Below are 283,566 nucleotides of genomic sequence, written 5' to 3'. Positions count from 1 at the left end.
TCTGGACACAGCTTATTTGAGTCCTGTGCTGCATGGTCTCTCAGCTGTAATAAGGTGTCCATTGGGCTGTGGTCTCATCTGATGGCTCAACTGAAAAAGGATTTACTTCCAAGCTCACGATGTGGCCGTTGGCAGGATTCATTTTATTGTGGACAGAGGGCCTCAGCTCCTTGCTGGCTGTTGGTCAGAGGCTACCCTCAGTTTTTGCCATGTGGACCTTACCAACCTGCTTCTTGCTTCCCCCTAGCAAGCAAGCTGAGAAGTCAATAGAGAGCTCACCAAGACAGAAGTCACAGGTTTTTGTAACACAGGCTTGGAAGTAGCATCCCATCGCCTTTGCCATATTGGTGCCATATTACATCTGTTGGTCAGAAGCAATCTTCAGGTCCAGCCCACATTCAAGGGGAGGGAATCACACAATCACATGAATGGGGAAGACGGGCATCACTGAGGGCCGTCTTAGAAACCACCTTCCACCTCACTGTGTCTTTGTTTTCTTGCTTTAGTTAAAAATTTTTTTTTATTTTTAAAATTTTTTGACCACACCGTGTGGCTTGTGGGATCTTAGTTCCCCAACCAAGGATCGAACCCGGGCCCTCAGCAGTGAAAACTAAGAGTCCTAATCACTGGACCGCCAGGGAATTCCCATGTTTTCTCACTTTAAGAGGAGGAAAACAGGGACTTCCCTGGCGGTCCAGTGGTTGGGACTCCACGCTTTCACTGCCAAGGGCCTGGGTTCGATCCCTGGTCAGGGAGCTAAGATCCCACAAGCCTCGCCACACAGACGATAAATAAATAAATAAATAAATAAATAAATAAACTTCATACATCTTTATTAAAAAGAAAAGGAGGAAAACAATACACCTCACAACATGTGGATTCACTTGCTCGTTCATTCAGCAAAGAATTACTGAGTATCTGTGTGGTATAAACTGTTCTACGCACATGGTGAGCAAGGTAGTTAAGTTTCCTTGAAGCTTACATTCCGGTGGGTAGGGCAGGGGACAGATAAAAGAAATAAGTCTACAAATAGACAAGATAATTTGAGTTACTGGTAGGTGCTCTCAGGGAAACAGAAAAAGATGAAAGAGGCAGAGTGACTGGATACAATTTAGAGTTGCCAGGGAAGGCTGCTCTGAGGCGGTGTCCTTTGAACTGAAACCTGTGGATGAGAAGGGGCCGGTCATGTGCACCTCGGGGGAAAGAAGGAGCAGGAATGGCATGTGCAAAGGCCCTGAGGTTGGATTGAACTTGGTATGATCAAGCGCATAAAGGCCACTGTAGTTTCAGCTTAGGGAGGGAGGGGGAGGGGGATGAGGTTGTCATCATCAGTCATCAGCAAGTGGAGAACAAGGTGAGAAGTTTAGGTTTCAGTCTGAGTAGCATGGGAGCTGCGGGAGGGAGGGTTGTGATTTACATATAAAGGTTCCTCTCTGGCTGCTGTAGAAGAAGGACGCTGCACACTGCAGAGGGCACGGGTTGCAGCAGGGAGCCCAGGGAAGTGATGAGGGGGAATTCCCTGGGTGAACAACAATGGTGGCTTAGACCAGAATATAGATGGCTGGAGAGGAGGGGGTCAAATTCAGGATAGATTTTTTTTTTAAGATTTATTTTATTATTTATTTATTTAATTTAATTTATTTTTGGCTGCATAGGGTCTTGGTTGTGGGCACGTGGGATCTTTCGTTGCGGTGCGCAGGCTCTTCCTTGTGGCACACGAGCTTCTCTCTAGTTGTGGCACACAGGCTCCAGGGCATGTGGGCTCTGCAGTTTGCGGCACGCAGGGTCTCTAGTTGAGGCGCGTGAGCTCAATTGTTGTGGCATGAGGGCTTAACTGCCCTGTGGTATGTGGGATCTTAGTTCCCTAACGAGGGATTGATCCCGCGTCCCCTGCATTGGAAAGCGGATTCTTTACCACTGGACCACCAGGGAAGTCCCCAGGATACATTTTGGAGACAGAGACAAATCAACTTGAGACAGGCTGGGACCTGGGACCCTTTGCTGCAGTGCTTGCCCCTGGATACACCTCTCTTTGAGCAACAAAATACAAGGAAACTATATGGGACTAAAAATAACTGAGTGCATGTGCAGTTGGGGCAAATTCTGGACCCCAAATATGCAAAGAGACCAAGAAAACCCAACTGCCACTTTTGAAAAGCCTGGAGCAAAAACAGGGTGTTGGGAGCAAAAGCAGGGTACTGGGCATGCCCCCTGCACTCAACACCACCAGAGGAGTGGGCAAGCCACCTAAGCCATCCCTCCGGCCCAACCCCCTGGATACACCCTGCTACCCTCACCCTATATAGAGAACCAGCTCGCCCCCCCCCTACCCCGCCCCGCACCCCTGCTCAGCAAGTGTGCAAGCAAAGGAAACTGATGTTTGTTCTCGCTCCCTCCTGCTGCTGCAGGTGTCCCAATAAAGACTTGCCTGAATTTCTTGTCTGGGCTCTAGTCAATTTCTATTGATTGGGGAAGGCCAAGAACCCTGGTCGGTATCAGATTCAGCAAAAGATAAGAAGAATGTGTTGGGTCTAGAAAACAATGAGTCAAGGCTGACTTCCAGACGCAGGATTTGAGCACACAGGTGGTGCCATTTCTTGGCGAAGGGGATTTAGTTGGGCAGAATAGGGAGTTCTTCTGGGGCCACATTAGGTTTGGGATAATAAAGACAGCCAAGCTCACTGCCTAGTTCGTCGTCTTTCTGCCCCACCGCCCAGTGCTGGGCTGGGCCTGCTGAGATGACGGTGGCTGCAGGCTGGATTTCGCAAGTTGCCTTCCCCATGTTTCTCCTTCCTCCTGGCTGAAGTGGGACCCGGGGAGGGGGCTGGTGGTCTAGCAAAGAGCCTGGTGGAAAAAGTTAATTGGCTCTCAGCATCTCTTCTTTCCTCTCTGTCTCGCTCCTTGTTGGCCTTTCTCTGTACCAGAAGCTGGGGGAGGGGAGAACTACATTTCCCAGACTTCTTTGCAGCTCTGGTTCTGGATACAGATTAGGTTCTACCAATGAGAAACGCTCATGAGAGATTTGGAAGGTAGAAGTGAGGCAGAACTCTGTGTGTGTGTTTAATTATTTAAAATTATTTAAAATTCATTTTAATTAATTTTTGTTCAGCACTCTAGCGGACCTATCTCTGTGGCTTTGTGGGTGTTGGGCAGTGTTTCTGAGCTCAACAGTTCCGGTGGCAGTCTCCTGATTCTCCACTGTGGAGAGAAGCAGCTCCCAGGGTGGTGTTCCAACTTATTCCAGGGCTACTCAAAAGGTGGTCCCATAGGCAGCATTATCAGCATCACCTGGGAGCTTGTTAAAAATGCTAAGTCTCCCCTCCTCCCCCCCACCATTGAATCAGAAACTGTACGGTGGAACTCAGGAAGCTATGTTCTTGCAAAGCTGCCCTGGTGACTCTTTTGCACACTAAAGTTTAAGCACTGACCTATAGCCCCCTCTCTCAGCCCCTCCAACGATGTTGTAAGCTCCTAAATCCTTGTATCCAATCCCTTTCTGCTTGATATGTCTAGAATGGTCCCTGCACTGAACTCTGGCTGATAAAATGCAATCAGAGTTCTAGACTTAAACTGTCAGCATTTGAATACCAGGTCACCACTTCATAGTCATGGGACCATGGACAAGATACTTTGTGGGGCAAATTGTAATTTCCATAGCTGGCCATAGCTGTATCTTCCATCCCACATGCTCTTCTAGAATCTTGCCACTCTACCCTCAAGAGGTGTGGTCTGTAGTCCTTCCCCTTGAACCTAAACAGGGCTTTGTGAACACCTCAATTAGGAGTCCTCAGGACACCAAGCAATTTCTAAAGTTAAGTCAGAAAAATGCAATGAATTCTGCCTTGCTCTCTTAGGATGTTTGCTCCTGGAGAACCCAGCCACCATGCTGTGAGGAAGCCCAAGCAGACTATGGAGAGGTACTGACACCCTCCTTCTACCTGCCCCTGCTGAGCCCGGAGGCATCAACTTGGCAGTCATGTGAGTGAGCCACCTTGAAAGGAGATCCCTCATCCTCCAGCAGGATTCTCTAGCTGATGCCACAGGGAGCACCGATGAGCTGCCTTGCCAAGCCCTGCCCAAATTGCAGAGTTGGGAGCAAAAATAAGTAACTGCTGTTGTTTTAAGCCCCTACATTGTTTGGGGGGTGGCTAATTTGTTACTCAGCAAGAGCTAACTTATATACTTTGTCTCTCTAAAAGCTCAGATCTTTGTTTTTTGGCCACGCTGTGCAGATTGTGGGACCTTAGCTCCCCGACCGGGGATCGAACCTGCGCCCTCTGCAGTGAAAGTGAGGAGTCCTAACCACTGGATCGCCAGGGAATTCCCTAAAATTTCAGATCTTACAGGGTTGGTGTGAGGTTTATGAGATTAAGGCATGCGCCAGGCCATCAAAGTTCTTCACACGTCAGTGACTCTGGCACGACTGCCCCTCGGGCACTACCCCCAGCTGCCATCTCCCCAGCTTCCTTCCCTAGAGACTCCCTGCTCCAGCTTTCCATTCTCACAAGATGCCCCACAGAGAGTGGCAGCATCTCCATCGCTAAGAACCCACCCAGTGCCGGGTACTGTGCCCTTGAGTCCTTACAAACATCCTTGAGGTGGTGCATGGGGGGAAAACATGTAAGCCCATTTTACAGCTGAGCCAATCGAGGCTCAGAGTGGGCCAGCATCTTGCTCAACACCAGAGGGTTAGTTAGTGGCGTAGCCTGGTCTGTCTAACTCTGAAATCTGTGCCCTCTCCCCACCCCCAGACTAGAAATTCCTTCAGCACCCACCTCCATCCCATAGGGAGGAGCCCTCACGTGACCTTCCCACAGGATGATGAAAAGTACACACGGCAGAAACACGGCAGGACAACAATTAATTTATTGAGGGTGAGGCGGGGGGAGGGTCGGGGAGCAGCCCCTCTTGCCCACATGCTCCAGGGCTTCTTTCTCCCCCAGCAGCACCCCTGGAAAACCAAGGTCGGCGGGAGCTGACCAGAGTGAATTCAGGAAGGAAATAGGGGGTCACGGAAGCCAGAAAGGTGGTCAGTTCAGAGGGCGGGTGGGACTTGTGGGGTCAAAGGTGAGGCAAGTTCAGAGATGAAGGGAGAGACTCAGAGGGAGGGGTTGAAGTAAACCAGGGCTTCTAGGTCTGAGGGGTGCAATGGGGCTCATGGGGAGGTCAAGGGTGGAGAGGTCAGGGGTGAAGGAGGGATCATGGAGTTAAAGATGGGGCTTGTAGGGTCAGAAGTGAAGCAGGGCTCATGGGGGTGTCCAAGGTGGGAGAGTTCAAGGGGGGTCAGAGATAAAGTGGGGCTCAGGGGTCAAAGGTTGGCTGGGGAAGAGGTGCAAGTTTGTAGGGTCAGAGGGGAGTCAGGCTGGGAGGTGAAGCAGGGGGTTCTTAGGGGGTCAAAGGTCAGCCTCCTAGCAGGGTGCTGACGTGAAGTGATGGAGGCGGCCCTAGGCCACCTCCTCCTCGGCCTCCTCCTCAAACTCCCCCTCCTCGGCCGTGGCGTCCTGGTACTGCTGGTACTCGGACACCAGGTCGTTCATGTTGCTCTCGGCCTCGGTGAACTCCATCTCGTCCATGCCCTCGCCCGTGTACCAGTGCAGGAAGGCCTTGCGCCGGAACATGGCCGTGAACTGCTCCGAGATGCGCTTGAACAGCTCCTGGATGGCCGTGCTGTTGCCGATGAAGGTGGCGGCCATCTTCAGGCCGCGGGGTGGGATGTCGCACACGGCTGTCTTCACGTTGTTGGGGATCCACTCCACGAAGTAGCTGCTGTTTTTGCTCTGCACGCTGAGCATCTGCTCATCCACCTCCTTCATGGACATGCGGCCCCGGAACACAGCGGCCACGGTCAGGTAGCGGCCGTGGCGGGGATCACAGGCTGCCATCATGTTCTTGGCGTCGAACATCTGCTGGGTGAGCTCGGGCACCGTCAGCGCGCGGTACTGCTGGCTGCCCCGGCTGGTCAGCGGCGCGAAGCCGGGCATGAAGAAGTGCAGGCGCGGGAAGGGCACCATGTTCACGGCCAGCTTGCGCAGGTCGGCGTTGAGCTGGCCCGGGAAGCGCAGGCACGTGGTGACCCCGCTCATGGTGGCCGACACCAGGTGGTTGAGGTCCCCGTAGGTGGGCGTGGTCAGCTTCAGGGTGCGGAAGCAGATGTCGTACAGCGCCTCGTTGTCGATGCAGTAGGTTTCGTCCGTGTTCTCCACCAGCTGGTGCACGGACAGGGTGGCGTTGTAGGGCTCCACCACCGTGTCTGACACTTTGGGTGACGGCACCACGCTGAAGGTGTTCATGATGCGGTCTGGGAACTCCTCGCGGATCTTGCTGATGAGGAGGGTGCCCATACCAGACCCCGTGCCCCCGCCCAGCGAGTGGGTCAGCTGGAAGCCCTGTAGGCAGTCACAGCTCTCGGCTTCCTTCCGGACCACGTCCAGGACCGCGTCCACCAGCTCGGCACCCTCTGTGTAGTGGCCCTTGGCCCAGTTGTTGCCGGCTCCAGACTGGCCTGAAGAGGGAAGGGGAGGGGACACCCAGGCTGATATGGGGAAAGCCCACCCTCCACCCCACTCCCAGCCATCCTATAGTTGAATAATAATAACAAAATCATTATTATTATTGTTATTATTATTATTATGAATTGTTCTCTCGGGTTCCATCCTTGCTTCCCTTCACCCAGCAGCCAGAAGGATTCTGATAAAACCTAAATCATGTTCTGCCTTAGCTCAAAATCACCCCAGTTCTTTCATCTTTCAGTAAAACCCTAAGTCCTCCCTTCGGCCCACAAGGCCCTGAATGACCTGCCCCGTCCCCTCCCTGCCCTCCCCTCCTCCCTCTCTCCCCCTCGTTCACTCTGCCCCAAGCACACAGGCCTCCTTCCTGTCCCTGCCACACACCGGCGCACAGTCCTGCCTCAGGGCCTTTGCATATGCTGTTCCCTCTGCCTGGAATGCTGTTCCTTCAGATACCTACATGGTTGCCTCTTTCCCCTTCTTTAGGACTTTGTTACCCTCTGCAGAAGTGATAAACCTGTTTTTTTTAAATTAATCATGTTTATTGTCTGTAATTTCACTGGGGAATGCAAGCTCGAGAGGACAAGGATTAGGATTAGAATATTGGCTGGTATTTTTGTGAGCAGGTAACATTTCTTCTTACCCCCTCCTCTGCTTCCATCCTGGTCTGGCCCCCTCATTGCCCATCTGGATCAGTACAGTCGCTTCTGCCTTGGTCCTCCCACAGCCTCCCCCCAGTCTGTTCTCCTTGCAGCAGCCAGAGGGCACCGGTGAGCACCTGAGTCAGGTCCTGTCCCTTCTCCATCCACAGCCCTCCAGGACTCCCACCTCCCTGGGATAAAAGCCCAAATCCTCCCTACAGCCTACAAGGCCCTGCACGACCTGCACCGTCCCCTCCCTGCCCTCCCCTCCTCCCTCTCTCCCCCTCGCTCACTCTGCTCCAGCCACATGGGCCTCCTCACTGTTCCTCCAACACACCAGGCCTGGTCCTGCCCCAGGGCCTTTGCCTGTGCTGTGCCCTCTGCCTGGAATGCTCTACCCCCAGGTACTCCCCTGACTGACTCTTCAGGTCTCTGTTCAATGTCACCTGCTCTGAGAGAATAGGATTTGAACTGGGTGGTCTGGCTCCTGAGTCCACACTTTTGTACCACTCCCCTGCCTCACCTACCAGAGGCCACAGAATCTTTTGGCCCGACTGGAGCCACCCATAATCATCCTAGAATCCCTCACATCTTTTGAATCTTTGCACAGACCAGGGAGGGGAAGTCACTCCTCCAAGGTCACATAGCTTGTCCTGTCAATCCCTAGACTCCAGACTAAACTACTGTGTACTAGGAGGAGAGGCGCTCGGGGAGGGGGAGGCTGGGGCCTGAGGTCAGGTGGGGATGTGCATTTAGCTTGACCTAGATGTACCAGGAAATGTTTCCTACACGGTTGTTCAGAGTGTGCAGGCCCGTTCAATCTGAGGACTGCAAATGTGCCCACTGTCTTCACATATGCTGATCCCTCTGTCTTACACAGCTTTCCTCCCTTCATTGCCCTTTGGTCAGCCCTAATCCTATTCACATTTCAGGCTGCAGACATTAATAGTGATAATGATAATAAAAATGACAACAAAACATCAAATGCTTAGTTATCTTTTCCTCTGTGCTAGGCATTGTTCTAAGTTCTTTATATGTGTTAGTGGCTCTAAGTCTCACAGTCCTGAAAAGTAAGTTTTTGTATAATCCCTGTTTTAAAGATGAGGAGACAGGCACAGAGAGATTGAAGGGCCTGTCCGAAATCACCAAGATGACTCAATCAGTGGCTGAGTTTGATTTATTTCTCTTCTCTTCCCATTTATTTATCTTCCCAGCTCCCTCCACCAGGATGTCAGCTTGGGGGTGGGGGCAGAGAGCTTTATCTGTTTTATTCTTGGCTATATTCCCAGGGGGTACAGTAGGGCCTGGTATGCAGTAGGTGCTAATAAGTATTTGTCGACTGCATGAAGTGGGAGAACAGGGATTTGAACACCGCAGTCTGGCTCAGGTTCATACTGTTAAATTAAAATGCTACTTTCTCCGGGAAGCCTTCCCTACCCTGCACCTCCCCTTGTTGTATCAGATGCCTCCCCTGGATTCCCACAGTGGCCTGTGTATCCGCTTTCCCCGCTGGCCTCTGGGTTCCTGAGTTTAGATGCTAGGTGAAGAATTTTAAAAAGAATTTTCACCAAGCATGTGGAAGTGAAAGAATTTGGGGAGTGGGGGCTTCCCTGCCTGTATCTCATGATGGTGACTCACCAAACACAAAGTTGTCAGGACGAAAGATCTGGCCGAAGGGACCTGAGCGGACAGAGTCCATGGTGCCCGGCTCGAGGTCCACCAGCACAGCTCTGGGGACGTAATTTCCTCCTGCAGAGAAGCAGATGGAGAGCAGCTTGGTCAGCCCCAGGAGCCAGTATCCTGTCCCCTCCCAGGCCCTCCCCACCCCCACTCTGGCAGGTGCCCCCTGCCCCTTACCTGTGGCCTCATTGTAGTACACGTTGATTCTCTCCAGCTGCAGGTCACTATCCCCATGGTATGTGCCAGTGGGATCGATGCCATGCTCATCACTGATCACCTCCCAAAACTGGGGGGGGGGGGGCGGTAGTAAGGACCAAGAAGGTGGAGCTGGTGGCCAGGTCTGCCCCACCTCCATCTTCTGGGCTCAGGACCCCCACTCACCTCCCTAGCTGCCACCTGTCCCCCAGGCAAGGTGAGTGTGGAACCTAGAGGCAGAGTGGGCGGACGAGGATGAGGCAGCAAGAAGGGAGCGGTGGGGGCGGGGTGGAGCCGACTCACCACCTCAGCCCAGCGGGCTGGGGTCAGCGCTCCCTGGCTGCTGCCGTGGGGAGGGGCGGGTCTCTTTGTGCGTGTGGAGGGGACAGTGGGCCAGCTGTGAGGCCAGCTGTGGCAAGCGGACAGAAGCCTGGGCCCCACCCCCATAGGCCTCTTTGTTCCCAGCTTGGCCCTGCCCCCCGCGCCCTCCCCCACCGTCCCTGGGGTGCTGGCCCCCTGGGGGGGCCCGTCCCCCAAAAGGCCCATGGTGGAGGAGCTCTGCGGAGCTCGGTGGACCGCGCTCCGCATCTCTCGACCGCCTCCCCAGGCCCGGTCCCTCGCGTACCTTGGCTCCGATCTGGTTGCCGCACTGGCCGGCCTGCAGGTGCACGATCTCCCGCATGGCGGCGGCGCTGATGGTGGACGCGGCGGCGCTGGTGCTGATGCTGGGAACTGCGGCAGCGGGCCGGGTGGTGGACGCGGCGGCGGCGGCGGCGGCGGCGAAGCACGGTCCCTGCGGTCCCGGGGCGCCTCTATATGAGCGGGCGGGGCTCGCGTCACTGCAGGTCACCGGCCCGCTCCGCCCCCCGGTCCCGCCCCGGGACGGAGGGTGCGGGGATGGACGGATACCCGTCCCCTGCCGCCTGGAGACCTCTGGGGGCAGGGGCTGGGGCGAGCCGGGCTCCGTGCGCCCCCCACCCCGGGCCGTGGGGGGGTGAGGCCTCTCAGGCACCAACAGTACCATCTTCCTCCATCCCACCCCTCCCGCCCCCAGCCAGGCCTGGCGACCCGGGTTTTGCAGGGATTGGGCGGGGGGAGGGAGAGCGCCCGGTAAACAAGCAGCCGGGAGATTCTGCCTCTCCCCGCTCCCACCCCGAACGACCCTGCCTCAGTTTCTCCGTCCCAAGCCTCCCTCCCCATTCCGTTTAGTTCTCGTTCGCCAGAACCCTCGCATTAACCGGGAGGGCACCTAGTGGGGCCGAGCTGGCGCTCCGAGGTAGCCGACAGTTTTGGGAGGAGGGGGCGGTCGGTTTCTGCAGAACTTGTCTTGAAGCTGCGTAGTAAGTAAAACCACGATTTCCCTTCCATGTTTGACTGCGGATGCTTTTGGAAGCTGATGGAGGTTTGGGGGGGACTGTGCGCTCCCCCTGGACACCTTGGTTGGGCTTTGGGTCTGTCGCAGGTGGGGTCACCCTCAGCCTTGCCTGGGGTCAACATCAAAGATTAAGACTTATAGCTGGATTACATACTGCGGGGATAGAGGGCTTCCGGCGGGCTGCCTTCCTCCCCCCAGATGGGCACCTCTCTGCTCCATTGTTATAATTTATTCCAATCCATCGCCCTGCCTTTGCATTTATTACTATATGACCTTGCACAGGCCACTTGGCTTCCCTCTGGCTGAATTTCCTGCAAGATGGGGCTGTCAGGAACCCTCTAGGCGGTTGGGAGGGTCCAAAGATGGCCCAGTTAACAAGATGGCCCCAGTTTCCCCTCGCAGAGTAAACGATAAATTGTAGCTCTTAGTATTACAATTATTATTGTAATATTGGGCAAGACTTCCTGTGCTGCCCCACAAGCGAAGACCAGACTTCTTGGGGCCACTTTCTGCTGGCAGCCTCCAGCTCTGCCATCCCTGGAAGCCTCTCCCTCCTCCTCCATGGCTTCTGGCTACTGCGGGGTGGGGGTGGGATTAGCCAGGTCGGCTGAAGGGCTGGGACCTCACGCTCTCACCAGTGGCTTCCAATTTTGTGGTTCTCAACAGGGAGAGATTCTGCCCCACAGGGACACTTGGCAATGTCTGGAGATGTTTTTGGTTGTTATGCCTGGATGGGTGTGTGTGTGTGTGTTACTGGCATCTAGTGAGTGGATGTTGCTAAACATTCTAGGGTGCACAGGACAGTCTCCCCCTCCCCCCAAAGAATTATCTGGTCCAAATGTCCATAGTGCTCAAGGTTGAGAAACCCTGTTAATTATTTGAGAAAAACAAACAAACAAACAAAAAACAACCGAGTTAGATCTTTAGGTCACACGAGACACCAGAATAAACTCCTGATGGATCAGACAGTACAAAGGAGGGTGACCCCTCTCCCCCTCCCCCCAGCATCTGTGAATTACTTCCTCTCTCTGTGATTTAAACGTGTACAGCATCCTGGGACTTCAGTAGGTCAGATGATTATGGAGCACAGTCTCCTGGGGGTTAGCAGAATCCCCTAAGGCAGAAATTCTCAGCTGGGGGTGATTCTCCCCCCCACAACACACAGGGGAAACTTGACAATGTCTGGAGTCATTTTTGATCTTTACAACTTGGGGCTGTTATTGGCATCCAGTGGGTGGAGCCTAAGGAGGCTGCTCAGTGTCCTACAGTGCACACGGCTGGCCTCTGCAGCAAAGGATAATCTGGCCCCAAATGCCAATGGCAATAGCCAAGGTCGAGAAACCTGATTGAGACTTCTGTGGTTATCAAATGTTGTTATGGTTGATCCCCGAGACCCGGTTCCCGGATTGAAATAGGAAGTCCATCAACCCATGTTAATATCTGTCAAAAATTCATAAACCCTGTGTTGGCATTTTATTATTTAATATATCAAGAATCATCAAAACATAAAAGTGGAAGTGGCCCTGCTGGGAGGGGCTGATTTGGGGTTCAGCCCCAGAAAAATGGGGCTTCCTGTGTCACCCCACCATGGCAGGGCTGATTTGGGGTCAGGGCTGAGCTCCAGGGAGGTGGGGCTCCCTGGATTAGCCCACCTTGGAAGGGACAGCCCCCTGGAGAGCACAGGCTCTGGTGAGCAATGGGTGCCCTCTATCTTTCTCTGCATCGGGGCATCCCTTGGGTTCCCTGAGGGCCCTCAGGGGAGGAATACAGAGAGGGGAAATGAGGAGGAAAGTGGCGAGCAGGGGATGGGTGGTCTTCTAGCACCTGGAGCTTCTGGGACTTGGCATTGCCCAAGATGTAGAAAGCCCGCAGGGATGAAGTGGGGAGGGGTTGGGGTGGGCTGACATCACCTACACCCCAAGGCTGCTCCCTCTTCAGTCTGGCCTCTCCTGGGCTCCCTTCCTGGGAGATGAGGAGTGCCAGCTGTACCCAATGGCTCTCAGGCAACAGAGCCTCCCTGGTACCCAGGTGTCCCACGGCATCACTTACCACCCAGAAAGCCATCAAAGCTCCCTGCAAGAATCCGAAGATGGCATCATAGGGGTGGTGCCATGGTTCAAGACCCGGATGTAGCCAGTGAACAGAGCCAGGGACAAGAAAAGGAGCTGGATGGTGGGCCGTAAGAGCCAGATTTTCTGTCCCCAGGAACTGGCCTGTACATAGAGCTGGAAGGCGGGTGGGCAGCGCCTTGAAACCCTGGGAACAGGTATCCAGAGGGACTCCACCCTGCGGATGCGTTTTTGTGCCCCCTGGCCTGTCTGAACCTGTCAGTTTTATATGGAAATGGATTTCAGCCTCTAAAGAGGGTAGGGGCTGTGGCACCCGAAACCATCATTGTAAGATGGTTTATCATGCTATTAATATTGGGAGAATTGTTAGATGGTGAATGATTTCCCAAGAGTCAGGCGAGACCCTCTGGATACGCTCATACTGTGACCCGGCACTGCCACTTTCTGATCTCTAATCGAAGCAGGTCGGCCTCATCAGGGGGCCCTCAAAAAGCAGAGTTTGGGCTCTTGATTTTGAAATGGAAAACAGAAAAAAACAGAAAACAAAACAAAAAATCCCATCTTTAAACATCAGGTGAAATTGATGAGCAGGAAGAACGGGACAGTGGCTGTTGTGTGTTTTGGGGAGAAATCAGACATGCGCACGTGAGGTGGGGGAATTCCCCGAGACCCAGAACATTCTGTTCACAAAATTGACCATTCGGTCCATAAAATCAGGGGAAGCCCTGACTCCTAGCTGTGTGGTCAGTCTGTGCACCGCCTGGCATTGTTGGCGTGCACCCAGCCCCCAAACCACCCCCCCTCCCCCGGGACGGAGGGAGTCTGTTTTGCCTGTTATTCATGATAATAGTGACCTTTAGGGCAGATCCTGTTCTAAATACTTTGAGCGTATCAGCTCATTTATGTGTTAACTCATGAAACCACAACTCTAGGAGGCAAGTGCTATTTCCACAACCATTTTACAGATGAGGAAATGGAGGCCCAAGGACATTGAGTGTCTCACCCAATGTCACACACAGTTGAGGCTGGGAATAGAGCATGTACATTCCAGCTCCAAAGCCCTGCTATCACTACAGGAGGCTGTAGTTACTTTGTTACTTTGTCTTTAAAAAAAGGGGGGGCCTGCTGGCAGTCAAATGGGCTGCCTTTCAGGAAGAAAACGTTGCTGGTGTGAAGGCAGCCATGTAGCATCACATGCACTGTGGCCAGGGCTTCTGTGTCGTTGTGTCTGCCCACCACGGTGCCCGGGTGCTCTGGGCTGGCTCCGATGTGTGTGATCCGCTTCTGCCAGCTGAGTCTATGCCTGTGGGTCATCAGCTCCTTCCCAGGGCTTCCCCCACCCCCTGCCCTGCTCCTCCTGCCACTTTATCACCCAAAACTTAGAGCTACACCTCAGCTGGGCCTGATTTCCCTTCCCCCTGCCCTTGGTGGAGCCCAGCCCTGGGCATGGACCCAGCCTGGCATGGGCCCTCTCCAGCTGCAGGGAGGGGTAGACAGAGGGTTCTGGAAGTTGCTGTTCTGGGACAGGGATGCTGAATGAGTCTTAAGAGAAGATGGGCCCTCCCCGTTCTTGCCCTCCTGACTCTGGGGGAATACACAAGCTCTATGGAAGCTGTGCCTGGCACTGCTGGCACCAAGCATGGGGTGGGGGCGGGTGGGGGGACAATGGAGTATTTTCTGGCCTTGCCGGGTGTGCAGCCCACCTCCGGCCAACACTCACCACCAAATACACCATGGAGTACATCCCGATGGAGGCGTCCACAGAATAGAAGGATTTCCTGGGGGATGGGCAGGGGCAGGGTGGACATCAGCTGGGGCTGGGGTGGGGTGGGGATGCTTCCTGGGTTCCCCTCCCTGACCGCCCACTTGCCTGGCATTGAGGACATCTTCGGGGTGCCCTGTGCAGGTGTAGTTGGTGACGTAGCCACTCTCGCAGTCAAAGGAGGCTGGGTCGGGCAGGCATGCGGCCAGGAAGTGGGGCCGCAGGTGACCTGTGGTCATCTTGGCAATGCTGGTCGGGGAGCAGCTGGCTAGGCCGCCAAAAATGAAGGTGCCCAGCTGCTTGTAGATCATGACCGTGTAAGTGCTGCTCATGAAGGCTGGCGAGCTCAGCTGCAGGAGCTTGACACAAATCAACTCTCCAAGGCTGATCTGTGGGGCAGTGTCAGAGGGGTGAGGGGTCACTGCTGAGGGCGGAGGGCGCAACAAGAGTAGAAAAACCCCAACCCTTTGTCTCAGACAGGTTCATATGGAAGGGAGGCTGTTCTTTCCCACTAAACCAGGCAAAGGGGTGGGGCTTTTAATTCCGTCCCACACACACACAAATGGGTGACTTCTCCCACCCTTGTGCCTGAAATGGGCAGGACTTCCTAAGCCAAGGGATAAGGCTTCCCATATCATCAAGAAAAGGGGGGGGGGTGTCCCATAACTGAAAGGGGCGGGACTTCCTGTTATACCAGGAAAAGAGGCGGGGCAGCTCCCTAGTTTATGTCAGACATAGGTAGGATTTCCTGTCCCATATCTGAAAGGGGCGGGACTTCCTGTTATACCAGGAAAAGAGGTGGGTCATCTCCCTAGTTTATGTCAGACATAGGCAGGATTTCCTGTCTCATATATGAAAGGGGTGGGGCTTCCTGTTATACCAGGAGAAAAGGATAGACTTCCTCCCAAATGCCTGAAAATGATGGAACTTCCCTTGACACTGGGAGAAGGAGGCAGGATGTTCCATGTTTGAAAGGGGGAGATTTCCCAGGTCCCCAGAAAAGGGGCAGGACTGCTTCCTGCCTTCTGCATATAAGGGATGGGGCTTCCCTGTTCACTGGGGGGCAGGGGCTGAACTTCTTGTTCCATACCTAAGGCAGAGAGGTAGGTGTTTCCTCTATATTATGTCAAAAGTGGGGGGCTAACCTTTTCCTCAAGGTTAGCCGTTTTATGCCATCGAGCAGTGAGATTTCCCATTTCAGTAGGAAAAGGGGTGGTACTTCCTCCTGCCTTAGATCTATAATGGGTGGGGGTTTCCACTTTGCCAGAAAAACAGTTGAACTTGCCCATGGTGTGTCACCATGGCCTGAGGTGAAAGTGGCCACCCTCTTACCGTGAAGATGGAGACGAAGAAGCCCATCTTTATGAGTGCCGAGTCTTCGATGATGTAATGGGCCACTCGGGGGTATTGGATGGTGGTGTCATTGCAAAAGAAGCCCTGGATGTGGGGTACCAGCAAACCGGTCTCACTCAGCACGATGGGGAGACTGACTGCAGGGGGTGGAGATGACCCCACTCATGGATGGGTCAACTGAGGTTTACCCTCCTTAGGCCTTCCGGCCAGTCTGTCCTCCCGGCATCTCCACAGCCTGGACATGGGGACATGCGCAGAGAGGACAGTATGGCCAAGAGGCCAGAGGAGGCCAGAGCCCCAGGGACCCATTCACGGGTGGGGTCCTGTGAATGAGGTGGGTGAGGGGTTAAGATAAGGAGGGGATAAGCGTGGAAGGGCTTGCTCTTTCTGTGTGTGTGTGTGTCCTGATGTATGTGTGTATGATTGTGGCTCTGCGTGTCTTTGTGTGTGAATGTGTGTGTGTGCTGATGGGTATCTACGTCTATGACATGCGTATGTGGTGTGAATAGGTGTTTGTAGTACACATGGGTACATGTCTGAGTGTGTGTGTTCCTCTCTGCGATGTGTGTGTGTGTGTGTGTGTGCGTGAGAGAGAGAGAGAGAGAGAGAGCAATTATGCATTGTGTCCATGGATGTGTGGGTTGTGTTGGTGTGTGTGTGTGCTTGTATCTGGGATCTGTGTATGTGTTCATGTCTATATCCATGACTCTGTGGCTGATTGAGCTGGGAGGGGAGATACTGGTGGCAAAGTTGTGTGTGAGCAGCGTCCAGGGCCCCTCACGTGACACCGCCATCCTGAAGTCAGACAGACCAAGGGGCTTGTCCCCAGCAGGTGCAGGCTCTCTGTCTGGCCCACTCATCCTCAAAGCCTACACCCAGGCCTCCCTCCCCTGTCTTGACCCTGTCATTCTGTCACCCACTGAAGTTTAGTGGAGCCAGGCAGCTGGAACCCAGCCTCCCACAGTCCCCAGCTCCCTTACTGGGCTGGGAGGGCAAAGCTAGTATCCCAGCCTGGCCTCTCCTCCCCAGTGAGAAGGTTTTGGTCACTAGCTCTGCCCACTGGTGAATGGGGGGGCAGCCCTCGTATATGCCAGCCACACATCTAGACCCCAAGCAAGCTCAGGCCACGCAGATTCCCAAACACACAGGGTCTGACATGCACAATTATACAATACAACCACACAGTCTGACCCAGACACCCAGATTCAGATGTACACACACAGACATATAATGCAACAATATACCCACAATACACATAGGCCCATATAGACCCCCACACACACCTGGCTACACAAATACCATTGGATCCACCCCCAGCCCAGATGCATAGTCACGGGCTCCCATAGATCAAGTGCATGCATAGGAGTCACCCACAATGAACACCCCCCCAAAAAAAACCAATACAACATACAACACAGCAACACAACATGCAACCCAGAGACCCGAAGGGACACACACATACACACGCACACACACGTGTGCATGAGCATACACACACAGAATCATATTCATTCACATGGATATAAATTCAACACAGACCAGCCCCAGACATATGGATAGACCCAGGGGCTTGCACACAACATACACACAGTCAAACATACACAGAGATACACAATACAAACATACCTCCCCCACTATAGACACATAGACTCAGATCCACAACTCAAAGAGACATGCAGCAAATAAAATCATGTGAAAGACTGAAAAAAAAAAAAATGCACAGCCAGATGCTCACCCAGCACCCAGACCCAGGAAGACAGGAAAACACACAAAGTCACACTTGTGGAGAGTCCCTATCTTCCCCATTCACACGGATACACATTGACCCAGACATCCCAGAAATATGTTGATGAACACACCGATGTGAAGACACACAGCCCAAGTACACACACCAGGGCAGGCAGCCAGCCCCCAATCTAGCGACCCTCAGATAAAGACAGGAAGACAGACCCCTCCACGGCCCCTTGGGTGTCCGCATGGTGGTGGTGCGGGGCGCTCAAGGACGCTGGGGAGGGGGCTCACCCAGCAGCAGACAGAACAAATCCAAAGCCACCAACAGCTTGGCGGTCCAGCAGTGTGGCAGCCGATGGGACGGGGGTGTTCTCCGCGGGTCCCCCGGCCACAGGCACTGGTACCGGACCACCAGCTCGGGCAAGTCCAAGACAGTATGTGGTAAGCTTATCGACTGTGGGGGGCAAAGGGGTGGGCACGCCCATCCAGACTGGGATTAGAGCTCGAGAGTCGGGCCGGACACAGCGGGGAGAGGCTGGCCCGAATGGTGAAGACCAAGGTGGGCAGGGGCGGGGTCCCATTGTAGGGCAGTAATTAGATGGCAAGGGGTCGTGGCCTTCCCGAGGACGGCCCCGGGGCCGGGGAAACTGAGGCCTCTCTGACTCCGTTAGCTAGGAGCCCCCATCCCATAAAGGGACTTGACTGATTTGGGGTAAGGTCTTGAAAGCGTGGGTGAGGTCTGGAAGAAGGTAGAGAGAGGAACAAAATGGGCGTGGCCTAAATGCTCAGACAAAATGCTCAGAGACCCTCAGGCTGTGGTGTCCCCAGGGAAGTTCAGACTAAGGATGGGGATGGTTCGAAGGCCTGGACTGGGAAGGGGGCAGGGAGTTCTGGAAAAGTGTAACCCAGGGCAGGGCCGAGGATTTCAGATAGGAGACAATAGAAGGGCAGAGCCGGGGGAGAGGATGGTGCAGGACGAAGAAAAGTAGAAAAGTGGGTGGGGTAGGAAAGTGGGAAAGGCCTGGAAGGTTGCTGTCTGAGAAGTGGGCGGAGCCTAGGGAGAATGATGGGAAAGTGGGAGAGACTGGGGGTGGGCAGGGCTTGAGACAATGATGGCTAGGCAGTGGGCGGGGCCTGGGAGAATGACATGAAAGTGGGAGGGGCTGATGAGAGGGCAGGGCTTGGGAGATGGGGATCAACTCTGGGAGGGGCAAGCCCACCTTTTTCAGGGTTCCGCGGGTCAAAGTCATATCGGAGTTGACGAGAGTCCTCCTGGGCCAGCGGTCTCCGTGCTGGGCATTGCAGACCTTGGGCGATTCCCTCCCTGGTGGTCATTTTCGGCCTGAGAGCCAGGCTGGGTAGGCGGGTCCCTTCCATCTCTATCAACGGTTGCCCTGTCTCGCCCCGCCCCGCCGGGAGTCCTAGCCGTTCCTCATTGGTCGGCCGCGGACCAATGGGAATTCGCCGCCGGGCTTATCGCGTCTTCCACTGTCCCCGGAGCAGCACCCTCCCCTCGGGGACCCGGGATCGCACCGAGTGGGGACGGGTGAGGGTCTTCCATCCCACTCCTGCTTCCCACGCTCTGTTTCCGTGTCCAAGGCCGTCTGATCCCGCTCCGGCCGCCCGTGTCCCCGCTCCCCCGTTGCCACGCACCTTCCTCCGGGCTTTGCAGTCGATACCGAAGCACCTTTCCTTCCTTTCAGCCTAGACGCCCCCCTCCCACCGACCCATTCAGTGCAGCCCTGGACTGAGGCGCCCGGTCCACCAGGGGTCGCCCGCGGCCTACACTGGGTGTCGCTTCCAAGGAAAGGGACCCAGAGGTTCCTTAAGGGAGGGAGGGATAGGCCCCCAAAAGGAGGGCCTGGGTCCCCTCTGTGGGGGGTGGATCTTGGGTGGCTCGAAGGGTGGGACCTGGATCTTCAATGGGGGCGGGGCCTGGGTTTCTTGTACTTTGTGTCTCTGCCAGTCTCTCCAGGTCAGCCTGTGTCAGTGTGTGACTTGAGTGCCTTTGGTGGTCTCTGGGCATCTGATATTGTCTGTCTCTGAATGCATATCCCAGAGCCTTTGAGACTCTTTCAGGCTATGTGTTAGTGGGTATGTGTGATCATGGGCACGGATGTGTCATTTTGTGTGCTTGTGGCTAGCTTGGGCAGCTGATCTTGTGTATCTATGATTGCACCTCTGGGCATGTCTTAGCATGTGCCTGTGTGGTGTATCTCCACCACTGTTTTGGTATGTGTGTGATTGTGGGTCTGCGATTGTGTGTCCTTCTATTCTTGGTGTATATGCTCTGAATATGTATCTCTTGTGTCTCTGTGTGTGTCTGTGGCCAGCTTTGGTGGCTACTCTTGCGTATCTATGATTATGTGTCTCAGTGTGTGAGTGTGTGTATGTCTGTGTGGTGTACTTGTGTGTCTGTCTTGGTTTGTGTGATTGTGTACCGCCTGAACGGGGGTGTCTTTTGTACACTGGTGTCTGTCTGGTGGCTGCCCCTCTGGGCCAGTTGGAGAGTCCCTTCCAGGTGGTAGCCCTGCTGGGGCTTCCTTCCTGGGCAGCCTGGCTAGTTTCCCAGCAGAATGAGCTGGTTTTTCACAGACGGGGCCCCTCTGAGGGGTACCCAGGGCCCGCCTTGGTTTGCCTGGGTCTTCCCCATCCCTGTGTCCTTCCACTGCCATTAGCAGGGAAACACCATTTCCTGCCTTTGATGTCACTGATGTTAAATTTTCCCTTCCTCCAAACAGCTAAGGCCACCGGTTTCTTTCTTTCTCTACTTATTTTTTTCGCTTAAAAATTTTTTTGTGTGTGTGGCCACTGGTTTTTTTCTTTGTGTGCTCCACCTGACCACCATTCTGTATGTAACACACACACAAAAACCAAAACAAAGCAAACATGGAAAATGCAAGTGGGTGGAAGCTTGAATGAAAGGTCCACAATCTCTTTTTCAGATCATTCTCCTAAGTCCCCCTAGCTTTTTAATATACCTTCCAGATATGTGCTATGCAAATGTATCTTTGCTCTGAAACCAAATCCGCATTGTTTTCTTAGCCCTTAGAGATCTCTAATGAGCCCCAAAGAGATGACTCAGCCTCCTCCACAGCTTGATTCCTGAACTGATTCTATGAGTGATAATCTGACCATTTCTCTTTCAATGACTCTTTCGGCTATTTCCGTTCACAATATTTCCTGCCTGTTTTTGGTTCAGATGTCCGCACTTGTATCTGGACCCTGGTGCTTAATCCACAAGATCAGACCCCTGCCTGCAGTCACACAGAGGCACCAGATGGTCAGCCCCACTGGCAGCAGTGATGACTAGTCCTGGAGAGCACCTACTGTATGCCAGGTGCTGTTCTGCCTCCCGATTTTGGACAGTAATCCTAGGAGGTGGTCCCTGTGTTAGCTCTACTTCTCAGCTGGGAACCTCAAGGCAGAGAGGTGAAGGCATTTGTTCAAGATCATACAACTAGCAAGAGGTAGAGCTGGGATTTGAAGTTAAATGGTTTGGATCTTGTGCTATTGTTGTCCCTCAACCAGAAGCACACTGGTGCACGCATGGGACCCCCCCATCCCCTTTCCTGATCCCTGAACACACATCGCACTGGAAACACACAGTTCCAGAGTAGCTGGATAGGCACCCCAACTCCACAAAGCCTAATTATGCCATCATGCCTTGTCGTGTTTACACAATATCACAGGTGCACTCCTGTGTCAGGTCTGTGTTTCCCTGGCCTATCCAGGGCTGAGGAGACTTGGACCCAGCTTTTCCAGAGACCTGACTAACTTGGAGAACACAGTTCCCCTCTCTGCATCTATTTCCTCCTTCAGCACACGTGGATACCCCCTCAGCTGGAGACCAACCTCACTCAACCCTTCCCTTCTCTTTTTTCTTCTTTTCTTGGTTCACAGCGCCCCATGGGGTCCCATGCCCTCTCACTGTGCACTTACCCGGCAATCACTAAGGGTCTCTTTCGGGCTTTGCCTTTCCCCTGGGGAACGTGGAAGATCCACGCCAGTGGAAAGTTGATCCTGGGGGAGTCCACATACGGGATGGGGGGCAGTCGGGAACCCAGAGAGAAGGAGGTGAATTTGCTAGGAAAAATCAAGGCATACTTCCTGGAGGAGGTGCCTGTTCACTGGGCCTCCGAGGGGGAAGAAGGGTGCTGCCCCCTCCAACTGCTTCCTGCCCAATCCCTCCTTTGAGCCCTATGATGGCGACAGTGAGAATTCAGGCCTTTCCCCTAGAGGTGAGGAAAACTAGGGCCCACGCTCACCTCAGGGAGACAGCTGAGCACAGAGGTGCAACTGTACTAAACCAGGTGCTAGGCAGCTGGTGCTGAGAGCTCCATAGTGGGCGGGGCTGCCTATCTCAGATGTCCCGACCACAACAATACGTCATGGCGCTCCCTGGCTGCGGCCTGAGCCTTCCCCAGGCTGTGGCCTGAGCCTTCCCCTGCCAGGCATTTTTTCCCCCCGCTCTGGAGGGGGTGTATAGAACTCTGCTAAGCCCCTCGGCATTGAGAGAGTTCAGAACAGTCACTGTCAGTCCTTGGCTCAATGACTTCACTTTTGGAGTCTTAGTTTTTTTACATCCGCGTATTGGAATTGTAGAAAAGGGTCAGTGACCCAGCTCACCTGGAATGAGCATTTGCCATGTGCCTGGCACTGCTCAGAGCAAGCTCTCAGCTACTCTCTGAGACCTACTCTTATTCCCATTTAGCAGATGTGAAAAGTGAGGCTCAGAGAGGTGAAGCAGCTTGCCCAAAATCACACAGCAAGAAATTTGAGGGCTAAAATTCAAGACTCTAGACAGGGGCAGCAAATTTTCCTCTGAAAGGGACCAGAGAGAGTAAATATTTGGGGCTCTGTGGGCCAGACAATCTCTGTTGTAACTACTCCACTCTGCCATAATATTGCAAAAATTGCCACAGACAATATGGAAGCAAATGAGGGTGGCTGTGTATCAATACAATTTTATTTGTAGACACTAAAATTTGAATTTCACATGATTTGCACATCAGGAAAGAGTCTTCTTTTGACTTTTCCCAGCTGCTTCAAAATGAAAATAATCAAAACATTCGGTGTCAGGCTGCAGTTTGTCCACCTCTAGAGCGCATGCTGGTAACTGTTATGCTATACTGCATTCATTTATTCATTAAATCAATCAGTCAATACGATCGAGGCCTGCAATTTTCTAGGTTGGAAACAAGGCAGGTGGAGATGCTCCTCTTTGGGAGATAACAGTTTCATGGGGGAAACAGCCATGAGTGAGCAAAGAAATGAACAAGAATATCTCACGTGGTGGAAACTGCTAGTAAGGTAATGTCACGGGGTGATGTAACCAGGGCCCGAGGGAGAGATACTTTCATTTGGGTGGTCCGAGATGTTGACTGGGAGTCCTCTGAATTCCTCTTTTTGTCAGCTCAGACAACCTTGTCTGTGACATTGCTGTGGGGGAGGGCTTAATAATAAACAGATTGGCCTGTGGCCTGTGAGCTTCTTGACAGAGCAATGGTATATGGGGAGGGCTTTTTGGCCTCAGTATCTTTATATCTATCTTCCTGGTTGGTCAGATTCCTCAGAGAAAGGATCCCACCGTCCCCATCTTTCAGATCCTGGCTGCTGAGTGGGGGGCGAGGGTCAAGGAGGGAAAGTTTCAAATCCTGCATTCAAGTTGACATGTTTGTTTAACACATGCTTTTGGCGTGATTCTTCTACCATCAACTGCGTTCCTCCCACCAGAAACGTTGCCATTTCCGCTGTCTGGAGGGAAAAAAAAAACAACAAAAAACCCAAAACGGCTGCAGTTCCACCCTGATGGGGAGCAGAGTTGGTATCTCTTTTGGGGAATTGACTTTAGACCGATGCTTCTATTTTAGCTGTCACCCACCACACTCTCTTTCGGAGTTGGGGGGCAGTCACCAATAACTGAGGCTTGAGACACGGTGGTGATTGTGGCATTTGGCTAGGGAAATTATATTTGGCATTCCATCCCGATGGCTTACAATTTTTCGTGTAGCTTTTAAAACAGTCGCTTATACTATCACTGCAGTGGGGTTTTGGGAGAGAGTGAAAGTAGGGGCTGGAGCTTAATTCATCCTCTTTACTCAGAAGGACAGCTGGCCGCAGATCTGGGGAAAGAACATTCCAGGCAGGGGGACAGCAGGTGCGAAGGAACAACCTTGGTACCATGCAGTGGATTCTCCAACTTGGGCAAGTGTCAGAATCTTCTGGAAGGCTCCTTCAGACACTGATTGCAGGGCTTCCACTCCCAGAATGTCAGTAGGTCTCGGGTGAGGTGCTAGAATTTGCAGAGCTAGCAAGTTCCCAGGTGATGCTGGTCTGGGCCTTGTGCTTTATAAACCGCTGGTAAAACGGAAGCGTTCAGCACCTGTGAGTCAACACGAGCCAGTATCATCACAGTGATCTCCTCTTAATTCCCCAGAGAGGCCTAATACAAGATTGAATACAGGGCCGGCATCCGATCCTTGTTCAGTTGAACCAACCCCCCTGCCCCCATTTCCCGGACGGCTGATGGATGGCTGAGATCAATTGCCCGGTCCACCCTTCCATTTTCTATAGGGAAAGTGAATCCTGGAGCGGATTAGGGAGTTGGCCGGCTGGTCTGGGCAGAGCAGGGCTTCTATGGGAGCCCAGGGCTTTTCTAGGGCTGGCCATCTCTCAGTCCAGGGTTGCTTCCTCTTTTGGGGCCGAGTTTTGACCGCTTCTCTGGTCCTCCTCCCGCCCCCGCCCCCGCCCACACCACCACCGGAGAGCAAACGGGAAATTTGAGTTTCCTCCGCCTCACTCAAGGCTGTCCCTTTCCTACAAGGGGAATTTCTCCACCTGGACTCTCCAGCCTTCTGCTTGTGGGGTCCAGGGGGCCCCAGATGGGAAGCGTCTAGGTGGGTGGGCGGGGGCAGGCCAGGGAAGGTCCAGGTGGTCCTGGGGCAAGAGAGGGAGGGGAGGGGGAGGGCTGAGCAGGTCACTTAGGGTTCCACTGGGAGGACTTATGCTCCACAGGAGAAGGGGGCTGAGGCCTGGCTATCTTCTGACCCCTCTGGAGAAGTGCCGGGTTTAGGAGAGCCCTGGAGGGGCCCCAGTGCCGGGGGGCTAGGGAGTGATAAGAAATTGGGGAAAGAGGCAAAGAAGCAGAGAGGCGCAGAGATGGATAAGCAGGGAGACACAAGAGAGATAATTAGGAAGAAAGAGGGTCGGTGGGGCAGAGCTTGGAGGGCGAAAGAGAGAGAGAGAGAGAGAGAGAGAGAGAGAGAGAGAGAGAGAGAGAGAGAGAAAAGGAAATGGAGAGAGGGAGAGATCCGGGGAAGAGAAAGTTAGGGAAAGTTCGGACAGAAGGTGGAGGAGGCGGGCAGGGTGGGCGGGAACCAAACTACAGGGCGGATCTCTGGGATCCCCACGGGCCACTCCCCGGAAAGCGGGGCTTCCGGATTGGGTATAAAGTGCGGTGCAGCAGCCTCGGACCGCAGCCGCCCGCAGCCGGCCATGCACTCCAGCACCCACGCCGCCCCGGACCCTGAGGCTCAGCGGCCGCTCGCGCCCTCGGGCCGCTCCTGCCACCCGCTGCCCTGGGCCCTGAGCGCCGCGCTGCTGCTGCTCGCCGCCGCCTGCGCCGCCTGCCTGGTGCGTGCCTGGGCCGCGCCCGGGGCTCCTGCATCGCAGGTTCCCGGCTCCGCGCGCAGCCCGAGACTCCCGGAGGGCCTGGAGTTCACGCCCGACGCCCGCACACGCCTCCCCGACTCTCCGCAGGTGAGATGCGGCCCGATCTGGACCCCGGGAGAGACCCCTACCCAGTTCCGGGACCCCTTCTCCATCCGCTCCCCCCCCCACCCCGAGGTCCTTTCTGCATCCCAGGCCGAGGGTGGAGGGACCCCCATCGTCCCTCTTGGACCTCCGAGGGCACCGCTTCTTCATCCAGGACTTCGGGGGGCACCCTTCTCATCCCGCACCCCCGTGAGACCCCACCTCATCACGGGACCCCAGAGGGGAGCACTTTCTCCATTGAGGACCCCGAGGGACATTTTATCTCGAACCACTGTGGGGGCTCCCTCTTTCGTAACTCGCGGATAACCTAGGTTTTCTCCCGGATCCTTGGGGTACCCCCCTTTCTCTCTCAAGACTCCCCAGTGCCAAGCCCCCTGGAGGGACTCTCTCCTCTTTTCCCTCCTGAGTCCTCGGGGTTCTGTCCTTGCACACGGCAGGGCTGGGGCAGCGCTCGCGCTCTCTTGCAGCGGGAAGGGAAGGGAGCGTAGGCTCAAGATTTGCGCAGATCCCGGGCACCCCACTTTCCAGAGGGCTGCGGGTGCGGGAGGGGGGACCTCCACCCACTTTCTGCTTGTCCTCTCTCGGCAGGGCGTGTTCGCGCAGCTGGTGGTGGCCGATGGTGGTGAGTGATTTCCCCAGACAGGGGGGGGGGGGGTGCACTAAGCGGGAGAGCCCCAGGAGAGGGAGGCCTTCTCTGTGACCCAATCTGACCCTCTTCCCCTCCCTTCTGTGAAGAGTGTCCCCTCACTTCTTAGAACCGCGTCAGCCCCTCTGGGTCTCCTCCTCCTCTGACCCCCATCTGTGTTCACTTCAGACCCCGCTGTCTCAGAGTTGGGGCTGGATGCCGCAAATCTCAGTTTGGTATGGTGTCTCCCACTGGGCTCTGGGACAGACGGACCCCTCCTCCCCAGCCCTGTCTCCCTTCTTCCCTGCTGGAAACCCTCTTTCCCGTTCACTTCCGCTCCCACTTCCCGAGACTCTCCTCTCTACCTCCTTCCTCTGCCCCTCCCCCTTCCAGACTCGCCTCCTCGTTCTCCCTTCGGAGACCCTCCCCCGCTCCCCTCCCCTTTCTGGGGACTCTTCTTCCCACCCCTTTCCCTCCCCCTTCTGGACTCTCCTGCCACCTTCTTCCCTTCTCTCTTAAGGAAACCTTCTCCCCATCCTGTCCTCTCCTTGGAGTCCCTCCTCCTTCACCTTCCACCCCCTCCTCCCTCCCTTTTTCTTTCCTCTAGGATTTTTCCTCCTTCCCCCACAACCTCCCCCTCCCTCCCCCCTTCCCCTTCTCCCTCCCCCCTCCTCTTTCCCCCCTCCCACTCTGAGTCCCTTCCTTCATTCTATCCTAACTCTGCCCCCCATCCCCTTCTCCTCCCTCTCCAAACCCCATCCTTCCATCCCTAGTAGCCCCCTTTCCCCCTCCATCATCCGTTTTTTTTTTTTTTTTTTTGCGGTACGCTGGCCTCTCACTGTTGTGGCCTCTCCCGTTGTGGAGCACAGGCTCAGCGGCCATGGCTCACGGGCCCAGCCACTCCATGGCATGTGGGAGCTTCCCGGACCTTCTCGGACCAGGGCACGAACCCGTGTCTCCTGCATCGGCAGGCGGACTCCCAACCACTGCGCCACCAGGAAAGCCCCCCTCTTCCTTTTTGGCATTACATTTCCTCCTCCTCCTGGTTCCTGGAAGTCTGTCCCCCTCCACTTCCTCAATCTCCCTCTTCCAGAGAGGCTTCCCCCTCCCTCGGAATCCTTTCCTTCCTTCTATCCCCGCTTCCCCTCCCCCAGCCCCCCTCTTTCTGAGACCCTCTCCGAGTCCCCTTACCTTTCTCATACCCCCCTCCCCACTTTTCCCTCTTGTCCTCTCTCCCTCAGAGCCCCTCCTCCCCTCCCCAGGGCTGCGACCTCAACCCTCAGCGATGCTCCCATGCTAAGCGTGCCCTGTGTCTTCCTCCCACAGTACAGCTGACCGAAGGGCCCCTGCATTGGTGCAGCGAGCGGGGGATGACAGGTGTGACCCTGGCGCCCGGTGTGAGCTATGACAAGCACACACACGAGGTGGTGGTGGCCCAGGCCGGAGTCTACTATGTTTTCTTGCACTTGGCGCTGAAGCGTGTGATGGCCAGCAACGGCAACAGCTCCGGCTCCGTCTCCGTGGCCCTGCACCTGCGGCCTCTCCAAGCTGGGGCCGCTGCTCTGGCCCTGACCTTGGACCTGCCACCCCCATCCTCGGGGAACTCAGCGACTGGTTTCCGGAGCGGCCTGCTGCACCTGGATGCCGGACAGCGCCTGAGCGTCCACCTGCGCCTCGCGGTCCGGGAGCCTCGTGCCTGGCAGCTCTCGGCGGACGCCACGGTCTTGGGCCTCTTCCATGTGGCCACCCAAGTCCCCACTGGACTCCCTTTGATACAGCTGACGTGACCCCCAGGCCTAGGTGCCACCCTCTGGACCAAGACTGAATCTTGCCTTCCTTTCTTGGGGCCCCTGGTGATGGGGTCTAGCTACTCTACCTCACTGGGCTGGGCCGGGGTCCTTGCTGCTGACCCCCTCTTCCAGGACTCTCCGGGTCCCTCTGTCACTTGGTATTTATTCTGAGCCTGAGCTCAGACAGTGTACATTATATTAATCCATTCAACTTATATTTATTGAGCTTCTGCTCCATGCCAGGCACTGTGCAGGGCTAGAGAAACATCAGCAAATAAAAAAGACCCCCCCATCCTTATTTATGTTAATATGTGAGAAATAGAGACTCATTCCCAGTACCCCCCCCCCCACCCCGTGGTACTCAGGGGGCTAGCTTGTGGGAGTCGAAGTAACTATGCTGTGTGAGCTTTACTCATTCATGCAAATTTTATCAGGCACTGTTTTAGGTGTTGGGGACACAGCCATGAACAGGACAAGAAAAAATCCCCAGCTTTTGCCAAGCTGACGGTCTAATACGCTGGCTTGACATTGTGATTGTGTGTGACCCTGTGTAACTGGGGCATATGGGAAGGTGTGAGGTGGTACATGATGTTAGATAATAAAGTATTTATATATGTTATGACTTCTATATATTGAGCATCTACTATATGCCAGACAATGTGAGTTATCTTGAGATTTATATAGCTCCCCTGTGCCTTAGGGGTTTTATTATTCCCATGTTACTATTATCTGTGCTCTTGAGATATTTTACCTATACTGTATCTGGTGGTGGAAATACTGGATAATGCCATTTTGCAGGACACTGCTTGCTAACTCTGTATTCTGTGTCACCACACTAGTAACTTAACACATTATTGACTGGGGGATTTTTGCAGAAACTAATGCCTGTGGCATTAATACATCCCCAGTCAATAATGGGTTAAAATCGGCCATGGTGAGAGCATTTACACTACGGGAAGTGGCAAATGTTACAAGTCAGGGCTTGATTTGTTGTTTGTTGATTGTCTATACTTAAAGTGCAGGTGAAAAGGATGTTCAACATGTAGATTACACTTAAGTGGTTCTTTTTTTAAAAAATTTCTTTTATTTATTTATTTATTTTTAAATTTATCTTTGGCTGCGTTGGGTCTTCGTTGCTGCGCACGGGCTTTCTCTAGTTGTGGTGAGCGGTGGCTGCTCTTTGTTACACTGCGTGGCCTTCTCATTGCAGTGGCTTCTCTTGTTGCGGAGTGCGGGCTCTAGGCACGCAGGCTTCAGTAGTTGTGGCACACAGGCTCAGTAGTTGCGGCTCACGGGCTTAGTTGCTCGGCGACATGTGGGATCTTCCCAGACCAGGGCTCGAACCTGTGTCCCCTGCAATGGCAGGCAGATTCTTAACCACTGCACCACCAGGGAAGTCCCTACACTTAAGTGGTTCTTATCTGTAACTGTTACATTGTGAATAGCACCCAAAAAAATCAAGGAAGTCTTTCTCTAGTGTTTTCAAACCGCTATCTGATTTAGCAAAGAAGTTGCTCACATCATCATAAAGCAAGTGAAGGGTGAACACGCATCTTTATAGTTTTGTTCCATCTCAGTCTCTAAAGGAAAATATCAACCTCCATTCACTTGTTTCTCACTTGCAAGCATAGATTGGCTCTGGGTACAAGAGTGGAAAAAATCAAGGAAGGCATTCTGTGAGAATCAGTTTTGGCTGTATGGAATTTGTAATGCAGTCTCATATTTTATTGTTGGAGGTTGTGTGTTACACATTTAGGCCAGTAAAATTGATAATAAACACAGATATTTATTTCACTCCTTGAGAGCTGGTTGTTAAACATTTACCAGCGTACCACGGTCCTGGCCAGTTCTCCCAAATCCCCTAATTTCCCCACCATGCAGATCTTCTGCCCACTGGCCCATATAAACCAGCTGGACCTTGGCTTCTGGGGCTGGGGTGGACAGGGAGGTCTCCACAAAGCAGGTGACCTTGATGGGGACTTAGGAGGGATGGGGGTGAGGCAGAAGTGGGAGAGCTTTGCCTGTGCTGGCCAGACAGGAGGGTGTGAGATGGGCAATGAAGATGGGGATGTGGAGGTGAATGTCATTTGCCCGACCCATCTCTGCCTCTTCTCGCAGAGTTCCATTCCCCACATCCCTTCTGAGAGAGCAGAACTGACATTGAGCTGACATCCATGAATGTGGCCATACTGGTCATTAGATTATTAAACTAGCCTCTATGCTAATTGGCAAATGCCTGTTACTCCCCGCCCCTTTTGCTGCATGCTTCCTCTGGACCCCTAGGATGGCCCTGGTGATCTAGCATCCAAAGTGTTAACTCTGGGTGCACCCCTGGGATTGGTGGGGGAAGGGTGTGGTCCAGGGGCCAGCTTCAAATCTGACTGGTCAACGTCTGGCTACACTGGTTTCCAATTCTGATGATCATCCCTGGCGCCAAGTGGTGCCACTTCTCTAGCACAGCTGATTGGGTCAGGGTGGATACATGACTCAAGCTGGGCCAATCAGATCTCCTCGGTAGGAATGTGAGCGGGCCTGGCATTCCTGAACTTATTAGTCAGGAATTGGAAGGTGTATGGGAGGGAGAAGCATGGAAGGGCCCATGGGCAGAGAGAGACGGGAGGAGGAAATGGGTGGGGATGCATGGATGAGACCACACAGCCCTAGAGAGACGGAGGAACCACCTAGACTTCCCATTTGCCTCTTCATGTTACATGGGATACCCTATGCATTAGTTTCCTAGGGCTGCCCTCACAAAGTGTCACAAACTGGAGGACTTAAAACAACACACTTTTTTTTTTTTTTTCTTTTGCGGTACATGGGCCTCTCACTGTTGTGGCCTCTCCTGTTGCGGAGCACAGGCTCCGGATGTGCAGGCTCAGCGGTCATGGCTCACGGACCCAGCCACTCCGCGGCACGTGGGATCCTCCCGGACCGGGGCACGAACCTGCGTCCCCTCCATCGGCAGGTGGACTCTCAACTACTGCATCACCAGGGAAGCCCAAAACAACACACTTTTATTGTCTCCCAGTTCTGGAGGCCAGAAGTCCAAAATCAAGGTCTCAGCAGGGCCAGGCTCCCTCCACATGCCCTAGGGAAGAATCCTTCCTTGCTTCTTCCAGCTTCTGGGGGTTGCCAGCCATCCTTGGGGTTCCTCGCCTTACAGCTGGGCTACTCCCAGGAAGGACAAGAATTTTGTGGGGGACACTATTTAACCCAGTACATCTAGCATCTACCCTTGCGGGGGCATGAGAAACTTGAGTGTCCTCCCCGGAATTTCCTGCTGGGGTGGGTTCTGCTCTGTGCTGCTATTAGGGGAACCACTGACTGAAACCGCCTGCCCTAGCCAGGAACCCCGGTCACCACTTGCATGAGTTATCTTACAACAGGAGGTCCTGGTAAGGAATGCAGAACTAACAAGCTACCACCAACCAGAATTCAAGAAAGGTCAAAAGGAGAGAGGAGACGCCAGTCCATATGTCCTACCAACCTCCCAGAATCCTCGCTGGAATCCATCTTGGCTGAGTGACGCATGCGCCTCTAGGGAGGACCCTGAGTCAGAATGATTGGCCAGAGACAACCCGGAAACGAATCCCATTACCGTAAAACCCAAGACTGTGAGCCACGTGGCAGAGCAGTTCTCCTGGGTTCCTTAACCCTGCTGCTCTCCACCCGGGCGCCCTTTCCCAATAAAGTCTCTTGCTCTGTCAGCACGTGTGTCTCCTCGGACAATTCATTTCTGAGTGTCAGGCGAGAGCCCACTCTCGGGCCCTGGAAAGGGTCCCCCTTCCTGCAACACTGCCAAATGAACTGTGAGACATCCTGGTCCCCGAGGATGCAGTCCCTCAAGGCTGTCAGTGTCTTTCCTAGTGGCTTAGGGATCCCAGAGACTGTCATACTTCCAGTGTTAAGTTGGGGATGGGTCTAAGACCCGTAAACAGAAACGCTTAGCCCCTCCCACCACAGCAGCCCAGCAGGATGCATCTCCAACGACGGAGGCAAAGTGGAGAAGCCCAAAGACTTGCACCAGCTTCACATGTGAGTGGATGCATGGTGGGAGCGGTATGGTGAGGCAAGAGCAGGGATGGGTCTGCAGAGCGTGCTTTCTTTAAGAAAAAAATGTGTTAAGGACACTTAACACGCGATCTACCCTCTTAACAAGATTTTAGGCGCACAATACAGTAACATACAGGCACAATATTAACAGCAAATCTCCAAAACATATTCATCTTGTGTAACTGAAACTTTATACCGATTGAACAACAACACCCTATTTCCCCCTCTTGCTAGCCTCTGGAAACCATCACTCCACTTTCTGTTTCTATGAATGGACTTTTTTTAGATACCTCAGAGAAGTGGAATCACGCAGCACGTGACCCTCTGGGTCTGGCTTATTTCACTGAGCATAATGTCCTTCATGTCCATCCATGTTGTTGCATAAGGCAGAGTTTCCTTCTTTTTTAAGGCTGAGTCATATTCCATCGTATGGATGGACCACATCTTCTTTAACCATCTGTCCATGGACATTTAGGTTGTTTCAATATCTTGGCTATTGTGAATAATGCTACAGTGAACATGAGAGTACAAATTATTTCCCTGGGATTCTGATTTCAATTATTTTTTTTAAGAATATCAATTTATTTTACTTATTTATTTTTATTTTGGTTGCGCTGGGTCTTAGTGGTGGCACATGGGATCTTTGTTGTGGCATGTTTAGTTGAGGCATGTGGGATCTTTAGTTGTGGCATGTGGGATCTCTTAGTTGCAGCATGCAGACTCTTAGTTGCAGCATGCATGAGGGATCTAGTTCCCCAACCAGGGATCGAACCTGGACCCCCTACATTGGGAGCATGGAGTCTTACCCACTGGATCACTAGGGAAGTCCCCTGATTTCAATTCTTTGGGATAGGTACCCAGAAGTGGGATTGCTGGATCATACTGAACATCCATTTTAGTGTCACACAGAGCCGAGTTCAAGCCCTGATTCAGGCAATGCTAGCTAAGCTGTGCATCCTTGGGCAAGTGCCATCACCTCTCTGGGCTCAGTGTCTTCAGTTAAAAACTGGACAAAGTTTTGTATCTCATGGGCTCCTAGGAGTATTAAGTCAGCTCATAGGTTTAATAGCACAGTGCCTGGCATTTGACTCAATATGTAGAAGCTGTTGTTATTATTACAACAGTCGGGTCATGGAGAGATGGCATCTAAGGTTCCAAGTGCATCAGGTGAAGTGAGTTCCAGGTAGGGAGAGCAGCATGTATAAAGGGCCAGAAGTAGGAGAGTGGATATAGTAGTGTGAGATGGGGTTGAGGGGGTCGGACCATGCAAGCTTGTGGATGACAGCCCAAAGCTTTATCCTGAGGGCAAGGGAGAATCACGAAGACAGAGGTCAGATTAGCTCATTAGGTCCTGGAACTGAACAGGACCCTGTGGGGCTCCTGGGCACAAAAGCCTTTCTGTGTCCCCCATTTCTTTTTAAAAAAATATATATGGGCTTCCCTGGTGGCGCAGTGGTTGAGAGTACGCCTGCCGATGCAGGGGACATGGATTTGTGCCCCGGTCCGGGAAGATCCCACATGCTGTGGAGCGGCTGGGCCCGTGAGCCACGGCCGCTGAGCCTGTGCATCCGGAGTCTGTGCTCCGCAACAGTGAGAGGCCCGTGTACCCCGCCCCTCCCAAAATTTATTTATTTGGCTGCACCAGGTCTTAGTTGTGGCATGCAGGATCTTTAGTTGCAGCATGAGGGATCTTTAGTTGCGGCGTGCGAACTCCTAGTGGCAGCATGTGGGGTCTAGTTCCCTAATCAGGGAGCGAACCCGGGCCCCCTGCATTGGGAGTGTGCAGTCTTAGCCACTGGACCACCAAGGAAGTCCCTGTCCCCCATTTCTTGATTACAGGAAATAGGCTTCATTTAGCCTCTGTGACGTTCCCTGGGTTCCAACGGGCAGGTTCAAACAGTTGCTAATTAGGGAAGGGAGGGGATGCAGAGACAAGGGAGGAATAGTCAAGAAAGAATACTGCAGCCTTGGGGCAGGGTCCTGGTTCCCCCCCTGGATACACATAACAGTCTCTTTGAGCTGTTTTGCAGATACTGAAACCTCCACCAGGTGAAAGAAGCTAACTGCATGCTGCCCACAAGCACGTAGACCCCGGAAATTGGGACCAGAAGGTTGATGATGCTGATTCCCACTTACCGTCACCACCAACCACTCAGAAGAATGTCCAGGAGCTGATCACGCCCTCATTGAACCATTACCGTACAACTCGTCACTATCCCCTCCAGGTCGGGACACACAGTTTTGAGGGCATTAGCCTACTGTGGCCCCTTTGCCTGGCAAAGCAATAAAGTGATTCTTTTCTGCTTCACCCAAAACTCTGTCTCTGAGATTGAATTTGGTGTCAGGGTGCAGAGGCTTGCATCTGGCATTAATCCATCTGGCAGGGATGCAGAGTTTGGATGGGGGGTAAAGAGGGGAGACAGGGAGGCTCATTCAATCACCCAAACGAGAGGTAATGGGAGGCTTGGCATAAAGTGCTGGCTTTGAAGATGGAGAGGCAATGAATGCACATCTCAGACAATAAGAGGAATAGGAGTTGGCGAGACTTTGAACATGAGTGAGATGGAGGAGATGGAGGAGTGAAGACTTTTGGCTCAAAACTGGACAGATGGTGGAGGCATTTATGGATCTGGGGATGCTGTATGATCATAGGTCACTTGGAGACGTGGAATTTCCTTATGCCTTTGAGGTGACCATGTGGGGATGCTGAGTCAATCTTGTGGCTATGCTAGCTCTTTGGCTGAGATGGAAATGCAAAAGTTGGTGTATTTATGTACTGGGCGTTTGGGGCAAGGGTGAGATCTCTTAGAAAAACAAGGAGAGAAGTAGCAGAAGAGAAGTTCTAAGATGAAGGGCTGAGGAACACCAATAGATAGTGTTTCAGTGGGAAGCCAGGTTGCACAGAAGCCTGAAAAGGAGCAGCCAGAGAGCAAAGAGGAAAATCAAGATTCCAAGAAATCTGTTTCTAGAAGGAAGTAGTGGTCAATGGTGCTCGATACTGCTGAGCATCAGATGAGATGAGAACTGAAAATATCTACCGGATTTTTAATCATCAGAATCACGGGTGGCTATATGCAGGGGTGTGGATGGATCAAGTTGCATCAGAATGTCTTGAGAAATTAATAAAAGTGAAGAATCTGAGGCTGCCTCTATAGATATTTTCTTGAAAAGAATATTAGAAATAATTTCAAATTTAAAGAAAAGTCACACAAATTACAAAAGGACAAAGAATCCGTGTATATCCTTTACCCAGATTCACTAACTGTTAACATTTTGCCCCATTTGATTTATCATTTGCTCTCTCTCCTCTCTTGCCCCTGCTGTGTTGTGAATATAAGTTGGAAGTATTCTTTTAAGGTGAGTCAGATGAGATCAGGATTATTAAGAAACAGAACCAGAGGAAACCACATCCCCAGAGGTTGGGGCAGTTCTAGGAAATTCCCAAAGTTAGTGTGCGTGGATTCAAGAAATGGCAGGAAGTTTTGGGGGCATTTATCAAGGTGATTACATAGAAAGAAACATGGGAGCTAGCTACATTAGCTTTACCTGTTCTTCTGGCTCGAGTACTAAGCAGATCCAGTGATATAATTTGCCCTTTGGCTAAATCAGTGGATAAAATATGTCCAAGTTACCAGCACTACTTTTCTGAGTCAAGTTACAGCAAATAGAACAGGCAGGGCACTGGAATTTTCAAACAGAAGGTGAGCAGACAACTATTAAGAAGCACCAGGCATGTGACCAAAATCAACACCATGAAAGAGACATTTCAAACTCCACAAAAGCAGAAAAAAATCAACATCTGAAAAAAAAAGAGCTAATAGAACAATCAAAAGACTCCAGAAAAAGTTTAAATTATTTCCCTAGAAAGGCTTTATTTTATTTCAGATTAAATAATATTTAAATACTTCAATAATAAAATCTGTAAGGATACTCCCTCAAATTTGAGTCAATTCCAGAGAGATATCAAAGTTTAAAGATTAAATACCATTGTTCGTTAAAGTTCAAAGATATTAAAGTGCAGAGGAATTGACTTACCGTTGTGAGATTAGAGAATACCTTTTCATTCACTCATTTATTTGTTCAACAAATACCTACTGAAGGTTTTTAATGTACCAGCGATTTTTCTAGGTGTTGGGGACAGAGGGGAAAGAAGAGAGACTTGGGTTCTGCTCTCAGGCAGCTTATATTCTAGGTCAGGAGTCAGCAAAAACCATTAATTGTTTTTGTAAGCGAAGTTTTATTGGAACATGGCCATGATCATTTTTAATGTATTGTTTATAATTGTTTTCATGCTTCAAAGGCAGAGCTGAGTAGCTGTGGCAGAGACTGTATGACCTGTGAAGACTAAAATATTTATTTAGTAGCTGGACCTTTACAGAAAATGTTGCTGATCTCTGTTCTAGATAACCTCCAATACAATAATTTTATATTGTATGAATACCGTATTAATCAGAGTTCTCCAGAGAAACAGAACCAATAGGATATGTATATATGTACAGAGAGATTTCTTTTAAGGAACTGGCTCACACTATTGTGGGATCTTGCAAGTCTGAAATCTACAGGGAAATCTGGCAGGCTGGAGACCCAGGGAAGAATGAATGTAGTCTCAAATCCAAAGGCAGTCTGGAGGCAGAATTACTTCTTCCTCTGGGGGACCTCAGTCTTTTTCTCTTAAGGCCTCCACTGATTGAACAAGGCTCACCCACATTATGGAGGGCAATTTGCTTTATTCAAAGTCTAATGACTTAAATATTAATTGCATATAAAAAAACACCTTTGCAGCAACATTTAGATTGATGTTTGGCCAAATATATGGGTACTGTGACCTAGCTAATTTGACACAAAATTAACCATCACAAATGTTATGAAAGAAATATACAGGGGGATGTCTTAGAGAATATAGGAGGTCTACTTTCAAATGATGGCCAGGGATATATATATTTTTTTTTTGCGGTACGCGGGCCTCTCAATGTCGTGGCCTCTCCCGTTGCAGAGCACAGGCTCCAGACATGCAGGCTCAGCGGCCATGTCCCACAGGCCCAGCTGCTCCGCGACATGTGGGATCTTCCCGGACCAGGGCACGAACCCGTGTCCCCTGCATCGGCAGGCGGATTCTCAACCACTGCGCCACCAGGGAAGCCCCAGGGCTTTTTTTTTATCTTTACTTATTTTATAATATTTATTTATTTATTTGGCTGTGCCGGGTCTTAGTTGTGGCACACGGAATCTTTGATCTTCACTGTGGCGTGTAGGATCTTTAGTTGCGGCATGTGAACTCTTAGTTGAGGCATGTGGGATCTAGTTCCCTGGCCAGGGATCAAACTTGGGCCCCCTGCATTTGGAGCGCAGAGTCTTAGCCACTGGACCACCAGGAAAGTCCTGGCCAGGGCTATTTACTATTATAAATTTATTTATTTTATTTATTTTTATTTTTGGATGCACTGAGTCTTTGTTGCTGTGCACAGGCTTTCTCTAGTTGCGGTGAGTGGAGGCTACTCTTTGTTGCAGTGTACGGGCTTCTCATTGTGGTGGCTTTTCTTGCTTCAGAGCACAGGCTCTAGGCTCAGTAGTTGTGGCTCATGGGCTCTAGAGTGCAGGCTCAGTAGTTGTAGCACACGGGCTTAGTTGCTCAGCGGTGTGTGGGATCCTCCCAGACCAGGGCTTGAACCCGTGTTCTCTGCATTGGCAGGTGGATTCTTAACCACTGCGCCAGCAGGGAAGCCCAGGCTATTTACTTTTAGAAGGCAGCAGATAAGCTGGGATTCAAGAGGTGACAAATATCCAGCTATGGGAATATCTGGGGGAAAATCATTCCAGGTAGAGGGGACAGTACGTGCAAATGTCCTGAGGTGGAAACGAGCCAGATGCATTTGAGGTCCAGAAAGAGCAGTGTGGTGGACAGTGGTAGGGAATGATATTGGTGATATTATGAGGGCATCATGTGTAGATTTAGGGGTTTGGACATTTTTCTACCTTCAGTATAAAGCCAGTGGAGGGTTTTAAGCTAGGATCATGTGGGAAAATAGTAAACAGGAACATGATTGAGAGGTCGGTGGAGGCCCCTAGGTGAAAGATCTTGTTTGCTTGGGTAGTGGTTGTGGAACTAGATAGAAGTGGGGAGATGTGGCTTTACTAACTGAGATTTGGTGCATTTTCAATGACCTTAAGCAGCTTTCCTTCACCCCAAGAGAGAAACACCAGCTCCTCACTGCAGTCCATAAGATCCTGCACAATTTCCCCCATCACCTCCGTGATCTCATCTTCTCCCATTCACCCCCTCACTCTGTTTCAGGCACAGTTGGCTTCCTAGCTGTTCCTGTATATGCCAGATACAGTCCTGTTTCAGGACCTTTGCTCTGGCTGTTCCTTCTACCTGGAAATCTCCTCTCCCAGATCTCCCCATGTAGGTTCCTTTGCATCATTCAATGCTCAGCTCCAAAGCTGTCTCCTTACCTGATATCCCATTTTAAAAAGCTCCCTCCATCAATTCACTGTTTATTACCAACACTCTTTTTTTAAAAAAAAATATTTATCTATCTATTTATTTATTTATTTGACTGCACTGGGTATTTATTGCAGCATGTGGGCATCTCTCTAGTTGTGGGGTGCAGGCTCTAGAGTGTGTGGGCTTAGTTTCCCTGTGGCATGTGGGACCTTAGTTCCCCGACCAGGGATCAAACCCATGTACCCTGAATTGGAAGGAGGATTCTTAACCAGTGGACCACCAGGGAAGACCCAACTAACCCTCTTTTATTTTCTTTGTAGTGCGTACCAGTTATCCAATGCTGCATAACAAATTCCCCCAAACTTAGTGACACAAAACAGCAACGATTTTCTTATGATCATGAATTCAGTGGATCAGGGATCAGGGCAGGGTACAGTGGGAATGATTTATTTTATTCTCCACAATGCCTAGGGTCCAGCTGGGAAGATTCAAGTAGTTGGAGGTGGAGGTGACTTGAATAACTGGGAGCTGGAATCATCTGGAAGCTTGCTCACTCACAGGTGTTTCACCTGAGATGGATGGTGTGAAAGCTCAGCTCGGCTGGGACTATCAAATGATGTACCTACCCTTGTCTTCTCTATGTTGTTTGGGCTTCTCACTGCATGGCAGGCTCACACGGCAGCTGGATTCCAAGAGGCAGGAAGTAGAGGCTTCCAGGACAGTTCAACTCTATATCCGGGAGTCACTTTGTCACCTGCAATTGGGGTAACCTTTCTGAGGGCCCACCCAGATCCAAAGAGGTAGAGAAATTGAATTTGGAGGGGCAAGTTCCACTTGCAGAAAGGCCCATTGGGATGGGAGACGTTATGGCAGTCATCTTTGGAACATACCATCTGCCATGCTACCTTGAAGGCTTATTAGGAAGATTTAATGATATGATGCCTCTTAAGTACCTAGAGAAGACTTCTTGTTCCTGGAAAGGGTGTGTAGTATGAAGTTCCAATATGCAGGATGAGGTTCAGACCAGAAAGACCCACTTTTGACTTGCTAGATTCTAAGCTCCATGAAGTCAAGAGTTTCTGTTCATTGAAGTTCATTGATAAATCCCAGGCATCAAGAACAGTGCTTGATGCATGTAGGTGCTCAATAAATATGGGTGAGTAAGGAGAAAACACACAGACTTGGGCATTTCAGGGAACACCCCTAGAGAAAGCAAATTAGAGACTTTCAGCACCCAGGCTAGACTTGCAGGATTGAGAGAAGGTATACAATCTTAAAAATTCCCTATAAGAGGGAACAAGAAGTGTGGAGTGGGTGCATCTATGGAAAAGGTCTGAGATAGCCCCAGAATCCCTAACTGGACTGACTGGTGAGGGTATTTCTCTCCCAAAGCCAGTCAGTAAAGACTGGAGGAAGTGACTACTCCTTCAAATGTGAAGACAGAAATGCAAGACTTCAAGGAACATGAAAATTCAAGGCAACTAGACATCACAAAAGGGATACAATAATTTTTCAGTAACTGACCCGAAGGAGATCTATGAATTGCCTAACAGATAATTTAAAGAAATGTTTTTAGGAAGCTCAGTGAGTCTCAAGAGCACACAGATAGACAACTCAATGAAATCAGGAAAACAATATGTGAACAAAAGGAGAAGTTCAACAGAGGTAAAAATCATAAAAAACAAACAAAAAAGCCCCAGGAATTCTGGGGCTGCAGAGTACAATGAATGAAATTTTAAAAAATGAAGTAGAGATCAGCAGCATCAGACTTGATCAAGCAGAAGAAAGATTCTGTGAACTAGAATACAGGCTATTTGAAATTATCCAGTCAGAGGAGAAAAAAGAAAAAAATAATAAAAAAGAATGAAGAAACCCTACCTGAAGTACAGGATACCATCAAGCAAAACAGTTTATGCATTATGGCATTTCCTGAAGGAGGAGAGAGGAAAAATAGGGCAGAAAGATTATTTAAAGAAATAATGGCTGAAAACTTCCCAAATCTGGAGATGGATATAGACATCCAGGTACATGAAGCGCAAGGATTCTCAAACAGATTTGACCCAAAGAGGTTTTCATGAGACATATTATAATCAAACTCTCAAAAATCAAAGACAAAGAGAGAATTTTGAAAGCAGCAAGAGAGAAGTAACTCATCACATACAAGGGAAACCCCATAAGGCTATCAGAAAATTTTTCAGTAGAAACCTTGCAGTCCAGGAGACAATGGGATGATATAGTCAACGTGCTGAAAGAAAAGACCTGCCAAACAAGAATACTTCACCTAGCAAAGCTGCCATTCAGTAATAAGAGATAAAGACTTTCCCAGACAAGCAAAAACTGAGGGAGTTCATCACCACTATACCTGCCTTACCAGAAATACTAAAAGGAGTTTTCCAAGCTGAAGTGAAAGGGTACTAATCAGTAACATGAAAACATGGAAGTATAAAACTCACTGGCAAGGTAGACAGTCAAATTATCTTCGGACACATCTTGCTCACAAAAACACAAAATAAATCAAGGTAAAGCACAAATGCTCACAGACACAGTTCAAAGCTATGGTGGCTTGATGCTGAGCTGCTCAGTGTAGTTCCTGGAGAAGGAGCTTGGTGGTGATATTCTCACAGCTCAGGATGTACACTGTCTCTATAACTGCTCTCTGCAAAATAAATGCTGAGTACTATTTTCGCTTTTTTTTTTCTGTACTAGTAAAAATCCTCTTTGAATTTCTTTCAGTTAGTGAAAGCAGGTCTAATGTAGGTTTTTCATAAAGGTGAAGTGGCATAAAGTGAACTTTCAAAAAGCAAGGGATACCTGTGTTCTGAGTTTGACTGTCTACTTTACAGTTTACTTACTAGATTACCAGATTACTATAAGATGATACAACTCAGGAACAATCTGATGGAAGAGATGTACAGGTCAAGATATGAAGGGGGGCTGAGCTAAGCTGTCTCCAGGCCTGCCACCCTCCCAGCACATTCCCGTGTTCACCAATCTGCAAGTTCTCCAAATCCCTTCCATCAGAGTTTTTTATTTTTTATTTAAAAATATAAATAAATAAATAAACAAATAAATAAATAAATAAATAAATTTATTTTTGGCTGCATTGGGGCTTTCTCTAGTTGTGGCAAGTGGGGGCTACTCTTCGTTGCAGTGCACGGATTTCTCATTGTGGTGGCTTCTCTTGTTGTGGAGCACAGGCTCTAGGCACACGGGCTTCAGTAGTTGTGGCACGTGGGCTCAGTAGTTGTGGCTCACAGGCTTAGTTGCTCCACGGCATGTGGAATCTTCCTGGACCACGGCTCGAACCCATGTCCCCTGCATTGGCAGGCGGATTCTTAGCCACTGCGCCACCAGGGAAGCCCCCATCAGAGTTTTTAAAATGGAGGCTTCATTATATAGGCATGATTGATTAAGTCATGGCCAATAGTGATTAACTCAATCTACAGCTCCTCTCCCCTCCCCAAAGGTTGGAAGAGGTGTGAGGCTGAAACTTCCAAGCCTCTAATCATGTGGTTGGGTCCCCTGGCAACCAGTACCGCATCCTTAGGGACTTTCCAAAAGTCACCTCATTACTATAAATTCAGGTGTGGTTGAGTTTAAAAAGGGGCTTATTCTGAATATCAAAAGATGCTTCTCTCAACCCAATCACTCAGGAAATCACAAGGATTTTAGGAGCTCTGTGTCAGGGACTGGGGACCAAGACCAAATATATATTTCTTTATATTGTTGCAGGAAGGGGCACCCCTTCCAGGACCTGAGAGTGGGCTCTTGTCTAACACTCAGAAATGAATTGTCTGAGGAGATACACGTGCTGACAAAGCAAGAGACTTTATTGGGAAAGGGCAGCCAGGTAGAGAGCAGCAGGGTTAGGGGACCCAGGAGAACTGCTCTGCCACGTGGCTCGCAGTCTCTGGTTTTATAGTAATTGGGTTAGTTTCCAGGTTGTCTCTGGCCAATCATTCTGACCCAGGGTCCTTCCTGGTGACACTCAGCCAAGATGGATTCCAGCGAGGATTCTGGGAGGTTGGTAGGACATATGGACTAGTGTCTCCTCTCTCCTTTTGACCTTTCTTGAATTCTTCCAGTTGGTGGTAGCTTGTTAGTTCCACGTCCTTACCAGGACCTTCTGTTGTAAAATAACTCATGCAAGTGGCTACTATCTTTCCTCACCAGGGCAGGCAGTTTTGGTCAGTGTCTCCCCTAACAACTCCCCCTGAGAGACTTTATACTGAAGATACGTCTTGGGAATTGGGACGCAAGTCTTTCTTCTGTAGCTATTCCCTGCTGAGTGTGGGTGTAGTCCTGCCTAGTAGAGTAGAAGTCTCTCTCCACCTCGATCTAAATCGAGGTATTCTGTGCCTGAAACCGGCATTCACCCTCATAGTAATAACAATTTGGCCGGAAACTGTTGGACCCTGTCAGAGATGAAACAGACAGGGGCCAAACAGGGGGCTTAACAGTGTGTTCATCACCGGGCCCAGAAAAGGAAGGCAAAATTTGTGGTGAGAGCTGCAGGATGTGTGACTTTCTTCTGATTGGTTGGTGGTGAGGTGACAGGGTGGTGCTCCAGGAATCTTGCCCTCAGCCTGAAGTTACCATCCTCCACCTGGGTGGGGGCCCCAGTTCTGATGAAGAGCTCAAAGGTACTGTTATGCATACTCTTGCTCCAAGGCTGCACTACCATTTGACTGTTCCTCCCCTGTTTTTGCATCCCTTCCCTTCTCTGATTAGCAACTGTTTGAACCTGCCCTTTGGAACTCAGGGAAGGGCAAGGGGGCTGAATGAAGTCTGTGTCCTACAAACAAGAAACAGGGGACAAAGAAAGGATTTATATTCTGGAGCCTCACAGAGTCCTGCTCAGTTTTAATTCAGGAAACTGGGTGACGATGGCTCTGGCAACATTTTGCTAAAATAGGGCATAGTCCTGTCTCAATTTGGAGAATAGACACTGAATTGGACATATTTCTGCCTAGATCTGAGTTTAGTGTGATTAAAATCTCAATCCCTTGGTCCACCATTTTGGTGTAAGAATAAGCCTGAAACCCAGTCTGGACCTTGCACCTTGGGGAGACTTGTACCCAGGTAGCCAGTTGTTTACTTTAAGTAGATTTTAACTTCCAATGTGGTATTAACATATACGTAACAGGAGCTTCTGACCACTATATGTCTCCTCCTTCTGTTAATATCTGATCTAAAGCAATTTCATTTTCTAAAAATTTAATAGTTACAAGAGGACACCCTGAAACCATAAAGTTGCAGCCACCAGCTGCCAGCAGACATTGTTTTGAGAATGGCTGGTGGCATCTCAAGTCTGACACAGCTCAGAAAACTCAAGTTCTTAGCAATACAAGACTTGTTGGAAATCACGTCCATAATGCCACCTAGTATTAAACCTTGGATGTCTGAACCACAGCTACTCCATTTGTCTTTCAATTACATTTCTCTCCTTAATGGCCAAAGCAGATGTCACTGTTAATGATTTTAGTGCTTCTCTAGATATGAGAAGATGCAAGAATTTGGGCTCATAAAATCTTCTCCTGAAAGTATCTAACTATCCGAAGGCCTGTCCTGCCAGTTTTTTCTCCCAGAGCACAGAGCGCCTCATTCCTGATCTCCACACAGAATTCCTTTCAGGGGGTGTTGAAGGTCAGTGGCCGCTGACCTAATCCTTGCAGAGGCAGATGGCAAGTGCCAATTTTCAGTTGGCAGGGGCCCTTCAGGGTCATAAATTCGACCATGGTTTGGGGTTATTTCATGACCTTTTCATCCCACGGTGCTAGGAATTCTCATTTCCAGGTCTGGTGAAGATTTCACTGATAGGCCACTATTACAGGACTAGGCATTACGAGTAGCAAAAAGTCTCTGGACCACTTGTCTTACTATTCTCTTATGGTCCAGGAAAATATTCCCTCTTGCTTCTTCCCATATCTAGAGTTACACTATTACTATCATTGATCTTATATGGAACTATATATCATCACTTTATCAGAGACTCGGTTACACGTTTGGTAATGCAAGAAACAACAATTTTGTAAAACAGACAATATAAAAAATAATAGAGCTAGCAGTATTAGTAAAGTCACAAGTAAGAATTTAAGTCAAGAACTTCCATCAGGTGAAGCCCAGTATACCCCAGGTCATCTGACTTCATCTGTTCTGTATCAGTCCTGATCTTTCAGGGAAATTATACATTGGCACTGTCCATAAGGCACCCAGCCCAGTTTCCTAGTGTTACTAGACTGATTATCCTTAGTATGATTTACTTGTTCCCAACATAGAGGAGTCTTTAAACTTAAATGACCATAGCCTGGTGTTAACTACATAAATCCAACCCATAATTGTGGGAGGTTTTATTCCTTGGCTGAAATTGTGCTTGTTGCTGTGATTGAACTTGAGAAATAGAGGAAAATTCATATTTATGGCCAGGGTCAGAGCAGGCATTAGTAATTGGCCAGGTGAGGGGATGCCAACTAAAATCAACAGTGGCCTAAACATAGTTATAATTTTTCTTTTAAAATAAATTTCCTAAGGGCCAACCAATGAGAGGCTTGGAGTGGAGAAATCCACTCAGGTAAACAAGAAGTCCTAGCCACAGGTAATTGGCCACAGACCCAACAATTGGATTGATTTTTTTTTTCTTTTTTGCTGTGGGTTTGTCGTATATGGCCTTTATTATGTTGAGGTAGGTTCCCTCTATGCCCATTTTCTGGAGAGTTTTTATCATAAATCGGTGTTGAATTTTGTCAAAAGCTTTTTCTGCATCTATTGAGATGATCATATGGTTTTTATTCATCAGTTTGATAATATGGTGTATCACATTGATTGATTTGTGTATATTGAAGAACCCTTGCATCCCTGGGATAAATCCCACTTGATCATCCTGTATGATCCTTTAAATGTGTTGTTGGATTTTGTTTGCTAGTATTTTGTTGAGGATTTTTGCATCTATATTCATCAATGATATTGGTCTGTAATTTTCTTTTTTTGTAGTATCTTTGTCTGGTTTTGGTATCAGGGTGATGGTGGCCTCATAGAATGAGTTTGGGAGTGTTCCTTCCTCTGCAATTTTTTGGAAGAGTTTGAGAAGGATGGGTATTAGCTCTTCTCTAAATGTTTGATAGAATTCACCTGTGAAGCCATCTGGTCCTGGACTTTTGTTTATTGGAAGATTTTTAATCACAGTTTCAATTTCAGTGCTTGTGATTGGTCTGTTCATATTTTCTATTTCTTCCTGGTTCAGTCTTGGAAGGTTATACCTTTCTGAGAATTTGTCCATTTCTTCCAGGTTGTCCATTTTATTGGCATAGAGTTGCTTGTAGTAGTCTCTTAGGATGCTTTGTATTTCTGCAGTGTCAGTTGTAACTTCTCCTTTTTCATTTCTAATTTTATTGATTTGAGTCCTCTCCCTCTTTTTCTTGATGAGTCTGGCTAATGGTTTATCAATTTTGTTTATCCTCTTAAAGAACCAGCTTTTAGTTTTATTGATCTTCGCTATTGTTTTCTTTGTTTCTACTTCATTTATTTCTGCTCTGATCTTTATGATTTCTTTCCTTCTGCTAACTTTGGGTTTTGCTTGTTCTTCTCTCTCTAGTTCCTTTAGGTGTAAGGTTAGATTGTTTATTTGAGATTTTTCTTGAGGTAGGCTTGTATAGCTATAAACTTCCCTCTTAGAACTGCTTATGCTGCATCCCATAGGTTTTGGATCATCGTGTTTTCATTGTCATTTGTCTCTAAGTATTTTTTGATTTCCTCTTTGATTTCTTCAGTGATCTCTTGGTTATTTAGTGATGTACTGTTTAGCCTCCATGTGTTAGTGTTTTTTACGTTTTTTTCCCTGTAATTCATTTCTAATCTCATAGCATTGTGGTCAGAAAAGATGCTTGATATGATTTCAATTTTCTTAAATTTACTGAGGCTTGATTTGTGACCCAAGATGTGATCTATCCTGGAGAATATTCCGTGCGCACTTGAGAAGAAAGTGTAATCTGCTGTTTTTGGATGGAATATCCTATAAATATCAATTAAATCTATCCGGTCTATTGTGTCATTTAAAGCTTCTGTTTCCTTATTTATTTTCATTTTGGATGATCTGTACATTGGTGTAAGTGAGGTGTTAAAGTCCCACACTATTATTGTGTTACTGTCGATATCCTTTTTTATAGCTGTCAGTAGTTGCCTTATGTATTGAGGTGCTCCTATGTTGGGTGCATATATATTTATAATTGTTATATCTTCTTCTTGGATTGATCCCTTGATCATTATGTAGTGTCCTTCCTTGTCTCTTGTAACATTCTTTATTTTAAAGTCCATTTTACCTGATATGAGTATTGCTACTCCAGCTTTCTTTTGATTTCCATTTGCATGGAATATCTTTTTCCATCCCCTCACTTTCATTCTGTATGTGTCCCTAGGTCTGAAGTGGGTCCCTTGTTGATAGCATATATATTGTATCCATTCAGCCAGCCTGTGTCTTTTGGTTGGAGCATTTAATCCATTCCTATTTAAGGTAATTATCAATATGTATGTTCCTATGACCATTTTCTTAATTGTTTTGAGTTTGTTTTTGTAGGTCCTTTTCTTCTCTTGTGTTTCCCACTTAGAGAAGTTCCTCTAGCATTTGTTGTAGAGCTGGTTTGGTGGTGCTGAATTCTCTTAGCTTTTGCTTGTCTGTAAAGCTTTTGATTTCTCCATCGAATCTGAATGAGATCCTTGCTGGATAGAGTAATCTTGGTTGTAGGTTCTTCTCTTTGATCACTTTAAGTATATCATGCCACTCCCTTCTGGCTTATAGAGTTTCTGCTGAGAAATCAGCTGTTAACCTTATGGGAGTTCCCTTGTATGTTATTTGTCGTTTTTTCCCCTTGCTGCTTTTGATAATTCGTTTTTGTCTTAATTTTTGCCAATTTGATTACTATGTGTCTCGGTGTGTTTCTCCTTGGGTTTATCCTGTATGGGACTCACTGCGCCTCCTGGACTTGGGTGGCTATTTCCTTTCCCATGTTAGGGAAGTTTTCTTCTATAATCTCTTCAAATATTTTCTTGGGTCCTTTCTCTCTCTCTTCTCCTTCTGGGACCCCTATAATGAGAATGGTGTTGTGTTTAATGTTGTCCCAGCGTTCTCTTAAGCTGTCTTCATTTCTTTTCATTCTTTTTTCTTTATTCTGTTCCGCAGCAGTGAATTCCACCATTCTGTCTTCCAGGTCACTTATCTGTTCTTCTCCCTCGGTTATTCTGATATTGATTCCTTGTAGTGTAGTTTTCATTTCAGTTATTGTATTGTTCATCTCTTTGTTTGTTCTTTAATTCTTCTAGATCTTTGTTAAACATTTCTTGCATCTTCTTGATCTTTGCCTCTATTCTTTTTCCGAGGTCCTGGATCATCTTCACTATCATTATTCTGAATTCTTTTTCTGGAAGGTTGCCTATCTCCACTTCATTTAGTTGTTTTTCTGGGGTTTTATCTTGTTCCTTCATCTGGTACATAGCCCTCTGCCTTTTCATCTTGTCTATCTTTCTGTGAATGTGGTTTTTGTTCCACAGGCTGCAGGACTGTGATTCTTCTTGCTTCTGCTGTCTGCCCTCTGGTGGATGAGGCTCTCTAGTGGATTGATTTTTTAAATTAGCATAGGATTGAGCCCATTATAGAAAAACATTTAACTCATATTCAAAGGTCCAAGAAGTCAAGAAAGCATTATCAATGATCATATGAGTCAGGTCCAGCATCTTATGTAAACTGTCTACTTCTGATATTGTCTTCCCTTAGTCTTGGTGTGAGTGTAGTTTCTCCTCTGTTTGAACATTGTTTTAAGGTAATTTTGAGGTCAGCCATCCTCTCTATAGGCCAGGCCAGTGCAGAGGTCCTCTGTGAGTGGAAATTAATCCAAGAGTCAATTCCCTTCAGTTTCACTGTGCATAACCTAGTTAAGAGTACCTGATAAGGGTCCTTCCATCTAGGTTGGAGATAGTCTTTTAAATTATGTCTTTTCCAGTATACATAATCCCTGGTTGAAGGTCGTGAGGCATCTGATCTTCATCCAAAGAAAGATTACTGAGATAAGCTTCAGAAACAAATTTAGAGTGTCCTTTTAACAATTCAACTAAACTTTACATTAATATAACGTATCAGCAAGGAACTATTTGGGAGATGAGTCTTAGTAAATACAGACTTCCATTAACAAAACTTGAATTTAATGTTCACTGAAACAGAATTTTTTTCTCTCTAACATTACCCTGATTTTTACCAGATATAACCAGATCAAGACTAGTTTGTTTGCAAAATAAATTTGGTCTCAATAAGCTGCGCCTGATGATTTATATAACTGTAATTGATCATACAGACTTTTTTGTTTTCTGAGATTTTTATAAGGTGTCTTAGACTGAACTTTCAAAAGACCTTTCAGGGCCAGGAAAGTCACACCAAGGGCTTATCACAGATTTTGCAGATTTAGGTGAATTCCTCCCTTTTCAAGGTCCCCAAAATACCTTGAGATTTCTGTTCCAGTTAGTGAGGTAGCCTTCCTAATTTATCTGATAAAGTTGCTGGGAACTTAAGAACTTCCAATCTCTGGAGGGAGCAGATAGAGAGAAATGATAAATGAGAGAAATGATAAATGTTTCAATTCTGCTTACAAAGATGTAATTAACCAAATTACTGTAAGTCATAATTAGTTTGAGGGGAAGGTTTCCCTTACATCTGGAAAACACTGATTTAAACCAGTAAAATTTCAGATAGAAACCATAAAAATTATAACCATATTCACCAGTTCACTCAGTCCCATGTAATCAATTCTTTTTGATAACTTTTCATGAAGCCATCAGGTTTTTCTTTAAGATTTTTAAATTTCTTACCCAATTCAGCATTATGGTCTGAAAGTCAGAAAGTTGTATTTATCCAAAAGTCCTTTCTATAAATCTTGAAGAGGAAGCATTTTTGCAAAGGCATCAGAATAAAACTATAACTGTCTATAATGACAAGAGACTTAAGAAGGCATGTTTAAAATATGACTACAATGTAATTTACAAAGAAACTTTGTTACTGCTGTGTCATACAACACTTTCAGATAATAACTAGAATTATGACTAATAACATTTTACCAGGACATGTCAGATTTTTAGGAATTCCATATAATTTCTAGAATATCTATATTAGTTAACATTTACCATACAATATAACCTAAGAAGATTTAGTACTCATTTGACAATACTTCCCATGTAATTTAACATACCAATTGAACCTAATTAGTTTAATTATTTCCCTTTGGGTTGTTTCAGGGGCCCTTTGAAGCATCCCAAATTTAGGTAGAGGTGAAAGAAACTTCATTACAATTTGATATGGGAAGTTTTGTCAAAAAATATCAAAAGGGGGCTTCCCTGGTGGCGCAGTGGTTGGGGGTCCGCCTGCCGATGCAGGGGACATGGGTTCGTGCCCCGGTCTGGGAGGATCCCACATGCCGCAGAGTGGCTGGGCCTGTGAGCCATGGCCGCTGAGCCTGTGCGTCCGGAGCCTGTGCTCCGCAACGGGAGAGGCCACAGCAGTGAGAGGCCCGCGTACCGCAAAACAAACAAACAAACAACCAAACAAAAAACCCTTCTACAGAGATACAACCAAGTACTAACAAACAGAGTAAATGGAGCTATCTTGGGTCTTCAAAGATTTCTAAGGAAGGAAAGGAGGCCAAGTTGAAAGAGGAGGGGAAGGATGGGGGACGTAAGGGGTGGCCTTACGAACGTCTCCTGACACCTGCAGACGCCCAGGCGTTACGGAACTTTTCCCTGGGCTTCTAGGAAAGGAGGATAGGAACTCAGCTCTACCAGAAACCAGAAACCAGAAACTGGATACCAGATACAGTACCAGATACCAGATCAGATTTTGAGTTCTTTGCCCACGAGGTGATCAGGCTCTGACTCTCAGATCAGGCTGAGGCCCTCCAACCAGACTCCAGCATCCAGGACCAGGACAGAAGAAACAAAGTGTAGGATAGGAGAGGTTGAAAAGAAGAAAGAGAGAGGGAAAGGGAAAGAAAGTCAATAAAGTCTCTTGTTCCTTACTTGGTTGGGGCACTCTGGCCAGTTGTCCACTTTAGGAGGAGACCAGGGGGACAAAGGGTCCCGGTTGCGGCCACTGGGTCTGGTCCGTTGGCGGGTGAGCTGGTCCCCAAGTCCTCTGAGTGGTCAGGATGTTAGTCATAGTGAAGAAGGGGCTCCACCAGAGTCGCCATTTGTTGCAGGAAGGGGACACCTTCCAGGGCCCGAGAGCGGGTTCTTGTCTAACACTCGGAAATGAATTGTCCAAGGACACACACGTGAATTCTTCCAGTTAGTGGTAGCTTGTTAGTTCCACATTCCTTACCAGGACCTCCTGTTGTAAGATAACTCAGGCAAGTGGCTACTATCTTGGCTGGCCAGGGTGGGTGGTTTTGGTCAGTGTTTCCCCTAACAATATCACAATATCACACTTCCCATTTAGCCCCAACTCCAATGCCATCATGATGGGGGTTAAGCCTTCAATATATGAATGGGGGGTGGGGAGGGAGGACACACATTCTGTTCATAACAAGGGTTTTTTCTTTTTTACCTGTTGGTTCTTCTTTTCCTTTTGGTTCTTTTAACAGGCAGTTCTAGTGTTCTACACGGCCAGCTGCCTATGATTTCTGGCATTTATTTATTATTTCGCTCTCTGTGTATTCCCCATTCTGTTTCTCATGCCTGAGCATAGCTTTGGGGGCCCCTTGACTTCCAATTTGTTGGCAGAAAAATGTTTTAACTGCTACTCGAGAGAATTGGCTAGTGCATGTGAGATAAATTCTCTTAATTGCAAAACCCAAATCACAGGGTCTTAAAAATTGAGATATAATTTACATAGTTACAAGTAAAGCTCAAAGAGCATTGACAAATGCCTTTACCTGTATAACCCACATTCTTTCTGTTAACGAATTGGTCACCTGGACCAGTGCCAGGTCTTAGCTTAAACTACTTTTCCGTCCTTGTATGGGCTTTTCCAGTTGTCATGGCGATTGTCAACTGTCATGGTGCTTGTGGGTGTGTCATTTGCATACTAATGTATCACAATGAGCGTATATGAGGCTCAAGGTCTACTAAAAGTCAAATCTTCTGACATCTTGGGCCTAGCTGGTTCTAACCAGTGCTTGTGTCTCTATTTGCAGCTGCCTCTTGAAACTTAGACAAGAGCAATTGGTTTCCGTTGGAGGAAGGGGCAAGGGTGTAATTCTGGGACAACAGCCTTGGTAACACTTTCCCCATTTAGGTCATTTCCATCAGTCCAGAAATTTCCTTATTTGCCCCTCCCAAGTCAATATCCCCAGTTGTAATCAATATTCTGATATCTATTACAATCCATAAACATTGTCTATTTTTTTTTTTTAATGGGATCTTAGTTCCCCAACCAGGGATTGAACCCGGGCCCCCTGCAGTGGAAGCATGGAGTCCTAACCACTGGACCAGCAGGGAAGTCCTGACATTGTCTATTCTTGAACTTCTGATAATGTGGAGGTATATAGTGTGTATTTTTTTTTTTTTTTGGTCTGGCTTCTGTCACTGAAAATAATGTTTCTGAGGTTCATCCAAGTTCTGTGTAGCTGTAGTTCATTCTTTTTTTTTAAATTGTCAAATAACATTTCATTATATGAATGGAGCACAGTCTGTTTATGCACTCCCCAGTTGATGGACATTTGCATTGTTTCCCATTTTTGCATATTATAAGTAAAGCTGCTACAAAAATTGTTGAGCAAGTGTCTGCGAACACATGTTCATTTCTTTCAGGGAAATACCTAGAAGTGGAATTATCGGTTATAGGGTTAAGGCAAATTAATTTTATGAGACCAAAATAGAAACAAAAACTTGAAAACGCATACATACATTTGCACGTCAGTTAAAAAAATGTTGGCATGCATGTGTTACTATTTTTATGCAACCACGTGATGATTTGTGACATCCCTTCTCATTTAATAAAAAGAGTTTCATTCTGGTAAAATACACATAATATTTATCATCTTAACCATTTTAAAGTGTACAATTCAGTGGTGTTAAGTTCATTCATCTTGTTGTACAACCATTACCATCACCCATCTCCAGAACGCTTTTCATCTCCTATCCTTCCTGCTTTGCATTCACATCTTCTCTTTCCCTGGGTAGCTTGAACTTTCTGGGGGTGACTTAGAAACCGTGAAAATCTAAAAATTCTTTGCAACGACAGTTTTCCTTTTTCAGTATTTTCCTGCATCTCTCTTTTTTCCTTTTGAGTGGTTCCCCATAACTCTCTTTCTCATAATATATTCTGTTCATTTGTTTCTTTTTCTCTTATTACCTCCTGCCGCATCCCCTGATTCAGATCTTCTGCTAAAAATTGAACACATGTTATAACTATTCCAGGCTTAAGAGACACAACCATGAGGGAGTTTCTATGCCTGGCTAACTACAAGTATAATCTGGAGAGCTTTAAATAACACAGAGACTTGGGGGTCACCTGAGACCTGACCTATTGATTTGGAATTTTTGGGTGTGAGACTCAGGAATATGTATTTTGACAATTTGCTGAATGTGGTAGGCAGAATTTTAAGACCACCCCCTGATGACCCTGGACTTTGTATAATTCCCTCTCCTGTGAATATGTTGGGATATCACTCTCCCATGATTATATTATGTGGTAAAAGGGGTTTTGCAGATTTTGCTCAGTTGACTTTGAGTGAATCAAAAGAGAGATTGTCCAAGGGGGCCTGAACTAATCACACAAGTTCTCCCTCCTTTCCTTCCTTCCTTCCTCCCTTCCTTCCTTTTAAAGCTTCAAAATTTTTTTTATTGTGAAAAGTACAATAAGCCATTTACAAGTCCCAAAGCACCAGAATTAAGGAGAACACATAATTTTTTAAAAATTTATTTTATTTATTTTATTTTTGGCTGCATTGGGTCTTCGTTGCTGTGTGTGGGCTTTTTCTAGTTGTGGCGAGCAGGGGCTACTCTTCGTTGCGGTGTGCAGGCTTCTCATTGCGGTGGCTTCTCTTGTCGTAGAGCACAGGCTCTAGGCATGCGGGCTTCAGTAGTTGTGGCTCATGGGCTCAATAGTTGTGGCTCGCAGGCTCTAGAGCACGGGCTCAGTAGTCGTGGCTATGTTTGTTGCTTTGCTGCTCCACAGCATGTGGGATCTTCCTGGACCAGGGATTGAACCTGTGTCCCCTGTATTGGCAGGCAGATTCTTAACCACTGCACTACCATGGAAGTCTCAGGAGAACATATAATTTTTATACACACATTTTTCATACAAAAGGTTGATCTTTATAGGAATTTAAAATAAATAATCCGAAAATCAGTGTCACTGATTGCAAAATAGGTATCTTGCTCTTTGACTATCTAAAGGTGACCAGCCTCCTATGTGGCTAAAAGATGAGCCATTTGACATCTGTTCTGAGACTGGATGGTGTGTCTCTGGTGGAGATTTCTCACTCTCTCCATAACATACCGTTCCATGGTGTCCCAATGTGTTTTTCTTTGGTTTAATGAAATCTGTGTCAAGGACTCCATTTCAGAAATGTCATTTAATTGTGAGGTTCTAGGCAAACAGCTTGAGGTGACCCATTCATTTTGGCACCTGGACACTACTTTATTATATGGATGTTGAGCATGTTCTAAATCATCATGTATCTCCTTCTCTAGGAACCACCTTCTAGATGCATCTTTATTTTTTTTTAATTTTTACTTATTTATTTATTTGGCTGCATTGGGTCCCAGTTGTGGTGTGCAGGCTTCTGTAGATGTGGCGTGCAGGCTCCAGAGCAGGTGGGGCTCAGTAGTTGTGGCATGCGGGCTTAGTTGCCCCATGGCATGTGGGATCTTAGTTCCCTGACCAGGGGTTGAACCCGTGTCCCCTGCACTGCAAGGTGGATTCTTAACCACTGGGAGAAGTCCCTAGGCATCTACAGACTTTAAATCTAGATCTAGAAGTCAGAGATGGAGAAAGTCGGAAGCCAGAGAGATTCAGCACTTGAGAAGGATTCAGCCTGTCCTGGCTGGCTTTGAAGATGAAGGGGGTAATGTGGAAAAAAACCTGAGAACATCTTCAAGCTGAGGGTCACACCTGGCCAACCATGAGGTTACTGTGGGCTGGGCATTGATTCCCCTTAGCTCCCTTTCTGCCAGGTCACCTTATGTTAAGAAAATTTTATCTAAAACTTGGGAAAAAAGCAGGTACATGGCTGTAATGTCCTCTCAGTATCATTGCTTCACATGTGTGTCAGTGGGGTTCCCTAGGAAGTGGAGGCTGAGACTGAGTCAGGATCATTATTGAGAGAGAATGACTCACAAATGTACATGAGAAGGAAGCAGGGTTGGGCAGAAAGAACCTCAGACGGCAATCCGGAACTGACCAAGTTCCAGCCAAGCCAATATAGAACTTGGAAGTGAAGATGACTTACTAAGGAGTCCCACATTGGTCAGAAGACCTAGTGCCCTTGCTGTATCATCATGGCTGGGCTGCCGAGGAAGAATGACATCTGGGGCAGATCCTGAAGGTGTTGACAGCTGGAAGCTCTCGGGGAACTGCATTTCTTGCAGCTGAATAGCAGATTCTTTAGAGAGATCTCAGAGGTATATCTTTTTTTTTTTTTTTTTGCAGTACGCAGGCCTCTCATTGCTGTGGCCTCTCCCATTGCGGAGCACAGGCTCCGGATGGGCAGGTTCAGCGGCCATGGCTCACGGGCCCAGCCGCTCCGCGGCATGTGGGATCTTCCCGGACCGGGGCACGAACCCGTGTCCCCTGCATTGGCAGGCAGACTCTCAACCACTGCACCACCAGGGAAGTCCTCAGAGGTATATCTTGACAGGCTTATTCAAAATCTATGTAATCATCTAGAAAAATGCATCTTTAAAATCATGGATTGAGCTTTAATTTACATAGAGTAAAATTCATGCTTTTTAGGTGTACTTTTTTTTTAAATAGACTTTTTTGGCTAAATATTTTTTAAAATTAATTTTTTTGGAGTATAGTTGATTTATTATGTGGTGTTAGTTTCTGCTGTACAGCAAGGGGAGTCAGTTATACATATACATATGTATACATACATATACCTATATCCACTCTTTTTTAGATTCTTCTCCCATCTAGGTCATTACAGAGTACTGAGTAGACTTCCCTGTGTTATACAGTAAGTTATTATTAGTTATCTATTTTGTTATATATAGTAGTTTGTATATGTCAATCCCAATCTCCCAATTTAACCCTCCCCCTATCCCCCTTGGTAACGATAAGCTTGTTTTCTACATCTGTGACTCTATTTCTGTTTTGTAAATAGGTTCATTTGTACCATTTTTTTTAGATTCCACATGTAAGCGATATCATATGATATTTGTCTTTCTCTGTCTTAACTTCACTCAGTCTGACAATGTCTAGGTCCATCCATGTTGCTGCAAATGGCATTAGTTTGTTCCTTTTTATGGCTGAGTAATATTATATATATATAAAAAGTAATATTATATATATATATATATATATATATATATATATATATATATATATATATACCACATCTTCTTTATCCATTCATCCGTTGATGGACCTTTAGGTTGTTTCCATGTCCTGGCTATTGTAAATAGTGCTGCAATGAACATTGGGGTGCATGTGTCTTTTTGAATTATGGTTTTCTCCAGATATACGCCTAGGAGTGGGATTGCTGGATCATATGGTAGCTCTATTTTTAGTTTTTCCAGGAACCTCCATACCATTCTCCATAGTGGCTGTACCAATTTATATTCCCACCTAAAAAAATAGACTTTATTTATTTTATTTATTTATTTTTGTGGTGTATGGGCCTCTCACTGTTGTGGCCTCTCCCGGTACGGAACACAGGCTCCGGACGCGCAGGCTCAATGGCCATGGCTCACGGGCCCAGCCGCTCCACGGCACGTGGGATCTTCCCAGACCGGGGCACGAACCCGTGTCCCCTGCATCGGCAGGCGGACTCTCAACCACTGCGCCACCAGGGAAGCCCTAGACTTTATTTTTTTAGAGCAATTTTAGGTTCACAGCAAAACTGAGCAGAAAGTAGAGAGTTTCCATATACTCCTGGCCCTCACACATGCACAGCCACCTCCACTAATGACATTCCTCACAGCTGGACTCCAGTGTTGTACAAATGGTATATAATAACACATACACACCATCACAGTATCATGCAGAATAGTTTCATTTCCCTAAGAATCCTCTGTGCTTCACCTATGCATTCTTTCCTCTCTGGTGGTATTTGTAATATGAAAATATATAGTTGTGTAACTACTACCATGATCAATGTAGGCAGACCCTTGGTCCCAGAGCCTAGTTATACTTTATTGTTTTTTATTTTTTATTTTATTTTATTTTATTTTTTGTCTGTACGCGGGCCTCTCACTGCTGTGGCCTCTCCCGCTGCGAAGCACAGGCTCCGGATGCACAGGCTCAACGACCATGGCTCACGGGCCCAGCCTCTCCATGGCATGTGGGATCTTCCCGGACCGGCCCACGAACCCACGTCCCCTGCATCGGCAGGTGGACTCTCAACCACTGCGCCACCAGGGAAGCCCCATCGCAGGTTTTCATTAAATATTCGTAGAATGAATAAATCAAAGGGCACAGTAAGACACACAATTTGAAGGTTCTTGAAGGCTCCTTAACTATTCACTGCTATGAGTTGGCAGTATTGAATTTTATCTGAAGGTTAGAAAATCCTCTTACCCTTTGTGTTATGGAAAACTACTAACTGCAAGGACCACCCTTTCTCACATGACTTAGATAAGACCCACAGATGTCCCCTTTGTTTATCTGTAACAAGGCCAGACGTGGACCCTTCAAGTTCCCATTCTTTGCCTCATAAGTGATTAGCTGAACTGCATGTCCCCACTGATCAATTGGAAAAAGCTGCTCTTAAACCAAATTTTGGTTAAGCTCCTTTCCTTTCTGCAGGTCCCTGAACTTTGGCCACAATCTCACCTGAGCCAGTAGACAGCCTCTCCTGAGAACAGGAAGACCTCTGATCTGCCATCTCATTACACCATCTTTTCATCCCTTTTCCCTAATTCTAGAAAGCTCAGTTCCTTCTAGTATTCCTATAGAAGAAAATCTTTCGGAAAAACTCTTGAGACGCTTGAAGACTTTATGGTCAGGGTGTTCTTCACTGCAGTAGGTCCCCCTGCACTATTTCAATATCTTCCCCTTTTCCCTTGAAGAATCCTTCTGAATAAAGTCTCTCCTTACTAAGTCTGGATTTGTTTTTTATTTGACAGAAGAATGGTCTGTGTGCTTAGCCAGACATATATGGTGTAGGGGAGGAAAAATTCTCTACCTTCTTTGGGGTATTATTTCTAGCAGTTTTAATTACATATATTAATTAAAAATCTTAACTCTTAGAAACCTTAATTTCTAGTGAAAACTAGGAAGAAAGCAATTATGAACTGTCTGTTATATACCAACCATTCTGTAGATTAACAAATTTATGAATATACTATTTCATATTTCTAGAAGCATATGCTTCCTCAGTGTACAGTTTTTCAATGTGGCACAACACGTGTTTACTAAAAGACCTCCAAAATCTTTAGTTCAAATGGGAAGCCCAAAGCAGGTAAACTTAAATTTAGCAATTAATGTTTTAGTACATTACCTTATTTGTTTTATAAAATTTTTATTTATTTTTATTTTATTTAATTTTACTTTTTGGCTGCACCACATGGCTTGTGGGATCTTAGTTCCCCAACCAGGGATTGAACCCAGGCCCTTGGCAGTGCAAGTGAAGAGTCCTCACCACTGGATCGCCAGGGAATTCCCACATTATCTCATTTGGAAATGATCTGGATATTCAATGAATAACCATCATTTAACTTAACTTAGTAGAACTTTAAAGTTACCAAAAAGATTTTGGAAACTATTTTAAATTAGACCTATTTTATAAAACATCATCCTTGTTGAAAAGTTTATTTATAAATTTCATGTCACGTTTATCCAGTTTGCTCATTCTCAACAGCTATGTTTACATTACTCAGGAAAATTTCAGAAAACATTAGACAAAGTTAGCCATCATTCTATTTTTCTTGCTGACAAATTTAGTAATATATATATATATATATATATATATATATATATATATATATATATATATATTAGGCAAACATTCCATACGATAGTGCTGGGAATCTCCCAGAGCTTTCTAAAAGTCTGTTTGCACATGAGGAGAGAATGTGCAAGTTTTCTGTCTGTTTTCGGCATGTATTTGAGCCTGAGAGTCCACATGGCATTTCAATCTAAAGAAAGCACGGGCATGTCTGAACTTGCCTACTTTCGGGGAGGCGGGGGTGGGCCCAACCTCTCTGGGTCTATTTGCATAACGACAATGAACAGTCCTTACAATACAGAGTTCATTGTAAGGGAGGAAAGAGCAATGCAACTGTAATATCATCCTGTGATAAGGGGAGAGAAGAGAGTCTGCCCCAGATATGCCAGCATGGATTTTTTGCTTCCTCTGGGTCTTGTGTGACCCCCATGGGAACGGATGGAATATGAGGAAGAATTCATAGATCAGTTTTTCGAAGACCGAACAACCCTGCTAACCCCTCTTAGAATGCCATGTTGGGGGAAATCCCAACTTCCAGTAGTTTTAAGTCTCACAGATTTTAACTCCTCCAGGGCTGTGCCTCTGCACATTTATGGCTTCACCAAGAAAGTGACCCTATTCATAGGTGCATCCCATACAAGTTCACAGAAATGCAGAGTGTGGGGACCCTCTGGGATCTTGCATCATACTGGGGGATGTGGTTACCCCAACTGGGGAAATTTGAGCTATTTTTCTTCAAATGATTTCATTTGGTTTCAAGGGCTGGAGAGGTTTACAGGAAATGCAGTTTATATACCTATGCCAGCATGGTCTTTGAGTCATGTATATGGTGAATTTTAAAGACATATATGTTTTCTTCCTCAGCTTAACAAACTTTCAGGCTTTTATTATCATCAAAAGAACATGCAGAGAATGTTAAAATCATGAAACACAGAGTCAGATAATTTGGGTTTAAATCCTGACACTGTCAGTTACTAGCTGGTGACTGTGGACAAATCTTTTTTTTTTTTTTTTTTGGCAGTACGCAGGCCCCTCACTGTTGTGGCCTCTCCCATTGTGGAGCACAGGATCCGGACGCACAGGCTCAGCGGCCGTGGCTCACGGGCCCAGCCGCTCTGCGGCATGTGGGATCTTCCTGGACTGGGGCACGAACCCATGTCTCCTGCATCGGCAGGCGGACTCTCAACCACTGCGCCACCAGGGAAGCCCTGGACAAGTCTTTAAACCTCTCTGAACCTGTTGCCTTGCTGTAAAGTTGGAAAATAAGGGCATCAGAATAACTAAGGTGTTGTAAGCAGTGGGGTATGCGCCATGGAGCCAGACTGCCTGAGTTTGAATCCCAGCTCTGCCTCTTCCTAGCTGTGTGATTTCTGGCAAGTTACTTAACTTCTCTGTGCCAGTTTGTTATCTGCAAAATGGCAGTGGCAATACAAGTACATACATCACTGGATTGTTGTAAGTGTTAAAGACGGTAATGTATGTAAAATGTTAAACAGTAGCATAATGCTGTATAAGTTTTACTGTTATTATCATAAGGCATGTAACATTTTTCCACAGTAGTACTTCAGTAAATGTTTGAGCCAGGCTAAGGTGTGGGCTGAAAGGGCAAGGGCTGAGAGAGAAAAGGGAACTGGTACAGGAGGGTAATGAAATCATTCCAGGAGGAAGTGGGCCAGAGCAGTCATTCACCGGACAACTTTCAGAAGTTGTGGAGTTTCATGAGAATGTCAGGCTGGGAAGGATTTCCCTCAAGGTCCTAAGTTCTAAATCTCTCTGAAGAGAGCTATTCTGCCCATTGCTTCTTTTTTTCTTTCTTAAAAAAAAAAAAAAGCTTTATTCTTTTTATCTTTATGGGGAATTAATAGCTGACAACAACATCTAATCAATACTATCTCTAATGGTTAATTTTTAAAAAATACTTATTCAATTGGCTGCACCAGATCTTAGTTGTGGTATGCAGGATCTTCGTTGCCCTGTGTGGGATCTTTAGTTGCAGCATGTGGGCTCTAGTTCCCTGACCAGGGATTGAACCTGGGCCTCCTGCAGTGGGAGTGCAGAGTCTTAGCCACTGGACCAGCAGGGAAGTCCCTATCAAGGGTACTTTTTAGCTAAGAAGTTCTCCTTAGCTTTGTAATTTTAACTGAATTTCGGTTGAACCTTAAGAAACGTTAACCATACATGTGTAATAACTGTTCTGCTACAAAATTTATGTCACATTTCCCACGTTCCTCTTGCCTCGATGAAAATTACTGAAGGTCTTCCTTTATCATCAAAGCTCCAAGAGATGTATGCCATGGCATATGGTAGGTACATATGAAAACTGTTTATCATCACTTACTAAGTTACACAAGATTCCAGTTCAAGTTGACAGACAAAACATAAACTAGATTTAAAGTGCTGTGTTAAAAAACAAAAACACCCTTTGCATTTTGGGGTAATTAACACGTAGAGACCTAAGCATGTAGCCTTATTCAGAGAACGACAGCTGCTCAAATTTATGCTTAAGGCATTTTTATCCATACCTAACCAGAGGTTTTATCCATACCTAACCAGAGGTTTCAGAGACGATAACACCAGTCAGGTATTCTGAATTCGTTCATGTTAAATAGGAACATCTTCTCAATAGTACCCTTAAAGTCACATCTCATTTTTCTTTCTTCTTAAGAACTGCATAGGCTTATTTTAAACAGTTTAAACACCTGTAATCAACGACAGTCGGCTAAAAGTAGAGATACTCTGGTTAATGCTCAAAATGATGTGGCCAGAGGAAAAGCCAGAATTATTAAATATGAATGCAAGCCTTACCAACACATATTGAACCTTTCTTTTTTCAGTAAAAAAGCTAGTCCAAAAAAGGTCTCATTCCATACAGATTTCTTGTTTCCAAATCACAGTGAAAGGAACTTGAGTAATTTACCAATTTTGTTTTCTACCATGTGTCTTAAAGATACCTCACTAAAAACTGGTACCTGATACAACAGAATGACATATGCAGAATGTAATATTGTAGTACAGGACTGAGATTGATTGTTACAGACATATTTCCACTCTGATTATTAAATGGTTACATCCTAATTATTTATATAGTTGTAATTGGTTTTTGTCTTTTGTTTTTTCCTGGCTGTGCAGCTTGGCATACGGAATCTTAGCTCCCTGACCAGGGATAGAACCCGTGCCCCCTGCAGTGGGAGCATGGCGTCTTAACCACTGGACCTCCAGGGAAGTCCCCCTAATTATTTATATAGAACATTGGTCCGATAACAAAAACAGAGAACAGCAGCTAGAACTTTATCTCATTCAATGTTCAGTGATAAAAGGGTTAACCATTCCTTCCATTATTTTCTGCAGATAACTCCTTTTTTTTTTTCTTATTTAAATCTGATGGCAACTGAATTCTGGCATTTTTCCAAGCTACTGTACGAAGAGGATGCTGAAGGCCATCACAATACAGCATACTGCAACATAAGGCTTCTTCTGTTCACCAATTCTGGCACACTTCCAAAATATACCCAACAACCCAGTTTTATTTCTGTCCAGGAGACTGGGTGCCAAGGATCGGATATAAGCACAGGTACATATAAGCAGCAAGATTACAGTCAACAGACTCTAAAAATTGAAAATGGCAGACATAGGGCTTCCCTGGAGGCGCAGTGGTTGAGAGTCCGCCTGCCGATGTAGGGGACGCAGGTTCGTGCCCCGATCCGGGAAGACCCCACATGCCGCGGAGCGGCTGGGCCTATGAGCCATGGCTGCTGAGCCTGCGCGTCCGGAGCCTGTGCTCCGCAACGGGAGAGGCCACAACAGTGAGAGGCCCGCGTACCGCAAAAAAAAAAAAAAAAAAGAAAAAAAAAGAAAATGGCAGACATAGTGAGGCCGGCGAAGCCTCAGCCACATCCTTCCGTTGCTTCTTAATGCTCTATTTCTCTTGCATGGGCTTTTCCGACTTAAAGGAAGACACACCACATAAGAGTTGTGAATTTAAATTTTCTTCGGGGTCTTACTGAGGACTATAGCCCAGGAGACAGTTACTCAGTTAGCTCTGAGGAAAATGCTCTGAAGAGGCAGGGGGGAATGCCAGTTTATACGTGATTTTTGGCTAGGGAATACATTCGGTCAAGCATACATCTTGGTAAAAGATTATTGCTGGTCACAAAGAACAAATATCTCAAGTTAATGCATTTAGTGCTTTTCTGTGTATGGGAAGATGCAAGAATCTGGAATCATTGAAATTCTTCCTGAGATATATATCTAAATATCTAAGGCCTGCTTGTCCAAAGCATGGAATGCCTCATACTGTTCTCCATTCTGAATTCCTCTCAGGGTGTACACTTGGTCAGCAACTGCGGTAGGTTACGACTTTATCCTTGTAGAAATGAGAGGCGAGCAAACTCTTTGTTCTTTATTTACATACTTCCCTGCTTTAATCTCTTTTCCTTCTTTCCTCCCTTCCCTCTTTTTAAAATTATTTATTTATTTTTCCATTACACTTGAATTAAGAGCAATTTATGAACTCCATAGACATTTCTCATAATCCAGAAGTTCTCTTTGTAATTTCTAGATGATTTTATTTTCACTAAAAGCATATATTTGGAATACCTCATTACAGGATGGGGTTGCTGGATAAAGAACAATTTTTTAGATCATGCTCTAAAATTAACTTTATTACAGCCAGCTATACTTTGTGTGTAAATCACTGGAATTTGTGGTGATTCCTCTCCCCCCTGTCCAGGTCCAGAGTCATTGACTACTAAAACTGGAGGTCATCTGGTCCAGTCCTTTTATTTAGTAAAAACTGAGACCAGAGATAAAGGGATTTTCCTTGGAGTAAAAATTGCTTCAGGGACTTCCCTGGTGGTGCAGTGGTTAAGAATCTGCCTGCCAGTGCAAGGGACACGGGTTCAAGCCCTGGTCCGGGAAGTTCCCACATGCCACAGAGCAACAAAGTACGTGTGCCGCAACTACTGAGCCTGCGTTCTAGAGCCTGCGAGCCACAACTACGGACGCCCGCATGCCTAGAGCCTGTGCTCCGCAGCAAGAGAAGGCACGACAATGAGAAGCCCGTGCACCACAATGAAAAATTGCCCCCATTTGCCGCAACTAGAGAAAGCCCACACAGCAACGAAGACCCAACGCAGCCAAAATAAATAAATTTATTTTAAAAAATTGCTTCGATATTTCCCAACAGGGAACATTATAAAATGAAGCAGTAATAGAAGAGGCTAACAAACAGCAAAAGAGTCCAATTTTTGTTTTATCTTCCTCCCTAATTTCTCTGCCTCCTTTCAACTCCCTTGCTGTGGTGAAATTCTCAAAAGATGAGGAAAAAGAGGAAAGAAAGGGCAAAATAGAAACTGGGTTTTTAATTTTATTTTTGAATTTCCTTTTAAAACTGGGTTTTTGATTCCTGAAAAATTGAAACTTGTATATGGTAGATAATTTTCAGAACCCACACTTCTGAAACATCATGCTTATAGCATATGGCAGAACACTTTATGCTTGTTTTTATTTATTTATCTTTATTTTTTCATGCTCTCTGAATTTTATTCTTTTTTTTTGAACATTTTATTGGAGTATAGTTGATTTACAATGTTCTGTCCCCTCTTTTATTTTTGTGACAGCTTTATTGAGGTATAACTCACATACCATACCAAAAAATTCATCCATTTAAAGTGTATAACTCATTGCCTTTTAGTACATTCACAGAATTGTGCATCTATTACCATAATGAATTTTAGAACACATTCATCATCCCCCACCCCCAAAACCCTGTACCTATCAGCAGTTAGTCCCCGGTACCCCCTCCCTCAGCCCTAGACAACCACTGTGCTGGTTACTTTTATGTGTTAACTTGATGGCCCATAGAGTGCCTGGATATTTGGCCAAACATTATTGTAGGTATGTCTGCGAGGGTGTTTCTGGATAATGTTGACATCTGAATCAGTGAACTGAGCAAAGCAGATTGCCCTCCCTAATGGGAGTGGGCCTCATCTAATCAGTTGAAGGCCTGAAGAGAGAAAAATAAAAGCTGATTAAAAGGAAACTCCTCCTGCCTGACTCCTTTGAGTTGGGATATTGGTTTTCTTCTTGCATTTATTTTATTTTTTAAAATTTATTTATTTTATTTTTAGCTGCATTGGGTCTTCATTGCTGCACATGGGCTTTCTCTAGTTGCTGCAAGTGGGGGCTACTCTTCGTTGTGGTGCATGGGCTTCTCATTGTGGTGGCTTCTCCTGTTGCGGAGCACAGGCTCTAGGCACGCAGGCTTCAGTAGCTGTGGCATGCGGGCTCAGTAGTTGTGGCTCATGGGCTCTAGAGTACAGGCTCAGTAGTTGTGGCACATGGGCTTAGTTGCTCCACGGCATGTGGGATCTTCCTGGACCAGGGCCCAAACCTGTGTCCCTTGCATTGGCAGACAGATTCTTAACCACTGTGCCACCAGGGAAGCCCTCTTGCATTTGTTTTTATTTTTATTTCCTTCTTTTATACTCAAACTGAAACATTGGTTATTTCTGTCTTCATACTCAAACTGAAATATCAGCTCCCCCCATTGGCTGAAGCCTGTGGACCTTTGGACTGAACTACACTATCATCTCTCCTGGGTCTCCAGCTGGCCAACTGCAGGTTTGGGGGCTTGTTCTGCTCCATAATCGTGTAAGCCAATTCCTTATAATAAATCTCTCTCTATATATTTTTGTGCATCCTATTGATTCTGTTTGGAGAACTCTGACTAATACAACCAATAATCCACTTTCTGTCTCTATGGATTTGTCTGTTGGGGACATTTCACAAAAATGGAATCGTGTATCTGATCTTGTATCTGACTTCTTTCTCTTAACATTGTATTTTCAAGATTCATTAATGTGGTAACATGTGTCAGTACTTCATCCCTTTAACTGCCAGATGATCTTCCATCATACTGATATATCACATTTTGTTTATCATTCATTGACAGACATTTGGGTCATTTCAATTTGGGGCTATTGTTAATAATGTTGGGGTGGACATTTGTGTCCAAGGGTTTGTATGGACATAAGTTTTCATTTCTCTTGGGTACATACCCGGGAGTGGAATTGCTGCATCACGTGGTAACTCTATGTTTAACTTCTGAGGCACTGCAGGACCATTTTCCACAGATGCTACACCATTTTAGAATCCCACCAGAAATGTGTGAGGGTTCCTGTATTAGTTGCGGTGCTCCAGAGAAACAGAACCAGTAAGAGATGCATATTTAGAGAGACTTATGAAGAAATTGCTCATGTGAATTTGCCCCATGACCTGCCATCAGCAAGCTGGAGTTCTAGGAAAGTTGTTGATGTAATTCCAGTCCAAGTCCAAAGGCCTGAGATCTAGCCCATATTGGGGAGGGCAGCGCTCTCCACTCTGTCTGCCGATTCCAATGATAGTTTCTTCCAGAAACACTCAGCAATATTGCCTAACCAGACATCTGAACATCCCATCAAGGTGTTGACACATCCAGTCAAGTTGACACATAAAATTAACCACCACTGTTCCAATTTGTCTCCATCCTTGACAGCATTTTTTATTGTCTGTCTTTTTCGAATATAGCCATCCTAGGGGGAGTGCAATGGTATCTCATGATGGTCTTGATTTGCATTTCTTTGATGACTAATGATGTTGAGCCTTACTTCCTTCTTTCCTTTCACAAGTACTTCTCCTTTCTTCTCTGTCATTATTCACTCATTCCCATGCGATACTGTAGATACTCTAATGCCTGAAGAAAACAAGGCCAGCCTGGCCTTGATAGACAGTTAGCAAATATTTCCATGTATAGCTGTCTAATTGTAAACAGTACTATGAAGGAAAATACCAGTAATAATAGAAGCACAAGAGGAGAGAATTTGATCTAGTCCTGAGGTTAGGGAGAATGATGTAGAAGGTTCCTTGTAAAACTATAAATCCAATTGGGGCCCTCCTCAGTCTAACACCTTCAATGGCTCCCTCTTGCCTAGGCAACAAATACTCAGTTCTTAGCCTAGCATTTTAGCTCTGTGTAACCTGGTTGTAGCCTCATTTTCTACTTTATTATTATTATTATTATTATTATTTTGGCTGTGCGGCATGTAGGATCTTAGTTCCCTGACCAGAGACCAAACCTGTGCCCCCTGCAGTGGAAGCATGGAGTCTTAACCACTGGACTGCCAGGGAAGTCCTCATTTTCTATTTTACAATACACCCACGAGCATCCCCCCACTTCTGCCATAGTGGGGCTCATGATCTTGACAGTGGTCCTTGGCTTTCAAGCGGGGTGGCACAATTCATTTCTGGAAGTGGATGATGGTCCTTTTGTTAAAAAAAAATCTCTCGATGGGTTCTGGTATATAACTTCGGTAGGATTGTTGAAACGTGTGAAGTTCCTTGCGCATCAGTAAAAGCAGATCTCAGGTGTTCTGTGAGAGAAGGGAGTCAGATCTATGAAGAGAGAGGTGAGACGGGGAGAGATGCAGGGGCTAGTGAGAAAATGGAACCCCAACCACTACGGCAAAGAGGAGGGCCTGTATGAGTTTCCTGTAGCTGCTGTGAAAAATGACCACCAACTTTGTGTCTTAACACTACAGAAGTTCATATTCTTTTTTTTTTTTTTTTTTTTGTGCGGTACGCGGGCCTCTCACTGTTGTGGCCTCTCCCGTTGTGGAGCACAGGCTCCGGATGCAGGCTCAGCGGCCATGGCTCACGGACCCAGCCGCTCTGCGGCATGTGGGATCTTCCCGGACCGGGGCACGAACCTGTGTCCCCTACATCGGCAGGTGGACTCTCAACCACTGCTCCACCAGGGAAGCCCAAATTTCTGTTTTTTAAATCATCTAGTTTGTTGTTCTTTGTTATGAGCGCCCTAGCTAACTCATAGACCAGCACATGGAAAGCTCTCTGTACAAAGTAGCCATCCTTTCAGTTATTAGGAGATGGCTCCACTGGGGGCTTTTATTTTTAATTGTAGTGAAACCCACACAGTACAAAATTTACCATTTTAACCATTTTAAGTGTACAGTTCAGAGGTGTTAAGTACATTCACATTTTTGTGCAATCATCCCCGTCATCCATCTCCAGAACTTTCTCATCTTCCCGAGCAGAAACTCTGTCTCCATTAAACACTAACCCCCCTCCCCCTCCCCCAGCCCCTGACCCCACCATCCTACTTTCTGTCCCTATGGATTTGACTCCTCTAGGGACCTCTTATGAGTGGAATGACACAGTATTTTGCGATTGGCTTATTTCACTCAGCATAATGTCCTCAAGTTCCATCCATGTAGCATGTGTTAGATTTCTTTCCTTTTTCAACTTGAATAATATTCTATTGTATGTATATATCACATTTTGTTTATCCATTCACCAATTGATGGACACTCTGGTTGCTTCCACCTCTTGGCTATTGTGAATAAATAGTGCTGCTATGAACATGGTTGTAGAAATATCTCTTTGAGTTCCTGCTTTCAATTTGTTCAGGTCGATACCCAGAAGTGGGATAGCTGTATCTTACTCTTAATTTTTTTGAGGAGTCTCCATACTTTTTTCTATAGTGGCTGTATCAATTCATATTTCCACCAACGGTGCACAATGATTCCCTTTGCACCACATCCTTGCCAGTATTTGTTATCTCTTGTCTTTTTGATGATAGCCATTCTAACAGGTGTGAGGGGATATCTCATTGTGTTTTTTTTTCTTCTTCTAGTTTTCTTGAGATATAATTGACATACAGCACTGTAAAAACTTAAGGTGTACAGCATAATGACTTGACTTACATACACCATGAAATGATTATCACAATAAATTTAGCAGACATCCATCATTTCATACAGATACAAATTTTAAAAAATAGAAAAAAAAATTTTTGGTATGAGAACTCAGAATTTACTTTCTTAACAACTATCATATAGAACATACAGCAGAGTTAACTATATTTATCATGTTGTACATTACATCCTTAGTATTTACTTATCTCATAACTGGAAGTTTGTATCTTTTGACTGCCTTCATCCAGTTCCTGCTCTCCCCTCCCCCCCACAATCTCTGGTAGCCACAAATCTGATCTCTTTTTCTATGAATTTGTTTGTTTGTTTTTGAAGTATAGTTGACCTACAACACTGTCTTAGTTCCTGGTACACAACATAGTGATTCAATATTTCTATATATTTCAAAGTGATCACCGCTATAAGTCTAGTTATGATATGTCACCATACAAAAATATTACATAGTTATGACTATATTCTCCACACTGTATTTCATAACCATGACTCACTTATTTTGCAACTGGAAATTTGTACCTCTTAATCTCCCTCACCAAATTTCTTTCCTTCCTCCACCTTACTCCCCTCTGGCAACCACCTGTTTGCTCTCTGTACCTATAACTCTGTTTATGTTCTGTTCTGTTTGTTTATTTGTTTTGTTTTTTAGGTTCCACATGTAAGTGAAATCACACAGTATTTGCCTTTCTCTGTCTGACTTATTTCACTTAGCATAATACCTTCTAGGTCTATCCATGTTATCTCAAATGGCAAGGTTTGATTCTTTTTTTATGGCTGAGTAATAGTGATTCTTTTTTTTATGGCTGAGTAATATTCTGTCTGTCTATCTGTCTATCTATCTATCTATCTATCTGTCATCTATCTATCACATCTTCTTTATCCATTTATCTATTTTTGGGCACTTAGGTTGTTTCTATATCTTGGCTATTGTAAATAATGCTGCAATGAACAGATGGGTGCATATATCTTTTCTAATTAGTGTTTTTAAATCTTTGGATAAATACCCAGGAGAGGAATTGCTGGATCATATGGTAGTCCTATTTTTAATTTTTTGAGGAATCTCCATACTGTTTTCCATAGCAGCTGCACCAATTTGCATTCCCACCAACAGTGTACTAGGGTTTCATTTCTCCACATCATCACTGACACTTGTTATTTGTTGTCTTTACCATAATAGCCATCTGACAGGTGTGATCATTGTGGTTTTGATTATATTTTCCTGATAATTAGTGATGTTGAGCACCTTTTCATGTACCTGTTGGCCATTTGTATGTCTTCTTTGGAAAAATGTCTATTCAGTCTCTCTGCCCATTTTAAAAATTGGATTCTTTTTTTCTTTTTCTTTCTTTTTTTTTCTTGCTGTTGAGTTGTATGAGTTCTTTATACATTTTCTGTATCAATCCATTGTCAGGTATATGGTTTGCAAATATTTTCTCCCATTCCCTAGGATGCCTTTTCATTTTGTTGATGGTTTCTTTTGCTGTGCAGAAGCTTTTTAGTTTGATATAGTCCCACTTGTTTATTTTTGCTTTTGTTGCCTTTGCTTTTGATGTCAAATCCAAAAAATCATTGCCAAGACCAATGTTAAGGAATTTACCATTATGTTCAGGTTTTTAATCCATTTTGCATTTATTTTTGTGTATGGTGTAAGATAGGGATCCAGTTTGATTCTTCCACATGTGACTGTCCAGCTTTCCCAGCACTATTTATTGAAGAAGCTATCCTTTCCCCATTGTATATTCTTAGCTACTTTTTCATAAATTAATTGATCATATATGCATATATTTATTTCTGGTCTCTCTATGTGTCTGTTTTTATGCCAACACTATGCTGTTTTGACTACTATAACTTTGTAATATAGTTTGAAATCAAGAACTATGGTGCCTGCAGCTTTGTTTTCTTTCCTAAGATTGCTTTGGCTAATTGGGGTCTTTTGTGGCTCCATACAATTCTGGGATTACTTTTCTACTTCTGTGAAAAGTGCCATTGAAATTTTGATAGGGATTGAATTAACCCTTTAGATTGCTTTGAGTAATACAGACATTTTGACAACATTAATTCTTCCAATCCATGACTATGATATATCTTTCCATCTGTTTATGTCCTCTTCAATTTCATCAATGTCTTGTAGTTTTCAGTGCACTGATCTTTCACCTCTTAGATTAAATTTTTGAATTATAAATGGGATTGTTTTCTTAATTTCTCTTTCTTATAGTTCACTGTTAATGCATAGAAATGGAACTGATTTTTGTATATTGATTTTGTATCTTGCAACTTTACTGAATTTATTAATTCTAACAGTTTTTTTGTGGGGTATTTAGGGTTTTCTATATATAAAATCACATCATCTACAAATAGAGACGGTTTTTCTTCTTTCTTCCTGATTTGGATGCCTTTATTTCTTTTTCTGCCTAATTGCTCTGGCTAGGACCTCCAGTACTATGTTGAATAAAAATGGTGAGAGTGGGCATCCTTGTCTTGTTCCTGATCTCACAAGAAAAGCTTTCAGCTTTTCACCATTGAATGTGATGTTAGCTGTGGTCTTGTCATACATGGCCTTTTTAATCTTGAGGTACCTTCTCTCTATACCCAGTTTGTTGAAAGTTTTTTCATGAATGAATGTTGAATTTTGTGAAACGATTTTCCTGCATCTATTGAGATGATCATATGGTTTTTATCCTTCATTTTGTTAATGTGATGTAGTACACTGATTATTTGCATATGTTGAACCATTCTTGCATCCCTGGAATAAATCCCACTTGATCATGGTGTATGATCCTTTAAATGTATTGTTGAATTTGGTTTGCTAATATTTTGTTCCTTCTTAACCCAAAGGAAAATGAAGATGGCAGTTTTAATAATTCAAGATGATTAAATCTTGAATAATCAAAGTCAGGATAAGGTCCTAGGATAAGACATTCATTGGTTAGGTAGTTGCCATGGTGATGGGAGGAGAGTAGGGAAATGATTGATACCTTTTACCCCATTAAGTTGCATAAGCTGATGACAATTTCCAAAGAACTTCCAGCTACCAGGTCTCTGCCTCCTACTGGGGAAGAGAGGTTACTCTAAGATCTCTGAGGATTTTGTGATCAGGAAAGGGGTGGGTGTGAGGTTGGTTTCTGGTGGCTATAGCAGAGGCAACAAAGAAGTGATTGTTTTGAAGGAGAGAAGAAGGAAGAAAACAAATAAATGAGGGAAGGAAGGGTTGGGAGAAGTTTGGCAATATCTGAGAATCCAGAGCTCTGTAAGCCTACGTGGTTTTTTTAAAAATTAAATTAATTGGGCTTCCCTGGTGGTGCAGTGGTTGAGGGTCCGCCTGCCGATGCAGGGGAAACGGGTTCGTGTCCGGGAAGATCCCACATGCTGCGGAGTGGCTGGGCCCGTGAGCCATGGCCGCTGAGCCTGCACATCCGGAGCCTGTGCTCCGCAATGGGAGAGGCCACAACAGTGAGAGGCCCGCGTACCGCAAAAAAAAAAAAAAAAAAAAATTAAATTAATTAAGTAAATTATTTTGCAGGGAGGTGTTGGGGAGGGGGGGACTGTGAAAATGCCAGGATAGAGATGAGGTCTCAGCCTGTGAGTTTCAAGCCAGGTAAAGTGAGAACAATTTTTGAGCAGTGTGGAATTTTGGAGAGTGTTGGATCAGGAAATCCACAAGCCATTAAAGAAGAAACAGATATTTACATCCAAGGATGTAAAAATAAAAAGAATGCACAGCAAAAAAAAAAAAGAAAAATCATAGGCAACGTCAAAAGTTAAAAGACAAACTGAGAAGATATTTGCAACTCATATTACAGTTAAAGGGCTAAATTCCTTAACATATAAAAACTTTGTACAAAACAGAAAGCAAGAGGTTGATGACTCAGTTAAGAAAAATTGGGCAAGGAGTGAACACATTGAAAAACTATTTGGTGGTTTCTCCAAAAAAAAAAAAATATATATATATATATTTCATATTATTTCATATTCTTTTCCATTATGGTTTATTACCAGATATTGAATATAGTTATGTGAATGCATTAATGCCACTTTAACAGAGTTAATTTTATTTTATGTGAATTTCACCTTAATTAAAAAAAAAGAGTGTCTACACATGATTTTACAGAAAAGAAAATACAAATGATTCAAATGACACTGAAGTATGGGGGCAGGGAATAGGCTCCCTTTTTATTAGAAATAAGACAAATGAAAAGCTTCTTTTCACATCTCACAGAGCAGCCATGCTCACATGGTGCAGATTAAAAATCTGGTTCAACACCTGTGGAGGTCAATTTTTTAATAGATATCAAAATTATAAACACACCCTCTTGGACCCAGCCATTCCACTTCTAGGAATTTATCCTACAGATATAGGTGCGAAATGACCTAGGTATTGTAGAAGAAAAAGAAAGGTATCAGACGTGGAAAGGAAGAAATAAAATTGTTTTTATTTTTAGAAGAGTTTAAAAATACTTTAACCAGAAACTGTTGGATCTAATAAACAGATTCTGTAAAGTAAAACAAAGAAACAAACAAAAAGCCAGCACACCCCCCCAAATCAATATAGAAACATCAATTATGTTTCTGTGCATTAAAAATGTAATCTCACGGTGGTCCAGTGGTTAGGACTCTGTCCTTCAGATGCCCTTCAGGTGGGTGTGGGTTCATTACTTGCCTGGGAAACTAAGAGCCCACATGCCACACGGTGCAGTACCCCCCCAAAAAAAAACGAAAAAAAGAAAAAATAATAAAAAGGTTAAAAAGAAGCCAACACATTCTCAGGAAGAGAAATACAACCTTTGGATACAATACAATGTATCCAAAATAATAAAATACTTACGAATAAATTGACGATAAAACAAAGAAAAAAATCCCTATCAACAAATCTGGGCCAGGAAGTGCAGTGGTCAAGGGCACACCCACTGAATCCCAAAAAATGTCTCATCAGCGTTTCTGGAGGGCAGCAGAGGCAGAGTAAGGTTGGTGCAGAGAATGTCCCCGTGGGCTAAGAACGTAAGGCGCTGGGAGGCGACTGAGCAGCTGTGGTGAAAGTTGAGGCGTAGCAGGCTGATGCTGTGGGCTGTGGGGAAGCAGATGGCCACGGTCAGGGTGGTGCTATGGGGCTTGGCGGTCCATGTGGAGGAAGAGCAGTTGGCTAAGGTCACCTGGATGTGCAGCCTATAAATGCCATCACGTTGGATACGCAGCTGCCCGTTGTCCAGCTCTGGCCCATGCACGAAGGAGCGGCCCAGGGCTGGGCTTCCCTGCCAGCGCAGCCTGGGGTCCTGCCGCGATCCTGAGAGGGTTGTGGGAGAAGGGATGGAAGGATGGAGGTTTAGGGAAACTGAGTGCTATAGAGGGAACGCCCCAAACTCCCATGTTGAAACCTAACCCCCAAGGGAATGGTATTAGAAGGTGGGGCATTGGGAAGTGATTAGATCATGAAGGCGGAGCCCTTATAAAAGAGACCCCATGGGCTTCCCTGGTGGCGCAGTGGTTGAGAGTCCGCCTGCTGATGCAGAGGACACGGGTTTGTGCCCTGGTCCGGGAAGATCCCACATGCCGCGGAGCGGCTGGACCCGTGAGCCGTGGCCGCTGAGCCTGCACGTCTGGAGCCTGTGCTCCGCAACGGGAGAGTCCACAGCAGTGAGAGGCCCACGTATCGCAAAAAACAAAAACAAAAACAAACAAACAAGCAAAAAAAAAAAAAAAAGAGACCCCATATCCACTGATGGATGAATGGAGAAAGAAGATGTGATATCTATATATCTATATATATATACACATACACACACACATATATGTATGTACGGATTGTGTGTGTATATATATACACACACCATACACACACATATATATAATGGATAAAGATGTGATATTATATATATTATTATATATTATATATATATATATAATTCAACCATAAAATAAGAAGGAAATTCTGCCACTGTGACAACATGGGTGGACCTAGGGGTAAGTCAGACAGAGAAAGACAAATACTGTATGACTTCCCTTATACGTGCAATCTAAAAGAAAACAAAACCCAAACTCATAGATACAGAGAACAGACTGGTGGCTGCCACAGGTGGGAGATGGGGTGGGCAAAATAGGTGAAGGTGGTTGAAAGGTAAAACTTATAAAATAAGTTATAAACTAAGTCCTGGCAGTGTAATATGCAGCATGGTGACTAGAGTTAATGATACTGTGTTGTATATTCGAAAGTTGCTAAGAGAGAAGATTTCACAAGTTCCCATGGCAAGAAAAAAAAATTGTAACTATGTTCGCTAGACACTGTGTTGATCGTTTTGTAATATATACAAATAGAGAATCATGTTGTACATCGGAAACTAATACAAGGTTGTATGTCAACTATATCTCAATTTAAAAACAGAAAGAGGGACTTCCCTGGTGGGTCCAGTGGTTAAGACTCCACACTTCCAATGCAGGGGTACGGGTTCCATCCCTGGTTGGGGAACTAAGATCCCGCATGCCCCGTGGGGCGGGGTGGGGTGATGTGGGGTGGCCAAAGAATAGAAAAAAAAAAGGGGTGGGTGGGGAGAGAAAGAAAAGAGCCCGGAGAGCTCTCTCCCTCCCTTTTCGCCACGTGAAGACCCAGCAAAAAGATGAGAAGATGGCTGGCTGGGGACTTCCCTGATGGTCCAGTGGTTAAGACTCCATGTTCCCAACGCATGGGGCGTGGGTTCCATCCCTAAGTCGGGGGAGCTAAAATCCCACATGCCTCGCGGCTAAAGAACAGAAGCAAGATTGTAAAAAAATCAATAAAGACGTTAAAAATGGTCCACATCAAAAAAAAAAAAACTAAAAAAAAAAAAAAAAAAGAAGATGGCTGGCTGTTTATGAACCAGGAAGCGGGCTCTCACCAGACACCAGATCTGCTGGTGCCTTGACCTTGGACTTCACAGCCCCCAGAACCATGAGAAAGAAATGTCTTGTTTATAAGCCACCTGGTCTGTTATTCTGTCGTAGCAGCCCTAGCAGAAAGCACCCAGAGAAAAAAGATGAAGAGCATTTCCCTCCATTACAAAATGGAATGAACACACGCCCAGCCCTCTGGGGATGAGTGGTGGGGAGAGAGGCCCAAAGAGGAAGAGGGTTAGAGAGAGGCTGGGAGAACACTGCCAAATGGCACCCGCCCTCACGTTCCTTCACGTCCTTGCTCTAAAGCCCCCTTCTCAGGGATGCCTTCCCCATGACTGCATCTTCAAGGGCAAACCCAACGCTGGCCTGCCCGTTCCCCCTCCCTTACTTAATATTCCTCCCAGAAATACCAGATGCGTGTTTTACTCTCTTGGCATGCTGCATATTTTCCTTGTTTATTTATTTATTTTCTGATCCCCTTGGTAGAAGGGAAGCACCGACAGGGCAGGGATTTCTGTCGGTTCTGTGGGCTCTCGGGACACCCAGAACAGGGTTTGCCTCACAGTAGCCGCTTAATTAGTGTTTGTGGCCTCAATGAGGGCAGGTTAGTGATGGCTATTAGCTTGGTTTAGTTGGTTTGGGATCTCCCAAGGGAGAAAACAAAAGGCTGCGCAAGGAAGCAGGCACTCAACAGAACGCCGCCGTATCTCCCTCTCTTTGTTTCTTTTTCTCATCCTTTCTCAATTTCTCTTTCTCTCTCTCTCCCTCCCCCACACTCCTTCTTTTCTCTTTCTCCAACACACATATGCATCTGGTTTTACCTGTGTGATTCAGCTGCAGCTCCGCTAAGTCCCACTGGAAGAAAAGAAAAGAGGGCTGAACACCTAAGCGCCAGAGGTCTTGAGTGCCCCCGAGGGAAGAGCTCTCTTTTCTCGACCTATCCTTCTATCCACCCGTCATCCCACCGGACTGAGTTGGGACCTTTGTGAAGAACTCTTAAAGAGGAAGTAGGTATGAACTAGCCGTGAGCATGAAGAGAAGACCTTCTGAAGAACTTCTTAGTTTCCAGGATATAACACAGGGCGCCTCGGCACACCTGCCTCTCTCCCCTGCAAAGCTCTCCCACCCCCGTAATGCAGCCCCCAAAGCCGGACCCTGTGGTAGGTGACCAGGGTTCCTCCTGTCCTTGGAGGTCCCGGAACCGCCACTTCCCAGCTTCGAGAAGCCCCCAGCAGCCTCTGAGTCAGCCTGCTGGGGGAACACCAAAGACGAGTCATTTTCCAGGCCCCCATATGGTACGTATCTTTCTCAGATGCATCCTCCACCCCGGGGTCTCCACCCGGGATTTACCTCTTGGTGTCGGCAGAACTGACTATCCTGAGCCGGAGACCCCCGGGGGCAGCCTTGCCCCCGCCTCCCCTCCCTGCTCTGGTCTCTCTCGCTTTGTTCTTTTCCACCAGATCTTTCTTCCTGGCAGTTGTTTCTATTGTTTGGCCACGCCGCGTGCTATGCGGGCTATTAATTCCCCAGACCAGGGATCGAACCCCCCGCCCCCCTGCGTTGGAAACGAGGGGTTTTAACCACTGGACGGTCAGGGAAGTCCCCCTGGCAGATTTTTATTCATCTCATTCTGATCTTTTCTTTTTTTTCTTTTTTGGTCGCGAGTCTGTTAGTCTGCGCTCTAGCTCACCAGCCCTCAGCCCTGAGCTGATTCTTTCCTCAGTTGCTTACCTGCCCTTGGCGCTGCACCCCCTCCCCAGGGCCCGGCCCCAGCTAGAGGTCCCCATGCTCCTGAGCTTGCAGAAGGCAGATGTACACCTGTCTCTCTCATCCTCCCTTCTGGACTTACCCCAGTTGAATCCAGCTGCTGCTTTCGGGTGAGGCGCACACTGCAGATGAGGCAGCCTGTCACCATGCCAAGGAGAAACAGCAACAAAGCCACCCACCAGATGGACACCCAGGGCCGCTGGGGCACTTGGCAGCCCGAGGACTCCTCTGCCATCATGATCCTCTGCAAGCACTTCATCAGCTGTGTGGCAGGGTGGAGCGTGTGTAGAGGGCAGGCAGGAAGAGGGAAGGAACCTCAGCTCTCATGCAGCTACGGGGCCCTCTCTGCCTGCCTGAACCTGCCAGGGACCAACCATGCCCCACCCTGGGGATGTCCAGCAAAGGGAGGGACCAGACTCAGTTCTACAGTGCAGGGAATTCCCCTCCAGCTTCTGCCGGTCCCCAGTCTGCAGACTAGGTGGGCCAGGGTGTCCCTCAATTTTTCTATTTGACTTTCCACACTCACCTTCGTGGTACTCATTCAACAAATCTTCATTGAACATCCACTATGGACCAGATGCTCTGCTGGGCCTCAGGGCTACAGCCACAGCACTCAGGGATGGAGGAAGGGTCCCCAAATATCCATGTGTTCCTCTCCATTTTCCCAGCCTCCCTGATGCCCCCGTGGTGGGACCACCCTTGATGCGGTCACATGACTGACCTGCCTAATAGGAAGAGAGTAGAAGCTGACCAAGGGTCACTTCCATAGCCTGATCTTGTATACATGCCACACTGCCTTTCAATTCTGTTGCCCTGTGGTCTTGGAGGACACCCGTTTTTGATGACTGTAGTGGTTTGAATGTGTCACCCCCAAATTCATGTCCACCCAGAACTTCAGCACATGACCTCATCTGGCAACAGGGTCTTTGCAGAAGTAAGGATGAGGGTGGACCCTACATCCCATGATGTCTTCATAGGAAAAGGAGAGGACACACAGAGACACAGAGGAAAGTTGGAGGTAGACATTGGAGTGATGCAAAATACACCAAAGAACCCCAAGGATTGCTGGCAAACCCCAGAAGCCAGAAAGAGGCAAAGAAGAAATCTCCCCTAAAGCCTTTGAAAGGAGTGCAGCCCTTCAGACACCTTGATTTCAGATCTCTGGCCTCCAGAATGGTGAAAGAGTAAATTTCTGTTGTTTCAAGCCACTAGTGGGTGGTGCTCTGTTATGGCAGCCTCAGGAAAGGAGTAACAACGGCGTAGCTACAAGATGAAGAGACACTACCTGGGCTTTGTAGAGTTGGGACAATACTTTGTTAGTATCAGTGAATCAAACCACACACTAGTAGCAGAGAAGCTGTCACAGACTGTATATGCCAAGTGCACGTGGCTGTGGTCTAAGAAGCTTTACTTGTAGACACTGAGACTTGAAAATTTCATTCCAGAGTGAGGGGTTACAGTGGCCTGGCCTGGGCTGGGAGTGGGGTGGGGGAGAGAAGGAGGTAAATAGGAGGTGAATAGATGTCAGAGCTGGAGCCAGCAGCGTTTGCTGATGTGGGAGGGCAGGTAGAAGAAAGAGGGGAGACAAAACTGTCCAGAATTCCTGGGATCCAGGTGATCGTCTTCTCCCTGAGACCACCAACTACAAAAGGAATTTCCTTTATGAAAACCCTAGGATTCCAGGCCTGAGGGTTTAGCTAGCAGCACCCTCAAAGGGACATTAAGCTCTCCTGAGCCTGTGGGCGTGATCCTCGGAACTGTCCCTGACCTTCTTTCATACTGTATGAAACTCCCGCTGGGTTCTAAAGTCTAGCTCTGCTGGCTAACTTCATCTGCAAGACATTCCAATCTCTGTCTTGTCATGGTCCCCACTCTGGACCTTTGATGGTTCTTTGCAGCCCACCTGGTGTCCTTTCCCTACCTCCATCTAGCTGAAAGCCATTCACAGTCAAAAATAATTGCTACCGAGCATGGTTATATAGAATCTGGAGTTTCTCAACCCACCTGGATTCCAATCTCTGGAATGTCACATGTTAGCCTTTGGGAAACTCACACCCCCATCAGCTTAAGTTCAATGTTTCCATCTATAAAATGGGCTGTGAAATACAAGGAACTGGTGAATATAACATAAAAAAAGCAGAGTCACAGACAGAACAAACTGGTGGTTACCAGTGTGTGTGCGGACAATATAGGAGTGGGGGAGTGAGAGGTTCAAACTACTGGCTGTAAGACAGATTCAAGGATGTATCGTACAACACGGGGAATGTAGCTGATATTTTGTAATAACTGCAAATGGAAAGCAACCTTTAAAAATTGTATTAAAATAAAAAATTTAAATAATAATAAAATGGGCTGTGATGAGATTTTAAGGAGAGACATATGCAAGGCCCTTAGCATAGCACAGGCACACAGCAAGTGGTCAATAAAGGCTAGCTTTTAATGTTGCTATTTCCCCCCAGGAAATGCTCATTAGAATAACGGGAATGGGTACAAGCAGACAATTCACAAAGAAGTTCAGGTGGCTGATCAACACAGAAAGATGAGGCCAGCCCTCTTGGCAATAAAATGCAAATTCCCTCATTTTCACAAGGGAGGTTAAAAGATGGCTATTTAGGTCTTCTGCCCATTTTTGGATTGGGTTGTTTGTTTTTTTGTTATTGAGCTGCATGAGCTGCTTATAAATTTTGGAGATTAATCCTTTGTCAGTTGCTTCATTTGCAAATATTTTCTCCCATTCTGAGGGTTGTCTTTTGGTCTTCTTTATGGTTTCCTTTGCTGTGCAAAAGCTTTGAAGTTTCATTAGGTCCCATTTGTTTATTTTTGTTTTCATTTCCATTGGAACGGAGGGAGACGCAAGAGGGAAGAGTTATGGGAACATAGGTATATGTATAACTGATTCACTTTGTTATAAAGCAGAAACTAACACATCATTGTAAAGCAATTATACTCCAATAAAGATGAAAAAAAAAAAGATGGCTAAACCCAAAGTAAATTCCAGCTGGATCACAGATTTAAGTAAAAAAAAAAGAAAACAAACAAACAAAAAAGAAGCCATGAAAGTGAAACGGAGCAGGGCCCTGTGGTCCTTCCTCCCGACGTCCTCTGCCTGCCTTTTGTCTGTAGAAAAATTTCAGCCAAAGAATAAGTTTAATCAGAGAAAGGAGAATGCAGAAACAAAGGAAACAAAGGAAAACAGTCCAATAAGACTAAATAATAATAGTTTAGTCATTAAGCAAAGTCAAGGACCTTTAGTTCCTTCTCGAGGGCTCTAGATAATATTCTGACCCCTATCCTGTGAGCTGTCTTGTGGATACTGAAACCTCCACCAGGTGGAAGAAGTTAACTACACGATGACCAGAATGTAGCCATGACATAAGTTGCCACAATTCCAAGAATTGGCCTTAAGGAAATGGGAACAAACTGACCCTGGAACTGAAGACTTGAACTGTACTTGAAACAATCAAGATGACACTGGTCAGACCACCGCTGACCAATTTCAAAATGACTGTTTCTGCATGTAGTCCCCTCCCCCCATCTATAAAAGCTCTTGTCCGCTGATTATGGGGGGCAGAGAGTTGGCCTTTGGACAGAAGTCTGCCCCCTGCCCCCCGCCATCCCCCACCCCCGTTGCCGGCATCCGAAATAAAGCAAACTTTCCTTTCCCACGACCTTGCCTCTTTATTGGCTTTTGAACAGTGAACAGCCAGACCCCACTTTCAGTAATGAAAGTACTGAAAGTATGATGCATTCATAAAAATTCATCTGCGTGTAGTGCAGACTTTTTAAGTATGTTAGAAAAAAATGAAGAAAACATAAAAGAGAATGTTGTTATGTTTCACATATAAATTAATAATGTCTGCATTAAAAATACCTTCCAAGTTAAAGGCACACACACACACACACACACACACAAGCAGCAAGACAGAAAAAAGAAAGGTTTGCAAGGCCCAAAATAGACAAAATTGTTCTCCTGATATATATAACTCAGAAGTTAAGTCATTAAGAAGTGACTAATACTTTCTAGAAAATGAAATGAATATGAAGTCAGGTTCTAAAAAGTACACGATCGAATGTGAAACGCAATATTCTCTCTCTTCTGAATAAGATAACTAAAAATTAAAAGCACACGGAATACACCTTTTCTTTTGCACCTATCGTAATTTGGTAAATGATCAGAGCATTGGTTGAATCTGAAGATTCACGGTGTTGCAAGCATGTAGGTGAAAAGCATCCCTAATACCCGGATGCTGGGATTTGAAATGGATCCAGCCTTTTGAAAGGACGGTTTGGCAAATCTATCAAGATCCCAAAATGCACCTCCCCTAATGTCCATCAGTTTCATTTCAAGGATTTCATTTCGTAAGCACACTCGCACGCACGTGTCACAAACAGAGATGTACACACACAAATTCAATGTGGCACCTGTCGTGGTAACAAAGAAACAGAAAACAATCCAAAGAGTCATCCATATTGAGGGCTTATTCCCATGCTAAGAACTCGGCAGGTATCACCTTTTGGAACCTTCACCCGAGCCCTAGGAACTGGGTGATGCTCTGATTCCCATTTTCCACCGAAAGCAGTCTCAGAGACATATCAGCTTAATCCACACAGCAAAGAACTTGAAGGCAGGAAGTGCCTGGCTTTCATTGCACATTTGCATCACTTGCCTGGGTTTTCCCACTGCTCTGGATTACTGGGCTGGGGACACTGCGGGGGCTCCATCGATCGATTGCTCTCTAGATGATGCAATTCTGCTTGGGGTGGTTTGCTGGTGTTTCAGGAAGTATTGAAAGCAGAGCTTCCTCCACCTGCAAGCAAGATGAGGCTGCAGGGAGGGGATATGATGGGCTCCCTTCCCCTTGCAAGGTAATTTTCCCCCTTCCTCAGGACTTCTGAGAAGCCAGGGGAGTCCGGGCACAGTGCAGGGGAGGGGGTGGAGGGGAGCGGCCCCGGGTGCGGAAATCTGGGTGCAGGAAGTAAGATTGCCCCTGGGAACCAGGGGCGGCTTGAAGATGCCAACTCAGGTGTCCCTTTGCTGTGAACGTCCCCAAGTTGCCCTAGGGCTGTGCCACTTGGTGTTGTCCTTGCCAGAGTGCTAGCAGGAAGGAAGGAGACCAAAGCCTTTCAGTGTACAGCTCCCCTTTAACTGCATAATTTTCCCACTTCTGAGATTTCACCTGGGAATGGGGACATCAGGACACCTCTGTCTTAGCCACCTGTTTCCCCTACTCTATCCCTGTCCCCTTCCATCCTATGAACTGATCTTGGGTGAGCTCCACCTGCAGTGGTTTGAAGCAGGATTTTGGTTCTCGGCCAGAGATTGAAGTCAGGCTGTGGCAGTGACGGCGCTGAATCCTATCCACCAGACCTCCAGGGACCAGTGGCCAGCGACAAGGCCCTGGCCCATCAGCTGTGTAGAAAGGAATTGCCACAGAGAGACGGAAAGCAGTGAAACAAGTAAAGTGTTTATTAGGAGGAAAAAGAGTACAAGATGTGTGGATAGACACATGGGCGGGCTCAGAGAGAGAGTCGCACCCTCGTGGTAGTTTGAATCACTTTTATGGGGCATTTCTTCCGGGTTTCCTTTGGCCAATCATCCCCGCTCCCGCCCCCCCCCCCACCTGTGTGGCTTGTGGGATTTTAGTTCCCCAACCAGGGATCAAACCCGAGGACCCTGCAATGGAAGCTTGGAGTCCACTGGACCACCAGGGAAGTCCCTGGCCAATCATTTTGATTTGCCTGGTTCTGAGTCCATATTTGGTGTATCTCAGGGTCCTCCCATGTGTGAGGGTGCATCTCTTAACCAAGACGGATGCTAGCGAAGAGACCTATGGGTAGGTTGGCATCACTTACTATGAGGTGACGCCCCCTTCCTTTTGACCTTCGGGGAGCCTTTCTGTGCGTGTGTAGTCGGGAGGATCTCCTTGACTTCGAGAATGAGGAATATGTGGTCTTTTCTCTGGGCAGGGCTCAGCTTCCTCACTGGCTCCTGCTGTTATGGAGTTTCTGTCCCCAGGGAACAAACTCTAGCTGCTCACCATGGGGCCCATCTATCTCCTGCATCAAATCCCCCCTGAGAGACCTGAACCCCAAGAAATCTTTATTGGGAGGATGAAGGGTGAAAGTCTATCTTCTGTAGCTTCTTCAGGCTGGCAACGGGCTAGTAGACCCTACCTAGTTGGGGTCACAGAGCTCTCTCTCTGTCTCGTTAAGGGATCCAGGGTGACTTTCGCTGTTATTCTGGCAGGATCTGTTCCGAGGAGTGGCTGGAACCTCTGCATCACCTTCATCTTGTCTGGGAAACCGTTGTGTCTTTAGAAAGAACAAACTAGACAAGCAGATAAAGAAGGCAGGGGCCAAAGATCAGTAAAAGAATGACTGTAACCAGGGGCCCAAGCAGGAGTAATAACCAGGTTATATTTGGTAGCAATTTTAATCCTGGTCCAGATGAGAGTCAGCATTTGGGTTACCCTGTCCAAAGGAATGGAGCCATTTGGCATGGTCATATACATTTTTTTTTTTTCCGGTACGCAGGCCTCTCACCGTTGTGGCCTCTCCCGTTGCGGAGCACAGGCTCCGGATGCGCAGGCTCAGCGGCCATGGCTCACGGGTCCAGCCGCTCCGCAGCATGTGGGATCTTCCCGGACCAGGGCATGAACCCGTGTCCCCTGAATCGGCAGGCGGACTCTCAACCACTGCACCACCAGGGAAGCCCTTAAGGTGATTTTGAGGTCAGCAGTCCTCCCAGAGGCCAGTCCAGTGCAGGGGCCCTTTGTAAGTGGGAATTAATCCAAGAGTCAGTTCCCTTCAGTCTCAGTGTGCATGAGCTAGTTAAGAGTACCTGATAAGGGTCTTTCCATCTAGGTTGGAGATAGTCCTTAAATTATGTCTTTTCCAGTATGTTTAATCCCCTGACTACAGGTTGTGGGGCATCTGACCTTCATCCAAAGGTATATTACTGAGATAAACTTCAGAAACAAACTTAGAGTGTCCTTTAATAATTCAATTAATCTTTACATTAAAATAACGTAACAGCAAAGAATTGTCCAGGAGGTGAGTCTTAGTAAATACAGACCTCCATTAGCAAAACTGGCATTTAACATTCACTGAAATAATCTTTTTCTCTCTAAAATTACCCTCATTTCTACCAAATATAGCCAAATTAAGACTAATGTATTTGCAAAATAAGTCTGGTCCGATAAACTTGGCCTGATGATTTATATAACTATAATTGATCATATAGGCTTTTGCTTGCTGAAAATTTTATAAAGAGTCTCAGATTGAACTTAAAAAAATTTTTTTTTAATTTTATTTATTTTTTTATACAACAGGTTCTTATTAGTCATCAATTTTATACACATCAGTGTATACATGTTAATCCCAATCGCTCAATTCATCACACCACCATCCCCACCCCCCCACCACTTTCCCCCCTTGGTGTCCATACGTTTGTTCTCTACATCTGTGTCTCAACTTCTGGCCTGCAAACCGGTTCATCTGTACCATTTTTCTAGGTTCCACATATATGCGTTAATATACGATATTTGTTTTTCTCTTTCTGACTTACTTCATTCTGTATGACAGTCTCTAGATCCATCCACATCTCAACAAATGACTCAATTTCATTCTTTTTTATGGCTGAGTAATATTCCGTTGTATATATGTACCACATCTTCTTTATCCACTCGTCTGTCAATGGGCATTTAGGTTGCTTCCATGACCTGGCTATTGTAAATAGTGCTGCAATGAACATTGGGGTACAAGTGTCTTTTTGAATTATGGTTTTCTCTGGGTATATGCCCAGTAGTGGGATTGCTGGATCATATGGTAATTCTATTTTTAGTTTTTTAAGGAACCTCCATACTGTTCTCCATAGTGGCTGTATCAATTTACATTCCCACCAACAGTGCAAGAGGGTTCCCTTTTCTCCACACCCTCTCCAGCATTTGTTGTTTGTAGATTTTCTGATGATGCCCAATCTAACTGGTATGAGGTAATACCTCATTGTAGTTTTGATTTGCATTTCTCTAATAATTAGTGATGTTGAACAGCTTTTCATGTGCTTCTTGGCCATCTGTATGTCTACTTTGGAGAAATGTCTGTTTAGGTCTTCTGCCCATTTTTTGATTGGGTTGTCTGTTTCTTTTATATTGAGCTGCATGAGCTGTTTATATATTTTAGAGATTAATCCTTTGTTGATTTGTTTGCAAATATTTTCTTCCATTCTGAGGGTTGTCTTTTCGTCTTGTTTATGGTTTCCTTTGTTGGGCAAAAGCTTTGAAGTTTCATTAGGTCCCATTTGTTTATTTTTGTTTTTATTTCCATTCCTCTAGGAGGTGGATCAAAAAAGATCTTGCTGTGATTTTTGTCAAAGAGTGTTCTTCCTATGTTTTCCTCTAAGAGTTTTATAGTGTCCAGTCTTACATTTAGGTCTCTAATCCATTTTGAGTTTATTTTTGTGTATGGTGTTAGGGAGTGTTCTAATTTCATTCTTTTACATGTAGCTGTCCAGTTTTCCCAGCACCACTTATTGAAGAGACTGTCTTTTCTGCATTGTATATCCTTGCCTCCTTTGTCATAGATTAGTTGACCATAGGTGCGTGGGTTTATCTCTGGGCTTTCTATCTTGTTCCATTGATCTATGTTTCTGTTTTTGTGCCAGTACCATATTGTCTTGATTACTGTAGCTTTGTAGTATAGTCTGAAGTCAAGAAGTCTGATTCCTCCAGCTCAGTTTTTTTTCCCTCAAGACTGCTTTGGCTATTCGTGGTCTTTTGTGTTTCCATACAAATTTTAAGATTTTTTGCTCTAGTTCCGTAAAAAATGCCATTGGTAATTTGATAGGGATTGCATTGAATCTGTAGATTTCTTTGGGTAGTATAGTCATTTTCACAATATTGATTCTTCCAATCCAAGGACATGGTATATCTCTCCATCTGTTGGTATCATCTTTAATTTCTTTCATCAGTGTCTTATAGTTTTCTGCATACAGGTATTTTGTCTCCCTAGGTAGGTGTATTCCTAGGTATTTTATTCTTTTTGTTGCAAAGTTAATGGGAGTGTTTCCTTAATTTCTCTTTCAGACTTTTCATCACTAGTGTATAGGAATGCAAGAGATTTCTGTGCATTAATTTTGTATCCTGCAACTTTACAAAATTCATTGATTAGCTCTAGTAGTTTTCTGGTGGCATTTTTAGGATTCTCTATATATAGTGTCATGTCATCTGCAAACAGTGACAGTTTTACTTCTTCTTTTCCAATTTGTATTCCTTTTATTTCTTTTTCTTCTCTGATTGCCATGGCTAGGACTTCCAAAACTATGTTGAACAATAGTGGTGAGAGTGGACATCCTTGTTTTGTTCCTGATCTTAGAAGAAATGCTTTCAGTTTTTCACCATTGAGAATGGTGTTTGCTGTGGGTTTGTCTTATATGGGCTTTATTATGTTGAGGTACGTTCCCTCTATGCCCATTTTCTGGAGAGTTTTTATCATAAATCAGTGTTGAATTTTGTCAAAAGCTTTTTCTGCATCTATTGAGATGATCATATGGTTTTTATTCATCAGTTTAATAATATGGTGTATCACATTGGTTGATTTGCATATATTGAAGAATCCTTACATCCCTGGGATAAATCCCACTTGATCATGATGTATGATCCTTTTAATGTGTTGTTGGATTCTGTTTGCTAGTATTTTGTTGAGGATTTTTGCATCTATATTCATCAATGATATTGGTCTGTGATTTTCTTTTTTTGTAGTATCTTTGTCTGGTTTTGGTATCAGGGTGATGGTGGCCTCATAGAATGAGTTTGGGAGTGTTCCTTCCTCTGCAATTTTTTGGAAGAGTTTGAGAAGGATGGGTATTAGCTCTTCTCTAAATGTTTGATAGAATTCACCTATGAAGCCATCTGGTCCTGGACTTTTGTTTGTTGGAAGATTTTTAATCACAGTTTCAATTTCATTCCTTGTGATTGGTCTGTTCATGTTTTCTATTTCTTCCTGGTTCAGTCTTGGAAGGTTATACCTTTCTAAGAATTTGTCCATTTCTTCTAAGTTGTCCATTTTATTGGCATAGAGTTTCTTGTAGTAGTCTCTTAGGATGCTTTGTATTTCTGTGGTGTCTGTTGTAACTTCTCCTTTTTCATTTCTAATTTTATTGATTTGAGTCCTCTCCCTCTTTTTCTTGATGAGTCTGGCTAATGGTTTATCAATTTTGTTTATCCTCTTAAAGAACCAGCCTTTAGTTTTATTGACCTTTGCTATTGTTTTCTTTGTTTCTTTTTCATTTATTTCTGCTCTGATCTTTATGATTTCTTTCCTTCTGCTAACTTTGGGCTTTGTTTGTTCTTTCTCTAGTTCCTTTAGGTGTAAGATTAGATTGTTTATTTGAGGTTTTTCTTGTTTCTTGAGGTAGGCTTGTACAGCTATAAACTTCCCTCTTAGAACTGCTTATGCTGCATCCCATAGGTTTTGGATCATCGTGTTTTCATTGTCATTTGTGTCTAGGTATTTTTTGATTTCCTCTTTGACTTCTTCAGTGATCTCTTGGTTATTTAGTAACGTATCGTTTAGCCTCCATGTGTTTGTGTTTTTTTATGTTTTTTCTCTGTAATTCATTTCTAATCTCATACTATTGTGGTCAGAAAAGATGCTTGATATGATTTCAATTTTCTTAAATTTACTGAGGCTTGATTTGTGACCCAGAATGTGATCTATCCTGGAGAATGTTCCATGTGCACTTGAGAAGAAAGTGTAATCTGCTGTTTTTGGATGGAATGTCGTATAAATATCAATTAAATCTATCTGGTCTAGTGTGTCATTTTGGATGACCTGTCCATTGGTGTAAGTGAGGTGTTAAAGTCCCACACTATTATTGTGTTACTGTCGATTTCCTCTTTTATAGCTGTTAACAGTTTCCTTATGTATTGAGGTGCTCCTATGTTGGGTGCATATATATTTATAATTGTTATATCTTCTTCTTGGATTGATCCCTTGATCATTATGTAGTGTCCTTCCTTGTCTCGTGTAACATTCTTTATTTTAAAGTCTATTTTATCTGATATGAGTATTGCTACTCCAGCTTTCTTTTGATTTCCATTTGCATGGAATATCTTTTTCCATCCCCTCACTTTCAGTCTGTATGTGTCCCTAGGTCTGAAGTGGGTCTCTTGTAGACAGCATATATATGGATCTTGTTTTTGTATTCATTCAGCAAGCCTGTGTCTTTTGGTTGGAGCACTTAATCCATTCATGTTTAAGGTAATTATCGATATGTATGTTCCTATGACCATTTTCTTAATTGTTTTGGGTTTGTTTTTGTAGGTCCTTTTCTTCTCTTGTGTTTCCCACTTAGAGAAGTTCCTTTAGCGTTTGTTGTAGAGCTGGTTTGGTGGTGCTGAATTCTCTTAGCTTTTGCTTGTCTGTAAAGCTTTTGATTTCTCCATCGAATCTGAATGAGATCCTTGCCGGGTAGAGTAATCTTGGTTGTAGGTTCTTCCCTTTCATCACTTTAAGTATATCATGCCACTCCCTTCTGGCTTATAGAGTTTCTGCTGAGAAATCAGCTGTTAACTTTATAGGAGTTCCCTTGTATGTTATTTGTCATTTTTTCCTTTGCTGCTTTCAATAATTTTTCTGTGTCTTTAATTTTTGCCAATTTGATTACTGTGTGTCTCGGTGTGTTTCTCCTTGGGTGTATCCTGTATGGGACTTGCTGCGCTTCCTGGGCTTGGGTAGCTATTTCCTTTCCCATGTTAGGGAAGTTTTCAACTATAATCTCTTCAAATATTTTCTTGGGTCCTTTCTCTCTCTCTTCTCCTTCTGGGACCCTTATAATGTGAATGTTGTTGCATTTAATGTTGCCCCAGAGTTCTCTTATGCTGTCTTCATTTCTTTTTTTTTTATTAGTGTCTGCTTTATAACAAAGTGAATCAGTCATACATATACATCTGTTCCCACATCCCTTCCCTCTTGCGTCTCCCTCCCTCCCACCCTCCCTATGCCACCCCTCCAGGCGGTCACAAAGCACCGAGCTGATCTCCCTGTGCTATGCGGCTGCTTCCCACTATCTATCTACCTTACGTTTGGTACTGTATATATGTCCATGCCTCTCTTTCGCTTTGTCACAGCTTACCCTTCCCCCTCCCCATATCCTCAAGTCCATTCTCAAGTAGGTCTGTGTCTTTATTCCTGTTTTACCCCTAGGTTCTTCATGACATTTTTTTTCCTTAAATTCCACATATATGTGTTAGCATATGGTATTTGTCTTGCTCTTTCTGACTTACTTCACTCTGTATGACAGACTCTATGTCTTCATTTCTTTTCATTCTTTTTTCTTTATTCTGTTCCGCAGCTGTGAATTCCACCATTCTGTCTTCCAGGTCACTTATCCGTTCTTCTGCCTCAGTTATTCTGCTATTGATTCCTTCTAGTGTAGTTTTCATTTCAGTTATTGTATTGTTCATCTCTGTTTGTTCTTTAATTCTTCTAGATCTTTGTTAAACATTTCTTGCATCTTCTCAATCTTTGCCTCTATTCTTTTTCCGAGGTCCTGGATCATCTTCACTACCATTATTTTGAATTTTTTTTCTGGAAGGTTGCCTACCTCCACATCATTCAGTTGTTTTTCTGGGGTTTTATCTTGTTCCTTCATCTGGTACATAGCTCTCTGCCTTTTCATCTTGTTTATCTTTCTGTGAATGTAGTTTTTGTTCCACAGGCTGAAGGACTGTAGTTTTTCTTGCTTCTGCTGTCTGCCCTCTGGTGGATGAGGTTATCTAAGAGGCTTGTGGAAGTTTCCTGATGGGAGGGACTGGTGGTGGGTAGAGCTGGCTGTTGTTGTGGTGGGCAGAGCTCAGTAAAACTTTAATCCCCTTGTCTGCTGATGGGTGAGGCTGGGTTCCCTCCCTGTTGGTTGTTTGGCCTGAGGCAACCTAACACTGGAGCCTACCTGGGCTCTATGGTGGGGCTAATGACAGTCTCTGGGAGGGCTCATGCCAAAGAGTACTTCCCAGAACTTCTGCTGCCAGAGTCCTTGTCCCCAAGGTGAGCCACAGCCACCCCCCGCCTCTGCAGAGACCCTCCAACACTAGCAGGTAGGTCTTGTTCAGTCTCCTATGGGGTCACTGCTCCTTCCCCTGTGTCCTCATGCACACACTACTTTGTGTGTGCCCTCCAAGAGTGGAGTCTCTGTTTCCCCTAGTCCTGTCGAAGTCCTGCAATCAATTCCCACTAGGCTTCAAAGTCTGATTCTTTAGGAATTCCTCCTCCCGTTGCCGGACTCCCAGGTTGGGAAGCCTGACGTGGGGCTCAGAACCTTCACTCCAGTGGGTGGACTTCTGTGGTATAAGTGTTCTCCAGTCTGTGAGTCACCCACCCAGCAGTTATGGGATTTGATTTTACTGTGATTGCATCCCTCCTACCGTCTCATTGTGCCTTCTCCTTTGTCTTTGGATGTGGGGTATCTTTTTTGGTGAGTTCCAGTGTCTTCCTGTCGATGATTGTCCAGCAGCTATTTGTGATTCTGGTGTTCTCACAAGAGGGAGTGAGAGCACGTCCTTCTATTCCGCCATACATTTATCCAGATTGAACTTTTAAAAGACTTCTCAGGGCTAGGAAACTTATGCCAAGGGCTTGTCACAGATTTTGCCTAACAGATGTAGGTGAATTCCTCCTTTTTCAAGGTCCCCAAAATACCTTGAGATTTCTGTATCTGTTAGTAAGGTAGCCTTCCAAATTTATCTGATAAAGCTGCTGGGAAACTAATAGTTTATCATCTCTGGAGGGAGCAGTCAGAGAGAAGAGATAAATGTTTCAGTTCTGCTTACAACTGTATAGCTTACCAAATTACTGTAAGTCATAATGAGTTTGAGGGGAATGTTTTACTATATGTGGAAAACACAGATTTAAACTAGTAATTTTTCAGAAAGAAACCATAAAAAATTATAACCATATTCATCAGTTCACTCAGTCTTTCTGTTAACTTTTTATGAAGCCATCAGGATTTTCATTAAAATTCTTCAATTTCTTACCCAGTTCGGCATTATGATCTGAAAGTCAGGAACTTGTATTTATCCAAAAGTCCTTACTATAAATCTTCTTGAAAAGGAAGCACTTTTGAAAAGACATTAGAGTGAAACCATAAGTGTCTATAATGTCAAAAGACTTGAGGCACATTTAAAATCTGATCACATTGCAGTTGACAAAGTAACTTAGTTACTGCTGTGACACAAAACACTTTCAGATAATAACTAGAATTATGACAGGTAACATTTTGCCAGGACATGTCAGAATTTCAGGAACTGTATATAATTTCTAGAATATCTACATTAATTACATTTACCATACAATATAACCTAGGAAGATTTATTACTCATTTGACAATACCTCCCATGTAATTTAACATACCAATGAACCTAATTAGTTTAATATTTCTCTTTGCAGTGTTTCAGGGGCCCTTTGAAGCATCTCAAAGTTAGCTAGAGGTCAAAAGGAATTCAATAGAATTTGATTTAGGAAGTTTTGTCAAAAAATATCAAAAGGGTCTAGAACAGTCAGATAGGATCATAGGTCACTGTGAAACAATAGTTATTCACTTAGCCAAGGTAACAATAAAAGATTTCAAAGGCCAGGACATGGAAGCAACCTAAGTGTCCATAGACAGATGAATGGATAAAAAAGATGTGGCATATATATACAATGGAATATTTCTCAGCCATAAAAAGAAATGAAATTGAGTTATTTGTAGTGAGGTGGATGGACCTAGAGACTGTCATACAGAGTGAAGTAAGTCAGAAAGAGAAAAACAAATACAGTATGCTAACACATATATATGGAATCTAAAAAAAAAAAAAGGTTCTGAAGAACCTAGGGGCAGGACAGGAATAAAGACCCAGATGTAGAGAATGGACTTGAGGACACGGGGAGGGGGAAAGGTAAGCTGGGACAAAGTGAGAGAGTACCATGGACATATATACACTACCAACTGTAAAATAGCTAGTGGGAAGCAGCCGCATAGCACAGGGAGATCAGCTGGGTGCTTTGTGTCCAACTAGAGGGGTGGGATAGGGAGGGTGGGAGGGAGACGCAAGAGGGAGGAGATATGGGGCTATATGTATATGTATAGCTGATTCACTTTGTTATACAGCAGAAACTAACACACCATTGTAAAGCAATTATACTCCAATAAAGATGTTAAAAAAATGAACAGGGCTTCCCTGGTGGCGCAGTGGTTGAGAGTCCGCCTGCCGATGCAGGGGACGCGGGTTCGTGCCCCGGTCTGGGAAGATCCCACATGCCACAGAGCGGCTGGGCCCGTGAGCCATGGCTGCTGGGCCTGCGCGTCCGGAGCCTGTGCTCTGCAAGGGGAGAGGCCACAGCAGTGAGAGGCCCGCCTACCGCAAAAAAAAAAAAAAAAAAAAAAAAAAAAAAAAATGAACAAAAGTTGATTGCTTACTATAAAAGGTTAAGTGATAAAAGTGTGATATAAAAGCATGCATATCTAGTATTATCTCAATATATATTATATATATATATGCAAAGAAAAGTATGTAGGAAAAAGCAAAAATATTAATAGTCATGCTTATTTTTGAGTTGTGGAATTATGAGTGTATTATTTTCTTTAAATTCCTGTATTTTTCAATCTTCATATGAGCTTGTGACTTTTACAATTCAAAAATAAATTTTCCTTAAAAAAAAGATTTCAAAGGCAAATACAGAACTGATCACTTAAAGGGTAAAGAAACTTGAACTCTGTTATCAAAGGCAGTTCAACTTCTTAAGAAAACTTGTCCTCTTAACAGAGAGAAAAGCCAAATTCAAGTTTCGCACCAGCTTATTTTAAAACTCATTTACTCAATTAAATTTATTCTAAACTTAGTCAATCCTGACTATCCACAAAACTCTTTTCTCGGGGTCCACTGTCCACAAATCTTTCATCACTTTCTGTATTCATCACTTTAGTTTCCCATCCAGAAACAGCCAGCTCTAAGTCAGTCCTACTTCCTTTTCCATTAATAAAATGCAATTCCATTCCTCATACCTTCTTTACTGAAAACACATATCCTTCTTTCCTTAAGCAGCCATGAACTGTCCTTTATATAAGCATTCTGTAGATTGGAGGACATAAATCCAAATAATAATTTCTTGAAAAATGGGATTTCTTATAGAAAATAGTGTGGCACCAAACATATTTATTAATAGTTCTAAGCTTTTCCTTTCTCTGTAAAAGGAAGTCAGTATTCAGTACTTAATGTTTCAATACCTTATTTTATTTGGAAATGACCTAGCTATTCAATAAACTTCCATTATTTAACTTAATTTAGCACAACTCTAACTTTTAAGTTGTCAAATATCAGAAGGGATTATTCCTAAGTAGACAATCCAAAGAAGTAATTATTCCTAAAAATTTACCCAAAGCTCGTATCTTGTTTGCATTTCCTTAAAAGTTTCTTCACATTGAGTTATTTTCCTTGCTGACAAATTTATAAAGATGTAACAAGATTTTATCTAGCTTATGTTAAACTGAGGCACAATGAAAGTATACTTAAAAGTTGATAACTCTGGGCTTCCCTGGTGGCGCAGTGGTTGAGAGTCCGCCTGCCGATGCAGGGGACGCGGGTTCGTGCCCCGGTCTGGGAAGATCCCACATGCTGCGGAGCAGCTGGGCCCGTGAGCCATGGCCGCTGAGCCTGCGCGTCCAGAGCCTGTGCTCCGCAACGGGAGAGGCCACAACAGTGAGAGGCCCGCGTACCGCAAAAAAAAAAAAAAAAAAAAAAAAAGTTGATGACTCTAAAGACATGTCTATATTAATTAGATCAACAAACAAGCATTAATACTAGGTCTTAATTTAATACTGAATATTTTCCAGTTCACGTGAACCTGAAATTCATTTAGCTTAATTTCTCTTGTATTTAGAATTGTTTGATTTGTAAGTGCTTACTTTTATTTAAGCCAATTAAATAGAGCTCATTTACAAATTAACCTCAGCAATATTATCCAAAGACAAAGACACATACTGAGACATACATCTATCCAGACAGACACAATGAGAGATCTAGCTTCATTTTCTAAACTTAGTCATGAATCAGATATCACAATATAAAACTCACTAGTTAAGAAATAACAGTTGGAATAAGTAAAATTTTAAAAGACTTCTTCCCATTTTTTTTTCTTCTCAGTCTCAGGAAATTAGAGATGGTCCAGATAAGATAAATATTCCTGAGAGCCACAGTCTCAAGGCACAGGGAGAGAAAAACAAGTTCTCCTAGTAGGACTTGTTCCTCAGGGTCAGAATTCTGGAAAAAAAAAAGTATTTTAACAAGCTACACGTACCACTACTGAAGCCAGTGTACCTGGAGCCCGTGTTCCGCAACAAGAGAAACCACTGCAAAGAGAAGCCCAATCACCGCAACGAAGAGTATCTCCCGCTCACGGCAACTAGAGAGAAGCCCATGAACAGCAACAAAGACCCAACGCAGCCAAAAATAAATTTAAAAAAAGAAAGAAAGAAAACAGAACAAAATAACAAGCTGGCTTTCTCTAATTGCACATGCAAAAAAGAACCGGTTTTGCAATTTCAAAAAAAGTTTTATCTTAACCAATTTTCTCCAGAGTCTAAAGAATATTGTGGCCACACTGTCAAAAATCATCTTTCTTTTTCTGTAGTCATAGTTTCATAGCTAAAATTTAGACCAGATAGTACTCAAATTGGCCCTGATAACAGGGGCAGACTGGCTGATAAAATGTTGTCCCAGCAGGGATTGTCCCTCCAGGGATATGGGATCTTAGTTTGCTCAGAAGAATCTGAAGGAATAAGGGAACTTGCAGGAGTGGGGGAAGCTTCATTTCCCCCGAGAGTTGGGAGAAGTTAGACGGGGATCATTCAGAATGTCAGGAAATTTTCCTCAGTCCATTTTCCCATCCTATGGCAGTAAAGATCTAATTGTAAGAGACCCATTTTCAGGCCATTTTTCCATTCCCCAACTTAAATAAAGGCCAGGCAATGTTACAGTAGGACCTAAGCTTTCCTTTTCTCAGCCCGTCTGGCTTAACCATGCTTCTAGAAATGAAGTCCAGTGTCCTGGAAATGTTACTAGGAGGTACCTGAAGGAGATTCAGAGCGTCCTCTGAATTTCCTTTGAATCCTGTGCTTGATGGGATTTTCAGCATCCTCTACTCTCCCGTCAATCCCTGACCAGACGTCTCTGGTTGACCTGGTCCCTGGTGCAAGGGGTCCTCGATAGGGGATGCTTGCCTTGCCAGGGCTCTTCTTGAAGGAGAGCATTGTGGTTTGCTTGAAAGTGGCCCACCCAATAGGATGGCCAAGGCCTGGAGTGAAGGGGGAACTCCTGGAGGATTTGGAGTTGGCCGCAATGGCTGCTTCTCATTGCGGTGGCTTCTCTTGTCGGAGCATGGGCTCTAGGCATGCAGGCTTCAGTAGTTGCAGCTCATGGGCTCAGTAGATGTGGCTCGCGGGCTCTAGAGCACAGGCTCAGTAGTTGTGGTGCACGGGGTTATTTGCTTCGCGGCATGTGGGATCTTCCTGCACCAGGGCTCGAACCCGTGTCCCCTGCATTGGCAGGCAGATTCTTAACCACTGTGCCACCAGGGAAGTCCCACGGGTGCAGATTTTCTTCAGTCCTAAATACTACAGTACTGAAGTGAGATGGGCTCCAGGCTGGGCATTTACACCCAGCCTCCTGTTTGCACTTTGAAATGGAAATAACAACAAAAACAGGGTAAATAGCCAGGCTTTGTCTCCTGAGGACACTTTAAGATAACAGTCATGGCAGGAACACAGAGGGGCTAAACCCTGTTTGAAGAAAAGATCAAGTGGTCACATAATTCCCATCCTTGGGGCAAGGGAGACACTGCACCTGTGCAGAAAGGCTCCTTGGGGGGTCAATAAAAAGGAGGCACCACTCCATAATAGGTGATGCCAAGGCCCCCCATAGGCCTCTGGACTGGAATCCATCTTGGAAAAAAGTTGTGCACGCATGTTGGGGAGGGCCCTAGGGCAGGTCAGGTGTGGAAAAAGAAACCAGGTAATTGGCCAAAGGTAAACAAAGACCAGGAAGAACTGCCCTATATGAATGATGGAACAGCCTCTTAACTGCACTTCTCCTCATTTGGGAGGACGCCCACACCCTTTTCTCCACAGGTGTGTATCTCTGTCTTGCTTCTGTCTTAACTAAACAAACTGTCTCTCTGTATGCTCTCCCACTTGTGCTGTACCGTGTCTCTAATAATAAACCTTGCACCTGTTTTTACAGTTTTTGTCTCCTTGAAACATTCTTGCTTTGAAATGGAGGCAAGAGCCAGGGAAAATTTGCTTCTAGCTGCTAGCCCGGCAAGTGGCTAGGATTCCTGGTTTTCATCCAGGCTACCCAGGTTCAATTCCTAGGCAGGGAACTAAGATCTCGCTTCAAGCCACCGCTCACTGCTGCCTGTCTGGAATGAGTACAACATGGTCAGAAAGAAGTTGGTTGAATCTGCGGATGCGGAATCTTGGTTATGGAGGAAACACCTGTAGCGAAGGCTGACTATAAGTTACATTCAAATTTTTGAATGAGTGGAGGGTCAGCGCCCCTAACCTCCAGGTTGTTCCAAGGTCAACTGTATAGTAATTTCCTCAAAGAATAAGACATTGCTGACATGGTTTAGCTGTGCAGTGTGCTCATCAGTACTCTTTATTTTCAATTTTTGCCACCATCAGTGTGAAGCTTTATTTTTAATTGAGGTATAATTTATAAATTAATACACTAAAATTCATTTTAATTGTACAGCATAATGAGTTCTATCAAATGTGTAAGGTCATATAACACCACCACGATCACGTTCTAGAACATTTCTGTCGCCCCCAGAAGTTATCTCATGACCCTTTTGCGGTTATTCTCTCTAATCCATCCCTAGGCAACCACTGATCTACCTTCTGCCCCCATAGCCTTGCCTCTCCTAGAATTTTGCATAAGTGGAATCACACAGTACATAATCTTTCATGCGTGACACAGTCTTCTTAGCATAATGTTTCTGATTTGTCTGTCATGTTAGGTGTTCAGTATTCTGTGTCTTTTTATTGCTAGTATTCCAAAGTGTCCATGTGCCTCCCTTTTTTTGTGCATTCATCAGCTGATGGGCATTTGTGTTGTTTCCAGTTTGGGGCCATTATGAATAATGATGCTATGAGCATGGTGTATAGGTCTTTACGTGGACATTTGTTATCATTTCTCTTGGGCAAATTCCTAGGAGTGGGATTGCAGGTCATATGGTAGGGGTATGTTTAACTTTGTAAGAAACTACCAACTGTTTCCCCAAGTGTCCATCCCATATTTCAAGCAATCTTCGCAATAGTGTATGAGAGTTCCAGTTCTTCCACACCCTCAGCGATCCTTGGTATGGTTTGTAACGTTAGTTTTAGTCATTCTTGTAGTAAGTTATTGTATTTTAATTTGTAATTCCCTGATGACTAGCGATATTGAACATCTTTTCATGTGTTCATTTACCATCTGTATATCTCTTTTTGGGACATATCTATCCAATTTTTGGACAGTTTTTTTCACTGAGGTTTTGTCATCTAATTACTGAGTTGTAAGAATTTGTAAAATATATTCTGGGTACAAATCCATCTCTAGATGCATGACATAAAAATATATAAATATTTTCTCCCTCTCTATGATTGAGTTTTCATTTTCTAATTGTGTATTTAGAAGAGCAAACAATTTTAATTGTTGTGAAGTCCGTTATATCACTCTTTTACGGTTCATGTTTTTAGTGTCCTGGTTAAGAAGTCTTTTTTTTTTTTTTTTTGGCCACACCACGCAGCTTGTGGGATCTTAGTTCCCTGAGCAGGGATTGAACCTGGGACCTCGGCAGTGAAAGTGCGGGAGTCCTAACCACTGGACCGCCAGGGAATCCCTGTGGTTAAGAAGTCTTTACTTAATCCCCCTTTGTTTATCTCTTCTCAGGGATCATTGTCCTGTGATGCCTGTTGTTCAATGTCTTAAAATAATCTTTTCATATATTTTGGACAGTGTTTTAGTTGTTTAAGGCAAGAGGGTAAATCGGATCCCTGTTACTCTATCATGGCCAAAAAGTTCCAACTTTTAGCCATCTAAACTAATCAAACTCAGAAACAGAGAGTAGAATGGAAGTTGCCAGGGGCTGAGAGGTGGGGGAAATGAAAAGATGTTGGTCAAACGAAACAAACATCCGGTTATGAGTAAGTGGTGGGGATCTAATGTACAGTGTGGTGACAGCTGTTAACAATGCTATAATTATATACTTGAAAGTTGCTCACTGAGTAAGTCTTAGATATTCTCTCCACACAGACAAAAATTGTAATTATGTGAGGTGATAGACGTGTTAACTAACCTTATTGCAATATATATGTGTATCAAATCATCACCTTGTCCACCTTAAGCTTATGCAGTGTTATATGCCAATTATATCTCAATGAAGTTGGAAAAAGCTTTTATTGAAGCATAACACACATACAGAAAAGTGCATCTATCATAAGTATGCAGATTTGATTAATTTTCACAAACTGAGCACACTTATGACACCAACACCTAGGGCAAGAAGCTGAAGATCATCAGCACCTCAGAAGACTCCTCATAACCCCTTTCCATTGCTTCCAAACCTTGGACAACTCCCATGGATTCACAAATATAATTTCAAGTCAGCTCCGTACTGATCTGTGAACAAGAAGCCACAACTGTATCAAAATTGTCCCTAAACGTGTGGAATCTCACTCTGCCAGAAGTCACAGATACTGCTGAAGATTTGGAAAGTCTTGAGCTGTAAACTGCCATTTAGAAGGGAAAAGGGGGTTACCCTGTGGCGTTGAAGACTAACCAAGGAAAGAACCTGACAGGGAAACAAATAACCTCAGCCATGGTGAATTAGAATACCACTGGCCCAATCTGATGGTGAGACGCATAACCCTCTTCTTTTTTTTCTCTTTTGGTTGCACTGCACGGCTTGTGGGATCTTAGTTGTCCAACCAGGGATTGAACCCGGGCCCTTGGCAGTGAAATCAGGGAATTCCCCATAACCATCTGTATAGTGCTCACTATGATTCATCATTCCTCACCTTGTCTACCTCCTTCAAGAGTCTCCTAAATTGATGGTGACTATAATAGATTGAATTATGTCCCTTTAAAAGATATGTTCAGGGGCCTCCCTGGTGGCGCAGTGGTTGAGAGTCCGCCTGCCGATGCAGGGGATACGGGTTCGTGCCCCGGTCTGGGAGGATCCCATATGCCGCGGAGCGGCTGGGCCCGTGAGCCATGGCCGCTGGGCCTGCGCATCCGGAGCCTGTGCTCCGCAACGGGAGAGGCCACAAGAGTGAGAGGCCCGCATACCGCAAAAAAGAAAAAAAAAAAAAAAAAAAAAAAAAAAAAAAAAAAAAGATATGTTCAAGTCTTAACTCCTGGTACTTGTGAATATGACTTTACTTGGAAATAGAGTCCTTGTAGATATAATAAAAATGTAAGATAAGGTCATTAGAATGGGCTCTCAATCCAACCAGGATGCTATTCTTATAAGAAGAGAAGAGAAACAGATTGTGATTCATAATAAAAATATATATAATTTGGTTTTCATCCCCGTTCCTGGCGCAAAACTCCTAAAATCCCTTGGAATTTCCTAAGTGAGGTGTGCGATGTAGGTGTCCTTAGTTATTAATGAGGTGACTTTTGGAAAGCACCAAGTGAAGGGGGCTTGTTGCCAGGGAATCCAACTATGTAATTAGAATGTTGGAATTTTCAATCCCACCTCCTGATCTTTGGGAAGGAGAGAGGGACTGGAGGTTGAATCAATCACCAATGGCCAGTGATTTAATCAATCATGCTTATTTATTTATCTGGCTGTGTCGTGTCTCAGTCGTGGCATGAGGGATCTTTATTGCGGCATGTGGGATCTTTTGTTGCAGCACGTGGACTCTTTGTTGCGGTGCGTGGGCTTCTCTCTAGTTGTGGTGCGCAGGCTCTAGAGCACGCGGGCTCAGTAGTTGCAGTGCGTGGGCTTAGTTGCCCTGCAGCATGTTGGATCTTAGTTCCCCGACCAGGGATAGAACCCATGTCCCCTGTGTCGAAAGGCGGATTCTTAACCACTGGACCACCAGGGAAGTCCCTAGTCAATCATGCTTGGTTAACGCAGCCCCCATAAAACCCAAAAGGCTGGAGTTCAAAGAGCTTCTGGGTTGGTGAACACGTGGAGATTTGGGGAGAGTGGTGCGCATGGAGAGGGCTCCATGCTCTTTCCCCATACCTTGCCCTGTGCATCCCTTCCTTCTGGCTCTTCCTGAGTTATATCACTTTATAATAAACTGATAATCTGGTAAGTAAAATATTCTTCCAAGTTCTGTGAGCCACTCTAGCAAATTAATCAAAACCAAGGAGGAGGCTGTCGGGATGTCTGATCTATAGCCATGCAGTCAGAAGCACAAATGACAACCTGGACTTAAGACTGGCACCTGAAATTGGGGGTGGGGTTCTTGTGGGCTGAGCCCTTAACCTGTGGGGTCTGACCCTATCTCTGGGTAGAGAGTGTCAGAATTGAGTTGAATTGTAGGACAGCCAGCTGGTGTCCGAGAATCTCTTGGTGTGGGGAAAACCCACACATCCGGCATCAGAAATGTCGTTGAGTGTGATAGTAGTGTGAGAGTACAGGAGCAACACAGGAGGAAGGCTGAGTTTTCCCCCAATACACACACACACACACACACACACACACACACACACACAGGTAAAGAAAGCCAGAGATTGGAGTGATACAGCTACAAGTGAAAGAATGCCAACGAAGACCACCAGAAGCTAGAACAAACTAGAAAACAATGTCTTCTACAGTCTTTACAGGCCCTGCCAACATGTTGATCTTGGACTTCTGGACCATAGAACTGTGAGAGGACAAATCTCTGTTGTTTTAAGCCACTGAGTTTGTGGTACTTTGTGACAACAGCCCTGGGAAACAATACAGTAACCAACGGTTGCAAAGGCATATTTACAGCCCAGTCAGTATGCAGCTATGATCATATGAATTTCCATAACCACAGGGTGGGTACAATGACATAATTAGTCTTTCCACGATCAATAAAATTTCATGTTACAAGTCTCAAACTTAAAAGTTTCAAGTCACAGAGGTATCGTTAATATGTTACTCTGTTGATATAATATAATTTCACGACCCATCATTGCATCTTCCTTGTCACATACCCCTTGGTTTTTCTGAATGGACACTGAGCCTTCCCTTCTTGCCCCCAAAATGTAAACTTCAATCCTTTTCAAATGTAATAGTCTTTTGAAGTTGACTTGTGAGTATAAGGCTCTCCCCTCCCTGTGTACCCCAAAGCAAATATGAAAAAGAATTTTGAGGCGGAATATTGAGCCTCTAGTTTTCGGAATTAAAATACTGAGGTATGGGGTTCCCTCCTTTCTTCCTGTGGCTCTTTTATATTTTTTAAAATTTATTTTATTGAAGTATAATTGATTTATAATGTTGTGTTCCTGTGGCTCTTTTAAATGGCACATTCTGGTTTCAAAGTTTGGAGCCTGTGGTCTTTTTTTCCCCCCATCAGAGCAGCTAGAAAATCTGGACAAAATATATCAAAATAATCTGTTTGGAGACATTGGGAGGACTAGCAAGACTGGGAAAATTTGCAGAATCAGGATGTGGCATGAGGTTCAGAGGTCTGCAGCTGCTTTTCACACAGGGGTCAATCGATAAGTTCCGCCAAGGATGACTCAGAGGTGGAGGAAGCAAGCAGAATTTTCAACATTCTTATGAAGCTGGAAGGACGAAAAATGGAGTTGAGGTCCACCGAGGAGAAGGGGGCCTGGGGAACACCCGCGGCATTTGGTAGAATGAGCAAAACCCAGAAATAGACTAGTTCTCACAGAGTTTAACGACCAGTGTCAGATCATCTCAATCCCAGGGTGAATTAAAGAGATCTGGGGCTTCCCTGGTGGCACAGTGGTTGAGAGTCCGCCTGCCGATGCAGGGGACACGGGTTCGTGCCCCGGTCCGGGAAGATCCGACATGCCGCGGAGCGGCTGGGCCCGTGAGCCATGGCTGCTGAGCCTGCGCGTCTGGAGCCTGTGCTCCACAACGGGAGAGGCCACAGCACTGAGAGGCCTGCGTACCAGGAAAAAAAAAAAAAGAGATCTGGAAGGGCTAGGGGCTCCAGCTTAGCTGCCTAAACAAAGGAGAAGATGGTCCTCTCTGGAGATGGATGATTACATCTCCTACGACCTCACATTTCCTCTAATATTTTATATGTGACCTTTGGCATTCAACCAGTTACAAGAAGGCAAGATGGTGATTGAAAAGCATGAGCCATTCAGAGTTTAAATGACCTGGAGAGAGCTGAGCTGCTAGGTGTCCGAGTAGGCCATTAAGATGAGTTAAAATGAAAGTAACAGTTAATGCTCTAATCACTGACTGTGATATGAGAAAGAAGCTAAGAAGCAGCAAGTACTGACCTTCCCCTGTTCTACGTTCCCCAGGAATGGCATGTTGGTGGAGAGTCAGCTGGAAGAGCACGGATATGGGGGTCATCTCACAACTACGGGAACCCTAAACAAAAGGTCTGTGCCTTTTATGGACCCAAGGTCTGGGGGAGGGAAAGGGGAAGAGACAGAAGTAGAAAAGTATGATTACTGAACCAGAGTGGAGACGTGTCTTCAAGATTTCCCCTGTCCCCTGATACATGGATGACTATGCTTATATCAGGAACCATTATCAGACCTCTTTACAAGGAAGGTACCTGGGCTAGGAAGGCAGCCATGCAAAAGAGCACGGGCCAGCGATGCATTAGCTGTGCAGCAAGCACGCTGTGAGAAGGGCAACCTCGACCCCGATACTTTTGCTCAGCTTAGGTTTCTCTGAAATCTGTCCACACTATTGTGGGGAGCTATGATTCCTTCTTTTGCATGCTCTCTAGGTGTAGATTCCTTCATGTTCTTTTTTTTTTTTTTTCTTTCTTTCTTTTTTTTTTTGCGGTACGCGGGCCTCTCACCGCTGTGGCCTCTCCCGTTGCGGAGCACAGACTCCAGACGCGCAGGCCCAGCGGCCATGGCTCACGGGTCCAGCCGCTCCACGGCACGTGGGATCCTCCCGGACCGGGGCACGAACCCGCGTCCCCTGCATCGGCAGGCGGACTCTCAACCACTGCGCCACCAGGGAAGCCCTCCTTCATGTTCTTGATGCTTCAGTTTCCTTCCAAATTTCGTGTAAACCAAAAATAACCGAACCACTGCAGCTTGACTAAGACATGTGACCCCCCCCCCCCCGAATAGCTAGTGTGGACTTTAAAAGTATGCACAACCTAAAAGTTGAGAGTTATGTTTTATTCCGCGGGAAGTTTTAGGACTTCAAGCCCGGGAGGCAGCACCTCAAGGAACCCTGGAGAACTGCTCCAAGGAGACGAGGGGAAGAGAGGGGAGAGCCAAGTTATACATAAGTTTTGCAACAAAGGGCAGGTAGTCTGAATGTCAAAAGATTATTGTTAATGAAAAGAAAACCGGATATTTCAAGTTAAGGAGTTTAGCGATTTTCTATGTACGGGAAGATGCAAGAGGGCTCGCTGAAATCATTCTTCTGATACGCACCTCAGCTATCTGGGGCCAGAGTCCCATGTCTCCACACCCTGAGTTTCCCCAGGGCTCAACATAGGGAGTGGCTGCAGTCTGATGGCTGCTAGATGGCAGGTATTCTTTCCTTCCCGAGTTCCCTCAAGGTTCACCAGCTCACTTTAGGCTGTGGCTACAACGCTGATGACTGTGACATCCTTTGCTTACTGAAATGGCAGGAAATAGTCCATTTCTCAGATCCCCCTCTTGGTCAGGAATTCAACCCATATTTGGGAGACTTTTCATGACTAAATTTTGTCCCATGGCCCTGGGAGGCTCATCCCAGATCAGGTAAAAATTCCTGTGGATATGCCACTCCAGGGGCTAATTTCTGGTTTAGGCCCTGTGGATAATTAAAGATTCTCTGGGTCCTCTGTCTTTCTAGACTATTATGATCCCAGAGGTATTTTCCCCTATTGCTTCTTCCTATACCTAGAATTGATCTTGGGTGGCCTCAGTCTTGCAGCAGCTTGAAGCAGGGTTTCAGTTCCCGGCCAGTGATTGAGGTCAGGTCATGGTGGTGAGAGCACCAAATCCTAGCCACTAACCACGGGTCAGGGACAAGGCCCTGGCTCTTCGGCTTTGCAGAAAAAGAATTCCCATAGGGCTTCCCTGGTGGCGCAGTGGTTGAGAGTCTGCCTGCCGATGCAGGGGACACGGGTTCGTGCCCCGGTCCGGGAAATTCCCACATGCCGCAGAGCGGCTGGGCCCGTGAGCCATGGCCGCTGGGCCTGCGCGTCCGGAGCCTGTGCTCTGCAACAGGAGAGACCACAACAGTGAGAGGCCCGCGTACCGCAAAAAAGAATTCCCATAAAGACGAAAAGTAGTGAAACAGGTAAAGTGTTTATTAGGAGGAAAAAAGAGTACAGTATGTGTGGATAGACACGTGGGCGGGCTCAGAGAGAGAGTCGCACCCTCGTGGTAGTTTGAATCACTTTTATGGGGCATTTCTTCCGGCTTTCCTTTGGCTAATCATTTTGATTTGTCTGGTTCAGAGTCCGTAGCTGATATATCTCAGTATCCTCCCATGTGTGCGTGTGCATCCTTTAGCCAATATGGATTCTAACGAAGAGGCCTATGGGTAGTTGGCATCACTTACTATGGGGTGGTGCCCCCTCCCTTTTTGACCTCCAAGGAGCTTTTCTGTGCATGTATAGTCATGGAGGTGCCCTGACTTTAAGAATGAGAAATATGTGGTCTCTTATCTTCTATCTGGGCAGGGCCCAGCCTCCTCCCTCGATTGTCCTACTATTTTCTTTTCTTTTCTTTTTTTTAATATTTATTTTATATATATATATATATATATATATATATATATATATATATATTTTTTTTTTTTTTTTTTTTTTTTTTTTTTTTTTTGCAGTACAAGGGCCTCTCACTGTTGTGGCCTCTCCCGTTGCGGAGCACAGGCTCCGGACGCACAGGCTCAGTGGCCATGGCTCACAGGCCCAGCCGCTCCGCGGCATGTGGGATCTTCCCGGACCGGGGCACAAACCCGTGTCCCCTGCATCGGCAGGCGGACTCTCAACCACTGCGCCGCCAGGGAAGTCCTAATATATATATTTTAATATTCATTTATTTGGCTGCGTCGGGTCTTTTTTGTGGTGCACGGGCTCAGTAGTTGCAGCGCATGGGCTCAGTCACCCCATGGCATGTGGGATCTCAGTTCCCCAACTAGTGATTGAACCCACGTCCCCTGCATTGGAAGGCGTATTGCTAACCACTGGACCACCAGGGAAGTCCCTGTCCTGCTATTTTCATCTTGGAGTATCGGTCCACAGAGAACAAACTCCAACTGTTTGCCCCGGGGACCCATCTATCTCCTGCCTTAAATTCCCCCTGAGAGACGTGAACCCCAAGAAATCTTTATTGGGAAGATGAAGGGCGAAGGTCTGTCTTCTGTAGCTTTTTCAGGCTGGCAAAGGGCTCTACCTAGTTAGGGTCACGAAGCTCTCACCCTGTCTCATAAAGGGGCCCCAGGGTGGCTTCTGTTGTTATTTCAGCAGGATCTGCTGTGGGGAGTGGCTAGAGTTCCTGCCTCACCATTGTCCTGTCATGCCCTAGAGAAAACAAACTAAATAATTCAATTAGAGAAGCAGGGACTAAAGATTAGTAAAAGACTATTAGAATCAGAGATTCAAGCAAGGATAGGAATCTGGTTATACAAGGTTGGCAGACCAGGGATCGAACCCATGCCCCCTGCACTGGCAGGTGGATTCTTAACCACTGTGCCACCAGGGAAGTCCCAAGACTTCTGTAAATTAGTGAGAGAGTTAGCAGTACTGTTGGCTATGGCAGTAAGAGTATGAGACAAGTTTCTAAGGACATGATGGTGGCCAGCTACTCCCCACCATGGTTACAAGGTGTACCTAAAGAAATAGGTGTCTCCGTCTGGGATGCCACCAGGTAAATCTTGAGTTAATTGAGCAAACAGTTTTAATGAACTAGCCCAGTGCTTGAATTCGTTTAAGGAGTGGATCGAGAAAGGAGTAATCAAGATTCCCAGCATACACTGTGTGGGCATGGAGTTACTGCATAGGCAATTAGTGGCCCATGGTTTCTTATCTACCTGGCATACGAAAATGTATCCTGGTGGGGCACAGTAGACTAGCAGGCTTAAGGTTTTAAGGCCCAGCCATTCAGTTCTATTGTTATGAAAATGTTCTCCAACCTTATACCCAACACGTTCCATCCACGTCAGTCCTGATACTTGTTCCTTTAATGTGGATCCTTCTTCCTTTGGGTAGTGAATTAGAGTTTGAGCACAGATAGGTAACTGGAATTCTGGCTTAGGAGGGTCCACTATAAAGCGCTGGGGTGCTTTATGCCAATTGTTCATCCTCCCAGCTTGACTTCATTTTCTCCTTTTGTTGCTAAGGGGAGGGTTAAGCAAGAGACGTTAGAATTTTCTTCAGAGGAAAATGAGCAATTCTGACTTTGTACATTACAGTTCTGAGCCTTGGGTCTCTGGTAGAAGACCATTTTCCATTAGGAACTTGGCTAAAATTCCTTACGGGATGGACAAGGGGGTCGCTCTGGTCCATGATAGACTTAGCTCGGGGTAAAGAAATCCAGTCTTCTGTCAACTGAGAGAAGGAAGCAAGAGTTTGAACCAGAGAGTTGTCTGTCCATCCTGTGGATAAGTAAAAGAGGCATAGAAAAGCTAAAGCAACTAGTCGCTTCATAGGGGCACCAGTCAGGGTTATATTTAAATCACCCAGCACGGGCAGAGAAGTTCAGTGAACTCTGAAAGCAAGGGTGAGGAAGACAATAGTTATGTAAATCTACCAGAGCATATCAATTATGCTGCAAGTGGATTGGAGTGCCGGAAGGGAAAAAGGAAGATAGTGACTCTGGGTACTTAGCCTGGGGTCTAAGAAATCTTTTGTCCTTTTTTGAATAAAACCTTCAGGTCTTCGAATGGCTCACTCATCCACCTGGAATTTTCAGGCTCTCTTGGGTCCTCTGGATCTTGTATAGACTCGGAGGATGGGGTGGATTCACAGGGATGGTTGGAATGTGGATCTTCAGGTTCCTGTAACATATCAGTGGAGACGAGTTTAATCCTGGACAGATGAACCCAGCTGGTGACCCCCTGGAGTTTAACTGATGTAGGAGTGCTCAGCAGGACCCTTCCATTTTGGGAGTAGTTGGTCACCAGGGGACTCATTTTTCCAGGTCTTTAAAAGTACCCAGTCTCGGGCTTCCCTGGTGGCGCAGTGGTTGAGAGTCCGCCTGCCGATGCAGGGGACAGGGGTTCGTGCCGCGGTCCGGGAGGATCCACATGCTGCGGAGCAACTAAGCCCGTGAGCAATGGCCGCTGAGCCTGCGGGTCCGGAGCCTGTGCTCCGCAGCAAGAGAGGCCGCGATAGTGAGAGGACCGCGCACCGCGATGAAGAGTGGCCCCTGCCTGCCGCAACTGGAGAAAGCCCTCGCGCGGAAACGAGGACCCAATGCAGCCATAAATAAATTAAAAAAAAAAAAAAAAAGTACCCAGTCTCCAGGGTTTACAACAGGGTGTCTGTGATTGTCATCTGGAAAGGGCTATACTCTGTTACCGTGCTGTTGGGTAGCCTTCTGGACCTGGCCTAGGTTTATAATGTATCTAAGATGAGCCCGGGTTTCTGGGTCAGTTAGCATGTCCAGAGGAAGGAATGGCCTTCGTATGTCATTTCGAAAGGACTTAACTTAGTGGTTGTTTTAGGAGTTGCTCTGACCCGTAAAAGGGCTATTCACAGAGTTTGCCCAAGGTTTTCTTTAGAATATGATTAGCCTGTTCTACTTTTCCTGAGGACTGAGGTCTTCAGGACGAATGGAGGTGGTATTTACTTCCTAAATCCTGCAAAAGCGGTAGCGTGCCCTTTGCTACCAATGAAGGTCCACTGTCACCCTGAAGGTGACGGAGCAACCCGAATCTAGGAATAATTTCCTTTAGGAGAGGTTTAGCCACTTTGGTTGCCTTCTCTGTTCTAGTAAGGAAGGCCTCTATCCATCCAGTAAAAGTATCTATAAAGACTAAGTAAGTATTGGAAGCCCTGGAAAGAGGGCCTCTGAGTGAAATCTATTTGCCAGTCCTCTCCTGGGTAAGTTCCACATCGCTGGACTAACGAGCGGGGGAGGCTTGAGATTGTCCCCTGGATTATGTATGGCGCAAAGGGCACAGGCTCGAGCAACTCTTTTAATTGTCTCCAGGGGCCCTTTCCCTGTAAAAAGTCGGAAAACACTTGTAGACATTGCATCTCTCCCCAGATGGAGAGAATCATGTAGCCCTTTAATAATTTTCCATTGGTCAGAGAGAGGTATGAGCAATTTCTGATCTATGTGCCACCAGGCATCCGCTCCCTTAGTTCCCCCTCTGTCTCATGCCCAGTTCTCTTCGGAAGCTGAGTACATTAAAAGGGGTAAGGGATGGGATTAATGCCATTTCAGTTATGGGCATCAGGGCTGCTCTCTTTGCTTCCTGATCTGCCCTGTTGTTTCCTTGGGACATTTGAGTAGTTCCCTTTTGGTGCCCACGGCAGTGTATGACTGCTGCCTGTTTTTTTTTTTGTGGTACGCAGGCCTCTCACCGCTGTGGCCTCTCCCGTTGCGGAGCACAGGCTCCAGACGCGCAGGCCCAGCGGCCATGGCTCACGGGCCCAGCCGCTCCACGGCACGTGGGATCCTCCCGGACCGGGGCACGAACCCGCGTCCCCTGCATCGGCAGGCGGACTCTCAACCACTGCGCCACCAAGGAAGCCCCTGTTTTGGTTTTTGAACCACTTCTATGAGATGTGAAATCCCAGCCCCATATTTTATAGGGGAATTTCTTGCATTTAGAAGTCCTCTCTCTTTCCAGATAGCTGCATAGGCATGTAAAACAAGGGAGGCATATTTTGCGTCGTTGCATATATTTACAATCTTTCCTTCCCCTAGGGTTAAGGGTTGGGTTAAAGCTATCAGTTCAGCCTTTTGGGCTGAGGTGTTAGGTGGCAAAGGTTTTGCTTCTATGATGCTATGAGCAGTCATGATAGCATATCCTGCCCTCCTGACTCCATCTTTAATGAAACTAACGTTATCAGTAAACGACTCTTCCTCAGAGTTTTCTATGGCCTGGTCTGTCAGGTCAGACCTACAGGCATAGACCTGGTCAAGGGTTTTGAGGCAAGAATGTTAGCTCTGGGCTTTTGGTGGGCATTAATGTAGCGGGGTTAAGAGTGTGACAAGTTTTGAGGGTTAGCTCTGGGAAGTTGAGGAACAAAGCCTGGTTCTTAATAAGGCAGCCGCCTCTAGTTAGCCAATGATGGCCTTTTATCTCTAGAATCCCCTGCACTTGATGAGGGGTCTGGACTTCCAGTGGCTGTCCAAAGGTGAGCTGTTAGCTTCTTCTACTAATAAAGCGGTGGCAGTTACTGTCTAGAGAGAGCCAGGCCAGCCTCGGGCCACAGAGTCTAGCTGCTTGGAAAGGTAGCCTATAGGCTGAGGAACTTCTCCTAGCTTATGTATAAGGGCCCCCAGTGATGTCCCCTGCTTTTCAGCCATGTACAAATGAATGGGTTTTTCAAACCGTGGAGACCCAGAGCAGGGGCTCTGGTGAGGGTTTGATTGACATCATTAAAAGCCTTTTCCTGTTCCAAAATAATGGTTCTGTGTCTGGGTCTTTACTGGCTTCATGTAAGGGCTTAGCCATTAGCCTGAATCCTGGAATCCAAATTCTTCAAAACCCTGCCATGCCCAAAAAGGTATGTTTCTTCATCTTTGGAGGGTTTAGGCCTAATATAGCTTGCTTTCTATCTGGAGGTAACTGTCTACTTCTGGGGTTTATAATATATCCCAGATATTTAACTTGTTGCTTTGAGATTTGTGCCTTTGTCTGAGAGACCTGTAACCCAGGGCTCCAAGAAAATTAAGGACTTCAACAATATTTTGATCTGAGGCCTCCATGGTGGGACTGCATATTAAAACATCATCTATGTACTGTAGAATAGCACTTTCTTTTAGGTGTATTTCCCTTAGTTCCCTTCCTAGGGCCTGGATGAACAAGTGTGGGCTGTCCGAAACCCCTGAGGCAATACCGTCCAGGTATATTGTTGAATTTGGCCTGAGTCGGGGTTAGTCCACTCGAAGGCAAACAGATATTGTGATGAGGAATGAACTGGGATGCAAAAAAAGGCATCATTGAGATCGAATATAGTAAACCATTTGGCGTCCTCAGGGATTAGGGTTAATATAGTATAAGGACTGGCCACGAGGGGATGTATGGGGACCACTATGTCAATTACTGCTCTAAGGTCTTGTACCATCCTGTATGCCCCATTTGGCTTAACAACTGGTAGAATAGGAGCATTGCATGGAGACTGGCAGGGCACTAAGAGGCCATGCCTTAAACATTTATCTACGAGGGGTTGTAAGCCCTTCTTCACTTCCAGCTTTATGGGATATTGTCTCTTGTTAGGGTAGGCAGCTTCTGGCCTAAGGCTAATTCTTACAGGTTGGGCCTTTATGGCCCTTCCAGGGATTCCTTTGTCCCATACTGAAGGGTCCACTGCCTGTAGAATATGACTAGGAATAGGACCTTGCTCTTCTGGCTGGTCCGTCTTAGTCAGAGTCAAGATAAGGGGCTGCTCGGGGCCTCCTAACTGTAGTATGTCCCCGAGGGAGTTCAGAAGGTCTCTCCCCAGTAGTGGGGTGGGACATTCAGGTACAACTAAAAAGGCATGCGTAATCAACCGTTGCTCAAATTGGCAAGTGAGAGGCCCAGTAAAGCAATGGGTGCAAGGCTTTCCATCAACACCAATCACAGTACAGCTTTTGGTGGAAAGAGGTCCAGTGTGAGAAATTAAGACAAAGTAAGTGGCTCCCACATCAATTTAAAAATCGATTTTCTTACCTGCCAAGTCAAGGTCTACCCGGGGCTCCTCAAGGGAGATAGACATCTCATTGTGGGGAGCCGCCAGAATCCCCGGGCTGCCTCAGTCGTCCAGCATGGCCATCTCGGGAGCAGGCATCCCCCATTCCCCTTCGGGACAGAGGGCAGTCTCTCTTCCAATGACCTGTTTGTCTGCAGGCTGGGCATGGCCTGGGAGGCCTTTTCCGGCAGTCTAGGGCCCAGTGGCCAGTTGACTTGCATATGTAGCATTCCCTCTTGTTGGTCTTACCTCCAGATGGAGAGTTCAACTTTCTTGGCCCCTTTGGGTTGTCCTGAGGTCGCAAGGCATGGCTGACAGCAACGGCTATCAGTTTTGTATGAGCCCTGGCCTGTCTTTTCTCATGTTGGGTTCTTTCTTCCTCCTCAGCTTGATCTCGATTATTAAATATTCCAAAGGCCACATCTAGGACTTGGGGCATGGGGTTTGTGGGCCAAATAGTAAATTTTGGGGTTTCTGACTCATATCAGGGGTGGGCTGGCTGATGGAGTGCTGTCCCAGCAGAGACTGACCTTCAGAAGTGGAGAGATCTATGTTGGTATACTTTCTAAAATCCTCCACAAGCTGCCCGTGAAAGAGGGCTGGATTTTCTTTTACTTCTTGGGTCACTCCTTTAACTTTTTTGGAGAGATCTATGTTGGTATACTTTCTAAAATCCTCCACAAGCTGCCCGTGAAAGAGGGCTGGATTTTCTTTTACTTCTTGGGTCACTCCTTTAACTTTTTCATAGTTAACTGACTTTTTGAGACACTTTCTCATCCCTTCTAATACACATTGGATCGTGTGCTTCCTGGCTTCTGTTCCTGCCTGGGAATTATAATTCCAAGGGGGTTCCTGATTCAGGACTGCATCCCCACCCGTAGCAAAATGTTTGGGTTGGTCTCTGGCCAGCTGGTCAGCATGCTCCTGGGCTGCTGTCCAGAATCTCTGTTTTTCCTCAGGGTTACAGCAGGTAGATAGAACTACTTGGACATCCTTCCAAGTTAAATCATAGATCAGAGTTAGGGCATGAAACACTTCAACAAACTTACTAGAGTCTTTAGAAAATCTGCCCAGTTTCTGTCTGCCTTGGGGTAAGTTGGTTAAAAGAAGGGCACATGTACTCTGATTGTGCCTTTGCCATTTGCCACTTCCCTAAGAGGGCATAATTTCCCTGATTCTGGGTGATAGGAAGCTCCACTGAGAGGTACCCCAGAGGGACTAGCCTCTCTTTCTTGGGGTAATGGAGGGTACGGAGGGACATAGTGAGGTAGGGTTTGGGATCGGTCGCAGGGACCAGGAGAAGTAGGTGGCTCTGGAGATGTAGTGATACTGGCAGGAATTGGAGGAGCTGGGTCTCCCTGCTGACAGATGGGAGAGCTGAGAAGGGGATCATCTAAAATGTCGGAAGAGTCTTCTGGTTCCCCAAGTTTTCCATTACAAGAGCTGTATAGGGCGTGATTTTCGTAAGGGACCATGAAAGCCTGAATATAGGGAACCTCGCTCCGCTTTCCCATCCTGCGGCAATAAAGATCCAATTGCAGAATGGTATTGTAATTTAGAGACCCGTTTTCAGGCCATTTTTCTCCATTCCCCAACTTACACAAAGGCCAGGCACGGCTACAGTAAAACTCGAGTTCTTCCTTCTCTAGCCCTTCTATTTAAAAAAATGTCCAGTTCTTAAGGATAAACTCCAGAGGTGTCTCTTCTGGCTTGGAGGGGGACCCTCCCGTGTTAAGTAAACTGTAACCGAGGATGAGGGAGCTCTGCTAGAATGGAATCCAGTGTCCCAGAAACATTTACCAGGAGACTTTAACTTGAAGGGGTTCAGGGCGTCCCCCAAATTCCCTTCAAACCTGATGGGGTTTCAAGCGTCCTCTACTCTCCCATCGATTTCTGACCAGAGGCCTTTGACTTTCCTTGGAAACTTGCGCAAGGTGTCTCCCCCGACACGGCCAGTGGAGGACATTTGAACCAGTGCAGACCAGTTGCCAGGACTTTCCTTAGGAGGGACCACTTGTCTACAGAGCTTATGTCCTTTGATAAGTCTTCCTACGCTGGGGTGTATTCCTCATGACTGAGCACCTACAAAGTTCATAATTCGAGCTTCTGGGTAGCAGCCAGCCTGATAGGCTGTCTGTCGCAGTGTGTAGGCTGCCAAGGCCAGGAGTGAAGGGGGTCCTATAGACGCAAAGACAAATCCTTGGGGGAATTGGAGTTGGGTGCTATGGAAGATGGCATGGGGTTCAAGGCTCAAGGGCTGGGAGGCGGAGAAATTCTCATAGTAAATCTCTGGTCATTGAGTGAGGTGAGAGACTAGACAACAGAAGAACCCCCAATCCTTTGCCCTATCTGTCTCACAGCTAAGAGAGAATTAGGAATCATCTGATGATTGTCTGAAACAGGCAGCACCGGGTTTGGGAGCGGCGGGGATGCGGTTTAGGAAAGATGTCCAGGAGATCCTTCCCTAAGGTGGGAAAGAAAGGCGTCGTGGAGGGTTCCACGTGGGACAGTGAGAGACAGAGCGGGAGCGAGAGACCCCCTGGGCTCCTGCACCGTCAGAAATCATGTTTTCACCATGTCACAAAGGACAGCGTCAGCTGTCACCCAAACGTTCTTTGAATATTCACGGCCTGGGGAATTCCCCCTGCCACCCCCAGTGTTGTTGGCAGGAGCCATAACGCTGTGAGCGGACAGAGCTTATGCCCTGTGGGTCCTGAAAAGAAAGCAAAGCAAGAGAAAGAAAGCAAGAGCGAAAGTCAGGGGCCTCAAGCTGCAGCTGGGTGAAGCCCGCGGTTTATCTTGGCTTCCCGAATTCCTGGGTTTTGGCACCAAATATGATCTCAGTGGCCTTGGCCTTACAGTAGCTTGAAGCAGGGTTTCAGCTCCCGGCCAGTGATTGAAGTGGGGTCTCGGCGGTGAGAACAGCAAATCCTAGCCACTAACCACTGGTCAGGGACAAGGCCCTGGCTCTTTGGCTTTGCAGAAAAAGAATTCCCGCAAAGACAGAAAGTAGGAAAACAGGTAAAGTGTTTATTAGGAAGAAAAAAGAGTACAGTACATGTGAATAGACACACGGGCAGGCTCAGAGAGAGAGAGTTGTGCCCTTGTGGCAGTTTAAATCACTTATATGGGGCATTTCTTCCAGGTTTCCTTTGGCCAATCATTTTGACTAGCCTGGTGCAGAGTCCGTGTTTGGTGTATCTCAGGGTCCTCCCATGTGTGAGCATGCATCTCTTAGCCAAGATGGATTCTAATGAAGAGGCTTATGGGTAGTTAGCATAACTTATTATGGGGTGGTGCCCCCTCCCTTTTTGACCTCCAAGGAGCTTTTCTGTGCATGCTCAGTCATGGAGGGTTCCTGACTTTGAGAATGAGAAATATGTGGTCTCTTATCCTCTATCTGGGCAGGGCCCAGCCTCCTCCCTCAACAGTCCTGCTATGTTTGTCTTGGAGTATCGGTCCACAGAGAATGAAATCCAACTGTCTGCCCCAGGGACCCATCTATTTCCTGTCTCAGAATCACACTACTACAGTTACTCTATGGAGTCATAAATGTGATCTATTTTCTCCAGATGTTTAGCCATCAATTTTGTTGGAGGCCTGGTTACACATTGAGTACTCTAAGAGACAAAATCTTATTAAATAGAAGGGATATAAGTAATGTCAGTAGTAATATTGACAAAGTCATAGTGCAGCAGGAAGACACAAATCATAAACAATTTGGAAACAAAGAACAAATTAAAACGATGATTAGCACTTCCCTGGTGGTGCAGTGGTTAAGAATCTGTCGGCCAGGGCTTCCCTGGTGGTGTAGAGGTTGAGAGTCCACCTGCCAGTGCAGGGGATGCAGATTTGAGCCCTGGTCCAGGAAAATCCCACATGCCATGGGGCACCTGGGCCCGTGCACCACAACTACTGAGCTCACATGCCACAACTACTGGAGCCCATGCGCCTAGAGCCTGTGCTCCTCAACAAGAGAAGCCGTCACAATGAGAAGCCCATGCACGGCACTGAAGAGTAGCCCCCGCTCGCTGCAATTAGAGAAAGCCCACGTGCAGCAATGGAGACCCAAAGTAGCTTAAAATAAATAAACAAACAAACAAACAAATAAATTTATTAAAATAAAAGAATCCACCTGCCAATACAGGGGATCACGGGTTCAATCCCTGGTCCGGAAAGATCCCACTTGCTGCGGAGCAACTAAGCCCGTGCGCCACAACTACTGAGCCTGTGCTCTAGAGCCCGAGAGCCACCACTACTGGAGCCTTCACACCTAGAGCCTATGCTCCGCAACAAGATAAGCCACCGCACTGAGAAGCCTGTGCACTGTAAGGAAGAGTAGCCCCCGCTTACTGCGACTAGAGAAAGCCTGCGTGCAGCAAACAAGACACAATGCAGCCAAAAATAAATAAATAAATTTATAAAAAATAAATAAAACAGTGATTAGTATAACTGCCACCGAGTCCAAGCTTGGTCTGCTCACTGAATGACAGGCCAATAAATTGGGAGGCCAGGTGTTGAGGCAAAGAATAGCAACTTTATTCAGAAACCCAGGTGTCCAAGAAGATGGCGGACTAGTGCCCTAGAGTACCATCTTGTTGGGGTCTGGATGCTAATGTCTTTCATAGAACAGAGAAGGAGAAGAGGTGAGGAAGTAAAGTAAAAAGGCCATAAGTCTTGCAAAATATCTCCTGGTTTGGCCAGCCTCAGAGAGGGGATGTGTTAATTTCTTAAAAAAGGCACTTTGGTTTAACATTCAGGCTGGTGGCTGTGTTCCCTGCGGGAGGCCATTATGTATTCTTATAGCTATAGACAGCATCCTTTTAGTGATTATAGTAAAAAAAGAAACGGGAAGCAAAGGTTAAAGTAAAAGAAACAGATCCAACATAGAGTCAGATTTTGATCTTCCCTGTTACATAACTAGTTGTAATCCAGTTGCAATAAACCATAAAGTCTACAGGAGAGCCAGCTGGAAAAGCCAAATTCTAGCAGGATCAGGTAGAGATAAATGCTTCATCTTCATTTACAAAGGTATGCTTTATCAACTTGTTGGAGGTCATAGCATGAGAAAAGGTTGTTTTTGGAAAACAAAGATTAAGCCTAGTATATTTCCCAAAGTCATAAAGTTATAAATCATATTCATCAGTTCATTGAGTCCCATGTAATTAATTCCTGTTGATCTGGATGAAGTAATCAGGTTTTCCACTAGAGTTTTGTCATTTATCATTACCCAGTTCAGTAGTATTATCTGAAGGCTATCAGAAATTTACATTTGTTTAAAAAAAGTTATTTTTATGAGTCTTTTTGAAAATCTTCATTTTTTAAAAGCATCAGTGTAAGATAATGATTGTCTATAAAAGACAAAACTTAAAATAGCATCGTTAAAGATTCGGGTACAATGCAATTAGCAGGAAACCTGGATATTTCTGTGACATATAACATTTTAGGATAATAACTAGAATTATGACTGATAAGATTATATCAAGACATATCAGATGTTAAGGATTCCATATAAATTTTAGAATATCTATATTAATGACATTCATCCATACACTATAATTTAAAATTCATCTCCAATCACTTGACAATATTTCTGAAGTAATTTTTTTTTTTTTTTTTTTTTTTTTGCGGTATGCGGGCCTCTCACTGTTGTGGCCTCTCCCGTTGCGGAGCACAGGCTCCGGATGCGCAGGCTCAGCGGCCATGGCTCACGGGCCCAGCCGCTCTGCGGCATATGGGATCCTCCCGGACCGGGGCACGAACCCGTATCCCCTGCATTGGCAGGCGGACTCTCAACCACTGCGCCACCAGGGAGGCCCTGAAGTAATTTAACATACCAAATAAACTTAATTAGTTTAACATTCCTCTCTGAGATGTCTCAGAGATGTTCCTTCAAAGCATCTCAGAGTCAGCTGGAGGCTAAAAGAGTTTTAGTTAGATTTTGATATTTGGGGACTTTGTTAAAAATATCAAAGCTTTAAAACACAACAGGATTATAGGTCATTGTGAAACGATACTTATTCATTTAACCAAAGTCACAAAACAATTAAAGGAAAAAAACAAATACAGATCACTTGAGGGCACAGAAACTCACACAGTCTGTTATCAAAAAGGAGTACTCTAGGGCTTCCCTGGTGGCGCAGTGGTTGAGAGTCCGCCTGCCGATGCAGGGGACGTGGGTTCGTGCCCCGGTCCAGGAAGATCCCACATGCCACGGAGCGGCTAGGCCCGTGAGCCATGGCCGCTGAGCCTGTGCGTCCGGAGCCTGTGCTCCGTGGCAGGAGAGGCCACAACGGTGAGAGGCCCGCGTACCGCCAAAAAAAAAAAAAAAAAAAAAAGGAGTACTCTAACAGAGAGAGAAATTTCAGTCTTGTATTAGCTTACTTAACAAAATCCATTTACTTAGTTAACTTCAATCTAAATTTAGTTAATCCTGACCATGCATAAAACATTTTTCTCAGGGTTCCTTTCCACAGTCTTTCATCATTTTTTGTATCCAGATCAGCCTGTCCCTTATTTATTCATCCAAGTAAAACCAACCAGCTCTAAGACATACTTTCTTTTTCCTCAATAAAATGTAATTTCATTCCTCTTACCTTCTTTATTGAAAACACACTGTACACTGAGATGCTTACTATTTCTATTAGCTTTAATTACATGTTTAAATTAGAATTCTCAACTCTTAAGAACCTTAATTTCTAGTGAAAACTAAGAAGTAAGCAATTATGAATTGTCTTTGACATCAGCATTCTGTAAATTGATGAACATAAATATCAGTGATAATTTCTAAAAGCTTTTGTTTTCTTACAGAGAACATCTCAGTGTGGCACCAAACATTTTCATTAATAGTCCTTAATGCCTTTAGTTTCTCTATTTAGTAATTCATGTCTCAGTATCTTTTTTTTTGAAATTATCTATCTATTTAATAAGCTTCCATCACTTTAATTAGCACAACTCTAGAACTTTAAGTTACCAAATATCTGGAAAGATCATTTTAAGTAGACATTTCTAAAATATAATTATTTTTAAAGAGTTTACCCAAAAGCTCTTATCTCATTTACATTTAAAGTCTCATCATATCAAGTTATTTTCTTTGTAACAGATATTATAAGGTCTTATTTGACTTCTATTAAACCTAGGTATAATACGGTATTAGACTTAATGTTGATGACTCTAAAGACATGTCCATATTAATTAGATCGACAAACTTTAATACCAGGTATCAACTAAATATTTAATATTTCCCAGTTCATGTGAACCTGGAAGTCATTTTGGCTGGTTTCTTTTCTGTTTAATTTGTAAGTGCTTACTTTTAAACTAAATAGACCTCTTTATAAATTTAACTTTGATAATACTTTCCAGAGGCAGAGATATCTCATATGTATAATGTGTAGACAGACATTTATATAATATAAATGGGCAAAACTAGAGGTCTCATGGCTTCACTCAAAAAAAACTTAGCTATGAATCAGGTATTACAACATGAACTTACTAGTTTACAAAAGCAGTTGGAATACATTAAAGTTGCTCGCTCAGATGACTAAAGCTTTACTATTTGTAAAGTTTTGCTGAAGGAGCATTCCCAGCGGTTGGAATTTTAAAACTGTCACTTTGTCTCTCTTTTTATTTTCTTGGTTTCAGGTCTTGCCTGATTTAGCTAATTAGGCTCAGTCCCAGGTCCTTGTGGCCTATATTTACATTTCTGGTTTGTAGAGATTTGCAAGAGAAAGACAGTTGCCTTTAGTTCCCCAAAGAACACATCTGTCACCTGAAGGATACTAAAAGATTGATTTGTCCAACTATATATCAGTGAGAAGATTTTTAACTAAACTGAAATTTATGAGTTCTATGTTCTAGAACTTTAGATTTAATTTATCATGACTTCAAAAGCTTATATAAGGCATTAGCAAAGATCTTCGCTCTGAGTTTACAAGTTAAACCCAGAGCAAAACGACTATTTTTATTTTTATTAGCCCTTGAATGTTAGTTTCCAGTTTTTATTTATTTGTATGGCTCAGGTAACCCTATTGGTTTTCTTTAGTATGTTCAATTAATATTTCCTGAGGCACAGATTTATATGCCATACAGGGGAAGCACTCCCCAGTGAAACATGCCTACCCCACATTATAATTAAACAAAAGAGATGTAACCATCTGGTATAAAGCCCATTTAAATATACCAATCTTATATACTTTCATCTCAATTCTGTCAACTTTTATACCTTTTAACTTTAGTTTTCATTAGGATCCAATCAGGCTTTGATCTTACAGGAGGAGTTTTAGATTTCCTTTCCTTTTTTTACTCCCTGTCCATTTGTTCTCAGGTGGCCTTGGCCTGCAGCAGCTTGAAGCAGGGTTTCAGTTCCCGGCCAGAGGTTGAAGTCAGGCCGTGGCAGTGAGAGGGCTGAATCCTAGACACTAGACCACCAGGGACCAGTGCCCAGTGACAAGGCCCTGGCCCATCAGCTGTGTAAGAATGAATTTCCACATAGAGATGGAAAGTAGTGAAGCAAGTAAAGTGTTTATTGGGAGGAAAAGAGTACATGTGGATAGACACACAGGTGGGCTCAGTGAGAGAGTTGAGCCCTCGTGGTAGTTTGAATCACTTATGTGAAGCATTTCTTCCAGGTTTCCTTTGGCCAATCCTCTTGCTTTGCCTGGTTCTGAGTCCGAATTTGGTTTATCTCAGGGTCTTCTCATGTGTGTAGGAGCCAAGATGGATTCTACCGAAGAGGCCTATGGGTAGGTTGACATCACCTACTATGGGGTGGCGCCCCCTCCCTTTTTGACCTTCAAGGAGCCTTTCTGTGCATGTGTAGTCAGAGAGGTCTCCTTGACTTTGAGAATGAGGAATATGTGGTCTTTTATCTCTTATCTGGGCAGGGCTCAGACTCCTCTCTCCTGCTATTTTGGAGTATCTGTCCATAGGGGAGAAATTTTTCAGTCTGAGGTCCATCTATCTCCTACCTCACATTTATCTATTTTTATATAAAAGACTCTGGGATCCCCAGAGGGACATTGAGCCAAGGAACTCAGACCCTTTGGCCTAACTCTTGTTCCAAATAATTGCTCGTCAGGTATCTCAGAGTAAATGTTTTTCTAGCTCCTTAGATATACTTTTTTAAACTGGGGTAAATGGAACAGACTTGTTTGGCTTTTAATGCTGGGGACCAGTAGGGGTCCCTTTTGGCCCATTTAACCTAAGGTAGTGTAGTAATATCAAAACCTTGTGTTTTAATCACATAAATGTCCATTTTATTTATCCCATTTTAAATAATCATCTAAAGATTTCTTTATTCATTTGAGATAATTCCTTTAAGAATTTTTACCTTGTTGGAAATAGTATCTAGACTTTCCTTACAGGATTTTTCCTGTTAACATTAATTATTCTACTGCTTTTATTAGCATCTGAAAGACACATTGAGGGGAAGCCAAGACCACAAATGAAGCTTCCCAAGCCAGGTTTTCTTTGTCTTAAACTAAAGAAATTCTTAGGTTAATCTTTAGATATATTTCTTTCCACCTTTAATTTGATTTTTGTTTTTATAGGTACTAATAAAACAGCTGTTTATAATGAGAGTGTTCTGGATTCACCAATTTGTTAGTTTCTCCAATTTTAAAACAATCCATCATTTGGCTATTAATAATATATATATATATATATATATTATAGTAATTCAAACCAATAAGATGCAAGAGGCTTCTCCATAAGAGAGTGGGGGAGGATGTCACCTAGGTAAAACCCGGAGAGTTTACTCTCAAATATAGCATGGCAGAGGTCAAGTTTTCAAAACATGTACATACACATTTACACACAGATAATGTCCTAGGGAAGATCAGGTAGAACATTTACAACTAAAGACACAGGAAGAGAAATGTATGTTCCCCCTAGAAGGCCTTTGTTTAAAGTCAGAATTCTGAAAAGATATTTTTATCGAGCCAGATTTTTAAACTTAATTTAACTTAGCTGCATACTCAATAAAAGAGCCCCCTCATTTTTAGGGCAAGATTTCCTTTACTTTCCATTTAAGTAAGTACTTTTATGGCTGGGGTATTAGTTGGAGCCTGGCAATCTATTGTTCCTTTTTCTTTTGTTTTCAAAGCTTTATTTCCCATTCCGAGGTCAGTTTGTTGAAATAAAATTGTTAGTGAGGATCATGAGGTGGGCCAATGTGCTACTTGAGAGCTTAACTCCTCTAAGTTTTGCCCCAGAGTTGTTTCGGCCCCCTCTTACGTGTCTTGGGTTCTCCCGGTGGCCCATAAGACTACCACGTGTGCTCAGGTTGAGGAATGGCCAGTTCTTATTCACGTCCCTGCTCTGTGGTGACCTAAATGGGAAGGAAATCCAAAAAAGAGGGGATATATGTATACTTACAGCTGATTCACTTTTCTGTACAGCAGAAACTAACAGAACATTGTAAAGCAACTGTACTCCAATAAAAATGAAAAAAAACAAAAACAAAAAACTTAGGGCTATCTGAAAAAAAAATGTTTGGTAGAATTCACCATTGAAACCATCCTGTCCTGGGCTGTTCTTTGTTGGGAGGTTTTTGATTAATGGTCAGATCTCCTTACTACTTATAGGTTTATTCAGATTTTCTATTTCATCTTGAGTCAGTTTTGGTAGATTATGTATTTCTGAGCATCTGTTCATTTCATCTAGGCTACCAAATTTGAGGGCATAGAACTATTCATAGTATTCTCTTATAATCCTTTTTATTTTTGTAAAATCAATAGTAATGTCCCCAAATCATTTCTGATTTTGGTAATTTGAGTCCCCCCACCCCACCTCTCCCCCAACTTTTATCACTGAATCTAGCTAAATGTCAGTTTTGCTGATATTTGTAAATAATCACTTTTGGTTTTATTACTTTTCTCTGTCATTTTTCTCTTCTCTAGTTTATTTATCTCTGCTCTAACCTTTATTATTTCCTTTCTTTTGATAGCTCTGGTTTTAATTTGCCATTCTTTTTCTAGTTCCTTTAGGTGTGCACTTAGGTTATTGATTTGAGATTTGTTTTTAATGGATGCATATATAGCTATAAATTTCCCTCTCAGGACTTCTGTTGCTGCACCCTATAAGTTTTGGTATGCTGTGTTTTCATTTTCATTATTTCGAGGTATTTTCTAAATTCCCTATTTCTTCTTTGACACATTTGTTGTTTAAGATTTTGTTGCTTAATTTCTACATATTTGTGAAACTTCCAATTTTTCTTCTCTTACTGATTTCTAGTTTCATTCCACTGTGATTGAAAAAAATACTCTATAATTTCAATCTTTTAAAATTTATTAAGCTAAATGAAATAAGTCAGACAGAGAAAGACAAATACTGTATGACATCACTTATGTGTGGAATCTTAAAAATACAACAAACTAGTGAATATAACAAGAAAGAAGCAGGATCACAGATACAGAGAAAAACTTGTGTTTACCAGTGGGGGGTGGGGAAGGGCAATATAGGTGTGGGGGAGTGGTAGGTACAAACTATCATGTGTAAGATAGGCTTAAGATAGCCTCCTAGCTCTCCTCTGGTATTGTACAACATGGGAATATAGCCAATATTTTATATTAAATGTAAATGGGAATTAACCTTTTAAAATTGTATAAAACTTTAAAACAATTATTAAGTTTTGTTTCTATCTTAACATATGGTCAATCCTGGATAATGTTTCACATGTACTTGAGAAGAATGTGTATTCTGCTGATGATAAGGTGGAGTGTTCTGTATATGTGTTAGGTCTAATTGGTTTATATTGTTGTTCAAGTCTTCTACTTTCTTATTGATCTTCTATCTGGTTGTTGTATTATTGAAAGTGGTGTGTTAAAAATCTCCAAATATTACTGTAGAACTGTTTATTCTTTTTTCAATTCCATTTTTGCTTCATATATTTGGGAGCTCCTTTGTTAGGTGTGTATATGTTTATAATTGTTATATCTTCTTGCTGCATTGAAACTTTACCAATATATAATATTCTTCTTTGTGCTTTGTAATTTTTTTAAATTTAAAGTTTATTTTGTCTGACAATAATATAGTCTCCTAGCTCTCCTCTGGTACTATTTAGATGAAATATCTTTTTCCATCCTTTTACTTTCAACCTCTGTGTGTCTTTGTCGCTAAAGTGAGTCTTCTGTGGACAGATGAACCATGTTTTTTATATCCAATATCCCAACCTCTGCCTTTTCGGAAAGTTTAATCCATTTACTTTTAAAGCAATTACAGTAAGTTCCCTACATTTGAATGAGTTCCGAGAGCCTGTTCTTAAGTCCAATTTGTTCATAAGTCCAACAAAGTTAGCCTAGGTACCCAACTAACACAATCGGCTATATAGTACTGTACTGTAATAGGTTTATAATACTTTTTACACAAATAATACATAACAAACAAACAAACACAAAAAATAAGGAAAACATTTTTAATCTTACAGTACAGTACCTTGAAAAGTACAGTAGCACAGTACAATAGCTGGCATACAGGGACTGACATCAGGTGAACAGGCAAGAAGAGTTACTGGCTGGCGGAGGAAGAGGAGGTGGGAGATGGTAGAGCTGAAGGATCGTCAGCAATAGGAGACGGAGGGCAAGCTGCAGTTTCACTCATGACTGACGTTGATGGAATACACATTCACATCTTTGAATTTCACAACTTGAAGGTTCTTATGTAGGGGACTTACTGTATTGATATGGAAGGATTTCCTTCTGCAGTTTGGCTATTTGTTTTCTGTATATGTTTTGTTCCTCGTTTCCTCTATTACTGCCTTTTTTTTTTTGGTATTTAATGGACTTTTTGTAGTGTACCATTTTGGTTGCCCTTCTTCTTCCTCTTTCATTTCCCTTCAAAAATTATTCTCTTAGTCGTTGTCTTGGAGATTACAACCCAACCCCTTAGCAACCTTATAACAACTTAGTTTTAATAATACTAACATTTTCAATAGTATACAAACACTTTGCTCCTATACATCCCTGTCACTCCCCCCATTTTTTGTTAATATGGAAAGATGTGTATTATTATTAAGTGAAAGTAATATATAAAATTACATTTTTGTATAAAATATATATATACACCTGTATATATTTTAAAACATATTGGATGCTAATACACCCAAATGGTAAAAGTGGATAGATATCTCTGAGTGATTTTTACCATTTTTTTCTTATTCTAGATTTCCTTTTCTAAATTTTCTACAATGAACCTACATTTCTTTTGTGAAAAATATAGTAATATATCTTATAAGTTTTACATTATTTTATAATGTTATTAAAGTATAATAAATAAAAATTGTAATAAAAGAAAGGGCAATTTTACTGGCTGTCCCTGTCCCTCTTTCCAACCTTATCTCTCGTCACAATTCTTGATCACTCCCAATAAACATGGGCTCAGCATTGCTACTCTTCATTTCAGTATTTGCTAGTATTTACTAGCTTCAGAGAACCATACTAGGTAAAGCGATGTAAAGATGAACACTTACATTCTCCAGTTTGTTTGCGTGCACACCAGAATTTGAGGTTGGTGGAAACAGGGAGTTCTTTACCTCTCTCTTTCATTTATTTTTTTCTCTTTTAATTCATCCATTCATTCCTAGCTTGGGGTCGTTTTTTTACTTGACCTACGCATGTGCACTCCTGGGGTATTCCAGTCGGCCCCACCTCCTGAAGCCAACCATCTATCTGCCACCTCCACCAGCTTGCCCCTGATTGGTGGCTGCGGACAGGGCCTCACCGTCCATCAATGTTGGCAGGAAAGTGGCCGCGGGGCAAAAGAATATACTGTGATCATGGATTGGAAGACAATATTGTGAAAACATTAATTCTACGTCAACATCTATTGATCTATAGGTCCAGTGCAATCCCAATCAATACCTTAGTAGGGTGTGTGTGTGTGTGTGTGTGTGTGTGTGTGTGTGTGTGTGTTGGGAATACAGAATGGTGCAGTCCCTATGGAAAACAGTATGGAAGCTCCTCAAATAGAACTACCTTACCATCTAGCAATTCTACTTCTGGATATAAACTCAAAATAGCTGGAGTCAGGATCTCAAAGAGATACCTGCACTTTTATGTTCATTGAAGTGTTATTTACAATAGCAAAGGTATAGAAACAACCTAAGTGATCACCAATGAATAAATGGACAAAGGAAAGATGACATATGCATACAATAGAATATTTTTCAGCCTTAAGAAAGAAGGAAATTCTGCCATTTGCTACATGGATGAACTTGGATGTCATCAGGGTACTTGAAACAAGCCAGACACAAAAGGATACTGTATGATTCCATTCATATGAGGGACTTGCAGTCAAACTTATAGAGAAAGGATGTAGAATGGTGGGTGCCAGGAGCTCGAGGAGGGGGAATGGGGAGTTACTGTTTAACAGGTACACAGTTTCAGTTATGGAAGATGAATAAGTCCTAAGACCTACTACACAGCATAATGCATATAGTTAAAAATACTGTATTGTATGCTTCAAAATTTTTGAAGTGGGCAGATCTTATGTTAAATGTTCTTGTCACAAAAAAAATAGAAAAGAAGCTTTTAGAGGTGATGTTTAAGTTTATAGCATTGTTGATGGTGATGGTTTTAAGGGTGTTTATCTTCAAGCTCATAGAGATATGTACATTAAATATGTACAGCTTTTTTGTATGTCAATCATATCTCAATTAAAAAGTAAATGTAAGTTGTTTATGTTTTTTTAAACTTTTTATTTTATATTGGAATATAGTTGATTAACAATGTTGTGTTAGTTTCAGGTGTACAGCAAAATGATTCAGTTATACATATATGTGCATCTATTCTTTTTCAAATTCCTTTCTGAATTAGGTTGTTACAGAATACTGAGCAGAGTTCGCTGTGCTATACAGTAGGTCCTTGTTGGTTATCCATTCTAAATATAGCAGTGTGTACATGTCAATCCCAAACTCCCAGTCTATCCCTCCCTCCCACCCTCCCCCTGGTAACCATAAGTTCCTTCTCTAAGTCTGTGAGTCTGTTTCTGTTTTGTAAATAAATTCATTTGTATCACTTTTTTTTAGATTCTGCATATAAGCGATATCATATGATATTTGTCTTTCTCTGTCTGACTTACTTCACTCAGTATGACAATCTCTAGGTCCATCCATGTTGTTGCAGATGGCATTATTTCATTGTTTTTAATGGCTGAATGATATTCCATTGTATATGTACCACATCTTCTCTATCCATTCTTCTGTTGATGGACATTTGTTTAAATTTTTAACGACTTTTTAAAAAGTTTAAACAACTTTTAAAAAAAGTGAATTTACAATCCTTGATTACTCTTTGCTTCTCTGTGATACTTGAATTGGATTTTGTTCCTTTTGATTAGAAATTTTCATTTTTTTTTTTTTTTTTTTTTTTTTTTTTTTGTGCAGTACGTGGGCTTCTCACTACCGTGGCCTCTCCCGTTGTGGAGCACAGGCTCCGGACGTGCAGGCTCAGTGGCCATGGCTCACGGGCCCAGCTGCTTCACGGCACGCGGGATCTTCCCGGACCGGGGCACGAACCCGTGTCCCCCGCATCGGCAGGCGGACTCTCAACCACTGCGCCACCAGGGAAGCCCAGAAATTTTCATTTTTAAAATAGAATAAAAATATTTTTTTATCCTAAAATGTTTTTGGTCAAACAGATGTCTTTACGTGAGATGATGCCTGATTTTGCACATTTTACACATTAAAAAAAAAAGTTTACCAAAAATCTCACTTTAACCGCTGTGTGGAGAATGGCCTGTAGGGGGTGAAAGTGGATACAGGCAGACCATCTCGGAGGCTTTAGGAGATGAAAATGACTGAATAGCGCTAGATTTTGATAGATTACATTTATAAATTAAAGTGTCTGAAGAAGCTAACACAACATTGTAAATCAACTGTACTCCAATAAAAAATTAATTAAAAATAAAAAGTAAAAAAAATAAAACTTCTAAGGAAATGTCCAAAATAGAAATAGGATGTGTAATTTCTGAACTGAGTGTAAGAAAAAATTGGAATGAGAAAAATCCCAAACAAGGCAAGGAAGGAGAGAAAAAAAATACAGAAGTGGAGGGACCATCTGAAAGCACGTAATAAATCCAGACATATTAGTAATTGCAATTAATGTAGATGGTCTAAGTCAGCACTAGTCCATACAGTGGCCACAAGCCATATATCACAACAGAACATTTGAAATGTGGATGGTCTGAATTGAGGTGTGCTGTTAGTGTGAAATGTACCCCAGAATTTGGAGACCTGGAATTAAAAAAGGTAAAATATTACTAACTTTATATTGATTCCTTTTTGAGGCAATAATATTTTGGTTATGTTGATAAAATAAAACATATTACTAAAGTGAATTTCATCATTTTGTTCACCTTTTGATTGTGACTGCTAGAAAAATTTCAATTACAGAGATGGCTCACATTACACCACTATTGGACAGCATCAGTAGAATACTCGAATTAAAAGACAAATATTGTCAGACTGGATAAGAAAAATTAAAATCCAGTAACATGTTGTTTGCATTTAAACTTAAAAAGTATAATAAGTTGCCAGTTTAAGGATGTAAACAGCCAGAAAGAAAGTTGATTTAACCCTGTTATTATTGGACAGCATAGACTTTAATGTAGGAAGCCTTACTAGATATAACTAGCTCTCTGTCATGAAAATATAACAATTCTAAATGTGTATGTGCTTAATAACATAGTCTCACAATAAATAAAGCAAGGATCGACAGAACTACTCAAACATGTGGATGATACGAATTGAGATGTGCTATTGATATAAAAATGCTCTGCAGAATTTGAAGACCTGAAATGGGGGTGGGGGAAGGATCTAAATTACATTACATTAGGTAACTACACCACTAAAGTGGGAGATTTTTAAAGCATCTCTCTTAGCAATCCATAGCTCAAGCAGACAAAAAGTAAGGATATACCAGAAAAGGTGAAAACTAATTTGAAAAGACACATGCACCCCAATGTTCATAGCAGCACTATTTACAATAGCCAAGACATGGAAGCACCCTAAATGTCCATCAACAGAGGAATGTATAAAGAAGATGTGGTACATATATACAATGGAAAGTTACTCAGCCATAAAAAAGAATGAAATTATCCCATTTGCAGCAACATGGATGGACCTAGAGATTATCATACTAAGTGAAAAGTCAGACAAAGACAAATATCACTTATATGTGGAATCTTAAAAAATTATACAAATGAACTTATTTACAGAACAGAAATAGACTCACAGACATAGAAAACATAGTTATCAAAGGGGAAAGGGGAAGGAGGGATAAATTAGGAGTTTGGGATTAACAGACACACACTACTATATATATAATAGATAAACAGCAAGGACCTACTCTATAGCACAGGGAACTATATTCAATATCTTGCAATAACTTATAATGGAAAAGAATCTGAAAAAGAATATATATATATGTATGTATAACTGAATCACTGCTGTACACCTGAAACATTGTAAATAAACGGTACTTCAATTTTTAAAAAGTAGGATATAGATTTGAACAATACACGAACAACCTTTATCTCATGGCCACATGTATTAAACATGCACAGAGCCCCCGAAAAATACACAACAAATATTTGGGGAGCTGGTTGGAATGTAAAATGGTGCAGCCACAACAGAAAAACAGTATGGTGATTCCTCAAAAAATTAAAAAGGCCAAGATTTAGTTTTTTTGAAAAGAAGAAAAATGATAAACTTCTGGTGACATTGATCAAGGAAAAACAGAGAAAAAGTGAAAATTAGAAATATTATCGGGACTTCCCTGGTGGTCCAGGGGGTGAGACTCCCAGTGCAGGGGGCCCGGGTTCGATCCCTGGTTGGGGAACTAGATCCCGCATGCATGCCGCAACTAAGATGTCCACATGCTGCAATTAAAAATCCTGCGTGCTGCAACTAACGTCTGGCACAGCCGAAACAAACAAACAAACAAACAAACAAACAAATAAATAAATAGTTTGAAAAGTTGGGGAAAGTAAGAAACATAATATTAAAAAAAAGTATTATTGATAAGAAAGGCGACATAATTACAGAGGCTGCAGAGGTTGAAGAAACATTAAAAAGACATGGAGAATGATTTTATTCACCAATATGGCATCTATTCACCCATGATTGGGAAAATGTAGATAAAATATCCACATTTCTAGAAAAATATAACTTAAAGAACTTGGAATCAAGAAAAACCACAAAGTCTAAAGAATTTAAAACTCATTAAAGAAATTGAATAATAACTTTAAAATCTTCCCATACACACACTCACACACAAACCTTCCCCACAAATAAGGCACCTGATCCAGATGTTTTTACATAAGAGTTCGACTAAATATTTGTGTAGCTAATAATGCTAACAGCATACAAACTAGTTCAGAATACACACACACACACACACACACACACACACACACACACACAGAGTTTCTTTTATGAGGCCAGAATTGCCTTAATACCAAACCCTGACAAGGATAATATGAGTCAGAAAAACCACAGACTGTCTCCCTTCTAAACACAAATGCAAAAATCCTCTATAAAATATCAGTCAATTGACTCCAGTAATGTATTAAAAATATATCATGACCGGGTTTCCCTGGTGGCACAGTGGTTGGGGGTCCGCCTGCCGATGCAGGGGACACGGGTTCGTGCCCCGGTCTGGGAGGATCCCACGTGCCGCGGAGCGGCTGGGCCCGTGAGCCATGGCCGCTGAGCCTGCATGTCTGGAGCCTGTGCTCCGCAACGGGAGAGGCCACAACAGTGAGAGGCCCGCATACCGAAAAAAAAAAAAAAAAAAAAATATATATATATATATATATATATCATGACCAAATTGGATTTATTCCAGGAATAAAAGTTTGGATTAATGTTAGAACACTGATGAACATAATTCACCACATTGTCAGTGTAAAGGGGAAGAATCATGTGATACTTTAAGAGAGGTAGAGAAAACATTTAATAAAATTCAACATTTATTCATGATTTTAAAAATCTCTTAGCAAATTAGGAATAGAGGGGACCTTCCTTAATCTGATAAAGGCCACCTAAAAAAACCCTCCAGCAGATTCATCATTAATGATAAACCATTAAAAGCATTCACTTAAAGATCAGAATCAAGACAAGGATGTCCATTTTAGGAACTGTTTTTTCAGTGTTATTGTGATGACTGCAAACATCTATTACATTGTATATACCAGCAACAAATGTTAGAAAATATCATTTAAAAAAGAGATGACATTTATTACAGCACGAAAAAGTGTAAAGCACCTAGAAATAAACCTAAAAATGGTACAAAATATTTATGGAGAATATTATGAATCATTATTCAGAAACATTAAAGAAGACGTAAATAAAAGGAGAGTTATACCGTGTTCATTGACTGGATGAGTCAGTGTTATAAAGATATCTGTACTCTCCAGTTTGATCTACAAATTCAATGCAGTTCCAATAAAAATCTCAACTGGGTTTTTCATGGAACTTGACAGAGTAAAGGACCATACACAACCAAGATAATCCTGAAGATGTAGAATAAGAAGGGCTTTGTCCTCCCAGATAGCAGGACTTAACTGTATTCATCATATTAGTGAAAGCAGTGTTGGTACAGTATTGGTACTAGTCTTGGTACAGACACATCGGCCAATGGAATAGACTTTATCATCTGCCTGGCTTCCTCTTGGGACATAAAAGATGCTGTCAGAGGACTTTCTTGCCATCAGGATGATGTACCCGTGAAACCTATTGCTACCTCTAAGCTATATATAAATCTGGCATATATATTAGTCCTGTTTTTTTGTGTGTTTTTGTTTTTATTGCCTCTTAGTTACACAGATTTTACTCTAAGATTGGGGTAAATCCTACAATGGATGCCTACATGATATGAATTAGTGGGTTTTTTTTTTTTTTGCCAAAATAGGCTGTTACTAAGGTTAGAGTTTGATTTAGAATATATGTGTGTATCCATTCATTCAACATCCATTTATTCATTCTTTGTACATCCATCCGTCCATCCATCCAATCCACCCACTCATCTATCCACCGCCCATCCACACATCTATCCACCCATCCATCCATCCATCCATTCATCCATCCACACACCCACCCACCCATACTTTCACTCATTTTCCCATTCATTCATCCATCCCCTTACTTATCTATCCACCCACCCACCTACCCATCTATCCACCCATCGACACACCCATCTATTTATCCATCTATTTGTCTCTCTGTCTGTCTGCCTGCCTATCTATCTGTATGGTTGTAGAACAGGGCTTGCACAGTCTATTAGTTACCTACTGATGCATAACAAGTCACCCCAAACTTAGTGGTGTAAAACAACAAGTGTTTAATTTGCTCATAATTCTGTGAGTTGGCCCGGCAGGGCTTGGCGGGGATGGTTAGTTTCAGCTCTATGGATTGGGGCAGCTTATCTGGGGCTGGTGGAACTATACGGATTGCCTCTCTCATCATTTCATCCTCCAGGGCTCTCCGTCCACCCATCCTCTCTCACCGGACAGCTGTACTTCTTCACATGGCCACTTGGGGCTCTGAGAAGACAAACGTTGGAAGCTACTTGGCCTCCTGAGGACTAGATTCTAGAATTCCTGGAATGTCATTTCCGTAACACTCTGTTGGTCAAGGTAAGTCATAGTCAGTTTACTCAACCACGATCATTTGAGAACCTATTGTGCTCTGGTTATGAGATGGAAAAAACAAGACACATTCCCTGACCGCAAGGAGCTTGCCTTCTGCTTCCTGCACTTTCTGTAGAGACTCCAAATGCACTCACACATGAAGCAGGTCTGAGGTCTCCATCCTTTGTGGGTGACTTTTCTCCCTGCCCATAATAGGTAGATTTTTTCTAGACCCCCTTAATCAGAATGGACTACTTTTCCAAGCTTCAGGTTCTGGGCAGGGGCCCCAGTTCCCTTTCCTTGGCATCCTACAGATCTGAGCCACATCGGTGACCCTAAGGGTTACCACATCCCCATTTCTTTGTCCCCTAGTCTACTTTTGGGACCAATCCCCACCCCTACCCTGATCCATTGGCCAACAGCCTCTCCCCCCGCCCCATTGTCACTCTGGCTTTAATTTCTCTCTTCCAAAAGCATCTAGGGATGTTTCTTTCTTCAAGTTCATCTATATGTTGTAATATTTTATTATACTTTATTCAGCATGTCTATGAGTTTGTAGTAGGAGCAGGGTCTGTCTGTGTCAGCTGAGGCCACTCTCAAAAGATTGGGTTTCTGCAAAACAGGCTCTGCAAGGGAGATTTGCATGGTGGAGGTTAATTGCCAAATGCTGTCCGGTTCAGGACATGTGAGGGTGTGAGGGCAGGAGGACCCGGCAGAGGGAAGAGCTGGGCTCTGACAGCAGGGGCTTCAGTAGGTCTCACGGGGAGTTCTGAAGCCAGGGTGGCTCTTCAGAATTATCCCTACGTATCCCCCCCAATTCTGGGCAAACCTTAAACCTCTCCATTACTTTATGCTTTTGGAGATCGATGCCAGGTGGAGATTCATAGGTTATTCCTGCTTTCCACCATCTCTTTTGTGAAGAAATGAACATACAAAGCCAACTTCTGCCCAAATGGGGAAAGGGATGGGAGAAATAAATAATAATAATATCAACAACGATGGCCAATGTTTACTGAGCACCTAGTATGTGCCAGGAACTGCTCAATTAAGCACTTGGCATATCTTAACTATGCCTAGGTAGTGGGGTGGGGCAGGAAGGTGGTTAGGGTGATATATTAGTTCACTGGAGCTGCCATAACAAAGGACCACAGACTGAGTGACTTAAACAACAGAAATTTGTTTTCTCACAATTCTGGAGGCTGGAAATCCAAGATCAAAGGGCTGCAGAGTTGGTTCCTTCGGAAGCCTCTCTCTTTGGTTTGTATAGATGGCCACCTTCTCCCTGTGTCCTCACATGGTCTTCCCTCGGTGTGCATCTGTGTCCTAATCTCTTCTTATAAGGACGCCAGTCATACTGGATTAGGGCCCACTTGCATCACCTTAATTTTCTCTCTTAAGGTGCTATCTCCAAATATAGTCACATTCTGAGACACTGGGTGTTAGAGCTTCAACATATGAATTCTGGAGAAGACACAGTTCAACAGCCATGACAGGGCAGGAAGTTCCTGTGCTCTGCTTTTTGGAAAAAAAACAACCTTGGAAACATGGAAGATTCCCCCAGAGAAGTTCTAGGGGGACTGAAAACTAGAAGAGGCTTGAGTCCTGCTCCCTATTGCAGAGAGGCTGCAGGTCCCCAAAAAGGAAATGACTCAATGGTGTCTCTGGGCAGCTGAAGCCACAGAGAGCCTCACAGAGTTTCCTGTACCTAAACCTGGCTTAAAAATCAGCTTCACGCACAAGCTTCAGGAGTGGTAGAGAATGTACCACTTTTGATAGGTCACAAGGAGGAAAACAGAGGGTAGGTGGATCAGAAGAGACGGGGCACCAGTGTGCATGTGTAGCTAGAGAACTAGACAGATCCCTGCCTCATCCTTAATGCATTGGCATTTCCTGGGCTCCCTGGAATTTTGGCAGTCTTGGAACAGGAGCACGTGGGGAGGTATGGTTCCCAGCTGACTAATATCAAGGTCTCAGCATGTCAGTGCAAAAGGATCTTTGCATAAATTAAGTTGCGCTATGAATAAAAGGAAGTTGAATTATTTTTCACTCCTTGTGAGGTGAGATTCATGTTTGCTACACACATGTCTTGGTTTGGGCTCCCACAGAGGCAGAGCCTGAGCAAAGGGCTTGGGGACAAATCTTTCCTCCAGAAGGAATGCGGCCCTCTGATACCTTGATTTGAGTCCCATAAGACTCATTTCTGACTTCTGACTTCCAGAACTGAGGATAACAAATTAGTATTGTATTAAGCAGCAATAGGAAACTAATACAACTAGGAACTCTCATTTTTCTTGAAACTTATGGTCATCTAGGCTGTCATATATTTTCCCACCTTTGATGGAGAAATGACTTAACCTCTCTGTGCTTAGATTTCCCCATCCATAAAATGGGTATTATAACAGAACCCCCCCCCCCTCAACCATTGAGAATTCAATGAGTTACTGTGAATTAATGCACTTAGCACAGTGCCTGTCATGCAGTGGGTACATTAGAAGTATGACCTATAATTAAAGATCATTATTATTTTAAGAAAAACAATCATGCAAACATGATGAAGAAAGGCAACTGAGGGGCTTCCCTGGTGGCGCAGTGGTTGAGAGTCCGCCTGCCGATGCAGGGGACACAGGTTTGTGCCCCGGTCTGGGAGGATCCCACATGCTGCGGAGCGGCTGGGCCCGTGAGCCATGGCCGCTGAGCCTGTGCGCCCGGAGCCTGTGCTCCGCAACGGGAGAGGCCACAGCAGTGAGAGGCCCGCGTACCGCAAAGAAAAAAAAAAAAAGAAAAGAAAAAAGAGAAAGGCAACTGACATTCAGCCTTCAAGTGGGAAACCACAGGGAGGGGTGGAGACTGTTGTGAGCTGGTGAGCTCATGCCCTGTCCAAAGGGGACAATCACTACCCAGCCTGAGTTGTTGTAACCTCCAACTTGCCATGAAATCTGGATTTGTCCACATGTAAAGTTTTGTAATGTTTAAACATTGGCTATGAATTCCCATTTGAAAAACACACTCAGTGACTAGACGTGGTCTATGGATGTAAGGTCACCTTATGTAATAACTGAAAAGAACCCGAAAGTTAAATATGCATGTGATTACAACTATGCTCACAAACAAATATCTGCTAAGGACTAAAGAGGCCAAGGATGGATCCCGAGATCACCCAGCTGGGAAATGGCAGAGCAGAGATTTAAACCCAGGTGGTCTGGCTCTGGTGTAAGACCCATTCTGTTTCTCTGAGATGATGCATCTCAGTGTTTGTATGCAGTGATATGTAGCAGGGAAGGGCATCGTGTCATCATAGGAAATTAAGAAACAATTTAATCACCATTATTTTGCCTTCTATTACCTCTGGATCCTGGCAAGAGATGGACAGAAGCAGGAGAGTTTCCTGCCCCTGGGCTGGGAAGGAGGCTGAGGATAGCAGACTTTGGGTCTTGAGAGAGTTGGTGGGGCGGGAGGGTGAAATCTGAAAAGACACCAGAGGTGAAAGCGGAAATCAAGTAGATAGACTTCTAAGAAGTTGTAAAGTAGGTCACTGGCTTGGGCTAGGGCCTTGCTGCTCCTGCGCTTTATCTGAAATCAAGGCCCCACCCAGGAATGATCTTCGGAGGCTAAACTTAGAGGTTCCATCCTCAGGCAGACGCTGGTGGCTGCTGATGGCTTTGATAAGTTCCCCACACCTTGGTCTCCTCATTAAAGCCACAGAAACAGGAAGACCATGATGAGAGTAAAGGAAACTCCAGCATGGGTGGGGTCTGGGCATCTGGGGCTGTCTCATCTCCCACCAGCCCAACACAGGCAAAGAGGCACGAAGCTGTGTGCCTTTGGCGCAGGCAGAGTGGGGGATGCATCCCTGCCTCAGTCTCTACATCTGGAACATGGTGGCAACAACAGCTCCTGCCCAGGGATCTAGATAAAGGTGTGACTTGCACGAGATGCCTGGCGTAGGGGACGTGCCTGACAAATGCTCTCCTTAATGTTTGTAAATCACTTACGGCACTCACACACATATGGATCTCTTACTGTGTACCAGGCACCATACCAAATGGCTTTTTCCTCATCAGATTTAATCTTGACAATAAACCTAGGAGGTAAGGACTCTTGTTACCTAAGAGGTGCTGAGAAGTGATGGGATTTGCTCCAGGTCACACTGCCAGGAAGTGGTAGAGTAGACTTGGAACCCAGGACCATCTGATCACAAAGCCCCCTTCACCCCTGTACCAGGCAACAATGTCAACAACAATGTCAACAATAACAAGAATGGTTCATTCACCTCTGAGGTCTGAGTCTTCATCCTAGGATCCAGAGAAGTCTTACTTCCTGGGTCCATGCTCATTTGCATAAACCATTTGATTTGTATGCATATCATTATCTGTCCCACCCCACACTCTTTCATGCCCCCAGTTACTTCAAGCTTCCGACTGGCTGGGGAGACTGCCAATCTGTGCTGGATGTCTGCAGTAAGGGTACCTGGAAGTGTGTGGCCTCTACTTTCTCAGGAATTGTAGATTTGAGGCTAAGGCAGACCTGGGCATCAGGTCTCTGGTTTCCCTGCTAAGCTTCCTGCATGGAGTTGAGCCAGCTGGGTTCATATTTCTCAGCTGTGGGTCATTCCATCTATCCCTGTGCCTTCACGAGCCATCCTTCCCCTAAGAACTAGACAGATCCAGGTGCAAAGTTCACCATTTATTTCCAAGACCAGTGGTCAAGGGGACCAGGGCTACAGACTAAGTCTGGTCCTCACCTCAGGATGTATATGTCTTGGCTAGGAGGAACTTGAGGCTGTGTGTGTATTTGTGTGTTTGCCAGTGTGATGCTCTGTGTGTGATGGGTGTGACTGTGAGACAGCATGTGGAAGTCTGATGTGAGAAGCGTTGTATCCTGTGTGTCACACGTGGTGTGACTGTATGGCCTGTGTGGGTGACTGAGGCTCTGCTGATGACTGTGTGTGACTGTGTCCTATGTGGTTGTAATGCAGTGTTTGTGATTGGGGGCTTGTGATGCTATGACTTGTGTGAGGTTGTATGAGCATCTGATGCTTTGTGTGTACGTGTCTGTGGTTGTGAAGGAGTGATTGAACTTGTGGGGCTGTGATTCTCTGTGATGCTGTAGCTGTGATGGTAGCTTCTTTCTTTTCTCCCTTTCTTCCTTTCTTTCTTCCTTTCTTTCTTCCTTTCTTTCTTTCCTCCCTCCCTCCGTCCCTTCCTTCTCTCACTCTCTCTTTCTTTGTGTTTCTTTCTGCAAACATTTTCCAAGTGCCTCTGTACCAGGCTCTGGCTTGGGTGCTGAAACGGTTTTGCTGTCCTGATGGAATGTGAGCTCTTAGCAGTGCTGGGATACAGCCAACTGGTTGATGATATATATGGGAGACAGAGACCAGCCACAGTGGGAATATTTACACCATGGAAATCAACAGACACTAAAAAGCCTCTCCCTTCCCAGAAAACCTGGTTGTCAAACATCTACCATCACATTCCTATGCCTGCATTTCTGAGTGTAACTTCATGGCCAGGCTGTGGTGTGGCCACAAGCCCGTAGGTGGGACTTGGGTAGGTGACTATGACCATGGGCGGGGCTGGGCTGGGCTCTCTGCTGGTGGGTGAGTCCTGATGATAAATCTGCCCTCCCCCACTCTGCCCACACTTGTGAGAGTGGAGAGGGTGATAAGACGTTTCCTGTTCTCAGCCAACTCCCAACTCTCTGGATCCCCAAGTCCCACTTAGTTCTGAGTCAAAAGTATAAATACCCACCCCTCACCCCTTTTTCCTGAATATCAGGCAGATCAGTTTTACCCCTGCTTGGGGGCTCACAGACCCCCAAGTCTCCAGGTCTGTGTCTTCAGTGTTGTCCATGGCAGGGTCTGCAATCTCCTTTGGTTGTTCAGAGGTGCCTGCTGGGTTTTCACCTTGTGGGATAACTGGGTTCTTGGTCCCAGTGGTCCCCACTTAGCTCTCCACCTGTTGAGTTTGGGGTTCTCCTGGGCACACTCCAAAATCTCTGCTTGTTGGTTTTCCTGTCTCCCGAGGCACCCTCTGAGGTCTCTGTCTGTCGGACTCTGTTCAGTCTACCCTGGCTCCTTCCTTCACACCATGAACGCCCCGAAGTAGGACCGCGTACCATCACGGACTCGGACCAGGCTCCCATCAGGCACGCGCACCACCACCTCCTCCCCGGCATCCAGGTGGACCACTCCGCCCAGGAAGCTGCTGTCCCACCAGACCTGGGGGCTGCTTGCTCGCCCGCAGGGTGACCGCCGGCTGACCAGCAGCTCCAGCTCCTCGGGGTAGCGGGCCGTGCGCTTGTAGAGGCCGTGAGTGATGGGCAGGCCGCCGATCAGCCCCTGGGGGCAGCCCACACCGCCCAGCTGCACCTTGGAGTAGATGTAGTAGTAGCCGGTCTGGGCGATGACCAGGGCACCATCCTGGTAGGTGAGGCCCCTCAAGAAGGCCAGGCCCAGTTTCGTCTCCCACAGCAGCGGGCCCCCACTGCCTGTCAGGCTGGAGTTGGCCCCTGCGGAGGGAGACAGAGGGGGAGCTGGTAGGCACAGGTCCCACGTTTGCTGTGTGACCCCAGGCCAGTCGCTACCCCTCTCTGAGTGCCACCCCCTCTGTGTTAGGCTGTTCCAGAGATTTAGATATATGAACTCACTTTATCCTCACTTTACAGCTGGGGAAACGGAGGCCCAGGAGGTGGCAAAATAACGTGCTTATCATACATCTTAACTCGTTTCATCCCCTTCTTGCAGGCGGGGAAACTGAGGCACAGAGCAATTGATTTGCCCAAACTGTCAAAAGTTGAAAGTGGCAGAACACATCCTGGCCCAGCAGGCTTATAACCTCTGAGTGCTTCAGTCTCCCTCTCTGTAAAATGGAGCTCTGAATAGCACCGGCTATGGATTTAATGAATTAATAGGGGGAAAGAACATCACGGTGCGTGCCACAGAGTAAACACTGGTACAAGGGTTTATTCAATAAATAAAATTAGGAAATTCACAGACCTAGGCAGTGCCTGTGCTCTGGGCAACTCTGAATAGTTAATGAATGAAGGAATACGCTGCCATGTTGGGGTGTCTGTCTGGTCTCCCCAGGACACACTGAACCCCTACCCCCTGCCAGGACTTGGGGGCCCCCTCACCTGTGAGGTGTGCTGCCGGGTTGGCCCGCTGGGGCCTCTGATCTGGGGAGAGAGGGTCAGAGTCAGAGGGGTAAGGGCCAGCCTCCAGAGGGGTCATTCAGTCCGCCTCCTGGTGTCAACCCCACCCTTTCCGGAATGACCCAAACTTCTGCTTCTCCAGCTTGGGGGACGGGCGTCTGTGGGGCTTAGGCCAGTTATGCAAATCACATTGGGCAATGGGCTGAAGGGGTGGGGGCAGCGTGGGAACCATTGCATCCCCTCTCCTGGGACCGGGACACGGACTCACCTTGCACCAGCTGATCCCAGGATCCTGCACCTCTGTCCTAAAAGTGCAGAGCAGCCCATGGTGAGGATCTGCGGGGCCCACGCCCTGGCATCACTCAGACTCGTGGCTGAGAGACACATGCAGACCATGGGCACAGACATCACCCTCAGACATATCCAAGGCCACGTGCACACCCCACCTCACACCCCGCCGCCCAGCAGGCTCTTAACCATCCAGTTCCTCAGTTTTCCCCTCTGTAAATGGACACATGAAAAGTGCCTGCTTCGGATTCAGCAAATTCTCATGTGAAAAGCATATTACAGTGCCTGGCAGAGAGCAGGTACTATATAAGGTTTATTAAATAAGTGCTGTCGAAGACACATGGCCACCTGGATGGCTGGACACTTGGACATAAACGCTAACATGTGGATATGGACACATGGGCACAGACCTGGACACTTGTGTGACACACTGACAAGGCACACGTGGATGCAAGTACGTGGATTGCATGGTTTATGGAGCCACGTGGGTCTGGGCACACAGAGATGCAGAAACAAAGACACATGATGTCAACACATGGGCTGTAGACAGGTGAGCACATGGCCGTGTGGGTACATGGGTGCAGGACAGCAGCACAGGTCCCGCCATGAGGAGAAAGGACCTGGAAACACAAAAAGGCTGAGACCACATAGGCGTGGCTTGGGACATACAGACCCACAGGTGTGGCAGACGGATCGACGGAGACATCCAAGGCCAATGGGAAATGGATGCAGAGAGAGATTCTCACAGACTCGGACAAAGTGGATTAGTGACAGTCCCAAAAATGGTGATCAGGTTACGGCTGATGATAACTAGCCATGTCAGGGACTTCCCTGGAGGTCCAGTGGTTAAGACTCTGCACTTCCAATGCAGGGTGTGCGGGTTTGATCCCTGGTCTTGGAACTAAGATCCCACATGCTGCACAGCACGGCCAAAAAATTAAAAATAAAAATAAAAGTGGCTAAATGGAAGAGTCAGATAAATATTAAAAAAATAATAATAACGAGCCATGTCAGAATGTCGGTTTCAGGGGTTACAGACAACACAACTGTGTTATAAACGTTAAACTTCTTAAAGGCTTAGATTTTGTTAGTTCCCACCACTAGAAGAAATGATAATTATGTGATACCAGAGAGGCATTAGCTAATGCTACAATGGCAACCCTATTGCAATATTTATGTAACAAATTAATATGTTGTACACTTAAACTTACACAATGTCCTATGTCAATTATATCTCAATTAAAAAAATGTCAGTTCCCATTGGTTGAATGCTTGCTGTGGGCCAGCTGGGCACCACACACAAAAAATCATATTTTATTCCCTAGGAAGATGCTTATTATCACGCCCATTTTACAGCTGAGGAAACTGAGGTTCCAAGAGGTGAATTAACTTGCCTTGGGCTGCTCTTAGTCTGCCCTCCATTCTGCACATACACACACACACACAGATGCTCAGTGACACTGGCTTCGAGCCCCCCCACCCCCACCCCAGCACCACTTACCTGCAGGGGGGCGGCCATCACCTCCAGGCGCCAGTGTAGCTGCAGCAGGAACCAGCCCTGGACAGCCACTCCAGTCACCAACAGCAGCAGCAGGAGGCCCAGGCCCAGCCGGGCTGCACTGCAGGGCTGTCTCCTGTGGCTGTGCCCCAGCCTTGTGAAAGGGATGTCCGTCTGTCCATCCACCACGAACACTGAGGGCCTCACCACTGTCTCCTCCATGCCTGAGCGGACGAGGCCCCAAGACGCCTGGGGCTGGGCTGGCACGGCTGGGTCCTGCGGGCTGGGAGGAAACCACGATTGCCCAACACTCCTGGGCTTTTCACGCTGCCAACAGGCGCCCGTGGGTCCCAGGGCTGCCTTTAGAGCCGGGGCTCGGCCCCTCCCCCTTCCCCACTCAGCCTCCTCTTCTTCCTGTCCCCCCACCCCTGGCCTGGCCCCATCTCACTCTCACTCAGAGTCTCTCCAGAAGCATCTGAAGATGTGACTCAGGTGGGGATGGGAGAGGCAAGGCCCCAGTTTTCCCTTCTGGCTGTGTCATTCACATGGTTGCCAACTACTTACTGAGCACCTCCTGTGTGCCAGGCATTGTTCTAGGTTTGGGGGCACAGCCATGAACAAGAGAGACAAAAGTCCTTGGTCTTATGGAGCTCCTATTCTAGCAGGCTGAGAAAAACTAATAAGAAAGCCCAATAAGAAAATACTATTTAGTGTTCAAGATGGTGATAAGAGTAGTGGAAAATACGAGTGGTTTGTGCGTGTGCACATGTGTGGGTGTGTATATGCGTGTGTGCGAGTGTGTGCATGCGTGTCTGTGTGTATGCATGTGTGTGCTGTGTATGCATGTATGCATGTGTGTTCATGCATGTATGTGCAGGTGCAGCTGTGTGCTTGCATGTCTGCATGCACACGTGTCTGCATGCATGCAAGTTTTAATTGAAATTCACAGTCAGAGGGTAGAACCACTGTCTACTCAACTAACTAAACTCAAGGGCTGGGAGTCGTCCTGGACCCCTCCTTCCGTCCCGTCACGACATCCTACCCTCAGCAGGCCCTGTTGATTCAACCTCTAAACCAGATCTCAAATGCGGCCACCTGTTTCCATTTCCACTGCTACCACCCTAAGTGCTATGAACTGGATGTTTATGTGCCATCCAAATTGATGTCGATACCCTAACCCCCAATGTGATGGTATTTGGAGGTGGAGCCTTTGGGAGGTGCTAGGGCATGAGGGTGGGGCCCGCCTGAATGGGATTAGTGTGCTTATAAGATACATGCTCTCTTTCCCTCTCTGCCACGTGAGGATACAGAGAGAAGGAGGCCAGATACAAGCCAGGAAGAGGGCCAGGAGAAGGGCTCTCACTGGAACTCAACCACTTAGGCACCCTGATCTCAGACTTCCATCCTCTAGAACTGTGAGAAGTAAATATCTGTTGTTTAAGCCACTCAGTCTACGGTATCTTGTTATAGCAGCCCAGATGGACTAAGACACTCAATTCTTTCGGGTGTATACCTAGGATTGGAACTGCTGGCATCATTTCTTGCTTGGACTCTTGCAGTAACTTCCCAAATGGATGTACTACTTTACCTCTTGCCACCTTATAATTCATTCTCTACCCTGGAGTTGCCGTGGCCTCGCTTATTTATTTAACTGAGGTAAATTCACACCACATAAAACAAACCATTTTAAAGCAAACAACTCAGTGTCATTTAGTACATTTACAATGTTGTGCAACACTACCTACTTCCAAAGCATTTCAAAAGTAAACCTTATAACCATTAAGCAGTCACTCCCCAACTCTCCCACCCACAGACCCTGGCAACCACTAGTCTGCTTTCCTGCTCTATGGATTTACCTGTGTTGAACATTTCAAAAAAATGGAAATATACACTACGTGGTCTTTTGTGTCTGGCTTCTTTCACTGAGGATAATATTTTCAAGGTTCATCCACATTGTAGCGAGTGTCAGTGCTTCACTCCTTTTTTTTTTTTTTTTGCGGTACGCGGGCCTCTCACTGTTGTGGCCTCTCCCGTTGTGGAGCACAGGCTCCGGACGCGCAGGCTCAGCGGCCATGGCCCACGGGCCCAGCCGCTCTGTGGCATGCGGGATCCTCCTGGACCAGGGCACGCGGGCACGAACCCGTGTCCCCTGCATCGGCAGGTGGACTCCCAACCACTGTGCCACCAGAGAAGCCTGCTTCACTCCTTTTTAAGGCTGAGTAATATTCCAGTGTATGATGAACCACATTTTGCTTATCCATTCCCCCGTTAATGGACATTTAAGTTATTTCCACCTTTTGGTTATTTTGAAAAGTGCTGCTACAAGCATGTGTGTGCATGTATTTGTCTGGGTTCCAGCTCTCTATTCTTTTGGGTGTATACCTAGGGTCGGAACTGCTGGCATCAACTTTTAAACACGTAAGTCAGGTCTCACCTCTTCCATGTTTAAAATCTTCCGATGACCTTCCATTGAGCTTATGGGGGTTAGCAAATTATGGCTCATGGACTAAATCAGGCCAGGCTCATGTTTCTGTACAGCCACAGGAGCTGTTCTTGGGGGCTGACACTTTAGTGAGTGGGAGGGTCCCAGATGGGGCATCCTCCTCTGGCCCCTCTTCCCCATTTTGCTTCCAGTACCGGCCTCCTTGGCCAGGAGCCAACGCTCACCCCTGTGCACACTTTGTAGCTGGTCACACTGGCTGCCACCTACGTGTTGGCATGTCCTCTGTCATCAACCGCTGGGTGTTGAATGGATGAATCTCATTCTGGGGGTTGGTGACTCAGCATGTTGTCTCAACTCTGGCCATCAGCATGTTGTCTCAACTCTGGCCAGCTAATCCACATGAGACAGCTGGGATTTGGGGGAGAGAGGTTGGCTGGGATCTGGTTGTCACTGGAGCAGAGAGAAACTGGCCTCAGTGGTCATCCCACACCCTCTCTACCCACCTGGATCTCCAAGCCTTGGGCCCATCATTCTTCATCCAGAGAATGTTTCCAGTAGCAGAGCACAAATCACGTCCTCCACCCTGGGTGGCCCATCCCAAGCAAACGGGGCATATGGCAGGCTGGAAGCTTCCTCTCGTTTTATAAGTACCTTTATAATATCCTCGATTTTATCTCTCGGTCCTGAAAGGCTAAAATATTTACTATACGGCCCTTTATAGAAGAAGGGCTGTTCCCTGAGGTAAGAATAGACATTAAGAGGACTTCCCTGGCATCCCAGTGGTTAGGACTCTGCGCTTTCACTGCCGAGGGCACGGGCTCAATCCCTTGTCTGGGAACTAAGATTCTGCAAGCCAAGTGGTGGGGCAAAAGAAAAATTGTAAGCCAATTCAATAAAATAATTTTAAAAAAGAGAATAGACACTGAGTGGTCTTCATTATCTTGAAGCCCTTGCACCCGGGCATCTGGGGCTTTTTGCACTTGCTGTTCCCTCTGCATGGAGCAGTCTTTTCCAGATCCCCCATGACTGGTTCCTCCTTGTCATCTATGTCCTGACTCAAGAACCCCCTCCTCACAGAAGCCTTCCCTGACCACCCATATTAGGCAGGGTTAGTCAGATAAATAGAACCAATAATGTATCTCTATACCTAATATCTATCATCTATCTATCAATCAAGAGAGAGATTGATTGATTGATTGATTGTAAGGAATTGGTTCATGTGATTTTGTAGCTTGGTAAATCCGAAATCCGTAGGACAAGCCAGCAGACTGGAGATTCAGTTAAGAGTTGACATTGTGGTCTTGAGTCTGAAGGCAAGAATCTCAGGCAGAATCTGCACACTGCCAGCTGGAATTCTTTCCTCCTCAGGAAACCCACTTTTTCTCCTCAGCCCTTCAATTGATTGGAAGAGGCCCACCCATATTATCAAGGGTAATCTGCTTTAATTAAATTAAATTAATTTATTTATTTGGCCACACTGCACTGCATGTGGGATCTTAGTTCCCCAGCCAGGCATCAAACCCATGGCCCTGCAATGGAAGCACAGGGTCTCCACTGCTGGACTGCCGGGGAAGTCCCATGGGTAATCTGCTTTTAAAGTCAACTGACCATAGGTGTGAATCACATCTTTAAAAATACCTACAGGGGAGAGTTCGCTGCTGGAAGTCCCGTCCACCCCAGAGCCCCTCCTGCCCATAAATAAGGAAAGCTGGCGTCTCCTGCCCCCTGAGAAGAAACTCCAGGAGAAGCAGGATCTTCCTGCTTTGGGTTTCATCACCTGAAATGGTTTTAAATCAACGAAGTGGGAATCTCTTAAAAGGACGGGGGCTTCCCTGGTGGCGCAGTGGTTAAGAATCCTTCTGCCAATGCACGGGACACGGGTTTGAGCCCTGGTCTGGGAAGATCCAACATGCCACAGAGCAACTAAGCCTGTGCGCCACAACTATTGAGCCTGCGCACCACAACTACTGAGCCCGCGTGCCTAGAGCCGGTGCTCCACAAGAGAAGCCACCGCAATGAGAAGCCCGCGCACCGCAACGAAGAGTAGCCCCCGCTCGCTGCAGCTAGAGAAAGCCTGCACGAAGCAATGAAGACCCAACACAGCCAAAAATAAATAAATAAATAAAATTAATTTAAAAAAAAGAAAAGAAAAGACGGACAGCCCATGACGTGAACTATAGAGTTTGTGGACAAATTTATATTGGGTGCTTAGTGGCATAATGTCCGCAGACTCCTGAGAGGGTCCCAAAGCTCTTAGACGACCACTTGGGCTTTTGAATGAGAGAGGTGCAAAGTTCGATAAATAATGGCCCTTGTACGATCCAGTGGTTAGGATTCCACACTTCCACTGCAGGAGGCACAGGTTCACTCCCTGGTCGGGAACTAAGATCCGGAATGGTGCACACCCCGCGACCAAAAAAAAAAAAGAATGGCCCTTGTGGATAAGCACAAAGTCAAGCGACAGCGATTGGACAGAATCTGTGAATGTATCCTCCCCCAGATCATGAAGGGGCCCCTTGCACGCCCCCAGCCCCCCGTGGCGCTCCTCCATGGCCGAGACTGCACAGTGGAGATGCCCAGCCTGAAGGACCTGGCCACCGTGGCCTTCTGTGATGCACAGTCCACTCAGGAGATCCAAGAGAAGGTTTTAAACGAGGCTGTCTGTGCCACGATGTACCACACCGTCACCCTCACCGGGGAGGACCTGGAGGCGTTCAAGGCCCTGAGGGTGATGGTGTGGATAGGCAGCAGCTTCGACCATGTGGACAGTAAGGCTGCGGGTGAGCTCGGGATCATCTTGTGCTAACATCCCATGGTGGCAGTGGAAGAGACAGACGACTCCACCATCTGCCACATCCTCAGTCTATCCTGGGGGAACCCATGGCTGAACCAAGCACTGCGGAAAGCCCGTGGGTACAGAGCATCGAGCTGATCCGGGAGGTTGCCTCAGGGGCAGCCTGCATCCGTGGGGAGATGCTGGGCCTCACGCGCTTCTGTCGCACGGGGCAGATGGTTTGGATTCAGCATCATATTTTGTGACCCCTACTTGCAGGATGGGATCGAGCCGTCCCTGGGTGTGCAGAGGATCTACCCCCTACAGGACTTACTGTATCAGAGAGACTGCATCTCCTTGCACTGTAGTCTCAACGGATATAACCACCACCTCATCATTGATTTTACTATAAAGCAGATGAGACAAGGGGCATTCCTAGTGAATGCCACCCGCGGAGGACTGGTGGATGAGAAAGTCTTAGCCTAAGCCGTCAAGGAAGGCAGGGTACGAGGGGACGGCCCTCCAGGTGCACCAATCGGAGCCTTTCGGCTTTGCGCAGTGTCCCTTGAAAGATGCACCACATCTCATTTGTACACCTCACACGGCCTGGTATAGTGAGCAGAGACCAGCCAGGCAATCACATGTGGCATGCCAGAGAGCTTAAGAAACTGTGTGAACAAGGAATTCTTGGCCATAACAGCACCCTGGTCCATAATAGATCAGCGAGCAATTCATCCAGAGTTCAACGGTGCCACCTACAGATGCCCGCCAGGCATCATGGGCGTGGCTCCGGGAGGACTTCCTGCAGCCATGGAAGGGATCATCCCCACGGGGCATCCTGGTGACCCACAACCTCCCCACGGTGGCACACCCTCCCCAAGCTCCCTCTCCCAACCAGCCCACAAAAACATGGGGACAACCCAGAACCCCCCAACAAGCAATAGCAGAGAGTGAGGAAAGGTAATCATTTGGATACACCTGGCACCAAGAGACAGTGAAAAATAGATGAACTAAGAGAAAAGGAATTTGACAGTCTTTTTAACTGATTCTGGACATTTGCATCATGGACGGTGTTAAAAACCACAAAAGAGCTAGTGACAGGGGCAAACCGAAGAAGATGTCATCTGCTTACAGAAGCATGGAAAAAGACTGGACGTGATTTAGTCACGACCAACTTCTGTTATTGTGTGTTAAGTTTTTCATCTGTGCATCCAATCACAAAGAGTAAATAGATCTTGGGACTTCCCTGGTGGTCCAGTGGTTAAGATTCCGCACTCCCAATGCAGGGGGCCCAGGTTCGATCCTTGGTCAGGGAACTCGGTCCCACATGCCGAAACTAAGAACCGGCACAGCCAAATAAATTTAAAAAATACTTGAAAAAATTACATTGCCAATTTCTTAAAAAAAAAAAAAAGAATAAATAGAACTTTTTCCTTTATCCGTCCCTTGGGCACAGCAGGTCCTGAACCCCTTGCTCTAGAATGTTGCATCAAGAGTTCCAAACTTCTTAACATTGTAAATCAACTATACTTCAATCAAAAACAAACAAACAAAAAATTTTTTAAAAAATAAAAAAAAACAAAAACCGGGCTTCCCTGGTGGCTCAGTGGTTAAGAATCTTGCTGCCAATGCAGGGGACATGGGTTCCCCTGTCGTCCCGCCCCCGCGCCCCCCGGGAAGATCCCACATGCCGTGGAGCAACTAAGCCCGTGCGCCAAAACAACTGAGGTCCCTTCGCCTACAGCCTGTGCTCCTCAACAAAGAGAAGCCGCCGCATTGAGCAGCCCACGCACCGCAACAAAGAGTAGCCCTCTCTCGCGGCAACTAGAGGAAGTCTACGCTCAGCAACAAAGACCCAAAGTAGCCAAAAAAAAAAAAAAAAAAAAAAGTTAAAAAATAAAAACAAAACCCAACAACAAAAAAGAGTTCCAAACATCAAAATAAAAAATAGTAAGAGGAAATCACCATCCTGACTCTAGTTCCTTCAGTCTACAGGGGCTGGCTACCGTTTTTGCTAATAGGAAAGTTAAATTACTACAAAATGGGGAGAAAACTGTAGGTGTTAGACAACCACGAGCATAGGATCGAAGACAGTACAGGCTTCTGTACAGAGAAGCCTCATCCATCTGAACTGCATACAGAGCGGGCAAGTTGGTTGTGAGTTCAGTAATACCTTTTGATGATGCAAAAAGCAAAAAAAAGTATTAAGTTTCACAAGCTGTTTGTACTCAAATATATTTTCTCAGTTTCATATCCTCAGCTATTTTATTGAGTGGAAAGTCTTGAACTGAAAGTGTTCAAGAAGAATAATATTGCATTATGTCTCAGGAAACATTTTATGGTAACTTGTCAGAGTGTCCATGAACAAACACACTTTTTTAGACATTGATAAAGTCTTCTTTTCTTCATGTGATATTTTATATAAGAATACTTCAGGTGTGTTATTAGATGTGACTGATTTTAACAAATTCTATTAGATTTATATCAGCTAGTTACATGTTGTATTCACAGCCTTTTGTGAATCACTGCCTTTTTGGTTAAAAGATGGCCTATTTTGAGCCTTTGGATAGGGACATACCTGTTTTTTAATTTTTTTTCAAGTTAAAAAAATAAATTTATTTATTTAACTTATTTTTGGCTGTGCTGGGTCTTCCTTGCTGCGCGTGGGCTTTCTCTAAGTTGCGGCAAGCGGGATCTACCCTGCTGCAGTGCGCAGGCTTCTCATTGCAGTGGTTTCTCTTGTTGTGGAGCATGGGCTCTAGGTGCGTGGGCTTCAGTAGTTGTGGCTCGTGGGCTCTAGAGCGCAGTCTCAGTAGTTGTGGCGCACGGGCTTAGCTGCTCTGCATGGCATGTGGGATCTTCCTGGACTGGGGCTCGAAACCGTGTCCCCTGCTTTGGCAGGTGGATTCTTAACCACTGCGCCACCGGGGAAGTCCTGACATTCCTGTTTTGTGACCAAAAAACCTTCAAAACTGTCCCAAACAGAAAAATAATGGCTATCAGAAATATGTTTTGTTTTAGTGTGTTACCATTATTGTATTTGTTTATTGTAAAGGTGGACATTTAGTGTTCAGTGCAGTTTTCAATAAAAAGTAAAAAAATTTCAAAAGAAAAAAAAAACCTTCTGAGAAACATTTAGCCTGGTATTTGACCAAACAACTGGTCACCATAGCCTAACAAAATTGACACATAAACTGAAGCATCCTTCAATCTAAATGTCTTTGCTGGTTGGCCCCGTTGCAGGCAGGTTTCCCAGGTCACCCGAATCTCCTTTCCTTTTTGGATACCCTCACTGTCTGAAATCAACTCCATGCTATCTTTAGAATGTAAGGTCCTGTCTGTGCTGTTCACAGCCTAGAAACATAGATGCTAAAAAAAAAGTAAAAAACAAAAAACAAAACAAAAACATCCCACACATTAAAGAAATAGAGCAAGAAAAGAAATGAAAAATTGCACATAAAGGAGGGCAGGGGGGCCTGGCAGATGTCAGCTGTGACACCTAGTGAGTAATGAGGATCTCTGTGTCTCCCCTTGACGGGGGTGTCCAGCAACTGGAGGCTGGAGGGAGTGGGGGGGTAGGCTGTGAGTCAATTTCCCCAACATTCCTGAAGTTGGGAGGTGGGGTTTCCAGGACCCAGGGTCTTAGGGAAAGGGGGCTATGCAGGTGTGACTTCTAGGTTCAGGGGGTTTTCCTGTGATGACCTTAGAGTCGGAGCCTGGATTCCACCCTCAACGGTCCTCAAGGGACCACAGGTGGAGTTAGAAGAGGCACTTGGGGCCCCTTGGCAGCCAGCGGCCTCACTCAACTATGGCTGCTGCCCCACCATGTGTTTCTGGTGAGGCTGTGACCACAACAGCCCCTGCACTGCTTTTTCAACCGCTGAGATACCAGTCACATCTCTGGCTTGGTCCCTCAGGGCTCCAGCTGGAAACATCACCTGCCTGACCTCTACCGCCCCCTCCAGGCCCAGCCGACTCCTCACACAATCTTACCAGTCTGTTCCGGCCCATCTACAAAGTGGTGACCTGGAGGGTGGGGTGAGTCTAGAGGATTGCAAATGGGATGTGTGAGACGGGAAATGGAGTGAAAGTGAGCTGCAGATGAGAGCAAATGGGATGAAGATGAGAACAGGTGAGGATGGCAGGTAAGGATGCAGGTGAGCATGAAGGTGAGAAGGCAGAGGAGGACTGGAGAGTTCTGATGCTGGTGAAGACATAGGTGAAGACACAGAGGAAGGTGCAAGTGAAAAGGCAGGTAAATATGCAGGTGAGGATGTAGATAAGGATGCTGGTAAGAATATAGGAAGAGATCCAGAGAAGAATGTAGGTAAAGATGCAGGTCCTCACGCTGATGAAGATGCAGAGAAAATACAGGTGAAGATGCAAGTGGAAAGACAGGTGAGAGTATAGGTAAGCATGTTTGTAAAGATACAGGTAAGTTTACAGATAAAGATGTAGGTGGGGGGGGCTTCCCTGGTGGCGCAGTGGTTGAGAGTCTGCCTGCCGAAGCAGGGGACACAGGTTCGTGCCCCGGTCCGGGAAGATCCCACATGCCATGGAGTGGCTGGGCCCGTGAGCCATGGCCGCTGAGCCTATGCGTCCAGAGCCTGTGCTCCGCAACGGGAGAGGCCACAGCAGTGAGAGAACGGCGTACCGAAAAAAAAAAAAAAAGATGTGGGTGAGGGAAGCAGGTGAAGATGCAGAAAATACAGGCGAGTGTGCAGGTGAGAGAGCAGGTAAAGATTCAGATGAGATCCTGGTAAGAGTTCAGGTGAGGATGCAATAAAGAGGCAGGTAAGGAAGGTGGTGAGAACTCAGGTGAAGGGGCAGTGAGCTGCTGGTGAGGATGCAAATGAAAATTCAGGTATGGATGGAGCTGAGGTGCAGCTGAGATTCAGGGGAAGATGCAGGTGCACTTCCGGCTAGGTGCAGGTGAGGCAGGCACATGTGCTATAGGTGAGGAAGCCTGCGAACTTGCAGGTGAACTACAGGAAGTTCCTGTAGGATGGAGCTGAGCTGCAAGTGAGGCAGTGGGGGATCACAGCTGCCTCTCTCTCCCTCTCAAAGGGCTCCAGACTTTGGGAGACTTGTGAAATAGAACTGGAGCTTTATTGGGTGGACAATGGTGGTGGGATCAGTTGGGGCAGCCAAAGACAACCATATTTTCGGTGAAGTTGGCCAGGTCCTGGCACCGTTTCTGGTTCTCCTCGTCTTGGCATTCATCCGCATCAGGCCACAGCTCCACCCAGGTGTCTTTCCCGATGATGTAGCTGATGCTGGGGTAAGAGAGGCAGGTCAGGAGCGGGAGGGGAAGGGCGGGAGGAGGTGGGCACGCGCAGGCGCAGGGAGGGCACTCACTTGGGTTTCTCTCCCCACAGGTCAGAGGAGATGCCCCACACGAGGTAGTGGGCCCCCTCCTTCAGTTTGAGGGCTTCTCTGCACTTGATGTGGCTGATGAACCTACGCTCCTGTTGAACTTGCACCTCATCGGAGCCTGAAGGGGAGGGAGAGGGAAGCTGAGCTGGGGGGAGGGACGGACACGGGGGAGGGGGATGCAGAAAGACAGCAGACACAGGGTTAACCTGATTTGATGATCTGCTCGATGACCATGATGTAATCGTCAAAGTCATCCGACAGCTCCTTCTTGAGAAGTCTGATCTTGTACACTGTGGGCGGGGGAAAGAAGTCAGCGTGGGTCCTGGGCAGGGTTGTCTGTGGGGCGTCGTCACCCGGCTCCTCCCAAGCCCATACGGGCAGGACCACAGCCAGGCAGGCTCAAGCCCCCTGCCCGCCCCCCCACCGCAGTAACATACCCAGCCACACTCACAGCCATGCACACAATCAGCCGTCCACAACGACAGTCACAGACACAATGACAGCTGCTTCTGTCCACTGACAAACACCTCTCTCACACACGCCCACATACCATCCCACTCATGACCACGGTTCCCGTGCAATCAGAGCCCCTCACAGCACATCACACACACAACCACAGCCACACGTAGCCATGACCACACGCGCCGTCACACCCCCCCCCACCAGACTCACCATAGTCCACGCCCGGCTCGCAGGCCCTGTCCAGCCGGTCCTCCAGGGTGACCTCCTCCGTGTGGTGCATGAAGCAGTTCTCTGTGGGGTGAGTGGGTGGGCGGGGGACACGGTCTAAGTCCCGCTTCTCGTTCAGGGCCTAAAACCCACGAGTATGCCCAGCCCTCCTGGGTCACCGCCCCCACCCTGTGGAATCAGGGGTCCAGTGGGCGTGACCACCCCTCCTGGCGCCTGCGCACCCACCCTCAGCACAGCGGCATGTATCTTTGTGGCAGAGTTTGTCCAGCATCCCGTCCTCCTTCTCCGGGTGGTAGAACCGGGTGCAAACTTCATCTGTGGGCAGAGGAGATGGGGAGGGCTAGGGCCTCCACCCCAGAGACCACAGCTGGGGGGGCTCAGTTTCCCAACTCCAGTCCATCAGACCTACTGAGGCCAGATCCCCAACCCTGGGACCCTCAGACCCCCTAACTCCCATATCCCCAGGACCACCAGACTCCTAACTCCTGGATTCCCGGGACCCGCCAGACTCCTAGCTCCTAGATCCTTGGGACCCCCCAGACTCCTAGCTCCTGGATTCCCAGGACCCTCCCAGACTCCTAACTCCTAGATCCCTGGAAACCCCAGACTCCTAACCCCTGGATTCCCGGGACCCCCAGACTCTTAACTCCTGCATTCCTGGGACCCCTAGACTCCTAATTCCCAGATCCCTGGGACCCCAGGCCCTAGGACAGCTGCTCACCCAGGTTGTAATAAGAGTACACCTTGACTGCCCCAGGCTGTATAAGCCCCACATTAAAGTACTGGTGAACTTTGAAGGATAGACAGTCCTCCAGGCTGTGTGAGACCTGGAAAGAAGGAGGAGGTTGGTCAAGGGGGTGACATGTGAGGAAGTCCAGCATGGGGTCTGGAGGTTGGAGCAGTGGTGGAGAAACTGAGAGATCAAGGAAGGATATGGGTGGGGAAGATGGGGGGAGCAGGAATCTTTGCCAAAAGATTAATGAGCAGTTCATCAAATCCATTTTTTTTCCTCCACGGCTCATGGCTAGATTATACTTCTCAGCATGTTTTCAGTTCCATGCAGCCATGTGATTGAGTTCTGGCCAAGGATTGCTATCTATATCCTTAAAAACATTCCATGGTTAACAAGACTGCAATAGACATTTGAAAGTTGCGAAAAGATTAGATCTTAAAAGTGCTTAACACACACACACACACACACACACACACACACACTTTATAACTATGTGAGGGGATGGATGTAACTAACCTTATTGTGGTAATTATTTCCCAATATATATACATATCAAATCATTACATTGTACATCTTAAACCTACACAATGTTATATGTCAATTAAAGCTCAATAAAGTTGCAATAAATAAAGAGAAAGGAAGAAAGAAAAAAGAAAGGGAAGAAGGGAGAGATGAAGGAAGGAGACAGATATACATATATATATATATACATATACATAGGCATCATGTATATTTGGAGGAAAATGCTAACAATTAGTGAATTTGGGTAAAGGTTATACGGAACTTCTTCATTGTGCTCTGAAATTTGTCTGTAAGGTTGAAATTATATAAAAATTTTAAGGTACAAAAATTAAAATACAAAAAAAACCCATTAAAAAACCCATCTCAAAAACAAACAAACAAACAAACAAACAACCCATCTCATGCACAACCCTGTTTTCTTCTAGAAAGGAAGGATCCAGCAGAGGAGTCCAGAATCCTAGGGGTTACAGAACCACAAGATGGAAGGTACGTGGATCCCTGCGTGACCACATGGAGCAGAAGTCCCCTTCCTTACCTCCCATAACAGCTGGACTTTACACGAGTGGGACATACAAGTCTCTTGTGTTGAGACCCCCATATTCTTAGGGGTTTTATTATAGTAGCTAGTGATGCTTATGCTGACTAACACGGGGTAAGGGTACAGGGAGTTAGCAGGGAAGATATGCGGATATGAGAAGGGGAAGAAATAAGCAGGAAAGAGAAGGAATCATGTTCAAGATAAAGACAGCAAGAGAAGGCTAGATGGAGAGAAAATAAGAGAAGAGAGAAATGCTAGGGGGTGGGAGCAAGGGAAGTCCTTTTTCTCCACCGAGCACTTTTTTTTTTAAACCAAGGTGGTTTTTTTTCAATGGTTGTTCAAGACTCTGATGAGAAGAGGCTGGAGGGAGCAAGTGAAAAATGAGGTTGGAACATGAATGGTCAGAAGGTGAAACGCAGGCTTCCCTAGTGGTGCAGTGGTTAGGAATCCGCCTGCCAATGCAGAGGACACGGGTTTGATCCCTGGTCTGGGAAGATCTCACATGCCGCCGAGCAACTAAGCCTGTGTGCCACAACTGCTGAGCCCGTGCACCACAACTACTGAAGCCCATGTGCCTAGAGCCTGTGCTCCACAACGAGAGAAGCCACCATCATGAGAAGCTTGCGCACCAAAACGAAGAGTAGCCCCTGCTCATCGCAACGAGAGAAAGCCCGCGTGCAGCAATGAAGACCCAACGCAGTCAAAAATAAATAAATAAGATAAATAAATTAAAAAAAAAAAAAGGTGAGATGCTTCTAGAAGGTGGGTTGACCTTGTTTTACATGCCCTTTCCTCCCACACCAGCATCCCAGACCCTGTCTCCCCTAGGATGGGGCTGGCCTGACCTGGAGACAAGGCCAATGGAGAAGGAAAGGCCAGCCACATAGGGGTCAAGATCCCAATGGAAGCCTTACCTTGTCCAGGTAGATGATGAGGGTGTTCTTTGTGGAGTCTTTGTTCAGCTCATACTTAGAGATGTATCTGTCGACACCAGTGCTCAGCTGGGGAAGGGTGAGGCTTGTGAAAATCCCTCCTGCCTCCCCTTCCCTCCCTCCAGCTTCTTCCAGACCCTGGGCTCCTTCCCATGGATACCAGCCCCCGAGCCCAAGACCTTCATACCAGTTTGAGGTCATCAATATCAGGAGAGAAGCCCGTCATCATGGATATATCCAGGATTGACATAGTGGCATCCTGGTCTCCCAGGTACCTGGATGGGGCAGGGGGAGAGGGGTTGGGCCCTAAGGTGGGGTCACTGCCTGAACAAGGGGGTCATATCAGGGACTGAGGCCTCTAGTTCCCACATAGCAGCATAGAGTGAGGTTCGATTTTACGAAACATTCCCCCAAGGGGAATACAGGAAATGTAGCATAATGATCAAGGTGATTAATTGCTCAGGTTCTGGAGCCCAACTGCCTGTGTTCAAATTCCAGCCCTTTGTAACATTTGATGAGTTACTTAACCTCTCCCTGCCTTAGTTCTAGAGAATGAAGATATAAGAATATGGGCATGTCTCACTTTGCATGATTCTGTTACCATGGTCTAGTTCAATGGCACCAGTCCCTCAGCACCATGGTTCAGATTTCAGTACCACGGTAGATTAATTGTGAGTAATGGCATAAAGTACAAATCTTGTTGCTAGCTCTTCACTCCACCAATCACTTCATAAATAACAGATGCACCTCACAACCAATGACCAATCACATCCCTTCTTTCAGAGTCTGTTGGGTCACTGAGCATCCATTATTCAGTTCACACACAGACAGCAAGGTGTGAGTTGTGTCACTCCTTTCTCTCACAGTGGAAAAAACCTTTGTGACATTTTACAAAAATGGATCATTGAAAGAGGGAATTGGCCAATAAAGATGAAAGCACAGCCATGAAATGAAGAGTGATAACACTGGAAGTAAACTTTGAGTAAAACACAAATGGAGTTAGAGACAAAATAGCAGACCATGGGGAGGTTGGCTCTGCTGCCATTTGCAAGACTAGCTATGTGGCCAGAGAAACTCAGTGAGGCGAACTGATCAACATAAATGAGGAAAGTGGTTGTGACAAAAAGGATGTGGATGTCCCAGAAGAAGGGACACCAGCAAAAACCATCACATTAAAGGGTCTCTTGGATATGTGATGACATTGAAAGCTCAAAGAATGAAATGTTGGAAGTTGACCCAAACTTAGAAGAGAACGTGACAATACACTATGGCACGAAAAGATGCTTGCTTTATCTCATAAGTTATACAAAAAGAAAAAAGGAGACACTGTCCCAACCACAGTGCTTTGGATAAGTGTTTTACAAAGGGGGGGTGGAAAGAAACCCAACCAATTGTTGTCTCAGTGTTCTAATGTTTTAAATTACAGTGTACTCAACAAATACTCCCCTTACTATACTTCCGTTTCTCCAGACCTTTAAAACTGGCAGTGTGAGAGTTTTTGATGTTGTGACCAAAATTTTTAAAGGTCATGGAAAACCATAATTCGAAAAGAGTCATGTACCAAAATGTTCATTGCAGCTCTATCTACAATAGCCAGGACATGGAAGCAACCTAAGTGTCCATCAACAGATGAATGGATAAAGAAGATGTGGCACATATATATAATGGAATATTACTCAGTCATAAAAAGAAGTGAAGTTGAGTTATTTCTAGTGAGGCGGATGGACCTAGAGTCTGTCATACAGAATGAAGTAAGTCAGAAAGAGAAAAACAAATACCATATGCTAACACATATATATGGAATCTAAAAAAAAAAAAAAAAAAAAGGTCATGAAGAACCTAGGGGCAAGACGGGAATAAAGACACAGACCTACTAGAGAATGGACTTGAGGACACGGGGAGGGGGAAGGGTAAGCTGGGATGAAGTGAGAGAGTGGCATGGACATATCTACACTACCAAACGTAAAATAGATAGCTAGTGGGAAGCGGCCGGATAGCACAGGGAGATCAGCTCGGTGCTTTGTGACCACCTAGAGGGGTGGGATAGGGAGGGTTGCGGGGTGGGAGATGCAAGAGGGAAGAGATATGGGGACATATGTATATGTATAACTGATTCACTTTGCTATAAAGCAGAAACTACAGAAACTAACACACCACTGTAAAGCAATTATACTCCAATAAAGATGTTTAAAAAAAATAAAGGTCATGGAACAATTGTAATTTCATGGATGATTAAGATGTCTTTGTACAGACTCAGCTTACATTGTCATTGCTAGTCTCACACTGTCATGCAAAGTGAGGACTGCTTGCTGTCTCCTTGTGGGTATTTAGCACAGGACTATACGCACAATACGCTCTCAGAAAGCATTAAGCATCACAGTTATTATTTGTAAGAAGTCTTGCTAGAGACAGAGGGATGGCTAAGATGAACCCCAGTGACCCATCTCTTACCTCGTACAGATGTCAAGGATCATGGAGCTTTTGGCATCCTGAGGCTTCTTGACTAGAAACACAGAAGACAGAAGGATGGGGGAGGGGGGTTCCTGGGTTCTGATCCAAGAGGGAGGGAGACATTAGAATGGGGGAGGTGGAAGGGTGACAGATAGGGTCTGGACTCCTTTTACCTGGTTCGGGGGCTGGATGTATGGAAACCCGGAGGTCAAACTTTTTGCAGGTGACTTTGCCTTTGAGTTTGGCGTGGTACACGGTCACCACCTGGCGAGATGGGAGGGGAGACAAGGTGTCAGCCCTCTTGACTTGGGAAGGAGAGGGTGCCTCTGGGGCAGAGGAACCTAGTGAAAGTGGTGGGCCAAGAAGGTGTGGGTTCCCGTTCCTTACCGACAAGGTACCCTGTCCTTTCCCTTGAGCTGTTAATGTGAAATCCTCATTTTCCTTGGTCTGTGGGGAGTGGGGAGAGAGAAGAGAGAGCATTGGGAACCAAGCCTTCCCCTGGCTGTGATGGGCGTCTGCCCTCCCTCCTGCCTCCTGGCAAACTCTGAATGACATGGAGGATGAAAGTGATAAGGGTTTGGCCAGGTGGCTATACCTCTTCTGAGCGCAGGAGGCTAGCAGATTCCCAGAGGATACGATGCCTGATCAGAGAGCTGCGGCTGGGTAGTTGGATGGACACATCCAGGTTCAGTTCCTTGTGATCAGGGACATCCTTCTGGTACTGGGCCAAGGCTTGGAACACCATGAAAGTGGCCTGTTGCCCATGACAGAGAAAGAGGGTGAATCTGGGCGACTGAGAAGGTGGTTAGTATCCACTGAAGGATGAAGAGACTCAGATCAGACTTGGGGCACTGAGGCTGTGACCTAGAACCCACCAGAGAGGGTGAGAATACGACTGGGGGTTGCTGGATACTGGGGACATGTCCTAGAACTCTCTGAGTGAGAGAGGTTCAGACCAGAACTTGGAGACACTGGGAACATGTGTAGAACCCACCAGAAAGTATAGACATAAGACTGAAAGTCTAACCACACTGAGAAGGTGGTCTAGACCCATCCAGAGGAGAGAGTCTAAGACAAGAGTTTAGAGGTGCTGAGAATGTGTCTAGAACCCACTCTTGAAAAAAAGAATAAAATTGGAATCTGGGAACACTGAGCATCTGATCTAGAACCCAGAATTGACACTGAGAATGTGATTGAGAGCCCACTAGAAAGAAAAAGGGTTAAACTGGAATCTGAGGTTGCTGGAGTTTGAGGTTACTGAACCCATGGTCTAGAACCCATTAGGGACTAGAATAACTGAGAACCTGGTCTAAAACTCACAGTAAGATGTGGTAACACTGAGAGCTTGATGTGACTGAGAACATGGCCTAGAGCCCACCAGTGGGAGAGAAAGCCTTGGATAATGGCCTAGAATCATTAAGAACCTGGTCTAGAACCCACCAGTGAGACAGGATAAGATGGGAACGTGGTAGAAATGGGAACATGGTCTAGAACCTACTGGGGGAGAGAGAGGCTCACACCTGAACCTGGGCCCTGAGAACATGATCTAGACACCAGGATGGAAAAGGAGGCTCAGAACACAGCTTGGGGCATCCAGAATGTAGTCTAGAATCCATAGATGGGTTTGCAATTAAAAAAAAATATTTCTCAACTTCATTGCAATCATCCTGGCTCATGGGACAGAAGCACTGCCTCTCTTGGTCTCAGTGTCTTCTCCAGAAAGCTAATGGGAGGCCATAGGAGGTTGGGATGCTGGTGCCTGGGGGTGTGGGGCTACTTGCCTGCGTGGAGCCGTAACCACCTCCGTAGTATCTCTGCTCATTGAGCCAGCGCACAACAGGAGGCACAGAGTCAAAGTCTTTGAGCATCAGCAGAGCCAAGAGGGCGTAGGATGTGGCTTCCACGTTGTAGAGCTTCTGGCCACGCTCCTCCCAGCGGTTCCTTTCTGCAGGGAGAACCCCCACCCCATAATGCTCACTGCTCTGTCCAGCCTGTAAATAGCTCAGAGAAAGCTCAGAAAAAAGACTCATACTAGACCTCTTGGTGTTCAGGTGTCCTGGCCCACATTCAAGGTCCTCAATCTGCTGGCTCCTGCCTCATTCTCTTCCCTCATTAACCTTCACTTCTCCATTTGAATTCTGAACTGCAGCCCCACTGCAGGAGATTCCCTAAACTTGCCATGCTCATTCTTACCTCTGAGCCTTTGCATATTCTGTTCCCTTGACTTGGAGCACCTTTTCTCCATCTACTCCTGGTTAGTTCTTACCCACCCTATACAATTCAGCTTCAATGGCACCCCAAGACTGGGTGAGGCCCTTCTTCCTCCTGTCTCTCAAAGCATCCTGTGCTTCTCCCGTCCCAGCACTATGATGCTCTACAGTAATCTATTAACTCATTTCTTTCTTCAACTGGAGTGTGAGGCCATAATGGCAGGAGCTGTGCTGTATTCACTGTGGTGTCCCAAGTGCCTAAGAAAGTAACAATGGCAGAGACTGTCACTAAGAACAATACCCTCCTCTTCCTGGGTACACAGTTGGACTATATCTCCCAGATGCCTTTGCAGGTAGGTATGGCCACATGACTGAGCTCTGGCCAATGGAATGTGCACGGCCATGATGGGGTCCCTTCCATGTCTGGTCCACCTCCCTTGCAGTCTCCCTTGAAGTCTTCCTACTTCCCCTTCAGCTTGAATGGGATGTGTTCTGAGGCCCCAGAGTGGCAGAGCCTGGAAAAGATAGAGGCCTGGATCCCTGCATCACTGTATGGAGGAGAGCTGTTCACCAACAACAAACTTTTGTTGTGTTAAGCCACTTTACTATAGGTTACATTATGTTACTTGAGATATGTTATTATCAGTGAGTGCAAACATGATACAGTGTCATCACTGTGCTGAATTCCCTATGGCATTATCTTATCGGATCTTAATTACCCTTGAGATAATGATAATATTATTAACAATATTAAAGGCAACGATGCTATCAGTGATAGAGCTCTTATGCTAGACCCTTTTCTACTTGCATTATTCATTTAATCTTTACAACCACCCTATGACATAGGTATCATTTTAAGATGAGGAAACTAAGGTCCAGAGAGGCTAAGCAACTTGTACAAGGTCAGACAGTGAGAAAGTGGCAGAGTGGGATTTCAGTTTAGATCTGTCTGATGTCAGAGCCCATGTTCTTAATGACAGCTCAATGCTGTGTCATAGCAAGCGCTCAACATACAACATTCAACATTGTTGAATGAATTGTGCAATGAACCTTCTTGTGTGGCTTACGTTGAGAACTTTTCACACCATAGAGTCATCCATCCCAGCTCAGCTTGGAGCTGTCCATCCCAGTGCAGCTTAGAGCCATGCATCCCAGCTCGAGAGGGCCACCCTCCCACCCCAGCCATGCATCCCTCTTTACCCCTCCAGGCTGCCCCTCACCTGTGGCTGTGTTCAGAAATTTGTTGAGGAGGGCATTCTCCAGCTTGCCCAACATAGCCAGGGCGTAGCCAGCAATGGCCACAGTATATGGTCTTTGCAACTCTATGTAGTGGTCTTCAAGGAAGTCTCCTGCCTTAGTGATGCTGCGCCCCAGGCTCTATGAGAAAGAGGATTGGGTACTCTGGTCAGGTGGGCGTTGCTGCCACAGAGAACTGGTAAGGATCACATAAGCATCACTTCTTGGGCACCAGGTGGTTTCTGTCCTTGGGACCTATCTGTCTTGGATCTGTCTATTTTCGAGGGTTTCCCATTGTGAGCTGCTTTGTTGCTGAGTACCTACTCTGTGCTGGGGTTGGGGGGCTGGGGAGTCTATATACCCTGTGGTGTGCTAGTAAATGTTTAACAACCAGCTCTCCAGTGGAGGCACGGGATTGGGGTGGGGGTGGAGGGGTTGCTAGTTTATAGATTGTCAATTACAGTGGTGTAACTAAAAGTCAAACAACCCACTCTCAAAACCCCAGGGCAAAGCAGATGGAGTAATTACAGATTCTCAGGAGCCTGTCTTTCTAAGCTTCTCTGCTTCAGAACCAAAACTAGAGGAAAAGGGGATAGCAGTGAGCCAATATTTTTAATGCTTTTCCTTTTGGGGTCATGGACACCTTTAAAAATCTCCTGAAAGATTCCTCAGACTAAGGTAATAATCTTGAGGACTCCGCCCCCACTCCCCTTTTAGCTCTGTGTCCTGAGTTTTCTTTAGGAAAGCAGCAAGGATACAGATGTAGGAGTGTTGTGGAAAGCAAGCTGAAGGGGCTTTTGTTGAAATTGGCTACAACTCTGACAATGGTAAAGCAGGCAGAAAGGACCCGATCTTTGATTTCTCTGTGCCTCAGTTTTCTCTTCTGTAAACTGGGGATAATAAGAGTAGCCTACCTCTTGGGCTGTTACAAGGATTACAGGACTTAAACTCGTTACACTCTTAGATGAGTTATCTTAGATACTCTTATGGCTGCTGTGGTGGTTGTTACCACACTGGGAGGACTGGAAATGGCCTGAAAGCAACACCTCACCTTCCCAGGTGGATGTGTCCTGGGTGGGGGAGAGGAAGAAGGGAGAGAGCGGGGGACACTTACGTTGACCTGTGCCTCGCAAATGTCTTTAGCCTCCTGCAGCGCGATGAGAACAAACGCCGTGAGGGACACGTCTTTCTCCTCGGGATTCTTGAAGCCACCCTAGAGGAGAAGCAGAAAACAAGGATAGGGTCACCAGTGTGTTCCCACATGCCAACCAACCCCGCTGTAGGATAAGCCGGTCAAGGCAGCGCTGGGTCTCTTCCCAGTTTCTCCCCAGGAGGGTCAAGCTCTTTGGTATTATTCATTCATTCATTCTGCAAATGTTGCTGATGCTGTGGTTGAGATGTTGGATGATAACCAGACTCCGGCCCCAGCCCTCATGGAACTCCCCATCTGGTAGGGGAGACAGACAGGAACCAACCAGCTCATCAACAAATATATAATTACAGACTGATGAGTGCTGCACAGGAGAAGTGTATGTGGCATTGAGAATGGACATTGGGAGTGTGACTGAGTCATGGAAAAGTGTCCCTGAGGGATGATAGCTGGAACCACAATCTGAACAGTGAGTTGGAGTAAACTCTCAAAGAGGGCAGGGGTCAGCATGCCAGGCAGCAGGAACAGCATGTGCAAAGGCCCTGTGTCTGTACAGAGCAAGGTTCCCAGCAGTACAGATGGAGTGTGGAAAGAAGGAGGTAAGGCTATGAGGCTGGAAGCCTGAAAGGTCAGGCTAAGGCATCAATTCTCCAACTTAAGCACACCTGGTGGGGGTGGTGGGGGGAGGGTGTTAAAACTCAGATTCCTAGGCGTTGCCCCTAAATTTTCTGATTCAGTGCATCTGGAGTCCAACCTGAGAATTTCTGACATTTTGCATTTCTAACAAGTTTGCAGGTAGTGCTGATGCTGCTGGCCTGGGGAGCACACTTTTAGGACCACAGCTCTGAGTTCTGTGTTTAAGAGCAATGGGGAGCCAGGGGAATTTCGTTTTGCACCAGATCCTGCAGGTCTCTGGTTTTTGCAAGGGAGGAAGGACACTTTCAGTTCCCTCATTTCCCTGTTCCCACACACAGTGAATTGGGCAGTGGGTGGATGACGGAATCTTCCTCCAGTGCATCCTGTGATGCTCAGGTGCCCCTCTCTCCCAGCCTGCCCCGAATCTCTGCCTCTTACAATCATTTCTTGGTGTATTACTGGCCCATCCTCCTGGAAGACTCCATCAGGCTTCTGCTTCTCTAGGATCAGCCATTTGACGGCCCCACAGAGGACCTGGGAGTCGATGGCGATGAGGTTGGAGGCCAGTGCGAAGACCTTGACCACGAAGGCTGTCAACCTGGTGGGTGGATACAGAGCATGAGCCAATTGTCTCTGGGATCTGGAGACTGGCATCCCAGCCAACCAATGAGCAGAGAGAGGCAGGGCCTAGCCTGCTTGGCCCAGGTTCCCTTCCCAAAGCTCAGGGCCCAGCGTTGCGTGCAGGTTACACAGCGGGCTGGTACCTTGACTCTGGGTGGCGACCGGCCTAGACCACCCCAGGCCGGGATCCAGACCCTGCTCAGGGAGGTGCAAGGCTGAGGATGAGCAAGCTGATCATGGAGACTCACCAGGTGCTGGGTGGCCGGCTCTGGAAGGCGGCGTAAGCCGAGTTGGGTTGTCTGTAGGCCAGCTGCTGGGTGTACCCTGCAGGGAGGAGAGAAGTGTCACTAGAGGCTGAGTGGAGGGGGCGGCTGGGGTGGGTAGGCCAGGGAGGGGAGGGGCTTAGAAAGAGGATAAAGATTCTGTGAGGGGCGGGACAGGGGTCCAGAGAGGAAAGGTGGGGCTTTAGGCATGGGGCGGGCGTATGGGAGGGAGGGGAGCTGAAAGCGGAGAGGGACTTAGAGAAGGTGGGAGGATCAGAGAGAAGGGGAAGGAGTTCTCGGAGGAGAGGGGATTCAGAGAAAGGAGGGTTCTCAAAATGGGTTCTCAGGGGCAAGCGGGCCTCAGTGGGGGAGGGAGCTCAGAGAGGGGCTCAGAGAGGGGTGAGGGGGTGCTCTCAGAGGAGGGGCGGGGCCTCGAGATGGGCGGGGTCTCAGGAGTGGAGGGGGCTCAAAGCGGGCAGGGTCCAGGGGTGGAGAGGTTTCATAGGAGCGGGTCTCAGAGAGGCGGGGTCTCAGGGGCAGAGGGGGCTCAGAGGGTCGAGTGGGGCGCACACCCTTCTTGATGAGCTCCAAGGCCTCCTGCCGCTTCTCCGGGCCGAACTTCTCCCACTGCTCTGTGTTGTCCAGGTAGTGCACCGCGATGACCGTGGGCGTCATGCTGATCATGTTCTGCTCCCCACAGCCCGAGGGGGTTTGGATGAGGTGCTTCAGCCGCTCTCCGTTGATGGCATCCTCCGTCATCTGGGCCACTGGGGTCCCTGCAGCCAGGCGTGAGGATGGCACTCAAGTCCGGGGCTGCCCCCAGCATTTCCAGGCTCTGACCAGCCAGGGCCCAAGGGGTCAGGGACAGCTGGGAGCATGTCAGTGATGGAAATGATGCACGGCTGAGTGGCTAGAGGGGGCTCTGCATTTGTGGGCTGTGGGAGTGGGCTTCTGCTTCACAGGGAGACTCCGGTCCCTGGGTCCTCTGGTTACACCAGTGGTAAAATACTTCCAGGAACAACAACCATGAATACTTTTATCATGCTTAATGCTATTTGCTAGGCTCTGTTCTAACACCATACAGTATCTCATTTAATCCTCCCAACAACCCTTAGATATCGATACTATTATTCGCCCCTACCACAGACGAGGAAACCAAGGGTCTCCTCCCAAAACCTTACAGCTGTCAAGTTGCAAGGTGCCTTTCCAGCTCCGTCCTGTCCCTTCTTGCCCCAGTTCTCCATCCGAGGCAATTAAATCCAGAATTTCTGCTCTTGAACTCGACTGCTTCTTTATCAGCAAAAGCTATTTTCTGAACTAAGTACTGCCTGGAGCCTTCTATAAAGGAGATTAAGGAGGGGTTCTAGCTGAAGAGGAGGGGGGAGACACAGTGGTTAAATACTCTGAGATTAGATGGAACTGGCCTCCCTTCTTAGGAGTCATGGCCCCCCAACACCATTCTGGGTCCCCTGGGATTGGGGCCAGGAGCATCTCACCTTGCAGGAGGATCTTGGTCTCTGACTCCGTGTCTGGGACTTGGTCACTGAGATCGGCAGCTTTGATTTCCTCTCGCTGCACCCCCTCTGCCGGGTGAATGGGAGACACCGATGGCACCAGCCCCCTCCCACCCCACCCTGCATCACCACCCAGGCCTCACCCCCTCTCCCTCGCTGACTCACTTTGGCCCAGATGTTCTGGATCCAGTGTGCGAACGGCCACAGTTTTGTTCACTCTCATTCCTTCTGGCTGGACAGTGTTAGGGGTAGGGGGAGTCGTGTGAATAAAAGGGCAGACAGACAGACAGTCAGCAGGGCACTGTTCTTGGGATTCCTGTAGCATAAGGCATGATGGCCTCTACCTGACCTTAGCAGTATGACTGGAAGTCAGTTACTTAACCTGCCTGTGCCTCAGCTTCCTTCCTTATAAGGAGGTAATATAAACATCTATCTCATACCCACTGTTGTGCAAATTAATAATAAAATTATAAATTAATAAAGAAATAACAAGACCTTTAGAAATCTTCCTATGTGCCTAGAAGATTGCTTTCCTGGGGTTAATTCATGTAATCTTCACAACAACCCACTGGAGTGGGTACTGCTATTATCAATGCCATTTTAAAGATGGGGGAACTGGGGTACAGACAGGTGAAGTAACTTGCCCAAGGTCACACAGCGAGTAGAACAGAATTTGGGCTTGAACCTGGTAGTCTGGCTCCAGAGTCTGTTTTTAAACCAAATGCCTCTCAATGGGCTAAATAAAATTAAAATAAAAATCTAAAAATAAAACAAATAATATAAAAGTAAAACAAAAATTTTAAATAAATAAATAAGAATAAATAATAAAGAAAAGAGAAGAAGAAAAAATCAATGAAAGAATGTACATAAGTACTAACACAGTGCCTGACACATAAGTGCTCAGTTAAAATAGGGGCTATCTTAATTAGAATCAAAGGTCCAATGTGAGCTGTCATGTGTCTACAGATAAACATTTTTATCCTATTTATTTATTTATTTGGCTGCACCATGCGGCTTACGAGATCTTAGTTCCCTAACCAGGGATCAAGCCCAGGGCCACAGCAGTGAAAGCACCGAGTCCCAATCACTGGACTGCCAGGGAATTCCCACCAAGATTTTTAAAGTCAAAAGAAAACTCCTATGCTGAAATGTGTTACAGAATGTCATATTTGATATTAAAATATATTTTAATGAAAAAAATATTATTGATCTTTGTTTGAGTTTTCGGGTGCCCCCTAAAATTGTGTGCCCAAGGAGAATACCTCACTTGCCTCACCCTAATCCCGGCCCTGCTTCCAAACCTCCAGGACTCCTGAATTTCCTAAGGTTGGCCTGGGTCTCTAACCTGGGTTGACAGCACAGGGAGAACAGGAGCCTTTCCTGAAGGACAAGCAGCAGCAGGTACCCCAAGGACTCACCACGACCTTCAGGGTCTTCTTGACACCATCACTGATGAAGCGGTTGTAGACAGCAGCCTTGACCTCCACCTCATGGAGGCCGACTTTCAGGGGCACAATGACATAAGGCACGGGCACCGAGGACTTGGGTGGGATGATTAGAGTCTGCTGGTGGTGCTTCTTGGCAGTTGCCAGGCTACAGAAGGCTGGATTGTAGAGCAATTCCACCCTCACCTGCCGGGGAGAGAGAGTATCAAGTCAGAGGAATGTGCCACAGACCCTCTTCTCCAAGCCCCCATCATGCTTCCATTGCACCAGGGGCCCACCTTGAGCTCCTCCGCCTCCCGGTAGTTGTAGAGGACAGCTCGGATCTCCACCTGCTCATTGCGCACAACAGAGTAGGGTAGACGCAGGTCAATGAAGAAATCCTGCATCACCGTGACCTCATAGGGGTCAGCCACACAGATCCCTGCCCGGGTGGAAACAGAACATGAAGTGTCAGGGGTGGGGCGGGGGGTGGGCAAGGTGGACTGGATCCAAGTTCAGGTCCAAGTTCTTGCCCCTACCAATGTCTCAGTGCTTACCTCTGACCACTGGAGCTGTCCCAAGGTCAGCCTGTCTTTGCAGAAGCCCATAGACGAACCATCATTAATGGTGATAACTTACAGATGGTGGTGGTGGCTGGGAGTTGCCATGATTTAATGGTTCCCATTTTCTTTGTAATTTTACTCATAGATAGATGTGTAGGAGGGAAGAAGGCAAGCATAAATGAAGGGTCTATATGTACGATCTCCAAAATGGTAGCCCCAAGTGGTCACTGGGCACTTGAAATGTGGTTAGCTGAGTGAGAACTGGATTCCTACTTTTATTTCCTTTTAATTAACTTAGATTTAAACTTAAAAACCAATGCTCATTGTGAATGTAATAAAAACCACTGAGTTGTACACTTTCAAATGGTGACTTTCATGTTTTGTGCATTTCATCTCAATTTTAGAAAGGATGCTTGATTCAGTGATTGGAAAACTTTTAAAGTTTTTAGTTTAAGTATGTTTAGAACAACTTGGATAGGCCAATCTACCTTTTCAACTGTAAATTTTATGGATCCCAAAATACAGATCAGAGTATTTTCAATGAAAAGCTAGCATCCTAATTTAGATGCACTGTCAGTATAAAATACATGGCAGATTTCAAAGGCTTAGTACAAACAAAAATAAAATACATGATTAAAAATTTTGAGATATTAATAGGTTATTCTTAAATATTAATAGATTTGCTATTGTAACATGATTAGTGTGGTAGTGATTTTGCAAATTTTTACAAAATGTTGAAATAATAATATTTTGGATATATTTGGATTAAATAAAGTGTATTATTAAAATTGATTTAATCTACTCCTTTTTTGTGGGGCTACCAGAAAATTTTAAATGACATACACAGCTTACATTATATTTCTAATGGACAGTGCTGATCTACATTGTAAAAATTAATGAAAGGACACCTCAACTAAGATTGGAGAAGGGAAGGCCTGTAGAGGGAGCTCTGATGCCCTACCACTCACTTCAGTTATCCCAAACAGGAAGATGTTATCCCAAACAGGAAGATGTCAAGAGATCCCAACAGGAAGAAGCTTCAATTACAGACCCCAACTGGAAGAGATGTTTGCACTCCCAAACAGAAAGTGCAATTAACTTACTTCAGCAGGAGGAAGGAAGATTTTCTTCCTGCCCAGCAACAAGCCCAGCCAATGAAAACACTGCAGCTCAGCCAATGAGAAGCTGTCTTACCTGAACTGTTACTTTCCTCCAATGAGGAAATTTTTCTCTTGCTGATGACTTGTTTGCCCTACCCTTCATTATATAAAAACCTTTCATTTTGTACAACTCCTCTGAGTATCTCTCTGCTTGCCAGATAAGATGCTGCCCAGCTCATGAATTGTTTAACAAACCCAGTTAGATCTTCAAATTTACTCAGTTGAATTTTGTTAACAACATTGAGCAAAACGATGCTTAAAAACAGTGGTTACTTGTGATACAACAGTTACCAGATTAAATGTAAGCAAAGTGTTGATGCAAGTGAAATTTGTGAAAACATTATCACATTAATAATAATGTTACACCAAGAAATCTATTAAGATTGGAGGGAATTCCCTGGCGGTCCAGTGGTTAGGACTCCCTGCTCTCACTGCTGAGGGCCAATCCCTGATTGGACTAGGGTTCAATCGCTGGTTGGGGAACTAAGATTCCATAAGCCACGCAGCACCGCCAAAAAAGAAAAAAAAAAAAAGATCTGATAATTTTTCGTATTCTTCAATGCCAGAAAAAATAATAATCAGAGGCTTGAACAAAATCCTTATTTCCCAATCTACAGTCATTTACTCATCACCTTCGGGGGGGTCTGCTACAGTCACTGGTTTAATTTACCATTTCTTACATACTATTTACATTTTTAAACTCAAATTTAATTTACTACGGTGCATGAGATCCCAGGTTCTTGTGCTATAAACAGGAGGTTACCTCAAGGAAAACAGAATGATTCTGTTAAATACTAGTTAGCTTGTGTTGCCCACAGAAAGCTAGACCACTCTCTCTTTGTTTAAAAAAAGGAGTTAAACAAGAATTAGAGACAAGGTAAAGACATCCTTGCACTAGACTTAGCTTTTCTCCTTGAATGAGATGGAAGGAAGAATGGAAAGAGAACCAAAAAAGGAATGACTTCTGATACACAATTCCTGTCACTTCAAGGCAGTGAAACAATTATTCTGTGTGATACTGTGACAGTGGCTACAAGTCATGATGTATTTATCCAAACCCATAGAATGTACAACACCAAGAGTGAATCCTAATGCCAACTATGGACTTCAGTTCATAATAATGTATCGGTATTGGCCCATCCATTATAACAAACGTACCACACTAATGCAAGATGTTAACAATAGGGGAATCTGGGGGAGAGAGGGGTACATGGCACCTCTCTATACTTTTTGCTCAACTGTTTCTGAAAACCTAGTACATTTAAAAAAATCTCTTAGTTAAAAAGAAATGAGGGACTTCGCTGGTGGTCCAGTGGTTAAGAATCCACCTTCCAATGCAGGGGGCATGAGTTCAATCCCTGGTCTGGGAACTAAGATCCCACGTGCCACAGGGCAACTAAGCCCATGACCCACAACTACTGAGCATGCAAGCCACAACTAGAGAGTCCACGTGCTCTGGAGCCAGTACATCACAACTAGAGAGAAGCCCTCACACCAAAACGAAGAGCCCACACTGCAACTAAGACCCCACACAGCCAAAAAGTAAATAAATAAATAAATATTAAAAAGAAAAGACATGACTACACCAGAAACTAACACAACACTGTAAATCAACTATACTTCAATTAAAAAAAAGAAAGAAATGACTTCTGATGCCTGCTTTGTGTCATTTAAGGGAGCGTCTATGCATCTCCGAAAGACATTTACCCTTTGCTCCCTAAAGTATGTTCGACTCCAATAATAAAAATAATAGCTCACACTCATTGAACATTTACAATGTGTCAGGTACTATTATCACCATTATAAAATCCCAACACTTTGAATAGGTACTATTTCTATTGTGCCCATTTTATGGATGAGCACAAAGAGGGTGGGTAACTTGACGAAGGCCACACAGCTGCCCAGAGGGGGACCTGGGATTTGGACACAGGCATTTGGGCTTGGGAAGCTCCCTGCTTTTAACCTTACTGACTCTTTAATTCCTAATAGCTCACAAATCTAAAACTTGCAAGTTCTATTGGTTATCATGCTACAGTCTTCATTCTGAAGTTTGGATTCCTGAAAGTTTCATTCACTTGTGATCCTGGGCAAGTCACCTTCTTTCCCTGGCTTCAGTGTTCTCATTTGTAGGAGAATCATAGTACCAACCTTATAGGGTAGTTGTGAGCATTAAATGAGATAATATGTAGAGAGTTAATGATGTTGAAAAGATATCACAGGCAAGATCTAAAAACCACAGGGATTCTGCCCCCCCAGGGACATTTAGTAATATCTGGGGACATTTTGGATGTCACAACTAGGGAGATGGGATGCTACTGGAATCTAGCAGGTAGAAGCCATGAAGATACCCAACATCTTATATTGCACAGTCCCCTGAATGACCCAGCCCAGAATGACATCAGTGATGAGATTGAGAAATGCTGGGGCAGGGAAGAACTCTTCCAACATTCATGTCCATACAAATCTCCTGGGGATCATGTAATAAAATGCACATTCTGACTGAGCAGGTCAGGAGTGACTAAGATTCTGAATGTCTAACAAACTCCCTGGTAAACCTGCTTTACCAGATTGCAACTGGTCCAGGGAATAGGCTTTGAGGGGCAAGGATCTAACTGTGGTTTTCAACTTTTTTTTTTTTCGAGTTGCAGGAACCTTTTTTTAGGTAAAGGGAACCTCACACAGAATCTCGATATATGGAAATGTACAACAGGCAAATATGAAGATGCTCTGATTTGAAACAGGGATGGGGGCCCCAAACTAGAACGGTGCTGAGTGGCTTTGGAGTCTCAGGCAGAAGGAAAACTATGTGCTCTGTGTATATGATTTCATCTGCCATCATCACTTGTTCAAGAGAAATTAGCAGAAAATTGCAATTCCTTCCATTAGAAGAAAGATAGGCAAAGAAGTAGATTTTGAAAATCTTGAAGCCAGGAAAGTAAAATGATAATAAAGTATAACTTATGATGAATTACAACTAAACAAACTTATACTAGAGTATATTAAATTCTGAGTTTGGTATAAATAAAATACACTTAATGTTGTGAGTTTTAATACACCTATTTTAAAAATGTTTTAGTGTTTTCAATAGTTTTTCAACTACTTTAAGGCTCTGGAAAAAAATTAACCTTTAAAATATACATAAAACATGCATATGGGACACATCTTTCCTTTTACCTCAAACTCCATTATGGCTCGGCACGGTGCTGGTTTATATTTAAAATTTGGATATTTTGTACAACATGGTTTTTTTTTGCATTCATTTTGATTTTTTTCCAAGAAAACTATTGCATGAAAATATGATTTATCTTGATGACTGAGTTTTTTGGCACCCACTTAATTTTGCATTCAAAGTCAGTGCCTCACTCTTCTTGCCCCGTTCTCAGACCTGCTATAAGTCATCCATATTTGGCTAGGGTGTGTCAGGGTCTCACACCCAGCCCTTGGTGGTGGTGGGTCGGTAGGGCAGGGGGGGTACACATACACCTTTTTTGGTCGTGTTTCACAATCTAACCACCAATGTTTCAATCACTCATTTCATCCCGCTTCCTCTTTTATTTTTTCTTTGTCGACTTTTTTTTTTTTTTTTTTTTGCGGTACGCGGGCCTCTCACTGTTGTGGCCTCTTCCATTGCGGAGCACAGACTCCGGACGCGCAGGCTCAACGGCCATGGCTCACGGGCCCGGCCGCGGCGCGGCATGTGGGATCTTCCCGGACCGGGACACGAACCCACGTTCCCTGCATCGGCAGGCGGACTCTCAACCACTGCGTCACTAGGGAAGCCCTATTTTTTCTTAATTGCTTTACCCAATATCATGGCAACATCACCCCTGCAAAGTTTTTGTTGCTGTAAATCATTCTGTATGATACTATGATGGTGGATACATGTCATTATACATTTGTCCAAACCCATAGAACGTACAACACCAAGAGTGAACCCTGACCTCCGCTAAGAACTTGCAGTGATCATGATGTACCCATGCATCCTTCGATTGTTACAAATGCACCATGCTGGTGGGGGATGTTGATGGTGAGGGAGACTGTGTCTGTGGTGGGGAAAGGGGTATATGGGAAATCTCTGCACCATCCTCTCAATTTTGCTCTGAACTAAAACTGCACTAAAACTAAAATCTATTTACAAAAAGCACAATGTCACTCACATTCTACACTCTAATGCCTCTCCAGGAGCCAGGGGAAAGTGTCAGCCACCAGGAAACAAAGGATCTGTCAGGATTGAATGAGAAAATGCCCGGGGGGTCTGGGGTCCTGGCCTCCTGAGGACCAGGCCACCATCCTCTCTCACCTTTCTTGTCTGACAAGCTCACAGCCAGAATCTCCCAAGTGGTGATGGAGTCTTTCAAAAACACGTTCATGAGCTTCGTGGAGATCCTGGATCGGGGAGGGGAGCCATTAGAAGATACCTAGCAGGGTGGAGGGGGAGAGCTGGTAGGGAGGGGCCCCAAGGGACAGGGTTGGAGGGGGGCTGGCGGGTGGGCATGTGTAGGTAGCCCTAACTCTTCTAGGCTAGGTTGTGTGATTCCACAATGATTCCAGAAAAGAGGGGGCATTGAGGTGCATACAAACTCAATGTCCAGTCTGGGGTGATGATAGGGGCTGGTCTGGGGTGGGTTGAAGTGGGAGCATCCCAGCCTTACCCATTTTTGTCTGCGACTTTAAGGTCCTCAACAATGGTCCACAGCCAGCTCTCTGGGAACTGGCTTCGGGAAATGATGTCCTCCTCCGGGATTATTTCATCATCCAGGTCACCTGCGGGGGGTGGGAGTTAAAACAGACTCACTTTCCCCACTGTCCCCTTTTAGATATTTATCTCTATAATACCCTGGAGGGGTTCCTAGCAGTGACACACCCAGGGTCACGTGATCACTTCCGGGGACCCTAGGCACATTTGTCTCTGGGGGCTCCTTTCTCCATAAAAAAAATTAAAAATCATATTTTACAATTTTGTTGATAGAAAGGTGAAAATAAGCCAGACTGAACTGGATTGATTTTTTTTTCCCGTCTTTGATTTTCAAAGGAATGAAAACATTTGCATGAATGAGCCTCTAAAAGCATCATTGGCCCCCAAGCACCATGCCTGCTGTGTCTGATGGTTAAGTCCGTCCTGAAAGCAATGGGGTGAGTTGAGAGATTCCCCAGACTTGATGGAGATTGCTGAAGAGATGGTGGCCTTTAAAAGCCAACTTGACCCCGTCTGCACATAAACGAAGCTGGGCTGGAATAGAGTTCAACCCTGGCTGGGCTTTCCTCAAAAAATGATGAAGAGATTTTAATTTGGCTCTGGGTCTGCCTAACGACAAAGTAGGTGGAATTCCATAGATGTCCAAATCCACCCATACTCTGGAATAATGCATCAAAGTGCCCTTGGGGTACTAACTTTTAATCAACCCTCTGTCTCACCCCAATTGGCTAAAGAAATGAAACAATGCTGGAAAAAAAAAAAAAAAAAAAAAAAAACCACCCGTGTGTGTAAATTATACCCCAGTAAGTCAGAAGTTTTGTCCAAATTTCCTCTTTGCAAAAGAAAAGTCTTGGGTCACTGGAGCAGAGAGCACCATGTCTAGTTATTGCAATTTGCAAAGAGACTGAAGGTAGAAGTCTTCGTTCATGTGTGTTGGGAATCTTTGTGTCTTTGGAGGGGGGGAGGGGGGGAGGAGTTGATAGCTTTCCAGGTAAAGGAATTTAGACCTATTTGACCACTTTGGCAATGGCGGCCATTGAGAGGTGCCTGCAAATATTCAGTTTTGACAAAGCCCATCCTGGCAGAAAAGTCCTTCTCTTAATTAAGACATATTAAAAGATGTTTAAAAAAAGGAGGGATCAGTTCACACCGGGGTCCTCTGCCTCTCAGCAGATGGCAGTGGGGACTCTTGTTAGTTCTGTAAATGCCACTTTGTGGTGGAGACCATTCTGGTTTTGCTTGAAATGGGCCTCTAAGAGAATTTTCTCTTGGCTTTGCTTAAGACTGACTTGGCCTGAGATATAAAGTTTCAAGTGTGTACATCCAGAGCTGAATGAATGAATGAATGAATGAACATTGATTAGGCATAAGTTAGGCACCTCTCTTTGTAAGGCAACATGAATTAGTTTTCTTTGGTAAAGGCAAGGCTAGAACCCATCTTAGTCTTCCCATTGGCAACTAGTGTGACCAGCCCTCTCATCTAGAACGTGCCCTCAGACCATGGATGTCCTGGGCACTGCTAAGGTCAAATTTCAGAGTGACAGGGCCAGGGCCAGGATGATCCTCCCAGGCAAGGGAAGAAGGACCTAGTCCCCCACTGGGCTGGGTCCTTCTTCCCTCAGACCTGAATCACCTAGCTCCTCATCTGAAGGCTTCTTTCTTCCTCAGACAGGCGCCTCCTCTCTCCTCGGACAAGCACCTCCCCCCTTGGACAGGCACCTCCTCCTCCCTTGGACAGGCACCTCCTCCCCCCTTGAACAGGCACCATCCCCCTTGGATAGGCACCTCCCCACCTTGGACAGGCACCTCCCGCCTTGGACAGGGGCCTCCTCCCTGCCACCGGACTCACTCCGGGCCAGCTCCAGGGTCCCGTCGCGGCTGTGCTGCAGCCGCAGCTGGGTGATGTATTCGCAGCAGTCCAGGAAGGCCTTCACGCATGCGTCGCCTTGCAGGATGAACTGGGCCCGGCGCTGGCACGGGAACTTCATGGGGTTGTCCCGCATGCCGTCCTCACAGCACTTGCGCAGCTCCTTGCTGTACTGTCCGGCTGTGGGAGCACAGATCCCCCGCCCCGCGCGCCCTCAGCCTGGGCCTCGAAGCAGGAGGCACTCAGGACAGACCCCAGGGAGAACTTCCTCACGGCTAGGCCCCCTCCCTCTCCGTCTGGGATCCCGTAGGGGCTGGATCTCGGGTGGGAAGCGGTGGGCGAGCGCTGACGGAAGGCTCCCACCTTTATCCATCCTCTTTTCCATGAGCTGCACCGAGCGGCGTCGGCGGGCGGCTGGTTTTGGGCACTGAGGATCTAAAGGCAGGTGGACCGGGAACCAGAGGGATTAGGCATCTACCGTGTGTCCTTGGTTTCCTCCCCACAGTAGTCCCCCTTGAGGTCGGGGTGTTATTGCTCCCATTTGACAAATGTAGAAACTGAGGCTCCGAAAGAAGTAATATGCTAGATGGTGGTGGAGGCGGGACTTCAATACCCCCACCCCCATCCCAGGGAGCTGCCCTTAACCTGTTCTCAGTATCTGGGAGGTGGAGGCCCTGCCCCTCCCTAGCCCTGCTGCTGGCTGCATCCTCACCTGCCCTCTGGGCGGTCTGTGGGCTTTTGTTGGTCTTGAGGGCCAGCCCTGCATCCGTGAAGACGCCGGCATAGTCACTTCCACTGCCTGGGGTGCAGCCAATGTCTGCCTTCTCCACTATGTCCCAGATCTGCAGTGGGGAGTGGAGGCCGAGAGTGTGGCGAGATCGGGTCAGCCGTGCCTCCACCGATTGGCCAACACGTCCATCCAACCCCACACCATCCATCCTCATCCTGGTCCCCAGGCTGGCCAGCCATGGTGGACCATCTGGAGTTAGACCTGGAGCTGTGTCCATCCCCGGGATCATCCCCAGCTTGGACCCTTGTCCATCCACATGCTCATCGTCAACTTGACTTCAACCCATCCCTGTATCTGCGTCCATTCGGACCTCTACACTTAACCCACACTCAAACCCAGTTGTTCCCCCCAGCACCATTCCCGCCTCAACCCAACGCCATCTCTAAACCAACCTCAGTGACGCAGGGGCATACCTTACTCTGGGTCAATTTGTTCTTCTTATTCAGCACAAACACGCCCTTGTCCACAGCCACCAGCCCCACTCGGGACCCCTGGTCAGCCTCGATCTTCAGGGTTATCTGTTGCCCAGGCCGATGGTGCTTCTCTTCCTTCCCGCCATTTTTCACCACCAGCTATGGTCAGGGGTGGGGTAGAGGGGGATGATTGGAGGGGAGGGAGGGAGAAGTCAGCCCTGCAAGGCCCTGGTCTCTGGAAGCCAAAGACAAAGGAGGTCCTGGGCTGGACTGAAAGGAGAGAGCGAGGAAGGGAGGCAGGCAGACCGGCATCAGGTAGAAAGTCAAGAAAAGAGAGAAAACCAGGAGCAAGAGAGATACTGAGGGCTTCCCTGGTGGCGCAGTGGTTAAGAGTCCGCCTGCCGATGCAGGGGACACGGGTTCAAGCCCTGGTCTGGGAAGATCCCACACGCCGCAGAGCAACAAAGCCCGTGTGCCACAACTTCTGAGCCCATGTGCCACAACTACTGAAGCCCACACGCCTAAAGCCCATGCTCTGCAACAAGAGAAGCCACCACAATGAGAAGCCCGTGCACCACAGTGAAGAGTAGCCCCTGCTCGCAAGTAGAGAAAAGCCCGAGCGCAGCAACGAAGACCCAACACAGCCAAAATAAATAAATAAATAAATAAATAAATAAATAAATAAATAAATAAATAAATAATATAATAAATTTTAAAAATTTAAAAAGGAGTTGGAGAGAGACAGAGCCAGAGGGCCCAAGATGGGGAAAGTGACAGCCAGGTGGAGAGTCCCCAGATGGGCACAGAGAGATGCCACAAAGCTTACCGTGCCCACACATGAGTCCTTGACATCCACCCACACGGAGTCGGCCACCACCTCCCTCTGGTTGTTGCTGGTGATCAGCGTGTAATAGGCCACCAGGCGGAAGGAAGGGATGAAGTCCGCTGTGATGGTTATGGGCAACACCACCAGGTCCTGGCCGGGCTCTCGCACCTGCCGCCCCACCTTCAACAGCTTCCCCTTGTTCATGACCTGGGGAGAACAGGTTGGTATAAGTATCGGAAAGGTAAGAGGGAGGATGGCGGGGGGAGCCAGGATGGCGGAGGGCTCCCGGGGCTGCTGGGTGTTCTAGGAAGCCACAGACCAAGTAAGTGTAGTAGCGGATCTTGGCTTGGTGGCTGGGGTCCGTGCGCAGGTGGAAGTTGACATTGAGAGTCTCCCCAGGCTTGAGCTCCACTCGGGGCACAGAGAGGTGCAGGTAGTTGTTGGAGTTGCCCTGGGTGTTGTAGGGTAGGGCCTGCATGGTCCTGGTTGCCTGTCGCGCCTGTGGGATATTCTCCTTCTGTGTGCGTACCTGGGCAAGGAAAGATGGATTCATGCTGGCCCCCAAAGATGTCCACACCCATATCCCTGGGACCAGGGAATATGGTATTTTATGTGGCAAGAGAGACTTTGCAGAGGAGATTAGGTTAAGGATCTTGAGGAAATGGGGAAGAGATGGGATTATCCAGGTGGGTGCAATGCCATTGCAAGGGTCCTTATAAGACGTCTAGGCAGAAGGTAGGACCCTGCTGTGCAGATGAGAACTCATCTATGCATGAAAACTACCATATATATATAGGATGGATAAACACCAAGGTCCTACTGTATAGCACAGGGAACTATATACAATATCCTGTGATAAACCATAATGGAAAAGAATATGAAAAAGAAGGTATATACATATATATATAGTTATATATATATATATATTCAGTCATATATATGTATAACTGAATCACTTTGCTGTACAGCAGAAATTAACACAACATTGTAAATCAACTATGCTTCAATAAAATAAAGTAAAAAAAGAGCCCTTCTATGTAAATGAAAACATCTCTCTGTGGATGGCACATCCCTTTATGCAAATGAAAGGACCCCCCTGTATGCCCAGGACAGGATCCCTTTGTGCAAATGTCAGGACCCCGCTCTACAAAATCAAGCCCCCTGTCTCCTGGTGTGGGGTCGCCAGTCTGGCCTGGACTCACAGTGATGGTCAGGGGCTGCCTGTTGTTGAGTGTGTTGATGGTCAGCTTGGCCACACCGTCGTCCTGGGTCAAGGACTGCACGTTGGTGCCCTGGGTCACCACCGGGATGTGGCGGGCAGGGGAGCCGTCGGGGTTCGTCACGAACACCTGTGGGTGCAGGCCAGGTGGAGGGGGTTCAGGCAGACCTAGAGGCATGGTCATGCTCAGGAGCAGTGGAGGCGGGTTGCAGCCCCGCCCTGCGTCTCACCATGAGGTCGAAGGGCATGGCGGGTTTGAAGAACTTGGGGGTCTTCGTGAAGTGGATCTGGTAGGGGGAGGTCACGATGGGGATCCCGGTACGCTCTGCCTCCACCATGTCGCTGCCTGAGGGGGACCAATCGTGAGGGTGGGCTCCTGGGCCACCCCTCAGGACCAGGCCTCCCCCCTCAGATTGGACTCTGCCTTCATACTGGGCCTCTTTCCTCGGACTGCATCTCCCCCATAAACCGGATCCCACCTTCATTCTGAACATCCACCCTCAGACCGAGCCTCCGCTCTCAGACTGGGTCTTGCGCCGCAGACTGGGTCATCCCTATCAGACTGGACCCCGCCTTCCTTCTGGGCCTCCCGTCTCAGACTGGACCGTACGGTGGTGCTGGGCCCCTGCCCTCAGCCTGGCCTCACCTGAGTGCAGGATGACGGTGACGGACACATATAAGGACTTGCCCACTAGGGCATCGGCTTGAGAGGGCTGTACTCCGTTCAGCAAGACCTGTCGTTGCAGTGTGGCCTCCCCAGTACCATCAGTGATCTGGGGGAGACAGTGAAGGCTCAGCGGAGGCGGGGGGTGGAGGGGGGCTCAGGTGCGGGAGGGGCGCTGATGGGGACAGGAAGGATGCTCAGAGTGCAGGAGACTTAGAGGGGGCCTCTGTTAGGTACCGGAACACGGGTGAGAGAGTGGGCCAATGAAATCCTCCGGTCATCGTCCTGGACTCCAAAGATGACGAAAGCTGTTCCATCCACATTCTCCCCGTACAAGAACCTGTGAGGCGGGGAGAGTCTCAGATTCTCCCCTCCTTAAAAAGATGAGTCTTCCTCCAAACTTCTGTTGGCTGTGGCTGAGCCCCTCCCCCTAGCTGGTCCCTCCCCTGTCCCTCACCTGGCAATGATGTTGACCTTCAGGCCATTTGGGTCATCGATGTAGTAGAATTTCTCTTCAGGCTCCACTTGGACCTCAAAACTGGGCAGCACTGGGGGAACAGATCGTGGTGGGGAGTGAACCAGCATTGGGCCCAGAATTATGTGCTCCCCCATCCTTCCCCACGCTCCCACCCATGGCTCTCTGCTCCCCTTACCGTATTCTTTCACCTCAAACTCAGCAGAGAAGACCTGCTGCGGAGAATCTTCGTAGTGGGCTTTGATCTTCCACTGCCCCATGCTGTGGCAAAAGCAGGCTAGTGATCTGACCAGACCTAGCAGACCCCCACTCCCTCTCCTGGGGTAGGGGAGCCCTGAACCCCCTCCTGGAGGGCCTGACATACTTGACCAGCTCTGGGATGTTCCAAGACAAGGGCAAGATGCCAAACTGGTTGTGAGAAGACAGGGAGTCCCGCTTGATGGGAATGCCATCGGGGGTCTGTGGGGAGACAGGGAGAGAAATGGCTCTTCAGAGACCAGGCTTAGCCCTTTGGCTCTCCCCTCCTTCTCTCTGTCTGGACACTCTGTGTCATGTCTACAGGGGCAGTGGTTAAGAACATGCACCTGAGCCAGTCAGCCTGGGTTCAAATCCCCACTGTGCCACTTACAAGCTGTGTGACGTGGGCAAGTTACTTAACCTCTCTGTGCTCAGTGTGCACATCTAGAAAACGGAGATAATTATAGCTCCTATGTCACTGGTTTGGGACATGTTAATATAAGCAAGAGCTCATGGTGATCAGTGTCTCTCTGAAGACTAATAAAAACTAGCATTTATCACCTACTTTTTTGCAGGACCCTGCACTAAGCACTTGATTTGTATAAATCACACATAATTGCCCACATTCGCCTTTTTTGACCTAAAGCATAGCAATGTCGCGTGGCTTGACCTAATACACATATGATTTCATTCGTTGCCAACAGTTAAACAACAAGAGACATCACATAGAAATCTGGTATTTTGGCTTCTCTTGGAAATTGGGGTAATTGTGGATAACGTGTTCCTTTTGGCACAAGGTGACATTTCATGGGAGCCGGGCAGCTCTGTGCCTTTAGAGGAGATGTGTGTTGTGTTCTCCGTTCCCCGCAGATCCCACAATCCCTAAAGCCAGCTCACAGCCTTCAGAACCTGGTCCCTGTTAGGTTTGTGTGATCTCAGTACAAACTCACGAAGATCCCGTAAGGAGCACATGCTCCATTCCTTCCCTTCCTTCTCTCTCCCTTCCTCCTACACTTGTTTTTCCCCCGCCCATCGCTCCCTTCTTCTTTCTCCCCTCTCCTTCCCTCTCTCCCTTCTTCCAGTAAGTTTTTATTTACCCTACTACATGCCAAGCAGTGGTGTCAACAGATAATCCCTTTCCGTTTGGAATTTAGGTTCAATGGATGTTGGGGGAGGTGCAATTAACAAATGAATAAATCCAATTTAGAAGATGCTAAAGGGAGATGGCCCGGAAGGAAAATAAGAGTGGAGGAAGGGAAAATGAGAGTGGAGTGCATGTGTGTGTGTGTGGGGGGGGGGTGGGTTGGGGGGCAGTGGAGAGAGGGGGTGTTGCAATTTTATGGGGCGCTCAGAGAGGTCTCACTGTAAAACTGGGACACTGGTGATATTTGAGCAAAGACTTGAAGGAGGTGATGGAGCAAGCTGTGTGGAAATTTGGAGGAAGAGGGATTTTTGGGTAGAGGGCATAGCCTGTGCAAAGGTCCTAGGTCAGACTGTGCCTGGGTTGTTGGAGGAACAGTGAGGAGGCCGGTGTGGCTGGAGCGGAGTGAGCGAGGGGGAGACAGGGAGGAGGTGAGGGCAGGGAGGGGACGGGGTAGGTAGGGCCAGGCCTAGTGGGCAGCGGGGAGGACTTGGGCTTTTACCCCGAGGGAGGTGGGAGCCCTGGAGCGCTGCGGGCAGAGGCGGGGTGCTCACAAGCGCCCTCTCGCTGCACTAGCTGGAACAGACTACATAGAATTAGCGTCTGTCATTATCCCAATCTTCAGATGAGGAAACGGAGACTTGGAAAGGTAAAGTGACCTGCCCAGAGTCAAACAGTAACCAGCGGTTTATCGGGACCCAGAATCCACGGGCGCAAGCATCTCTCCACGTAGTCTCCCTGGGTCCCCGCCCCCTCTCCCCATCTGTGTGCCTCTACATATTTCTTTGCCTTTAGGTCTCTGCTGCTGGGCCTTTGCCTGTGTCTTCTTTCTCTGCCTCTATCTCTTTGTCTCTCCCCGAGTCTCTGCCCCGGGTAGGTCTGGGGCCCCGGTTGGCTGGTACCTCAATGCTGACGATAACTGTTTGGCCCACGGGCAGCAGCTTGTGGTCAACGGTAAAGATCCGATAGAGGACTGAGACGAGGCGGGAGAGAAAGGGAGAGCTGGGTGAGGCCCTGCCCCTCCCCCCAGCCCTGCCCCCGGCCCTCTCCAGCCACCCCCAGACCCTTACCCGTGGAGCCTGGGGTGTAGATGGTCTTGTCCGTCTGGATGAAGAGGTACCCGCTCTGAAGGCTGATCAGCACCACCTGCTCCACCATCTCGTTCCCGAAGGCCGCCTGGACAGTCACGAATTTGTGCCCCGTTTCTGATTTTAACTCCTTGCTGGCCGGGATCTGGGCATGAACCAGGGGGTTATTAGGCGTCTGCTCTAGGGCCCCTTGCCTTTGGCTGGATCCACACCTGCCCCTCTTCACAACAGAGCCTGCCCATCACTCCTGGCCTCCCTTGTTTGCCCAGGTTTGGGGAAAAAAAGGGTACTTGGAGAGAGGGCAAGGGCAAGAGAGGGGGTGGGAGTCAGAGGGAAGGATGGGAAGGGGGAATCAGACAGGGGGCTCAGAGGAGGGAGAGCTCAGAACGGGAAGGGGACTCCGAAAGAGGAGGAGACCCAGAGAGGGGAGGGGCTCTGAAGGGAGAGAGGGCTTAGAGGGGGAGGGGCTTGGAGGGGAGGGGCTCAGAAATGGGGGTGGGGGGCTCAGAGATGGTCCGGCTTGGAAGGGGGTGGAGTTGAGAGAGATAAGGGGGCTATGTATAGCACAGGGAACTCTGCTCAATATTATGTAACAACCTAAATGGGAAAAGAATTTGAAAAAGAATATATACATGTATATGTATAATTGAATCACTTCGCTGTACACCTGAAATTATCACAACATTGTTAATCAACTATATTCCAATATAAAATAAAAAGTTAAAAAAAAAAGGTAGAGGCATCTCAGAGAAAGCACTGGAAGAAGCAGTGGGAGGGACTCAGCAAAGGGAGGGACTCAAAAGGGGCGGAGATTCAGAGAGGGGAGGGGTTCAGAATGGAGCGGAGATTCAGACAGAAGGGGCCCGGTTCAGATAGAGTGGGTGGGGCTCAGAGAGGGAGGAGGGGCTCAGCAGCGGGAGCACTCAAAGAGGGGGTGGGGTGTCAGCGGGGCTGGGCTCCCGTGCGTGCCCACCTTTATGGTGACGGTGCTCAGGTAGCCATTGGCACTGTTCAGCTCGGTGTTTTCGCTGGACAGCACTTGTCTCTTGAACGGGAAGTCGTGGACGGTGACTGCAACTGGTATATTCCCTTGCCCTTCGTGGGCCTCCAGCACCACCATCTCCTCGCTCTCCAGACGCAAGACGTTGGGGGTGATCATGGAATACCTGCCGGAGGGGAGCACAGGGCATGGAGCTGTCATGCCTGGAGCCCGAGATACCAGCCCTATCCGGGTCAGCGCTCTGCCCCAGCCCCGGGTCCCACAGGGGATCTGGTGACCGGCAGACAGCTCAGGGGCTTCAAATCCCATCAGCTCCTGAACCTCCAAATAAAAACCACCAACTCTGGGAGCCCTAACCCCTAAATCTTTAAACACCCCAAGTCTCTAAACACCCAACCCTGGAACACCCTAAACTTCTCCCTAAACCTCTAGCACCCCAGACCTATAAATACAACCAACTCCACCTTCTCATTCACATACACCCATACGAAATCTCTAAACCCTTAAATCCTGAAACTACAAACTCCCAGATCCCATGAAGTCCAAACTGCCCGTCCACAGAATCACCCAACACCGCGCATGCACCCTAAACTTGCAGGGACCTGTACCCACAAATGCCCACTCCCATCTCAGAAGCAGCCTTGTTTGGGGTCGGGCTGTGACTACTCACATGGGGTCCCCCAGGGCTAGGGGGAGACTGGCCAGCAGCAGCAGCAGACTGGGGCCCGAAGTAGGATGCATGGTGCCAGGACAGTGAAGGGACAGAGGGACGGAGGGACAGAGAGACAGAGGGGGGGAGGGAGGAGTGAGCAGAGCTTGCTGGAGGCTGCCTTTTATTTAGCTCCCGCCTTTCTCCCTCCTCAGCCCAGCCCTCCACTCCCCCCTCCCTGGTACTGCCCCAGATTACTCAATACTATTTCCTAAGTTTTTCAGTCTGCGGGGCAGCATGAGCTTGGGGTAAGTAACCCGAGGGCATGCCCTCCTGCAACAGGAACACAACAGCCTCCTGCCTTAGGCTCCCTCAGGGTCAAGGCCAGCTGGTGAACAGGGATCTTTCCCTGTCACACCCACTTGGTAGTAGAGGAAAATTGAGGACAGAGGGCCCCCCCCACCCCAGATATGTGGGCCTGATCCTCAGTCCACTTTTGGCTGTGCATTTATTCACCAAACCCTCCCTGTGAGTCCATCTCTATGCTGGCAGCTGGAGTCCCACTTCTAGAATCTTCCATGCTGGGGTGGGGGTGGGGGACAGAGTCCAGCACCAAAGCTCCTAGCCCCATGGAGTGCCTTCCCCAGTGGAGAAGAACTCAGCTTCTTGGGGGGTCAGGGAAGGCTTCTTGGAGGAGGGGACATTTCAGCTGGGCTTTGAAGTATGTGTAGGAGCTCACCATCCAGGTGAGAATGTTTTCTAGGGCAAGGAGAGCCTGGAGCTCCCTTCACCTCCTCTCATCAAGAAGCCTGAGTAGTGGGACTTCCCTGGCGGTCCAGTGGGTAAGACCCTGCACTTCCACTGCAAGGGTCACGGGTTGGTTCAAGCCCTGGTCGGGGAACTGAGATTCCCCCATGCCTCAAGCTGTGGCCAAAAAAAAAAAAGAGGCCTGAGTGGCTATGATGGTTTATAAAAGTCATAATTGAGGAAAGTCCCATGGCTAGCTTTTGTGTTACATCAGCAACCTCTTAGCATATTATTATTATTATTAAAAAATGTATTTAACTTTTTGCATACTCATATGGTTCAGCGTCTAAAAATAACTTTCCTCCTGCTCCTATCGCTAGCCATCAGGGTCTCAGACATGACCATGTAACCAAATCTTGTGTTTCTTTCCAGAGGTATCTTATGTGTTTACAAATGTTCACAGGTTTTAAAAACAAATATCAGCAAGCTCTACACACTCTGCCTTCTGGTCTCCCTGGGTTACACCTCGATTTTTCATAAACAATATACCTTAGAGATTGTTTAATATCAGTGCTCAGAGAGCTTCCTTGTTCTTACAGGCACCTGCCTAGTATTACATTGTGTGGAAGTAACCAGACTGATGGACAGACAGACTTCCTATTGTTACAAAACCATGCTCCCTCCAGGGAGTAATCTTGAGCTTGCATTATTTCCCAGCTCTCACGATTATTAAGTGGTAAACTTTGGGCAACTTACTGATAACCACCTGAGCCTCAGTTTCCTCCTGTAAAGTAGGGTTATAGCAGCAGCAACTTCAAAGGGTTCTTACCACAATGAGAAGAGATAATTCTGGATCAAAGCCTGTGTGCAACGGTAATCTTGCTAGATATCGCTAAATTCCCCTCCATAATTATATTGATTTGCATACTTACCGGCCCTGCACAAAATCGCCAATTTCCTCATGGCCTCCTCTTGAGGGCATATTGGCAGAACTTTGTATTTTTGCCTCAGTGTCATTTTAATTTGATTTTAAGTTGAGCATCTGGCGGAAGGGGGGATGTGAAGCCTGGTGTAGGAGGGGGATGGTGTGTTGATGGGGGATCCAGACCCTTGGAAGGCTGTTTTCCAAAGCTTCCTTGAAGGGGTTAACAGGGACCTCACTCTGATTTCCTGTAAACCATTCCATTTCCCTGGTCACGCCCCCCTGCCCCAAGTAGGGGGTGGCGTGGAGCAATAGAACAAACCTGGCTTCTGTCTGCTTTGATTGCGACACCCTTTCTTTGGAAGAGGAGGAGCGTGAGGCAAACACCTGCTTACTCTCCAGATATGGGGTTCCACTTCTGAAACTGGGAAGGGGGCCACCTGCTAGGATCCTCCAAACCCCAATATTTACCTTCCTCCCCTTTCCCCCTACCAAAATATCCACCCAGTCTCCTGGTTTCATTATATCTTTAAGCATTCAGGGTTGTGATTTTACAATCTTGAGAAGGAATTCCTGCTGGCCTTGGTCTCCCTGCAAGGCTGGCTGCTCCTACCCCAGAGCCTCTGTTAGTACATCTGAGCAATGGGACTGATGGTAGTTCCTGCTGTTTTGACAATTAAGGGAACACAGATGGCTTGGAGCCCTGCGCTTGGAGGGAAGGCTCATGGCCATGGTGGTGGAGGTCTGGGAAGGGTCCAGCCCATGACCTCCAAGAACTGACCAGAGGGATGGAGGTGAAAATGGACCAAGGTCTCCTGGAAGGGAAGGAAACCAGAGGAATTCTTCCAGGCTTTTTCCTGGGGAATGGACATTTGCGCCCAGAAGTTTGGGAGGGGGATGGCGGGCAAGATAAGCCAGCAGGGGAGAAAGAGAAGGACGCATTCCTGGTGCGGACCGAAGAAGAGTGAGGCTGCCGGGCAGGTTCTAAGTGGGGTATCTAGGAGACTCTTTTATTTTTGGCTGTGCCACTCTGCTTGCAGGATCTTAGTTCCCTGACCAGGGATCAAACCCAGGCCCCCTGCCCTGGAAACGCAGAGTCCTAACCACCGGACCGCCAGGGAATTCCCTCTGGAAACTCATACCAACAAAGTATTTGTTATTTACCTGAATTTCAAATTTAACTGGGCATCCTGTATTTTGTCTGGCAACCCTAGCTGGGGTGCAAAGAGAGAATAAAGGGGGAAATGGGCATGATTTCTAGGTGGGGGGAGCCCAGGTGCCCCCTTCCCCTCTCCCGCACCTGTCTCAGTGCCGTTATCTCCAGGATGCATCCCATCCCCACCCTTTCCCCATACAGGCGCCGCCATGCCAGGGAGCAGCAGAGATGCCCCCTCTCCCCCTCCCCTCGACCAGGATGGGTGGTTCCAGGATGGGTGCTATACTGCTTTCTGGGAATCTTCCTCCAGGACCCAGAGCCAGGCCCTGCTTCCAACTACCCCCCCCCCAGCTCCCCGCCCCACCAGCAGCCTGGACTTACCCTTCTCTCCCAACTTATTACTCATTAACTTGTGGTTAACCTTGACCTGATTAAACCCATCCACTTGCCCTCTGGCTCCTACCCTCCACCCCCTCACGCAGCATAGCAGAGGCCTGGGCACCAGGGACCCTTTATTTTTTTGGGCTGCGCAGCAGGGCTTGTGTGATCTTAGTTCCCTGACCAGGGGTTGAACCCAGGACACCGCAGTGAGAATGCAGAGTCCTAGCCACTGGACCACCAGGGAATTCCAGGCCAGAGGTTTTGACTGCAGCTCTGCCTTCTCCCAGCCTCAATTCCTCATCTGTAAATTAGACATTCACAACCATGGAACCTCCCTCTGAGTCTTGGGGTGACAGCATGCGGTGTCAGGCAAGCTGAGTCCAGTGCCCAGCACATGGCCAGCGCACAATGTACTTGAATTTTATTTTTACTAACACCTGCTCCTCCTCTCTCTTGTCTTATTTCGGTGACAGTCCCTCCGAGCCTCCAAGCCAGAGTCCCTCCCTTCCCCCCTCTACCTCATCCATCCCCTGTGAGCAGCCTTATCACCCCTAGGCTGTCTCTCCCAACCCATCCTTTCTCTCCACCCCTAAGGCCCCAGCCTCCTTGCTGTAAACTCACCTCTTCCAGGTCATCTAGTCCACAGCAACTGGGAATTTTTTTTTTCTAAAACACACCTTTGCATTCTTTCTATAAAATTATGATGCATGATACAGGAATATGCACTAATGACTGTGAACATCTCAGCTACAGCATCTTAACGATTTTATGCATCTAACTTGTTTATTCCAAATGCCTTAGGTGCTATTACTATCCCCATCTTACAGATAAAGAAACTGAGGGCTTTGGCCACTTGCCCAAGATCCTCTAGCTGGTAAGAACTGAGATTTGAACCTGGCAGCTGGGCTCCAGAGTTTGTGCTCCTAAACTGTGAGTTTCTGACTGCTGCTGTAACAAATGATCACAACCCTGGTGGCTTAAAACAATACATTTATTATACTGCAGTTCTGCAGGGCAGAAGTCTGAAACTGAGGTGTCAGTAGGGCTGTGTTCCTTCTGGAGGCTCTAGGGGAGAATCCGTTCCTGGATTTTTCCAGCTTCTGGGGGCTGCCTGCATTCCTTGGCTAGTGGCCCCTTCTTCCATCTTCAAAGCGCATCACGCGAGCCTGTTGACAGTACCACATCTCATGCTCTGATCCTGACCCTCCCGCCTCCCTCTTAAAAGGACCCTTGTAATGACAACGCACCCACTCAAATAATCCAGAATCATCCCTTATTCTAAGATCCCTAATTGAATCACACCTGCCAAGTGCCTCTTGTCATGTAAGGGAACATAGTCACAGGCTCTGGGGATTAGGATGGGGACAACTTGGGACAGCCATGACTCTGCCCACCCCAGCATGCACGTGGTGTAAAACACCATCCCTGTAGTACCACGTCCCGCCCTGCTTTAAACTCTTCCTTGGCTCCCGTGGGCCCCAGAATCAAGTCCAAGTGTGTCTGCCTGCTTTTAGGCTTCTGCCAGCTGCTCTTGCCCTCCCACTGGCCAAGCCAGACCTGCAGTGGAGCTTGCAAGCTATTCTGGGCATTGCCTTGCTGCATAATTTCCTCAGTCTGCAAAGCCTTCCCACTTCCTTTTTTGTCTGGCTGGGCTATATATTCATCTGGGCCCTAGTTAGACACATTTCCGCTTGCAGGAAGCCTTGACCCCAGCCTGATTCCCTCCCCCTGGCCCATGCCTGTGGTCCCCACCAAGGAGTATTTTTCAGAGCTCCAAAATAGGTTCAGAGTGCTCTAGTTAAAGAGTGAAGTGGGGCGGGGGAAGAAATGCATCATGGCGGTCTGCCCACAGGTGTGTGTGCAGGTGTGTGTACAGGTGCATCTCTAATCTGAACTCCTCAAGGTTCAGAAAAATCCATGAAAGGTCAGGCTGTGTTGCAGGGCACTGCGCTGAGCCAGACTCCCATTATCATATGTGATACTCAACTCTATGGGGTCCCCATTTTACAAGCAAGGAAACAAAGAGGTTAAACCACTTAACAGAGTCACACAGCAAATGGGGGCAAGGTCAAGAGGCTTGGTGGCAGGGAGTCTAGGTGCAGAGGGGCAGTGCACGCAGTGGGAGTGGGCAGCTCTGGAACCAGACTGCTGGTGTTTTTGAGTCCTGAGCCTTCTAACAACTTGTTTGCTGTGTTACCTTGGGCAAGTTACACAGCCTTTCTGTGCCTCATAAGCTTTTCAAGAGTTAAAGACCCTGGAAGCCTTAGAATAGGGTGTGGCATACAGCACTCAGCCTGAGTCACTTGTGAGTCACCCAATCACCATTTTTTCCTCCCCTTCAGCCTTTGCACATGCTGTCCCCTCATCTGGGCCTGTGTCTTTCCCCACTCTCTCTGCTCACCTCTGATTCCCCAGGCTGGGTCAGGGCCCTGTGATGGAACCATCTGGTGACACCTTGAGTGTTGGGACCGGATGGGTCCTCGTCATTGCTCTGTCCTCAGGACCCGGCACAGGGCCCGGCACGCAGTGGTCGCTCAATTAACATTTATTGAATGTGCAAAGCAATGGATACTGCAACCTCTCCCCGCCCCATGCCCCCCACGGATCTCTCAATTTCAAACGTAACCCCTGCATTAGCTCTCAACCCCCAGAAAGGCAAGAAACTGGGGTAGCAAAACAGATTGGTCATTGTTGTACAGTTGCAAGTGGGGACAGGGTGCTCAACATCTGTGAGGGAGGGGGGCTGTCTGTCTTCTTCTGAACGGGCTCCAGGAACTCAGGTCCCAGGGAGCTGGGTGCCTTGTGAGCACCGGCCCCCTCCTCCCCACACGCTCTTTGGGAGAAGCCGGAGCAGGGAATGTGTGAAGAGAGGAGGATGAAGAGGGATGAAGGAGTGTCCGAGGCGGGGACATGATCACAACAGCTGTCGCCCGCTGCTCGTTTTGTTGACTTTGGACAGGCCTTCCCGGAACCCAGAATCGGTCATTCTGCAGGCAGACAAGACAGTAAGGAGATAGTCCGTGAGCCGAGGGGAGCCAGGCCCCGCCCACTCAGCCCACCACACCTACCCCAGAGCCTCTTGGCCCCACCCCAGGCTCCACCCACCTGTACCCACAGCCCCGCCCGCCCAGCCCCTTGCTGCGCAAGCCCCACCCACCCCAGCCCCAGGGCTCACACATGCTTCATCTGCACATCCTCCTCGTCCTCCTGGGGCAGCTGCAGGTACGGGTTATCCCTTGTGGGCTGGAACTTGTAGCCCGTGAGCACGAAGAAGGCGAGAGTGGAGCCCTCCACCAAGAGCTGGGGGCCGAGGGGGCAGAGTGGGAGTGTCAGGCACACGCCCCCACCTCCACCTCCTCTGTCTGGGCCACCCTCCGCCCCACCTGGGGCCTCAGTGCTCACCTGGTACAGCCACTGCCACTGGAAAGGCACGGCCACCCGCAGCAGGATGGCGATGATCCGTGTGAAGTAGATGTAGCAGATGACCTGCAGGGACACGGGTGGGCACAGGGCTGAGGGACCACTGGTGATGCCTGGGGAGGGGGGCCGGGGATTACGGGCAGAGGGCAGGGGGGCGGGGCTCCGAGGGACTGCAGATGGAGGGGTTAGGGTGGGTGTGCCAGTGGGCTGGTTGTTCCCCCTCCCAAGCTTCCCGAGTGAGCACAGGGCTCCTACCATGACATAGTAATGCCGGAACAGCTTCAGCTTGGCCAGGTTCACTGCCACTGAGGGGTAGGCACAGAGAGTGGGGGTCAAGGGAAGGAGGCAGGGGGCAGGACGAAGGGGACAGGGGTGGAGAAGGGCTGGGGACAGGAGGACATTTGGGTGAGTGTCTCAGGGGCATAGTGTGGAGGGGAATGTCCCAGGATGGTGAGGGGGTGGAGAGGCAGGAAGAGACAGTCAGAGGAGCTGGAAGGGGCATCCAGGGGTCAGCAAGAGGGACCAGGAGCAGGCCGAGGGCCGAGGGCACAGCTCACCCTTCCCATCAGTGCCAGACGTGTCCTGGAGATGCCGGATGGACCTGGGAAGGAGTGCGTGATGTGGGGGGCAGTCAGCACTGCCTCCACCCGTGCCTGCAGGGGAGGGGGTCGGGTGGGGGTCCTCACCAGACCACGGGGAAGAGGATGGCTCCGCAGCAGATGAGGTCCACCAGAAAGAGGATCTCCTTCCAGACGCCATAGTCGCTGGTGCCCTCCTCACGGGACTCGATGACGATGTAGGCCACGTTGGCCAGGACCTGCGGGGCGGGGGTGGGTGGGTGGGATGGGTGGGCCCAGCCTGCACTCACATCCACCTGCCCACCCTGGGGCCTCCATGCGCACCTGCAGCGAGATCACGATCCCGAAGACCTTCTTCTCCTTGTCGGACAGGATGTACTTGACGAAGGCCCAGCCAGAGCCGATTAAGGCGATGGTGATGAAGAGGAGGGCGCCCTTCAGCCTGGCGGAGGGGGGCAGGGGGTGTGGTGAGCCTCGGGGGCCCAGCCCTGCCCTGCCCGCCTCCCGCCCCCGGCAGAGAAGGGCGCTCACAGATGCGTGATGTAGTGTAGGACAGCGAGGCCTTCGATGGGGTGGCCCTGGCTGTTGATGAAGTAGTAGTTGATCTGGAGATGGATGGATGGACGGACAGACAGTCAGACAGATGGATGGGGGGGATGGAGATGGTGGTGGTTTGGGAACACGGACAGTCACTGTCGGATGGGTGGCCAGGGAGTGGACTGAACAGAAGGTCATGATCAGGATGGTGAGTGGACTGAGAAAGGGACAGCCAGAACGGTGGCTGGACAGTCACAGCCATGACAATGGAGGGAAGGTCCTAGTCGGGTGGATGGACAGTTAGACAATCAGCCCGGTGGACACTCACAGCTGGACCCACAGACAGTCAGACTGAAAGGTGGGCGGTCACAGCTGGACACGACTGGATGCACAGCTGGCCACGGTGATAAAATGGATGGACATATGTATGGACAAATGGAACTCCCAAGCCCAGGGTCTGCAGAGACTTGAGGAGTGGCTTGTAGGGGCTTTTTCCTGGCCCCTGAGACCCCAGCCCACCCCATCCTGCTCCCGGCCCAAGGCTCTCACGCTGTGGAAGAGGAGAGAGATGCTCTTGGTGAAAGCCAGGGCTGCCATGAGCCAGTGGATCTTGAAGACGTTGTACCTGGCAGCGCGGTCGGGGACAGAAGAGAGTGGGAGGGCATCGGCCAGGGGTAGGAGTGGGAAGGTGTGATGAGGGGAGGTGGGGAACCCCCAGGGGCAAAGGCATTACGTGTTCTTGCAGAGGACGGACACCCAGAAGATGCCGGAGGCCAGGAAGCAGGCGGACATGACCAGGTACAGCTTGAAGAGGGGGATTTCCGCCGCCGACAGGAAGCCCTCGGGGTTCTTCTCCCGGATCATTACCTGGGGAGGGGACAGCGGTGGGCAGGGGAATTGCGCACTAGCTCCAGACTTGCGGGGCCCTGAGTGTGAGTCTCTGGCTCTCCCGCTCTCTCGCTGGCCGACTCCCTGTTTCTGAGCCTCAATCTTCCCGTCTCCCAAATGGGCACGGAGTACCTGGCCTGCAGTGAGCACTCCGCGAACCTGCTGCCCGCCCTCCTCACCCCTGCTCACCGTGATGTCAAATGGCTGCTCCTGGCCCGGCACCGAGTTGTAGCAGTTGTGGAAGTTGAGGTTGTACTGGCCTTCCTCGGCCCTCGAGCCGATCACCACGTGGAACTGGGAGGTGGGGCAGACAGAGGGGAGAGGAGGCCTCAGCGTGGGGGGTCCCTGCTCTGTGGAGGGGAGGGGCTGTGGGCACCCCCGGACACTCACACTGAAATTGTAGGAGTTGTTGAGATGGCCCAGGCCCAACACCAGGTCCCGGTCCTTCCCACCGATGCCCTGAGGGGACAGAGGACCTCCATGGAGCATCAGCCGGCCCCCCCTGGGGGCGGGGCTTCCTCCCTCCTGCCCTGGCTTCCCCATACCTGCTGGTCTCTTTGTGATCCTGTGGGTTTCAACTTGGCCTTGTCGGGTGCAGTGGTGGTCCCTGCCAGGGGCAAGCAGGTGACTTTAGAGATAGACAGACAGCAGAATGATGGGCGGGACACGTGGAGCGGCCCTGCCCACCCGCCCCTCCATGCCCGCATGGCCACCCTGACTCACCGCCATCCACCTTGGGGTTGACCCTGTGTTCTGACTTCGGGAGCTCTGGTTCAGAGGGCGCTTCGGGGAGGAGCCCGGGAGAGATGAACAGCTTCTTCTGTTCCCCATACTTTCGTACCTGGACCCTGTGGGATGAGGCTGGGAGGCTGAAGGCTGGGGTCAGGCACACCTGCTCTGCTGAGGGACTCAATGGCCCCTCGGGCCCTCTGGGGCTCAGCGTCGGGCTCCATCAGTGGTCACCAGGTTGTAGCATTTGGCCACCACCCATCGAGATGGCTGCTGCATCCCTGAGCTGCCTGCACCGAGGATTAGTTGTCACTTCCTGTGACATTAAGTCACTCATTCTACTGAAGTACACACTATTTAAAAAGAAAATGCTGTATATACAGAGAGGCAACAAGAGTATCTTTGGACCCTGGGTTCAAATCCCAGTTTTCAGCCTCGGTTTTTTCATCTTTAGAATGGGGATAACAACAGTCTAAGCAGTCAATGAGTTAACACCTGTAAAGATCCCAGGACGCTGCCTGGCGCACAGGGTACATCCTACAAGCACAAATGACTTGTATTAATTCTCACAACACCCCTCTGTGTTGGGTCTTCTGCCTTGAGACCCTAATACTCCCTGGGCACTCCTCCCCTCTCTCCCTCCCATAATCAGAAGGCTTGAAGGCAAAATTAAGAAGCGAGTGACGGGAATTCCCTGGTTGTCCAGTGGTTATGATTTGGTGCTTTCACTGCCAAGGGCCCGGGTTCAGTCCCTGGTCTGGGAACTAAGATCCCACAAGCCGCGTGGTGCAGCCAAAAAAAAAAAAAAGCGAGTGGCTTTCTCCAAAGGAGTCAAGGTTCTTTCTGGATGGTTCTGATTCCACCTGATCAGCTCATGTGGGTAGCACAACCCGGGAAACCCCAATGATGGATCTTAAGGGGAGCCACCAGCCCTCCAACTCACTGCAGATCCTTGGTGTTGATGAGGAAGAGAACCAGGAGGTTGCTACTGTTTTTCCGGAGAGGACAGTCGTGAGGGTCCCGGCTCTGGAGAGTGGGCAGCAGGGAGCCTTGGTCACCCCCTCCCACTGGTCCAGCCTCACTCTGCCTTCCTCCCCATCCACCCGGGCAAGGGAGGGTCTCTCCCTGCTCCCCTCTCTGGGAAAGGACAGGGACCTTTGGGTTCCAGATGCTGACAGACCATCCTCCCCTTCCACCACCCCTGCCCCTCCTCACTCCCCCCCTCCCCCCCTCCAGCTCTGCCCCCTCCACTCACTGAATAGGAAGGAACACTGCCATATCGAACCCGGGTCAGACTGAACCCCACCTGGCAAGAAAAAGAGATGATGTGAGGGGCACCAGCAGGGACCTCCAAGCCACCTCTATCAGTGGCAATAGTAACGTAACCTCAAATTTCCTGAAAGCCTACTAAGCGTGAGATTCCATGTTCACTCACTTCACTGACTTTTCCCATCTGCCCCCAGCCCCCCAACCCTCTTCCTTTAACTCCTAACCATCCTTGCCCCTTGACTGGGATGTCACTTCCTCAGGGAGACCTTTGCTGGTCCTCGACCTAGCCCACCCTGTTTCCCCCCATTTAAAATGTTGATGTAAAAAATAAATTAAATCGAATGTTTATGGCTCCCTGCCTTGGGCTCTGGAAGCCAACACACTTGGATCTACATCCAGGCTCTTGGACTCTGAGTAAGCCACATGCCTCTGAGTCTGTGTGAACACCTGTAAAATTGGGTTTACAGGTGTAGTATTTTCACAGCATTCCTGAGAGGTGGCTATGACAGAACAGACTCATGGAAATAGATTTGCATGGTAGCTGGTATCCAGCGGGCATTCAATAAACACTAACTTCTCATTTCGACTGCAGGAACTGGGGCTGTCTTGTTCACTGGTAGGCTCCCCTCTCCCAGCTCAGTGCCTAGCACGTACTGCATGAGAAATTATTATTCCCAAGTTACAGATGAGGAAACAGAGGCTCAGAGAGATCAAGGGACTTGCCCAAGATCACATGGGTGAGAGGCAGAACTAGGATGTGAATCCAGAATTGGGGGCGGGGGCGGAGCTCGGAAACTTGTGCACCTCTCCCTCCTCCAGCAAACTCCTCAAAGCCCCTCACCAACGGGGCTTTCTCATCTGTCTCCTGGAGGCCCAGCCGCAGGAGGCTCAGGTCCACCTCCAGAGTGCCGTTGGTGTAGAAGCCAAAGCTGTTCAGCTGGATATCTGCTCGCTTCTCCCCCTGCCAGAGACCAAGAAGGCAGAGGCAGCTCAGACTTCCCACCAGCCCAGCCCCAGGGCTCTAGCATGAGGTTTCCCCAAGGGCTTCGGGCCCCTCTGGGTATCTCTATATTTAGGACAGGTCCAAAGGGTGACGGGAGAGGTTGAGAGGGCCAGCTCTGGAGGCCATAACCTTAGACCAATCCCAGGCAGGGACAGGATGGCTCCGGATCCTCTGGCCACTGTTCGGAGAGTCCAGGATTCGAAAGTCTGGGATACCTGGAAGTCTCCCTATTGGGTGAGCATCACCCGGAGAGCAGAGTTACGCATCTTGGGGTGCTTGGCCCTCACCTCCCGGAAAATTTTTAGATTCCAACTGAGCCCCCAAGATCCCAATGAGTACCCAGAGGACCCTACTCTAGAACCTCCAGGGACTTCCCTGGGTGGCGTCAAGGGTCCCTAGCGTCCCCAAAGCAATCCCAAGAATTTAGAGGACTCAGAGTCCGCCGTCTCCGGAGATGAACCCCCCCCCACACCCCGGTGGGCGGGGCAAGACTACAGCGTGGCTGGCCAGGCAACTCCAACAGGAGGACCGAGGGGGCTCCTCGGACGAGACCACTCCGGACCTGGAAGAGGGGGGCGCCGGACCGCTCCATCCGGACGAAACCACTCCAAGCCAGGGGCTTTTCCGGGCCAAAGCTGCGACCCACACCCCAGACCGCTGCGCGGCGGGACTCACCGTCAGCGTCAGCCGGTGGATGCGCCCAGAGCAACCGCCTAACAGCAGCAGCAGAAGTAGCCGCTGCCCCCACTCCACGGGGCTCCCGCGAGCTAGCCCCCTCCTCTCGCTCACTGCCATTTCTGAAGCCAACACCTCCCCCGACACCGCCTCTGACGCCCTCAGGCCCGCCAATCGCCGCATGGTGGGGGCCGACCCTTCAGCTTTTTTCAGCCCGCTCAACCAATCAGTAATCGCCTCCTCTCGAGCCCGCACCCTGTACGACACCAAATGGACAGCCCGGGCCCCGAATGGGAGTGCTGATATCGCTTAACCCCGCCTCCACACTCACCAATCACTAGAAAGATTGTCCCCGGATGTACTCTGATAAACAGTTCATCCAACCAATTGTGATGGATCTGATATCCGGCCCCTAAAGGGGAATTCCTCCATCCACTCTTAACTGACAGACCGGTTCAGAACTACATTACCCAGAACGCAGAGGGAGCAAACAGCTCAAGGGGGCGTTCAATAAACTACACTTCCCAGTATCCCTAAGGACGGACGTCCCCTTTCTTACCCCGGGGATGTGGCTCCCAGCCAAAGCTCGGGCTTTTGGTAAACACATGCATTTGCTAAAGCCTGTCCTGTTCTCCTAATCTTCCTGATCCACCGAGAGGCCAAAACCTGGCCCCAAGCTAAATCTTGACCCTACGAAATGACCCATGATCCCAGGCTGAGTCACCAGCCTTAGGTGGACCCTTCTGTCCTGGAGTGAGGCAACTGGAGGCCCATCCCCAGATCCCAGGCTGGTCTTGAGTCAGGCTGAATCCCGGCCCCAGCCTGAGCCCCCTACCTGCAGCTGAGCCCTGACCTCCGCCGAAACCTAGACTCCCCGACCCCCTACTACCCTCAGCCTATACTGAGTCTTAATCTCTGGCTGAGCTTCCACCTGGACTGACCTCAGATTAGGACTGACCCCTGACGTCAGATTAGGACTGACCTGTGGACCTTAGTTTGAGTCCCAGGCCTTCGACTGGGTGGCTGAGCCCTCTGCTAAGCCTCCTATCCCAGTCAGACTCCATCCCAACTGTGGTGCCGACCTGGGATGAATCCCAACTTCATTTAGAGGCTGAGACCCTGCTCCCAGGCTGAGCCACCGAGTTCCAGACCCCAGGCTGAATTCCTGATTCGATCTGATCCTCTAACCTCCGGAGCACAAGTCTACTTTGTAATTTGAAGTTTTCTAACTCAGAAGCCACCAGCAGGTGGGGCCAGGTCCTCGCAGAGCCATCTGTCCCAGTGTGGGCTCCCGGAGCGATCCTGCTGGGCTCCTCGGTTTGTGTACTGGGAGCCTGCGGGCTCAGAGCCTAACTTGTCCCCGGGGTCCTGGAGCCCCCAGCCCCAGCAGGGCGACTGTCACCTCTGTAGCCAAAGAGAAAGCACCAAAAGAGGGAGAGAATGAAGGAGGTTGCTGCTAGGATCTCTCCCCTTTCATCCCAGTGCCTCAAAGGGATTAACAACGTGTGAACAGACTTTTATGACAGGGACGACAGACTTCCAAGCCCCAGGGTTCTAGGGGCGGCGGGGGTGGAGTCGGAATCCCAGGGTCGGTGCAGACAGTTAAAACTGATTGTGCCTTAATGGATGTAACTGGAAAATGGGCAGGTGCAGGCTCGAACTGGACGGAAGCCGGGGAAGGGCCTGGGCCCGGCGCCCCAAGGACAGCTTGTCCTTGGTTTCCAGGTGCAGATTTGGGGAGGGAGGCAGGATGCGGTGGGGGCGCTAATGGACCAGGCCTTGGTGGAGACGCGTCCTGGACAGGATCGAAGTCCTCCCATCCGCCCTGTGGCCGGAGGGACCAGACCATTAGTGGGACGAACGTAGACGTCTGGAGCCGGGCCGGCCCGCAAGAGCGAGGTGACCTCAGGTTCTCCCTGCGATGGGGTGGGGGAAGAACCTCTTGGGTTGGGGTTTTAGTGTCTTGGCCCTTTAATGAATGGTTGAAAGGAAAAAGGAAAGGAAAAACAATCCAGGGCGGGGCAGGCGTGGGAGGACAAGAGGGTCCTAAGGGATTTGGAAAATGGGTGGGGGTCCTTTAAGGAGTCTGTCCAGTGGCTTCGGGTGGCAACGTTCCTTTAAGAGGGGGCGGGGCGTCTGTTGGGCCCCGCCTCCTGGGGGTGTGCCTCACCTTTAGGGGGCTGAGCCGGAGCTCCGCGCGGGCGGGGGCGTGGCAGAGCCTATGGGGCGTGGCAGAGCCTGGAGTGGGCGGGGCATTAACGGGGCGGGGCCGGGCTCAGAGCCCTGGGCTGAGTCTCCCGGCGGCGGGCGGTGGGGACCGGGTGCGGCGGCGGCGTTGGCATTGGCGGGAGCAGCATGGATTGGGGCACCGAATTGTGGGTGAGTCCGATCCGCCGGGCTCCAAGTTCCTCCCTTCCTGGGGTCCAGACCCCCGCTTTGCCCCTGCAGTACCCTAGAGGGGTCTCTGCGCTTTCCATTCCACCGACCCCTGGAATCCCCGCTTTCCGCCCTCATTCGGAGTTTCCTAGGGCGTTTCAGGACGCCCGGGAGTGGAGGGCGACCTTGCAGGAGCGGCGTAGGGAAACTGAGGTACGGGTTTCAGAGTGAGGAGGCCAAAAGAAGTCCTGGGACCAGGCCGGGGCGACCGGGAGAGGTCACCTATTTTGAGCGCCCTGACTGGGCCGGCGGCTTATCTTACGGCCCCTGGGCCCCTGCCCGCCCTCCGCCTGTCCGACTGGGGCGGGGGAGGGGACCCTCTGGCCACTATCAACCCCACGTGGGACCTGGAAGTACAGACCGCCCTCACGTTGGCTATAATCAACAACTAGGGGCTTGGGACGCTGTAGGGGGAAGGGGGCTGCGAGGCTCGGCCTCAGCCCCCTCCCCCAGCCCGCCCTAGGCACTGGGAGGGGCCGCCACCTGATCGCCTCGAACCTGTGCCCTGGAAGCCCCAGAAATTTTCCCCTTTCCTAGCCGGGACCTCTGACCCCTCCTCTTTCTGGGGACGGTGGCACTCCTCGGTTCCTGGGTGTCCCGGGGTAACTAGATCGCCCCACACACCAATGCTGGGATTTCTTTTGGAGGCGCAGTGGAATCAGTGAGGGAAACTGAGTCACCCTTCGGGGCACCCGGGGAAGCATGGCAGCCGGGGGAACCTGGTGCCCACCCTCTGGCCATTCAGAGGCCCCCCACGCTGTGGGGAACCCTGCGCCTCTGGCCCTGACTCACGCCGGGCCGGCCGGATTTTCTGGAATCTGGGGGGGATTAGGGGAGCCGGGGCAGGGGGAGTGGCCTTGTCCCATTCCACACCTCTCTTGGACATCGGGAGAGGGGACCCTGTAGTCCAGCTGGGGCCCCGCCCCTGTTCCCTGGCCCATCCCGGGAAGGGGAGGGGGTTCCCGCCGGTTTCCTGCCTCCCCCCTCGCCGCTCCGGGGCGGGGCCGGGAAGCCACGCCTTCTTGGAACTCGGAGCCTGGAGGCTCCCCTGCCGCTTGGTCGGAGGCTGTGGGGTCCCAAGGTCTTGACCCCAGTCCTCCCAATCCCCCGCTAGGATCAGTTTGAGGTGCTCGAGCGGCACACGCAGTGGGGTCTGGACCTGTTGGACAGATACGTGAAGTTCGTGAAGGAGCGGACGGAGGTGGAGCAGGCTTATGCAAAGCAGCTGCGGTGAGACCCTAGGGTGGCCTCGCCCTGGGGTTAGGGGGAGCGGTTGGAGGGCTGGGGGCTCAGCCTTCCTGCCTCTCTCCGTAGGAGCCTGGTGAAAAAATATATGCCCAAAAGACCTGGCAAAGATGACCCAGAATCCAAGTAAGAATGAAGAGGGGATTGATGCAGGGCTAGATTTGGGAGGGCAGGGGGTATGGGACCCACTTCTTCTCCCTCAAGCTGGGCCACCCAAGCAGATCCCTCACTTCTCACCCCAGTTCCACCTAGAGGTATGAGCTTGGATGCAGAAACCGTATTACCTGTGTTGGAATTCTAAATCCACTACTTTCCAGCCAAACTGCTTCCGCCAGTTGACTCAAGTTCTCTGCCTCTATTTTCCTCACCTGTTAAATGGGAGAGGCTCCAACAGTTACTAAATGAATGACTCTGGGCAAGTGACTTAAGTTTTGTGCCTCTGTTTTCCTCTCCTGTGAATTGGGGATGATGATGATGTCCTTGTAGGGGCTCATGTGAAGATTAAGATAACGTGTTAAAACAATGCCCAGACCATTTCACTTTATTCCAGGTCCCCAGGTCCAGAATCCAAAAAGCTCTAGAAATCAAAAGTTCTTTTGGTCACTTGTTTGGAGGCAACCTCCGACCTGAACTGACTTGATGTTTATTACGTTCATTACAGTCTTGGTTTTTATCCCATTTAGCGTGGATATTAATATTTCTCCTTGCAAAAACATTTATAGTATTTGGTTACAGGATGCTGCCGCTGACACCACTAGGGTGATGCAAAAAGGTGATGTAAGCATCATATCCCCTTTCTAAAACCCCCCAAATTCTGAGAATTCTGAGTTCTTTGTCCCCTCCAAGGGTTGGGGATGCACACCAGAATTTATCATTGTTTCTGGGGTGAATGTCTTGGGGCTCACATTTTCTCATACAGAGGTGGGTCCTGGGGCATGTGGCTCCTGGGGACCCTGACCCTCAGCCCCTGTCCCCCTCCACCGCATCCCAGGTTCAGCCAGCAACAGTCATTTGTACAGATTCTCCAGGAGGTGAATGATTTTGCGGGCCAGCGGGAGCTGGTGGCCGAGAACCTCAGTGTCCACGTGTGTCTCGAGCTGGCCAAGTACTCACAGGAGATGAAACAGGAGAGAAAGATGGTGGGTGATCCCCTCTCTGGGATTTCCCAAGGGCCCCTGAAACCAGGGTGAGCCTTATCACCCCCGTCTTTCCATAGCACTTCCAAGAAGGCCGTCGGGCCCAGCAGCAGCTGGAAAGTGGCTTCAAGCAGCTAGAGAATGTGAGTTTGTGGGTGTGGAGAAGCATGGCTCTGGCCCCGAGCAGCTGGGTGAGGGTTGCCAATCCACAGAGGTATCCTCTTTGGCCAGGACCCCACCTCTGCTGTGGGTTTCCAGCCCTGACCCCCATTTGCTGGGTGACTTCCCACCAGTCCATGAAACTTTGGTTGGTGGCTCCTTCATTCTTGTTCTGTCCCCAACACAGAGTAAGCGTAAGTTTGAGCGCGACTGCCGGGAGGCTGAGAAGGCAGCTCAGACGGCCGAGCGGCTGGACCAGGATATCAATGCCACCAAGGCTGATGTGGAGAAGGTGCCTGCGGGGTCTGAGACACGCTTGGGGGTCAGGGTTGGGCAAGGCTGGAACTGGGCCATGACCCCCACCTCGATATTCCTCAGGCCAAGCAACAAGCCCACCTTCGGAGTCACATGGCAGAAGAAAGCAAAAATGAGTATGCAGCCCAATTACAGCGCTTCAACCGAGACCAGGCTCACTTCTATTTTTCCCAGATGCCCCAGATATTTAATGTGAGTGCTCCACACCACCAGCCCCACCTTCCCCCTGAAACCACAGAGTTAACCAACTCCTACACATTTGTCAAAACCCTGGCTGTAATGCCCTAATCTCTAAATTGAGAAGGAATTAGAAACAAATAGTCAAAGTGTGCTCCGCTTTTACTCAAGCTGTTCTTTCTGCCAGATTTGTCTTTCTTTCCTTTTGCAACTCCTACTTATTCTTCCAAGCCCCAACTCTAACAACACCTCTGAAAGATCTCGAATTTTCCCTCTTCTGTTTCAGCCTTGTACTCTACTCTCTGTCCCAGCCCTGGAACTGGCAGTATTGGTGTTGGGTCTGCTTTTTCTTGAAATCCCTGGCTTCACCTCCTTTGAGAAGCCTTTCCTGACTCCCTAGGCAAGGGGAGGGGAGGTCCTCAAATTCTCCTCTGAAATCTCCCTGGCCTCCTGTTTCTTCCCTGACCACACTGAGCTGGAAGTCTCTGTGTTCGATTCTGTGTTTCCCTGCCAGACTGGGCTTGGGGCTGGGGCCAGTGTGGGTCTCCATCATGCTCGTGTAGTGAAGCACTCTGCCACCAGCCCTTCCATCAGCACCCCTGAGACCCCACACCCCTGTCCCTGCAGAAGCTGCAGGACATGGACGAGCGGCGGGCCACCCACCTGGGGGCTGGGTACAGGCTCCTGTCAGAGGCTGAGCTGCAGGTGGTACCCATCATCGCCAAGTGTTTGGAGGGCATGAAGGTGGCTGCGGATGCTGTGGATGCCAAGAACGTGGGTGCCTGGTCCCAGTGGACCACGGCGGGGGGGGTGGGGGGGGAGAGGGCAGGAGGAGAAGCCCAAAGGCTAGGCACCCAGTCTTTCCCCTGACTGCCCCTCACCATCCCCTCCCCCAGGACTCCCAGGTCCTAATCGAGCTGCACAAGTCAGGATTTGCCCGCCCGGGCGATGTGGAATTTGAAGACTTCAGCCAGCCCATGAACCGCGTGCCCTCGGACAGCAGCCTGGGCACCCCCTCAGATGGACGGCCCGAGCTCCGAGGCCCTGGTCGCAGCCGGGCTAAGCGCTGGCCCTTCAGCAAGAAGAACAAGGTGGGGGCCGGGGCCCTTGGGGTGGAGGGGATGGGTGTGAGTGGAGACAGCAGGGGCCCCACTGAGTCAGCCCCAGCCGCCGGAACGCTGAGTCCTGGGCAGGAATTTTTCTCTTGGCTGCTGGCCCGGGCTGGAGGGAAGGAAGGCGGCCGGGCAATTGGCCTGGGAGTCCCCTGAGGCTGGGGAGTGGGGGGCAAGGAGGGGGGCCTGTGGCGTCTGTCTGCTGCTTCTCAGGATGCTGGGAGAAGAGCTGCTTTGGGTATTCAGGGCTGGGTGAGGGATTGGGACACCAGCCCTAGGGACTCCCCCCTGAGTCTCTCCAATCCTCCGGTGCGTCTCTGGGTGCCCCACACTCAGGCTGGTTTTTCTCGGGATTTTTAGCTTTCAATGTCAGGCACATACCTGGACACCCTTGGCTTCTTACACCTTTGACAATCCCCTCGTCCCTAGTTTATACCTTTGACTCCTGTTTTACACTTTGGATCCCCCTTGGTGTATACTTTGATACCCTTCTTCAGTTTATACGTACCGTCCCCCAGCTTAAACCCCAGCTGTAACCCTTTTGGTATTTCATGCCTTTGACCCTTCTCTCAGTTTGCCCTTGACATCTATGGCCCCATATTTGTCTGAGACCTTGATTCCTGCATGCTTCTCCCTCCACCTTCTAGACTGTGAGCCCAGAAAGCTGGGGAGGGGGACAAGAAACATGGGTCTCCCTGTACCCCCAGTCTCCATTCTAGAAACTGGACATAGGATGCAAGGGAGATGGAGGGTGGGGGAGGGGTCTGGCCTTCTGGCTCACAATCTAATTAGTGCCCTCCTGCCACCTCCCAGATTTGTGTGTTGCTCTCTGCATGCATTTTCTGTGTGTGTGATTGTGCATCTTGAGTTGTGGTTTTCTTACCTTTTTTTTTTCTTTTCTTTTCTCCATTTGGTTTTTTTCCCCTTTTTCTTTATTGTATCCATTGTCCTTCCGTTCATCCGTCCTTGTTCTCTATGTCCTCCTGCCCCTCCTGACCCATGTCCTCCCTGGCCCCTGCCGGTAGCCGCGCCCTCCACCCCTCTCCCCCCTGGGGGGCCCCCTGCCCTCGGCATTACCTAACGGACCCCCGTCCCCCCGCTCCGGCCTCGACCCCTTGGCCATACTGAGTGAGATCAGTAAGTCAGTCAAACCGCGGCTAGCATCCTTCCGCAGCCTTCGAGGCAGCCGTGGGGTAAGTGAGGCCTCCGGGGGAGGAGGAGGGGGCGGCCCCAGCCTGCCCAGCGGCCGGGTGGCGGGACCCTGGGCTCGCTTCCTGCCGCCGGCTGGGCCCCCTCCTTCCATGGCCCCACCTGGACCTGCTTTGCTCTGTGCATGGCCTTGCCCCCCAAGAACCTTGGGTGGGGAGGAAGGTGGACTTGGTGTGTCTTAGGCATGTCTTAGACCCTGGAAGCTCAGACTCTGTGTTCCCGAGCTCAGTCTTCTTCCACCTTGCAGACAGTGGTGACCGAGGATTTCAGCCACTTGCCCCCAGAGCAGCAGAGAAAGCGGCTTCAGCAGCAGCTGGAAGAACGGAACCGTGAACTACAGAAGGAGATCGACCAGAGGTAAGGTGAGGGGGTGGGCAGGTAAGGAACAAGGTGAAATAATAAATGAATTACATTGAAATGGTGGTACTCGAAGATCTCCTCCCCAACAAACTCCAGGCCCTGATGGGTTTCTAGGTGATTCCTACCACACTTAAAAGAAACGGTGACTTCCCATCTTATATAAGTCATTCCAACAAACAGAAGAAGAGCGAAAGCTGCCAGCTCATTTAGGAGGCTGGTGGAATCTCAATTCCAAAATTGGGTTAGCAAGAATTCAAGAAGATAAAATTATGGACTTATTTAATTAACTTATGATCTTAGATTGCAAAATCCTAGCCAAGCAAGTCCAATAGTGTATTAAAAAAAAAAAATCATGTGGTGGTGGTGATTGCCCAGCTACATGAATGAATTTAATGCCACTGAACCATACACTTAAAAATAGCTCAAATGGGAAATTTTATATTATGTACATTTTACCGCAGTTAAAAAAAAAAAAAGACCACAAAAAAAATCATGATCATTCGGGTGTTATCCCAGTAATGCAAAGATGGTTCAATATCAAAACGTCTATCAGTCTCACTTACTACATTAATTGGCTAAAAGAAAAAGAAGCATATGGTTATTCATTTAATAACTCAAAACACTTAACGTATTAACGATAAAGAAACCTGCCAGATTAAAAAAAGAAAATCTTTACTCACTCTTTCCAAGCAACAAGATTCTCTTCCCAGTCCTCTTACATAATAAGAATGACGTTTGCCACTTGCGGACAGACAGCCAAATGATGTTTTGCCGTTTGCACAGAACTTCTTGTACAAGACAGCTTTTATTGGTGTAAAGTTCCTTTTGAGAACTCTATCATTCCTGAGTTTTTATAATGGGGGGGTTATGGGTGCATGCTCTGGAGTCCAGACGGACTGGCCTTGAATTCTAGTTGTTTCCAGTTTCCTCATCTGTAATGTGCATCAGGTACTAGGCCTGGAAAGAAGTTGAACCCAGGTTTGACATAGTCCAGAGGACCATGCTTGTAACCATTACATGGAGGAAGTAGGGACAGGGGACTAATGATAGTAATACTTAGCGTTTATAGAGTGTTACTGTATGCCAGGCACTATTCTAAAGCCCTTATGTGGATCATTAGAATTCCCGTTTTCCTGAGAGGTTGTGAGTAGAGGTAGGACCCTGACTGTCCTGTTTAGTGCTATATTTCTAATGCCTAGAACAGGTTCCTGGTATGTAGTATGCACTCAGTATATATCTGAATACATAAAGGCACTGTTCTCATCTTCACAGCAACTCACAGGAGATATATAGACATAGCTATATAGATCCCATTATTCTCTTTTTCAGACAAGCATACTGAGACACAGTGTCAGTAACTTAACCCAAACTCACATAACTAAGAAATGCCCACCCTGGGATTTGAACCCAAGCTATGAAGCACTGGCTGAGCTCCCTGAAGCAAAGCCCACATTTTTTGTTTGTTAAATCACATGGGATTCTTTCTCCTCCGTCTGTCTCACCCTAGGGAGGCCTTGAAGAAAATGAAGGATGTATATGAGAAGACACCCCAGATGGGGGACCCGGCCAGCTTGGAACCCCAGATCACAGAAACCCTGAACAACATCGAACGGCTGAAATTGGAAGTACAGAAGTATGAGGTCAGGGAAGACCCTGGGGAGGGGCGGGGCCGGCAGGCCTGGCTGAGTCACTTCTTGGGGGAGGGAGGGGGACAGGGAGGTAGTGGGGGGGTATGCTTCAGCTGTTTCTCATCACTGCCTTGGGTGTGCATGGGTGATCTCAGGAAACCTCCAAGCCAGAGCAGGCTGATCCCAGAGCCTGGCCCTGGAGCTGACTGTGCGGTCTCCTCCTCTCAGGCTTGGCTGGCAGAAGCCGAGAGCCGGGTCCTAAGCAACCGGGGGGACACCCTGGGCCGGCACACTCGGCCTCCAGACCCCCCAGCCAGCGCCCCACCAGACAGCAGCAGCAACAGCAACAACGGATCACAGGATAATAAGGAGAGGTGAGCAGGGAGGCCGGTGTGGGTCTGTCGCTGGACCCCGGGGGGACCTGTCTTCACCTGCTTTGCCTTCTCCAACCAGCTCTGAAGAGCCCCCCTCCGAGGAGGGTCAGGATGCTCCCATCTACACGGAGTTCGATGAGGATTTTGAGGAGGAGCCTGCATCCCCCATAGGTCACTGTGTGGCCATCTACCATTTTGAAGGTAAGGACAGCCTGGGTGGCGCATCAGTGGCTTTGGGGGCAGTGTTTGGGGCTGGGTTCTGTTGAGATCTGCCTCCAGCAGACCTGAGCCCACCGCTGCCCCCATGACAGGGTCCAGTGAGGGCACCATCTCCATGGCCGAGGGCGAGGACCTCAGTCTCATGGAAGAAGATAAAGGCGACGGCTGGACCCGGGTCAGGCGGAAACAGGGAGGTGAGGGCTATGTGCCCACCTCCTACCTCCGTGTCACACTCAACTGAACCCTGCCAGAGGCGGGAAGAGGGGGGCTGTTGGCTGCTGCTTCTGGGCCACGGGGGGTGCCCCAGGACCTACGCACTTTATCTCTTCCCCCGTGGCTTCAGCTGAGACCTGTGTAACCTGCTGCCCCCAGCCCCACCCCCCCACTCCTCACTCCACATGGACCCGCTGTGCCTTCTACCATCGATGTACATACTCATGTTTCGAATCTTTTCTTCCTGCCGCTCGGCTGGGGCCGTTTTGTTTTATATAAAAAAATGATGGAAAGCTCATGTAGTCTGTGTCTTATTAGGAGATTTGGATACCGGGGTTGGATATTCAAATACCACCCTCCTTAAGGGCCACACAGGGAACGAGGAAGGGGAAGCGAACTTGTGGACACCATAGACAAACCTTGCCCCTTCTTAGGAGTTGGGTGCTTGTCTCTGACTCTAGTAGGGAGGAGGGTGCCAGACATCACCCCTTTGGTGTTCACTGCAGCTCACCAAGGACAGGTAGCACCTGTTGAGCACCTACTGTGTGCCAGGCATTCTCCACCTATGAACTCATTCAAACGTTGAGCTTTCATCCCCACCACAACCCCTAGAAGGTACACAGCCCCACTTATATGTTGAAGGCCAGCACAGAGAAGTCAAGTGATCCAGTAGAAGTCACACAGCTTTTAAAACGTATTTGAACTCAGGCCTCTTACAGATCTGCAAGTTCTCTTTAACATTAAAAGCCACACGTTCACCCTTCGTGGGATATGTGAGGGGGCAGGTGGGAGAGGGCGTGCAGAGCCTCCAGACACCTGGGTCTTCTAGCGTGGGGAGGAGGCTGCCCTCCGCCAGGATCAGTGTGCCTTTTTAGGGCACAGGGTGGGTTCTTGCAAACCAGGTCCCCTCCTGTGAGGCAGGGTGCAGGTCCCCACTGCATTTGGCTGTGTGAGGAAGCTTGGGCGGCTTCCTTGATCTCCATGGAAGCCTTGGTATCCCAGCGTGAAGTGGGGGGGGGGGTCTGTGCTCTCAATGGTCAGGCTCCAGGTGCTGCGACAGGACGCTGAGGACGCGCTGGAACTTCTCAAGACGTGTGGCCCACGGCGCCCCAGCTCCTCGGCTCCCCCAGAGCAGCCTCCTCAAGAAACCAGTGGTCAGGGCCTCTCTCAGCTCCGGGTGGGGCCGGAATCCTGGGGGCGGGGCCAGGCGGGGCTGGGGGCGGGGCCCAGGCAACTGCCTTGCCCCTCCCACACCTGCCTTGTTCCCTCAGGGACTTTGACCCCGGAGGGACTCAGCCTGAGATTACCTGGACAACTGGGTAGGGTTAGCCGGGAGGGGGCTCCTGAGTCTGCAGCAGTGGGGGTGGGGTGGCTGAGGGGCTCGGAGGGTGCACGGGGGCAGTCTGTTCCTGGGGCCAGATCCTGGGGGACCCACCTTAGGGGTTGTGCCTGGAGGTGGAGCCACGCCCGAGGGTGGGATTTGGGGTCCGGGCCGTCCTGAGTGACAAACTTGGGGGGGGGGAGGTTGGGCGATGTTGGAGGGACAGGGGGGCTAAGGTCACCAGTGAAGGCAGGGACGACCCAGGTGGGGGATCCTGGAGGCTGGGCTGCCCCAGGGCAGGAGAGGGGTGTGGCTCTGAGCTCAGCGGGGGCGCTGTTCTATTCTACCAGGTTGAAGGTCTGAGTCATTTTGGAGGGAGCTGGGCATTCTTGGTGGCGGCTCGAGATCCTCTAGGGGAAGGGCCTTCCCAGTTGGGAGAGTGGGAGTGGGGCCCTGTGGGCGTGGCTCTGGGGGGCTGGGCCGCCCTTTGGGGGCAGAGGGCACTGTTTCCGTCAACACTGCAGGTTGCGGCGTGTGTTAGGGTGAGAACCCTGTGGGGCCGGGCCGTCCCAGTTTGGGTGGGGCTCTGGGAGGCGTGGTGGGAGGCTCTAGTCCCTGGCCCGGTGCGTTTGGGGGCACCGAGTTGGAGCATGAGGGGTGTTCCGGGATCCTCTGGCAACCCGGCGCAGAGGAGGCGCTCACCTCGCAGGCGCCGAGCCGCCGCCTCGCGGAATCTGGGCGCGTCCCGGGCCAGCAGACGCGCCCGGTGCAGGGTGCGCAGCAGCCGCTCGCAGCTCTCGTCCAAGGGCCCGGGGAGTTCCTCGCCCTCCAGCAGGCGCACCGCGGGCGCCACGTACGGCAGCGCCACCTCCCCCGGGTCGCAGGGTCCTGTTGGGGGAAGGGTCTGGGCTGGGCTAGGGGCAGAGGGCGGGTCCTAGGGTGAAGAGGGTGCGACATACATTGGGCCGAGGCACCCTAGGACAAAGCAATGGTTGGGGTCTGGGTCAGAAACAGAGGCTTGAGCCTGGCCCAGAACAGGACCGGGGAGTGGCCTAGGGCAGGGGCGGAGCCTGGGACAGAGTGAGGGCGGGGCCTAGGGATTAGTTCCCGACCGAGACTCGCATAGAGGGCGTGGGCTAGGGCGAGGAGGGCGGAGCCTTGCTTAAGGGGCGGAGCCTAGGACCGAAACAGCGGGCGGAATGTAAGGCCAAGGTGGAGCCTAGGACAGAAGGAAGGGGAGGGGTTTGGCACGAGACTCAGAGGCCAGAGCCTAGCCTGGATGTGAATCGGGGGCCGGGCCTAGGGCAGGGGGCGTGGCTTAGGAGAGAAGCAGGGGCGGGGACCTAAGACCCGGGCGGGGCTTAGGCCCGGATTGGGATTCCGCTTAGTTACCACTCATCGAAAGATGCCACTCACCGGCGCCCTCATCCAGCGCCCGCATCAGTGGCTTCAGCTCCTGCTCGAAGGCCAGCGCAGCCTCGGTGTGGCTCCTTCGCAGCTGGCGCCACGTGCGTTCCAACCGCGACACCTGGAGGAAGAAAGCTGAGCCCGCCTCCTCTCCACTTTTCCCCATCACTTGCTCTCTGGCCTTCTCCCCATCCCCGCTTCCCACGCACCTGGGGCATGAGCAAGGCGCCCATGACCGCGGCCAGGCCGGGCAGGTCTCCCGCCGCCCCTGGCCGCAGCGCCAGGGCCAGCTCCACCAGGCCCCTCAGGGCGGCCGCGCGCTCCTCCAGCGGCCCTGCGCAGCCCAGCACCGTCAGCGCCCCCGCCAGTGCCAGCGTCTCGAGCCTGTGGAGGCGGAAGGCAAAGGGTCTGGGGGCAGTGGGGAGGTTTGCAATGCGGGGGTGAGGAGGGACAGTCGGTGGCATTGCCCATCCCCCACCTCCCTAGGGGACCGTGAATGGGGAGATTTGGAGACCCTAGGGATTCCAGGTGGCTGGCTCACCTCTCCAGCAGTTCCAACCTCAAGCGATGCCCATGGGGAAGTGTGAGCAGCTCCAGACCAGAGGCGACCCCCATGGCGCCCCGCTGAGCCTTGGTCACTCCCAGGAGACCAGTCGCCTGGCAATAGGGGGCCAGGGTAAGAGTAGAGAAGTCAAGGGAGCAGAGTGAGTATACAGATGTGAGGTGGGGTTGGGCCTTGTCCTGGCTTCAGCCCCTGCCTGGGGAGGAAAAACCTCTGTAGGTGACCCACCTGGCAATCCACCAATAGCAGGTGGAGAGCGGTGCTCCCAGGATGGTGCTCCAGGAACAGGCCATGGAGAGTATGCAGGACTTCGGTTTCCAGAGGCCGATTCTGGGAGCCCAGCAGGCAGAAGGGGTTGTCAGGTGGGCAGAAAGAGACCTCTGCCTGCGGTCTTGCAAAACATCTGTCTTCCTCCTCCTCAGCCTCCCACCATGGCGCCTCTGGCTCTGGGCAGCTGTGGCCAGCAGGTGTTCCCTGGACCCTGGGCACTCGGGGCACCAGCTCACAGTACGTTGGGGGGCGTCCAGAGGCATCAGGCAGCATCAGTAAGGATGTTCGAGGTGGCTTGGTTGGTGCTTTGGCATGAAGCTGCCCATCAGAGGCCCTGAGGCTGTCAGCAATGGACCCCAGGGGAATGGGCACCTTTAGCAACACGGGGTCACTACCTGTCCGAGGCAGGGCAGATGCAGGCATAGTGGAAGCTCCTGGGGGTCATACAAGAAGGGGTGAAAGAGGTGCACAGAGAAGATAGCTGGGAGGGGTCAGTGGCTTCATGGGCTACTAACCTCCTGGTTCATCCCTTCATTCAGCCAATAACCAGGTATCTCAGCCTATCTTGGTGCGGCTTTGAAATTGAACAACTTCACCAACATCAATGCTACACACTTACCAATGGTTTGAAAATGAACTTTCTCTGACACGTATGTAGTTTTGCAATTTTTGAATACTACATTTCAAGTTTGAATTCTTTGTTTTTGCCCCTCTGATTGAAGATGGTAAGCCCTGACTGTATGAAATTAAAATGAAAAATGTCATTCAAAATTCACAAAGCTACATAAGCATCAAAGAAACTGAATTTATCAAAATTTCAAATGATGTCTTTCGTTAAGTTTGTGGCATATTTACTTCTGAGGTTATTGGAACTTAAAACTGCACCCAGACTTTTGGGAGACTCTGTATTTACTAAGCATTTAAGTCGACCCTGTTATAGGGGCTTAAAACCTCCCCACAGTTCCCAGCTCGCTCTGAATAAGGGCCAAAGTCCTCATATTAGTCCAAGAAGCCCTCACAGTTTGAGCCCAATCTCTCGTGACTTCCCCCTCACTCCCAGTGCTTCTGCTACACTCACCTCCTTTTGGTTCAATGAACAGTTCAAACTCTTGTTCTGGCCCCAGGACATTTGCACTGGCTGTTCCCTCTGCCTGGGTCATTCTCATCCAATTATCCACATCGTTCCCTCCTTCATCTCCTTCAAATCTTTCTCCATGGGACCTTTCCTAACTACTACTTAAAATTGTAATACTCACTACCATTCCCATACTCCTTACTGTGTCCTGCTTTTAATTTTTAACCCAAAGCGTACGTAATTGACTCATTTTTGTTGTTCATGGTCCTTCTTCCTCTAACAGGATGTTGGCTCCACTTGAGCAGGGATCTTTGTCTTTCTTGTTCATTGACATATCTCAGCACTTAGTAGAGTGTCTGGCACACAATGAGGGCTCATGTTGAATTGGGGGGGCGGTGGACAGAGCAGTCAGGGTATAAGGGGGACTCCTCCTTTATGTAGGATGGTCAGGGTCAGCTGCTTTGAAGAACTCACATTAGATGAGAAGGAGTCAACCAGGTAAAGATTAGGGAATGGGCTCTCCAATGGTGAGAACAGCAAATGCAAAGGCCCTGAGGCAGGAACAAAGTTGGAAGGTTCCAGCAACTGAAAGGAAGACGATGTGGCCAGAGTGAGTACAGGATGTGAGAGGAATTATTAGAGAGGTCAGCCATGGTTAGAGAACAGAGGGCTTCTTGGAATCATTGTAAACCCATATTTTTAAGCACCTACAAAGTTCCTTAGTCCTGTGTTTTTTCGTCACCATGACAACATTGAGAGCATCACCATCTCTTTTTTCCAGGAGGTTAAGTCACCTGCCAAAGTTCACTTGGGTAGTGAATGGCAGAGCAATCTCTGAGCTATGCATTGTCCTGGAAGACCCTTACCTGAACCAGGGAGGTCTTCTGTTGGCTGCCCCATATGCTCCAAGCCTGCGGGCTGACTGTCACTCCGCTTCCTAGCCCTGGGGACAGAGATGGGAGAGATGTGTTGTCCTACTCTGCGCAGAGCAACCCCCATCAACACCCAGAAAACCTTACATCCCATCATTCGGAACCAGCGGATCCCAACCAGGGTGACTGATACCCCCAGGGGACACGTGGTAATGTCAGGAGACATTTTCGGTTGTCACAACTAGGGGGGTGGCGTACAGAGTATTCTACTGGCATCTAGTAGATAGAGACCAGGGATGCTGCTGAACATCCTACAATGCACAGAACGGCCCCCCACAGCCAAGAATAATCTGGCGCAAATGTCACTAGTGGACAGTGCCAAGGTGGAGAACCCTGGGTGGTGTTGGGTGTCGTCAGGGAGGTTGGGAGGCTGTGGTACCTGAGTGGCTCTGTCCAAGCCGGGCCGTCTGGAAGGGTGTCTTCACTAAAGCTGCGTCGAATAGGTCCTTGCCGCCTCACTGGCCTGGATGCCACAGCTCCCGTGGCCTGGGACAGTGTACGCTGGCCGGTCACATAGCTGTGAACCAGGGCAGGCAGGCTTGGGAAACGCTCATCCTCCAGCTGAAAGAGGGCTGTGGGCCGGCCTGGCCGGGGGCGCAGGGCCACACGGAACACCTCGAAGTGTAGGACTGAGCCCCGCCAACGGCAGGAGATCACAGGGTGGCCCCCACGGGACTTAGATGCACGAACTAAGAAGTCACCATCTTGCTGGAGGAGGGCCTCAGCCTTCTGGGGATGGAGGACAGGGGCAAGGGGTTTAGGCATAAGCCTGTGTCAGTAGTTAATGATGACTCCCCACCCCCATCCACCCACTCAGAAAAACCCAGAGACTGGGTACCTTTGTGTCAGACCATTTCTCTTTTTTCATAGGCATACCTCTGGACTACATTTCCCAGGCCCCCTTGCATTTAGCTGCCATGTGACAAGATCTGGCCAATGGTATGAGGGCAGAAGGGCTGTGGGGAATGTCCTGACCTGACCAATAAAATTCTCCTGTACAATCCTACAGGTTCTGTCCTCTGTCAGTTGATGTCCCAAAGCCCTGGGGGATGGCGAAGACACAGGACGGAAAGGGCTTGGGTCTAACTCATTTTGGAGCTCTGCATCCCCTCAGACTGTGACATGAACTAGCCCTTAATTTTTTTTTCTAATATTTATTTATTTAGGCTGCACCGCGTCTTAGTTGTGGCATGCGGGATCTTTAGCTGTGGTATGCAACTCTTAGTTGCGGCATGTGGACTCTTACTTGCAGCATGCATGTGGGATCTAGTTCCTCGACCAGGGGATCAAACCTGGGTCCCCTGCATTGGGAGTGTGGAGTCTTACCCACTGGGAGTGCAGAGTCTTCCCTGGGCCACCAGGGAAGTCACACCCTTAAATGTTGATTGAGTCTGGCTGGTGACACCTTGGGAATGTTTTTTACAGCCACTAGCCAACACTGACTTATGCAACTTCCAACCCAAGGACATGCACTGAGCTTGCTATGCAAATGTGGCTTCCAGAAAAGCCATTCACTGGGTCCTTCCAAACAGACTGTGGCCTTTAAATCAACCTTTAAAAAAATGGTCAAGCAGTCTTATGCCAACCATGGTGGCTGATGTGAAAACAGGGCTGAGGGCCACAACATCACAGAGGGGCAAAGTGGAGCTGGTGATGGGGGCTGGGGACTGGACAGTATGCGCAATGGACACATGTATAGCCCTTGTTATTTGCCAGGCACTGTTTTAGGTGTAAAATGTATGAACTCACTTAATCCTTTACCAAGGTTAAGAGGTAGGTGCTATTATGCCCATTTTACAGATGGGGAAACTGAGGCCCAGAGATATCAAATACCTTGCCCTAGTTCACACCCAACGTGAGTTGTAGGGATGGGATTTGAACCCAGGCTGTCTGGTGCTAAAGTGTGGTGTTTTAACCACTAAGCTATCCTGCCTCTCATGATTTGATTGGATACCTCCGGTCCTGGGACTCCTGAAGGTGACCCCTAAGTTGGAGATGAGGGTGAGGAACTTTGGATTGAGAGGGAGATGGGCCCCTGGCAGCCACGGGTGGCCTGGGATCCAGAGAGAGAGAGAAGCAGAGCCAAGGGGTGGTTTGAGGGGTCATTAGGACCCTCTTCAATCCCCAACACCATCCTCAACACCATCCCAAAGGAAGTGATAATTTAGATATAAGAAGTGACATGCCACACCAACCAAGCTTCAAGACAGTCCCCAGCCCTTGAGCCACTCTTTCCGATAGACCTTGACCCTAAGCCCCTCATCTGGGATCCAGGAGTCCCCAGTAAGTCAAAGGTCAAAGGGGCGAGACTCCCCATCAGATGGTCCCCATCAGATGGTCCAATCAGGAGGCAGCGGTACCTGGCGGGACAGTGGGCCGTGGTACCAGGGTTGGCCAGCAAAGTCCTCTCCATCCTGTGGCACCTGCATGGAGTTCTCAGGGGCAGAGGGTGCAGGGGCTGTGCTTTGTACTTCCAACAGGCCCCAGTCTTCCTCATCTGTAAAATGGGAATAATTACTCTTGAATCCTGAGCGTCCGGCTCAGCCCTTCCATGTTCCTCATGGTTTTGAAGACAGCAGCCCATATCTTATTGAACCTTAAAATGCAACTCTCTCTGTATATGCATATATAAACATGTATATTATATTTTAATATATAGTATATCTTTACATAAATTATATATAATATATTAAAATATTTTAATGTACACTATATAATATTTTAATATAGATTATTTATATATTTATATTTAAAATATATAAATATAATTATATATAAATATTTATATTTAAAAAATATAAACATTTTTGTATAACTATTTATATATTTATACTTTAAGTTAAAGACGTTACCCTTAGTCCGATTATATATCTTAATTATAAATTATATCTGAATTATATTTGATATATATATATCAGATTAAAATCAGGCTATGAGTAACTTTAATTTAGAATAGGCTGTGATTTCATGGAAAGAGTCATGCATTCACTGGGATTCTTGCAAAGGGAAAAGACCTCTGCATTGCTTTCAAACGTAATGCAGTTTTTTTATGCAGATGACGTACTGCTACATTTTGGAGAAATTTAATTAACAAATTCACTCAAACCAATATTCATGGGGCACCCACTGTGTGCCAGATGCCCCTTCTCGGCACTAGACACCTAGCAGTGAACAACACAGACCAGAATTCCTGTCCTTAGGACAGGAATTCTAGTAGGGAATTCTAGTAGGGATGTTTTAGTAGGGAAGACAGTGATTGGAAAAATAAGTAACTAGATGAGGAAGTATAGGATAGATCTGAGAGACCTAAACAAGAAACTGAAACCAGGGATGGGGTATGAAGATTCAAGGGGTGGAGTTAAGATTTTTCCATAGGGTGGCCCGGGAAGGTCTCTGTTGGTGAAAACTGGGAGGATTTTGAGGGAGCAAGCCAGGTGGTTCTTGGGGTGAAAGAAGTTGCAGGCTGGGGAGAATTTAATTTACTAAAGTCCATAGCATCTCAGCCACCTATATGCATACTCAAGGATTCTTAGATTGTACAAAAATCTAACCCATAGGTGCCTTTCCAATGTAAGGCCTTTTTTTTTTTTTTTTTTGCGGTACGCGGGCCTCTCACTGTTGTGGCCTCTCCCGTTGCGGAGCACGGATTCCGGACGCACAGGCTCAGCGGCCACGGCTCACGGTCCCAGCCGCTCTGCGGCATGTGGGATCTTCCCGGACCTGGGTATGAATCCGTGTCCCCTACATCGGCAGGCGGACTCTCAACCACTGCACCACCAGGGAAGCCCAGTCATATACATTTTTGACGTCCTCTTCTATTAGCCCAGTATGATTGATGTAGGTGTAACAGACCCAGTTAGAAGTAGTTGGAGGAGTGACAACCTGACGTTAATAGCCAAAATAGATAGCCCCATGTAAAGCCATTTTTAAGGACATTAAAAGGTCATATTTTTGTAGACTTGTCAGCAAATAAGCATTTGCAGATTTTCATATTTTGGAGCGGATCCATTTCCTTATTACTGCAGTCAAATTTAGGTCTCAGATGCTTTAGGACATGTTAATCATGGCGCAGGCCTCAGGCCCCTGTGTTTCTCAAGTGTCTGGTGGAAAAAACTGCCCTGGATGGGAGGGAAGCAAGGGGTTTGCTTTTTGCTTTCCCTGCCCCCAAGATCTTCTGGGCCTGGTGGGGTCTGCAGGGAAATAGCACCCGGATTCTTACGACCTGAGTCAGCTGGGCTGAGGGACTGAAAGGGTCAGGAAGTTCCCAGACTGGCCCTAGGTGGCTTAAGGGGCGGGGGAACTGAGCAGAGCGCTGTCTCTAGGTGCCGCATACCTGAAAGCCAGGTGTGTCTCCTGGATGCCTGAGCACTTCCTGTTTGTCACCTGGGCCAGGCCCGGCCTTGGTCTTAAGAGTCCCCGGACTCCAGCTTCCTCTGTCTTACGTGCCCCTTAGTGGGTGTGGTGGTGCGTCGCTGACAAGGCTGTGATTAGTTCAGGGGGATCTCAGAGTGGGCACAGGTCAGCCACAGGCCAATTAAGTCATCCACCCGCCCTGCGTCCTTTGGAATAATTTCTGGATATCTGGGCAGAAGAGAGAGGAACAGGGTAGAGTCAGGAGAGGGGGTGGGTGAGAGGCAAGCTTGGGGTAAGGAGGAAGGAGATTATTCATGCTCTGTTGGCCACATACATGTACACACATGCGCAGGAGGGCAGCCACCTGCACAGAGACACAGGGACACAGGTGGACGCGGAGCCTCAAACTTGAGCAAACACTGACTGGTTGAATGCTTACTGTGTGCCAGGCTCTGTTCTAGACCCTGGAGAAACAGTGATGAATGAGACCAAGGCCCCTCCGGTGGGCAAGACACAAAACAAATAAGCGCAGCATGAATGAAGAAGGTAATGTCTAAGGGTGAACAATGAAGGTGATAAAACAGGGAAATGTCAAGAAGGCTGGCTGGGAGCTGAGACCTCAGTAGAGGGGAGACAGTGATGCAAAGATGTGGAGAAAGAGCAGTCCAGGCGGGGATACGGCAAGTGCAAAGGCCTGGAGCTTGCTTTTTACATCTTACGTCATCAGTGAGGCTGGTGGGGCTGCGTGCTGTGAGCCAGGAGTGAAGTGGAGAGCAGTGAGATAGGCAGAGACGATGCAGGAACTGGTGGACCTCGAATTTTCATCTCAGTGGGATGGAAGGGGAGCTACGGGAAGGGTTTGAAGTGAGGGAGGGGCACGATCTGGTTTGTGGTTTAAAAAGATCTTTCAGGCAAAAGTGGAAGCAGGGAGGCTTTCCGTGTTGCACAGAAAACACGCTTGGAGGAGGACGCCCAGGTACACGGACACGCGTGATACACAGCGCCCCAGTCAGGCGACCCTTTTTACGTTCGCGGACGCGCGTGGACAGACACCCAGATCCTCCCTGCGAGCTGGTGGCCCCACCTGGAAAAAAGAACTCCCTGCCCCAGTAATCTCCCGGTCCTGGATCTGCCTGGGGCCCCTCACTCACCTGGGCCGGGACCCGCGGAGCTCCCAAGAACCTGGGGCCGGGCGGAAGCCTGAGGCTCTGCGGCTCCAGACCCCTCCCTCCCCGCCCCAGCCAGGTCCAGCCTTCACCCGCCGCGCCCGAGGGGAGCCGAGCCCCAACACCTGGTCCCGCTCATTTAAACCCCGCCCTCCAGGCCTCGCCCCCTCTCCAACTGTAACCTCCGGGCTCTCACCCCGCCCCCTTGTTCTCGCCCCGCCCCCTTAGAAACTTTCTTTTCGCTAACCACACCCTCTTCAGATAAAACCTTCTTCCCGTAGACCACGCCCCCTTGGGAACTCCGTTCCTACTAGTGGACCCCGCCCCCTTAAATTTGCCCCGCCCTTCTCGGGCTGACCACGCCCACTCATCTCCTCACTCCTCTTTTAGTCCCGCCCCTTAGAGCCAGGCCCCGGCTGGCTTAGGGCCTTCGGCTGGTCCTAAGCATCCCTGGCCCCTTGGGACGGGGCAAGGCGTGTCTCCTAGCCCCTCAGTGTTCAGGGCAGGGGCGGGGCGGTCCCTACGGGCTCTCTCGCCTGGCAGGGAGTGGTGGCAGCTGTGACGTGACCGCGTGAGCTTCCTCCAGACCACCCCCCTGGGTTTCCGGGAAGGAACCCCATTGGGTGTCGGGTTTTGTGGAGAGAGATGCGGGAAAACACGACAGCCTCTCCCAGTAACAGAACGTTGGAGCTGATCTAGACTCTGGCCGGACTGGGGGGTAAACTTTCAGGTGGTTTCCTACGTGGAGGGAAGGAGGGGAGGGGGGCTTCCATCCTGTCAGCCGGAGACAAGCGTGAGAAAGGTGGGGGAGGGAGGAATCTGGAACTAGAAAGAGGACGCTCTGGCCAAGTTTATTGAGGGCACATAATAATAACAACAGAATCGAAAGCAGTAGCTGCAGCTAACATTCATTAAGCGCTTACTGTATGCCACGACCGTTCTCTTTGCTTGCCCTGCTTCAACACATTTTTACGTAGACCTCTCAATGAGATGGGTACTGTTTTCATCACCCCATTTTCTAGATGCAGAAACTGAGGCATGGGACAGCTCAGCCCAAGTTTGCCCAAGTTTGACACGGCTTGTGATTGGTCAAGGTGGGATTCAAGCGCGGAGCCCTGGAGCGCTATCCTGTCTTCCTCTGATCTTTGCAGCCCCACCATCTCTGACCCCTACCGTAATTCTAAACGGTGAAGTTTACTGTCACTCATTTTACAGATGAGAAAATTGACGCATAGAGAAACACGGATGGTTGGGGAAGAAAGTTTTGGTGCCTGTAGGATCGTAAATCTGGGAATTACCAGGCTGGGTTTCCCCATCTGCCAATGTGGAAGAGACTCCAGTCTCAGGACAGGCTGAGGGGTATCCCTTCCTTGACCCACTCCCCGCCTGGTTTTGATACAGTCAGAGGGTAGGGGGTATGTCCAGTGAAAGGAGTCTAGCGCCCCTTAGTGGTTACAATAATTAAAAAGGAAAATCCGGGGGGTGGCTCGGGTGGCGGGTGGGGTGGGTGGGTGCTTGTGAGACGGAGCGGGGAGACTCCTCACAATCTAGTGGGCTGGAGGTGGGTAGAGAGACCTCGTAGAGCACATGATTTCAGGTAATGATAAGGGCTACAAAGACAGTAAATATTTGCTAAACCAATGAACGACACTATCGAAGTTCAAAAAAGATGATGGCCAGGGCCATGGGAATAAATGAACGGATTTGGGATAAATGTCAGAGGTAGAGCCATAGAGCTTTCAATTATTCATTCATTCATTCATTCAACAAATATTTATGGAGCATGTATATGTGCCAGGTGCTGGGGGGAGTGGTTCCAACTCCAGACACAAATTTCTCAATACACAATAAAGAAATAAGTATAATAAAATAACAGGTGGGGAAGTGGGATAGGGTGTGATGGGGTGGGAAGAAAGGCTCTGATCTGAAATGGAGAGGTTTGGGAAAACTTCATGAGAAGATGATCTAGAGCTAAGAGTTGCAGGAAGTGAGGGAGCTGGCCGTGAAATTGCCTAAGGCAGAGGGCTAGCATGTGCAAAGGCCTTGTGACAGGATTCTAGGGCAAGCTTCTGGGGCTACGTGGTGTGTTGAAAGAACACTAAGGAGGCCCATTTGGCTGGAACAGCGCAAAGTGGGGGAGAGTGGGAGAAGTAGGGCAGGGAGGTGATGAGTGCTCATGCAGGCCCTTGTGGGCTGCAGGGATGACTTTTATCCCAGACGAGGGGGGCTGTGGGGCATCCCGACTTGACTTAGGTGTTCATAGGTGCCCTCTGATGTGGGGAGTACAGATCGTGTGTAGGGGGGATGAGGACGGGAGCCCGGCCGTGGGGCGGAGGTCCAGGCTGCCAAGGTTGGGGGCTGGATGAGGGTGGAGGTGGAGGAGGGAGGGGTGAGAACAGGGCGGATTTTGAGTATGTTTCCGAGGTTGTACCGCTCTTGGGTTGGATACAGAGGAAGGAGGCAAGCCTCCGCCTTGTTACCCTGAACCCATTCCCAGATGCCCCAGTACTAGATGGTGGGGGAAGGAGAGGCCAGGTCCTGCTTGAAAGGGGCTGGGCTGGAGCTGGGCTGCAGGTGCTCCCCGCCCCCCGCCCCACAGCTCCCCCTCCGCCCCGTCTCAGGGCGACAGTTACAGGCAAAGAAGAGGAAGTGGTAGCTAGCTAGCGGAGGCAAGCGGGAGGGCGGCGAAGGAGGCCGCGAGGGTGCACGGGCCGGCCCGGGGAAGCCAGCAACCATGGAGCTGTGGCGCCAGTGCACCCACTGGCTGATCCAGTGCCGGGTACTGCCACCCAGCCACCGCGTGACCTGGGATGGGGCCCAGGTGTGCGAACTGGCGCAGGCCCTCCGGGATGGCGTCCTTCTGTGCCAGTTGCTCAACAACCTGCTGCCCCATGCCATCAACCTGCGGGAGGTCAACCTGCGTCCCCAGATGTCCCAGGTGAGACGGCCACTGACGGGCCTGCCCCAGGGTGGGTGGTGGGAGGCATCCCAGGCTGGTACCCAGGGGGCTGATGCTCTGCACCTCTGGGCCAGCCGTGTAGAGGGGAGGATGTCCCCCCACCGCAGGGTCTGGCACAGGGTACGGGGGATATGGGGGTTGTAACTCTCGGGGATACAGGGGTGGCCCACCCAAGGTTAACGGGAATGGGCTCATAGGCTCAGTTAACCCACATCTAGGCTGAGAACTGGCAAACTTGGGGTTAAAGCTCCCAAAGCCCCAGGCTGGCTCCAGTGGGGATCAAGCCCCAAAAAGGGACTCTGTGGGCGTCTTGAGGGGGGCTAGGAACCCCCTGGGTGGCCAATAGGGTGCCTGAGGTTTTCAACTCCTTTGACCCCCCCCCCCTCAAGATTCTGGCTATGGGGGAGGGGCCTCCTCCGATTCCTTCCCCCACATGTGTCTCCTCCTCCCAGGCCCTGGGCCCCTTCCTTCCCCTCACATCTTCCCCTTGGCTTCCTGCCTGGGCCTGGGGCAGCATGGGGTGGGTGGGGTGCTATGGGCCTGGGGGTCTGGTCTTCCTAACTCCATCCATCCCAGGGGGCACGTTGAGGCAGGACCTGGTCCAGAACCCCGAAAGTGGGTCCTGGGGTTTTGGGAACCTAGAAATAGCTGCTTTTTCTCTGTAGGGATTTCTGCAAGGGCCCCGGGGTCCAGGGGGAGGAGGATTTGACTGTGACCGCCCCCAGCTCAGGAAATCTATTCAAATCCCTATTTGAATGCGGTGGGGTGGGGGAGGTAACTGGACTGGATTCTCTTTCTGTTGTACCTTCTCTGGTTCCCTCTGGCCTCCTGAGTTCTGGGTGGAAAGTGATGGCTGACGGTTGGGGATGCCCTGCCTACCCTGCGGGTCTGACACTTGCCATCCAGCCCTCAGGCCCTACCCTGGGAGGAAAGACTTATCTGGATGCGCTGTGGGCTAGAGGGGGACCTCTCTGGGGACGGATGGTGGGCAGGCTCGGGCATTGCCTCCTCTCTGGCCTGAGATGCCATGTGTGGATGCGGGGAGGGGCAGTCAGTGACCAGGGAGTGGGCCTATGGGGGTCCCTGGGGGTGTTTCCTGGGGATAGGGCCACACGTGGAAGAGGCCCACCCTCCCCTAGCCCAGGCAGGCTTCCTGAAAGAATGGCAGCGGGGGAACCCCAGAGATTCCCCTGCCACCCCCAGCCACCAGCTGCTCTGGCCACAGGCCATCCCAAATTTTCCTCCATTTGCTTGCCTCCTGGCTTCCACACAGAAGGAAGTAGCTGTCGGACCAGTCAGGCCCCAGACTTCTGAGCAATCGAGATCCAGTGAGGCTTCAACAGCAGCTAATGGGAAAGTGGTTAGACTTAAGGATGAACTTCTATCCTTCCCTGTATCTTCCCTACAGCTGGTTTTCTGATAAAAGGCAAGGGGTTGTGGCATTATTCTCTAGGAGGGCAGCTTCAGGGACTAATGTGTCCTGATTTTCTGTGCTGGGCAACACCCAGGACCCAGGCCTGGGTCTGGCCCTCAAGGTGCTCCCAGACTGGGGGAGACAGACATCCCCCAGCCTTGTGTTGTCAGGACCAGGGCAGAGGAAGAAACCTCTGGGCTGGGGGCCCTGGAACAAAGGCAAGACATTGCCTGGGAGAGTTGGGCTTTATGCAAGAGGGGACATTTGTGCTGGGTTTTGAAGGGTGAGTAGGAGTTTTCTAATTGCTCTGGGTTCTGGTGCCTAGCTGTGTCAGGCCCTGCACTGGGCAGGGGTGTTCCTTGATCCTCCCCATCTGGGAGCTCTGTGCCATCCTGCCCTGCGCATTTTGTCTCCCTTTGAAGCTCAGCCCTGCGCCCCATTCACAGTGGGGCCATGAGCAGGAAGCTAAAAGGTGGTCACATTAAGTTGGAGGGAGGTATCACAAGAACAGCCTCTCTAAGTTTTCAAGTCCCTGTCCATCAACAGATTTAAGCCTGGGACATGAACTGCCAATGGGATATGGAAGGGCAGAGAGAGAAAAGGGAGGGCTCCTGATGGGGGTGGGATGGGGTGGGGGACACACAATGGCATGAAGGTGTGGAGCCTGGAATTAGGATGCTTCCTAGTTTCTCTCATTTCCTCCTCAGAGTTCCTCGGCTTTCGCTCCACTGTTCCCTGGGTAGAAAGTGGGAAGAGCATATTAATTAATTAATCCATTCATTCATTCGTTCATTCATCAACAATTATGATGTACGCTGAACCTCTTCTTGGTGCTGAGACAGTGGGAAAAAGACACACACAAACTCCTATTGTCGAAGAGCCCACATTCTAGTGGGAGGCACTGACAGTGGGCAAATAAGGAAACATATACATTGTCAGAGGTGGTACATGGCCTGGAGAAGGGGGCTTGGGAATGTGGGGTTGCACTTTTGCATAGGAGGTCTGGGAGGCCTCACTGAGGAGGCAACATTTGAGCAGAGACCTGGGCAAAGTGAGGGAATGAGTCATGTGATTCTGAAGAAACGGCACTCCTGGCAGGAGGCACTGCCAGTGCAAAGGCTCTGAGGTGGAAGCAGGTCAGTTCCCACGTAGTTGTGCTGCAGGGCAGTGAGTGGGCTGGCTGGTGGGCATGATTCATGGGTGAGGTCAGATTGAAGCGAGTCTCCAAGCTGAGATCTGAGACGCAGAAAGACGATGACACCATCATAGGCGGCCACAGTGATGACCAGACACTCTCACTCTCTCTGGGAGCCCAAATTCCGGGTGGCAGAGATGAAACTTTAAAGCCGAGGAAGTGGAGAGGAAGAGACAAATGTGACAGTCATTGTGGGAAAGATCCACCAGGACGGGGGAGCTGATTAGACTCAGGATGGGAGCGGTCACTGGAGCCAAGATGATGAATCTTTTTTCAGTTCCTCCACTGTGGCATCTTGGGCGTGTTACTTAACCTCTCTGTGCTTTGGTCCCCAGCCTGTAAATGCTGGTGCCGTTGGCAGAGGCAGGGAAGGGAGAGGGTAGGAGAGTTAGAATACGAGGTGTGGGCTGGGGTGGGGGTTGACGGTGGTGGCTTGGAGGAGCCAGACCTGGGAGCCAATCCTGACAGCATCACTTGCTGGCTTTGCCTCCCTGAGCCTCAGTTTCCCCATCTGTGAACTGTGGCTAAAAACGGCACCTTTTTTGGGGAAGACTGTTGTAGTATTTCAATACTGCTCAGCACTGTGTTGACACCTGATAAACCCTCTATAAAAAGTCTTTTTAGGGAAAATGAGGGATATAGGGAAGGTTGGCAGCATAGCACAGCCTGGAGGAGTTTGGGTCAGGGTAGTGGTTCTCAACTGGGGTGGTTTCGCCCCCAGGGGATCCTTGGCTATGTCCTGGGACAGTTGGGGTTGTCACGTCTGGGAGCTGATACTGGCATCTAGTGGATAGAGCCCGGGGATTCTGCTCAACAATGTCACACATGACAGAGAATTATCCGGCCCCAATATCAACAGTGCTGAGGTTGCGACACCCTGTGCTGGGGGACAGACAGCCTGGTAGAATCTTTAAAATATTTGACTCTTTGGTTAAATAATACATGTGTATCATTCAAAGATCAAAACACATAAAAAGGTGCACAGGGAAAAAGTGTAACCTCTAGCCATCTTCTTCAGATACCCAGGTGCTACCTTCCCCCATAAGTGACTCCTTTTTTCTTTAAGTTGACTATATAGCCTTCTAGAATTTCCTTATGCAAACAGGAATGCAGGTTTTTATTAACTACCCTCCTCTCTTACTACAAAAGATGGCACATACCACCCACTGCTTTATACCCTGCTTTTCTCACTTTAATCATCGTCTTGGGAATCTTTCCAAATCAATACATAGAGATTGTTCTCATTCTTCTTAAAAAATGACTGCATGATATTCTAGATTGTCCATTTACTTAACAAACCACTTATACTGGGCTAACTGTGTGCCAGGCATTCATCTAAACTGGGGGTTGGCAAACTACAATGGGAGGGCCGAATGTGAACCACAAGCATGTTTTATAAATAAAGTTTTATTGGCATATAGCCACGTCCATTTGTTTACATATTATCTATGGCTGATTTCCAGTTACAACTCTACAGTTGAGTAATTGACGAAGAGAGTGTCTGGCCTGTTCAGGTGAAGATATTTACTATCCAGATGTTTGTAGAAAAAGTTTGCTGATCCCTGGTCGAAACACTTTCTATACACTGACTTGTTTAATCTCCATAACAATTTACGAGGTAGATATTACCATTATCCTCATATTGCGGATGGGAAAACTGAGGCACAGAGAAGTTAAGTCACTTGCCTCAGGGCACCCAGCTTGAAAGTGACAGTCAGAAATTCAAACCCAGGCAGCCTGGTACCAGGATCCCTGCTCTGGTTTTTTTTTTTTTTTTTGGCTATACTGCAGGCATGTGGCCAGGGACTGTTTCTCTAAACTATATTCCATTGCACGGCTTGGGGATCACTTAATTTACCATCACCCCTATTAATGGGCACTTGGATTGCACCAGGCTTTTGTTCTGACAAACTAACTGTGATGAATAACCTTGTCCATGAACTGTTTTTTGGCTCCTCTACTGTGTGACCTTGGGCATGTTACTTAACCTCTCTGTGCTTCCGTTTCCTCATCTGTAAAATGGAGATAATAAATCCCCATCTGGAAGCATTGTTCTGAAGGATAAATGAGTTACTATCAAGAACTTAGAAAAGTATCTAGCTACATATAAATGTTATTATTGCAGCCAGATACATGAGCATGTATATCCATGGGATAAATTCTCAGAAGGTTTTGCTGGCTCAAAGCGGGTGAGTCTGTGTTTTCAGTAGATCCTGCCAAATTGTTCTCTGTATGGGATTGTTCCCATATGCATTGTTCCAATTACATTACCTCTAGCAATGAGAATGCTGGTTTCTCCACTGCCTTGCCAACAGTTGTTAAGCTTTTGGAGTTTTGCCAACTTGGGTGATAAATGAAGCTCATTATGACTCAATGTACATTTCTCTTATTCTGAGTGAGATAGAGCCTCTTTTCGTATGTTTAAGAACTCTTTATATTTTCTCTCTGCAAAATAATATTTGTTCATTTCATTTGCTCATTATTTTTTTCCTTCTAGGACTGCTGGCATTCTTTTCTTATTGATTTTTAGGAACTCTTTATATATTGGGCTGCTTTGAATTTCAAGTCAGGTACTTACTAGGCTTGTGATCTTGGAGAAACAAAATTACTTAACCTATTTCTGCCCAGGTTGTCTTATCTACAGAATGGGGGTGTGGACAGCACCTTTATCTCAGGGTTATGTGAGGGTTCAACATGATAAGGTAAGTTAAATTCCTATCATGGTGATTGACGTACGATTAATGTATAGCAAGTGCTAAATTAATGGGAGTCATTCTTTTTTGCTAATTTGATTTCAGTGGATCTGAGCTTGCCTGTAGGATGTGGTATAGGTCTGGGTGCAAAATGTTAGTTGCTGTAATGAACTGCATTGCTTCAGTGAATTTAAAGAGTTTACTTCTAGTTTATATCACAATCCAGTTTGGGTCAACTGGGGGATTAAGAGGATAGCCCTTCTTTACAAAGTTCCCACAGGACTTGGGCTCTTTCCATCTCATGGCCCCATCCTCCCTGGAGCCCTTGGAGTTCTCTATTCAGCCAGAGGACAAGGAGGGAGTTATGAGGAGGGAAACCCTGAGAGGTTTTCATGGGGCCAGGACCAGAAGTGGCACCATCACCTCCATTCTTGTTCCACTGGTCACATGGTCCCATCCAGCTGCAAGACAGGAATGGGAATGTAGCTTAGTTGGGTGCCAGGGAGGACAACGAAATGGGTTGGGTGGATATAGAGAAGACAGTGCCAGAGGACCTCAGGGTGATGCCTAGCTGGCTTCAGAGTTGCAGGTCTGGAGGGGGCTAGTTTAGAGGAAACCTCTGTGGGATGAGGAATGAGGAGGACCTGGACCAGAGCCATGGGGGAAGGATGCAGCTGGGGACTTGAGGTGGGGCTTGGTGCAAGCAAATCTCAGTCAAGTGGGTTGGGTTGGGTTGGGTGGAAGATCGCATCTAAACATGTCCACTGGGGCTGACCGGGACAGAAGCCTGGGTGGCGGGTGTCAACATTTGCGCTGTGCCTTCTTTCCCATTCCATTCTGCTTTGTTCACTGACTTCCTCTCTGGGTCCAATACTGGGAAATGTCACCTTTCAGGACTCACAATGGATGCTGGAAACCCCTGTCCCTCCCCTTGCTCCCAGCCCTCCCACGCATGGCTCCCCTTGGAGTAAAAGTGAAAGTCCTCATCATGACCCAGAAGAACCTATGCATGTGGCCTCTGCCCACCTTGCAGAACCTCATCTCCTCCCTCTCTCCCCCTCCCTCACTCGACTCCAGCCATGTGGGCCCGCCCTCACTGTCCCTAGAACCCACCAGGTGCAATTCAGCTCCAGGGCCTTTGCACATGCTGTTCTTTCTCTACAAATCCCTCTTCCTCCAGATATACACCCTGGTTGTTCTCTTATCTCCTGAAGGTTTCTTATCAGAGAGATTTCCTCTGGTTTCCATATGTAAAAATCACACCCCCTGCCCCTGCCTACCCCTCTCCCCACCATTCTCTTCCTTCTTTTATTTTCCTCCACGGTATTTATTTATTTATTTATTTGTTTGTTTGTGTTTGGCTGCATTGGGTCTTCATTGCTGTGCGTGGGCTTTCTATAGTTGCGGCGAGCGGGAGCTACTCTTCGTTGCAGTTGCACGGGCTTCTCGATGCAGTGGCTTCTCTTGGTGCGGAGCATGAGCTCTAGGCACGTGGGCTTCAGTAGCTGTGGCTCGAAGGCTCTAGAGCTCAGGCTCAGTAGTTGTGGAGCACGGGTTTAGTTGCTGCGCGGCATGTGAGATCTTCCCGGACCAGGGCTCGAACCCGTGTCCCCTGCATCGGCAGGCGGATTCTTAACCACTGCGCCATGAGGGAAGCCCTCCTCCACAGTACTTAGCCCTCTCTGACTTACCATAATTTTTAGCTTATTTGCTTATTATCTGCTTCCCACACTGGAGTGTCAGGGCAAAACTTTTTGTCTGTTTGGTTCACAACTGTGTCCCCAGTTCCTAGAACAGCACTTGGCATATAGTAGGTGCTCAATAAATGTTGATCAAATATTCACTTCATTTTTTCAGTCATTTAATACAGGGGTCAGCACACTATAACCCATGGGCTGTCTGCCTCTTTTTGTAAACAAAGTTTAATTGATACAAGGTCTTGCCTACTTGTTGACACATTGTTTGTGGCTGCTTTCTCTCTGCAAAGCCAAAAAAAAAAAATTACTGTCTGCCTCTTTACAGAGTTTGCTGATCCCTCCCTGATTTAGGAGGTATTTGTTGAGTGCTTACTTACTACTGGTTAGTGGTAGTTGGTTAGCGATGATTGAGGATGGATTGCCTGAGATTATCCTGCCTTTACTAGTTCCGAGTTATGTGGCTTCTCACCTTTTGTTTTCTTATCTGTAAAATGAGGCAAATGAAGATGGTGATGACAGCAATAATAACAACAATAGTAATGATGATACTACCACCCACCTCAGAGACATTTCTGAGACATTCTGATGGAGAATCCCACAATGAATGAGACACAGACCATCATGAAAATCATGGAAACAGACGAGGAAATAGGCAGTTACAACACAGATTAACACACTCAGTGATGGGTGAGTGAAGCCCAGGGTATTGTGAGAGCAGAGAGAAGAGAACCCCCAGAAACAATTGGGGTAGGCTTCCTGGAGGAGGTGACACGCCAATTTGCGTGTGGGAGGTTGGGGAATATTTGAGGGACCGAAAGACAAAGTTCTGTTTGTTTCCCTTGCTAACATTAATGGTGCCAGGAAGTGGGCAGGACCGGAGGGTGTGTTGGGTGGGCATAGCTGGGCTTTTAAAGATCTCACTACATTGTAAAGATGGACTGTCCCCTTTGATCTCAGGGATGGTGTTCTGAGACCTGGGCTTTAAGAGGAACATGAGAGTCAGGTCCCTTGGGGAATAGTGGAAGAAATAAGGGATGTTCAGTTGGAGAAGTTTAAGGTTTGAGGAAATTCTGAACTTAGTCTGCAGAAGTTTCAAGCAAGAGTCTTAGATCTTGTGACAGAAAACCCAACTGAAACTGGCTTAGTCAAAAATAATATTTATTACCTCATATAACTGAAAAGCTTGGGAGGAAATGCCTTCAGGTCCGGCTGGATCCAGGGGTTCAGGAGATATCTCAGGAACCCTCTCCTCTCTCCCCGTTGCACTCCATCTCTGCTTTCTTTGTGGTGTTCCCCTCCATTTTCAGTCATCCTTTCCCCTCATGGAGGCAAACAAGAGTGCCCAGATATACCAAATTTTTATTCCCACAATTGTGTGTCCAGTGGAAAATGGGAGGGTCGATTTAATGGCCTCTAAACCCCAGATCTCTCTTTCATTGCACATGAATGTTTGGGGGGGGCGGGTAACATGTCCAATTCTGGACCAATTGCTGTGCCTGGGAGAATGTATGGTTTGATTGGTCAGGCCAGGTCACGTGCCCATTTCTGGAGTTGGGGGTGGGGTCGACTCTACCCAAAGGAGCTAGGCTCGGGGAGGGGCTGTTTCACCTGGGAAACTGAGGGACTGTTACCAGAAGAGCGGGAAAGAGAAGTCAGGAGGCAATCGATCAATCGATGTTTATATTGGCATCAAGTACTATCAATAAATTGAGTCCAGAGTTTCTCTGCATCAGCAGTGCTGAAATTGGGGCTTCATTCTCTGTCTTGGGGGCTGCCCTGTGCATTGTAGGAAGTTGGGCAGCATCCCTGACCTTCACCCACTCTCCCCCCACCTCAGTAGTGACCACAAAATGTCCCCAGGCATGGCCAAATGTCCCCTGGGGGGCAGAATTGCCCCTGAGAGAACCACTGTTTTGGAGGGAGTGAGTTTCCTGTGTCCGGGGAGGTGGGGGATGGGTAGGGGGGTGGGGAGGTGGGTGGGCGGGGTTGGGGGGATGGAGCGGAATCCAAAGAGAAGTGAACAATTACTGGCTGGGGTGAAGGTGAGATTGAGAGCTTCTTCAAGTTAGACATTCATTTATTTTATCATCGGCAACAGGCGCTGTGCAGATGGCTGGGGTGATGGGAAACACCACAGATTTCCTCTTTGCTCTCCTGAGTTCATGGCCTTGTGGGAGAGAAGGCTGCCTGTGTTCTGTTTCCTGTGGCCGCTGTAACAAAGTCTGAAAAACTGGGTGGCTTGAAACAACAGCTATATTGTCTCACTGTTCTGGAGGGCAGAGGTTTGAAAACAAGGTGTCGGCAGCATCTTGCTCCATCTCCAGGCTATAGGAGAGAATCCGATCTTTGCTGCTTCCAGCTTCTGCTGGCTCCAGGCGTTCTTTGGCTTGTGGCTGCGTTATTCCAGCTTCTGCCTCCATCTTCACGTGGCTGTTTCCTCTGTGTCTATCTGTGTGTGTGTCTCATAATCCAGAAAGATCTCCACACCTTGACATCCTTAATGAAGTCTTGCAAAATCCTTTTTTTTTTTCTCTTCAAATAACATCACACTCACCAAGGTGCCAGGGATCAGATGTGGATGTATCTATTTGGGGGCTGCCATTTAACCCGCTACAGACAGTAAACAGGCAAATCAATAAAACATGGTAGTAAGTGCTGCAGACAGAATAAGCCAGGGGTCAGGATGGAGAAGAACAAAGTGGGCAGGCTTCTGGAGGATGGTCAAGGAAAGCTGAGAGCTGAAGGATGAGGAACCAGCTCTGAGAAGCATGGGAGCAGGGAGGGCAAAGGCTGTGCAAAGGCCCTGTGGCAGGAGGATGAGAATGAAGGATCTGCTGGCAGAAGGTGAGCAAGAGAAGGGAGAGCAGAAGGAAGTGATGTTTGGGAGGAAGGCACTTCACTGGAGGTGGCTGTGGGGATGTGTGTGGAATTTAAATATGATGGGAAGTCTTGGAGTGTTTTAAGCTGCTCCATGGGGACTGGACTCTAAGGACAATAGAGGTGACAGTAAGGGGACCTGGGAGGAGGAGGTTGATGAAGGTATCCCAGGGAAGAGTGATGGGGGCTTGGACGAGGAGCTGGGGACAATGGATCTGGCTCCCATTTTGGGGGTTGAGCTGATCAGACTTGCTAACAGATTGGATGGAGGGGGGCTGGGAGTGAATGAAAGGAGGTCAGATGATGTTGAAGTTTGTAGCTTAGGGACCCGCATGAGTGGGGGTATCATTTGCTGAGATGGGAAGCCTGGGGGAGGAACAGGTTTTGGGGAGTTCTGATTGGGCCATGTGACCCTGGCGATAGAAAGCAGCCCAGAGTGGTGGTTACTGCAGCGACTTTTTTTTTTTCCTGAACGTGTGGCACGGCTTGTGGAAACTCAGTTCCCTGACCAGAGATTGAACCCGGGCCACAGCACAGTGGTTCTTAACTGGGGGTGGGGCAAGCGGCTCTGTCCTCCAAGGGGACATTTGGTAGTGCCTGGGGATGTTTTTGGTTGTCACTACTGGATGGAGTGGTGTGGTCCTGGCATCGAGTGGGTAGAGACCAGGGATGCTGCTACATGTCCTCTTATGCCCAGGACAGCCGCCCAATTATCAATGGTGCTGAGACTGAGAAACCCTGTTTGAGGGCCGTGGACTCTGGTTGCCTGGGGGTCCGGGTGCCGACCCTGACTTTGGGATCTTGGGTGAGTTGTTGAACCTCTCCGTGACTTGGTTTCCCCCTCTTTGAAAAGGGGGTAAGGATAGTCCCTACTTTATAGGGCTGTAGTGTCAAGTGGCCAGAAGGGCATAGTGTCAAGGGACCCAAAGAGCAAAGCGTATCCACATCCAGGTCTTGGTACTTTGAAAAGAATCGTTTTTTAAAAAATTATTTATTTATTTTAATTTTTATTGGGATATAGTTGATTTACAATGTTGTGTTAGTTTCAGGTGTACAGCAAAGTGAATCTATTATACATATACATATATCCACTCTTTTTTTTTTTTTTTTTTTTTTTGCGGTACGCGGGCCCCTCACTGCTGCGGCCTCTCCCGTTGCGGAGCACAGGCTCCGGACGCGCAGGCTCAGCGGCCATGGCGCACGGGCTTAGTTGCTCCGCGGCATGTGGGATCTTCCTGGACCGGGGCATGAACCCGTGTCCCCTGCATCGGCAGGCGGACTCTCAACCACTGCGCCACCAGGGAAGCCCCACTCTTTTTTTTTTTTTAAGATGAAAAGAACAGTTTTAATGAAGTGGATGGGAATAGGTTCAGAAAGTATAATGAATAACAACAGAAACAGTTCCCATTTACTGAGCACTTACTACGTGCAAGTGTTGTTCTACGTACTTACAACTTATGCACTCACTTGATTTTCACAGCAAACTCATGGAGAAGGTACCTCTGTGTTTCAGTTATCTGTTACTATGAAACAAACCAACCCAAACTAAGTGATGTATGTCAATAACTATGTTATCCTTCTCACAGATTCAGTGAGTCTGGAATTCAGATGGGGCATGGTGATGATGGTTTGTCAGCTCTGTGATGAGAAACCTTGAATGTCTGGGGGCTGGAATCATCTGGAGGATTCTTCACTCCCCTGTTGAGTGCCTGGGCTGGGATGACTTGAAGCTCTGCTCAGCTGGGGCTGTTGCCTGGAAACCTGGTCTCTCCATGTGGCTTGGGCTTCCTCACAACATGGTGATTGGGGTTTTGAGGAGCGTGGAGAGAGAGCAAGTGTTTCTCAAGGAAATAAGGCGGAAGCTGGAGGGTTTCTTCTAACCTACTTGGGAATCATACAGTGCACTTGGCTGCATTCTCAGTGACAAGCAAGTCACTAAGACCAGCCTAGAATCAACGGGAGGTGAATCAAACTCCACCTCTTGAGGGGGGTGTGACAAGTCACACTGCAGAAGAGCACGCTGGATGGGTGATATTTTTGTGGCCATCTTTGGAAAGCACAATCGGTTACCTGTTATTGTCATCATTTCACAGATGAGGAAACAGAAACATGGAAAGTTTAAGTAAGTTGCTCAGGTGAATAAGTAGCTATGCTTGGATTTGAATGCAAGTGGCCAGGCCGCCAAACCTGTGACCACAAGCACTATAAGAATACTGCCTCTTTTTGGGGGAGCATATGAGCCTTTCAAGTGGTTACGGAGATAGTCTTAGATTCAGATTTCTGGTTCTCCTGGTCAGGATTCAGCCAGGAAAGCAGAAGTCATCTCAGGTCTTTCAAACAGAGAGGATTTAATTCAGGGAATTGGCTAATGGTGATGGGATTGCTGAGGAGAGACGGGTGATACTAAGGTAACCCAGAGAGTAGCCACTAGGCTGGAGAAAAAATAGAAGGAGGTGGTGTGACCAGGGGCCAGGGGCCAGAACCATTTAACAAGAGCTAGAACTTTGGGCAAGAGCTGTCTTCAGGGAGCTGAGACCATGGAGGTGTGTATTTGCTGCTGGAGAGGCAGAATAAGAGAGGGAGAGATACCCTGGCTTCTCTCTTCGTCCCACCTTGTGGTCTCCTGCCTGGGCCTCCCCTTGGCTGAAACTACCTGGAAGCCAGGGTGCAAAGGAACCTGGGAAATGTAGTTCCCTTCGATACAGAGCAAAGCAAAGGAAGGGCAGGTAGGATCTGAGAGCAAGCAGGCCTTGAGGAAGTGACTGCCTCTTTGAGCTCAGTGTATTATCTCAGTTAAAGAAAGTTGCTGTTCCTACTATTTGCCTGAGAATCAATGATAAGCAATGGTTTTATTTCCTGTGGCAGAGTCCTCCTAAGCTTTAATGGCTCTGCTTGTTCTGGAGTTTAGCTAACTCTTAGATCAAACCCAGATCTCCTTTCTTAGGACTCTCCTGTCACAGGCCCCAAGCACACAGCTAATTGCCTTTCCTCCAGGCAGCCCATCAGAGACCTGCCTCCCAGGAGTCCATCCTCAGCTTCCCCCAAGTTCCCTCTGGTACAGGAAGAACACCACAGTGACTTCATGACTCCTCAAAGGACGGGGTTTCCAGAACTTCACCTTGGGGTGGCTGTCTTGTGCTTGTTTGCCTGGGGGACCCAGAATGACCCCAAGATGGGTGCAGCATCTGAGCACCCCAAGAAATGTGGGGCTGTTGCCTTCAGTCTGATCTGTGATTGAGTGGGGGAGTTGAAGAAAAAGCTTCAAAAGGCATCAATCATTTGTGCTTCCCTCTCTGGGACTCTGGGAGATATGGCAGGATGGTGGGATGCTCCCATGACAACCCTTGCCCCATTTTGATCACATGGCCCTGGTTTTGGTAAATCAGCATCTGATACCAATTTTGGTTCACTCCCTCCCACTCCCCCTTTCTCACTCTGCTCCAGCCACACTGGTCTCTAACCTCTTCCTCCAAAGCACCAGGCAGGGTCCAGTCTCAAGGCCTTTGCATTGGCTGTTCCCTCTGCCTGGAATGCTTTTCCTCCAGACACCTACCCAGATCATTCCCTCCTTCAAGTCTTTACTCAAATGTCACTCTCTCCATGAGCCTTCCCTGGCCCTCTCATTTAGAATCGCACCCCTTCCTGGCATGCCCCATCCCCTTATCTTATTTTTCTCGCTTAATATTTACCACCTTCTAACAAGCTATATATATATATATATATATTCATGTAACACACTTGTTGTTTGTCTCCTGCCAGAATGTCAGCCTCACGCGGGCAGGGATGTGAATCTCTTTTGTTTACAGCTGCATTCCCAGCACTTAAACCAGTACCTGGAGTATAATAGATGCTCACTAAATATTTGCCAACTCAATGAAGGGGTGGTTAAATGAGCAGATACCCCTTGCATGCCGTTCTCTTCGCCTGGAACACTTTTTCCCCACCTCACACTCTAAAGTAAGATTTATTTGGACAGAAAAAGCATATATTTGTGTCTCACTTATTTTGTTTTATCAAGGGTAGGGACAAAAAATGGGACAGGGGAGTGTGTTTTGCATTATTGACCAATGGTGGCTTACAGTATTCCTTCTTCCCATCCTCTCATCCCTGAAAAGCTCCTCTAAAGCTCCTAGTTTTAGGGAAACACACAGCAGGAATCTGGTCTCCTGCTAGTTTTTTAAAAACAGCCCTATTAACATACAATCAGTGACATATTTAAAATACACAAGTTGATAAATGGTGTCATACTGGACTTGTGAAACCAGCCCCACAATCAAGAGACCGAACATATCTGTCACCTCAAAAGTTTCCTCCTGCCCTTTTGTAATCCCTCCTACCTAAGCCCCACCTGCTATTCCCAAGCAATCCCACATCTGCTTTTGGTCACTATAGAGTAGTTTGTATCTGTTACCGAGTCCAAACTCGAGGGCCACATGACAGGCCAATAAATCAAGAGATGGGTTGTGTGGGCAAGGAATAGTGGCTTTATTCAGAAAGCCAGCAGACTGAGAAGATGGACGTGTGTCCCAAAGAACCATCTTCCCTGAGCTAGAATTTAGGCTTCTTTTATACTAAAAGGGGAGAGGGTGTGGTTGGTTGCTGCAAACTTCTTGGTGCCAGAATCCTTTGTTTTTGCAGCTGTCCACGTAGGTTAGGTCACAATGTTCCTATAAACCTCTAACAGGATTAACATTATTCTCTGAACAACTTTTATCTCCATATGAATGGAAAAGTGTAATACCTTTAAAGGTCAGAGCCTTGAGAATGGGCTATCTTGTATATTTCAGGCTACAGACTACATTCTTAACTTGTAGCAAAGGCAATTATACAAGGGCTAGAGTAAAAGAGACAGATCCAATATGTAGTTAGCTTTGTTCTTCCCTATTACACATCTTCTAGAGTTTTATATAAAGGGGAGCATACGATATGTACTCTTTGAGGCTGATTCTTTCACTCAGCATAATTCTTTTGCAATTCACTGAACTGTTATGTGCCTTAGGTCTTTATTCCTTATTGGCTGAGTAGTATTCCATTGCATGGACTTACTAAGTTTGCTTATCTGTTCTCCTGTCCATGGGCGTTTGGGTTGCCTCCACTTTTTGGCAAATAAAACTTCTCTGAACATTTGTATAAACACTTGCTTTCATTTCTCTCGGGTAAACGCCTGGGGATGGAACAGGTCATATAGGAGGTGCACGCATAGCTTGTTAAGAAACTGCCAAACCACTTTTACAAAGTGGTCACACCATTTGACATTTCCCCACTGGCTGTGCGCAAGGCTTTCCTGGACTGCTTCTTCTCTTTGCTTCGTCTCTGAGTTTTGGCTTTACCAGACTCATCTCCCCCTTAACCAGATCCCACAGGGCTCTGTGCTTACCACAGTGGTGATCAACCAGTGATTCATGTGCCTCTCTGCTCGGTGTCTGCCTTGCCACTAGACTGTAAGCTCTGTGGGGACAGGGCTCTGTCTGGCTGCCGACAGGTCCCAGGGCTTGGTATTCAGTAGGCACTCGATACATGCTTGCTGAATGAATGTATGACCCTGACTGGTGGGCTGGGGTCTAGAGTGGAGATTCAGTGAATATTTTTATTCCCATGGTGATGATGAGGAAACAGGCACCAGGAAGTACAGTGACCCATCCAAGGTCCCTCAGCTTGCAGTGGCTGGGCTCGGAGTCAACTCTGTCCGTCTGACCCCCTGGACTGGCAATGAGATGTTGAGCGTGTGCTGGGGTGGGAGGGGAGGGGAGAGGAGAGAGACGGCGGGAGCAGGGTGGGTTTTGAAGGCCAGGAAGAGGCATTTATACTCTGCACCTCTGCTTGCAGGCTTAGAAAAGGGTGCACAGCACACCCACCCTCTCTGGTCTGCAGAATGAAGTTTTGCAACCTCGAGATTAAGGGGCTGCAAGGGCTGAACACAGAGGGCCCCCCTTTCTCGACTCCCCCGAGCAAACCCTGGTAACAGGCATTTCCTGTTTCCGGTAGGCTCCCTGGGGCTGGGGTGGGTGTGGGGAAGCTGGCTCCTGCACTCATGGGCTCAGTTCTGGGTTCCCTCTCCTGCTCCATGCCCCCCATCTCCTGTCCCCCCATCTTCACCACCCAAAGGGGCCTCTGTCCCTGCACGCTGGTTCCCTGAAAGAGGGTGGTGAACTGGCCAAACTTTCCAGCTCTTTCTTTGTCTGGGGCAGGGGTTGTGATGTTGGGGGAACTGCAGGCAAAGGGGAAGTGTCTGGGTGCTGATTTGCATATGGGCAAGATGCCAGTCCGACTCTGAGGTTCTGGTGGAAAGAGGAGGGGAACTGAGGGGGTTGCCCCCCTCTCCCAACAGGGAGGAAATAGTCTCCCATGCCGCTCCTACCTTTGTCCTTTGCCACCTTCACCCACACTTCAGGCTACCAGGAAAGTCCTTCTAGTGGTCTAACCTCTGTCATTCCTGAAGTCGGAGGGAGCCCCTTGCTTTAGCTGGCCCTACTCCAGCCAGGGGGCTGATGAGTCACACCCCCTTTCCCCCTTTGAGGTGTCACATGACTGGGGGGAAGCAGTCTGAAGTCTCAGCTGATCTTCCTGAGGTCAGCAGGGAACTTCCTCCCTAGGCCAGACAGGGCCATCTGTTCTGTTGTCCCTGGTGAACCTGGAGTCAGCCCATGACCTTGCAAAGGCTGCTGGGCTGGAGAGTGGTACATATGGTTCCTGTTATGTGCTGAACCCCCCCCAAATGCCACCTGCAACGTGGCACCATGAGGCAGCCTTGCGTGGTTTGAAGAGGCCAGGTGAGGAGCGTGACCTCTGGACCCAGAGAGCTGGTATCTGGCTCCCCATTTCTACCTGTGCATCCTCGGGAAGGGGATATCTCCTTTCTGAGCCTCAGTTGTCCCATCTGTCAAATGGGGTTCCATTCCTTCACCAACTTTTTTTGAGCACCTACTGTGTGCCAGGCATTGTTGAGGCTACAGCAGTGAACCAGCTACACAGAGAATCCTGCCCTCGTGGAGCTGATGTCCTAGTGTGTGTGGGAGGGTTGGGGTGGGGGGATACAGACAGACAATAACAAAATAAATAAGTGAAATACACATGTGTTACAATTTTATTTTATTTTATTTTTTTGGCTGCGCCACATGGCTTGCAAGATCTTAGTTCCCAGACCAGGGATTGAACCTGGGCCCACAGCAGTGAAAGCGCTAAGTTCTAACCACTGGACCACCAGGGAATTCCCTACAATTTTAAATAGAGTGGTTGGGAAGTTCTCCCTGAGAAGTGACATTTCATCAAAAGCCCAAAAGGAGCCAAGGAAGGGCGGCACCAGGTTAACGGGGGGATGGACATTCTAAGAAGAAGAGAATAGTCCATGCAAAGGTCCTGGGGCTGAATCGTGTGTGATATGTTCTAGGAATAGTGATGATAGGGAGGAGGTGAAGGCAGGGAGGTGACAGGGAAAGGTTGTGCAGGTCTTGTGAGCTGCAGAGTGGACTTGGGTTTGTATCTGGGTGGATTGTCTTGGGAGGGTTCTGACAATATTACTCTGGCTGCTGGGTTGAAAATAAATTGTAGGGGCCCAGGAGCAGAAGAAAGGAGTCCTGGACTTCTCTGGTGGTCCAGTAGTTAAGACTCCGCTTCCACTGCATGGGGTGTGGGTTCAATCCCTGGTTGGGGAACTAAGATCCCGCATGCTGCGCCGCCAAAAAAAAATTTTTTAAAAGAAGAAGAAGCAAGGGGTCCACTGGGGAGGCCATCACAGTTATCCAGGTGAGTGATGATGGTGGCTTGGACCAGTAGAGGTGGACAGAAGTGGGTGGGGTTCTGGGTATATTTTGAATATATACCGATAGGATTTTGGAATGGATTGAAAATGGAGTAAGAGAGAAATAGAGAAATATACCAATGGAACCAGTACGATTTTGCTAATGGATTGGAAGTGGAGTAAGAGAGAAATAGTCAAGGCCACTCCAATACTTTGGGTTTGGATAACTGGAAGGGCAGATGTTATTAGAGCCTGCAACTAATAACATTATTAGTTATTAGATCTCAGTAGCAACTGTTATTAGATCTCAGTAGCAACTTTGTTGGGAGAATTAAAAAAAACTGTGCATGTTGGGGACTTCCCTGGCGGTACAATGGTTAAGAATCCAGGGCTTCCCTGGTGGCACAGTGGTTGAGAGTCCGCCTGCCGATGCAGGGGACATGGGTTCGTGCCCCGGTCCAGGAAGATCCCACATGCCGCGGAGCGGCTGGGCCCGTGAGCCATGGCCGCTGAGCCTGCGCGTCCGGAGCCTGTGCTCCGCAACGGGAGAGGCCACAAGAGTGAGAGGCCTGCAAGAATCCACTTCTACTGCAGGGGACGTGGGTTCAATCCCTGGTCTGGGAACTAAGATCCTGCATGCTGCGCGGCCAAAAAACAAACAAACAAACAAACAAAACTGTGCATGTCAGACTCTTAGGGTAAGATTTGGAAAAGGCTCAGTTCTCAATAAATGGTACCTCCTACGAAGGGCTGGAGCCTCCGGAGGGCAGGGGTTGGCCCCTGCAGGCAGTTTTGATCCACCTAGCTACTCTTCAGAGACAACTTTGGGAAATGAGGCTGTAGAGAGGCAGGGAGAGGGTGGGGCAGAAAGGCAAGGGGCATGGAACAGAACAGAACCAGCCATATATTTTTTGTGGACACATGCATGCGTAGTAAAAGAAAGCGGACACCGATGGAAACCACGCACACCCATTTCTGGATAGGAGTTACCAGTGGGGAGGGAAAGAAGGGCATGCGATTAGAGACTATTGCACATGGGTTTGAAACGTAATGATAATGTTTAATTCAAAAGAAAATATGTTTACTCAAAGGAGTTGAAAACTTATGTCCCATACAGAACACAGATGTTTATAGCAGCTTTATTTATAATTGCCAAAACTTGGGAGCCAACAAGATGTCCTTCAGTAGGTGAATGGATAGACTTTGGTACATTCAGACAATGGAATGTTATTTGGAGCTAAAAGAAATGAACTGTCAAGCCATGAAAAGACATGGAGGACCCTTAAATGTATATTACTAAGTGGAAGAAGCCAATCTGCAAGGCTATGTACGGTATGATTCCAACTTTATGACATTCTGGAAAAGGCAAAACTATGGAGACGGTAAAAAGATCAGGGCTGGCCAGGGGTTAAAGTGAGGGAAGGATGAATGCATGGAGCGCAGATGGTTTTCAGGGCAGTGAAAATATTCTGTATGATACTATAATGGTGGACACATGTCATTACTCATTTGTCCAAATCCATAGAATGTACAACACCAAGAGTGAACCCTAATGTCGACTGCGGATTCTGGGTGATGATGTGTCAATGTAGGTTCATCGATTGTAACAAATGTACCCTCTCTGGTGAGGGATGTGGGTAATGGTGGAGGCTACACATGCATTGGGGTAGAGGGGTGTATGAGAAGTGTCTCTACCTTCCATTCAGTTTTTCTGTGAGGCTAAAACTGCTCTCAAAAATAAAGTCTATTATCACAAAAATAAAGGAAAAGAGAGAAAGGAAGGGAGAGACCACTAGAGTCCCCCCGACTGGACGGATGGAGGTGCCACGGACCCCAAAGGGAGCTGACCAGGTGTTTTCCTGCCTCCTTGCAGCCTCCAAAAGCCTGCTGGTCTCTGCTCCACCTTGCCACTCATCCTCCAGTAGGTTAACCTGAGCTCTTTCATTTGGCAACAGTGTTTCAAGAAAGAGAGAACAGAGGTTGCCATGCGGTCTGGTTGCCTAAGCTCAAAACTCACACAATGTGACTTCCGCTACTTTCTATTGGCCAAAGCCAGTCACGAGACCAGCCCAGACACAGAAGATGGGAAAATAGACTCCACTTCTAGATGGTAGGAGCTGAAATCTATATGTAAAAGATCACAAGGGGCATTCAGGCAGAGGGAACAAGGCATGGAGGCAAGAAAACATAAAATATGTTGCATTTAGGGTGGGGAAACCATTTTTACCAAGTTGGAGCCGAGGTAGGGGAGGTAGTGTGAGAAAAAAGATAGTTCTTGCAGAATTCCACAGGGACCAAATCTTGCAGGCCATGGTGAGGTTGAACTTTATTTTGAGGTCGATGGGTGACCAAGGCAAGGTTTCATGGTCACATTTGCTGTGTGGAGGTGGGCTGGGAGGGGTGAAACATGAATTAGGGAGACCACTGAAGAGGCTAATACAGTCACAAAGGTGAGAGATGGTGGTGTCTGCTCTAGGATTTGACAATGGAAATGGTGAGAAGGGCTTGGATTGAGAGGTAGTTTGGATGGTGAATCTGAAGTACCTCTTGATTGACTGGAAGGGGAGGATAAAATGAATTTAAAAAATTTTAAATTTTATATTGGAGTATAATTGATTTACAATGTTGTGCTAGTTTCAGGTGTACAGCAAAGTGATTCAGATTCTTTTCCCATATAGGTTATTACAAAATATTGAGTAGACTTCCCTGTGCTATACAGTAGGATCTTGTTGATTATCTATTTTATATATAGTAGTGTGTAGCTGTTAATCTGAAACTCTTAATTTAACCCTCTCCCCACCTTTCCCCTTTGGTAGCCATAAATTTATTTTCTAAGCCTGTGAGTTTGTTTCTGTTTTGGAAATAAGTTCATTTGTATCCTTTTCTTAGATTCCACATATAAGAGATATCATATGGTATTTGTCTTTCTCTGTCTGATTTGCTTCACTTTGTTTGATAATCTCTAGGTCCATCCATGTTGCTGCAGATGGCATTATTTCATTCTTTTTTACAGTGGAGTAATATTCTGTTGTATATATGTACCACATCTTCTTTATCCATTCATCTGTTGATGGACATTTAAGTTGCTTCCATGTCTTGGCTATTGTAAATAGTGCTGCTGTGAACATTGGGTGCATGTATCTTTTCGAATGGATTAAATGAACTGATACTTGCAAAACACTTAGATGCATTCCTGGTTTGGAGAAAATAATCCATAAACATAATCTAACTTGATTATGATGCTTGGGGAGTGTTAAGAATCATCCTGTGTTCCTCAGCTGAGTCTCTGTGTGGAGATGGAGAGCCTGGAGTAGGAGTGGGTTTAAAGTAGCCACGATGTCCGCCTTGAACCTATTCAGTTTGAAGTGCCCACTGATGGATGAAGGAACCTGTTTCCGCAGCTTTAAATGAAGAAGTTGATGGTAATGAAAGGGCGGTGCGTTGTTCTGAAAACCCGACCCTGGGTGGGAAAAGAAGTCCAGACTCTCCTCTACTTATCCCCATGTTGTTTATTTATTCAATAAACACTAATTGGGCATTACTACATGTCACCACATACAGGCTCCAGAGATGCCTCAACTCTGGGCCCTGCTTTCTTCTGGTGGAGGGAACAGAGCAAGCAGGTCACAGACCTTGTGGTCAGGCCTGGGGTGGGGAGAGACATTATACTAAGGGATCCTGGGGTAGGGGAATGAGGTTGAGGACTCCACTTGGGCGAAGAAATGGGGGAAAAGATATTGGAGATGGGCCTTGAAGGATGAGTAGGAGTTCACCAGGCAGATATGAGAGGAGTCTTTAGCCCAGATTCCAGCCATTTTTTTATTTCCATGTGTGTAATTAGTGAAACAATTACAAGAAGAACTGGAGTGGGCAGTCATGGGGCCTCTGAGGATCCAACAGATGACAGCTGACTCTGGCCCTTAAGTCTACTGTATTAGGATAACACTAGCTGCTGTAACAAATAAGCCTTTTCAGTGACTTAATGTAATAGAAATGTATTTCTTGTTCACACAGTAGTCCAATGTTCCTCCTGGTACAAAGTAGGAGGTTTTTCTCTCATGGGGTGATTCAGAGACTATTTTCATTTGTGACTTTACTATCCCTTAGAGTCTCAGCATCATTTCTGTCTGCCTGCAGACAACAGGGGAAAATAGAGTATGAAGAAGGCAATCCCACTTCTTAAATTGAATACATTGCCCTGACAATGATGCACATGGTGAATACTCACATTCCATTAGCTAGAACCAGTCATATGACCACACCCTTTTGCAAGGGGGGATGGAAATGTAGTCCTTGGCTGTGCGGACAACTTTACAGCCACAATTCCATATCGTGGAAGAAAAAGCATGAATTCTGGTGGATTGCCAGTGACCTCTGCCACAGGTGGGCAGCAGGAATAGAACTAAGACCTGGGAGGTGCTACGAGATAACCCAGTTTGCCTTGTGACCTTGAATAAGTCCTTCTTCTTCCTCTCTGGGCTTTTTCCTCTCTCTGGGTGATGAACATTGGAGACTAGTTGATATCTGAGGTCTTTTCCAGTTCTGAAAATTGATAGGTCAGTGAATGCTCTTGGGCTTTCCAGCTGGAGCTAAGATGATGATGGTGATTACAATGATAGTGATGATGACGGTGGTGATGATGATGGTGACGATGATGACTGTGATAGTGATGGTGGTGGTGATGGTGATTATGATGGTAATACTGATGATGGTGGTGGTGGTGATAATATGGTGATTATAATGGTGATATTGATGAGGAGGAGGAGGAAGATGTTGAGTATACTGATGATGGTGGTGGTAGTGGTGATTATGATGGTGACATTGATGATGATGATGGTGATGGTAATGATGGTGATGGTAATGATGGTGAAGATGATGATGGTAATGATGATGGTGGTGGTAGTGGTGATTATGATGGTGATGATGATGATGAAGATGATGGTGATGATGATGTTGGTGGTGATAATAACAGTGATGATGTGATAATCATGATGGAAATAATGGTGATAACAATGGGTATGATTATGGTGATAATGGTGATGTTGATGATAGTGAGGATGATAATGATCATTTCCAGATACTGAGGGCTCACACCATGCCAAGCCCTTTACATGCATTATTCTATCATATTACAACAACATGACACAGTAGGCATTACGATGATCCATTTTTTAGGAACTTTCATAACAAGTTCAGAGAGGGGAGGTGATTTGCCCAAAGACACACAGCAAGTAGGATCTTCTTGTATCCTTTTTTTTTTTTGGCTGCACTGCTGGGGCTTGAGGCATCTTAGCTCCCTGACCAGGGATTGAACCCAGGCCCTCGGCAGTGAGAGTGTGGAGTCCTAACCACTGGACCACCAGGGAATTCCCTTCTTGTATGCTTTGGGAATTTATTCTTCATCCTGTTCCCTACTTTACCATCCCAGGATATTCCTACTGGCTCCAGGGATTGAAGCTTGTAGGTTTGAGAGAAAGCCCTGGAGTTCAGTGATGGTCACATGAAAGATGTTCAGTGAAAAACCATTCTGGGCTTTTAATAGAAATTGCATTGAATCTATAGCTCAATTTTGGAGAAGGCTGAAATTTTAAAAATACTGAGTCTTTCTAGATAAGAATTAGTATATATTTCACTCTATTTATTTAGATCTTCCTTCATATCTTTCTGTAAAATTTTATAATTTATTCCATAAAGGATCTGTACTTCTTTTGTTCGATGTGTTAGATATTAATCAGCTTTTTTGTTCGATTGTTTGTTTTACATTTTTTAGGTGATGGGAAATGCTATCCATTTAAAGTGAAGTCCAATTTTCATACACAAAAATACTCAGTTCTTCAATTTACCATCCAATCAGTTCTAGCAAACGTGTGCCCTTGTGCAACCCACACCCTATCAAGATACAGAACTTTTCTATCACTTGTGGCCTTTCTGAGTCAATCTCTACCACCCTCCCCACCCCAGAAGCAACCACTGATTTGATTTCTATCACCATAGGTTAGTTCTGCTTATTCTAAAATTTTACAAATGTAATCTTGAAAAAAAGACACATTTTCCGATTGATTGTTGCTGATGTACCGACATGCAATAAACCTTGTGTGTTGATTTTGTGTTCAGTAACATTGCTATTTTATTAATTTCAGTTATTTATGTGTATATTCTTTTGGGCTTATCTATGTTGGCAATCATAGTGTCTGCAAAAATGAGCACTGTACTGATATTTCTTTCTTTTCTGTCTTTCCTTTTATTTCTTTGTCTTGTCTTACAACGCAGGCTAAGATCTTTAGTATAGTTAATAGGAATCGTCAGCGGGCACCCTTGCCTTTGTTTTTATTTCAAAAAAAATCTTTGCAGCATTTCACTCTTAAGTATGATGTTTGGCTTTTGACTTAAGACAAAGGTTGAAGGTTTTTTCAAGATGCTCTTTAGCAGGTTACAGAAGTTCCTTTCCATTTCTACTTTGCCAAGAGTTCTTTTTCCTCTCTTTCTGTGAACATAAATGGATGTTGAATTGCTACTGTGTCTTTTATGCATCTGTCATAGTTGCTAATCTCTTTTTGACAGAACAGGCCTTGGGCAAGCAACAGGATCCAGCTAATAAATATGATGTATAACACTGTTTACATCATATTTATTTAACACTGGCTTCTGCTTATAACACTTAATCCTGGGCTTTTAATAGAAATTGCTTTTAATAGAAATTTAATAGAAATTTCTCAAAGGAAACTTTGAGAGTAGGATGTTCTCTCCTTAAATACATTAATTTATGTTAAAGTTAATTTAAAGTCCATGTTCCACATAGGATGTAGGATGGCTTAGGTAGGCTGTGGATGTGGCAATAATTGAGAAGAAGATACAATCTGAAAATGAAAGTGTGAGATACACAGATACAAAGAACAGTGTGTATTGAATTGATTCATAAATGCAGCTGCCTGAGTTTGCACCCCAGCTGCCTGTCCCTGCCTCAGTTTCCATATCTGTAAAACAAGGATAATGATCATAATTATTTTGCAGGATTGTTGCAAGGATTCCATGATACCTCTCATATAAATATGATATATATATTTTTAAATTTAAAAATAAATTCCCTTTATTCACCATTTTAATCATTTCTGACCTGACTTAAATGTGGCCACATGCGTGCTAGCAAAAGCATCCACAAATATTGAGGCAGAATAGCCTCCAAAAATCTATAATTTTTAGATACAAAGGAATTAATGACACCGAGTAAAATTATAGCCAGGGTCTTACACCTACATTTTAGAGCCCATAGAAAACATGTGACTCATTTCTACCTTTTTCAAATGCAGAGAAAAATTTAGAGTCATTCAGAAAGAATCAAAGGTTTATATTGGGGATTCGATTAATATAACTCACTACATGAATAGAATCAAGAACAAAATACACATGATCGTCCTGTACAGATCTTTAAAATCACTTAATGAAAGTCAACATCCATTCCTGATTCAATAAAATGAGCAAATACAAAAACTTTTCAAGAAGCTAGGAATACAAAGAAACATTTAAATTGATAAAAACATTTCTATAAGTTAGGAGTTTGGGATTAACATATACACCCTGCTGCATATAAAATAGATAACTGGGACTTCCTTGGTGGCTCAGTGGTTAAGGATCCACCTGCCAATGCAGGGGACATGGGTTTGAGCCCTGGTCTGGGAAGATCCCACATGCTACGGAGCAACTAAGCCTGTGTGCCACAACTACTGAGCCTGTGCTCTAGAGCCCGCGAGCCACCACTACTGAGCCCGCGTGCCACAACTACTGAAGCCCACGTGCTTAAGCCCGTGCTCCACAACAAGAGGAGTCACCGCAATGAGAAGCCTGCGCACTGCAACGAAGAGTAGCCCCCACTCGCCACAACTAGAGAAAGCCCGTGTGCAGCAACGAAGACCCATGCAGCCAAAAATAAATAAATAAAAAATAAATAGATAACCAACAAGGACTTATTGTATAGCACAGGAAACCATATTCAATATCTTGTAATAACCTATAATGGAAAAGAATCTGAAAAAATATATATATCCGAATCACACACACCATAGAAGTCCTGTTTAATTTTTAAATTAATTTTGATGAGCTGATCTCTCTATATAGAAAGAATAAAACTCATAGAAGCAGAGAATAGAAGGACAGGTACCAGGGGCTGGGGTGGAGGTAGGGAAATGAATGGGCAGACGTTGGTTAAAGGGTATAAAGTTGAAGTTACATAGGATGAGTCAGTCTAGAGGTCTAGGGTACAGGCGTGATGACTGTACTTAGTAACACTGTATTGAACACCGTAAATATGCTAGGAGAGTAGATTTCAACAGCATTCATCACACACAAAAACATGGTGACTATGGGAAGAGTTGATATGTTTATTAGCTTGACTATAGTAATACTTTCACTATGAATAAACATATCAAATTGTCCTGTTGCACACCTTAAATATATACAATTTTTATTTAAAATACATAAATTTAAAACAATATATAGACAGCGCTGGGAATGGAGCACGTGGCGGGAGCTCATGCTGGTTTCCATTGCATGCAAGGCAAAGCATTGAAGCTATAGTCAGGAAAACTGGCTCCAGATTCACACCATCCTGGAGTTAAATTTCAGCTCTTCTATGGACTTACTCATTTTGCTTTATTTGTTTATTTATCTATCTATCTACTTGGATTTTTAAAAATTGAAGTATAGTTGATTTACAATGTGTTAGTTTCAAGTGTACAACAAAGTGATACAGTTATATATAGTGTGTATATATATATATATGTATTCTTTTTCAGGTTCTTTTCCATTATAGGTTATCATAAGAGTATTGAATATAGATGCCTGTGCTATACAGTAGGTCCTTATCGTTTATCTATTTTATATTCAGTAGTGTGTATCTGTAAATCCCAAACTCCTAATTTATCCCTCCCCTCACCTTTCCCCTTTGGTAAGCACAAGTATATTTTCTATGGCACAGACTTACCCTTTTTTTTAACTTTTTATTTTATATTGGAATATAGTTGATTAATAATGTTGTGTTAGTTTCAGGTGTACAGCATAGTGATTCAGTTATACATGTATCTATTTTTTTCAAATTCTTTTCCCATTTAGGTTGTTACATAATATTGAGCAGAGTTCCCTGTGCATATATATTTTTTTCTTTTTTTGGCCATGCTGCATGGCATGTGGGATCTTAGTTCCCTGACCAGGGATCAAACCTATGGCCCCTGCAGTGGAAGCGTGGAGCCCTAACCACTGGACCGCCAGGGAAGTCCCAGCCACAGACTTATTCTTGCTGTTAATAATCTTGGGCAACTTTCCTTCCCTCTCTGAGCCTGCTTGCTCAGAGGTAAAATGGGCATTAAAAACTCATGGGGTTATCAAGAGAACGGAATAAGTCTGCGTGCCCAACCACGTGAAGTAGGCATCCCCAAAATGCAAATTTTGTTACTGTAGAATCACAGAATAGGGGTTAGTAAGTACCTGGGATTTGCCTGGAGAGCTTGTTAAAAATGTAGATTTTCAGGCCCTCACTGTCATCCATCCATCCAACAAATATCTATCAAGGGTCTATTCTAGATGCTGGATGTCCACCAAGAAACAAAACAATGGTCCTGCTCTCCTGAAACTGACATTTGATTTGGGGGAGATGAACAACAAAAGAAAGAAATGAAGCACAGTTGGAGGGGATAAAAAATGCCAGAGGAGGGGGGTTGCAATTTAAAATAGGGTGGTCAGAGGAGGCCTCATGGAGAAAGTGACCTTTGAGGAATGGCTTGAAGAAGGTGGCCAGGAACCTTGTGCACACTGGAGTATATGAGTTTGCCTGGGCTGCTGTAACAAAGTGCCACACACCTGGGGGCTTAAACAACAGAAATGTGTTCTCTCACAGTTCTGGAGGCTGGAAGTCCAGGTGTCAGCAGGTTTGGTTTCTTCTGAGGCCTCTCTCCTTGGCTTGCAGACAGCCACCTTCTCCCTGTGTCCTCACATGATCTTCCCTCTGTGCGCGTCTGTGTCCTAATCTCCTCTTCTTATAAGGACTCCAGTCAAATGGGTAAAATGATCCCATTTTACCTTAATTATCTCTTTAAAGGCCCTATGTCCAAATGTAATCACATCCTGAGGTCCCGAGGATTAGGATTTCAACACATGAGTTTTGGAGGGGACACCATTCAGTGTCCAAGCAGTCCATTCCAAGTAGAGGGAACAGCCAGTGCAAGGGTCCTGGGGCAGGTGTGTTGGAGGAACAGTGAGGAGACCCGTGTGTCTGGAGCAGAGTAAGTGAGGGGGAGAGAGGGAGGAGGGGAGGGCAGGGAGTGGACGGGGCAGGTCGTGCAGGACCTTGTGGACCATGGGGAGGACTTTGGCTTTTACCTGAAGGAGGGTGGAGCCCTGGAGGGCTGTGGGCAGAGGAGGGGTGGGACCTGACTCGGGTGTCCAGCGGAGTTTGACTGAGTAGTATGAGGGGATGAACCTGGAAGATGCGCTTTTTAAAAACTGAGATATAATTCATATACTATAAAATTCTCCATTTTAAAGTGTACAGTCCAGTGGTTTTTAATATATTCACAAAGTTGTGCAACCTTCACCACTGTCTAATTCTAGAACATTTTCATCACCCCCAAAAGAAATCCCATATCCATGGAGTTCTCTGGTGATCCAGTGGTTAGGACTCGGAGCTTTCACTGCCGTGGCCGGGGTTCAGTCCCTGGTCAGGGAACTAAGATGCTGCAAGCCTCGTGGCACGGCCAAAAAAAAAAAAAGGAAAAGAAAGAAATCCTGCATCCATTAAGCATTCTTCCCACTCCCTAGCTCCTGGCAACCACTAACTTACTTTCTGTCTCTAAGGATTTGCCTATTCAGGACGTTTCATATAAATGGGATCATACACTATGTGGCCTTTTGTGACTGGCTTCTTTAACTGAGCATGATGTCTTCAAGATTCATTCACACAGTGGCATGAAACAGTACTTTGTTCCTTTCTATGGCTGAGTAATATTCCATTGTTTGGATTTGCCTGGTCTGGACATTTCATATGAAAGCAGTCACACAATATGCGGCTTTGCAAGGTACATTTTAGCCAGCTCTCCTGATGAATATGCTTCAGGAATCTTGGTTCACGCGGAGTTCCTTGAGAGTGCTGGGGGCCATGGGAGAGGCCAGCTCCGCATGCTGGGGGAGGCTGGTGGTGCGGAGGTTGGTTATAATCATTTAGAATCTGAGAGACGTTAGAGACAGTTGATCCCATTGGGACATTTGATGAGCTGATGATGGGCAAATGCAAGGACATGAGGGCTTGTTTACATCAGAACCCACCACCCCAAAGCCAGAATGACATCTTGTATGTTTAACTGAGATATCACCTAGAATCTTTTGGTTGCAAATCACAACCCAAACTGGTTTAAACAAAAAAAGAATGTGTTGGCTCATGAAATTGAAAAGTTCAAGGATATTTCTTTTTTTTTTGATTAAAAAAAATGGAAGTATGGTTAATTTACAATGTTGTGTTAGTTTCAAGTGTACAGCAAGGTGATTCAGTTATACATACATACATACATATATATGTATGTATATGTGTATGTATGTATAACACAACATTGTAAATCAACTATACTCCAGTAAAAATTAATTAAAAAAATAAATAAAATGGTTAATGGTTAAACTTTTTTTTTTTTTTTTTTTTTTTTTTGCGGTACGCGGACCACTCACTGTTGTGGCCGCTCCTGTTGCAGAGCACAGGCTCCGGACGTGCAGGCTCAGTGGCCATGGCTCACGGGCCCAGCCGCTCCGCGGCATGTGGGATCCTCCTGGACCGGGGCACGAACCCGTGTCCCTTGCATCGGCAGGCAGGCTCTCAACCACTGCGCCACCAGGGAAGCCCCTGGTTAAACTTTTTTATTGTGGTAAACTATACATAATTTTTATCATTATATATATAAGTAAAATGATATAAATATATTTTATAATTATAAATAAAATTTTATATAAAGATATATGACTGATATATGTAAATAAAATGATAATATTTGTCATTTTAACCATTTGTAAGAGTACAATTCAATATATATATGTGTATATATATATATGTATATATATATATATACTTTTTCAGATTCTTTCCCATTATAGGTTATTACAAGATATTGAATATAGTTCCCTGTGCTATATGGTAGATCCTTGTCAGGGATATTTCATATAAATGAAACCACACAGCATGTGACCTTTTGTGTCTGACTTCTTTCACGGAGCATCATGTTTTTGAGGACCATCCCCTTCGCAGCGTATATCAGTGCTTCACGCCTTTTTGTGGCTGAATTGTATTCTACTGTTTGGCTGCGCCTCATTTTGTGTATCCAGTATCAACTGATGGACATAGGTAAATGCATAGAGACAGAGAGCAGATGAGTGGTTTCCAGGGAGAAGGGAGGAGAGCGAGGAATGCAAAGTGACTGCATCACTTAATGCATGGTTTCCTTTCGGGTGATAAATTGTCTTGAAACTAGACAGGGTGATGATTGCACAATATTGTGAATGTATTACATGCCACTGAGGTGTACATTTTAAAATGGTTAATGGTTATAAAATAGATAACCAATAAGAACCTACTGTATAGCACAGGGAACTCTACTCAGTACTCTGTAATGACCTATATGGGAAAAGAATCTAGAAAAGAGTGGATATATGTATATGTATAATTGATTCATTTTGCTGTACAGCAGAAACTACCACAACATTGTAAATCAAGTATACTCCAATAAAAATTAATTAAAAAGATAAATAAAATGGTTAATGGTTAAATTTTCTTATTGTGGTAAACTGTACATAATATTTATCATTATATATATATATAATATAAATATATTTTATAATTATAAATAAAATTTTATATAAAATACATAACTAATTTATATATAAATAAAATGATAATATTTGTCATTTTAACCATTTGTAAGTGTACAATTCAGTGGCGTTTAACACATTCACAATGTCATGTAACTGTTACCACTATATCCAAAACTTTTTCATCTTCCCCAACAGAAACTCTGTCCCCTTTAAACACCAACTCCCTATTCGTCTCCCTCAGCCCCTGTTACCCACCACCATACTTTCTGTCTCTATGGGTGTGCCTAGTCTAGGGACCTCATGTAGTTGGTATCATACAATATTCATCCTTCTGTGTCTGGCTTATTTCACTTAGCCTAGTTTTCAACGTTTATCTGTGTTGTAGTATAAATCAAAATTTCATTCCTTTTTAATGGCTGAGTAACATTCCAAATGTATGTATACACCACATTTTGTTACCTGTTAATGGTTAACTTTATATCTTATGAATTTTACCTCAATAAAAAAAAGATTCAGGGGTATACTGGCTTCAGGTACAGCTTCATCTTTACTCGGTGGGGGGGCTGTGCCTTCTTTTTCCTCTTCTGTGCCAGTCCCCAAGCCAGATGGCCAAGGGTCAGCTTCTCCCCTGTCCCATTATGTTTTGTCCATTCTCATTTATCTCTCCACAGTTCCTGTGCCTCAAGAATATCCGCACCTTCCTGTCTACCTGCTATGAGAAGTTTGGCCTCAAGCGGAGTGAGCTCTTTGAGGCCTTTGACCTCTTTGATGTGCAGGATTTCGGGAAGGTGAGCTGGGACTGAGCTGCCTGTGAGCTGGACACCGAGAGCCCAAAGATTGGGTTTCAATTCATTTCCATGAACGTCTACACTGGGCAAGCCAAAGGCTACTGGGGAAGGACTGATGGGGCAGACCAAGCTGTACAACAGGTGCAAAGAGCATGGCTTAGGACATGTGGAACTGAGTTTGAGTCCTTGCTCCACCAGTTGCTGTGTGACCTCACATATGTGGCCACATCTCTCTGAGCCTTAAGTCCCTTGTCTAATTTGGAAGTAATATCACTCCATCCTCTCTGAGTGATTATGAGGATTGAATAGAACAAGGGGTTCAAGTGGTGGGTGCTCAGTTAAAGGAACGCTGACATGCTGAGGTTGGGGAATGGGAAGGTGGGAAAATCCCAAATTAGGCTCCCGGGGGCATGGGGTCTAACCTCAAGGTCGGGTGCTTGGAGGCTGTGTTCTGGCATGCGGGTGGGCAAGGGGCTTGCTGAGCAGCCTCGGCCCTTGTCACAGGTCATCTACACTCTGTCTGCTCTGTCCTGGACCCCAATTGCCCAGAACAAGGGGATCATGTGAGTAACTATCTGAGCCGACAGCTCTGGACCCATTTGGCCCCAATCCTCCTCCTCCTGGAAGCTCCCTCCCAACCTGGCCCTCTGGCCTCTGGCTCACACCATCCTGGCTCCCCCAGGCCTTTCCCCACTGAGGAGGAGAGTGTGGGTGATGAGGACATCTACAGTGGCCTGTCCGACCAGATCGAGTGAGTGTCTGGGACCACGACCCTGCCCCGGGGGGTCTGAGGGGACCAAGACCCTGCCCTGGGGTATGAGGGGATCAGCATCCTGCTCTGAGTGTCTGAGGGGACATGGCTCTGCCCCAGGGGGTCTGAGGAGACGGGACCCTGCCCTGTAGGGTCTGAGGGGCCGAGGACCCTGCCCCAGGGGATCAGAAGGGTCCCTGGTCTGGGGGAAGCCCCTGGCCCTGCCTGACTCCGCCTCCGCAGCGACACGGTGGAGGAGGATGAGGACCTGTACGACTGCGTGGAGAACGAGGAGGCCGAGGGTGACGAGGTGTACGAGGACCTCATGCGCACGGAGCCGGTGCCCATGCCGGTGTGTGGGAGAGCAGGGTCGGGCGGGGCAGGCGCATGGGTGGGGCGCGGCCCCGGACACCCCAACACCGGCCTCTCCTCTCCGCGCTCAGCCCAAGATGACAGAGTATGACAAGCGGTGCTGCTGTCTGCGGGAGATCCAGCAGACGGAAGAGAAGTACACGGACACGCTGGGCTCCATCCAACAGGTGCGATGCTCAGTCCCCGCCCCTTCCATGCGCATGCGCGGAGCGCAGAGGCATCATCCGTCCCATGCGAGCCTGGGGCTCTTACCTGTCCCCGCTGCTTTGTATTTCTCTGTCTCTTCTCGTCTGGTCCTTCTGTGTCTCTCCCTACTTCTTCCTCTGTTTATCTCTCTCTCTTTCTGTGTCTCTTTATCCCTGTCTCTATCGTTTCCTGTATCCTCATCTCTGTCCGTCTATCTCTGTTACTGCCTCTCGCTTTCTAGTTCCTCTTTGTCCTTTGGCCATCTCTTTTTTTAACCGTTTTATTGAGATTTAATCAATATACCATACATTTCACCCATTTAACATCTATAATTTAATGTTTTTTTGTATATTCACAAAGGTGTACAACCGTCACCACAGTTTATTTTAACATTTTTATTGAAGTACAGTTGATTTACAATGTTGTGTACCACTGCTTAATTTTAGAACATTTTTTTCTTTCTTTTTTTTTTTTTTTTTGGTGGGGAGTGGGCGGAGGGCTGCACTGCGCGGCCTGTGGGACTTTAGATCCCAGACCAGGGATTGAACCCAGGCCCTCGGCAGTGAGAGTGTGGAGTCCTAACCACTGGACCGCCAGGGAATTCCCAACTTTAGAATATTTTCATCATCCCCCAAAGAAACCCCATATCCCTTAGCCATCACCCCTTATATCCCCATTCTCCCCAGCCCCTGGCAACCACTAATCTACTTTCTGTCTCTATGGATTTACTTATTCTGGACATTTCATTTAAATGGACTCATACACTATGTGGTCTTTTGTGTCTCGCTTCTCTCACTGAACATCATGTTTTCAAGGTTCATCCACATTGTAGTGTGTGTCAGTGCTTCATTCCTTTTCATGGATGGACCACATTTTGTTATTCATTCATCCATTGACAGACATCTGGGTTCTGTCCACTTTGGGGCTATGATGACTAATTCTGCTCTGAACAATCTTGTACAGGTTTTTGTGTGGACTTTTTCCCCATCTCTCTTTTCTCTCCTTTTCTGTTTCTTTGCCTCTCTTTCTCTTTACACATTTCCCTCTCTAGCTCAGTCTCTGTGTTTCTGTTTGTCCCTTTCCGTCTCTGTCTCCTCCTCCCCGTCTCTCTGGGATTCCTTCATCCTCTCTCCTCCTTCATCCTTCATCCTTGTCTCCCCCTCCACCGACAGCATTTTATGAAGCCCTTGCAGCGGTTCCTTAAACCTCAAGACGTTGAGATCATCTTCATCAACATTGAGGTGAACTGACCAATTCCCGCCCTCCTGGACTTCTGTCCAGTGGGGATGGTCTGCTGGCTTCGCCTGTCCCTGGAGTGTGGGGGGTGGAAGATGAATGACATAGGGGTGGGTGGATGACCCTTTTCCCAGCCGGCATCCCGAGCCCCAGGCTCCCGCCCCAGCCCTTACCCCTCTCTCCGAGTAGGACCTGCTTCGCGTGCACACCCACTTCCTAAAGGAGATGAAGGAAGCCCTGGCCAACCCCAGCGCACCCACCCTCTACCAGGTCTTCATCAAATACAAGGAGAGGTGAGACCCAGCTGGCTAGCCCAGACCTCTGGAGGTCACCCTGCCCTGAGTGGGCATTTGGGAGGCCCTACTCTCATAGACCACTGGACAGAGAGGGCTTTTCCTTCTTTGCTCGTGGGCAAGGGGCTGCCCATCTCTGGTTAAATTCCCAGCTCTTCCTCTTGAGAGCTGTGTGGCACTGGAAAGTCACTTAACCTCTCTGTGCTTCTGCTTCCACATCTATAAAATCAGTGTGATCCAGGAACGTATCTCCTGGGGTTGTGGTGAGGACTGAGTAAATTGATGCTTAAAGTGCTTAACATGGGGCTTGACACACAGTAGATGATCAATAAATGCTTATTAAATAAATGAACATTGAGCAGAGACGATACACCAGGTGCTCTGATAAGAGCTTCTTGTGCTTTATCTCATTTAATGCTATAATAACCCCACGTGTGTGTGTGTGTGTGTGTGTGTGTGTGTGTGTGGCGTGCCATTGTTATGACCATTTTACAGACAGGGAGACTGAGGCTCAGCGTCATGCAGCTGGGAAGAGGTGGGGCTGGGACTGACACCCAGATCTGCCTGACCTTGGTGCCAGCTGCCATTCCCCGGCCACCTGTCATCTTCCCGCAGGTTCCTCATCTATGGCCGCTACTGCAGCCAGGTGGAGTCGGCCAGCAAGCACCTGGACCGTGTGGCTACAGCCCGGGAGGATGTGCAGATGAAGCTGGAGGTGGGGGGATGGGCTACATCTTTGTGTGTGTGTGTGTGTGTGTGTGTGTGTGTGTCTCCCACTCCTTCCCAGGCTCCAGGGGCAGTAGAGAGGAAACCGAGCTGGAGATGGCACCCCTTTCTGTTGCAGCCCAACCAGAAGTTGGCCCGCTGAAGGTTTGGGGAGGGTGGTACTGACTAGCCAACTGGGAGAAATGGACCAGGAGGAGATGGACCAGAATGCTGAGCCCTAACCCCAGCTAAACCCTGACTCTGGGCTGAGCCCTGATGCCAGGCTGAGGTTCTGACCCTGATCTGAACTCTGAGGGCACACTGAACCCCAGCCAGAGCTCCAACCCTGGCTGTGCCCCAAGTCTGGGCTGAACTCCAACTTCACACAGAACCCCAATCCCAGCCAAGTCCTGATTCTGGGCTGAGCACTGATCCTGGACTGAACCCCAACCTGGACCCGTGTGTCTAGTGGGAGCACAGACGGGGCAGGGATGCTGAGGAATGGCTTGTGTGTGCCGTCCATCAGCTTCTTTGGTCTCCACAGTGGGGACCCTCCAGACCTGTCGATCTCCCCCTCTCCAGCCCCCCTCAGCTGAGGAATCCTGGACCTCTTCCCCAGGCAGCCTTCCAGCTGGGTCTTAAACCACCCCTCACCCCGTGGCATTCTTCTTTATTTCCCTGGGGGAGAGATGAAGCTTCAGGTTCTATAAAAATCCCCACCTGCCTCTACCTCTCTCACTCACCTCTTTCTCCAACCTCCCAGGAATGTTCTCAGCGAGCGAACAACGGGAGGTTCACCTTACGGGACCTGCTGATGGTGCCCATGCAGCGGGTCCTCAAATATCACCTCCTCCTCCAGGTGCCCAAGGGGGCGCCCAGGCATGGGTTTGGCACATCGACCTCCCTGCAAGGGCTCCTGGGGGCTGGGCTCCCCTCTCTGGGTGGGGTCACCGGGGCCATGCCTCTAGGGACAGCAGAAGGATGAAGAAGGAGCTGGTGGGCCAGGCTTGTTTGGAAGGCTCCCCAGGAGGAGAGGGCAGAGGCCCCGGGTGATATACGTCTCTGTGGGTCATGCAGGAGCTGGTGAAACACACGCAGGACACAACAGAGAAGGAGAACTTGCGGTTGGCCCTGGATGCCATGAGGGTGAGTGGTCACACACAGGGGTGATGCGGACACACAGACACATACGCATTCAAGTCAGTGAGTACTATCGAGGCACGGTCATACCCACGGGCCACCCCTGCCTCCACCGCACAGGGACACACCTGTCCGCCGAGTGAGTTATTCGCAGCGTCCCCCTCGGGGACAGTGACATCCTTCTGCCAGCCACTGCTGGGGGCTGACCCCCTGTCTCCGGCCCTGTGGGGGGGGGCCCAGGCTCACCCCTCTCCCACCCCCAGGACCTGGCACAGTGCGTGAACGAGGTCAAGCGCGACAACGAGACGCTGAGGCAGATCACCAACTTCCAGCTGTCCATCGAGAACCTGGTGAGGGGGCGGAGTGGGCATGGCCAGGGGCGTGGCCACGTGGGGAGGGGCTTTGGTCTCCTGCGTGGCCTCTTACCAGACCCCCTGTTTGCTGTGTAGGACCAGTCTCTGGCCCACTATGGCCGACCCAAGATCGATGGCGAGCTCAAGATCACTTCTGTGGAGCGGCGCTCCAAGATGGACAGGTGGGCGGAGCCAGCATGGATTTGGGGTGGAGCCTGGACAGGGGCGGGGCCAGGCTACTAGTTAGGCAGGTGGCCAGAGCCAACACGGATCTGGAGTGGAGTCTGGGCAGGGGCTTGGCCCTATTTCTAGACAGACAGGTGGGTGAGGCCACACAGGCCAGTGGGTGGAGCCTAGATGGAGAGGCGGGGCAGAGCCAGCATGGATGCGTGGGTGAAGCCAAGAACGACAGGTGGCAGGACCTGTAAGGATCGCGTGGGTGAGGTAGGCATGGCCAAGTTGGCCACAGAGGAGGAAAAGGGCAGGAATCCTAGATGGACAGCAGGGTGGGGGGCCCGGAAAGTGGGGGGGGGTGATCAGGCAGAGAGCTGGTGGGGACTTAAGGAGGAGCCCGACAGGGGCACCTGACCCAGCTGCTTCCAGGTACGCCTTCCTGCTCGACAAAGCTCTGCTCATCTGTAAGCGCCGAGGGGACACCTACGACCTCAAGGACTTTGTGAACCTGCACAGCTTCCAGGTTAGAGACGACTCCTCCGGAGAGCGGGACAACAAGAAGGTGAGGCTTGGAGGCTGTAACTGGGGAACCTCAGTGCTGGGGAGCCTCAATGCAGCTTGAGCTCTCCACTTGGCCTTTGGAAAGCAAGTGCGTGTGTTGTGTGATTTTAGAGTTGTGAGTGTGTTTTTGCTTCTCCTGGGCAGCCCTTTCCATGGTAATCCATGCATGGCTCTCCTGGGAGCAGACAGGCTGTAGTTGGCTTAACCCTTTTCTCCCCACAGTGGTAGGGTCAATGGGTGTGTGGTCCCACCCTCTTCCGAGCAGGTGCCTTCATTTTCAACCCCGCTTCCCTGCAGTGGACTCACATGTTCCTCCTGATTGAGGACCAAGGTGCCCAGGGCTATGAGCTGTTCTTCAAGACACGAGAACTGAAGAAGAAGTGGATGGAGCAGTTCGAGATGGCCATGTGAGAGCCCCGCCCCCTCCAGCTTCCTATCCTCAGAGGACTGTGGCATTTGGTGCAAGATCTGGGAGGCAATTCTGTACTGTCGTCTCATCTCTGTCATGGGACCATTCTGAGTCTCAGTTTCCTCATCTGGGAAATGAGAGGGACAGTCTTTTAAGGCTGTCTGCATCACCAGAATGCCAAGTCTTCGTAAGCTTCGGTCACCAGCCTGAAAATCCTTCCTTCTTGTCTTCCTCCTCCTTCTTTTTCTTGAGGTGAAATTCACACAACAAAAACATAGACTTTTTTTTTTTGGCTGTACTGCGCGGCTTGTGGGATCTTAGTTCCCCCACAGGGATCGAACCCAGGCCCTTGGCAGTGAAAGCACAGACTCCTAACCACTGGACCAGCAGAGAGTTCCCCAAACATAGCCATTTTAAAGTGTACATTTCAATGGCATTTAGTACGTTCACAATGTGCAACCATCACCTTTATCCAGTTCCAGAACATTTTCATCCACCCCAAAGGAGACCCTGCAACCATTAAGTGATCACTCCCCATTTCCCTTGCTCCCAGCCCCTGGCAACCACTAATCCGCTTTCTGTCTTCACCCATGTTCATTGCAGCACTATTCACAACAGCCAAAAGGTGGCAACAATGCAAACATCCATCAGTGGATGGATGGACAAACACAACAGGGCATATCCATGCAATGGAATAGTATTCAGCCATAAAAAAGAATGAGGTCTTGATCCATCCACACTGCAGCGTGTGTGGGTACTCCATTCCCTTTTATGACTGAATCCTGTTCCATTGCATGGAATTATCTTCCCTCACCAGCTCCAACATCTACCCCGAGAACTCCACTGCCAACGGACATGACTTCCAGATGTTTTCCTTTGAGGAGACCACGTCCTGCAAGGCTTGCCAGATGCTGCTGAGGTGGGAGTCTGGGAGGATGAACCTGGGTCCTGGGCTGGGTTGGCTCTTCCTCTTTGCGGGGGGCTCCCCTGGCTGTCATGGCCCTGAGTTGGGAAGGGGGAGGCCCTCCTTTGACCTTTAGCTTCTCCATCTCTGCTCTAAAGAGAACACAAAGGGGCCCTTTATGTTGTTGGTAAAACGATTGGCTGTGTTCATTCAACATCACTGGCTCTCTTCTTTATCTTCTCCCTGCATCCCAGAGGCACTTTCTATCAGGGCTACCGTTGCCAGCGGTGCCGGGCACCTGCACACAAGGAGTGTCTGGGGAGGGTCCCTCCATGTGGTCGACACGGGCAAGGTACCAGGAGACTGAAGTTGGGAGGTGGGCTTGCTTCTGCATGGAGGGTGGGAGGTTCCCATTCTAACTAGTATTTCCTTTACCCTCTCATAGATTTTGCAGGAACTATGAAGAAGGTAAGACCCCCATGCTCCTTTCTGTGTATGGAAAATCAGGGGGGTGGGTAGGGAAGGCAGGACCCGGGAGCCCTTGGCAGTGGGCATGGCTCTTTGCTGGGTGCTCAGATAAGGGCTGAGGAGCCCTCAGGCTGGGCACAGGTAGCGATACTTGCTATCTTGGTCTCTCCCTCCAGGATAAGCCACATCGGCGGGCTCAAGACAAAAAGAGGAATGAGCTGGGTGAGTCAGCACGGGGCGCTGTGTGGGGCAGAAATAAATCTAGTCTGCCTCAGTGATGCTGGCCCAGGGGCAGATCTCAACAATTATATTAATGACCACATAATGCCCTGCTTATAAAGCATTTGTTCCAGTCCTAGAAACCCAAAAGGAATTTATAAATAACGAACTCAAATTCTTTACTAGCTTTGCTCAAACACTGTGAAGGGGATGCATGGAACATAAATTCCAAATTCCCAACTTATCCCTCCACCCCTCCCATTCACTTTTATTATTCACTGCCCCCCCCCTTTTTTTCTCGCTGACAAACTCCATCTGTAATCTTAGCTGGCTGGGCATACTTCATCCCTTCTTCTACTGATTCTGTATCACAAAATCTTATCATAATGGAATAGTTTCAGCAAAGTGTAGTCCAACTGGATGGTTCCAGGAGATGCAGAGTTTGACCAAGCCAGAATTCTTTTTAGCCCAATGCCAGTGGGGAAAGCCTGGATTTTGGTATATATTAATGATGTTTGTGAGATCACAGTCGTGATGGGTGATTTTTATTCAGCATCTACTGTATATATTGTGTGGGGCAAATGGTGCCAAAAAACAGTGTGCTTCCTGTCCTTCCAAAGCTCCCAGGCTGGTATCAGGAGACAGACTTCGGCTAAGTCATTCCAGTTGAGGTGGGCGAAGTAGAGGGTTTTCCAGAGCATTCAACCGGGGGACCTGAGGAACCTGAGCCTTCAGGGAAGGCTTCTCAAAGGAGGTGGCATTAAAGTGGACACTTGAGGGATAAGGAGTAGTCAGACAGATGAGGATGGCAGGAGTGTTCCAGGCAGAGGGAACAGCATGTACGAAGGCTAGGAAGCAGGACGGCAAGGCATCATTAAAGAACTCGGTGTGGCCGAGAAAAATAAACTCTTTGCTCATAGTCATACAGAGTCAGTGTAAAGATTCAGTTTCAGATCAATCTATCTATCATCTATCTATCTATCTATCTATCTATCTATCTATCTATCTATCTATCTATGTATCCTGATACATAGATATCTAGCTGTAGTTCTCTATCTACAGCTAGATATAGATACATCAGTCTTATTTGTAATAGTCAAAAATCAGAAACAACTCAAATGTCCTCAATAGCAGGAACATATATATATATACACACTATATATATAATATAATAATACATATGTATAAAATCAGCTTTATACAAAAATGTATATATCAGCTTTATTGGTCAAAAAACAGATAACCGGGCTTCCCTGGTGGCGCAGTGGTTGAGAGTCCGCCTGCCAATGCAGGGGACACGGGTTCGTGCCCCGGTCTGGGAAGATCCCACATGCCGCGGAGTGGCTGGGCCCGTGAGCCATGGCCGCTGAGCCTGCGCGTCCGGAGCCTGTGCTCCGCAACGGGAGAGGCCACAACAGTGAGAGGCCCACGTACCGCAAAAAAAAAAAAAAAAAAAAAAAAAAAAAAAAAAAACAGATAACCCAAATGTCCTCAATAGGAGGAAATATATATGAGTGTATGTGAGTGTGTATATATATATATATATATATATATATATATATATATTAAACATAGCCAATACATATATGTTCATATATATGTACACATATATACACTTGCTCATATCCATTTTATATATATATAAATATATAATATAATTTTCTATTGAGATAGAAATATTTCTTTCTTTTTGTTTTTTTTGAAATATTTCTATTGAGATAGAAAATACATACCATAAAGTGTATAAAATGAATAAATCTTAAATGTATGGCTCACTGAATTTCTACCCATGTAACCACCATTCAGATTAATGTATAGAACATTTCCATCATCACAGAAAGTTTTACTGGATGGTGTTGGTCATACTCACTGCTAGTCCATCCTGCCTCCCAGAGGGAACCACTGTCTGACCTCTATCATCATAGATTAGTGTTGCCTGCCCTTGAACTTTGTACATATGAAATTGTATAGCATGGACTCAGTTACTGCATATTAGTGTGGTTGCCTGAAGCAGTCATTTGTTCTTTTTCGTTGCTTATTGTATTTTGTGCTGTGTTTATCCATCTTCTTGAGGACATTGGGTTTGTTGCCAATTTTTTTGGCTCCTGTGAAGAGAGCTGCTGTAAACATTCTTGTCTATGACTCTCTGGGACCTATGTTTTCATTTCTCTTGGTGATATATCAGGAGTGGAATTAGCTTTAGTGGATACAGCCAAATAGTTTTCCAAAGTGGATTCCTACAGCCATGTAGGAATGGGCTATGGGGTGGTGGCCACCCTCCCTGTTTCTGCCAAAAAAATTATTTAAAATATTTTCATATTAAAAACTTCTTCAAGAAAAAAAAATAGAATCCAGAAATCCAGGTGACTTCCAGTTGTTCCATCCACAACCTCGCCACCACTTGGTATTTCCGTATTGTCTGTCTTTTTAATTTTCGCCATCTTGGTGAGTGGTGAGACTCAGGTTTGAAAGTCCTGGACTACCAGCCGTGCTGTATCACCACCTCCCCGCCCCTCCAGGCCTGCCCAAGATGGAGGTGTGCCAGGAGTACTATGGGCTGCCTCCACCCCCTGGAGCCATTGGACCTTTTCTACGCCTCAGCCCTGGAGACATTGTGGAACTCACCAAGGCCGAAGCCGAACAGAACTGGTGGGAGGTACAGGCTGGGGCCGTGGGAGTGATGGAGAAGGACCTGAGCGTTGGGTCAGGGTGTAGGTGACCTTGGGAATGGGATCATGGCACAACTGGACATGGCTGCTCTGGGGAGAGTGATGTCTATGGGGATTTTGGGGGCTGGCCTGGCCCTTCTGAGCTGGTGGTCTTCTCAGGAAGTTGATACTGATTGACACTTCTCTGGGCATCCAGGCCATGGAGAGATAGATGACCATGCGGAGTGGCCATTGGATGAAAGATGGACACACACACACATGTTGGATGCCTGTAACTTCTCTGTCTATCTTTCCCTCCCATCTTCTTAGGGCAGGAATACGTCTACCAATGAAGTTGGCTGGTTTCCCTGTAACAGGGTCAAGCCCTACGTGCATGTGAGTGTCTCAAGTCTGGTTGGAGAGAGGGCAGGGGAGTTCAGAGAGGGTCCCGCGACTCTCTGCAGCGTTGGGGAGATACTCCTGAGGTCAGGAGGGGGCCGCCCATCATGGCAGGTCACTCCCTACCTCAGTGACTGAGCCCAGAGAGGAGTCCAGAAGGTTGGCCAACCTCTGCCTTCCTTCTGGGGCACCAAATGGAGTCCTCTACAGGGTCACTCCCCACCCGTGCCTCCTTGCTCAGCTTTTGGGAACAGACCTGCCCACCACTCTGCCCGGCCCCTGTCCTTCTTCACCTGTTCCCTGCTCCCTGATTCCCTCATCTTTAAAAAAAAAATTAACTAATTTATTATTTATTTTTGGTTGCATTGGGTCTTCATTGCTGCCCTCAGGCTTTCTCTAGTTGCAGCGAGTGGGGGCTACTCTTCGTTGTGGTGCGCGGGCTGTAGGTGCGCAGGCTTCAGTAGTTGTAGCACAAGGGCTTCAGTAGTTGTGGCTCGCGGGCTCTAGAAGCGCAGGCTCAGTAGTTGTGGCGCACGGGCTTAGTTGCTCCACGGCATGTGGGATCTTCCCGGACCAGGGCTCGAACCCGTGTCCCTGCATTGGCAGGCAGGTTCTTAACCACTGCACCACCAGGGAAGCCCCTGATTCCCTCTTCCTGATGATGATTTCAGATCTTCCCCACTCTTCCCAAACCTTATCCTCCCTCATGACCCTGCTGCCTGCTTCACAGCCCTCATAGGAGCCTGCAGGGGGAAAGTCTCGTTTTTGTCCCTTTCATTTTATTTTATGTAATTTCAGGCTTCCAGAAAAGTCCTGAGAATAATGCAAAGAACTTCCATACATCCTTTACTCAGATTCACTACCTGTTAACATTGTGTCCCATTTACTCTATCATCTTTCTCTGCACAATTTATTTATTTAAAAATTGTCTATTATTTATTTTTCCTGAGGTACTTCAAAGTAAGTTTACAGACGTATTTCTCCTTCATCTCTGAATATCTTTCAAGAACAGGAACCTTCTCTTGTATAAACATAGCATGATTTTTAAAAACATGAAATTCAACAGGGACATTATACTATTATATAAATTATTATATATAATATAAATCATTATATATTATGTAATCCAGAGTACATGTTTATACTTTTCCCAAAAATATCTTTGACTTTTTTTTTTTGGCTTGGGGTCATTTCTCCACTGTGGAGTTACATTATGAATTTCCAACTCCATCATTTCCTGCGAAGTTATTAGCAGATATTCTATTGTAAAGAAGAACTGTCTCTTCTAATCTATATATCTAGGTATTATATATGTATGCATCTATGTATCTATCAGTCATCTTTGTATCTATGTATCTGTCAATCATCTGTGTACCTATGTATCTGTGTATCTATCAATCATCTATATATCTATCTAATAATCATCTATGTATTTATCTGTGTATCTGTGTATCAGTCAATCATCTTTATATCTGTGTATCTATCAATCATCTGTGTATCTATGTATCTGTGTATCTATCAATCATCTGTCTATGTATCTCTGTATATATGTATCCACCTGTGTATCTGTGTATCTATCAATCATCTATGTATCTATCTAATAATCATCTTTGTATTTATCTGTGTATCTGTGTATCTATGTATCTATCAATCAATCTTCTATGTGTCTATCTATGTATCTGTGTGTTATCTATCTCAGGAAATGTTCCTGGATTTTTATTTTAAAATTGTCCCACCCTTGACCAATGGGAGCCCCTTCAGGCTGGCTCTTCTGCCCTTTTGACATGTCCCCATCATTCTTTGAGCCCTTCCTTACTTTCTTGCACAATAGCAGACTTCTCTTGTACTTTTTCTGCCCCAATCTTGGAATCAACCATTTTCCCAAGGAGCCTGGGTCCTTTCATTGGAACATGGCATTCAGAAGCCAAGATCTGAACATCTCTCCAATTTCTGCCTACAAACGTAGCTGCCTCTTTAAAGCTGATTCATTTGAGGGTGGACCGATTTCTCCCCCTGGATTCTGGGACTGTATTTCCAGTGAAGCGCACAGTGCCTGGCACCGTGCCCCCAATAAATGATAGTGGAAAAAATGAATGAATGAATGAATGAATGTAGTGCCCTGAAGCCTGTTGCATGCTGGACCCTTTGCCCTGAGTTTTGGTCTTTGTGTCCCCAGGGTCCCCCTCAGGACCTGTCTGTTCATCTCTGGTAAGTAGAACCACCTTTTAAATTTTCAACTTGGGGTGCTTTGGGGTGGATGCCTGGGCTGGGCATTGGGGTGGGGATGGGGGCTACAAACCAATCAGTTATTCATTCTTCAAACCTTGGGCATTAACTGCTGGCTCCAGCCCTATGCTGGCGGCTGCTGAGAGAACAAACAAAAGAAGTTCCCTGACTTTGGGACATTATGTTCTCACTGGAAGGAAAATGATGGTGATGATATAATGGCAGTTCCCTCTCCCCACCCCCACCCCCCCTTTTCTTTGAGGACCTACTACTGATAGAGCAGTGAGGGATGGAAGTTTTCAGTGTTGCTTTGGAGTCCACTGACCTGGGTTCAAATTCTGACTCCAATATTACCCAGTTCTGTGACCTTTGGCCAGTAACTCAACTTCTCTGTGCTTCAGCTTTCCTCTCTGGAAAACAGATTAATAATATTTGCTTCATAAGGCTGTTAGGTGGTTTCCATGAGCCTAAAAAGTGCTTAGCTCTGTTCCTGGCACACAAAAAAGCACTTTATTATCTGTTATTATTAGCACTCGCTGTTATGACTGCATTTCATGCATGCTAAAATACGCATTTTTCTCCCCCACGTTTTAACATCTCTGGCATTGGAATGACTCTTACAATTAGTGGTGTCTGAGTCTTCTGCCTAATTTTATGGGTAGTAATTTTTATTTCATAATTGCCCATGAAAGCACAGTGAATTTTACAATCATTGGCACCTTAGATTCGGACATGCTATGGTATTGTTTTTATGACCGTGTGTCAGCACTTCAAGGACACGTTCAATTCTGGTAGTAACACTTTGAAGTACGTGTTATTCTTACTCTCTTTCTGAAAAGGAGGAAACTGAGGCTCAGATAGGACAAGTGATTTGTTCAGTATCACAAAGTGAGGAAGTGAAGGAGGTCGGATTCGAACCCAAGCTTGCCTGACTCCAAAGCCTAACCTTATTACACAAAGAGCATAATAACACACCCGTGTCGTGAATGCCTACCATGTATGAGGTGCACCAACTGCATTATTGCCATTTGTCAAAAATGTCCCTCTGTGATGGGCAGTTTTATCTCCTCTTTTCAGAAAAGGAAATTGGGGCTCAAAGTAGCAAACTCAGTTCCCGAGGTCACAGAGCAACTAGGTGGCAGAGCCAGGAGTTAAACCGTGGTCACCTGAGGCTGTGCTCACCCTGCCCCTGCCCTGCCAGATGTTGTCACCAGGTCACCAGGGCCGGAACTGGATTGAGGAGAGTGAGACCCCGACTTTGGGTGCAACATTTAAGGGGGTGCCAAAAAACTCAGGCATCGAGATCCATACTATTTTAATGAAATATTTTAAAAAATCGAAAGCAAGGCAAAAAAATCTGTGATGAGCAAAATACCAGAACTGTAAATAAAGACACAGGATATGATAGGGCTGGGAGTAGGGAAAGGTGAATTGTGGTGAATCTGGCAACTGCAGAGTCAGATCTTGTCCTTATTTAAAATTTTGACATTTTGCTCATCACAGATTTTTTTTGAATTTATTTTAAAAATTGAGGTGAAATTTACATGACATAAAATTAACCAAAGTGGCATTTATGTTAATATTTACGTTTATATTACATATTCACATTTATAGATCATATAATTATGTATTATATAAAATTAATACATATTATGTTATATATTTATATTTATAGCATATATTTGTATTCATATTTATATATTATCTATATTACATATTATGTATAATTAACATACGTTATTATGTTATATTCACACTTATATAGTCCTATTCACATTTACATGTTATCTGTAATTATATAGTATATAATTAATATATATTGTTACATATTTACATTTATAGCATAAACATATTTGTATTTATATATAATAAATAATTCATATTTTATATGATAAATGTATTGTCTATAGTTTGTATATATTTTTTATGTTATATATTTAAATTTATGGCACAATTGTATTCATATTCCTGCATATATTATCTATAATTATATAGTATATGATTAATATATATATATGTTATGTATTTACATTTACAGCATAAACACATTCATATTCATATTTATATATTATTTATAATTGTGTTATCTATAGTTATATTTTTATGCTTATATTTAAATTTATGCCATAAATATATTCATGCCCACATTGATATATCATATATAATTATATATTATCTATAATTAATATATGTTATTTATGTTATATATTTACATTTACAGCATAAAATATTCATAATCACATCTTTATTTATTTTTCACATCTATTGGGCTGGCCAAAAAATTCTTTCAGGTTTTTCCGTATAGACCCAAATGAACTTTTTGGCCAGCCCAGTATATTTAATGGCATTTAGTACATTCACAATGGTGTGCAAGCAGCACCTCTATCTAGCTCCAAAACATTTTCATCAGCCTCCCAAAAAGAAACCCCATCACCTTAACAATCACCCCCATCCCCTTCCCCCAGCCCTTGACAATCACTAGTGTACTTTCTGTCTCTATGGATTTGTCTGTTCTGGATGTTTCATATACATGGAATCATACAGTACATGCCCTTATGTAACTGGCTTCTCTCAGCATCATGTTTCCAAGGTTCAGCCACATTGTAGAATATATCAGTACTTCATTCCTTTTATGGATGTTTTTGCACTTTAAAAATACTGCATTAAAATACTACTTATTTTACTTGTTATTATTTATCTTGATGCCTGAGTTTTTGGCTTGCCCTTTAAACTTTGTACCTGAGGCTGTGTCTCACTCTTCTCACCCTATTTCCGTCCTGGTGACCACAGAGATGGACAGACAGTGGACACTCAGTAAATACCTGTCCAGGCATGCCAAATTCCAAGTAAAAGAAAGAAAACCCAACAACTGTTTTTCTATACTCACAGTCTCAACAGTTCTAAAACCAAATGTGTGGGATTTTCTTCCTACATCAAACGATTCTCCAATTCTCCAGACACCAGCTTGGGTGTCCTACAATTCAATTCAATTCTGACACTGTTTGTCTGGAGTTAGCATCAGATCCCACAGATTAAGGGTTCAGTCCCACGAGACAATCCCCCACTTCAGATGACAATCACAAGCTCAGGCCACCTCTACTTCTGACCCATCGGCTATAAATGGGGGGTTCCCACAACCCCCACCTTGGGTTTGGTAATTTGCTAACACAAACTCACAGAACTTGGAGAAACAGTTTCCATACTAGAGTACCAGTTTATTATAAAAGGATTCAACTCAGGAACAGTCAGATCAGGAACAGTCAGATGGAAGAGATGCACAGGGCAAGGTATGGGGAAAGGGGGCGGAGCTTCCACGCCCTCTCTGGGCTTGCACCCTCCCGGTACCTCCCTGTGTTCACCAACCTGGAGTCTCTCCAAAACCATTTGGTGGGGGTTTGGTTGAGGCATCATTACGTAGGCAAGATTGGTTAAATCATTGGCCATTAGTGATGAACTCAACCTCCAGCCCCTCTTCTCTCCCCATATGTAGGGTGGGGTGAGGCTGAAAGTTCCAACCCTCTAACCACGTGGTTGTTTCTTCTGGCCATCAGCCCCCATCCTGAGGCTATCCAAGAGCCCCCAGTCATCTCATTAGCATACAAAAAGACACTTATCACTTCGGAGATTCTAAAGGTTTTAGGAGTTATGTGCCAGGAAAGGGTGGGGGGCACAGAAACCAAATATATACTTCTTATTGTGTCACACTGAGACACAGTCACACCCAAAGGACTGAGTTGTCTCCTACAATCCAGGGGTGAAACCTTGGGTGTGACTTACAGATATGTAATGGCCACTGCCCACTTCGGGACTCTGGCCACTGCCTCCCCCAAGGTTTACCTTGGTGTCTAAGGGCGCTGCTAGACCCAGGCTGTCATTAACTTAAAAAGAAATCACAGGGGTTGGGGGGAAAAGCAGCCTCAATAGGGCAACATAGGGGCTGTGTGGACCTTTCTCCTTGGTGTATCTTGACAGGTACGCGGGCCCCATGGAGAGAGCCGCGGCAGAAAGCATCCTCACCAACCGCTCGGACGGGACGTTTTTGGTGCGACAGAGAGTGAAAGATGCTGCAGAATTTGCCATCAGCATTAAGTAATTCCTCCTTTCCCAACCTATCTCCCCTTGTGACCTGGGCACTGCAGGTGCTTAGGAAGAAGGAAATGTACAGTCACGCTGGTTATCTTTTATTGAGCTCCTGCAGGGTCCTAGGTGTTTTTAATCTTTCTTATTTCTTTTACTTGACTGGCAACCCACAGGAAAGAGATGCGCTTCTTAAGCGAGGCTCCAGGAGGCATTTAGCATACTCTAGGAAGAGGCAGAAATGCAATCTGGACCCAAGTCTTGCAGACCCTGACTTTCCTGCCTTACTGTTTCTTGGGTGCAGCTTCTTGCTTGTGGTGACTTGTTTCCTTGTTGGTTTTGTCACTGGGTCTTGTGATTTTAAGTGGGGCTTTCCCTGTGGGTATCTTTGCTGCCTGGGTCCCCAGAGGTTTTGCATTTGCTTCTGTTGGGAATCACCAACAAGTTAATTTCTTTTTCAGGTTAAAATATGTCTGGTTAATTCCTTAGTTTCCCAGACTACACAGGTGGTTTAAGTATAAATGCTAAACCCATAAGAGGGTAGGACTGAGGTTATGAATTCTCAAGGGTGACTTTTCTGTTTTGGGTCTGAGACAAACAAGCTTTCACATGGCCCCTGCTGTGCTCATAGGTGGGTTTTTCTAGACCACCTCTTTTCCTGAGGATGTAGCTTTTTGACAGTCCACCCTTATGGGGTGTGGGTGGGTCTCAGTGTCAACTCTCTACCCAACAGGGACCCAGTAACTCATCTCATGTTTCTATGTGATTAAGACATATGCTCCTCGGGAATTTCCTGGCTGTCCAGTGGTTAGGACTCTGTGCTTCTCCTGCTGGGGGCCCGGGGTTCGATCCCTGGTTGGGGAACTAAGATTCCCCAAGCTGCGTAGCGTGGCAAAAAAAAAAAAAAAGAGTAAAAAGACATATACTTTTAAGTTTCATCCTCATTTTTGGCCTCTGGGGATTTCCCTTACTTTTTTGAGAGCTCAGCATTTTTTTCACGGCATTTCTAGGGGTTTTTTGAGTAGGAGATTTTTTTGGTTATCCAGTTCTTCATATTGGCAGAACCACTTCTGCCAATTCATGCCTCTTCCGTACTAGTCTGTGGTCCTCCATATTGCTGGAAATGGACCCCTTCTCGCACATCCTTTAGATTCTATGGTCATTCACTTTAGTGGAAGTGGCGATTTCATCCTATCTACTCTACAACAGTGCTTTCCTTATAAGGTATTTTTGACTTCTCAGCAACCCCGTGGGTCAAGGAAGATGATTTCTGTTCTATGGAGGAAGAAATTAAGGTTTAGAGCAGCAAAGGCTCCAGGGAAGGGATCCTGTTGGGCTCCAGTGGTCGCCCCCTCCCTGAAGTAGCCAAGAACGCTTCTTCCATGGTTGGGGGTGTGTAGCATGGGGCTGAGACTCGACAGGGGATGGGCCTGAATTTCCAGACTCAGGACCCAGTGACCATCTCGCTCTCTTTCCCTGCTTCCAGGTATAATGTTGAGGTCAAGCATATTAAAATCATGACAGCAGAAGGACTGTACCGGATTACAGAGAAGAAGGCTTTCCGGGGGCTTATGGTAAGGGCCAATGTATCCCTAAACCCAGCCTTCCAGAATCTAGGTAGGACCCTCTCTGAAGCTCCACCTTGGGACCCCCTTTCCTACATTCAGAACAGCCCCTCCAAGAGGCACTATGGAGCAACTGGCTTTAAACTCATTTTCCTAATCATCAACACTGAGAATAATAATAACAACAAAAACAACAGTAGCGGGCTTCCCTGGCTGCGCAGTGGTTGAGAGTCCGCCTGCCGATGCAGGGGACACGGGTTCGTGCCCCGGTCCAGGAAGATCCCACATGCCGCGGAGCGGCTGGGCCCGTGAGCCATGGCCGCTGAGCCTGCGCGTCCGGAGCCTGTGCTCTGCAACGGGAGAGGCCACAACAGTGAGAGGCCCGCGTACCGCAAAAAAAAAAAAAAAAAAGAAACAACAGTAGCATCAGTGAACCTTTACAAAGCACTTACTGAGTGCCAAACATATTATAGACAGGACTGCACTTCATCCCCTCAACTCACTCTCTGAGTTCCCATTTCACACATGGGGAAAACTGAGATTTAGTCCTCATCTGGTATCACAGAATAGCAGAGCCCCTATTTTTGTCAGACGTCAAGATTTAGCTCTGCCTAATCTGCTTCATGACCATTTCACAGAGAATCCAAATGCCTCTCAAGTGTTTTTGCTTCTATTTGGTGCCCTATAATTTTGGGCTGTCTTTTAGACATCTTAAGCCCATTGGTTTAAGGCACATGGATCCTACCCATGGTCTGTGGATGCTTGAGGATCCTTTGAATCCTCTGAAAGAAAAATCCAGAAATTTCCATATATCTGCATTTTTTTTGGAGGAAGGTATCTCAAATTTCATTTGAGCCTCAAATGGATCTTTGACTGCCCAAAAGGTTAGGGACTGTTCACTCATTCCACAAATCTATTTTGCCCCCAAACATTTTACTCTGAAAATTTTGGCTCCCCCCATTTTTTTTTTTTTTTTTTTTGTGGTACACGGGCCTCTCACTGTTGTGGCCTCTTCCGTTACGGAGCACAGGCTCCGGACACGCAGGCTCAGCGGCCATGGCTCACGGGCCCAGCCACTCCACGGCATGTGGGATCTTCCCGGACCGGGGCACGAACCCGTGTCCCCTGCATCGGCAGGCGGACTCTCAACCACTGCGCCACCAGGGAAGACCATCCCCCCATTTTTTATTTCTGAAAAATTACTGAAATATTGCTGGAATAGTGTCATGAATATTTGTGGACCTTTCACCTGGATTTACTGATTGTTAATATTCTTCCTCTTTTGCTTTTTCTCTCTCCCTCTCTCTCTCTGCACACACACTCACACATTTATTCTGCACTATTTAGGAGTAATTTGCAGGCATCATGATCTTCCCTATTAAGTACTTTAGCGTGACTGTCAAAGAGCCAGGACATTCTCTTGCCTCACTACTGTGTCATTATCACAGTCAGGAAGTTGAACATTGATACAAAATTATTATTATAATACACAGCCCACTTCCAAGCTCCCTGATTGCCTGAATTATGTCTTTTATGACCTTTTCCCCCAGGATATAATGAGGGGAATCACACATTCCTTTCATCTCCTTAGTGTCTCTTTTAATTTGCCATAGTTCCCCAGTCTTTTATTTATTTCTTTGGTCTTTCATGACTTTGGAACTTTTGAAGTCTAGAACTCCAAAACATAAGACATTTTGTTTTGCAGAATGTTAATGTTGACTTGATGGTTTCCCCACTGTTAGAATCAGGTTGAGCCGTTTGTGGAAGAAATATTCATAAACACAACACATCTGGGACTTGAATTCAGATCAATTTATTATAGAGGCCAGCTCTTAGCTGCTACACTCTATTGCCTGTCCTGGGACTGAATTCTGGATCTGCCCTTTTCCAGCTGTGGGACCCTCCATGAGCCTTCTCTGTGACTCAGTTTCTCCATTTATAAAATAGGGGTCTCATCAATGTTTTCACCTCCCATGATTATTAGGAGATTTTGATGATGTGTGGTTGCACACTGACCAGCACACAGTAGGTACTTAGTAAACAGCATTTGTTATTATTACAATTATTTGTAAAAAGAGTGCTCTTGACACCCAGGGAGGGTTGGTTTTGGTGAGCTGGTCATCAGGCAAGTTGATTATTTGGTAAATGTATCATGAAATGAACTGGCTGTTAGGAGAACTGTCTTGAGACAATGTGATTTCTTCACCATAAAATGGTCCTGGCTGACCAGGAAGAGAGTGAGCTCTCCATCGTGGGGAGCATTCAAGGCATCTTTTGCCAGGGAGGCCAGAAGGAGGACCTGTTTCACATGAGGAGTTGGATGTGGCTCCTTCCAGCTGTGTCCCCATCGTGGGCTGGCCCTCTGGGAGAGCATCTGTCCTGCTGTATTCTTTGCAGGAGCTGGTAGAATTCTACCAACAGAATTCTCTGAAGGATTGCTTCAAGTCACTGGACACCATCCTGCAGTTCCCATTCAAGGAGCCTGAGAGGAGAACCATCAGCAAACCACCAGGTAGGCTGTCTCCAGCTGGGGGCCTGCTGTGCCAGCTCCTTCCCACTGTGGAGGGAAAGTGTGGGGATGCCGTGGACATTCCTTCCTGTGGGGATAGAAAAGTCCTATCTGTGAAACAGCTTGAGCTAATTCCCACCTCCAGTTTGTCCCTTTGCTCTTGAGAGATTTGCATATCCATTTACTTGGATGAAAGGGTTTACTTTCATATTTTGGAAGATGAGGACACTGGGAACCAGAAGGGTCCTCACCTACACATTTTAAGCCTTTATTTTTGTATCAATATCAGGCATGAATTAGTATCAATAACCTTCTCCCACAGAAAGGCAAGACCTTTAGTACACTCTTTCTTTCCTTTTCCTTTGTATCTCTTAACTCACCTGGTTTGTTGAAGTTATTTGGAATGTAGGCTACGGTTTGCTATGAATGAAAACAATCATACCTTATATTTTAGGAATTTTTTCTTCACCATTGCATTTCACTTTGCAAATTCAATATCAAGAATTATTTAGACTGTCTATATTTCTTGTTTTCTGTGTTTTCCTTTATTTTTAAAATTTCTTTAAAATTCTGATTCAAATTTTATTTTTCTGGAGTGCATTTTGGAGTATGTTTTTCAGAAAAGTCACCTGGGTGGTGGAGTTTCTGAATTCTTACATACATGTCCAAAATATTTTTAAAGAGGGATTTTAAAATTAATTATTGTTAAAATGTTTACCAATAAAATAACAATTCACCACTTAAAAAGTTATATTTTTGAAAAAGCAACACCAGCATAACATTAGGACACTGAGACCAAAATTATCCCTATTCTCATCACCCAATCAAATAAATGTTTTCTATCTGTCTGCAAGTTACTTATTCATCCTGGTGAATATTTGGATGTTCAATCTTAGCATATTTGCAGAAATACTACAAATTACTTTTATAGTCTACAATATCACTTAATATTGTACTTTGGAAAGTTTTTCCCTTTCTTATCTTTCTCCCTCTCTTTTTCAACCCTTGGACTTCTTTAGTATAATTAATATTATCTAGAATGAGAACTTCCACATCTTTCTTCTGTTTCTTTCACTATGAATATATACGTAACATTTAAAAGATCATAACTGTATTATTTTCTAAGTTTGGATGCTGGTTGGGCTAGAAGGATGATTCTGGGAAGACAACTGTGTACTCTCAGAACACAGGCCACCCAACACTCAGTGGAAAGAAGCATTGAGGGGCCCTTCTTCATCCTGGTCTATTGGAGCATTGTCCTCCCACTGCCCCCAGACGATGGGTGTGTGTCTGCTCCAGGGCCCTTTCCCACTTCTGCTCTCTCCCACACAGCAGGGAGCACCAAGTATTTTGGCACAGCCAAAGCCCGCTATGACTTCTGCGCCCGGGACCGATCAGAGCTGTCCCTCAAAGAGGGTGACATCATCAAGATCCTTAACAAGAAGGGGCAGCAGGGCTGGTGGCGAGGGGAGATCTATGGCCGGGTGAGTTGGGGCGGAGTGTGGCAGCGCCAGGGAAAGGGCGTGGGGCGAGCTGGCTCTAGTGAAGCTCTACTGGATGATGGAGTGGAGTGAGTGGGCAGGGGCTCGTGTGAAGGGCTTCCCTGGTAGGAAGGGATGAAGGGACAGAGATTTTATTTATGCACCTTGCATTTATTTATTGAGCACCTACTATGTGTCGGGCATTTAGCTGGGTGCCAAGGAGACAAAAATGAGCACAGTACAATCACTGCCCTCCTGAAGCTCATAGTTTGGTGAGAAGCACAGACCTGTAACCATGCAGTTACAACAGTGAGTGGTTGAGATTGAGATGGGGAATCATAAGGCACCTTGGGAGCCCCCAAGGAACCCCCAGCTCATCCTGGGAGCAGGTCAGGACGCCTTCTGAGAGACCAAGCTGATCACTGAGGGATGAGTTAAGTCAGCCAGGTCATGGGTGGTGGGAGGTGTGGGAAAGTATTCCAGAAGAACCAGCACGTGCAAAGGCCCTGGGGTGAGAGAGTCATTGGCATGTTTGGGGAACACGAAGGGAGGGGTTTTTCTATCTTGTTCACTGCAGTATCACCAGTGCCTGGAACAGTGATTGTCACATAGTATGTCAGTTAATATTTATTGAATGCATGAAAAGGCAGAACTGAGACCAACCGCTTTTGCCTTTTGTGATCTTTTGTCTGCCTGAATTTGGACTTCTAGGAGGGAACTTAAATTTTCTCAAAAAAGTTTCTGTCTGGTTCTTATTTTTGTCTCACAAGGCAGAGCGTATTCTTTATTTCATCTGCTGATGAATTCCTAGCCTCTAGAATACTGCCTTGCTTGTATTGGTTTCTCAAAAAATATTTGTTGAATGAAGAGAAAGACACTGGTTAGAAGCTTCAGTTCTACCAGAGGGAAACGTGAAAAGTGACCTAGATAATTGCTTAGGTGAACAATTTTAGGAACCTTGGAGGGTAAATTTAGTGTGTGGTAGAGAACAGTTAGGGCTTGAGGGGGGATTTTGGGATGTTTAGGAAGGTTTAGGCTGTAAAGAATTCATCCATCCATCCATTCATCCATCCTTCCATTCATCCTTTATTTCATCAATCCATCCTTTATTCCATCCATCCTTTATTCCATCCATCCACCCACCCATCCATCCATCATCTCATCCATCCATCTATCCATCTATCCATCCATCCATCCATCATTCCATCCATCCATCCATCCATCCATCCATCCATCCATCCATCCATCGTTCCATCCATCCATCATTTCATCCATCTTTTTTTTTAACATCTTTATTGGAGTATAATTGCTTTACAGTAGTGTGTTAGTTTCTGCTTTATAACAAAGTGAATCAGCTACACATGTACATATATCCCCATATCTCCTCCCTCTTGTGTCATCCATCCATATTTTCAACAAATATTTATTAAGTATCTACTGTGTGCCAGGAACTATTCTAGGCTTTTGGAACTCAGTGATGAATAAGACAGACAAAAATCTCTGGCCTGTTGTAGTGAAGGGAGGGGGAACAGACAAGAAGCCCATAAATAAGTAACATATAATCAATTAGATGGTGAAAAGTGTTATGGAAAAGCAGGAAGTGGGGATAAGGACTGTTGGGGTGGATGGGGTTTACAATTTTAAATAGGATGGTTAGGAAGCCCTTGCTGATAAGGTGACATGTAAGTAAAGGACTGTAGGAGGTGGGAGTGGTCAGCCGAGGGTGTATCTAGGGGAGGTACTTTCTGGGGTAGAAGGTATGACAGGTGCAAAGGCCCTGTGGTAGGAGGGAACCTTCCTGGTGTGTTGAGGAACAGTGGGAGAACGTGCAGAGGCTGCCTTGACCACTTCCCTGTCTCTTTCCAGGTTGGCTGGTTCCCCTCCAACTATGTGGAAGAGGATTATTCTGAGTACTGCTGAGCTTTGGCACATTGGCAGAGAGATGAGAAACTCTAGGCTCTGAGCCTGGGATGAGCAGGCAGCGGGCCTTGGGGCTGTGATACATCCTGGCGGGCTGAGAGTCCGGGATGGACTGTGGAGGGCTAGCGTCCAGCTGGCAGGACTCCTGGGATGATGCCCTGCCATGGTTAATTTATAATACACTGATTTCCTCCTGGGTCCCCTTGAGAAAGCAGGGCTCAATCAACTGCTTTTAATAAAATGATGAATGGATGGACTTGTGTCAGACCTGGGAAGGGAAAGATGGGAAAGGGCATTGGGACACAGACCAAAGCCCCCTCACTAATTCCTGCTTTCCAGCTCTATCACTTTTCTCTGCCATTTAAAAGAAAACCTGGATCTTCCCTGGTGGAGCAGTGGTTGAGAGTCTGCCTGCCGATGAGGGGACACAAGTTCGTGCCCCGGTCCGGGAAGATCCCACATGCCACGGAGCGGCTGGGCCCGTGAGCCATGGCCGCTGAGCCTGCGCGTCCGGAGCCTGTGCTCCTCAACGGGAGAGGCCACAACAGTGAGAGGCCCGCGTAACGCAAAAAAAAAAAAAAAAAAGAGAGAGAGAAAAAAAAAGAAAACCTGAAATATGAAATGGGACCCCCACGTGGCAGGAAAGAATTTTACGCTCACAGATTCCAGATCACAAAAATGTAACTATCAGTTTTTTTCTGTAATAGGACAAGATTACTCTTTGGAGCCTCTCCAGTTCTGCTAAGTGGTAAAAACTTCATCTCGGTTGAATCTGGGTCTGCTGAGTCAATTCTCTCCAAGGTCATGTTTCAATTCCAGGGGCTTTGGAACTAGAGTGTTGGAAAGACTGCTGGTTCTTGGTGGTTATCTTCCATCACTGCCTCCTGCTGAGAGGTAATTGCTTCTGTTTCATCTTTGGTGCCTCTGCATTTTCCACATCCCTCTTGGCTCATGCAACGCATCTGGCTGTTTCCCCTTAAGTGCTGAGTGGAATGACTCTACATCCTGGTTTCCCCGGGACAGTCCTGACTATTGCCCTAGTGTAGTTATTAACCACGATCCTTTTCATTCTCCAAAGTGTCCTGGTTTGGATGATAAAAATTATACAGTCACCGTCTTAGGTTGAGCTGCTCCAGAAGCAGAGCCTGAGACAAGGATTTGGGGGTTCAAAATCTATCTGGGAGGTGATCCAAGGAAGCAGCTGGGATGGAGCAGGGAAGAGAGATGGGAAGGGGAGGGAGACACAGGGAGCATGGATGAGGTGACAGCTTTGGGCAATGGGGTCTCCTCTTCATTCAGGACCCCTGGAAGTCAGTATAGAACAAGCCTTGGAGTTGAGAGGCAAGGGAGCTGGGGTATTTATCCACCAACTTCCATTTGTCATTGCTTGAGAGCTGCTTGTATATAGGCAGTACATTTTCTGGTGGCCAGAGAACCACAGGCATATTTGGAGCCACTGACCTGTAGGGACCTTGTCAGTACTGGGGCGCTATGGGTGGGATGCTGACGGGGTCTTCACAGTCCTTTGCAGCCATCCCTACTCAATGGATGCTGCCATATGCAGGGTGTGGGGAAACTCCGTAGAGCCTGCTCTATCCTGGGGTCCAGGGGGCTCCAGGGAAACTTTAGTCCTCATCTGGTATCACAGAATAGCAGAGCCCTTATTTTTGTCAGACTTCAAGACTTAGCTCTGCTTAATCTGATTAATGACCATTCCATAGAGAATCCAAATGCCTTTCCAGTGTTTTTGCTTCTGTTTGGTGCCCTGTAATTTTGGGCTGTCTTTTAGACATCTTGCACCCATTGGTCTAAGGCACATAGATCCTACCAGTGGTCTGTGGATCCCTGAGGAGCTTTGAATCCTCTGAAAGAAAATCCAGAATTTGCATATATCTGCATTTTTTTGGGAGGACGATGTCTCAAATTTCACTTGATCCTGAAGCTGTTTAGACTGGGGTTGGGCTAATAGGATACAGGGATGCATCCCTGGACCTGTCTCTGAGTTTAACTATCTTTCCCACCCAACTCCTCCCGTCCACACTGGGAAACCATGATCTATTTTGTTGCAGGAAAAGTTGACTCAGCCTGAATGCTTTTCTGCATCTATAGCCAGACTTTCTTTTTACTTAATAGAATTTATTATTTTTTAAAATTGTGGCAGAACACACATAACATCAAATTTACCATCCTAACCTGTTTTACCTGTACAGTTCAGTAATGGGATGAATATTATGCTGTTGTGCAATGAATCTCCAGAAATTGTCATCTTGCAAAAGGGAAACCGTCCCCACTGAGCGATGAGTTCCCTTTCCCTCCCCCACTGTCCCCTGGCAACTACTTTGGCCAGACTTTTATCTAGAGCTCTTGAGGGCTTAGATGGCGGGGGCTCAAAAGCCAAGAATCAGCATCTTTAGGCTTTTGAAGTTCGAAAGCCAGGAAGGTGCTTCTTTGGTAAATCTCCTGCAGGAATAACTCTTAGGAGAAAAAAAATGATGGTGGCCAAGGCTGAGGAGGGGCCATGGGCAATATATTAATTTGATGGAAAATAGGTAATACTTGTGAATATTACTCCACCCCCCTCATGATGGAGGCAGCCCCCATGTTGAACACTCAACGTTGCCTGGTACCACGATAGTAAGCTCTTCACAGACGTTGTCTAATATAATCTCACAACCAGCTTCGTGGGCAGTTGAGCATCTTGGCCAAGGTTCCAGGAGGATTCTAAGGTCAGCTCTGCCCTTACAAAGTTGGCTGTCACATGTTGGAAAAGTGACTTCACCTTTCTGAACCAGAGAAAGATAAATCACCTGTTGGAGAGCATAGTTAGTTTGTGTCTAAGTGTAAAGCCGCCTTCTTCACCTTCTTAACCATTGTTCCAGTAGCTGGTGGGGACCTAATCATTTCCTAGTTCTCTCCCCAACCCCAGGTAAGTCAGTGCCCAGACAGCACCTGTGCATACCTGGCCAGGTGCAGGATCCAGACTCCAGAGTCTGGTGTGATGTGTGCTCCGTGTTTGAAGGGCTGTGAAACTGGAAAGAGGGTATTGGAGAGGGAATGGAGTTCCAAGGGTCAGGGATTATGGGGAGGGGCTTCTGCCCTGCCCCCCAACTTCCTCCTGAGCCACGCCATGAATTTACCTAATGTGGCTACCTGGGTTGTCTAATTCAATGGTGTCAATGAGGTTGAGGTCATGGACTTATTCTTGGAGGTCTTGAATCACTGTCCTCCAGCCCGAGGCTGAACTTTGAACTTGAGTTCTAACCCTGGTCTTGGGGGTCTTCGGTTGGGTCTTTAAGCCCCAGCACAACACGACCTGTATCAGTCACCTTGGGCTGAGTATTGCTGCTGTAACAAATGACTCCCCATCTCAACATCTCACAAACAACTCCTTCACGCATTGGCCTCAACTCTGCTGAAGAAGAAGTTTCTGGAAGGAGAAGGTGCTGCAGGAATCACACTGTTGGAGACCTCCAGCCTTGGGATGTGTCAGGCTTGTGGCAGAAGGAAAAGAGAGATGGCAGGACCACTCAGTGGTTCCTAATGTTTCTTCTTGGGGATGACAAGAAGACATTTCATTGGCCAGAGCAAGTTGTATGGCCCAGAGTAACATCAGCAGGGCAGGAAGGTTTACTCCTCTTCCAGGGAGAGGCAGTGAATACTTGGAACAAAACCAGAACCTGCCAGAGAGCCCGTTCTAACATTCATTCATTCATTCATTCATTTACTCACTTTATTTATTTATTTGGATGTGTTGGGTCTCAGTTGCGGCACATGAGATCTTTGTTGCGGCATGAAGGATCTTTTGTTGTGGCATGCAGGATCTTTTGTTGTGGCGCGTGAACTTCTCTCTAGTAGTGGTGCGCGGCTTAGTTGCTCCTTGGCATGTGGAATCTTAGTTCCCCAACTAAGGATCAAACTCACATCCCCTGCATTGGAAGGGGTATTCTTAACCACTGGACCACCAGGGAAGTCCCCTCACTTTTGTGACAAGGAGTTAGTGACACTGGCAGTTATGGGTTGACTGTGTCCCCACAAATTTGTATGTTGAAGTCCTAACCTTCCCAGGACCTCAGAATGTGACTGTATTTGGAGATGGGTTCTTTAAAGAGGTAATTGAGTTAAAATGAGGTCAAGGTCATTAGGATGGACCCTAATCAAATGTGACTGCTGTCCTTCTAAGAATTGGGATGCACCATCAACAGATGAATGGATAAAGAAGATGTGTGTGTGTGTGTGTATCACACACACACACAGTGGAATACTACTCAGCCATAAAAAATAAAATAAAGCCATTTGCAGCAACATGGATGGACCTAGAGATTATCATACTAAGTGAAGTAAGTCAGAAAAAGGCATATACTGTATGATATCACTTATATGTGGAATCTAAAAAATTATACAGATGAATTTATTCACAAAACAGAAACAGACTCACAGACATAGAAGACAAACTTATGGTTGCCAAAGGGGAAAGCATGGGGGGCAGGGATGATTTGGGAGTATGGGATTAACAGATACAAACTACTTTATATAAAATAGATAATCAGGGCCTCCCTGGTGGCGCAGTGGTTGAGAGTCCGCCTGCCGATGCAGGGGATACGGGTTCGTGCCCCGGTCTGGGAGGATCCCATATGCCGCGGAGCGGCTGGGCCCGTGAGCCATGGCCGTTGGGCGTGCGCGTCCGGAGCCTGTGCTCCGCAACGGGAGAGGCCACAACAGTGAGAGGCCCGCATACCGCAAAAAGAAAAAAAAAAAAAAGATAATCAATGAAGTCCTACTGTATAGCACAGGGAACTACATTCAATATCCTGTAATAAACCATAATGGAAAAATATATATATATGTATAACTGAATCACTTTGCTGTACATCTGAAACTAACACAGCTATACTTTAATTAAAAGAAAGAAAAATGGGAGGAATTTTGGGGAATGTGCAAATGAGCATTAACTCTGCTTAGAGGGGGAGGGAGAGAGTGAGGGTCTGGAGAAGTGGTCGGACCTGCTTTCTTACATGCCCCCAGAGGGACCAGGCAGACCTCTGCTGGAGGAGGCCACCTCTTGCTGGCTGGTGGAGATGAGGAGGGGCCTCAGGTGTGCCCTGGAGTGGCCTGCTGATGGTTGGAGACTTTGGTTCCAGGGGACAGCTGTCACCCGAATGTACTGGCAGAGAGAAGTTCAAAAGAACACAAGGCAACCCCGTGATGCCCTAACTCGGAAGTTCTCTGGTGCTGGCTGTCAGTTACATCCGGCTGTCACACGCATGCACGCGCGCACACACACACACACACACACTGTATTAGCTTGCTCAGTCTGCTGTAACAAAGTACCACAAACTGAGTGGCTTAATTAAACAATAGAAATATATTGTCTCACAGTTCTGGAGACTAGAAGTCCAAGATCAATGTGTTTTCAGTGGGGCTGTGCTCCCTCTGAAGACGCCAGAAAGAAATCTATTTCAGGCATCTCTGTCTCTTACCTCCTGGGAGTTTTCTTGGCCTGTGGTAGCAAAACTCCAGTGTTTACATGGTGTCCTCCCTGTGTGCATTTGTCTGTGCCCAAATTTCTTCCTCCTAGGGAATTCCCTGGCAGTCCACTGGTTAGGACTCCATGCTTTCAGGGCCGAGGGCTGCGAAGCCACAACAAAACAAAATTTTCCCTCCTATAAGGACACCAGTCATACTGGATGAAGGGTCCACTTTACTCCAGCATGGCCTTAAATTAACTCATCACATCTGCCAAGACCCTATTTCTAAATAAGGTCACATTCTGAGGTTCTGGGGGTTAGGACTCCAACATGTGAATTTGGGTTTTTTTTTTGGGGGAATGCAATTTAACCCATAACACACATGATGGATACAAAGCCCCTTGTGAAGATACACCCACATAACAGGCCAAGCATATGCACAGGCTGTCATGAAGAAACACAGCCCCCAAAATACACACAGATGGGCAAATCCAGCAAATAGAAACTGGCAAGCAGACTCACAGGTGGTCATAGATAGACAGACAGACAGACAAAAAGGATCTACCCACATCCACAACAGCAAGCAGATGGCTCCAGAGATGCACAGACACAGAAATACTCCCCCGCACTGCGACAGGCCAACAGACCCCAGACCCAAATACTCCCCTCCCCAAACACCAAAACTGACTGAAATATGAACAGAAACACATACACAGATGTAAAAATACTGACACCTCCTTTCAACCTGCAATTCACAGGTGCACGTATAAAGCTATAGATACTGAGACATATATCTACTCAGCCAGGCACAGAAACACACCCCAAACACATAACAAACAGTACCTGAAATAGGAAGACAGACTGACAGATACACACCCTCAAACATATTCACTCATACACCCTGCCCTGGGACCTTACTAACTCTAATGAAGGCATCCACAGGTGAAATCGGACAGATACCCATTGGATCAAACATTTATAAACATCACAAAGACACACACACACACACACACACACACACACACGCACACACACACGAGGGCATTACAAAGGCAGATAGCAACAAAGTTAGGCCAAGCTTGCCCCCTGGTGGACACTAGCAGTAGTGCCCCAACCTCTTTGGCTGATACCTAGATCCCTGCTTAGGGAAGGGAGGAGAGACCAGAGAAAGGTAGGGGTGTGTGTGTGTGTGTGTGTGTGTGTGTGTGTGCGCGCGCGTGTGTGCGCGTGTGTGTGTGTGGTGTGTGCTTGTTCACAAACCTGTCTATATGGGCCTAGGTTTGGGCACCAGAAAGGGCCCCTGATGCTTTTGGCTTTGCAGCATCATCACACTGCCCGGGGATACCCACCCCGCCTCGATTCATTCATCCAAAAGCACAGGGAAGGGATCCATAGAGGTCTCATTTCAGAGTCTTGTTGGATACAAACACTCGCAGCCTCATGTGGGCAGGATGGGGCAAGAGGGAGAAACACAGAGTCGGAGGAGCCTAGAGGGATGAGTTTCTTGGAAGGAGAGGTTGGATCTGGGTCTTTGAAGGATAAGCATGTGTTTATACTGTTGAGAAGGCACCTACTGTAGGTAGAGTGGGCTCTACCCAGAGCCTTTTACTGTGGTCCAAAGGCTCTTCCTCTTTAAACCCTTCCAGGGTTCAGTTTGGGCTGTTGAGTTAGTACCCTGCATCTCCTGGAATATAAAGTTAAGCCAAAGAAATGACTCTCTAATGGTGGAATGCCAATGAAATCGGGAACAGGGCAAATTTTCTTTCTTTCTTTTAAAACCCAGTTTATTGAGGTATTATTGACATGAAAAATTATACACGAGTGTATACATCACGATGAGTTTGGGGATACATATCCACCTGCGAAACCGTCACCACTACCAATGCCATCAACATATCCATCACCTCCCAAAGTTTACTCCTGTGGTGGATTTTCATGTTGGGGCCCCGTTACATTTCATGGGAACTGTTGACGAAATCCTATCCTTGGGGAACCAGCACGCTGTTTGAGACGGGGCAGGAGGGGCTCAGGTCCCGTGAAATCTTTCCCCACTGTGTCCTCACTTCACCAGTTTGAAGCTGTGTACTGCCCCCTTGTTGCTTTCTCCGACTTTAAGCTTTCTGCTTAGACTGTTCCCCGACCAGGCTGGAAGAGCAGGCTCCAGGCCAGGCTTACAAGTTTGAGCTTTAAACTACAGGAGGTAGGGAGCCATGGAGTAAGGGGATTTAATCAGTGGATGTTGGCATGGCATTTTACACCTGCTATGGCTGATTTAAAGTCATTTAAAGTATCATCACTTTCTTTGTCTCCAGTAATATCTCCCCAATTTCCAATCAATTCTGCAAAAGCACAACCAATATCATATAGTCCAGGCACCAGGCTGAACCCTTAGGATGACCCACAGGGCCCTATATAATTTGCATCTCCCTTCTTTCCCTGGACGCACTGACCTCTGGAAGCAGGAAGGGGCAGGAGAAAAAGCTGAGCAAAGATACGGCCTCATCTTGAGTCTACTTAGAGATTAGCTTCATGGAGAAAAAGGATGTAGAGTAGCAGGGTACAGAGTACCTTGATGGTGGTGGGTGGTTATTATTGATCAGGCAGCCATGGAAGCCATCTCTGACATTTGAACTGAGACCCTGAGTGAATGGAGAGAGTGCACCATGGAAAAGCGGGAAGGAAAAACTTGTGCCTCAAGCAGAGGAAATGGCAAGTGAAAAGGCTCTGAGGAGGCTATTGAGTCAGTACCCTGTATTTTCTGGAAGAGAAATGCTTTCAGCCAAAGGAATGACTCTCTAATAGTGGAATTTCAGGCAATGAAGTCAGACATGGGACAGATTTTCTTCTTCTTTTTCTTCTCCTTCTTTTTTTTTAAACCACTTTATGGAGGTATGAGGAATGAGCTTGGTGAAATCAAGAACTAGTAGTAAGGCCAAAGTGGCCTGAAATAGAGAAAAGAGAGAAGTAAGAGGTTGACAGGG

The 283,566-nt window shown here is 47.2% G+C and overlaps 9 protein-coding genes and 2 pseudogenes across 18 annotated transcripts; 4 read left to right on the top strand and 7 right to left on the bottom strand.

Moving 5' to 3' along the window:
• Positions 1-4,853: 4,853 nt before the first annotated feature.
• TUBB4A (tubulin beta 4A class IVa) lies at positions 4,854-9,822 on the bottom strand. 3 transcript variants are annotated; one of them, XM_081231759.1, is made up of 5 exons: positions 9,648-9,812; positions 9,209-9,252; positions 9,005-9,113; positions 8,786-8,896; positions 4,854-6,502 (listed from the first exon to the last, which is right to left on the bottom strand). In XM_081231759.1, exons 4-5 carry the CDS (start codon positions 8,844-8,846, stop codon positions 5,445-5,447), a joined length of 1,119 nt encoding a protein of 372 aa, XP_081087885.1. In that variant the 5' UTR covers positions 8,847-8,896; positions 9,005-9,113; positions 9,209-9,252; positions 9,648-9,812; the 3' UTR covers positions 4,854-5,444. The 3 variants fall into 3 exon arrangements, with proteins under 3 accessions (XP_081087885.1, XP_081087886.1, XP_081087884.1); XM_081231760.1 differs by lacking the exon at positions 9,209-9,252 and having other exon boundaries at positions 9,648-9,818; XM_081231758.1 differs by lacking the exon at positions 9,209-9,252 and having other exon boundaries at positions 8,786-9,113; positions 9,648-9,822.
• Positions 9,823-24,747: 14,925 nt separating this feature from the next.
• Positions 24,748-28,131, top strand: TNFSF9 (TNF superfamily member 9). Its single transcript, XM_081230847.1, has 3 exons — positions 24,748-25,073; positions 25,677-25,710; positions 27,040-28,131. The coding sequence occupies exons 1-3, from the start codon at positions 24,810-24,812 to the stop codon at positions 27,498-27,500; spliced, it is 759 nt and encodes a 252-aa protein (XP_081086973.1). The 5' UTR covers positions 24,748-24,809; the 3' UTR covers positions 27,501-28,131.
• A 33,223-nt stretch (positions 28,132-61,354) lies between these two features.
• On the bottom strand, positions 61,355-61,730 carry LOC308616798 (protein kish-A-like; annotated as a pseudogene). Its single transcript has one exon. The product of its transcript is annotated as a protein kish-A-like (transcript).
• Positions 61,731-72,359: 10,629 nt separating this feature from the next.
• Positions 72,360-76,801, bottom strand: CD70 (CD70 molecule; the record flags this gene model as incomplete). Its single annotated transcript, XM_081232024.1, is given in 4 exon segments — positions 72,360-73,124; positions 75,529-75,562; positions 76,557-76,769; positions 76,772-76,801. Coding segments are annotated over 4 exon segments (666 nt in total). The 3' UTR covers positions 72,360-72,735.
• Positions 76,802-133,566: 56,765 nt separating this feature from the next.
• TNFSF14 (TNF superfamily member 14) lies at positions 133,567-140,362 on the bottom strand. Of its 3 annotated transcripts, none has more exons than XR_014015833.1 (5): positions 140,056-140,362; positions 138,535-138,571; positions 138,249-138,290; positions 136,865-137,624; positions 133,567-134,580 (listed from the first exon to the last, which is right to left on the bottom strand). XR_014015833.1 is itself a non-coding variant. In XM_081234032.1 (4 exons), exons 1-4 carry the CDS (start codon positions 140,272-140,274, stop codon positions 137,197-137,199), a joined length of 726 nt encoding a protein of 241 aa, XP_081090158.1. In that variant the 5' UTR covers positions 140,275-140,362; the 3' UTR covers positions 134,610-137,196. The 3 variants fall into 3 exon arrangements, 1 of the variants encoding a protein (XP_081090158.1); XR_014015834.1 differs by having other exon boundaries at positions 136,872-137,624; XM_081234032.1 differs by lacking the exon at positions 133,567-134,580 and having other exon boundaries at positions 134,610-137,624.
• A 3,900-nt stretch (positions 140,363-144,262) lies between these two features.
• LOC308617105 (C-terminal-binding protein 2-like) lies at positions 144,263-150,273 on the top strand (annotated as a pseudogene). The gene has a single exon. The product of its transcript is annotated as a C-terminal-binding protein 2-like (transcript).
• An 82-nt stretch (positions 150,274-150,355) lies between these two features.
• C3 (complement C3) lies at positions 150,356-182,506 on the bottom strand. Its single transcript, XM_081233824.1, has 41 exons — positions 182,374-182,506; positions 181,677-181,869; positions 180,686-180,848; positions 180,518-180,588; positions 178,602-178,696; positions 178,416-178,498; positions 178,220-178,310; positions 178,000-178,102; positions 177,745-177,871; positions 177,329-177,444; positions 177,082-177,228; positions 176,199-176,408; positions 175,880-176,086; positions 175,054-175,212; positions 174,563-174,692; positions 174,214-174,285; positions 173,833-174,030; positions 171,940-172,051; positions 171,588-171,673; positions 165,864-166,006; positions 165,559-165,771; positions 164,306-164,372; positions 164,123-164,209; positions 163,199-163,402; positions 162,612-162,687; positions 162,181-162,340; positions 161,071-161,169; positions 159,941-160,097; positions 158,292-158,455; positions 157,106-157,264; positions 156,898-156,957; positions 156,684-156,774; positions 156,511-156,562; positions 154,247-154,334; positions 154,042-154,128; positions 152,056-152,161; positions 151,560-151,649; positions 151,317-151,397; positions 150,851-150,934; positions 150,627-150,762; positions 150,356-150,544 (listed from the first exon to the last, which is right to left on the bottom strand). Exons 1-41 carry the CDS (start codon positions 182,442-182,444, stop codon positions 150,403-150,405), a joined length of 4,980 nt encoding a protein of 1,659 aa, XP_081089950.1. The 5' UTR covers positions 182,445-182,506; the 3' UTR covers positions 150,356-150,402.
• Positions 182,507-188,222: 5,716 nt separating this feature from the next.
• Positions 188,223-194,816, bottom strand: GPR108 (G protein-coupled receptor 108). The gene is made up of 18 exons (XM_081233661.1): positions 194,658-194,816; positions 193,821-193,940; positions 192,966-193,016; positions 192,654-192,736; positions 191,705-191,829; positions 191,527-191,588; positions 191,372-191,440; positions 191,171-191,275; positions 190,827-190,960; positions 190,643-190,718; positions 190,088-190,161; positions 189,881-189,998; positions 189,665-189,795; positions 189,536-189,579; positions 189,234-189,283; positions 188,961-189,044; positions 188,734-188,858; positions 188,223-188,545 (listed from the first exon to the last, which is right to left on the bottom strand). Exons 1-18 carry the CDS (start codon positions 194,775-194,777, stop codon positions 188,473-188,475), a joined length of 1,644 nt encoding a protein of 547 aa, XP_081089787.1. The 5' UTR covers positions 194,778-194,816; the 3' UTR covers positions 188,223-188,472.
• Positions 194,817-196,931: 2,115 nt separating this feature from the next.
• TRIP10 (thyroid hormone receptor interactor 10) lies at positions 196,932-205,538 on the top strand. Of its 3 annotated transcripts, none has more exons than XM_081233658.1 (15): positions 196,932-197,036; positions 198,208-198,323; positions 198,408-198,464; positions 199,330-199,477; positions 199,555-199,617; positions 199,821-199,925; positions 200,012-200,140; positions 200,753-200,899; positions 201,022-201,216; positions 202,263-202,430; positions 202,694-202,803; positions 204,314-204,446; positions 204,663-204,808; positions 204,888-205,009; positions 205,120-205,538. In XM_081233658.1, the coding sequence occupies exons 1-15, from the start codon at positions 197,013-197,015 to the stop codon at positions 205,266-205,268; spliced, it is 1,812 nt and encodes a 603-aa protein (XP_081089784.1). In that variant the 5' UTR covers positions 196,932-197,012; the 3' UTR covers positions 205,269-205,538. The 3 variants fall into 3 exon arrangements, with proteins under 3 accessions (XP_081089784.1, XP_081089785.1, XP_081089786.1); XM_081233660.1 differs by lacking the exon at positions 196,932-197,036 and adding an exon at positions 197,081-197,246; XM_081233659.1 differs by lacking the exon at positions 202,263-202,430.
• Positions 205,539-206,129: 591 nt separating this feature from the next.
• SH2D3A (SH2 domain containing 3A) lies at positions 206,130-216,522 on the bottom strand. Its single transcript, XM_081230846.1, has 11 exons — positions 216,312-216,522; positions 215,141-215,388; positions 213,168-213,304; positions 211,187-211,536; positions 210,742-210,818; positions 208,759-209,234; positions 208,510-208,625; positions 208,178-208,352; positions 207,978-208,089; positions 207,264-207,449; positions 206,130-206,431 (listed from the first exon to the last, which is right to left on the bottom strand). Exons 3-11 carry the CDS (start codon positions 213,234-213,236, stop codon positions 206,271-206,273), a joined length of 1,722 nt encoding a protein of 573 aa, XP_081086972.1. The 5' UTR covers positions 213,237-213,304; positions 215,141-215,388; positions 216,312-216,522; the 3' UTR covers positions 206,130-206,270.
• A 2,455-nt stretch (positions 216,523-218,977) lies between these two features.
• VAV1 (vav guanine nucleotide exchange factor 1) lies at positions 218,978-275,372 on the top strand. Of its 2 annotated transcripts, none has more exons than XM_081230966.1 (27): positions 218,978-219,264; positions 250,408-250,524; positions 251,029-251,087; positions 251,207-251,275; positions 251,519-251,627; positions 251,719-251,814; positions 253,006-253,074; positions 253,259-253,362; positions 253,978-254,077; positions 254,831-254,926; positions 255,145-255,213; positions 255,471-255,557; positions 255,657-255,742; positions 256,164-256,296; positions 256,593-256,702; positions 257,522-257,623; positions 257,863-257,960; positions 258,054-258,076; positions 258,253-258,298; positions 260,815-260,951; positions 261,274-261,339; positions 263,519-263,550; positions 267,541-267,657; positions 269,132-269,219; positions 271,608-271,722; positions 273,055-273,203; positions 275,067-275,372. In XM_081230966.1, the coding sequence occupies exons 1-27, from the start codon at positions 219,061-219,063 to the stop codon at positions 275,118-275,120; spliced, it is 2,535 nt and encodes an 844-aa protein (XP_081087092.1). In that variant the 5' UTR covers positions 218,978-219,060; the 3' UTR covers positions 275,121-275,372. The 2 variants fall into 2 exon arrangements, with proteins under 2 accessions (XP_081087092.1, XP_081087091.1); XM_081230965.1 differs by having other exon boundaries at positions 273,052-273,203.
• Positions 275,373-283,566: the final 8,194 nt, after the last annotated feature.

Source organism: Mesoplodon bidens (genome assembly GCF_964165515.1).
Source record: "Mesoplodon bidens genome assembly, chromosome: 4".
Taxonomy (NCBI): domain Eukaryota; kingdom Metazoa; phylum Chordata; class Mammalia; order Artiodactyla; family Ziphiidae; genus Mesoplodon; species Mesoplodon bidens.
The sequence above is the reverse complement of the archived record's forward strand: the minus strand, read 5'-3'. Positions and strand labels throughout refer to the sequence as shown.

Excerpts from the sequence above, each read along its gene's own strand:
- TRIP10 (XM_081233658.1), top strand. The coding sequence starts at position 197,013 with ATGGATTGGGGCACCGAATTGTGG. Across the intron at positions 197,037-198,207 it reads ATTGGGGCACCGAATTGTGG|GATCAGTTTGAGGTGCTCGA; the intron begins GTGAGTCCGATC and ends ATCCCCCGCTAG. Across the intron at positions 202,804-204,313 it reads CAGAAGGAGATCGACCAGAG|GGAGGCCTTGAAGAAAATGA; the intron begins GTAAGGTGAGGG and ends GTCTCACCCTAG.
- GPR108 (XM_081233661.1), bottom strand. The coding sequence starts at position 194,777 with ATGGCAGTGAGCGAGAGGAGGGGGCTAGCTCGCGGGAGCCCCGTGGAG. Across the intron at positions 191,276-191,371 it reads ACAACTCCTACAATTTCAGT|TTCCACGTGGTGATCGGCTC; the intron begins GTGAGTGTCCGG and ends CCCACCTCCCAG. Across the intron at positions 189,796-189,880 it reads GGATCGTGATCTCGCTGCAG|GTCCTGGCCAACGTGGCCTA; the intron begins GTGCGCATGGAG and ends CCCGCCCCGCAG.
- SH2D3A (XM_081230846.1), bottom strand. The coding sequence starts at position 213,236 with ATGCAGGTGCCACAGGATGGAGAGGACTTTGCTGGCCAACCCTGGTAC. Across the intron at positions 210,819-211,186 it reads GCTTGGACAGAGCCACTCAG|GGCTAGGAAGCGGAGTGACA; the intron begins GTACCACAGCCT and ends CTCTGTCCCCAG. Across the intron at positions 209,235-210,741 it reads AGAAGACCTCCCTGGTTCAG|GAGCTTCCACTATGCCTGCA; the intron begins GTAAGGGTCTTC and ends TATGACCCCCAG.
- TNFSF14 (XM_081234032.1), bottom strand. The coding sequence starts at position 140,274 with ATGGAGGAGACAGTGGTGAGGCCCTCAGTGTTCGTGGTGGATGGACAG. Across the intron at positions 138,572-140,055 it reads TGATGGCCGCCCCCCTGCAG|GACAGAGGTGCAGGATCCTG; the intron begins GTAAGTGGTGCT and ends CTGCACTTTTAG. Across the intron at positions 138,291-138,534 it reads CTGGGATCAGCTGGTGCAAG|ATCAGAGGCCCCAGCGGGCC; the intron begins GTGAGTCCGTGT and ends CTCTCTCCCCAG.
- TNFSF9 (XM_081230847.1), top strand. The coding sequence starts at position 24,810 with ATGCACTCCAGCACCCACGCCGCCCCGGACCCTGAGGCTCAGCGGCCG. Across the intron at positions 25,074-25,676 it reads GCCTCCCCGACTCTCCGCAG|GGCGTGTTCGCGCAGCTGGT; the intron begins GTGAGATGCGGC and ends CTCTCTCGGCAG. Across the intron at positions 25,711-27,039 it reads GCTGGTGGTGGCCGATGGTG|TACAGCTGACCGAAGGGCCC; the intron begins GTGAGTGATTTC and ends TTCCTCCCACAG.
- C3 (XM_081233824.1), bottom strand. The coding sequence starts at position 182,444 with ATGCATCCTACTTCGGGCCCCAGTCTGCTGCTGCTGCTGGCCAGTCTC. Across the intron at positions 178,697-180,517 it reads CAGTTATCGTCAGCATTGAG|ACCCCCGATGGCATTCCCAT; the intron begins GTACCAGCCAAC and ends GTCTCCCCACAG. Across the intron at positions 171,674-171,939 it reads AAAGTCGCAGACAAAAATGG|GATCTCCACGAAGCTCATGA; the intron begins GTAAGGCTGGGA and ends TCCCCGATCCAG.
- TUBB4A (XM_081231758.1), bottom strand. The coding sequence starts at position 9,704 with ATGCGGGAGATCGTGCACCTGCAGGCCGGCCAGTGCGGCAACCAGATC. Across the intron at positions 9,114-9,647 it reads GCAACCAGATCGGAGCCAAG|TTTTGGGAGGTGATCAGTGA; the intron begins GTACGCGAGGGA and ends CCCCCCCCCCAG. Across the intron at positions 6,503-8,785 it reads TCCTGACAACTTTGTGTTTG|GCCAGTCTGGAGCCGGCAAC; the intron begins GTGAGTCACCAT and ends TTCCCTCTTCAG.
- VAV1 (XM_081230965.1), top strand. The coding sequence starts at position 219,061 with ATGGAGCTGTGGCGCCAGTGCACCCACTGGCTGATCCAGTGCCGGGTA. Across the intron at positions 263,551-267,540 it reads GACCTGTCTGTTCATCTCTG|GTACGCGGGCCCCATGGAGA; the intron begins GTAAGTAGAACC and ends GTATCTTGACAG. Across the intron at positions 273,204-275,066 it reads GAGGGGAGATCTATGGCCGG|GTTGGCTGGTTCCCCTCCAA; the intron begins GTGAGTTGGGGC and ends GTCTCTTTCCAG.